At 43.3% G+C, this 253,126-nt stretch overlaps 1 protein-coding gene across 5 annotated transcripts; it reads left to right on the top strand.

The window, feature by feature from the left end:
- The first annotated feature begins 90,652 nt into the window (after positions 1-90,652).
- Positions 90,653-244,416, top strand: FGD5 (FYVE, RhoGEF and PH domain containing 5). 5 transcript variants are annotated; one of them, XM_073351272.1, is made up of 21 exons: positions 90,653-91,029; positions 105,816-108,822; positions 158,973-159,102; positions 171,325-171,383; positions 171,498-171,528; positions 190,279-190,430; positions 192,742-192,898; positions 198,319-198,403; positions 202,195-202,245; positions 204,334-204,392; positions 212,656-212,727; positions 214,316-214,384; positions 221,579-221,662; positions 222,792-222,871; positions 231,305-231,404; positions 232,821-232,958; positions 234,879-234,981; positions 236,241-236,371; positions 238,530-238,658; positions 241,060-241,258; positions 242,171-244,416. In XM_073351272.1, the coding sequence occupies exons 1-21, from the start codon at positions 91,017-91,019 to the stop codon at positions 242,287-242,289; spliced, it is 4,968 nt and encodes a 1,655-aa protein (XP_073207373.1). In that variant the 5' UTR covers positions 90,653-91,016; the 3' UTR covers positions 242,290-244,416. The 5 variants fall into 5 exon arrangements, with proteins under 5 accessions (XP_073207373.1, XP_073207372.1, XP_073207375.1 ...); XM_073351271.1 differs by having other exon boundaries at positions 198,316-198,403; XM_073351274.1 differs by having other exon boundaries at positions 198,316-198,403; positions 241,060-241,208; positions 242,171-242,293.
- The last annotated feature ends 8,710 nt before the right edge of the window (positions 244,417-253,126 follow it).

Below are 253,126 nucleotides of genomic sequence, written 5' to 3'. Positions count from 1 at the left end.
AAAATGCAGAAAGAACATACATTTGGAGTCCCATGTCTGTAACACTTTAAAGTAATGGTGACGCTAATGAATGCTAAATTACAGTGGAAATCCGATACAAGGATTCCTGGCACCTAGATTATAATGACAGGACTTCATAAGGCATAATGAATATACCATAGGAGTGAATAATGATTAGCTCATTATATTAAAATGTTACCTATTTTTCTCTATTAAGGAGACATTCATTCATTTGCTCTCCCAACAAAGCAAACACTTCAGGAGTCCCTGTTATTCTTTCTACAACGTTGTTTGGTTTGTCAGTGATAACCGTCTTCTTGGTTATTGTGATATATTGGAAGGGATAGTAAGAGTCTTGTTGTTGTAGTGTTAGAACAAAGGACTATATTAATCTCATAATGAACAAACAATTAATTGCTGAGGCTTTTTGGTAGCTTTGTATGGATTTCACTTTTGTGTTCTATTTTTCAACCTATCTTCATTTTTTTTCTATTTAATTGAATGTATTTAATTAGTGCTGATGAAAGGCACCAGACTGACAGGAAAATGAAGTCTTCTACTCGTCCACAGAACAAGGGAAGCAAGCACAAGGGCAGGAAAACCTCCCCTACTCCGACCCTCTCACATGTCTCAACTCTGTCCTAGAGGAATCACCTCTAGGGATTAGAGGGTAGTTTGGTTTTTCCAGGCCCACTCACTCTTCTGCTAAGACAAAGAAACCAGATATAGTTCTCGTGGGTTTTGTAAAATGGGTACCTGTCCACACTAGGAGCTAGGCTTAGAGCCCATGTGACATAGCTCATGCCTTGGCCATCATATAGTCATGACTCTCAGTGATTGGTCTCCTGGCTTAGATTTAAAGCAGAGGACTAATAGAGAAAGGATCATCTAATCTCATCTATATATGAATTGTTATAAGTGTGTTCATGTATTTATACGCCCAACAATGTCTTCTCTTAGAGGGTTGCTGGCAACCCAAAAAACCTAAATAGTTTCATAGAGAGAATAGGTGGCTCTCATGTGATTTGAGAGTCAGGCAGTAGACTAACATGACAGATGTCCTCAGGACCATATTATTATATATTTAATGAGGCTTCACATTCATCAGCCTAAACACACTATGATTAAAAAAATAATTAAATAAACTCCCCCCTCAACTATAGCAGCAGAACATTCACGAGGTGGAGATGTCTGTTTGAAAAAAACGCGTTCAGCGAATGGAGTGCTCTGGCCCTCTGTGGGCACTGCTGTAATAGGGAGATGAACTGAGATGCTTGTCCTATTCCTGAGCCAGTCCTCAACTGGTTTTGATTCTGGTCAACTCAAATTTGGACCGACAACAGGTTTAGTAGCTACAAGTTGCATGAGATTCATAAACTCTTCTGTGGTCCTGCCACAAGAGGGAGACAAAGAGCCACCCTCTTAATGTGAGTTACATAGTCACTAAAAAGATGGGCCTGAACCAAATTTCTGCATCCAAACACCCCAGAATTTTGGGGAATCCCAGGTGCTCAAGCCCATCTGTAGCTGTCACAGAAAGCGGAAGTCTCTATCGGCTATAACAGCACGCCTGTTGGTTCCCAGTCCAGCACAGAGGAAACTCACACGGATATTATCCCTATGCTTACAACTTCTTCATTAATGAATGTGTTTGGAGCCAGTGCAGAGGATGTATGAAAATGGCAAAATGGCATCCTATGATAGACAGCCCCTGGCACTGGCTGAAGCCCATGCCCGAAGCAGCAGCTGTGAAAATCTGTGCTTCCCTTTTAAATAGCAAGATGGAAGATCAGGAACCTCCTTGGGAGGGGTTGAGTGCAGGAGTCTCACAGTGTGAGGCCAGATAGAGGGGTAAGCAGACAGACACCTCCTCAGGTAATTCTTGCTGCTCCTCTGAAAATCCATTAATCTAATGGTGTTGAACGTGTTGCTTGGTGGGACTGGTGTTCCTGATTCAGGCAGGAGCACAGCAGTCTCCAGCCATGGAGACTTCTGCAGGGAAGGTTTCACTGCCTGTCTGCGTAATTGGGTGATTAATGAGATATGCCCCTGACAGACAGTTGCAGGTACCTGGCAAGAATACTAATTTCCATATGCACAAAGCTTGCCAATTCACCAGGCAAAAAAAAGTTCCTACTTTCTTCTCAGAGCCTGTATCAGGATCAATGATAACCTCAAGCAAAAATACTGGAATCCTCCATCCTCTCTCACCCCTTCAGCTACTTGTAACAATATATGGGGTGTCAGCATGTCTGAGATTAGTGAATGGCCTGAAGCAAAAGCCCAAACTTTGCTCAAGGTCTGTATATGATGGCTCAGACCTATTTCTGTCAGATATTCTAGTGAGGGACATTGTTGCTCTGAAGAAAAGCTACCATCAGTGATTCTTTACTTCGATATCTATCATATTTACAAAGCATCTATAACCTTGGTATTCAAGTGCTGGAAATATAAATATATACTAAAGATGGCATTCTGCAGAGGAAATCCTACATCCTTTAGACCATGCGTTTGTAGTCTGTATTTTGTAATGTCAAGAATTAAAGTGTGTTATGGTCAGAATAATGATAGTGTAAAAATGGCACCATCTTACTCAATTTACATACATCCTTCCCTGAGTGTCTTAAAGTCACATCTGATTACTGGGAGAAAAGCAGTTTATACTGTTGTCCAGGAGCCAATACAGCTTCTGGAGAGCAAGTTAGATTCCATTCCGCATTGTCAAGGATGCCTGTTAAATTCCAGACTGAGGAACATTAATTACTAATAGTATGGGAAACAGAAAGAACCCAGCTTGGTTTTCTGTTCCCTGGTGGAGATTGCTGTAGTAGCAATTAGAAAAATCATGTTTTGACTTGCAAAATGAGCAAATTTGATTTGGAGTCACTGAAAGAGACTACAGAATTCTGTTGTGCTGGTAGGCACTGAAAGTTAACATGAGAGACCTCACTACAACCCTGCAATACTGAATGACCAAATCCTCTTTCCCTCACACTTGCTATCTCTAAATCCCAACTAGAAATGGTAAAAACAATTCTAATGTTGCTGAATTTTTTAAATTGAAATCTCAAATTTCAACAGAAAAAAAAAGTGGATGAGGGATTCCTGAAAAAGTTTTTAATCAACTAACTAATCCCAATTATGCAGTCACTCTTCTGAATTCAAAGTGCACAGGTAGTTGGAGCAAAGTGACTCTCTCAATGTCTCGTCTCAAGAGATTTCCAGCCCAGTTTTGCAAATGCAGGAGATTCAGATAGTTGGGATAAACACCCAAACTTATAGGTGGTTACCTGACCTGAACCTTTAAGCTGTTTGAAGGTCTCCAGTTTTCACGTGAGGTTCTCACAATTGCTTCAATGGGACTTTTAGATCTTCCTTTGGTTTTGCATTTTGATTTTGCATTTATTCTCATCTCCACATACACCAAGCTAGAGGCAAATTGGATGTTAAAAATGTCAGTAAAATAATTATAACTCTTGTAACCAACTGCAATATAAAGGTTTAGACAAAGCTCAGATGAGGAGGGAGTATGACATCTCTATGCTATGTTAATATAGTGAGGAGTCCTGCAAAATCACAGCATGGTCCAATTCTAGCCTTTCTACCTATAATCTGTGGTCCTCATTCATTGTGAAATTCCCACTGCTTTCTGCTGTTCTGACACTATAAAGCAACAGTAAAATCAGCTTAATTGGCAAGTTAAACTGAGTTTATGGCTGCTCTGCATCACTGGAGAGGCTCAAAACAACCAGAGCACTCTGATTAATCTGTCCCTATATCTTTAATATGACTCGTTTATAGGTCTCTGTTTATCAGCTTTTATATCTCTCTGCCACTGGCTTTCTTGGTCCAGTGCAACCACATTTGTTCAGTCCTCACATAGAGGAGTCTGAATGCAAGGGAATGTGTCAGGGTAGTGTTTTCCATGTGTGCTACTGTCCACTAGGTATTTGAAAGTCACTCAGTTAATTAAAATTCATGGCACTTTGAGGCTGATCCTGAAACAAGGTCAAAATGGTAAAAAGCTCTTCCCCATCGCCCTTGCTCCAAATATCCTAATCCGTCACTAGGCTAGAAACATGTCAACAAAGATGTAACTACTTTATGTAACCGCTCTCCCTTATTCCCTTAGCGACCCCTGTGTGTGTTATCATTTGTCATGTTATGACTATATCTTAAATTGCAAACTCTTTGGGGCAGCGACCATGTGTTTTATTCATGTGCACAGCACCATTCACACCTCTGGTGCTCAGTAGCTATGCTTGTATAAACAGATAATCCCATGCAGCAGCAGAAGAAATACCCTTATATTTCTTTTGTCCCTCAAAGGCAGTCCCATCCAGGAAGGCTGGGGCATGCTGGGAGGTTCAGAGAAGGGTAGAGCTTCCACTGCCACTGTCTGAGGTGTGGATAAAGCGTGGTTTTTCCTTCTCCAGGGCAGTCAATATGACTGATGCTGGCAGACCATGTGCCAGCTCGTGCAAGGCCATGAACACTGACAAATGCACAGCTGCAAATCATCTGTGGGTTAGTGTAGTTAAAATAGATATTAGCGTTATAAGAGTGCGTTTAGTGTATAGACTTTATGGAATGCTTGCAGAAGGCTGCAGGTATGAATCCTGCTTATAACATCTGTACTACATGGTATGAAGTTATGTTGAGTGTTTGCATTGTAAACCTCTGTAAGTGTGTAACTCACCAACCCGGGAAAAAAGCATTAATTAAGATAAAGTGCTCGGTCCTGCATACAAGATGGCCCAATGAAGGCAGATGAGGCATTGTGTAGCATCAAAGGACAAAGACCTTATTTGCATCCCTAACTCCTGTAAGGAAGGAAAAGCCCACACATGAACTCACCCATCAGCTTGGACTCTGGGGTGAGGGGGGAATAAAAGTCCCTGACATGGAGAAACTGGGCAGGTCTATGCTGTCTGGGCTCTGAGGAAAAAAGATTCCTAGCCATATAGAGCTGCTTATTACAGGAGCTGATATTACCTTTTTAAATCTAAGACTGTAACTCATTTGTGTGTATATATTTCCTATTTTAACCTTGTAACCAATTCAGATTTATTTTTCCTAGTTAGTAAATCTGTAGTTAGTTTGTTACAGAATTGGCTATAGGCAATTGTCCTTTGTTTGAGATCTGAGTCCAGTTGACCTGGGGTAAGTGACTGGTCCTTTGGGGCAAGGAGTAACCTGAATATTGTTGCGATTTTTGGTGTAAGGGACCATCTGTCACATAGTCCAGCTTGCCTGGGTGGCAGGATAGTCTGGGATGCCCAGGAGAACTGTCGGTGACTCCATGGTAAGACTGTTATTTAGGAATTCACACTTGTCACTGGGTTGGTGAAATCTAATTAAGAACACACCACCAGCTTGGGGTGTCTGCCCTGCTTTTTTGACAGTCTGCCCTGAGTTTGGCAATCATGGCTGTGAGCCACTCCAGACAGCATGACAGTGGCTATGTCTGTCTGTCTGTCTGGGAGAGAAAGAGGGATGGGTGTGTGAGTGCACGCCTGCACTCAATTGCTACAAATGAGCTCAAAACAAGATATCCCAACAAATTTCATGGCGGAGGAGGGCTAGAATCTGAATCCTGATCCACAGGCACATGTTGCAGCGAGACCATATCTCTAGACTGGCCTGACTCTCAGCCCCACTTTGGGGTGTTCCAAATCCAGGTCCAAATGCAATGGCTCAAACACACCTGTAGTCATTTCCTTCTTTGCCATATCCCCAGCTATGGAATGATAAAGAGGATCAAGTACAATGTCTTGCGGAGCAGCACCCAAAAGGAAACGTACTTGGAGAAGCTGCTGAATGGTAGATTTTTCTCTTCCAGTCAAACTTAGATCTGGACTGAGCAGTTGCAATTCCATTCAAATGAATGGAGTTGCCCCTGCTTACAGCAGTTTGGAATTGGGACTAAGTATTCATTATTATTATTTCGCAGCATGTGCCTATTAAAGGGCTGATTCCACTTCATTTATATCAGTGGCCCATAGGAGTGGGAGCGGGCACCAAAATGCACAAGTTTATCTTAGGGTGAGCAAGCAGGTGTAAGGACCCCGCTGTTTAGATAATAAGCCAGATAAATAACTCATCACATTCTTCTCCGCCTGAAGACATTGGGTCTGTGCAAGTAACCCACCACCCCATCAAAAAAATCCAAAGTCATTTTCTTTGTGTGTGTTTGACCGTTCACGTTCAGTAACGCTGTCATTTAAGAAATAGGGTCATTAATATCCTCTTCTTTTTTTTTATTGGGATTCACTTTAATTCTCCCTTATTTATTTCACACACAGTCAGACTCAAAGTGCTGCGAAGGGAACCAATATCTGGCTTTTACTGCAGGTCTTGGCAGCGGTTCCTGCTGCATCGGAAGTAAATATCTACACCCGCCCCTCCAGCCCCCTGCACCTAATAGAAGTTTTATGACTGTTGCATGAACGCTGGACCATCTGACGTGGTAATTCCAATAAGCTTCTCTCTCAAGCCTTGGGGACAGTGGAGAAAAGCTAATATATCTTGATTTTTATTACAGGCTTCACTTCTTTCACACTCTGATGAGAGAAAGACAACATTTAAAGCAATGTGGAATTTTACTGCTCTGGGGAGGAGTTCAATATAAAGTGAAAATTACAGTGTATGGAAACCAGGAGATTGGAGTAACAGACATAGTATTTTATTAATACCCTAGAGTCGTAATGACTGCAGGGCAGTCTCTCCAACAGACACCACTTATTGTTTAAGGGCTAGTTAATAACTGCATTTGCTTGGTTAAGGTAAGTGTGTGTTAACAATTAGACAGGGATTCTGATGGCTTTTCTGTTGCTTTTGGTTTTTACACACAGGAGATGACAATTTGTGAGGATGAGGATAAAACCGGGGGGGGGGGGGGGGGGAAGAATGGCAGTTTTCACATTGTTTGATTATATAACTCCCTGATGTCTACTTTCCTGACATGTGATTGGGACTGTGCGCAGTTTCCCCTTTCCACTGAACAAATATGCTAGAAATATACACAGCTATACTTTACTACTACTCCGTCCATAAAGATTAAGATCACACCATTTAAAGTTGAATGACAGTTCCTGGCATTTACCCTAGTACCAAGTGGAAGTCTACTGTATGGAGCTTCCTTAGACTCTAACTTTGAGGGAATCCATTGAGAACAGTTTCAGATGACCCACACGCCTGCTGCTTTCAGAATTTAGAGAGAGCAGGGACTTGTTTACTAAAGAATGAAGGATATAAAAAATAACCAAGGTTTCTGATTTGCAGGCTGGATTCTACATGTTCGAACACTGAATAAACCCAAAGAACTTTAAGCTGCTGGAACAATGAATGTATATATATATATATATACATATATATATATATAGACACACACACACACAAAAGTTTGGCTCTAGATCAGAGGTGGGCAAACTGCAGGCCACATCCGGCCCTTGGGACCCTCCTGCCCATCCCTTGAGCTCCCGGCTGGGGAGACTAGCCCTCGGCCCCTCCCCTGTTGTCCCTCTTCCCCCACAGCCTCAGCTCGCCGTGCTGCCAGCGCTCTGGGCGGCGGGGCTGCGAGCTCCTGCTGGGCAGCGTGGCTGCGAGAGCCGCTGGCCTGCCCCAGTGCTCTAGTCTGCGTGGCTCCGGCCAGGTGGTGCGGCTGCCAGTCCTGGTGCTCTGAGCGGCATGGTAAGGGGGCAGGGAGTGGGGGGGTTGGATAAGTTGCAGGGAGTCCCAGGGGGCTGTCAGGGGACAAGGAGCAGGTGGCAGTCAGATGGGGCGAAAGTTCTAGGGGGTGGTCAGGGGATGGGGAACAGGGGGGTTGGATAGGTGTGGGAATCCCGGGGGGCCTGTCTGGGGGTGGGGGTGTGGATAGGGGTTGGGACAGTCAGGGGACAGGGAGAAGGGGGGTTGGATAGGGGGTGGAGTCCCAGGGGGGCAGTTAGGGGCAGGGGGTCCAGGGAGGGAACGGTTGGGGACAAGGAGCAGGGGGGGTTGGATGGGTCAAGGGTTCTGAGGGGGGCAGGAAGTGGGAGGGGGCGGATAGGGGGCAGGGGCCAGGCTGTTTGGGGAAGCACAGCCTTCCCTACCCTGCCCTCCATACAGTTTCAGAAACCTGATGTGGCTCATAGGCCAAAAAGTTTGCCCACCCTTGATCTAGATACTGACCCAGATTTGAACATCCACAAAAAGATGAGATTTTCATTTTGGTTGTTTTTCTGTTTTAGTTTTTTGTTCAGGAGACTGGGAGACAAATTCCCATCTGATTCTAAAATTTCCCTTAATTTATGGGTGTTTGGATCAGAGGGTTGGTTTGAAAGTGTCCCTTACCCACCCCAAAAGTTTCTCTCCCACCCCAGCTGTATTACATAATTAACCAAAGCACTAATTGTTTTCAAGCCACCCTGATTTAAAAGCAGCCTGAAAGTTGTTAATATCTAGGGCCAAATTCCCCTCTTGATTACATGAGGGGAGAATTTATCATCTGAGATTAGTTCTTACAAAAGTTACTGGGAGAACAGAAAGCATGTCAAGGGATCATGATGATGGCAGGCTGTGCCAGCTCAGGGTTTTTGCTTATAGTTACATAGTCTTAAATACAGTTGCTAGTGAGTAGCACAGCAATGAATCCTGCTGTGGCGTGTGCTCTTAATTTGTAGGGATTAATTTAGTGCTTATGAGGTTTTGGGGATTTACAGTATTAAAACCAGGGCTTTGTGTGCTGCTCAGCAAATGCAAACTGCTGATTTCTCCTTCTGCTTGTCCTCCCTTCCTTCTTTTCAGCCCACCAGGCCAGTGCTAAGAGTGCAAAAGAAGTTAACCCCTTACATCTTCCACCTATGTAAAAAATAAACTGCCTCTGTCCTTTCAGTTGGAGAAGTTATTCGATACTCCGTCTTTTAAAAATATAAAGGCTGCACCACGGTGTGCAGAAGGGCTGCTATGTTCCATCCTAGAGGTGGCTACAATTTCACTGGTGGGTGGATGATCCCTATATTGTATGTGGAAAGTTCCATTTTCAAATATATTCTTTTGGACATCCACTTCCCACATTTTGATGCTCACTTCAGGGGTTAGGTAAGGAAATTCGTATTTTACCTGCCTGAGTGTTGATTTGCAATCCAGCTGCATGATTTGTATTTCCAATTGACACCCAAAGTCTGAAAACTGGGCCCACAGTTAATTCTGGGTTCCTGCAGGGTCAACCACAGTCTAAATATAACAATGTAATTATTATTCTCAATTTATTACTATTAGAGATGGTTTCAAGCAACCATATTTCTGCTGGATCTGGAGGGTTTGGATCTGGATTTTTAATATCCCCAAAGTTCAAGGGTGTCTGGAACGGAGATTGTATTTCAGATCAGTCTTCATTTATTATATTAATGCTACTAATTTTGTTGGCTAGTTCTGGTATGTCCATAGTAATAAACTGCATTAGGTTTCCTGGTCTGCTCTATTGATTGTGTGTAAGCAATGCATGAAACTCACAAAACCTGGCTTATGTGAACACTACAGTATTTAAATTTTGTTATGGTCCCTTGTCCAGCATGAAACCAAGTTCATTAATCTTACAGTTCATTCAAAAGTTTCTTGTTACTGTTCTTGGGCACAAATCAGTGGAACCCACATTACAATGCATTGTCTCACTGCTCCCTATACCAACAGGAACAGGAAAGTTTGAAACAGTCTCCATTGTATTTCATTTTTATAGCCCAATGGAGATTAATGTCTAGGTCCCAGATACAATTAACCTTTGTTTGGGATTGCTACAACCCATACGCTCTTCCCATACCCAACCAACTCTATTTAACTGAATATACCAATAGGTGATGGAGATGTACATTGCCCAGTGAAATGGGCTGTACTGCTGAGCATAAGCTTGGATGGGTCACAGAGGTGAATGCGTAGAGGGGACTGGATCGCTTAGGGGGTTGATAATGGCATATAGAGCCTTTCACCTTTAGGTTGAAATCCAGCCAGGTCAGCAGTGAGCAAATGTCATTACCATCTGAGGGCTGTTTGGCAATACACATACAGTAAATGAGTGATTTCAGTCCACATCCTATAAACAAGTATACGCTTTACAGTACTATCTCTCTAGCTCCCTTTCAACTGGACAACTGAGAAATCAGGGACTGAATGGAGATGAACCCTCCCCAAGCTTGGAAGGAGTCATTTCAGGACAGGGGAGAAGCACATGGGCAGGCTGGTGGTGAAGACACTTGAATGCTGTACTTTCCCCAGGAGTATTCAATGTCCCATGCTGTCAGCCTCAGGACCTTTCACCACCACGGAAGGTATGACTGCACTGCCGTCGGAAATGCGATAGCAGCTTAGGTAGGCATACCAGAACAGGCACAAAGACACAGCAGCACAGATCCCTGGGCGGGCTAGGAATTTGAGAGCTTGCTAAGGGTTATACAGCCTGCCCGGAAGCCCACACTGACATGTTTTCACTGCTATTGGAACTCATCCTAGCTAGATTTAAGCTAGCACAGGTTGCCTACATGTGCTGCAATCACATAGAATCATAGAATCGTAGAATATCAGGGTTGGAAGGGACCTCAGGAGGTCATCTAGTCCAACCCCCTGCTCAAGGCAGGACCAATCCCCAATTAAATCATCCCAGCCAGGGCTTTGTCAAGCCTGACCTTAAAAACTTCTAGGGAAGGAGATTCTACCACCCCCCTAGGTAACGCATTCCAGTGTTTCACCACCCTCCTAGTGAAAAAGTTTTTCCTAATATCCAACCTAAACCTCCCCCACTGCAACTTGAGACCATTACTCCTTGTACTGTCATCTGCTACCACTGAGAATAGTCTAGAACCATCCTCTCTGGAACCACCTCTCAGGTAGTTGAAAGCAGCTATCAAATCCCCCCTCATTCTTCTCTTCTGCAGACTAAACAATCCCAGTTCCCTCAGCCTCTCCTCATAAGTCATGTGTTCCAGACCCCTAATCATTTTTGTTGCCCTTCGCTGGACTCGTTCCAATTTATCCACATCCTTCTTGTAGTGTGGGGCCCAAAACTGGACACAGTACTCCAGATGAGGCCTCACCAATGTCGAATAGAGGGGGACGATCACGTCCCTCGATCTGCTCGCTATGCCCCTACTTATACATCCCAAAATGCTGTTGGCCTTCTTGGCAACAAGGGCACACTGCTGACTCATATCCAGCTTCTTGTCCACTGTCACCCCTAGGTCCTTTTCCGCAGAACTGCTGCCTAGCCATTCGGTCCCTAGTCTGTAGCTGTGCATTGGGTTCTTCCGTCCTAAGTGCAGGACCCTGCACTTATCCTTCTTGAACCTCATCAGATTTCTTTTGGCCCAATCCTCCAATTTGTCTAGGTCCCTCTGTATCCTATCCCTGTCCTCCAGCGTATCTACCACTCCTCCCAGTTTAGTATCATCCGCAAATTTGCTAAGAGTGCAATCCACACCATCCTCCAGATAATTTATGAAGATATTGAACAAAACCGGCCCCAGGACCGACCCCTGGGGCACTCCACTTGACACCGGCTGCCAACTAGACATGGAGCCATTGATCACTACCCTTTGAGCCCAACAATCTAGCCAACTTTCTACCCACCGTATAGTGCATTCATCCAGCCCATACTTCTTTAACTTGCTGACAAGAATACTGTGGGAGACGGTGTCAAAAGCTTTGCTAAAGTCAAGAAACAATACATCCACTGCTTTCCCTTCATCCACAGAACCAGTAATCTCATCATAGAAGGAGATTAGATTAGTCAGGCATGACCTTCCCTTGGTGAATCCATGCTGACTGTTCCTGATCACTTTCCTCTCATGTAAGTGCTTCAGGATTGATTCTTTGAGGACCTGCTCCATGATTTTTCTGGGGACTGAGGTGAGGCTGACTGGCCTGTAGTTCCCAGGATCCTTCTTCTTCCCTTCCTAAATCTACAACTGCCATACAGATGTGCCTTACATTTGCTAGAAAAATGAAAACAGCTGTTCAGTTGATTTGCTGGGTATGTATGCAACAGAAAAGGGGGAAATCAATGGTGCTTTTATTTTTGCAAAACCCAAGGCAGTGCAGATCTCAGTCCAATTTGATCTGATCTCCCAGATTTGAAGGATTAATTGTTCTGGATTTCCCTGTTTCCAGTGTAGAGCAAAGATTAGAAAAGCCAGGGAAGGGTTTTTCTAACATGAAATGAAGCGCTGGAAGCAGTCATGCAAATCTCATAATATAAATTGTAGCCAACCGTATTATTATAGCACGATTACAAAAAACAAACAAATATTCCACCTCAAACCATAACAAAAACAACATTAATTCTGAAGTCAGGTTATTTCATTTGGAGGTTTGCGCTAATGCATGAAACAATTAATTGCTCTGTCTGTCTAATGATAATCACATCAAGGCTCTTTTATTTTTCATCACCCATAAACATTGTAACAACGGGCACAAGATCCTTCCAGGCCTCAGCCACACTTCACGCCCAGTGACATCTTATAGCACATTTCAAAAATTCATACAGTACATACGACAAGAGGGGAAATTAATCAGTGACACGTCTTTGGTTTATGAGTCACAGTGGTTCTTCTGATCGTATGGGAAATGCGAAGCAAAGGTGGAATTGCTCATATCTAACAAAAGCAATGGTTAATATTCATAACCATCTGGGCAAAATACACACTATCTGATTGCTTTGCAGGAAATAAACTCCACTCTCAAATCTTTTGATCTGCATTTGGAGTATTTTTTCTCTCCTTCCCCAGCAAAGTTATGATGCTCGCTAACAGAAACAAAGCCCCCAAGGTCATCTCCATATGTGAGAATAAATGTTGAGATCATCTACTGGCTCCTCTTCCTCTAGCTGAGACTGGGTGCCGCCCCCACAGCCCACTGCTGGTTTTGATTGTGTTTACAGGTAGTAGCGCTATGTCACTCAATGGCTACTATATAGTTTAAGGTCACCATAGAGAAGCCAGATGAAAAGTCCATCCTCTACTGGGCTTATAAATATTATTACTGGCCAATTTCAGAGTGCCCTGCATCCAAGGATCTCAAAGTGCTTTCCAAACAAGACTAAATTAAGTCTTACAACTCCCCCCACCTCTATCGAGAGAGAGAGATTTTTATTCCCATTTCACAGATAGGAAAGCTGAGGCACAGAGGTCCTGCCAACAGTCACACAGGAAGTCTATGGAAGAGCCAGGGGCCTGATCATATAACCTTTATCCACTTGAGTAGTCCTATTGATTGCTCAGTGGAACTAAACACCCTAGCAAGGAAGATAAGTGTGAGTAAGGGTTGCAGAACTGGGCCTCACATGTTCTGAAACCCACTCCTGCACTTTAACCTGACCACCCTCCCATCCACCATTGATTAGCCGTCTGTATCTGGATTTTCTTCCCATAAGGTAGTATTTGCCTTCTTGAGATGAGTTACCACACATCTCATTATTGCCATGAGCAGGGTGAAGCTCGGCAAGGACTGAGACCATTAAAAAGAGAGTATAACGCAATGGTGGGAAACCGTTCTGGTTCACAGATAGTGTTGCACATTGGTTATTGGGAGCTTTGAATAAATACACTAATTTGCAGCATATAGGGAAAGAAGTTGCAGGTCCACCAAGTACAAGCAGTAGAGCTGGATGTCACCATCAAATGGACTAAACTCTTGCAAACAGTCCATCCCCACCCACTTGCAATGGATCTTGTGTGAAACCTGGGATAGATTCTTCAAGGAGAAGGCTCTATTTTTTAAACATGATAAGTGCAAAATGATATAACCTATTCCTGTCTTCTGACATAGAAGATGTCCAAGAAACTGAAAATTACATAGTAGTACTGAAACTACTTAGGGACTTTGTGTATCAATCTCAAGTCATCTCCTGGACATACAATGGTCAAGGTAATAACCATAGCAGTTTTGCATTTGATAACTAGGTAATGTCACAGAGGTTCAGCATCTGACTCCAGACCATCTTTCAGCAATCACCCACCTCAGTTTGCCCTATCTATTAATTACAATGCATGATGGAATGTCATGTCACTGGAAAATAATAAGTAATTCATTTAGAAAATAATATCCACATTCTCTCTGTTCCTCCATTTCTGCCAATTCCAGTGTGTGTCTCCAGTGGGTGGGGCACTGGACTGGAGCTCAAAAGCACTAGGAACTATTCCCAGCTCTGCCATTGGCCTGCTGGATGACCTGTAGAAAGTCACATCACCTGTGTGCCTCAGTTTCTCCCTCTTTTGAAAAGTGCTTGGAGATCAATGGATGAAAAGCATCATGCAAGAACTAGGTATTATTTATTATGTTTTCCCAGCTCTTGCCATCCTCACCAAGGGTTAAAGTGCTCAGCCCTGGCTCTGCTTCATATGGAGCATTTAAAACAACCAAGGTGTCAGCATGTTTCTCTATCTGTTGATAATCACCTCATCTCCCAGTAGATCAGGCGGTAGGAAATGAAACAGCCCCAACAGCAGCAGTATATATATAATGATGATGAAGGCCACATGAAATTGGCTGTGAGGTGTCTGTGAATTTTAATGACTCCTGGTCCTTCACCCTTTCATTCCGCAAAGGCTATTGCTTTTCCTAGATCTTATTTTTTGGGGCCGTACTGGCAGATCATTGTAAAGTGCATCTTGGTGGAGGACGCTTTTGCAGCTAAGCCAGTTTAGTTGGTTAACAATAGCTGTCAAATCTAATGTCCTAGAGGGATTAGGCTACAGTTTCGAGAAGAGTAAAATACTTATGTCTCCAGCCTCCTCTGCTAGGCAAGATCAAAGAGACATGGGGATTTCTTGGTTGGGGCAGGGAGAGGTCTTCAGTGAGGACTGGGATAGTGAAGTAGCAAACTGCATAATTCTCTCTTCCTGCTGAGTTTTTTGTGCCATTTTTTTTTCTTGCTCAAAAATCTCCTTTGTACATTCTTAACACGATGCATCTTTCCTCAGTGAACATAGCTGCTGCATTATCCCCCTCATAAATATCAGATCAGAAATGAAAGGCTCAAGATGTCTTGCAGAAGCTGCAGCACATTGCAGGGGCAAAATCTAGGCTGACCCTTTCCTGCTGGAAGATAAAACAGAGCAACAAATCAGTGAAAAATTTAAGCTGCTATAATAATTCTAGGAGCTGTGGCAGGAGTTCCCTTTAACTTGATGTCATGTGTGTGTATTTCTGAGCCAGAAGTCCAAACTTTCATATGTGACTCAATTCTCTCCTTTCATTTTGTTTTTTAAGAACCTGACCAATGTTGGGACACAAAGGTGGAGGGTGTGGTGAAAAATTCTGTAGGGAGTAGATCTGGTACATATCTCCAGGGACTGAGGAGGGTCAAGTATGACGCATTGCCTGAGTAGCACTCGGTGGGACCAATCATGTGTCCTTGAAGTCACACCTGTCAGGTCACCTAGTTTAAAGGGCCGAGTTTACCTGCAGCCCACAGAAATCCAATATACACTGACATTTTTCTTGTCATTTTTTTAATAAATAAGAAGCTTTGGCAATTTCTGTAGAACTTTTCAAGTTATCAGTATGCTTCCTGGCCCTTAGTTAATAGAGCCTCACAACATCCTGCAAGATAGAACTCCTGGTTTCTATCCCTGCCTTTGAAACTCACTTGCTCTATAATACTGGGCAAGTCACATGGACCAAAATTCTCAAAAGCAGGGGGTGCTTTGGGGCATTGTGGTAGGGCAGGGGTAAAACCCCTTGAATGCCCTGCCAAAATGCTGGCTAAGCCCTGCTTTCTGGTAGGGAAGCCAGGTGCAGGGGCCCAGGCAGCCAGCAGAGAGCCTAGCTGCAGGCCCTAACAAGGGCCAGCTCACAGCAATGACTTGAGCTGAGTCCCGGCAGCTGGGCTGAGGAAGGGAAGGGCTATAAAATCCCTAGAGAAAGCTCAGTCAGGAGGCTAGCCTGGGAGGGGATACGAGGCTTACAGCTCTGTCTCCTCACCAAAGGCAAGGAGCCTCACGGGCCAGGAGACCCTAGGAAGGGTCTAATGGGGAAAGCTTTTGGGGGAATAAAAAGGTCTACATGGTTGCACTGTAAATAAAGACACAAGGGTGAAGCACCAAAGAAGGTGTTGGGACTCTTTATTTGGCCAGCCGGCACAGGCATGAGGAAGTGGAAGCCTGTGCGGACCCTGTGACAGGCATCCATTCCGAGACACCTTGGAGTCTAACTTGGGCACTCAAAAATGGAGATACCCCAGATCAGTAGACATTTGTGAAACTTTGGGGTTTAGCATCTCTATGCCTCAGTTTGCCCAGCTGCAAAACAGGTATAATGTCTATCTCACAAGGGTGTGGTGAGGTTTAATTAGTATTTTTAAAATGCTTTGACATCTTCAGACCTAGGTGCTGCATACATGAAAAGTGTTATTAATGTGTGATCTGAGCTCAGAGAGCCATATAAACCATTTGAGAGATGAAAATAGCATCCACATTAGGGCATATTCTTTGAAGGGATAAACACAACCAGGATGAGGACAGGACTGGAATCACAGCTTTTGACAGGCATATTGAATTCCTTGGCATAACAGCATGCTTATGAATATGAAATTCCACATCGGGGCGGGACCTTCACATTACTGGGTAAGGAGTCACAAGAAGTGGGCCTTATTATGCAAACATTTCCACCTTAGTTGCACAGTTAGTGCAGTGTAATTAGAGCTTTCTTATGTGTCGACAATTGTTCCAAATTCATTAACATCCTGGATCATCCTCCAAAGGTTAGAAGACTATTGATTTGAGATCTATTTTCTGAAAGATGGATGCCTCCAGCCCAGGCGAAGGCTACAGAGAGTAAGCAAGATGCACCTTTGACATGCCCTACGAAAATCAACTTTGCAACAAACAAGCTGTCCTCCAACAAAGTATCATTCTACACTTGTATTTGTTATAACCACGTTATTATGCCAGTCTTCAAACAGCAGCATCCTGAATCTGGCTTTGGCTCTGTCCTTCCCCTCTCTTTGAGGCTGTCTCTAGTTCCCTGCTGCTGACCCCCCTTCCCCTGACATCAGGACATCCACAGGGACACTGTGGGACTGTACCTGACTCTTGTGCATGCCACTTTCCCCTATTGCTGTCCCTGCCTCTCCTGAAGCCTGGGAAACCATCCTTGGCACATTCCTACGCAGTTAGCATTGTGTGCTACTGTGCATGCCATAGTGTCGTGTCTAATGGTAGCTGAATAGCGCAAAAGTAAATGTGATACAAATCTGTGCATCCTTTAGGGAACCCAGGGAGGGAATGTAGATTCCACTGTGGAATGCATCCCAAAAGTACAAGGGATGGCCATGGGATTAGAACTCAGAAGGCCATGGCGTATCCGGCAGATAGACTGCATGAGAGAGGGTAAGGAAGAAGATAAGAAACTAGCAAGCTGCTGGAAGAGAAACATGTTTGTGAGTTTCCTTGAATGAAGAATCCAGTTTCGTTCTGTTGACTGCTCATTCACTTCAGTCAAAACATGAAGCAGGGTGAGATGCTCAGCTGATGCCAATAGTTCCTCTCCATTGGAGCCATGCCAGTTTACACCAGGTGGGGGTGTAGCCTTTAGTCTCCTCCCCCGCACTTTGCTAGGCAGTGGCCCCATCCTGGTGCCCTGGTTTCCCGGAAGAGGATAACTTCTTCACAAAGATGCTGCAGAAATGAGTAAATAGAATTGATTCAATTTCTACAAAAGCTGCCTTGGGAATCATTGGCGTGGCTGATGATCAACTCCACAAGAACTCTGACCTATATTAAGTCTAATGCAGGAAGTAGAAATCTATAGTCCACAATGCTGGATTTGCTATTCATTCTTATTGACAACCCTGTCCTGGAGCAAACAAAGCTTTCATCCTACTTAGGGTTCTACTCAGGGGAGAATGATGCAAAAGGTCCCATCTGTTTTACCCTATTATTCTTGCATGCGCACTGCCCTCTCCCCAGAATCCTCATGGTTGGGAACCTGCTACATACACCATATATCACCTGTGTGGCAGGAAATTTACAATGTAAATTAACTCATCAGTCAGTTTGGTTTCCTGGACAAAGAGGTGTAAGACACATAGCAACATCCAGGTCAGACAAGCTCAGCACAGCTGCCACCACGTCAGCTAGGCAGAGGCTCACTTGTGGCTTGGCCATCTGGTAGAGTTGCTCTCAATAGTTTGTGAAGGTCCTGGTTCAAGTCTCAGCAGCAGTAACATGTCGGATGGACACATGGTAAAGTGTGATCACCAAATATAGGGCTGTTAATTGTCTATGTCTCTTCTAGTGTCTCACCCACTGGTGACCAAAAAAACCGAATATCTCTATATATGGTGTGAGTAGCGAGGAGACTCTGCCTGTGGGTGGTGAGAGGCCATGCTCCCTATTTAGCAATGAGAAGAGTACATATCTGTAACACCCATTGAGAGCTGTGATATTTCCTTTCCCCCCTGGTTTGGTCCTTCCCCATTAGAAAAGCACTGAGTGGTTTTTCCTGTCCTGTTTCTCACTGAGCATAAGCCAACATGGCTTTATTTCCATACAGTCTCACCTTCTAGGATGTCTTCTACATAGCTCTGAGAATCAGGCTCATTAATAGGTTCATGTTCCCTGCACAGAGTAAACTCTGTGAATGGCTCCAGCTTTGAGGCAAGATTCTCCATCACCGCAGAGAGAAGCAAGTGGGCTAGTCACCATGCAAAATGGCTGAATTGGCATAACAGAAGGAGAAAATCGGGACAAGTCCCTGAAGCATGGAAAGCTGAGCTACTGTACCACTGTATTATTTCCTCCCTCTCCTCCACTCCAACAGTGTGCTGTTCACTGATTATCCATTCAGCGGCTGCCTTCCAACCCAGAGCTGGCTGCATTTCAGTGGTGTATATGTGATATACAGCTGGTGAAGTGCCATGGGAAATGTAGGGATAGAAAGTGCTCTATAAATGTAGGATGTATTATTAATTAATTATTTGTTATTACTACCATCGCCTCTGTGCATCTGAAAGCCAAGGGTAGAAGAGAGTAGCATAGCAAGACAAAGGAATAAGTGCCTTTGGTGATTGTGATTGTTAGCAAGAAAGATGGATGCAAACCCACATCCTGGATCTGAAACTCCCCACCCAAAACTTTGAAGTTGAGAGCTGAGGCCCATCTCAAGTTAAAGGTTAACCAATAGCATCAGCAATGGAGGGGGAATTAAATGAATACAAGCTTCGGATTGCACTCCAGGGCCCTCATGAATGTCTCTTTTGATATGGGAACTGAATCTGTGCATACACCCAATCAGCCCCAGTGTGGATGGGTTTTTTGGCATCTCCGAACCACAACAGCAGAAGGGAGAGGAAAGAAAAGAAAACCACCAGCGAGGGAGAATCCCGGTTTATTTCTGCACCACTACCACTATGTGCCAGTGGTTCATGCTCATTCAAATTTTGTAGGAGGCTGTGTGTGTTCTGGTTGAAGACAGCATCTGGTCAATGTGTATGTTAGCGGCGGTGCGGGAGGGCTGGCGATCACCCAATAGATCCAGAGAAGTAAGCAGTTATGCAGCAAATGACCTTTCCAGGGACAGCTCAGAAGGAAGTTAACTATTCAGCTACTGAATTTTTTATGCCTCGGCCAGAGTCTGCACAGGGCAAAATTATTACAAAGAAACCCAATAAGAGCACTCGATGCAAAGCTCAAGGGTGCCTCTGGCTCTCTCCCTCAATGCCCCGCCTTCCCTGTCCCAGCCTTGCAATCTCTGAAGTAGCCCCACTAGGCCACAAGATGCCTGCACATGGGGCTACTGTTTCTAGGATGACACAAGCCTCGCAAGAGCACGAGTGAATATTTAAAGATAAATTTAAAGGCTGTTTGCCGAAAGCTACTGTTCACACAGTTCTCCCCTCCATGCAAACAGCTCATTCAGACAAACTAATTACAGAGAACACTTCAATCTCTCTGGTCATGCAATTACAGACATGAAGGTCGCTATCTTAAAACAAAAAAACTTCAAATCCAGACTCCAGCGAGAAACTGCTGAATTGGAATTCATTTGCAAATTGGATACTATTAATTTAGGCTTAAATAGATACTGGGAGTGGCTAAGTCATTATGCAAGGTAGCCTATTTCCCCTTGTTTTTTCCTAACCCCCCCCCCCCCCCGACGTTCTGGTTAAACTTGGAGTTATGCTGGAAATGGCCATGATTATCATACACATTGTAAGGAGAGTGGTCAGTTTGGATGAGCTATTACCAGCAGCAGAGTGAGTTGGGAGGGGGGTGAGAAAACCTGGATTTGTGCTGGAAATGGCCCATCTTGATTATCATGCACATTGTAGGGAGAGTGGTCAGTTTGGATGAACTATTACCAGCAGGAGAGTGAGTTTGTGTGTGTATGGGGTGGGGGGTGAGAAAACCTGGATTTGTGATGGAAATGGCCCACCTTGATTATCATACACATTGTAAAGAGAGTGGTCACTTTGGATGAGCTATTACCAGCAGGAGAGTGAGTTTGGGGGGGGGGGGGGGCGGAGGGTGAGAAAACCTGGATTTGTGCTGGAAATGGCCCAGCTTGATTATCATACACATTGTAAGGAGAGTGATCACTTTAGATAAGCTATTACCAGCAGGAGAGTGGGGTGGGAGGAGGTATTGTTTCATGGTCTCTGTGTATATAATGTCTTCTGCAGTTTCCACGGTATGCATCCGATGAAGTGAGCTGTAGCTCACGAAAGCTTATGCTCTAATAAATTGGTTAGTCTCTAAGGTGCCACAAGTCCTCCTCTTCTTTTTGTAATTACAGCCATGTTAGCTTTTTATCACTCAGATGTGGTACTTAAAAATGCAGACAAACCTAACTTAAAGCATGTCATAAATCCACCCAGACAGAGAGTCAAGGCTGTGAAAAAATGGCTTTGCTGATGCATGAAATATCAACTGTAAATGAGCTAGTTTGTAGCTGATGTTAGTGTCGGCTTTTACGTGGACGAGGACATGGAGGAAAGCCAATAATACACACCTCACTGTGAGCTAGGTGGGAGCCAGAAGATTTGATGTCTTTTGGAAGAAGAACCGGGATTTAATTTAAAGACTGCTAGGCAGTTTTTGTGAAGAAGCAATTACACAAGCCTCAGTAATTCATGGCAATGCAGATATTTATTTCCATTCTTGTTGTTCTGGGAGGAAGGGAAGAGTTGTTTGTTTTTCTTACAATCCTATGATTTAAAAAAAAATATATTTTTTTGCAAATGGCTCTGAAATATTGCATCTTGGCAGGGGGTTAGACTAGAGGACTCTTGCGGTCCATTCTAACCCTATGATTCTATAATATTGCTTTAACAAATAGAACTGCAGTTGCACCAGCTCAAGCTGTGAACTCATCCAGACTCAAACTCACACTCACACAGGGCGTCTTGTGGTCCATACAGAAACTGCTCTGCCAGGTGAGCAAGAAGGAACCCTCTCTCTGGCTGAGCAGATAGTAGCCATGCAGTGCTGGCAGTTGCTCTTGGTACAATGTCATTTTACATGTGATCAAAGTTTATTGACATTTGGTGAATAACTATAAACAGGAACAAATCCTTATTCAATGAACAGTTGTGAGTTAAGTTATAGTTATACTAAGGAATTCAATATGCCGGTGATAAACTGTGATTCCAGTATTGAGACACGTATTGCAGATGCAAACACTCCTGCACTCAAGAATGTTCAAAATGTAAAGCGGGATCAGTATCTATATTTTGCAAATGACCCTTTATCTTTATAATTGACCAAAAACCCATCATCTGAACAGCCCACTAGAGCTGGGATTAAAATGAGAAAGTCCTGGACCCTGATCCTGTGTGCTGCCCACACTTAACTTGATATACAAATACTAAAGAGAGTTTTCCTTATAGCAGAAGTTATGTCCTGCAGTAATAAAGTGTCACATTTCTTCAGGGGAAAGATGATGCCACAACTCAAAAGAGCTTGTGTCTGGCCTTGTTAGTATAGGTCAGAATTCTTTTTTCACCAGTTGAGGTGCAATAATTGTAGGAATCCAGACCCTGGAAGTACTGTCACTTTCAAATCATTGATCAAAAAATAATCTGATTTAATGGACTCTGCGGGAACTTTTATCTAGATTTTGCTTTACTTAAATATTTTGATCCTTTAATCATGTTGAATCTTGTGGCCGTTACGTCCTCATTCTATGTAGTCTGCTGACTGTCGACTAGTAAAAGGCTAATAAAGAGGAGCTTTGTCCCCAGCAGCACTGTGCAGACATGCTCCTCATTACATTGCTTTTTCACCACCGTCTAGTTGCTGGAAGGACAAAAGCTGTGCTGAAATGCCTTCACGCACTGGGAAGTCCTGGTACCAGTGTCACTTTGCAGAACCTTTAAGAGGCACCTACTTATTTCTTAATGAACTCAGGAAATTTCCAAAAGATGACCAGATCTGCCTGGTACAACTGCCTGGTAGCTGATGGTTCATGCTGCTTAACTGGCATCCAGAGAGTCAAACATAGCGATAGAGAAACTCCCATTTATAGACAAAACTGTACAGTTTCAAGTACTATCTCTCCAGCTATATATCAGTCTATAATATTTGTAACCCACTGTTCACTGTAGTATCAGTTACTAGACTGCCATAGGTTCGTATTTTGATCCGTTTGGATAGAGTGAAATAATACAAATTAACAACATAATAGCTCAATAATTAACATTCTTGCTCCTGAGGAATTGCCTGATACATTTTACTTAATAGCTAAGGCATGTGAAAAGGCAAAGGTTAGTTTTTGCTGCTTTAATACATCAAAAATGGCGCTTACTGAATCTTTTTGTTTAAAAACGTTTGTATCTGAAGAGACACATTGGCCTAGAGCCTACTCTCAGTTACTCTGGTGTAATCTGGAGTCAAACCACTGAGCTCAATGAATCCAGCTCACTCAGTGTGGGCCTCACGGTACCCTACCACAAGAAAGAAGCAGTTTACTTTGTGGAGTTTCCTTCAAATTCTTCCTTGGAGGGATGTGGACAGCTGTGGCTATAGAGGGAGACCCACCAGACTCTAGGGCTGTTCTTGGGCCTCCACCTTGGCTGGTTCCCCCCTGCATCTCTCCCCTGGCCCTGAGAACATGGCCCTAATGGAAGCTTGCTTCCAACGCTCCTTCTGCCAGTCACTGCCTTTGGAATTCCACTTCAACGCAGGGCGTGGGGAGGAGGGGCTCCCAGTTCAGAGAAGACTCCACAAGAAAGTTAATGAAACCTTTGGCAAGATTTTTTTACTTCAGTGTTCTCTGCCAAGTTGGTGGGGGAACAATTCAGATCCCACACACAGCCAGCCCACCCCCAATCCCAGTCTCTCCCAACATGTGGAGTCCCAGGCTTGTGGAGGGTCACAAGCAGCATCTATGACTGATGGGGACAATGCCATGGGGACAGATGAACTCCTCCTGCATCTGGAAGGGATGAGATCAGCATGTGGAGGTTCCTCTCTGCGTCCAGAGCTTGAAGATACAGTCCTCTCCCCATACCCAATCATTAGGGCCCTACCAAATTCATGACCATGAAAAACATGTCTCCCCCCGTGAAATCTGTATAGTATAGGGTAAAAAGCACACAAAAGACCAGATTTCATGGGGAAGACCAGCCTTTCTCAAATTGGGGTCCTGACCCAAAAGAGAGTTGCTGGGGGTCACAAGGTTATTTTAGGGGGGTCGCAGTATTGCCACCCTTACTCCCCAGCTGCCCCGCTCAAAGGCAGCAGTGCAGAAGGAAGGCTAACAGTATCACAACCCCCACTACAATAACCTTGAGACCCCCCCCCCACAACTCCTTTTTGAGTCAGGACCTCTACAGTTACAACACCATGAAATTTCAGATTTAAATAGAAATCATGAAATTTACTATTTTTAAAATCCTATGGTCACGAAATTGACCAAAATGGACCGTGAATTTGGTAGGGCCCTACCAATCATTATTTGGTCCTGATCCAATGCCCATTGACCTCTATAAGTGTCTTTCCATTGACTTCATCAGGCACTCGATCCGGATCTAAACCTGTAAACCCTTCCAGGCAGGGACCGATCATTTTCAATATGTCCGCAAATTGCCTTCCATACCTATGGTGCAATCATCATCATCATCATCATGCACTATGATTGCTATGATTCCTTGACCAATGCAAACTGAAAGGGCTGAGCTAGCAAACCCAGAAATCTATGCTTTGATACTGGAGACAGTTGCTGACTCTGCATTATGAATAGGTAGGAATGAGACTGTAAAAGACCTTTATGTAAACAGACGGGGCAAATGAGGAGTATGAAATGTAATTGTCATTTCTAAGTGTGTGATTTGCATAGTGATTAAACAATAGACATTCTGGGAGGGCTTACTAAATAAATGTCAATTACCAGGATATACCATCCTTGGCTAATTTGCAAAGCAAAAGGAATTCATTTGTCCTGCTATGCAAAATGATAGCAGGATTTATGTTACTGTCTGGTGCACTAGCAGCCTTCCCAGAAACACTAAGCGACCTTTACAGTCTGAGTTACATTGGAATTTATTGACGATACACGGCATAGCAGACACTCCTCTACAAAGTGCCTTTATTAAATGTGCCTTATGGTAGAAGCTGGCATTGGAGGAGGAATAGTTTGGTTGTCACAAGCTAAGAAAAATTGTCTGTTCAGGAAGGGGCCCTGAGGAAGGAGATTAGCTTAAGAAAAATAATTGGGGATAATGGAGGAAATATTGGGAATAGAGAAAAGTAATGATACAAGAAGGATCATCCAGCATTGAAATGCAGGGACCCCTGAGGTGGAACACAGAAGATGTTTAACACTGCACATAGGACAGGAAGTGAAGAAGAATACTGTATCCAATGGAAATGGCAAGGGGGAAGGGAATTAGGCATAATTAGGTGAAAATTTGGACAAGAGACTGTCATTAACATGCCAATCTTTGCAGAACCCGCAGTGAGATCTTTAATGGCCCCAGGCTGTCAGCGGCTTGGCTATAAATTGTATCTAATACTTGGCCCCTCCAGCAGCAGTGTGCTCTGGGGCATTACTCAAGTATTGACTTAGAAATAGCCCACCTATGGAACTGCCAAGACTGTACAAAAAATTCAAGCCATAGGATTTTGGAGGCTCTTAATTTAACCTCAACCATTATTTTCCTTACGCAGGATTTCTTTGCATTTGCAAAAAGGTTTTGGTCCTGCGTTTAAAAAAATTATGTATCATAATGGCCACTTTTCTGGGAATGCCACCAGTTAGGCTTGTAAGAAAGCGATTTTAATTTTCCAGACTCAAGGCATTCACAACTGCATCCAGATTTTTGGATGCTTATTTGAACTGAACCTTGGGAGGTTCACATATCACTAATCTGAGCAAGCCCATAGTAAGTAGGTTGCATCACCAAAGTAACACCTCTTTGGTCCTAAGTATCACATGGAACATTTAAGAGACTCATCAGGTTTGGATCTGACTTCTTTTAGAGAAGAGCCTGTCACCACATACTCAGATACCCCCAAATCTGAACAATTGAACTTTGTGAACTTTTGGGAATCAAATCTGCTTCCAGATCTAATTTTCCAGCTGGTTCCCATCTTCATAATGAGTCAAGATAAAACCCTTGATGCAAACCCCCCACAAACTCAGATTTGGATCTGGAATTTTTAGCTTTGCCTGCATCTATGAACACAGCTCTGCCTCTTTAATTCATATTCATTTTGATCTCTCGGAGCAAAGCACAACATTATGTGGAGGCCTCTTCAATCTTGTAGATTTCTGGGAATTTCATTCAAACTTTTCAGATTTATTTACAATGCCCCTTTATTATTTATAATGCTTGGCTATATTATTATTGTCTTTCAAGGCCTTCAGCCATTATTCAAAGGCATAAACACATTCATATGTCAATGCTAACCCATTACATGATGAAAACTGAGTTCAGCTCACAGGGAACAAACTAACTGCTACTGGCCCTGACTATTAAAAGTCTCTCCTTCATTAGAGAATGTTCAAGGAAAGTTTATATTTTATGCTCTAGGCTACATGACTTTTCCCCTGCAAGAAAGGACAAATGAAAATTGCTGTTTGTTATGTAAAGCAAGGAAAGATCCACATCTATGTTCAGGATCAGCACATTGGGCTGACTGAAGAAGAGCCCTCACATAATTCACCCCACGATTAAAATGAAAACCAGTGCATGCATGGGTGACCATCTGGGGGACTGTGGCTAGTTCCAGGTAGGTGGCCAGCCTGATACTGAGCTATAGTAACAATATGGGACCAGACCATAGGGCCACAAACTTTTAAGGTCTGTGAAATCCAGATCAAGCTCCACATTTTGTTGCTTGAACCCAACTCAGAACTAACGGTTCTCAGTAATCTGGAACACAGTGGAACACACAAGAAGCCAAATTCTGCCCTAGCTAATATGTGCATTACCCCATTGCCACTAATGGTGTTACATTGTTGTAACAGGGTAAAATGGATCCCTGATTTTTCTAAGACCTGGAACACTGTCTAATTCTTGCCACTAATGATGAGTGTTAAAGCCAAACAAAGTATCTTTTCACCAAGCCTCCCAAACTCACAGGGCATTTCAAGGTCATTCACTGACTAATTCTGGGTGGTGTAAAACTCATGGTCTGACTTCTCTCCTTCTGCTTTCCTTCCCAGCCAGCAACCTTTGGTCATTGCTGGTAGCTCCTGGATTTGAACTGGAATCCTATGCCCGACGGGCTCTGAGTTGTATGATCACTCCGTTTTCTCTGTGCTATACTTCCTGCTCTAATCCTTCCAACCCAGACTGCATACTACTTTTCTATTTCTTCCCATCCCTTTGCTAATCTTTTGCACAGAAACATTGTGGGTCCACACGTTTATCCTCATTACATTAGGAGTTTGGTACAGGCAGGCAGCTGGCCAATTAAACTGAGCAGTGGCTTAAATGCTGGCTGTAAAAACTGCCACAGTCATTATTTAGTTTATCAGTTTTATTGGGTCACATGTGTTTAGTTGAGGGTCAAAAATCATAAACCCCCTCTACTTAATATGCCAACTAATCATCGCAAGTGTTACAGTATGAGAAGAAAATTAAAACAAGCTGATGATAATTTTTATGGCCTCCTCTGTCACATCTGTGGCTAAAATAAATCACCCAAATAAAGGCTTTAATTCCATGGTAGTGCACGCAGCAGTTTATCGAGTTTATGGCTGACGGTTAAGCTTTGCAAAAGCACTGCAGTATTTCAGGGCTACAAGGAAGGAAGTGCTGAGTGCAGACTGTTTGCAAGGAGTGATAATAGGATAATAAATTACTGCAAGGTAAAGAAACTCTCAGCTCCATAGACTTATCGCTCTTATTTATGAAGCAACAATATCTTCATACGTGGTGTAATAAGTTGTCAACAATGCCCGGCTGGTGTTGAGAGATGCATAGATGCAGGACACTGCTTGGTGCTTAGGGGATGGGGTTTGGGCTTGTTCCAATCAGCGTGACTGCGGTGTTCCCTGTCTCTATTTCTTTGAGTCCTCATTTGATGGTACGGGCTGAGTAGGTAACCCATACTGAAATTCAAGGATGCAGTTCCAGAGCTTTTGAGACTGCCAGAGGGGCACTGGGGAGGTTCCACTGGAGGAGAAGACAGTCTATCGCTTGGGTCACCAACAAAGGGGGAGTGACTAGTGATTCCACATTTGTCCAGGTGAAGTCTAAATGGTGTTCTTCACAGTCTGAAGGGTTCGAACTTAAGAGGAGTGCCCAGAGCCCTGGATCTGAACCCATTAGACTTGGAGAAAGGTAATTCACACCTGGCTTCTATCTGTCTAATCAGCTGACTCTCTGCATAACATACCTTCTTTATACAGCCTATACTGGTAATGTTCCCAAACCAGAATCCCAAATCCAAATACTGTTGAGCTAGAGACAAGGGCAGATCTGGGTCTGAATTTCATAGCAGGGGCTCAGCTTCGCTTAACATACGAGTGATCACAGTGCAGTCTGAAGAATTTTGCCCTATCTCCTCAAGGGCCAAATCCGGTTCCTACTGAAGTCAATGGAGACACTCCCATTGAGCTAGTGGGAGTTGGATCCTACATTATTGGGGTGCATATCAGCATGGGGCTGCACACCCCAGTATGGTATCAGGGACTTGGCCTTTAAGGGCCGAGTTTCCGAGACAGAGCCTGCGTGGAAGGCTATGAAGCGCTAGTTGCTGGTATGCCCAGGCATTTGGACCCAGGCAGGCACAGAATACAGCACAGCTCTTGCAAGCACCTTAAGTGCTGAGTGATCACTGAACCCCGCATCCAAGATGTCTTGTTTTGTTCGATTGTACCACCGCTCAACATCATGTGAAAAATGTAAGATAAAATTCACTTCTATTAAAAACTCACTGTTCAATAGAGGTTAAAATGGTTGTAACTTTGGTGTTTGCAGAGTTGTTGTAACTGTTGTCCGCAGGATATTATAGACACAGGGTGGGTGAGGTCATATCTTTTATTGGATCAACTTCTGCTGGGGAAAGAGTCACCAGCAGAAGTTGGTCCAATAAAAGATATGACCTCACCCACCTTGTCTCTCTATTACACTGCGAACATCAAATCTACAACCATTATAACCTTCAGGAGCTGAAGAAGAGCTTTGTGTAGAAGAAGAGCTCAAAAACTTTTCTCTTCCATCAACAGAATTTGCTCCCCTCACCCTTGTTGTCTCTGTCGATTTTATGACTTTATGCTTTTATATCCAGACACAATTTTGCAAAACAGGTGGCTCATGGGGAGGTGCCACAGTGGCCTTTGATGGAACAAAATCTGGCCAGCTGTGACTTAACTTTTAATTGCCTTGTTTCTACTAGCATATGTGATTATCCTCTATATGATCAGAGTAGGAACTGGGGTAGATCAGGTAGCAGACAAATTCTTGCGTATGCCACCTAGCCACATTCCTTCGCATGTGTATCAAAATTGTCACCACTTGAAATTCCTCAAAGCTCACAAGTCTGTGGGAGTCTCTTTTTCTCGCTTCTTCCAGGTAGATCATAAGTGAACCCAGTGGAGCAGGACGAATGCACCTTCCTGGGCACTATCTGTGTTTGGGGCATGGGTTATGTGTTTCAATTAATTTCAGTTCAACACGCTTGCTTTTATTCCCCCTGGTGCCAGCAGATGATGTGCAAAGGGCTGTGGTAGGCTGGAATCACTAATTAAACTTCCTCTCTCATTTAGAAGACAGAAACTCCCTGTGAGGCAATTGTGCTTAACAGGCAGGGGGAAAAATACATTACGGCAGATCAATAAGTAAAATGTTCTCCTTCTTTTCTGCCAGCTTTGCTGCTTTTCCAATCCCTATTTAAACAAGTCACTTTCTATTACCCAGGGATAAAGAATGTGAGAGAAGTAGGGACTTTGCTTACATCCTGTACAGAGGTGCAGGATAAACTTGTGAATAGACATTGGACTGGTGTCTGGGAGCCCTTCCTGTGGGACCATAGACACGTCACTTAGAAGCGCTGCACCTTAGTTTCCCATCGATAAAATCTCCCAACCTCTCGGGGGGCGGAGCTCAGATAAAATGGTGAAGGAGGCAAGGTGCACACCCGTCCATCTCATCTATACACTCCCCCGTTTGGACTATGAGGCCACTACAAGTTTACCAAAAAGTTGAGCTCAGTGAACATGGGGGCAGGGCGGGGGGGGGTGTCAATTCTGACATGTTTTCAGCCCCCCCCCAGTCTCTAAGTGCCAGTAATTTATCTGCGACTCATTCACTGGGTGGGAGCCACTGGCTCTGGCATGCACTGGCTTCAGATTGCAGGCATTATTCACATTTATTATTCAAGAAGGCATATGTAAATTTCAGAAGGGGAATGTATGGGGAGACAAATGTTTGTGAACAGTGCCTGCCTCCAACACCAGCACGGGTCTGGCTGGAAGACGACGGGTTTGCACAGGGTGCAAGTGCCGCAGACTCTCTGCACTTTTATCTCATTAATACTGTCTTGCACTTTACAATCTACAAGCCCCATTCCCCCCTCCAGGGATTATTCCCACCTGGGCAGGGCAAATTTCTCAGGGTTTGCTTTTAATTCTTCCATGAATGGGGAAAGGAGATGTAGTTTTCTCTTCCCTTCACTTCATCCCAGGGCAGTGACAGGGAGTCAACCTCCCTCACTGCCCTGCAGACCTCAGGGGATCTGGTATGGGCAAGAGGCATCTGCAAGGAGGCAGCTTACCTCCACATTGCTGCCTGGCTCCTTCAGATCCCTGAGGCCCCAGCACAGCCCCTGCCCTCAGGGACAGAGGGTGCACCATGGCACAGAGGGAAGAGCAATGTAAGTTAGTGCAGAGTTAGGACTTGATTGTGCTCTCATTCTATGTTCATGTAAGTCAGAGGAAGTCCAAGGCAGCCTGGCCAAGTGACACCAGTGTAAAGCTTTTGTGGGCTGAGAATCAGACCTGAGTCTGCCATAACTTATTCTGCTTTTCCCTGCATGTTTACAGATGGGGAGAATCCATCAGACACCACACCCCCTCATACCCTCTCTTGACAGAGCAAGAAGCAATGGTCTCAAGTAGCAGTGGGGGAGGTCTAGATTGGATATTAGGAAACACTATTTCACTAGGAGAGTGGTGATGCACTGCAATAGATTACCTAGGGAGGTGGTGGAATCTCCATTCTTAGAGGTTTTTAAGGCCCTGGCAGGGATGATTTAGTTGGTGTTAGTCCTGCTTTGAGCAGGGGATTGGACTAGATGACCTCCTGAAGTCTCTTCCAACCCTAATATTCTCTGATTCTATATATGAGACCTCCTAAAATTGCCTCTCTGTTGTCTCTCTATGTGGTCTTGAACAAGAGGCAACATGAACTAAGGACTGAATAAAATATTTGCAATGAAATTTGAAAACCTTGACATTTGGGATTTTTGTGTTTTGTTTCCATTTTGCGAAACTGACAACCTCAGGGAAAAGTGTGAAATGCTGAGATTTTTCAGTCCAAAACAGGCCCATTTCCAAGTGAAAATGAGCCAGTTCTCATACCAAAATGGTCCTGGTTTTGAGAGAAATCTTCAAAATTCAATGCTGATGAAAATCCATCCTAATGCTGAAACACGGGAAAGTTTCAAGAGTGGCAAAACTGAGGAGGCACCAAATGAAACGATGAATATTGTGAAAGAACAAACGGCTATTTTCAGACCTGAAAAAGACTGAAAGGGATGCTGGAATGGCAACCTTACCTAATATGTAACATGCTGCTGATCAAGCATTTTTCTCTACTGACTTCTTTTTTTCATATCTCTGTACTTGCCTCTGTACCTGCTAAGGCCCAAATATGGGGTGCAAGGCAGGACAAACACCCCAAACAGAGGAAACAAAAAAATATCTCACGCGGGAAATTTACAATGCTGTGCGATTCCTACCATTGGTGTGGACAGCTCCTTCTAGAACCTCAGCTCCATGATTCTTTCTGTCCGATATAAACAATTTCCAGCATTAAAACTGAGGAGAAACCACATCTGTGCAGAAGCTAGGAACAGTTGGGACTGAAAAGGGGACATTTGAGAGGTAAGCCTGCACTTGTCCTTTTCTTTAATTACTAGCCTTGCACTTTGCAATGTCACCTTAACTCAGACCCGTTAATAATACTAGTCTTGTGTACTAAAGGAGAAAAAAATGCTCAGCTATCGAGTGCTGAGAACAGCACCCCCCCGTGGCCATGCTTTGCTATACATAGTGCTGAAGGCTAATGAAAGATGTGGTAGCATATTGAATTGGCTGTGTGAGTGGCAAGAACACGCTGCGTTTAGTCTGCATCTTTAATGCATTGACTAGAAAGATATTTTGAGTACACAGAGCCAGCACACTCCATTATCCGTTTTATTTTTTGATCAATATGATCACTCTATTAGTCTATTGGAAAAGACGGCTCATTGACGTAGATTTCAGAACCCATCACGTGAGTCGGGCTCTATCTACAAGGTGATCAGCCTTGACTGTGCAGGTCTGTGGTACAGAAAGCAGTGGTGGAAAGTTGCCGAATGACCTACACTGTGACACTGCAAAACCACAGCTCAGTGGAAGACTGAGCATCCGAGCAAAGCAAAGGGGGTGGGGCGTAGTATCTTCCAAGTCTTCAGAATTCTGGATCTATAAGCTGTGCAGCCACCACCAAAAATTGTCCATAAATATTCACACTCTGTCCATGTTTGTGCCCCTTTCATGTGTGCTTCCCATGAGCATTCAAGTGACCAGCTCACAAAAAGCTAGCACTTCGGAGTACTTGTGAAAAGAACGGTTTGGAAAACATTGATATTTTGAAATTTTCCCACACATACAAAATTAATTTGGGATCAGTCAAAATGTTTTTCTTCTTTTTAAAATATTTTACATAAAATACATTTAAAAATGAAGGTTGTTTCAAAAGGAAAAAAATCTAAATTTTCATGGTTCAGACAATGTCAAAATGTTACATTTAGACATTTTCAAAACTTTTTCCCCAGTGCTTTTCTCAGCAAAGTGTTGTTGAACTCTATACAATTTCACAAAAAGAATTCATTTTTGTTGAATGGTATTTTCCAATAGAAAACTCTTTCAACAATTTTTTTCCTGCCAGCTCTCCTTTTGAATGGGATTCTGGTTAACAAGGCATGAGGAGAAACCCCACAATAGAGTCCTGGTACAGAAGCCATTAGATGACAAGGATCGTAGCACTAAGTTCACACAATAACACACAGCTGGCTTTGTGTGGGCAACTGTGATGAGACAGTTACATATCTGGAATATGCTTTCTGGGCTGTGATGCTGCTTGACAAGACAGAGGGGTGTGTGGGTTTTTGGAACACTGTTCCAGAGCCTTGGCACACAGGCAATTAAATGAGGATCTTAACCTTTGCAGCTAGGACAGCACGTGTGTGTGCAATTATTTTCTGTGCATCTAACTAATACATTTTACACCAGCGGAATTTTTCTAGGGATGATGTCTCTTCAGTCCAAAGCAGTGTGGCACAGACAGGAAAAGTTTTTAAAATGTCTAATTATCCATAACCCTGTTTATCTTCCCCCTTTTCCTGAGAGATTCAAGGGCCCAATGGCTGATTAAAACAGTTATGCTCATCCAGTCAGGGATATAAAACAGCTAACCATAAAACCTAGGGAGCATGAGGAAGAGGCAGAAATGGAATCCCGTTCTCCTGGCCCCAATCTTTGACTTAACTAGGAGACCATCCATCTTCCCCTCCCATGGTGTACCTCATTATTTAGCTCATAAATTCATTATTTACACTGTAATCTCTTTGGGTCAGGGCACTCGTCTAGAAAGCCCCATGCTCAGCAACGCCACTAAATAAATAAAAGAGTAATCACGCTAACCAATGCTATCACCATGGAGGACACTTCCTAGTGCTCTCTGCTGACCTAAGGCACACGCTTCTATTCCTTTATTAGGCCTCCTGGGAGAGCGAGAGGGTTTAGAAGCGTCGTTAATATTCATCTTCCTCTGATATGATTTGGTTTCAGAGCCTCCATGGGAACCAGACAGATTAGAATAATAAAATAATAGCAAATTGCCCGCGGCAGAATTTGTATATAAAGTCTCTCTAATACATTCAGTCTCTGGACAGCAACAAGAACATGATAACTGAATTATACTTTTAACGAGATTTCAACGATTGATGAAACAAATACTGCCTTAAAAAGAAAAAAGGATTCCCTCCTCCTAGCCATGTCTGAACTGTCAAGCGGGGACATCTTCATGAATTAGTCATTGTATTTATGTATTGCCTCTCTCACGCTCTCATAATTCCCATTTGCTGTGAAACAGCCCAACCCAGCTTATTTTGTCCAGGCATTATTAAAATTACTATTACCATTGCAAATGCTTCCAGGGGAGATAGTATTAATAACAGTCTGTTCCATCAGATCCTGTCAGTTCCCAGGGTGATTAATATTCCTGTCTGCAAGAAGCATTATATCGTTTAGAGAGAGCATATTGCTTGGCTGGTAGGCCATTCTTCATCGGCTGTGATAAGTGCATTGTGAGCTGCCATTATTGCATTACTGTTTACACAGCTTGAGATGCCTCATAAAGCAGTTAGGAATGAGACCAAATGCAGATAGATTCAGATCTGCAAAATGAGAAAACCCATCACAGTTATTGTCGCTTGGACTGTTTGGCTCCCCTTCCCCCTGTAATTGTCATGTGTGTTTTATCTTTCCTCTTATGTTTGGTGAGTAGGACACATGAATTCCCAAGAACATGAACAGTGAAGGAATTCTTACAGAACACAAGTGGCTAAAGGCAGCCTGCAAACTATGTAGTTCCACAAGACAGACTGCAGCTACCCTACACTGATGCCAGCCTGTAACTCACAGCGACTACAGGTCCTAGTATACAAGGTTCCATTGTGATTCAAGTTATCTCCATTCAAGCATTTGGCATATGTTGGCTCAGGTTAGCTGAAATCCTGCTTTTATTTATGTGAGAGGCATCCAAACTTTGAGTCAGCTGGGATTCCTGAAGACTGTCTCTTATTTGTATAATAAAGTAGGTTTCAATAGTCCTCATCTTCAATCAACAGGTATGGCCCACAGATACTATAGGGCCCACCATATAACACTCCACCCAGAGATATAGAAAAGACCAAGGATAATGCACTCTGTTCTCTTTTGTATAAATTACGTATAGCCCTCAGGTTCCATAGCAAGTTGCCAGAGCAGTCCTCGTCTGGGTAAAGTCTGAAGGCTCCTGCCATAAATGAACTAGGTTCTGACTGCCTTAGGCACTTGGTTTTCCTGTCTGGCCTAACGCAAATCCCCAGGAATGTTCATCTTCACAATGTTAAAGCCATCTGATACCTTCAGTGCTTAGGCTGCAGATTATGTAGATGGACTCACCCCTTGAGTGGTTGCCTCGAGAGATCTTTACAGAGTCAGTCAAACCCCGTTAACATCACAAGGCTGGACAGGAAGGGCTACATGGAGTCTGGGAAGCTGGCCAGATTGTCTTTGTCTTGAAAACAGCATGGAGAAATGGGGATGGATCCAATATTTAAGTTAGGTGAGAGCATCTTCAGTGACTGAAGTCTCCACAGCACCTTTTGTTCAGAAGAGAAAGGGATGGATGCAGCAGCCACCGATGCATACAGCAGAGGACTAATTAATTGCCGTTTTCAGCTATACCTTTCTACCCATATAGACAAACAGGAATGCAAACGAGCTAACTTCCCACCTAGCCCTAGAACAAAGTAGGAGAAAGGAATAGGCCACCACCATTTCAGTGACCTCCAGGGTAAGTAGGAGGGTCCAGGAATTGGAGAGAGAGAGTTTATGACAGGGGTAGGGAGATCTGAGTGAGCGTTGTCAGCCTCTCTCTGTGTAATCCATGCCAGAATGTGGCACTCTGTCCCTCTCTAATGGTGGCTGGGCCACATTGAGCTCAATGAGCCCGCTAGTGCCTGGACCGACAGACACTGCTCTTTTAGCTCAAGCAGTAGAAGCCTGTGTGCTAAAATCCCAAGATCCCAAGTTCAATCTCTCTTGCCAACGACCCACTCTGAACTGAGCCATGGATTCAGCGTTCCACCTGTTAGGGAACCTCGGGACTATCAGGTTTGAGGTTCAAAGTTAGTATTTCCCATGGCACTGCTAGGAGTGGGTTGGGGCAGAGGGATAGCCAATCTGTCTTCCCTTACGTCTTTCCTTTTGTCTCGTAGGGACAGCCAAGGTGCCTTTATGAAATGTTTTCACAGCTCTCTGCTGCTGTAACCGTAACCGTACATTCCAAGTTGCAGCCTGGAGCACATTTTTATAACTAAATTATAAACTCTTGCAAAACAGAGTTTACAATGGAAATGCTGACAGACCTTTAAACCCAAGCAGATGCTACTCAGTGCTGCTCGAACACCCCATAAAGATTAAAACCTGTATCTCCAGCTCTGATGGGCCATTCACTGGGACAGGCCATCCACCAACTGGCACACAGAGAGGGTTCCAAAGAAAGTACCGTAGACAATACAGAGCTCTAGCGACAACTAGGGGGTAAATTGTAGCTACAATGTCACAGCCCCTGTGCCAGGAAGGGAGCACTCTATCGGTACATGACCCCAGCGTAAGCGCCCAGAGTCACTGGGCCTGACTTGGGGGCATCTGAGGGGAAGCATGGGCCAAAGCAGCCCTGCTACCTGCTTTGAGAAGGTGTAGCATATAGTTCCCTAGCCTGCACACCTTAGCTCCACTGCCTGGTGCAAAGGAACAGCCATAGCCATAGCCCAGCCTCCTCTGCAAGGGGTTCAAAGGCTGGGATTGTGACTAGTGCCCAGGAGCACAAAGCTGGGAAAACCCACACTCCCTCTCTCACCCATGCAGGTTTAAGCACAATCTAGCCCTTAATGTTTGGGCAGGTATATCCATTAGGAAAGAGATTTTGTTAAGACGTAAGTTGCTTGTACATTTCCCTGATAAATCATTTTATTTGCATTCCTCTGTGTGCTGTCTCCATCAGGTCACAACCTGAACATCTGACTCAGGGACCACAAATCCTTACTTCCGAACTATTCACCTCGCCAGAGCACACCCACAGGAACCAAACATGTTGAATCTCTGGCACACAAACACACACACACACAATGAATCACTCTGTTCAATTTCTGTGCCTCCCGGCCAATGCACAATGAAACCAGACTCTAAAATGATCCTTACAATTTCTCTAACTAGAGAAAACATTGCTGGTATCCCCAGCATTATTATAATAGATACCAATCCCATCTGACTCGCAATCCTGACGTATAGTATCAGAGGGGTAGCCATGTTAGTCTGGATCTGTAAACGCGGCAAAGAGTCCTGTGGCACCTTATAGACTAACAGACGTATTGGAGCATAAGCTTTCGTGGGTGAATATCTACTTCGTCGGATGCATGTCGTGGAAATTTCCAGAGGCAGGGATAAATATGCAATCAAGAATCAGGCTAGGGATAACGAGGTTGGTTCAATCAGGGAGGGTGAGGCCCTCTTCTAGCAGTTGAGCTGTGAACACTAAGGGAGGAGAAACTGCTTTTGCCGTTGGCGAGCCAGTCACAGTCTTTGTTTAATCCTGAGCTGGTGGTGTCCAATTTGCAAATGAACAGAAGCTCGGCAGTTTCTCGTTGAAGTCTGGTCCTGAAGTTTTTTTGCTGCAGGACGGCCGCCTTTACCTCTGCTAGCGTGTGTCCAGGGAGGCTCTACTACAGGTTGTTGTATTGTGTTGCCAAGACAAAACCCTGTAGGAGAACACCTCAGACTTCAGAGAGAAACTGCCGAGCTTCAGTTCATTTGCAAATTGGACGCCACCCGCTCAGGATTAAACAATAGCAGACTGTGAACAGCTCGCCAACTACAAAAGCAGTTTCTCCTCCCTTGGTGTTCACCCCTCAAATGCTAGAAGAGGGCCTCATCCTCCCTGACTGAACCAACCTCGTTATCCCTTGCTTGCATATTTATACCTGCCTCTGGAAATTTCCACGACATGCATCCACAGAAGTGGGTTTTCACCCACGAAAGCTTATGCTCCGATACGTCTGTTAGTCTATAAGGTGCCACAATCCTGATGTAGGAATGTGTTATGGGTGTGTTTCTAGTGTAGCTGCACAGGGCGTTCCTTCTGATATCCAGTAAATATCAACATCTAGAATACATTTTAGGACACACAAATTTCTACTATCAGTGGGTTTCAAGTGAAACAGCTTAATTTGGCTGTGGACTTCCAGAAATAGAATTGCCACTGCTCAGAAAGAGTGGATGGGAGCTGGAAATGTACATCGTTGCTGCTGAGACACACATGCATTCATCTTCCCTCGCTGACGCTTATAGCTTACTAATATACGCATAGCCTTGGCAGTCATGATAATTATGTTCAAGCTGGTAATTTGTGAGCATAACATACCATTGCGCCCACTGGTTTATATAGTGCATGGCCCTGACATTCAGAAAAATGGGAGCACAGTTGCATGCTCAAAAGTGCACTCAAATTATGTGCAAGCAGCTGAGCTGTGGGCCACTGGCACATGCAATGACCTTGCTTGCATGCTTTGGCTTTTCTGAACATTCAATTCTGAAAATCTGGGACTGGTTTTTTTTAATGGTTGAGAGCTATATGTGGCATAGTGAGTTAACAAAATATTTTGCCCTTCTATGGCATTGCCATCCAAGAGTTCCAATGCACTTTGCAAACCTTCTTAAGCCTTCCAGGCCCTTTGTGAGACTGTCGGTGTTAGTCCCATTTTACAGATGAGGAAACTGAGACACAGAGCTGGTTCCATAGTCAGACAGGAAATCAGTGGCAAAGCTAGAATAGAACCTACCTCTTCCACCCTGTGTTTTAACCAGTAATCCCTGCACAAGCCCTGCACATCTAGAGAGCTGTGCTCCAAGTGTAGATCTCAAATGACAATAATTGGTCTACATTTGTACACATCACAAAACCACCATATTTTTCGAGACAGTCTGAAGTCTCTATTCACCCCAGATTAGAGCAGTCGGGGTGCTGTAGGTCAGAATGGAGAAACACTGACAAAGCTGGGTGTGGGGTCGGTTTGGGCGGGAAGGCTGCGCTGCAGGTCAGAGTTGAGGTGCATTGGCAGAATGAAGTGCAGGATGTTTTCACAGCTCAGCTCCACTCCATGCTATTAATTCCTCATTTTTGGAAATATGAAAATGACAGATTCAGGGACAAATCCCGAAGTCCTTGTTCAGGCAAAACTCATACAAGACCAAACTCTGATTGCAACCCCATTAAGTCTCTGGGAATTACAAATCTCAGGTGTTGACCCATTGACTTTAAGGGGAGTTTTGCCTGGGTGAGGCCCTCAGTTTGTGGCCTTTAGAAAGTGTTTTCAGGAGCAAGTGCTGGGGTCGGGGGTATATTTCCACGACATGCCCGCCCATGTCTGCAGGTATGTTGTGCTGAGAGGGTTGGGAACAGACGCAGGGAAGATTAAAGGCAATAAGGTCAAAAAGAGGGGGTGTTGGAATATTTAGTACAAATAACGAGGATTTCCTTGCTGGTAATGGACAGTGTAGGAGTGACCGGCTGCCTGTAAATTAAACAACGGCTGCTGAAGTGTGCTCATGTGGGTTCAGATGGGAGATATGATAGGTATGGCAGCTTGCCAATGCCAGGGATTTACAGCAGAGTGCTGTTGAAGAAACTATGCTTTATTGTGAGATTGTTACATTGCCCCATCACTTGATGGCTGTATGGTATTTCAACCTGGCAATAGACCCCAGTGTTTGGAGCCTTATTTGATTGAACAACTTACTCTGTGCCTTTGTAATCACCTTAGTGCCTGGTCTAGCCTAAAACAATGGTACTCTGGAGTGTAGTTGACTTCCACAGCTGCCTGTTAAATCACCTGTACAGGGAACTCTCTTAGCAAAGGTATCTGGACATTTGGACCTTGGTAATGGAGTTGCTGCTCTGTAATTATTGTGATAGGCTACTCCATGTGGTGAGACCACAGCACAGGGCATCTGGAAGGTAGATTCACTAGCGTGCTGTGTTCATGCTTAGCGTGCTGCATACCATAGATGGCATCCCCCCAAAGTACATTAAATCTGTTTATTAAGCAAGCAATCCACATGGTAACTGAATTTCAATTTGTTGGCCTTGCTAATGCAGGACTGCTTACTGATAGGGCCAAAATGCAACTGGTTTATGTACTTGATCTAATCAGGCTCTCCCTTTCTGTTCCTTCTTGTCATTTTAAGCTTTCAGGTGCCCTGTAGAAAATTGGTCTAGTGCCGGGAAAGCACCTTGTACTCTCTCTACCACCTTTTTCTGGCCAACTTTGCCTTTCTGTAACAGACTAGGACCTCTGGTCGTGAAAGTGGAATAATAGTGTATCTTCATCAGTCACAAATAACTGTCCTCAGCAGTCCCTGGTCACTGCCCTGAGCACTTCTTATGATGGATGGTCCTGAACCAAACCCCTAAATCTTAGTGACCACAGACTTCAGGGAGGTTCAGCTTTGGCTCTGAACTTTGTAGCTGGTTTCTACATTGGGCTAAAACAAGGCCTTCTCAGCCCTCCACTAGTTATTAGCCTGATGCGCACAGGCCAATGATCTGCGGTTTTATAGCTATACTAGTAATCCGCTATCAGTACTGTCTGTAAAGAAAAACTCATGAAGTGTCTGCTTATCAGGCAATCTATATCTCTGACAGCTTAGGCCAGGGTGGTATATGACTTGTCAAGAAGGAGGCAATGACAGGCACACAGAAATCTATCTCTCCAAAGATAACCACTGGCAAAGCTAGTGACTATAGAGGCACATAGGAGCAAAAGTCACACTTTGTGGCTGTGCGGAAGCAACAGCATCTGAGTACCTGGCGGTGTGTCAAGGTGACATTTAAGTTGCCATTCACAAATAAACCCACTGGTTGTCACCTGGGGAACCCTTTCGCCTTTAGACAAAGAACAGAGGCTCCCCTTTCATTCCTTGAAAAAGGGCAGAAAGCATTTTGCTGCTTGCATGGTTAAAAGGAATCTGATGTCATATTTGGGGGACGGGAAGCAATGGCTGTATTTTTAATTCGCAGGTCCTTGGATGTCACTAATATCCACAATGGGAAACTAGAAGACAGAGCATGTGCCTTTGAGGGCCTTTAAATCATCACATTTAATTTTGCCATGGTATTTGCAGCATTCCTGGTGCTTAGAACGGGGATGCCAGAAGAAATGTCAAGACTGCCACTAGTAATTGCCAAGCTCTTAGTAGTGCTCGACGTAGCTATGCTGCGTTGATGACAGAAATAAGAAAAGGCTAAGATACGACTATGTTACCAGTGGAGCTCCCTATTTAAGCAACAGGGATACATTCAGCCCTGGTGTAAGCAGATGGAACTAATACGAATTCCTTCACTTTGGTGCCCAGTGGAAATGCAGATGGCTTGTTCTACTCCACTGCCTTCACAATGCAATAATTGATCCTTTGTGGTTGCTAATATGCTTTAATAATAACCTTTCTTATCCCTCTTTTTCTGAAGGAAACTTCCCTGAGGATCACTAGTGCAGTTTATTTGAGCATAGAGAACTAATGGGGTAAAAGCTAGGCTAGTGATGTGGAGTCTTAATGGTTTCCAAAGGTGTCCTATTAAGTGTCCATAGAATGACTTTGTTTTGCAAGCGCACTTCTTCAGCTGAGCGCTGCTAACAGCACAAGAAATGCATCTACCAAATGTGACACTGTAATAAAATTCCGAAACTATTGCTAAGGCCGCGTGATAGTTTGCATACACTTTTCACTTTGACTTTTTGGAGTCTTCACTAGAGCTGGGCAAATAACTGATTTTTTAGTTCGCTGGCAGTTATGAAAAAAAATCAGTTTGGCTTGAATGAAACATTTGGTTTTGAGTAGAGCTAGCTTCACAGGCTACAACAAGAGGAGACGCCCATGCAAACACACCTTTAAATCCTGTGGTTAGGGCACACATTTGCAATACGGGAGACCCGAGTTCAAATTCCCTTTCTGGAGCAGGGACTTGAACCAAGGACCCTGCCCTACCCACCAGGTTATAGAGTGCTCTGGGGTGAGGTGCTCTCATTCTATCCACTTTGCTGACCTGTTACTGGATCTAAAGGATCATTTTACCTAATCTGAACTAGAGATTCTGAGTTGCATAGAAAGTTTAGGGTGGAGAGAACCACCTATCTTCCAAAATGCATCCTCATGCTCTTAGCAGGTAATCCTACCTATATCAATACAGTATACCCTGAAATACTCGGGGTGAGTCTGGCAAATCACCATTTTCTTAAGCACCTTTGCATTAACTGCTTCTGCTACTCCTTGGACAGATTGTTCCAAACTCCAGTAACCAGCTGAGAGTAAAAGCTCTTCCTGACATCTAGCCTAAGCCTTCTCCTCCTCAAGTTTCCAGTCATGACCATGTGTGATGCTCTCTCTCTCTCTGAAAGCTGGCAAAGTCTTTTCCTTAATCCTTATATAACCTCTGACGGTATTTACTGATGTAAGACTTTGTTATATCTCTCCTCTCTGTCTCCAAAAGCTGTTATGTTGGAGTCAATACCTACACAGAGGTGGATACAATGGAAAGTTTCTGGGGCAACTGAAATGAACTAAGTGTTTCCTAAGCAAATCTCTTCAGTAGTTGAGCAGCTATGTAGTTTCGATTAACTATTCACTCACCTGGTTCAAAAACCAGATACTTTTAACAGCTATCGGTGAACATGTGAGAAACAAACCAACCCCACTCATATGAGTTCTGCAGTCAGGCTGCAGTTTCACATATAATATCTTGTTTCTCAACCTGTAGGTCACAACCCAAAATAGGGTCGGCAGAAAGTGTCAAAGGGTTGGGAGTGGGAAGGAGAGGAGCCAGGTCCTACCCTCTGGGGGAATGGGATGCCCTGGGAGGCAGTATAATGACCACCCTGCACACACCCCGCAGTGGCGACTCCAGCTGAACAGGGCTGGCTGGGCTTGGCTCCCCACTTCAAGCACTGAGACCTTGTGCGCCTGATCACAGTGGGCTCCTCTGTCATGATGATGGGGGCAGGCCAGGCCAAATTTGTGAGAGAGATCTTGCAACCTGGCAGATGATATTGTGACCTGGCTAGCCCTGGGTGGTGCTGCAACCCAGTGTGACAGATCATAGTGCCCGCAGCAGGTAGCCAGGCCCATGGGACCAGTGCTACAGGAGCCACCCCTGTGGAGTGAGTGTGGGACTGGTTCTGTAATAGCCCCTACCCAGGGCCTCCCACATGACCCTTTAACACATTCTGACAGGCCACAAGGCCTGGAGCTTGGCTCAGCCAGCCCTGCAGGAGCTACCACTATGGTAGACATGGTGTACTTATTTATTACTTATGTTAATGGGTATATTATATTGTGATGCTCTGTACCTTGGGGGAACACCTAGCACCTCCATGTTCATCCTTGTAAGATGATTGTGTGGTATCCAATGCAAAATTTGTCATGTTGGGTGTCTTCGGAAGGTTCATGAAGCACTGAGCATTGTTATTATAGTGATATTATAGTAATTGTTGTTACTGTAATGTTATTGGTTATAATTTCATGTGTATAGTTATGAGGCTGAAAATGTATCTTCATGGCTTAAAATAAGCCCAGACAAAAACTCTCCAAGAGCAGAGAGGCAGTTCACACCTCATCAGGGCATGTATGGGACAAACCCAGCCCAGCCTCTCAGGAACAAAGGACGCTGGCCTAGGTAGCAACAAAAGGATCTGTTAGACTCTCGAATGAGTCACCCCCTTTTCCTTTGGTCAGTTTGGGACTGCGATGAGGTAATGCTCACCTGACTCTGAAAGAGGGGGGACAAAGCCAAGAGGAAAGAAAGAACATGATAAAAGGGAGAGATGCTCTTCCTCTCTCTTCCACCTAAATGTACAGACACCACCACCACACCAAGCGACTGAAGCGCTGATCAAAGGGGAGAGCCTGGTTGAAGGGCAACCTGCCAGCCAGTGGTGAGAAGCATCTAAGTTTGTAAGGGCACTGAAAGTGTCAAGATCAGTTTAGAATGTGTTTTGCTTTTATTTCATTTGCCCAAATCTGACTTGTTATGCTTTGACTTATAATTACTTAAAATTTATCTTTGTGGTTAATAAATCTGTTTGTTTATTCTACCTGAAGCAGTGCGTTTGGTTTGAAGCGTGTCAGAGTCTCCCCTTGGGATAACAAGCCTGGTACGTATCAATTTCTTTGCTAAATTGACGAACTCATATAAGCTTGCAGCGTCCAGCAAGCATATCTGGACACTGCAAGACGGAGGTTCCTAGGGTTTTGTCTGGGACCAGAGATATTGGCTAGTGTCATTCAGTTGCAAGTAGCTGGGAGCAGCTTACATGCCAGAGGCTTTGTGTGAATAGCCCAGAAGTGGGGGTTCTCACAGCAGAGCAGGGTAAGCCTGGCTCCCAGAGTCAAGGATTGGAGTGATCTAGCAGATCACCGGTCCGGATAACACCAGCAGGGAACGTCACATATATATCGTAGGTAAGAAATAGAAAGCTAGATTTTTTTTTTGCCTGGGTCACCACAGGCCATCCAGGTTTACAGATGGGTCCCAAAAAGGTTGAGTACCACTGCTCTGGCTATTTTCCCCCACCACTACAGCATATAATATATAACATATATAATAATAATAGCAATAATAACATATATAACATATATAATAATAATAGCAATAATAATAACATTCTACACATTTACTTAATACCTTGCATTTGAAGGTTCCCCAAAGTGCTTTACAAACTAATTTTGCACACTGCCCAGGAATCTCTTCATTTACCACTGAAATACAGCAGCTTTTTAACAAAGTGCTGTCACGTGATGGTTCAGGGACTTCAGGACAGCAAGTGCATAAGGTTGTTGTAGCCAATTAAAGGTGCAGGGGCACTGTTTGCTATGTGGAAAGTAATTACCTGAATGATGTTTGGGCAGGGCATGGGGGTTAACATATGAGAGTTGACTGAACTCTTGTTTTGAGTAGGCAATACCCGGAGGGATGAGCTGGAGTGCCAATGAGAAGCGCAGCCAGGAAAGTAACTCAAATACTTTCCTGAGGGACTGTTTTTTTTCTTTAAATGAACACCCTATCCTAAATTCTGAATTACTGAAGGACAATCTCTGTATAACTTTTTTCATGAGTAATGTACCCGAATACATGGATGCTAAATATCTAAACTGTATTCTTAAATTCATTCACCTAAGTTTGGGTTATCGCTGATTATATGTATCTTAATGACTTTAAAAACAAACTTTGTATTTGTGGATAATCTAAGCACTATACTCAGATGTACAGACACTCTTTTAACAACCTATATATTATATATGTACTTTTAATATTAGCATTAATAAATTTTTTAATCTATTATGAATCTAGGCTCCTGTTTTGGTTAGTCAATCATTCATGGATTGAGCTGGGTTTTTTTTAATGTTTTCATTACTCTTAAATACAGTTGCAATTAATAAGTTTCAGTTTATGTGTTATTTGTGAGCTGATTGCTTACACTGTTCAGTACTGATGTGATCTAATTGGCAGGGGTGGAGTGATAGTGGTATCTAAGTCACATGGTTTTTTTCAGCTCTCTGATTGGATGGTTGAAATTTTTTTTAAAAGGAGAACAATGAACTTTATTACAAAACTTTAAACAATTTGTCCTAAAATCCATGAAGCTTCAAGATCCACAAACATTTTCCCAGCTATCCACCAGTCATGAATGACCAAGAACATCCTCACAATGTTCACAACATCCTCACAAACCACAGTGACCCAAACTTGGCACCTTGATTCACAAAGTTTTCATGTAGCAGTTGTTTAATTACTAAAACAGTTATAGTGAGTACCCGTCCTCTTATAAAAAAAAGTAATGGGACCTTTCATGACCACAAGTCATGAGGTGTGGACAGGACATTGACTTTATATTTCAATGGTGAAGAGGTTAGAATTTGTTAAGCCAGATACCTATTGGGTAAAAAGTAAAAATTGAACAAATGCCCTTTATATAAATATTTAGAAGTCAAGGTGGTGCTCTATAATCTGAAAAAGAATAGAAAGACTTTGCAAGATACACGGCTTCACACTTTGACTTTCAAGGAGTACCTTAGTAAGGCCTCCCTGAAAATAAAGACAAGAAACAACCTTATCAGCAAATTAGCTGGTTCCCTGGGGAACCAATGCACAGACACTAAGGGTATGACTAAACTACAATAAGACACCCACAGCTGGCCCATGTCCCCTTACTCAGGCTACAGGGCTACAAAATTACTATGTACACATCTTGGCTCCAGCTGGAGCCCAGGCTTTGGGAACCTGTACTGCTCACTCCAAGCCTTCCCTGCTATTTCCCTGAACCTATTCCTGCCAAACCCTTTTATCTCGAGCCCTATCTGAGGGCCAACATCCTCAGATTCTCTCTGCAATCCCAGCCATGTAACTTCAGCCAGCCATAAACTCTGTCTGATTGTTGGGCTTCTTTGGCTGGAGAGGCACACCCTTCTTCACTCTGATCCCAGCCAGGGATTGAACTGCTAAGGCCAGGCAGCTCCATTTATCTGGGCCAGAAAGGCCCTGATTGGCTGTTGCTAGCCCCTCTAGCCCTTGGATGACTAGGTCTCTGTGGTTTCCAAAATGGTTGCTCTGGAGCAACCTCTCTAGGGAAGCTTGGGAGGACTCACATTCACTGCTTATTTCCTTCCACCTTGTTGCTTCTGGGATGGGGGTGGGGTGTAGTAGGACCATGGAGCCTCCTGTAGGGAGCCACAGAGGCTACGTACACCCCTTCACACCTTCCCTCAGCTACCGAGTGGTTAAGACAGTTAGGCCATATCTACACTATTCCAGCTGTGCCATTGTAGGACTGTAATACAGACGCTTCCTACATCAGTGGAAGGAGTTTTCCATTCAGTGTAGTTAATCCACCTTTCCAAGTACCAATAGCTAGGTCAACAGAAGAATTCTTCCATCAGCCTAGGTGCATCTACAGTGGGGGTTAGGTCGACCTAACTACATCACAGAGGGAGCAAAAATTTTTACAGCCTTGAGTTAGGTCAGTCTAATTTATAGGTGTAGATGAACAATAACATGCTTGACTTGATCATCTATGTAGATGCAATCACTATATATATATATACACACACAAACACCTCTGTCAAATTTCTTTCTACTAAAAAGGAGGTCCAACAATCATCTTTACCATCTTCACATAGACACCTTCTCCCTCAGTAACACCCCTCAATATAAGGTCTCAGTGGAAGAGGGCAGCAATCTATTTTGTGTACAGCAAGGCAGGAGGTATCATTGAGCCAAGGTGATAGCTGCTTACTATTGTTTATATGGCAATGATGAGCATGTCATATTAACAGCATAGAAGAATACAAGCTCCCTATCCCAAGGAGCTTGCAGTCTAAATTAAATATCTAACCTAAAAGGTAATAATATACAAGGTAGGCAGACAAGGAGCAAAGAGTAAAAAGGAGAATGGAATACTGCCTACAGAAGAGATCAAGGACATTAGATCATCAGAGTTGTTTTGTTTAATATATTGCATGTTCATTAATATATGAACCTGGTCCAAGGGCAGAGCAGGAGTGGATAGTGCAGGAATGGAGATTAACAGTGGAATGTTGCCCAAAAGATATACCTTTGGAGGAGGGACGGCAGACAATTTAGTGTATAATCCTTGGTAGGCTGTGATCTAACCCAGTGGTTCCCAAACTTGTTCCGCTGCTTGTGCAGGGAAAGCCCATGGCGGGCCGGGCCAGTTTGTTTACCTTCTGCATCCACAAGTTTGGCCGATCACAGCTCCCAGTGGCTGCGGTTCGCTGCTCCAGGCCAATGGGAGCTGCTGGAAGCGGCGCGGGCCAAGGGACGTACTGGCCACCACTTCCAGCAGCTCCCATTGGCCTGGAGCAGCGAACCGCGGCCACTGGGAGCCGCGATCAGCCAAACCTGCGAATGAGGCAGGTAAACAAACCGGCCCGCCGAGGGCTTTCACTGCACAACATTTGTTTCCCTGAGGAACAAGTCTGGGAACAACTGATCTAACCCAATGTGGATATATCATCAGTTCTAAAACTTGGGAAATCCACTAGACACCAAGTGATCCCCATTCCCAGAAGTATCTTTAAATGTCCACAGTGAAATTCAACTCAAACTCATAGATAGATTCATACATATTTAGGTCAGAAGGGACCATTATGATCATCTAGTCTGACCTCCTGCACAATGCAGGCCATAGATTTTCACCCACCACTCCTGCAAAAAACCTCACACCTATATCTGTGCTATTGAAGTCCTCAAATCGTAGTTTAAAGACTTCAAGGAGCAGAGAATCCTCCAGCAAGTGACCCGTGCCCCATGCTACAGAGGAAGGCGATGGTGTCTTCTTGGTCACTTAAAACAGTATTGGTTTTCTTCTTCTTCAGACAGAGGTATTATCATAGAGTGTAAGGCCTGAATTTTCACCTCTCTTAGAATAGTCTATTACAATCTGATAGAGTGATAGAGTGTCCTTCAGGCCGTAAAGATTGTGTGTATGTGTGTGTGTGTACACCATATAAAATCAGCTTTTTCAGAGACACACAAGAATATCATCTATTTTCTTAAACTTCTGGGTGTAAGCATTTTTGCTTTAGAACCTCTGGGCTGTATGGCCAGCTGCTGAGGTTTTGGTTGGTTGGTTTTTATGTAGGGATGTATGACTGAAAACCTGCTCCCAATGCCCCAGTCTCTGACCTTTTGCTGAAATGGATCATTTCATATATTTTACAATCTATCTGTTTATCCAAGTAAAGCATTCACTTTGCACTCATTACCATAGTGTCTAAGTCCCTTCCAGAAATCATTAAACACATTGTATAAAGTCCTTCATATAATCTAATATAGTTTCCTCCTTAATTTCCCGGAAGTAAGCACCTGGAAACTAATGCAAAGGATTCTGAGAGACAGCATGCATTTGAATTTGAGGCTGTGAAATGAAAAAAGAAGAGGAAACTTATTTAGATCAAGGGCTGTGATGTCAATTTTATCCTCTTCCTTACTCTGTTTGAATAAAATGCAATGTATTTTATATCTGTTTTTAAAAGCCATTGGCTCTCTCTGTAAACCTCCTTTTGCCCTGTAATTGTAATGATGTGCTTTTGCAGTTGGCTTGCTAAGGTCAGTAAATGTAACCAGTAAAATAGCTGCTTTGCCCAAGACTTGATTTAATTAGCTCCAAGGAGCCAGTTTGTGAGGCTGAAAATGTAGCAAAATTCCATTCAGGTGCTAGTTTGAATAAATTACTCCAATCATTGAAGTTGGCATGCCAAGGAATGCCAAGGGATGCCAAGGAATTCCCAGCTGCACAATGACACATACACACTCTTCTGGCACCTGAAAGCAAGAGCTTGCTCCTGGGTAGCTGCTTGTTGCATTGGCAGGGCAACAACATCCATCCATCTCAATTTCACAAGACACTGCTGATTACAAACACAGATTTTCTCATTCCAGACAGTCGCCAGCTAATTTTAGTGTCCCCAAAATTGTGGCCATCATGAAGGCAACGTTGGGAGACCCCTGTTGCCTCACCACAAAAATTTACTCCTTGCTTCCTCGGAGTTCTCTTACTCCAAGGGGGCTGTAATAGCTCGTATCGCTTCCAGCTGTAGTTATTAGCTCCTTCTAACATTCTATTGGGCATGAGTAATCCACAATTAAATTTGAGGCGCAAAATCTACTGATCATTCACCTCCAGGAGGTTGCACGATATTTGACTGGCAACAGCTCAGTGTGGAAAGCAATTTCAGTTTAATGGGAACTAATTATATAGGAGAAAAATCAATTTCCACAAAGCCCGTGTGTGTGTGTGTGTATTTCAAATCCTTGCAGCACCTCCCATCTTCTAGTCTTCTAGCAGTAGGAAACACTTCTGTAATGAGCTGCTCCTTTTCCGGCTGCACACTCTGATAACACGCAGGGGGAAGTGGCAAGGCTAAGATACCATTATCTAAAGGGAGCGCAGTCAAGTGGCAAGGTAGAGGAAGTGATGGAGGCAGTAGGATAACTGGACTATGGAGAAAGGCCTTGAGCGGAAACAGAGATGCCTTGAAGGACCAAAGGGGACTTACAGGAGTGGCATTGAGTAGAGAGAGAAGCCAAACTGCATTAGAGAGGGGAAAAAGGCTCACAACCAGAGCGTGGGAGGAAAAGGGAGATGTTACCACCTGCAGAGATGGAGAGAAAGGTCCAACTGGAACGTATCAGACCCAGCAAGACACATTTTTGCTAAGATAGGATCTATGGGCCCGATCTGCAGGTGGAGTAAATCAACATCTTTCCATTGATGTTAATGCCACAACCAGTTGAGGATCTGATCCTATATATTTGCTTTCAGATATTTTTGCTTTTCATTCCATATAATGGTGATTATTCTCCTGTTTAGTAAGAAATAAACACTTGGTGATGCACTGAGGAATTTCCAGTTGCAGTCAGAGTTTTGGGGATTACTTTAAAGTAATCCAGACTGAAGAAATAAAGTCTCCTCCCTCCCCTCTACACACACACACACACACAGCTCTAGGTGAATTCAGTCCATACTTTATGACACTGGACATCCAACATTTGAAACTCACCAGATGCCCAACGGCTGCACTTGACTTGAGTTGTGTCTGAGTGTTCCTGTAGATTGGAGATGAAACTGAGGTGCAAAATCTGGATCTGGATTTTGAATACCCCCTAGTTCAGGAGTGTTTGGATCCAGGGTTCTGGTTCAACCCATTATAGAAAGAAGAGCGTCCTGCACAATTCGAATCCAGATCTCAGATCAGATTCCAAAACTCCCTTCTTTCAAGTGAGTTCAGGTCCAGGGTCTAGGTTTGGGGCCATCTCTGTGGAAGATTAGATAGAGATTATAAATACAATCCTCCTATTTACTTTCATATTGTTTAAGAATTTCTACTGGGAGGAGGGGTAGAGGAGAAAAGGAAACTTTTCAAAAGCTTTTTCAGAATGTTTCCCCCCTTTTCTGACCAGATCTGATTTGCCCATACTTATATTTTCTTTAATAGATAGCTAGGAATTGCTACTTTTGCAGCAAGAAACTCCTGCATTTGATCTGCTGTGTTGCCACCATGAACATACAGGAAGAGGACAGCTCTTCAGAACACTGTGCCCATCCTTTTGGGCTCAGATTATTCACACACAGAGTGTGTGGCATTCAGTGGCAAATGATTTCCCATTTCTCTTCCCTAGTTTCTGGAAAGCGTCTCTTCTTCATCAAAAATTAGATCTCTGTTGCCAGACAGCAGCTCTCTTCCCATGGCACAGTATGCCTTCAGTTCCAGCAAATCCCCGCTCACTAGGCTGATGATGGTTTCCTGGAGTCTCCCCTGGCAATGGTATCAGGCCATTGTGCTGTTGTATTGCTAATTGATACATAATACATGTACCTTGTCTCACATGGGGGCACTTTCAAGCGATGTTTTTTTTCACCGTGTTGTTTCCGTTTATTGTAGCTCTGGAGAAGAGCTAAGCCATAAAAACTGGAAACAGGCCCCGGCTACAAAGCTCAAACCCAAAGAGTGAAAATGTTTGGATTCCGGTGTCAGTCTGTGCCCATTTCTAATAAAAACATGTCTTTCGGATAGTAGCAGTGTGCACACTTCAAAAGCTGTTCATACAAATGAAATCCTAAGTGATAGTCCACCTAATTAGCATATATGCAAAGTGACCTGCAAGTTCAGAGAATGAGTCACAGCCATATCTCTGGCCTTAAACCCATACACACCCACAAGCCCCATGGAAAAACCTGCCCACTAATAATAAACACTTTGGATTTCTACAACTTCTTTATATCTGAGAAGCTCTAAGCATTTTATTAACGTTTATTAAGCAAGCCTCAACACCTCTCTTATATACGTATTATCTCTGTTGTAAAGCTGACTCCACAGCCCAGAGAGATTAAGTTACTTGCTTGAAGTCACACAAGTCAGTGGCAGAACTGGGAATGGCCCGATAAATGCTGGCTCTCAGTCCCAAGCTGCAGCCACTAGGCCACATTTCCTCCTAGAAGGTTAGTAATTAACCATTTTCTGAAGTCCTCTGAACTGCAGTGGCTGCTGCTGGTATTAACCTGCTAGCCAGGTCTTGACTCTGCAGCAGTAGCAGCACCTACGCCTAGTCAGCGAGAGAGAAAGGACTCCACTTCCAGATACACCAGGCCACCCTGACAGCATCAGAGCAATTCAAGCAAGAGAAGTTAAGCACCCAATGTCCAATGGAACAGACGGCACAGGAGGAAGGGATAGAGAAAGGCAGGAGTGAGAATGCCACCCACCTGCCTCAACATGTGGAAAACTTGAGGGAACCAGTGGTGACTGCAATAGCCCCGTAGGAAGTGGGAGGTGAGCATTCAGTTAGTTGAAGCCCCAATTTTCCACCAAAAAAGAGTTTCAATGGAAAATTTTCAACTGGCCCTAGAAGACATAGATGGAATAGTGGTCTGGCCACTGCTATAATCCTCTGTTTCTCTGTGGAACATCAAACCCACAAAGTTCACCACTGGTGGTAAAATTCACTCTCTCTCACACCCACCCTCAAGACAATTCATTGAAAAGCCAGCAGCAAAAAGTGGCTGAATAACTAGTCTCTAGATCTGAGAACCAGGCACATGCTCTCCCTGTGTGTTGAAGGAGAAAGATACATAGCCACAAGCCTCCTGCGGAAGAGAGGAAATTGCAGAAAAGGTTAACAGACAAGAAGAATGATACCCATACCCATCCTGTATGATACTGTGCATCCTACTGACTTTTAGTGGGGAGTGAAAGTATTCTGGACCTTGCAGACCTAGAAGACCGAAAGACCCCAGCAACTAATGGGTCTTTATAAACCGACGATGTCTCTTATCTCATAGTCTGGCCTTGTGACATGATTATAAAAAGCAAAATCTGGCTTACACCCTCATTTTCCACTGCCCTAAATGCTTCCATTGTTTGAGAAGGACCAGCTTGCAGAAACCTTTAAAGAGGAACATTTTGAAGGGTGAATTCCCTCTCCTCACTAAACTGTGTGAAGCAGGAGCCTTCCTACAATGGATCACCCTTGCTACAAGTCCTACAAGTGCCACAACAGCGAGCTCTCGAGTTAGTCAAGAAACATGAAATGCTTTTAACAGAGCAGTCAGGAAGCTGGTGAGCAACCCAAACACTGTTGCTGGGGAAAATACATTCCAGACCTTCACACATCTGGATTTTGCAGCTGACAAGGTCACCTTGTGTGCAGGGATTCTGGCAAGATGCTTCGGAAGTGCACTGCTATCTTTAAAAGGTCAAGCTGCATGCAGCATGATCAAATCAAAATAGAAAATGCAAATGGAGAGAACTGTAGCAAACGGGAACATTTAATTGTTTCTGCTTCTGCACGGCTCCTATATTTAGACCTTCTTGCCAAAGTGTTGAGTGGAAAAGACAGTTTTTGAATCTTAGTTGTGAACATTAATCTCACTTAAGAGCTTTTTTATTTTATTTTTTTAAAATTGTGTTCCACAGAAACATGACTCACGTCTCACACAATACATGCAAACGAGCGTGTGCACACACACACACATACACACACACACACACAGAGCAATTTTTATTCTAGGCTGAAATTCATTTTCTTTTTCATTTTAAAGCTATTTTTGTAGCTTTTTTTGCCCCTACAAACATTGTTCTGCAAAATCGAAGATTATTACTGCATACATTTCCCAATAATAATCATAGTAGCATTTGGGTGCTCTACAGCTCAATGACACTTGCAAGTCCCGTGAACTCCAATGCACTTGCAAGTCCCATTAACTCAGTATCCCTTAGGATCAGGCCCTTAACTAGCAAACCGAACTCAATGAGAGCTTGCACATGTTGGCAGACGGTATCACCTTGGTGTTAGCAGAACAATTGACTCTAATACAATAACCAATGTATTAGACAATCAATTGACCAATTCAGTTTAATTCAATGAACTGAGGTTGACTATGTGACACTCAAAATTATTCAATTATAGAAGCACTGAGCTGAAAGGGGATGCAAGATCAGACATGGGGACAAATTAATTCCTGGTGTAACTTCACTGAAGCCATTGGAGTTACACCAAGGATGAATGTGTCTTATTATAACAGATGAGCCAACTATTGCTTTGGCTAAGGGTCACCTGGTGAGTCAGTCAGACCCTCGGGGTAGCAAAAGAAATTTATCTTTACATTCTTTCTATTGTATTTCAGTAATGAGAAGGGAGGTTTATGGGGGACTTCTGCAAAGAGCAGGGTTGATATTATTACCCAATGTAGCAATGTCAATTACTCTTGAATCCACAGACCTTAGGGCAGGTGCCCTGGCCCATCTTTTGTCACAGGAATACTAGTAGCGTTACATAGTACTGGGAATGGCTCAGCAAATCTCTCCATCTTAATGCAGAAGGTGATCAGAGTCAGAGCCTTTTGTATAAATTTCCCCACTCCCTATCTGTTTTTCTGCGCTGCCCCTTATTCACAGAATCCATTCCACCTTATGGTCCACCAACACACCACTTCTCCTTCTGCGTTGCCCACAAGAATGAGTCAATAACAACAATGACATAAATAAAACATCCAAGTCAAGGCTGCCTCTGGGCTTCCCCTCGCCTCCTGTCTGCTCTGCGTCTGTCTTGGGTAGACTGTAAACTCTGTGGGGCAGAAGCTGTCTGTTTTTCATGTGCTCTACAGTGCTGAGCACATTGAGGGTGCGTGCTTAACAAATACTAGTAGAAACTCCAGCTAAGAGCTCCTTAATGCACAGACTATGTCCACTAGTGTGCATGTAAAATGTCCAGGTGGATCTTGATCCTGATTAGGGTTTTTGGGTGCTAAAGCTCACTGAGTAATTTCACAGAAGGCACCTTTATACTACTGATTAGTGTTACTATGGATTACACTGTCCTTGGTTTCTTGTACACATAACAATACTGCTTTTTATACTATGTTTGTAACAGAGTAGATTATTTGTTCGATTAATCTAGATTATGCATAGGCAATTAGGGATTTAGATATGATAAGGATGAGGCAGACAGACATTTTCCTTGACAGACGATAATCCTTGAAAATGAAATATCCATTCTGTGTTTAAGTGATTAAAGAAAATTAAGAAAAGGGCTAATTATTATCAATAGATTAAGTACATTCCCGCTGATCCTATCTGCCCATCAAGCCATCATTGACTGGCTGGTTTCTTATAGGCCTGTGGCAGACGTGGGTCTTGAAGAGGGCTATAAAGGAGAAGAAAGTAATGACCCTGGGGATCGGTTCAGGACTAAGTACAGAGCCCTGGCCATGAGGGCCCTGCATGATGACTTTGGGCATTTAGGGATGGAGAGGACCCTGGAACTTATTCGTAGTAGGTTCTATTGGCCCCGAATGGCTGAAGATGTTCGCAGGAAATGTGAGACTTGCGCTCGATGTGTTCAAAGGAAAACTCTGCCCACGAGGGCTGCATATCTCAAGAACATCACCAGCAACAAACCTTTGGAGTTGGTATGCATTGATTTCTTGTCTGTAGAGGTAGACAAGAGGAATGTTGGAAACATTCTAGTAGTGACTGACCATTTTACACGGTATGCACAAGCATATCTCACACGTGATCAGAGGGCCACCACCGTTGCTCGAGTATTGTGGGACAAATATTTCTCAGTCTATGGATTCCCGGCTCGGATACACTCTGATCAGGGGCGGGATTTTGAGAGTCACCTTCTGAAGGAGGTGCTGAAGATAGCAGGAATTAAAAAGTCTAGGACAACGCCTTATCACCCCCAAGGTGATCCTCAGCCAGAGAGGTTCAATCGAACCCTATTAGATATGTTGGGAACTTTGCGACCAGAGCAGAAGGCAACCTGGAGCCAGCATGTCGCATTTCTGGTGCATGCCTACAATGCCACAAAGAACGATGCTACGAGAGTCACCCCATATCTCTTGATGTTTGGGCGAGAACCAAGATTACCCATAGACTTGTGCTTTGGTGTATCAGAGGATGGAGATAGCTATGAAACTCATCAGCAATATGTATCCCGACTAAGAGAAAAGCTGCGGGATGCTTATCGCTTAGCTACCGCTGCGGCTCGGAAGAACGCAGACCGCAACAAACATCGATATGATGCTAGAGTGCGTTCGCAGGAGCTCCAGCCGGGGGACAGAGTCCTGCTGCGAAATTTGGGTATTGCTGGCAAACACAAGATAGCTGACAGATGGAAGGCAATACCTTACCTGGTGATGGAAAAGCTGGGAGATCTGCCGGTCTACAAGATCAAACCTGAAGACGGTCCAGGGCAAATAAAGACGGTGCATAGAAACCTTTTGCTCCCTGTGGGGGAATTGGTAAGCACCCCTTGTGAGATGGGCCACGGCAGAGCCGCCGGGCAGAATAGAGGTGCTAGACCAAAGCTGCCATCCAACACAGACAGTGGGCCCCCTGCAGCTAACTTACCCCTATTCTGCACATCTGAGAGTGAGTCTGAGGAGAAAGACACAACCCTGGTGTATCCTGGGATGGAGACAAGATTTCAGTCTCGATCAGCTGAACCAAACGAGAGTTTTCCCTCTTCCGCCCTAAACCCAATGGCGGAACTATTTAGGCCCCTTTCTGATACCCCGGTGCTGCTGATGAGACCCCCCTGTGATGACACACACAGGTTATTGGACAATGGGGACAGACAGGTAGAGGATGTCCTGGGCACCTTGGACCCTCCAGCGTTAGAACTAGGAGTGCAGGGGCCTATGCCAGTAGCCGAGGGACCCTCCAGGGAAGCCTCTCCATCCGTCACTCAAGAGGATGTTCCCCCTACCTCGGCAACAGAGATTCTCAATAGACGAGACAGGGTGATAAGACCAGTGAAACAGTTAACTTATGATGCACCTGGGGTGACTAGTGAGGAGCCAATACATTTAGCACACAGGCTTGTGGAAGCTAAAGTGGGCTTCCTGAGGCCCTTTGGAGGAAACCAATGAGTTGGTATAAAGGGAGTGTGATTTGTCGGGACGACAAAGTCTCGGCTGGGGGGAGGATGTAAGCAGTGTCAGGATGAGCTCCACCCTGACATCTGGTGGTGAGGTATGGCAAGTTGTGGAAAAGAACTTCAGGGGCCGATCTCATTTGCATAGGCACACCCACCACGCCTAGAATGAGACCATAGCTGCCCAAATGGTCACTTTGGCTGCTGTGGGATCCCCAGTGTCTCTGTTATTGGGGCAGGAAGAATAAATTGTTATTACCCTGATTATGGGAACTGTGCTTGGAACTGTACGTGGCCTTTTGTTATGATGGAGGGATTCACCATCAACTAAGTAGCACTCGCTAGGCAAGTGTCATGGGTTCCAAAACTGTGTGAATGGAGAGAGGCTGGGGACAAGTATTAATACTTGGTGGCATGGGCCCCTTGGTGAGGGCCTTACATGCTGATTGCACTTCCTCCTCTCTCCACTGTGGAATATCAGAGCTAATTTTGATTTCATTAGAAGTCTAGTTATAGGCTGCTGAGCTCACTTTGGGCTGACAGTGCACCAGCACTGGGACTCCCCTACTATAAGCTGAATTCACCTAAGAGCTGAAATCACTGAGTGTTGTGTTAAGTAGTGGGGGAGCCTGAAGATATATTGTGGAGCAGTTTGCGGGACGGCTGGTGAAGCAGTTTGACGCGGAGCAGTGTGTGGATGGCAGGAGCTGCTTGTGGGCCGTGGAGCTGAGCGAAGGAGTTCGTGGGGCGGCTGGCGGAGCGGAGCGCAGCTGAGCGAAGGAGTTCGTGGGGCGGCTGGTGGAGTGGAGTGCAGCTGAGCGAAGGAGTTCGTGGGGCGGCTGGCGGAATGGAGCGCTGCTATGGAGCTATGGGGCGGTCAGCTTCAGATCACGTAAGGTGCCTCTTACCCCCGTCCCATTTCCACCCAGGTTGGGAGGTAAAGCTCCGCCGATAAACTTTTGAACTCTGGGGCTGCCCTGACCAGGGACAGAGACTTTTGGGGCATTGGACTTTTGGGACTTTGGGTGATTTGGGGTTGCTGGACTCAAGAACCAAAGGGAAAAGGGCGTGCCCCAATTTGCCTGGGGTGGGTTTTTTGCTCATGGGTTGTGTTATGAATCCTGTTGGTGGTGCTTCCCCAACATAATGCCACATTGTTTCTCTCTGTTATTAAAAGACTTTTGCTACACTCAGACTATGTGCTTGCGAGAGGGGAAGTATTGCCTCTTGGAGGCGCCCAGCGGGGGTGGTATATATTGGTCCCAGGTCACTGGGTGGGGGCTCGAGCCGGTTTGCATTGTGTTATTGGAATGGATCCCCTAGATATTGAACCCGGCCCTTGTTGCTGCCAACTCTGACGGGCAGAAGGGTTACATAAGAAAAGGGCTAATTATTATCAATAGATTAAGTACATTCCCGCTGATCCTATCTGCCCATCAAGCCATCATTGACTGGCTGGTTTCTTATAGGCCTGTGGCAGACGTGGGTCTTGAAGAGGGCTATAAAGGAGAAGAAAGTAATGACCCTGGGGATCGGTTCAGGACTGGCATTCCATGTTAGGAGCAGGAGGAGATCATGTGGAGCTGTTTGGAAGGGAAACTGCAGGGCAGATGGGACTTGCAGGTGGAGTTGAAGATGCAGGGGGGCTGTGTGATAACAGACAAGCAGAGCTGTGAAGGATCATGAAGGTGAGGACCAGAAGGTTGAATTGGGTGTGATGAAAAGGGAAATATGGAGGAAGTCAAAGGGGCAAGGAGTAGTTTGGCCAGAATGGCAAGCAAGGAAGATGATTATCAACTGTGTTTTGTATGGAGCAGAGTGGGGTGATGTGGGTGTCAGTGAATCTGGAGAGGAAAAGGTTACAGAAATCAAGAAAGAAGATGTTGAGGGTCTGGAGAAGAATTTTGGAAAGAACATACAGATCTTAGAAAAGTCATGGAGGAAGAAGTTATCCTGTATAGTCAAATTATCAGTTCCCCTGTGACATTTACAGATTTCCCAGGATCTTGTTTACCCTTTTAATTTCTATTTGGTGGCGTTATTGTCAAAGCGCTTTCGAAAGCCATGTAAATTTAGTAGCAGGAAAAAAGTTTGTTGAGTGTAGAATCCACCCCTGTTGCTCCAAAACAATCAGAGACAGGAAAAAGTAATCAAAGGGGAGTTTAATGAGTTATAGAGCCATTGTTTACTGGGGAGGGCTGAAAGACTGAAGCCCAAGCCTGCAGGACCTCCATGACCCTGCACTGCCTCTTGGTGGCAAAATATTTGCTTGAAATTCCATCAAAACAAACACAATGTGTATGTCTGAAGGCCAAGAGAGGAAAAAAATTGAGAAAAATAGTGGAAATTCCCTAAGTCTCTGAATGTACTGGAGGCTGTTCCTGAAAAACAAGGAGGTAAACAGCAGCTGTATTTACATGTTGAGCTTAGAGTGGGCAGTTTCTTTTTCAACAAATGTGAAGGTGCAGGCTTTATCTGACTAGCACCTCCAAAAATATTTGTAAACCTTTGTTCCTCTCACCTATTAGCAAACCTAACCCACTTGGGGTGTCAACAGGGGGGCAGAGAGAGAGAGTGTGTGTGTGTGTGTTCTGAATCAGGAAGTAAAGAAAAACACTGGTAGTAATCCAGAGTTTGTCATATGTGCAACAGTTCCAGCTGGGAGCTTGCCCACAACCTTTCTTTGATCTGGAAAGCCCAGGTTCCCTCTACTATAGCTCAAGAAGGACATTTGGGGGTTCAGCAGCTTTGTTAGTTTGTGAAACAAATCACCCCAAGACAAGACTCATAGTCAAAGTGGAAGCGTCAATCAGTCTAGAGCAAGTTCTTGTGGAGAGGTTCTGAGAATAGGAAATTCATTTTCTTAGGAAATAAATGTATGAAAGGCTTTTTTTGGTTCTTTTGTTCAGTACCACAGCAATTCCCTCTGAGGCATATCAACAGTTACTGCTAAATGGTAATATTTACCCAAAGGAGAAACAGGAAAATTTCCATGATGGAATAGAGCAAAGGTTCATTTGATCAAGAATCATGCGTCTTTCAGTGGAGAGTGCCAAATGCTTTTGGGTAAGATATATCAACACCAACAGCACCCCATGATGCATTTCATTTTGGATGTAAGGATTTCTTCCTGAACCCCGAAGTCATGATAAATCTATGTCCAGAAGAATAAAGATTCAGTAATCTTTGCCAGAAATACTGCAGATGCTACGTCTAGTCCTTAAACTTACAAATATATTTGACACAATAATTTCCTGAAAGAAAAGGAGTACTTGTGGCACCTTAGAGACTAACCAATTTATTAGAGCATAAGCTTTCGTGAGCTACAGCTCACTTCATCAGATGCATATCGTGGAAACTGCAGCAGACTTTATATATACACAGAGAATATGAAACAATACCTCCTCCCACCCCACTGTCCTGCTGGTAATAGCTTATCTAAAGTGATCATCAGGTGGGCCATTTCCAGCACAAATCCAGGTTTTCTCACCCTCCACCCCCCCACACAAATTCACTCTCCTGCTGGTGATAGCCCATCCAAAGTGACAACTCTTTACACAATGTGCATGACAATCAAGTTGGGCTATTTCCTGCACAAATCCAGGTTTTCTCACATCCCCCCCACCCCCATACACACACAAACTCACTCTCCTGCTGGTAATAGCTCATCCAAACTGACCACTCTTCAAGTTTAAATCCAAGTTAAACCAGAACATCTGGGGGGGGGGGTAGGAAAAAACAAGAGGAAACAGGCTACCTTGCATAATGACTTAGCCACTCCCAGTCTCTATTTAAGCCTAAATTAATAGTATCCAATTTGCAAATGAATTCCAATTCAGCAGTTTCTCGCTGGAGTCTGGATTTGAAGTTTTTTTGTTTTAAGATAGCGACCTTCATGTCTGTGATTGCGTGACCAGAGAGATCCAAAATACCTCTGAACAGCATACTAATCCACAGAGGTCTCCCTACCAACACTACAGAAAGAGGGATTCTAGGTGGACTCCTCCTGAAGGTCGAAACAGCAGACTGGACTTCTACATAGAGTGCTTCCGCCGACGTGCACGGGCTGAAATTGTGGAAAAGCAGCATCACTTGCCCCATAACCTTAGCCATGCGGAACGCAATGCCATCCACAGCCTCAGAAACAACTCTGACATCATAATCAAAAAGGCTGACAAAGGAGGTGCTGTTGTCATCATGAATAGGTCGGAATATGAACAAGAGGCTGCTCGGCAGCTCTCCAACACGAGTTTCTACAAGCCATTACCCTCTGATCCCACTGAGAGTTACCAAAAGCAACTACAGCATTTGCTCAAGAAACTTCCTGAAAAAGCACAAGATCAAATCCGCACAGACACACCCCTGGAACCCCGACCTGGGATATTCTATCTACTACCCAAGATCCATAAACCTGGAAATCCTGGGCGCCCCATCATCTCAGGCATTGGCACCCTGACAGCAGGATTGTCTGGCTATGTAGACTCCCTCCTCAGGCCCTACGCTACCAGCACTCCCAGCTACCTTCGAGACACCACTGACTTCCTGAGGAAACTTCAATCCATCGGTGATCTTCCTGATAACACCATCCTGGCCACTATGGATGTAGAAGCCCTCTACGCCAACATTCCACATAAAGATGGACTACAAGCCGTCAAGAACACTATCCCCGATAATGTCACGGCTAACCTGGTGGCTGAACTTTGTGACTTTGTCCTTAGCCATAACTACTTCACATTTGGGGACAATGTATACCTTCAGATCAGCGGCACTGCTATGGGTACCCGCATGGCCCCACAGTATGCCAACATTTTTATGGCTGATTTAGAACAACGCTTCCTCAGCTCTCGTCCCCTAAAGCCCCTACTCTACTTGCGCTATATTGATGACATCTTCATCATCTGGACCCATGGAAAAGAAGCCCTTGAGGAATTCCACCATGATTTCAACAATTTCCATCCCACCACCAACCTCAGCCTGGTCCAGTCCACACAAGAGATCCACTTCCTGGACACTACAGTGCTAATAAACAATGGTCACATAAACACCACCCTATACCGGAAACCTACTGACCTCTATTCCTATCTACATGCCTCCAGCTTTCACCCTGACCACACCACACGATCCATCGTCTACAGCCAAGCTCTGCGATACAACCGCATTTGCTCCAACCCCTCAGACAGAGACAAACACCTACAAGATCTCTGTCAAGCTTTCTTACAACTACAATACCCACCTGCAGAAGTAAAGAAACAGATTGATAGAGCCAGAAGAGTTCCCAGAAGTTACCTACTACAGGACAGGCCTAACAAAGAAAATAACAGAACGCCACTAGCCATCACCTTCAGCCCCCAACTAAAACCCCTCCAACGCATTATTAAGGATCTACAACCTATCCTAAAGGATGACCCAACACTCTCACAAATCTTGGGAGACAGGCCAGTCCTTGCCTACAGACAGCCCCGCAACCTGAAGCAAATACTCACCAACAATCACATACCACACAACAGAACCACTAACCCAGGAACTTATCCTTGCAACAAAGCCCGTTGCCAATTGTGCCCACATATCTATTCAGGGGACACCATCACAGGGCCTAATAACATCAGCCACACTATCAGAGGCTCGTTCACCTGCACATCCACCAATGTGATATATGCCATCATGTGCCAGCAATGCCCCTCTGCCATGTACATTGGTCAAACTGGACAGTCTCTACGTAAAAGAATAAATGGACACAAATCAGATGTCAAGAATTATAACATTCATAAGCCAGTCGGAGAACACTTCAATCTCTCTGGTCACGCAATCACAGACATGAAGGTCGCTATCTTAAAACAAAAAAACTTCAAATCCAGACTCCAGCGAGAAACTGCTGAATTGGAATTCATTTGCAAATTGGATACTATTAATTTAGGCTTAAATAGAGACTGGGAGTGGCTAAGTCATTATGCAAGGTAGCCTGTTTCCTCTTGTTTTTTCCTACCCCCCCCCCCCCCCCGCCCCGATGTTCTGGTTTAACTTGGATTTAAACTTGAAGAGTGGTCAGTTTGGATGAGCTATTACCAGCAGGAGAGTGAGTTTGTGTGTGTATGGGGGTGGGGGGATGTGAGAAAACCTGGATTTGTGCAGGAAATAGCCCAACTTGATTGTCATGCACATTGTGTAAAGAGTTGTCACTTTGGATGGGCTATCACCAGCAGGAGAGTGAATTTGTGTGGCGGGGTGGAGGGTGAGAAAACCTGGATTTGTGCTGGAAATGGCCCACCTGATGATCACTTTAGATAAGCTATTACCAGCAGGACAGTGGGGTGGGAGGAGGTATTGTTTCATATTCTCTGTGTATATATAAAGTCTGCTGCAGTTTCCACGATATGCATCTGATGAAGTGAGCTGTAGCTCACGAAAGCTTATGCTCTAATAAATTGGTTAGTCTCTAAGGTGCCACAAGTACTCCTTTTCTTTTTGCAAATACAGACTAACATGGCTGTTACTCTGAATAATTTCCTGCAGCAGCGAGTTCCACATATTAATAATACATTCCCTATTAATTCCATTTTCTCCTATGGGAAATCCAGTTCAAGGTACATGATCTGAGGAGTAATAACATTGGTTGTTTTGTTGTCACTAATACAAACTTAATTACATGCTAGAGTTAGTTAGAAATAAACTTGAGACAGGAGATGTCAATATTTTATTGAGAACTCTCTGTAAGCTCTCTCTCAAAGCCACTCCACCCTGCACTTGAAGGCAAAGACTAAATATTATATTTGTGCTGTGTGTGTTAAAGAGCCTGATCCTGGATCTTCAAAAGGAACTATCACAGAAGTAAGTAGGAGCGCTTCACATTGAAGGCTGGACAGATTGAGCTTCTAGCCTTTATTGCAGCCTGCAGGACCTACCATACAAATGCAGACCATTGTTCTATCCTGTCCCATATCCTGCCTACAGAGTGGCCAGTGCCTGATGAAAGCTAAATCTTCTACCCACAGTTGCACAATTGTGCAAAGCTTTATCAAAGGGAAAGGGGAGAATCAATTCTTTGCACATTTGATCATTTATGCCCTGAAGCATGTGGGGTTATCCTTTGTGTTCCAAGCTGTATCTAGCTTCCTTAGTTCTATGTAGCTAGATGTCTCTATCATGCCTCCTTATATCTGGTCCTTCTGAAAATCCTGTTTGACAAATGGTGCAACTAGCGACTCAACAGGATAGCTGATTTTAATATTCTACTGAACTGCTCCAACTGCATGAGAGCCTCCCTCTACAGTTAGCACAGCTGCATTTTTAATACAATATATTGATTTTATACAAATTTGAGCTGGGATTCTGCTGACGGGGCATTCTCAGCGACCGGAATTCTCGTTTGCAACAAATGATTATAGAAATCCTTTTTGATCAAAATTCAGACAGGGAGAGGAAAAAAGAACAATGGATTTACTGGGACACAACAAATAAATAGGCCTGCTGCCTCTGCTGCCACCCCAGCATGATCGTGGTTTTCTTCGTGTGTTCTCTAAGAAGGCATGTTATAAGGACCCATTGCATTTGCCCAACATCACAACCAACAGGCAGGTTTACGAGGGTAGCTCTCTGCAGAATTAGACCAGTGTATGTTGCAGAGCTAATGCAATGATCAGTTAATGGCGTAGCATTAGTCAGCACTAATGAGAATCGATGAAAACAAAGGTGCCAGAGTGGGAGAAAAGTCAATGGGGACAAAGATAACAAAGAATGTTAAAATGTTTGCAGAAGAAGTGCCCTGTTTAAACCACAGTAGACCTGCTATTAAAGAAGCTAGCTCAGAGAACTATTAAAGACCCAGTGAGTTGAGCGGGCTAGTGATTACACTGGCAGCATGAGAGCAGATGGATTATGGCATAAAATCACAGAATCACAGGGTTCGAAGATACCACAAGGGTCACCTAATCTAACCCGCTGCCAGGATAGGCAGGATTTGTTGTGCCTAAACCATCCAAGCCAGATGGCTATCCAGCCTCCTTTTGAAAACCTCCAGTGAAGGAGCTTCCACAACCTCCCTAGGCCGTCTGTTCCATTGTCCTACTGTTCTTACCATTAGGAATTTTTTTCTGAGATTTAATCTAAATCTGCTATTCTACAGTTTGAACCCACTGCTTCTTGTCCTGCCCTCTGTGGCCAGAGAAGACAACTTTTCTCCATCTTTTTTATGCAGCCTTTCAAGTATTTGAAGACCGCCATCAAGTCCCCTCTTAATCTCCTCTTTTCAAACTAAACATACCCAGTTCCTTCAGAAATGGCTTGCATTCCATCCCTGTGATCAGCTTCGACTTGCTTATTCTTACCATAAGCATAGCAGTGGAAAAAATAATATTTTGCTTGCCCATCAAATTAATTTTCTCACCCCAAATCCTATTCATGTTCAATATAGCATGGCTGGACATCCATGGAGCTTTGCTAATTTATCTTAACTGAGCATATCATCCCACATCTATATTGATTATTCCAATTATTCCATTTGCAATGGTGCTGCCTGTGCATGGATTTAGGATATTAACACCTGGACTGAGACCACCAAACAGTTAGCAAAGATTATACTTTTGCTCACTGCTGACCACGTAGTGGTCTAGAAGTGAAGAGCTTCCTATCCCCTGATCCATCCAGTTTCCTTGCAAATGTAAATTCTTTCAGTAACCATCTAGGAAGAAAGCCTTCCTTTGGCATATATAACTCCAGCTGGCTTTATTTTACTAACAACCTCTAAACACTGTAGTTATTGCAATAAATAAAGAGTCAGCTGAAAGAGATATATCTTCATACTGTCCATTAATGGCAATAGGGATGAAAGCCAGCAGCTCAAGTGGTGAAGGGAGGAGATGCATGCTAGTTTTTATAGACTTTGTGAATTATGGGAACTGGGAATTGCATTTGCCACAACATTTGCAATGTTAACTCTAACTTAGCTCTAAATGTTATTATCCCCATTGATCTTCTACATCAGACAGAACTCCAAGCTGGCCCATATCTTTTTATTTAGCCATACAATTGCTATAATGTATTACTAATAAACTTGCTTTCCTGGATCACTACAATGGTGCAGGTACCTATACATTATCTTGGTTTGCCTGTACGAAACCTATATTTTGCTATATAATATAAGAGGATTATTTGCTGGAGTACCTCATCATAAATGGGCATGGTATTTCCAGGCAAATATATGGTCATGTCACACTCACATGTGTAATTCCATCAGCAAGGGAATTTGCATGAGAACAAGAGTGTAGAATCAAGGTCCAAGTTTAACAGAGTATTTAGTGACGGAACACACCTGCAAGATCAGGAACATAGATTTTCAAAAGCCTCCATTTCTGGGAGTCCATTTTGAGACATTTGGGTCTGCTGAACTTTCACAGCCTCACTGTCTTCAACTAGAATATCACATGCTCAGCACCACCAAAAATCGAGCACAAAGGGTTTCAGGTTGGACTCCACAAAATTAAAGCACCCATCGTCAGTGATTGTATTTGAAACTTCACATCGACTATCTATAATACATACACATATGAATCTGAGTCACTATTACTTTACACCAGTGCAAAGTGCATGTAAAACACTACCGAGAAAGCTATACACTAGTGTAAATAACTACAAAAGGTACAGGACAATGGAAACTCAGCCCCATATAGCTGTATACATACATAAAGTAATCCACACATCTGCTACCTACAAATATGTACCTATATACTGTAATGTTTTTGATTAATACTTAAGCTATTAAAAGTTTACCTAAATATATACAGCATGTCCAGTGTAAACAAGCTAACGTTACTATGAGAATCTTAACTCTTGTATTGCAGATGTTTTGGGTCTGTCTAATTCTGCTCTCAGTTCTGCCAGTTAAAATCCAGGATAATTCCAATGAAGCCTGTGGATTTATTCCAGATATACACTGGTGTGAATGAAAGCAGAAGCTGGGAATTTCTGTTTAAATATGTAAAGTTAAGTCTCATGAACACGGGGCTTTTTTCACATTTACAAGTCATCACAAGCACTCATATGGTTGTCAGTATGGAAAGCGCCAGCATATTGCAAAATATTTACAAATGAGATGTGGGTCATAAAGGTAATCTCTAGGGCGGAAGAAGGGGTTGGGGGGCTTTTTGTTTGTTTTTTGTTGTGGGTTTTTTTTTTTAAGCTCTCAGAAAAAGTAGCTGTAATTTCCTTTCTTGGTGAAGGAAAACATGTTTTGCCTTGTCTTATGTCTGTAAGAAGAATTGGATTAGGGGAATAAAAACCTAAAGGTAAAAGGCGTGATTACCCCCTGCACTTTTCCTAGTTGCTCTTTTAGAATTCTGGTGTAAAAATGAGGAAGTAAAAGGCTCAGACTGACTGCAAAACTGTTTTCCTGTTTTCCTTTGAGACTCCATCTGTAGAAATATTTATAAGTTGTTGGGAAAACACCAAAAAAACTAAAAAGTCAAAAACAAAAGTGCCCCCTTTCTCTGAAAAACAGAGGATGTTTGAAATATTTGCGATGAAAACATGTTTTTCAGTTGCTGTTTTTTCTGTTTCTTGTCCATTAGAGGTTGCTGAAGTCGCTTGGCCTGCCTCTCGACTGGTTTTCCCAGGCTGAAATATTATTAACCCCACAATAGATTGGGTTGTTCTCACCAGACATGTCTTCACCCTCTAGGTATGTCTACAGCACAGTGCAGCTCCGGTCGACATACACACTCTAGCTTCCACTGAGCTGGCATTGCTAAAGACAGCAGGGTCGATGTGGTGGTGTGGGCATCAGTGGAAGCTGTACCAGTGTGCTGGGACTCCTAGGTACATACTCATGTTGCTAGCCCTGGCTGAAGTGAAACCTGTGCAGCTGCCTATCCATGGCTATTTGTAGCCATACCATTGCAAATAAAGATAGCACAGGCATGATAGAAATAGTGCCTAGGAGCAGCTCCAGCCATGGACCAGGTAAGTACTGTGCAAACACAGAACAGTTATGCCAGGGATGTTAAGAATCCCTTTGATGCCCCTGTATGGTCCACCCAGATCTTGGGTCTAGGTGTGCAACAGAAAGTGTGCATGCCCCATAAAGCCAGTGGACAAGCACTGAAAGGGGCTAGGTGAAGCCTTAGCTACACTCAAAACCTCCCTCTGCATGAGCTGGTCAGCTCAGCTGAGAAGGCAGATGGAGTGCTATACTTCCCTGTTGCCCCAAGCCAGCAGCAAATTATTAGACGTACACTCCCAGAGCAAGGGGAAAGCAAGACATGAATGGTTCCTCAGAGGTGTCTTTCTGGGCCACACTGCCTCCCAAGGAGGGGTGCAGTTTACCCATCACCCTTTGACCAGGGTTGTGCCAGGCGTGATCTAGCCCATGGTAAAAAGCCATCCAAGAGCTTTTATTAATGTATGCATTAATTTATTACATGCCTATCCCACAGTATGTGAGTGAAAACATGGCAGCTGATAGAACAAAACACTACACAAAATGGACACTAAATGAAGCCATTCCCCACTCCCCACCAACCGATATTAACACACACACAAGTGACTGAAAAGCCATATTGAATGGATGTATCTTGCACCATTCTCTAAAAGTTGCTGAACTTAAGACTTCATAGTCTGCCAGAGGGAATGAACTCCAGAGCTAAGAGTCATGTTTCCGTTATGAGAGCATCATGCTGTCCAGCCCCAAAAGTCCTGTCCCTGAAACAAATCACAACTTCTATGCTGGGGCAAAGAGAGATGAGCTGGGAGAGAATTATAATGGATTGCTTTTAAGGAAGTGGAAAAGAAGGCTAAGGGCCAGATTCATTTAGGATACTTCAGATCTATATGGATGTGATTAAGTTCGGAGTCTGGTTCTAAATAATAAACAGTAGGTAACATGACTACTTTGTAGGGGGCTGGACTTATGGAAAACCCGGGTCAAAATCAGAGGTGATGTGTATGTGGGGATAAATGAGGCCTAAGGATATTTATCATTTATATGCTGGGGTGGGGGTTGTAATCAGAAAAAAATAATTAGCAAAAGGGTGTGAGATGGCATAAGGTGCAATAAACCCCCCACATACACACTGGAATGTATACCTATTTCCAGCTCCTCACCATGTAAATTACATCTACTCAGACTTCCTTCTAACTACTTGACACTCACATGCCAATCCTCCCTCCATGTGGGGACAGCTAGGCACTCTGGACGGTGCTAGCCAGTTTGTGAGTGGAGCCAACAAGAACTATGGAGGTCTCAGTATCTTTCAGGTTTTACTTTTATATAAATAAAACTAATTATGATGTCTGGCTTGGAACATTCTGTTGCAGCATGAGCAAAGCAACCTGACAGTTCATGAGAGTCAGAGAGCAAAACTGGTTGGGAACTGACTGTACGAAACCAACTACTTTATTTTCAGCAGCGAAGCAAAGAGCAAAACCAATGAACACTCAGCACTAATGCAGAAAATATATTTTAAAACATTTGCCCATTTTTAATAATCTCAAGGGTTATGACATGAAGGAGAAATGTGTCTGGATTTAACCTGAGCTGCCAAATTCAGTATAAAGACATATGTAGACACTCCCAGTGACTTTATTAATTAATATCAATGGCAGTCTGATTTGCATATCCAAGGAAAGAATCTGAACCAATGTGTTTTAACAAAGGACCGAGCATTTATAGGGCTTATACAATATGCAATATCTGAACTTGACTGGGGCCTCTGAAGGGACCCAGATTATGAATATTAAATAATAATAATGATGATACAATAATTAATGAGCAAAACAGATTTGACTAAAATAAGAATCATCCCAAATCAAATTTTCTTTTGAGGTTTAAAATGGCTGCATTTCAATGGTAGTTAAAGCCATTCATTCATATTATTACAGCAAACTGATGTCCACTTAGTTAGTCACAGCATTGTATACCATGTGCTGTATACCATGGGAATTCAGAGCTGCTGGATTAATTAAAAAAAAAGTGAATATCAGCTCTTCCTGCTTCAAGAGCACAGATCCTTAGTGACTGCCCTAACGGGGCTATGACACAGTAGATTAATTAAGACTCTCCTGAAAAGGGTGGTGGTGTGCATACACACTAGACCGTTCATTACACTATCCTGTCTACACAGATTCTAAAGTGCTTTCGGAATCCTTTAGACTAAGAAGTATGGTACAGATGCAAAGTATAATTATCACCAGTACTACATATGGATGAAATGCAATTTGATCCTGTGCCAAAGTAGCAATTTACAGGTGATTTCTTCAGAAACTCAACACCTGACCATCCTTTTTCAGGAGGCTGTTGTTTCTGATTTTGAAACCATGGGTGTTCTGGGTATTTCCACGTTAGTTTAAGAGGGTTGGGATTATCTCAAATTCCATCTCCTTTGTTTTCCTTCATAAATTGATGATCAGGGAGACTATTCCCTGCTTCGCTGCACGCTGTTGATCAGCAGCTTGGCTAATGGCAGCTCTCAGCATCTGGTATGGTTTTTGTCTTGGAAAAGAGCAACACAAAGTAGGAGCCACTTTCCTACCGCACCCCGCTGCCCAAGTAAGAGTCTTAAAAAATGTGCTCTCCTTATGTTGGGAAAGTTGTTTCTGACCCCAAAGAAAACAAAAATTTTGAATGTTCCCTAAAGAGAGCTCAGTGTTACCCTCCAAATTGGACTTAAACTCTCCTTCCTGGTGCCCTGAAAAAGGAATTTGGAACAATGTTCTTTTCTTCTTTTCCCACTCTATTTCCTAAGTGTCCATTATGCTGAAATTGCAGCTGTTCTCGAGACTTTGTAGAGCGCTTCACTATGGAACAGAGAAGGCCTCTTAGAAATGTGGAGAGCTTTCAGGGCTTAAATCTCCGAGGACTGCCATGCCCAGAATCCTAATGACTTCAATAAAAAGATGTGTAGAGCACTAGAAGAGATAAAAAGAAACCAGTGTATCTGCTGGCTGGAATTATCTGGAGGTAATAGGCCAAATCCACTCCTTGTTTAGGCTGGCTCCTTCCTGCTATCTCCCTTTTGCTGAGCCACCAGTAAAAGTTGGCAGAGATGTCCAGGGAGGGGTCATGGCTAACAACGCCGGGACATACACTGATTCAGTGCATCCACTCAGCGCTCTCCTGCAGAGGAAACTGAAGCTATCCTGTGCTGGCATAACCCCAAGGGATGGCAGTGAAAACACTGCCTGCCTCAGGCTGAGCAAATCCCCCCTGGAAGTGAAAATCCTGGTTTTTCTGAGGTGCGGACATTAAACAAAGCCCCCTGACTTCCAGGGGAGTTGGCAGGTACTTGGCAGTTCTGAAAATCAGCCCGTAAAGGGTGAAGCTCAGAACACTCAAACACACTGCTGTCACCAGGTAGCTCATACTGAGGGAGGATGCAGAGAGAGGAGACACCAGCCCCATTATTAGACTCAATTAATTATATTAATGGGTATCTGAAAAGAGGAAATAAAGAGAACCCCAAAGTGGCGCAGGCACATCAATATCACATTGATTTGTCATATCCCTGCTTGTAAATTGAAACACTTAAGCAAATTAAATGGCCTCTAACAATGTTCCTTGATTTAATGGCATCCCCTTTTTTCCAGTTACATTTGGTGTGGAACCTCTGGCTCAAGATTAGAAAGCAATAAATAATTAAACCGCAGGATGAATGATGATAGTTTCTCTCCGGGTTTCTTCCACTCCCTCGTATTCAGATCCCTTAGGCTTGTTTCCTCTCAATTCGTCCACTAACTCACCTCTTCTTCTCTGGGGTGGAAGGAGAAACCTGGGATTGAGAGTGTAAAGGTGGGGAGCACGGTGGGTAGGTGGTTTCTCAGGCTGATCCTGAACTAATCATAGGCGTTAGGGATGGGGAAAGGAACATGTGAGTTCATCTAGTTGACCTCCCCGCCAGCTGGCATTGGTACCGCTGGCCTTTGCCGGTTAGGTCACTTGTACAGTAGAGTATTTATACCACCAATCTACTTGACCATATTCTTTCACCTTGGCCTGAACCTGAGCAGCCTCAAGCAAATCCCCCATTAGGGGCACCACACACATAAAATCACACAGTACATCGCATCACCCTGAGCAGACAGACCACCCAGCAACTAATGAGATGACCTGGACTAAGCCATCTGAGCCCCAGGAAGATAAATAACAACGCACACCACTGCAGATGGCCTTTCAAGACAATCAGAACATATTGGGTCATTTTAATAACAGTTCAGCTTTGAAAGGCTGCAGCATTTTGGAAAAACTTCTTGTGAAATGCTCCGTGAGGCAATATCATTCCGTATGGAACAAGCCCACCTCACTCTGCTCGTGCTCCAGAGGAGGAGCTTATCAGAGGCGCAGAGAGCGCGGTTGGTTCCGTGCAATAGGTTTCATTTCCTCTGTGTTGTTTACCCTGCAAACCCAGATCAATGCTCAGATGCTTTAATTAATGATCAATGCCCTAGAGCAATCTGAAAAAACTATCACAGAGTGCAGTGAGGAGTGAGTCAACATTCTTGGAATGCCTCACGCCCTTCCTCAGAAGCGCACCCACTTGAAGTGCATTGGGCTGCGTTGCAACACAGCAATATATTAACCCACATGCAACCAAGAAAGCACAGGGTTGGGTCTAAACACACTGGAATCAAAAACAAATGGTCTTGCTGATAAGGACAGGAGAATCATATAAGATGAAATAAACACAGATATGAATCATCAGCCAGAGCTCACAATAAAGCCAAAATTAATATTTTGGGGTTCAGAATTGTGGAGCCAACTTTTCTTTTTTGTTTCATACTTCTGGGTCCTGGCAGGACTGGAAGCAGATTGGAAATACCAAATGAAAGGCAGTTCTTGCAGTATTTCCAGCTTACTCTGAAATATGGGGTATAGATCTGTAACTGTTATGGCTCTTTTCTGAGTACTGCTTTTTAAATTTCTAAGGAATAAGCCTGCCTGCATGCTATGAGGCCCTCTATTTTAGACAAGTTTCATTTTCAAGATGGCTACTCTTATGGAATAAGTCACACATACTCTGATAGAACAAATGTAATGTCTCTAGTTTTTCTTCTCTCATTGCTTTCCTTAATTTAAATTCAAAGTCATTCATACTAAAAGGGCATATTTGCTTCTGTGTATATGGAAGATGCATCCGATGAAGTGAGCCGTAGCTCACGAAAGCTCATGCTCAAATAAATTGGTTAGTCTCTAAGGTGCCACAAATACTCCTTTTCTTTTTGTTTTACTTGTTTGTTCCCTACTCATACTTTGTCTACCCATGTTTCAGATTTATCTGATCTGTGTGTCTTTAAAGGAAATGTGTTATACAGCTAGGTGGGTAAAATTTTCTATTCAAATGTGACCGTTTATATTAATCTGAAATTACCAAATTTAATCCATATCCAAATTTTGACCAACCTCTAATAGATATGGTAGATGTAGATATAGCCTCAGACCCTGATCCTTTAAAGACACATATACTTATCTTTATGCGTGTGTACAAATTTTTGCAGGATTAGGGGCCTACAATTTTCAAAAGTTGCTAGTGATTTTTTTGAATGCCCAATTTAAGAGTTCTTAAAAGGGTCTGATTTTCTTAGGGCAGGTGCTCGAAGTCTGAAGCATCAGATATATTTAATTATATTGACAACATATAAATGTATAGTATATGGCCGAGTCACTTTTGAAAATGTAGACTGCGCAATAAATATGCAAAAATCTTCACAGATTGTGACCATATTGCTATTCAATATTATATCTTGCCCATAAGGTTTGATGTACAGCATTATAAAATTATTTCCAGAGATATTTGGGTCAGCACTTAGACACTAAGGTGAAAGGTGTCTTTAAAATGCTTCATATAGTTAACTAGGATAGTCATTCTCTAATCAGCCTCCAGCAAATTGAATGATGCAGCAAATTATATAGAAAAGGACGTTGCGCAGTGATGATGAGATAGGGACTACACAGTAAAGGCTCGTTCCACCCTTCAGGGCAGGATTGTGGTTTAAATTATTACCTCCTACGGTATCCGTAATGGCACCCCAGTGGTTAATAGGAGTCCTCTTTGTCCAGCAGTTGCTAGGGGAACAGTTCCTGGACTTCAGGAAGCAGGGAGAGCAGTTTCCTGTTTTGAAGAAGGTTTAAGGACTGTTTTCCTCCAATCAGACAGCAGCTGCCTGAGCAGGAAATGGAGAACACAGCTGCCAACACCAGTTTGGGTTTTTTAACTGTTATACTAGGCAAAGTTTACAACACCTACACCCAGCCCCATAAGATAAGCGGGGTACTGAGTTAAGGGGAGGACTTGCTGTGGAAGGAGGCCTGGTCTGAGAATGACACTGGATGAAGACCAAAACAAATCCAAATGCTCCAAGGAAGTGGGCGTTTAGTTTCCTCCGTCTACGTACCTCACACACGGTACATCACACCCATTGTATAGCCACGATAAAAGTGCTACAGGAGCTAGCAGGAGTTCAGATAACTGCATCTGACTCAAAACAAGTGTGATTGCCATCAGTGTAGTCACTTTCTCTCTTGTAAACGATTCCTCGCCAAGAAGGACTTGTGTATGGTGAGGACTTGTGTATGTGTCTGTGTATGTGCCAAATGCAGGAAACAAAACAATTACTCTAGATGCATTCCTTTCTCTTTAAGATCAAGTTAAGTGCACATTTGTTTGCCCCCAAAATTAAAGTTCAGCTCCTGGCCCCACTGAAGTTAAAGATCCTGTTGATTTCAGTTGTAACAAGATTCAGCTCTTACGACTCAGGGCCTGTTTTTCACTTATATCCGTTTTATACGTATGTAATGCTGTTCCCTTCACTGGTGGCATTCCTGATTTTCACCAGGTCACATTTAGTAGTGTCTGAGGCTCAGTTCTGCATTCCTTCAGCGCGCAAAACTCCACGGGAGTCTATAAAAAATTAGTCCTTCTCATTGTTGTTTATATAGCATACACAGGGCGCCAGCTAGGGAGTGCAAGGTTTGTGTAGCGTTGTGGGTTTGCAGGAAGTGCAAGACCAAGGCCTGAGTAAGTGCAAGTAAGCAGAGTTATAAAGGACGCAATGCTCCAGTTACTTTACGAACACTGAGTAAATACACACACACAGTTCTGAAGTGTGGAATCCTTAAGTCCCATTTAGTAGAGACAATCTGTGGGATACATCCTGAAGCCCTTGCTCAAGCTAAACTCTCAATGATTTCAATGGGAGTTTTGCCTGGATACGAATGTAGTAAAACCTGAACAAAGACTTGAGAATTTGGCCTTGTGGAAGCTATGAAGGCAAGAACACCTCCATGACTTCTAGTCAGAGCTCAGCAATGACTTGGTCATGAGTCCCCTGCATGGGGCTGTGCATAGATGTGTTGCCCCAGGGGCAGAGTGAGAAGCAGATTATGTTCAGTCACCACTTGCCTGGGATGATCCCTATACCTGGAGCATGGTAGGTCTCCCAAGGAAGATGTGCCAACTGGGGTGGGGGGAGAGCAGAGCCCAGGTTCCACCCATTCCTGGGGTGGTCCCACAGAGATGACCCTTCCTCCTTGCACAGCTACACATAGTAGGGGTAACTGGTTCAAATGACTAAAGGGCACCTTACACATCAGTACTCTGCTGTGTAGGCACATAAAACAGACCACAGTCTGGCCCTTAATAAAATCCCTTATGTTAAAAAAACCTGCCACAATCTAGAGTAATAATACAATAATCTGAAGTAATCTTATTTGAAGTTTCCATGTTTTGCACCATTAGTGCAAAATATTGCTGTAATTTTTTTTTAAATAAGGTGCCAAAGATCCTGAGAGTGGAGTATAGAGCTGAGAACTTTAATGTTAAAATGGAATGAAACCATATAATGGTTTCAATTATTGTATTTATTTTTTGCAAGTTGTTCCTCGTATAACTTCCCAGGAGTGATGTACCTGCGTGTTTGAATCCTGATATTCAAATTGTACTGTTAAATGTCTTAACCCTAATTTGGGATATTGCAGATTATATACTATATGCATATTAAGACTTTTTAAACCAAACTTGCTACTTTTGGATAATGTAAGCATTATGCCCAGATATGCTCACCCATTGCTGGGTTTTGGAGTAAAGACCCCAATCTTACCCAATTACCATGTTTGCAATTCATCAGTTACTTTAGTAAGTGCAGGTACAGTCAAGGACATGTCTGGTGACTCAGCTGTCAGCCCTTTTGTGCATGGTGAGTACTCTTTGCCAATGTGGAAGTCTGCTAAGAAATTCAAAAGGGAGAAAACCAGTTTTCTGAGAACTAATGCTTACATCCTTCTAGGCTTCCCTGCAGTGCTAATTGTCTTTATATTTCAAACTTCCTTAGAAATCTAGTGACCTCCTAGGGTATGTCTATAAAGCCATTAAACAACTGTGGTTGGCCCACATTCACTGATTTGGTCTTACAGGGTTAAGGTGAAGAGGCTGTTTAACTGGAGCATAGACATTCGGGCTCAAGCTGGAACCCAAGCTCAGGGATCCACATGGGGAGAGGGGGTGCGGAGGGAAGATACCAAAGCTCAGGCTCCAGTCCAAACCCAGACATTTACACCACAATTTTACAGCCCTGCAGCCCAAAGTCTTCTGACATGGGCTGGCCTCGGTTGTTTAATTGCTGTGCAGGTATACCCACACTGTTTACAACAAACTCCCTTTGCACCTAATAGCATGGTTTCATTGTTATTCATGAGTAACTGGTCATCATAATTCTGTTTACAAAATAATTTAAAAAGCCTACAACAAATCAAAATAACTAACTGCCAAGATGCATGTGGAATCACCAAAGAAAATTCATCATCTTGTCATTGTAACCCTCTTCTTCCTCTCTCCCTACCCAGTTCCTTTGTGTACGGCTTCACTTGTCTTTTCTTGTCTTTGTTTAGAATGTGACTGAGAATGTGACTTATTTGTCTGTTGAGCTCCTAGCTCTCATCTTGGGTAGAAGGAGAAGAGTCTAAAACAGAACAAAGGCACTGAGTAAGCTGTCTATAATGAAAAGCATGTTGACTCACAGGGGGAAAAAAGATGAATTTTGCATTCAAGAATTGAAGTATTGAAAAGAATTTCACTGAGCTGAGGAACTAACTCCGTTACCTTCAGCAAAAACAAGCACAGAATATCTGATAAAACACAGCGGTAACTCAGGACTGTCTTTCTAAATAGTCTTTGGCATGACTGCAGAAAGTCAATGATCTCAGCTCAACACCCAAGTGACTTAGAATGATTCTTTGGCAGGTATTTGCATTAATTTATTTCTTTCAGTAAAATAAGGGATCAATCACCTGATTTCAGTCAGTCCAAGTGTAACTAAGTGCCCTGCGAGCCTCAACTCTACCTACACATAAACAAAGTTCTGCTAATGAACCACAGTCCTGAACTGCAACATCCCACCTGGTATTTCAATCCTAGGTCACGTGTGCATTCCTCCCAACACTCCTCAAATCTTAATACAGAGCATCCCTTGCTATTGGTCTCCTGGATCCCTATGAAACTCTGCCAATGCCGCTCAGTCCTGATTTACAACACTCCCTTCTATTCTGGTTTTGAGCCTCTTATGAAAAGAAAGACTTTTGTGGAGTAGGGAAGAGGGCTGGAGAGGTTTACATCCTCCCCCCGCCCCCCCCCCCCCCCACACACACACCCAATTCATCTGATAACAAAAAAGGAACAGTAGCAACTGCCGTGAAATAAGAAAAAATACAAAGGTAATGTCAGTATCAAGCCATGTTAATCATTCCACACAAAACTGTTTTCCATTTGTCCACTGCTTTATGTTGGGAGAAAATTTAGGGAAAAGGAACCAAAGCCAAGAACAAGAAGAAACAAGGGATAGGAAATGAGGGAAAGATGACACATCAAACATTGTAGGGCAGACAAAATACCAGGAACACACAGAAGTTGTCATCATGCAGCAATGACATCAACTTACAACTGTCTCCAGCATTGTCATAAAAACAAAGATATGTCCTGAAACACAAAGTCACCAGCTGTTGTGGCCTCAGGGGAATTACTATATGCAGCTGGCCAAAGTCACCCAAACTTTTAACGTATGTTTTATCTCCAGTCATTCAGAATGAAAGTGATCATTATTCTTATAGTAGTGCCTAGGGACTCCAGCTGAGATCAGGGCCCCATACAGACATAAAATATGAAACAGACCTTTTCTCAAAGAATTTACCATTAAGTAGACAAAACAGACAAAGGGTTGGGTGCAGGGGAAGGATTCTCACAGCAACCTCCCCTTGATCAAAAGGTTTTTCCTTTTGCAGATTCTGTAGCAGGATGTCTGCACAGGGAGGCCATGCCGTATATTCCCAGATAGCCTTCTTCAGCCTCCATGGATATAGATTTACTCAATCAGATGATGAACTACACTAATATCATGAGCTGACATATCCAATATTTAGTCTTCTGGGTGATCTGTATGGTGGATGGGAAAATGAGGAAGTGTGTCAAGATTTACATTCAGTAGGTGCCTATAGGACCCTGTGATTCATGTATTATAAGCCATTTAGGAATGTGCAAGATGGAGAACACACCTGAATGTTTTCTAACAGCCTCTTTTTAAGAGATGACATACTGACTTGTACAGTGAATAGCAACAGGCTTTTGGATTATCACTCTTTTGAGGAAAGAGTTCTTTAAACTGTTTCTGAACCCTGCATTTTTCTTCTGTTTCAAAAACTCAACTGTGAGTGAATTAACACGCTAGAGTCAGATTCATCACAAAGGTTGATATAGGTTTAAACTCTCATTTATTACAGTTTGAATACTACAGCAGCACCTCTAGGAGGTGCCATTAACATCCATGTCTCCCACTGGCACTTTATATGATATATTCTACCAATAAAATCAAATCTGAGTAACGTGGTTCCATAAAAAGTGTGATCACATTCACCCAGTGATGTATGAATGCCATTCAGAGCTGGCCAGAAAACAACAATTCCATTTTGCAGCAATTTTCAAAGTTTTAATTTTGCATTGGAATGAAAACAAAACCTCTCAAAAGATTTTCCAAATTGGAATTGCATTAAAATGTATGGTTTTGGATTGCAGAGATCAGGGTTTTGATTTGGGTCTCTCTCTTTTTCTCTGGAAATGACCAAAGAGTCCGTCATGGACTTCAGAAACCATCCCACTGAAATGGATATGTATCTGCAAAATGTTTTGGCTTTGACAAAAAAAGTTTCATCAAAAAATGTTCCAACCAGCTCTAGTGACATTTATTCAGCTTATTTTGAATTTATGAAATGCATCCATCAGTTATCCCTGAACAATTAAAATATCAAAGTGCAATATTTAATAAATTGGTCGATACCAGCCTAATGGATTCACCTCACAAATTAACCCATTTATATAACCCAATTGCCCCTTTAAGGAAAAACCTGAAAGATTAAATGCACCTTACAATGTACCCTAAAGATCAACAGACTCGGGCTTGTCAGGACACTGATGGAAGTAAATGTCAAAGTCAAGAGCTCCTCCCACTGATTACACCCAATGCGTAGATTTTCCAGTTGATGGATTGTTAATAAGCATGCCCCCAAATGATCTGAAATAGTATGATGCATGGCTGCACTTACAGAGAAAGTTTCATAGGCAGCCAGGACCTGATCCATGCAGAGATTTATAGAACAATGTTAGTTTCTTAAATTGCACCCAGAAGGAAGGAGGACGTTCAGTGTTGTCTTTGGAGAATTCATTGTATTATCAGTCCAGTGCCACTGAGTTTATTTTGGCCTTTTCTATGGCTGTTTACACCCTAACAGTGGAAAGGATGCTATTGGATGTAGCCCCATCTCAAAAAAGATATATTGGAATTGGAAAAGGTTCAGAAAAGGGCAACAAAAATGATTAGGGTATGGAACGGATTCTGTATGAGGAGAGATTAATAAGACAGGGACTTTTCAGCCTGGAAAAGAGACGGCTCAGGGGAGATATGATTGAGGTCTATAAAATCATGACTGGTGTAGAGAAAGTAGATAAGGAAGTGTTACTTACTACTTCTCATAACACAAAAACTAGGGGTCACCAAATGAAATTAATAGGCAGCAGGTTTAAAACAAATAAAAGGAAGTATTTCTTCACACAATGCATAGTCAACCTGTGGAACTCCTTGCCAGAGGATGTTGTGAAGGCCGAGACCATAACAGGGTTAAAAAAAGAACTAGATAAATTCATGGAGGATAGATCCATCAATGGCTATTAGCCAGGATGGGCCGGAATGGTGTCCCTAGCCTCTGTTTGCCAGAAGCTGGGAATGAGCGACAGGGGATGGATCACTTGATGATTACCTGTTCTGTTCATTCCCTCTGGGGCACCTGGCACTGGACACTGTCAGAAGACAGCATACTGGGCTAGATGGACCTTTGGTCTGACCCAGTAGGGCCATTCTTATGTTCTTTAATGAAGTGCAAGCATCAGGGTGAAAGACAATGAAAAATGCCATGTGAGTCTGCTTATAATGAAATAGACCTCGTCCTAAGTGACCCCATCTGTAATAGCACAGAGGAGCTTTAAAAATAGCAATTAGGAAGCATAGTTAGGGTAGTATGATGGATGAAGGTCCTGGAACTTCATTAAAATGGCAAGAACAGTGGTAGTCTATGATAATGTGACAATGGTAGAAAATAACAGAACTCCACATTGCTATAGAGCCCTGATCCAGCAGAGTACTTGAGCATGTGAGTAACCTTGCTGAAGTAAATAAGACTGCTCATATGTTTAAAGTTAAGTATTTGTTCAACTGCTTGGCTGGTTTGAGGCCTGTGAGCCTAAAACATTGATTTAATAAATTTAAAGCTAGTCAGACTTACCAAAAGGACCCTTAGATTACAGAGTGCTTTAATAGAATTTTAGATTATTAAACCGAAAATTATTATAAAAATCTCATTTAGTTTCCACTGTTACTTCATTTGTTTACCTTTTGCATTGCTTTCCCTTGGGCAATGAAAATGGATTAGTCAATTTCACCTTTGTTTCTAGTCTGTTTCTAGTCAATTTCACCTCAGGTACCCACTAACACCAGGCTAGAATGGCTGGATTACAAATCCTGCAGGGGAATGTTTACTACTACTTTTCACACACCCACACACACCCACACACCATCTCTTTTCATTGTAATTTAAGGGGGGAAAGTAAAAAAAAGGTTTTTGGTGGTTTTAAAAGCTTTTTATGACCCATTGTTGTTCCTTGAACATGTTCTTATTACAGTCCTTTTATTTTTAACAGGAAAAGCTAATCCAGTTAATTCTCTTCTACTCTTCTGCATTTGCTTGTTGATATGGGGCCAAAAAAATAAATAAACACACAGACAAATGTAAGCAGTTTTATGGTTCTTATTTGCATTTAGCTATAAAGCTCTTAAATCTTTTCATTGTCTTTGGTATAGGTAATTATACCCTAGATTATCTTTTAAACTGACAATAAAAAGACTGTGGGCCTTTTGCTTGCTGCAACAGTTTCAGATCTTTTAAGGTGGCAACCGCTACATAGAGTATTTTTTCCCCTCCTAAATTGTAGCCCGATTTCCCATTGAATTGAGTTCTTTGATTCAAGCCTTAGATTGAACTGATCAAAAATAAATTCTTTGGTAAATTAGTAAATACTGCATTACCTATTAGTAGCAATTTTAACTCAATATGAACCAACAGGGATCCAAGTTCAAAAACAACTGGATTGATTGCTACCCAAGAGCCCAGTCTATGGGGTTCTGAGTGCCTTCTGTGAGATGCCCAGGGTCCTGGAGCTCTCACAGTAGTGCATGAAAGTTGAGGACATTCAGCACCTTGTTCAAAGCACTCAGCATCTCCAAGGATCAGCTTTCAAAGGCGCTGTTAAATAAGGCCTATGTTCAGCAAAGCTCTAAGGCATGCGTCAGTTTAAGCATGGGAAGAATCATATTGTATTAAAGTTAAGCATATGCTTAAATGCTTTGCTGGATTGGGGTCAAAGTGCTGAGCACCTTCTGGAACTGAGTCCCAAAGTATTTCATGCAATTTAAGCACATGCTTGACTGCAGAGAGATTTAACAACTTGCTTAAGTGTTCCTCTGAATCAGTCCTAGACCACTGAGCCTTATTCTCCGTTGTCTTGCACCTTTCGTAGTCATTTACATCGGTGCAAATTGGGTGTAAACCACTACCATTCTGATGTGGTAGCATTTTACACCCACTTTTCACTGGTGTAAAATAACAACCTAGGTGTCAGGGCATCAAAGAACCAGACCTATTGCTTTTATAATAGGAAAGACTGTTTTCTGTCTAAAGCGAAAAAGCGGAAGAGAGGAGTTCCTTGTTCAGCATTAGAAGAAAGCAGGTCTTTCTGTTTTGCTTTATAATTGTCACACAGCATCTTCCCTCCTAATGTAATGTAAGTTAATGTAAGTTAAATTAAAATATATGAGAGAAACTGACATATTAGTGAGATGGAACCTGACTTTGTATTATAAGTCTCTTATTCTGCACTCTACTCTTGCAAAAACAGGCAAACACACCTATTGTTTGAAGCGAGCTGGACTGTATGTTCATCTTTTCTTATAAAAAGAAAAACATATATTTTTGTAACTTTTAAAATTGTTTCTTCTCTCACTGTTATTTAGAATTAGCCCCCAAGAAGCTTGAAATTAATGTGTTGATTCTTATTGGATTCCAGTGGGTGCTGTGCGGCATAGCAGAACAGATGTCTTGAGCTCCAGAGACATCTGGTAATATCCATTTCCATTCAGAGTCCAGGGCCCTGACCAATCCCCCCCCCCCCGCAATAAAGGAATACGTACCCCAAAATCTCTCAAATGTCAGCAGGCAAAGGTTTGTCCAGTGGGAGCTCTACGAGTAGCTAAAAAACAAGGAGAACAGAGACCATTCACCCCCTGAGCAAGATGGCTGCTCCTGAGGGCACTGTGTCTATGATGGCCATGCTGGAGAAAGTTGCTGCAGACACAGTAGATATCAAGGCCACAATACAACTGGCTGTTACCTTGATTTACTCTTTTCTGCAAGCACTGACAGATGGGTGAATGAATCAGAAGAAAGAATATAATGGGGGGAAGATCAGGTACAAGGGCTCTCTGCCCAGGTGCAGAGAAGCCTCACAAACTTAGCTTCTCTTAAATCAAAAGTAGCAGACCTTGAGGGAAGGTCTCGACACAATAATCTGAGAATTATAGGAGTATGTGAAGGAACAAAGGAAGATAACCCTCTATAATTAGTTCACCAGCTCCTTTCAGAAGTGCTTAGTCTGCCAAATTATTTTAAATTTGATTTAGAGAGAGCTCCTAGATCCCTGGCTCCTAACCCAGCCTCAAATGCCAAACCTTGTGCACTGATTGTCAATTTTTTTAAGATTTACTGTAAAAGGAAAAAATAATGCAATAATGTTTTGGGGGATGCCACAAAATAAGATAATGATTTTTCAAGACTTTGCAAAGTATGTGATTAAACTGAGATCAGCCTTTAAATGATCAAGGAAACTTGCCAAGCTGCAAGGGCTCAAATATTTTATAAAGTTTCCAGGTGAGGGAGTGCATCTGGTCCAAAAGCCACAAGATGCAGAATGTTTTTTAAATAGCCTATTTTTTAAATAGCTTCAGTACCTGTTCTGTTTTATACCAAGTTTATTTCCCAGTTGTTATGTCTGCCCCATCTGCACTGATGAAGTTAGCCAGTTACTGTTACTAACTTACTTACAGATTTAGGTTATCTCTGGTGCTCCAAGCTTATACTTTATTAACTTTGGGGACATGCAGATCAATTCTCATCAAATGGCAACTTACTGAAATTTTATCAGTGACATATGATGAACCTGAATATTAGCCTTAGAGACAGAAAAGCCGCTTGATAGCGTGGGCTGGATATGTAGGGTATATGGGTATATGTTTCATACCCTACAAGAATTTGGATTTTGACTTGTATTTAGCTCCTAATCCAATGGTTATAGTCTCACTTATCCTTTTGCATTACAATCAACAATGTGACCTGGGATACCTCCAGCCTCTTCTGGGCACCAGGCAAGGATGCCTGTTGTCTCCATCACTTTTTGATTTGGCTCTAGAGCCCCGGCAATAGCTATCCAGACATCTGAGGCATTCAACTTGGTTCCATGGAGCACGAACTGATGTTGTGTGCAGACACCCTTTTGTGCATATGTCATAAATATAAAGGGAAGGGTAAACCCCTTTGAAATCCCTCCTGGCCAGGGGAAAGCTCCTCTCACCTGTAAAGGGTTAAGAAGCTAAAGGTAACCTCGCTGGCACCTGACCAAAATGACCAATGAGGAGACAAGATACTTTCAAAAGCTGGGAGGAGGGAGAGAAACAAAGGGTCTGTGTCTGTCTGTAGTCGTCTTGGCCGGGGATAGACCAGGAATGGAGTCTTAGAACTTTTAGTAAGTAATCTAGCTAGGTATGTGTTAGATTATGATTTCTTTAAATGGCTGAGAAAAGAATTGTGCTGAATAGAATAACTATTTCTGTCTGTGTATCTTTTTTGTAACTTAAGGTTTTGCCTAGAGGGGTTCTCTATGTTTTTGAATCTAATTACCCTGTAAGATATCTACCATCCTGATTTTACAGGGGGGATTTCTTTATTTCTATTTACTTCTATTTTTTATTAAAAGTCTTCTTGTAAAACACTGAATGCTTTTTCATTGTTCTCAGATCCAAGGGTTTGGGTCTGTGGTCACCTATGCAAATTGGTGAGGCTTTTTATCCAACATTTCCCAGGAAAGGGGGGGTGCAAGTGTTGGGAGGATTGTTCATTGTTCTTAAGATCCAAGGGTCTGGATCTGTAGTCACCTAAGCAAATTGGTGAGGCTTTTTACCAAACCTTGTCCAGGAAGTGGGGTGCAAGGTTTTGGGAAGTATTTTGGGGGGAAGGACGCGTCCAAACAGCTCTTCCCCAGTAACCAGTATTAGTTTGGTGGTGGTAGCGGCCAGTCCAAGGATAACGGGTGTAATATTTGTACCTTGGGGAAGTTTTGACCTAAGCTGGTAAAGACAAGCTTAGGAGGTTTTTCATGCAGGTCCCCACATCTGTACCCTAGAGTTCAGAGTGGGGGAGGAACCTTGACAGCATACGCAAACCAGAAGCCACTATTCCAACCCTCCTATTGCTCATTCAAAAATTCAGAACAATATCTGGTTACAAAATACATTAGAAAAAATTGACAGGTTTCAGAGTAGCAGCCGTGTTAGTCTGTATTCGCAAAAAGAAAAGGAGTACTTGTGGCACCTTAGAGACTAACCAATTTATTTGAGCATGAGCTTTCGTTGGAAATCTCCCATTGTCATGTAGTGGGGCTTCTTCTTAATTTGATTTCCATAGGCAAACTGATGCAAATAAGTCCCTAGGTATATAAGTATCAAGAAACATTAATAAACTAGTGAAGATAAACTCAGATCCTATATTCTCTCAAATAACTAGCGATACAAATAGGTGGCAGTATATGTGTGTGTGTATATCTCTCTCTCTCTCTCTCCCTCTGTCTTAATTTAGAAAATGTAACATTATAAGAGCCTTTCTGTGCGGCCCTGGTCAATGTCCACGCCTAGCACTTAAAAAACACACCAGCTCCCTGTAGTCAAGGGACTTACAAAATTACTATTATGGTTTTATCATGTCACAAATGTCAAATTGGTTCCAGCATGCTAACGCTCTTATTCCCACATGGGTGGGAATTGAACGGGTATTAATGCGTCCAATCCCCCTGTGGGTCTGCTTGGTTCCTATTTTTCTCCATCAGACAAAAAGAAGGTGCCTACAGTGGTGGCTGCGCAAAGGGTCTGGGTACCAGTTTCATTCTCACCACCATGAAAAAGCACCTAACTGGAGTAACGCAGCCTTGTAAATTTGGAAACAGCCTGATTTGGAAGAACTGACTGAGCAACAGCCTCATATGGCTTTCCCAGTTAGTCAGGGATAAGGGCTTTGTTTCTTTTCTCACGCTGACGCAGTGATTCTCAACCCATTTACCACTGTGGGCCGCATATGTGTTATGTGGGCCGCATGCACACAATATATACACTACCTGTATGGCCCTGAGGATGTCATATGGGCTGCAACGGTGTGCTGATTGGGCCCCTGAACGTGGCCCGCGGGCCGTGGGTTGAGAACCGCTGCACTAAAGCAATGACATGACCTTCCACCCTCAGTGGAGAGGCAGTACTTACAACTAAAACACTTGCTAACGTTATCAATTTGGTCCAGATGCCCTAGGATTGCCAGAGGGAAATTTGGAAATGCTTCATAAACTCCCCGGGCCCGTGTCCACTATGTATACTTCTCTAAGGAAGAGGACCTCCATTTGTCTGGAGTTCTTTGTGAAAATGTGGGAAGGGGAGTTATCCCAGCCCTTAAAAGAACTCCAGTGGCAGAGCATATTGTGGAATGTTAAAAACACGTCTGCCGATCTCAAGTTATACCTCATCCAGCAAAAGATTCTACTGAAAATGCAGTGGACGCTACAGAGGTTGTGCGAGACAGAGGCCCCGTCCTCTGGTGTTTGTTGGCGCTGCAGTAAAGAAAAAGGAACCCTGATGTATGTGCTGTGGGGCTGTCCAACAGTCAGACAGCTGTGGAAAGAGGTGGACACAGGGCTGAAAGTTGTGCGTGGCTTCAGCCATGGCAATACATGGAGAGGGGGGAATGTGGGGTCAGGTGCCGCTCCAGGTTGCTGCTCGGCCTGCCAGTGCAGTCTGGGGAGAGAGGCTCTGTCCTTCTTCTGCTGGACCTGCTCCCCAACACCCTCAGCCCATCCCTGTCAGCCGGGCATGGGCAGGGAGCCGAAGGAGTGGAATTAGTCACTTCTCCCTCCGGCTGCTCTGGGTTGATGCTGGGGAGGTGGCAGTGGCAGGGGCCACTGCCTGGGCCCAGCTGCTGGGGATGGGGATCGTGCGAGCAGGAGGCCACTCTCCCCTCTGGCACATTTCTAGCTCACTCATTCCTTGTCCCCAGCAGCCGAGACCTGGCATGGAGCAGGCCACTGCTACCACCTCCCCAGCCAGGCTGTCTCAGGCAGATGCTATGCTGCACAGAGCAATGACCTGGAGCAGCGGCCTTCAGCTGTGTGAGAAGTGGCTTCATTCCACTCCCCACCCAGGCCCGGCTGCCAGGGAGAGTGGCTGAGCATGCCGGGGCTGAGGCACAGAGGGAGAAGGACAGAGCCCTCCCTGCGCCCCAGCAGGTAACATTGGTTGGGGAGAGTGTAGCAGCCCCAGCCTGGGCACAGGGCAGGGGATCGCTGGGCAGAGGAGACATGTGGAGCAGTCATGTGTCCTCCCCTTTAGATTGTGCCCCACAAATATAGGGAGGCACAAGTCATCTATGGTCAGCAATCAAACCTCAGCTGAAAATTATACCCTGGTTTATGTACCTACTACACCGGGTTTACCCCACCACAAAGACTTTGGTGCTTGAGGGCCCCAATGATGCCCCAATGATTTTACAAAAATAGACGAGTACGCTTATGCCCAGAATAGAGCAGCAGTATTCCGACCTGTCTGCATTCTCAGCAAAAGAAAGAACAGCTTATCAATGTAGAGAGCAATTATGTAATTCAGAGAAATTTGGACCCTGTTCCTTGATACATTTGAATAAAGAATGCAGGGATAGCTCAAATAAAGCCAAACTTCCCATTCCATCTGATCTCTCCGCTTTTCCCTCTTCCCACCTTTCTAGTCCCGAACTTCCTATTGGTGCCTATTTGTGTATGTCTTTTATTGCTGTTGTTGTTACCCTCACCCCAACATATTGTGGCTGTGCAAAATTGCCTGATTTTGTACTATCCGGTCTTACAGCTTTGACAAGTTGTAAAGTTGTGTAATTGCATAACTTTCTTGGATATCCTGAGAAGTGTGTGGTATCTCGTAACATAGACAAGCTGTAAGTCATTTATCTTTTTGTATGTCATTATTTGTTTATGAAAAGTAATAAATTAATCACCTCCTCCCCCACCCGCCCTCCAAAAGAAATCTGTAGTCACTTTTAACCTGGACAGGATCCTTTCAGATTCTAAAAAACAGGGCTTTGTGGCTGGAGGACATGTTTGGTGGCCCTCTTGAACCAACTGCAGAGTTAAAACAGATTGAAGAGACTCATATGTATGTGAGAAATATCCAATCTGGCTCCACAAACAGAGGAGAGGGGAAAAGCTCAATCACGCTGTCCATGAAAAGACTGTTGAGATTTGGGACACAGATCTGTGAATTTTCCTGGCTTCTTTTTACCCTGTAGAAAACTGCAAATCATTATGTGTGAAGAGAACTTTGGACAAGCTGTGTTGGAGAAGCTTCTATGAGACCTGGTGATCTCACATTTGTGACCCTAATCATTCTATTAACTTTGCAATACTGTTCAAATAAAATATCTGTCAAATATTTTTTCCATTAATCTTTCTAGCTCTAGTTAGGAAACCCTTTGCTGCTCAGAATTAGTTATGCACAGTATAACCACACCCAAGCTTGCTTCAGTGGACATCTCCTATAAAAACAGGATAAGAAAAACTCCATTAGTGTGTTACAATATGTAGAAACTGCCTGTTTCCCTTTGAACAAGTTCCCTTTGCTTGAATACTGGAAAAATAATAATGAGCACAGCTCCTAAATTTACTAAAAATATGCCAAACAAATGAAATCTGATAAGCAAGCTAATGACATGAATTCATCTTGATTTGGACTAAATCTGCTGCAAAACATTTGGTTGACATTGCTCAATATTAAGAAACTTTTTTTTAAAGAGCTGATCAGGAACCAGTTATTTTTCCCATGAAACATTTTGAGAAGAACACTTTCTTATTTGTTTTCAGCAAAAATTTTCAGTCACTGAAAACCTAAAGAAATTTGGTGCTCGTTTTCCATTTTTTCCAACAAAAAACCACTTTTTCACAAAAGTTGAGCTTTTTAATTATATTTGTTATTGAATCAAAAAGTCATTTTCCTTCAAAAATGTGTTTTAGTTGACATTTCTCAAATCATTTCTGCTTTGAATACCTAATAACTGCAGTCTCTGGCTGTCCATCACGTCCCTGACCTTAATTTCCATGCCCAGTTTCTTGTTATGTAGGTTCATATTTAGAATTTTTCTGACATTTTTAGTTTCTTGCAAAAATGCCAAACCTTCTGTTCTGTAACCCACCTGAGTGCTACTTGAAAAGCAAGTATTAAATTTGCTCTTTTTCAGATTCCATATTATGCCCTAGATGATCAGGCACTTTGGATTCACACAAACTGGTGGTTCCGGAAACATTTCTTAGATTGATTTGATTTGACTAAGTGGATTAGGGCCTGATCTGGTCAGATGCCATAGTGATGAATGCAATGCAGGAACAGATTAGCCACAGTGGCTGAGAAGCAGCCAACACAAATCTAGTCCTCTTTTGCTCCTCAGATTAGTGAATTTGCTTCCGTTACCTGTACCTCTTTAGAATGAAATCTATTTAATATCAGTCACAAGGAAACAACAGTGAAGAAGGCTTTTGAACGTCTTTGGTCGCTCTCTTTTCAGCTGTGTCTTATAAATTGGCAGATAATGACGATGTTTGTTATTAGATGCTTTATAATAAAATCAACATGAAACAATGCTCCATGAAATAAAGCTTACCTTTATTAATGCTACTTGTCTTTTAACATAAACCACCAAACACAAATAATCCTTTCGGTGCATAAAATATTTATGTCACTTGTAAGCTATCCTGGGGCCAGGTATTCGGGAGCTTCTCACTTTCTAATCTTACATCTGAATATTCTGCTGCTCAGTAAAATCAAGTTAGACCCAGCCGTCTTGGGGACCAAACAGATTGCTCTGTGATGCACGAGTGCAGAGACCCGTAGGTGTGAACGGGGCTGTAGACTATAGCAAACATCTGCACACCAAACCCCTTGGCTCATGGAGTTGCAGCCTATAATGATCCTACCTTTACAAGGGGAACAAGAGCCCAGCGTTTCCTCTCTTATTCCGCCCCCTCCTCCTCCCCCCCCATAAATTCATAATAGTGAGTTTGCCAAATTAGGGGATGGAGTGGAGGGGGGGAGATCTCTCACCTTTGGAGAATGGACATTTTCTAGCCTCCCGGATTTATTTTTGAAATTCCTGAGCACAGTGGGGAACCACACCAAGGTCTTGAAGCTTTGGACTGAAGCTAAGAGCACACAAGAACAGCGGGCCTGAGCTGACAGCACTGACTCGCACGAGTAATCCTTACTCTCCCGAGTAAAGACGGCAGGATCAGGGCTCTATTTCGCACAGGCTACTGCAAGCCGCACAACCATTGAGCGGGGGGGGGGGGGAGACGGGTTCCTTTTCTGGGTCAGCCCCGGCGTGTTTCGAGCCAGAAGGTAGACACACCTTTGGTGGGAAGGGAGGAAGGAAGAAGAAGGAGAATTTCTGTCTCCCCAGTTATTTCTGCGCAGAAAAGGCTGATCACAGAGACCAAGGCAGGGCTAGCTAAAAAGAGGGGGAGAACAGAAGGAGACAAGGCAAACCTTTCCTTTAACTTGCTTTCTCCCTCCTCCCCCCCGTGTCGGGGCAGGGGCTGCTTTTGTGCAAGGAGAGGCACTCCTCTCTAGTCTTCACGCCCTTTCACTTGCCCGTTGTCCACACACTCTACCTGTGACTACCGATCGTTTCATACAGACACTCCAGTGCCTTTGGTCCCCTCTGCAGGGACGTGCCGGGCGGGAAGCGGGCGGAGAGAGCTAACCCCGGCCACGCCGGGCAGAAAGGCTCTGCTCTCGGCTCCGGGGGACTGGTGCGAGCTGCCCTGCCTGCCCGCGGGGGGAAGGCACATCCCGGGCTCGTCTGTGAAACAATCAGTGCTTTGCAACGCTCGTTCAATCCTCTGCGGCTGCAGGATCTGGGGACGAAACGGTCCCGAGTGTCTCCTGAGAGCCGGTTTCCCTGGACTTTCAGCTCCACGCACAAACTTCCACATTCATCATTTCTTTTTCCAAACGCTACCAGGGGAGGAGAAGCCTCTCTCCCCATTCCCCTCCCCCCACTGCTTGTGCAAGCCCCATTCACACTCCTTGAGCTTATGCAAGATCCTGAAGTGTGTGTGTGTGTGTGTGTGTGTGTGGGACATAAAGGGGGTGAGGGAGAGAACAGCTGCTGTCCCTTTAAATCTGTTTGTTTGGCATCCGTGCCCCCCTCCCTTGTTTCACTGCAGCTTTCAATCCCTGAGCGAGCCAAAGGGCTTCCTCTGCAGGAAAGGAAGGGAAATGCCAGTGAGGAGGAGGCGGTGGCGAGCCCTGGCCAGTGCGCTGCGATCAGGGAGGGCCCCTACAAGCTCCCTGCAACCAGTCTGCCTTGCCAGGCTAAGCATGGGGCAGGACGAGGGCTGCCAGCGGCAGTGATCGCCCCTCCTGAGCCGACACCCTCCCCACGCAACCCCCCCCCCCCTCCCCAGCCAAAGAGGCTCCGGCCACTGCTGACTACTTATCCCCTCCCTTCTCAGCCCCGTGGGCTGGCCACACCGACCCCCCGCTCCAACTTCGTCCCTGGCTGCCGGGGGTTAAGGAGGTGCGACCGACCCAGGCGCGCAGGACCATGATCTGAGGGCGTGAGACCTGAAAGTTGGGGGAGATGAGCAACGCAGGTGAGTGCCGGCTCCTGGGGGCCTGATTTGGGAAGCGGGTGGGGAAAGTCTGGGGCGGCGAAGGGCTCGCTCCCGGGGAGAGCGGCGGAAACTGACCCACGGGTGCACTGGTGCTGTAGCCTGGCGGAGGCTCCTGGAGACATCAGCGATCTCCTCTCTCTCGCCAACACAAGTTGCTCGGATAAGAGATTATTACCTGGCCCGCCTTGTCTCTCTGAAGTTGAGTGCCCCTCTTGTGTAACCGGGCTGTGCGCAGCCTGGTCCTGAGCAACTAAAGGGGAGAGCGGCGCCTTCCCCCTCTCACCTCTCTCTCTTTCCTTTTCTTTTGCCCTTCACCCCCATTTCTTTCTTGGGTTCGTTTATTCTCTGCCAAATCCGAAGCCAGGGAAAGGGGCTGGTGGCGGGGAGAGGCACGCCTTGGCTTCCACTCCGGAATAATGGCACGGTCCTGATCTGGTCAAGATGCGGTTTATAAAGGGTGCCTAGGTCCAGTGAAACCTGCAACACAGTGCTTGGGGCTTCAGGGGCCAGAGGTGGCGAACCAGTTTGTACAGTGGGGGTGCTGAGAACCATTGAATCCAACTGTAAACCCTGGATACCAGGGAAAGCACTTCAAGCCAGCGGGGGCGGCACCCCCCCCCCCCAGACTTCTAGCACCTATGTCAGGGGCTAGAAAAGTGAGTGGTTTGGAGGTAGGTTTTATTAATCACTAGAAGGGAACTGCCGGACACAGGGAGAGAGAGAGAGAGCTAAAGGCGCTGTATGTTGGGGGGGTGGATGGGTGATGTGAGAAACTCTTCGGCCGGCTGGCAAGTTGACACATGGATGCTGGAGCCCTAAGGGGTGTTTTAGCTCCTGGCTGATTTGGTGGCAACTTGGAGATGCCCAACTTTTCACCCCCTCCCTGCCCCGTTTGCTCCTCGGCGCGAAGCCGGGCTGGGAGAGGCGAGGAGCGGGGCTTTACTGCGGAGTTTGTTACCCCGATCCTGTCTGTCTGCGGTTTATTTTGCGGTTGACTTTGTGAACAGATTTGCGGTTTGGGGTAACGGGGGGGGGGGGCGGTGCCTTTCTCTTCTCCCTCGGCGGCGAAGTGCTGGCTGCCGGGGCGTGGGGAGGCTGGGCATATGTGAAACAAACGAGACAGTTTTAACCTGCAAAATCACAGCGTCATTTGCCACACGCATCGATTTCCCACCTAGAACGCACCCGGTGCGAGCAAAGGACGCTCCCGAACTCTGCGCCTCAGAGCGGGCAGATTTTTAGACCCACTAGAGAGTCATTTATTGTCCCACGCGAGTTTTCACCGCCTGTCTCTGGCCTTTTCTCCCCTCCATTCTCCTGCCCTGAGTTCCCAAATGCCAGGTCCTAAAGAGACCCTTGCCGGTAGAGGGCACAAGCATTATTACACGGGTTGAACCCGGCGGAATCTCTTTGCCCAGCGTTGGGGGACAGATTTCAAAATTGCTCCTCTCCCCTTGAGAACGAAGAGGTCGGATTTTGAGAAGTTCTCGGGACCTAGCAGCTCCCATTCAGAATAACAGGAGCTACCGGGTGCTGCTTAGAGGTGGCGAAAAGGGGAGTGTTTACTGTGAACATTTTGGAAAGACAACTTTTTTTAAAAGGGCAGAAATTTCCCCCCTTTTTTGGCCACACTTTTTTTGTTATTGAGTTTTCCCCTCTATTGGTCTTCCTTTTCCCCCCTACTGGGGGGGGGAGGATACTAACCTCCAAATGTTTAAAAATAAAAAATGTTTTGTTTTTCATTGAACGATAGGAATGTTTTGGCCAAAATGAAAATGTCCCAGGGACCCTTTTGTTTCTTGGGGGGGGGGGGCCGCGGAGGAGGGGGAGTTGATGAAAAATTGCAATCAGCTCTAATGGTGAGCTCTCTGGAAAATACAATGCCACAGCCGGTGGCTTGGTGGAGTAGAAATAGGTCCCCTGCCCCAACCCCCCAACTCTTCCATTTAGTTTCATTCCCCCAGACGATGAAGACTATTCAGTGCCCTGCTTGAGATGACGCATCATGGAGCCCAGAGGTTTTCCTGCCATAGTCACACTCACTTTCAGACCCACGTGTGTTGGGAACTGTGAATCAGTGTTTACCAAACTAAAGGCCCTCTCGACAGGTGGGTGGGGTGGGGTTGTATCCTCTTTGCCCACTCAAAAAGTAACATTTTAATTCTTTTTTCCTAACCCTCCCTGGCCAGCTTGGACTCCTTTCTGCTTTGTGCCAAAGAAACTTATTCCAAGTGTAGCCATCTGGTAGAGAGTGGCTTTTTGGCGTTGGTTTAAAAACTTCATCTTGACATAATTTAATACACAGGGACTCCAGCCTGATCCCAGTCTCAGAACAATGTGTACTGTCAGCACTATCAGGCTTGTTTCTTTATAAGACCATAAGTTTTATTTGCAATAATTGTTATTTGATCCACAGCAACATAAAGAATGTATCCATCAGTGTGAAGCACAACTCTCCATTGAATTCAGAGGAGAGTTTTGCTTATTAATTGATGCAATATATTGTCCATGTGCTCCATTATTTATATGACAGTAGCAATTCGTGGACCCAACCAAGATCAGAGTGCCATGGTGAAATGATAGGAGGGTATAAGCTCTCTATTTTTGCAGACAGGGCTTCCTGTTGGGAAGTAGCTGTAAAATTGTAGCATTCGTTGAGGCACCAGAGCCATTCACAGTTATTGGGATATTAAACTAATGGCATATATTAAGTTTTGATCATTTGGATGTTGTATGTATATTTTTTTCTAGATATCCAGTCTAAGCCCACAATCCTGCAAATATCCTCAGGTGCATAACTTTTCAACCCATTGAAGCAATGAGACCACTCACATGAGTAAAGTTCCATACATGTTTAAGGATCAGAGCTTTTGGTATTAGAATTAATCATTTCCCTTTAAAAGCAGGCTTTCCACTCAGTTTGGTACACATGGAATTTAGGTTGTATCTTTCCCCAGTAATGCTTCTCTGTAGGATGGTATATGATTGTATTATAGTTATGAATGGTGGCCATGAAGTTCTATAGTAAGAGAAAGTTGGAACCTACTGATGTGATATCCCAAAGTCATAAACCATTGATCCTATCTCAGAATGACAGAGTCCAATAATTGTATTAGAATGCATTTTATCTTTGCAGAGTGGTATCTGCTCTGAAACCCTGGGTGCTAACATTCCAATTAAAATCATTTAAAAAGACAAAATGCATAAGAGAATTATGGCCTTTTTTTGAAAATTCAGATCTGCCACTTAAATGGGTATTCAGGAGACCTTATTTCAAAACCAGTCAGGTAGGGCCTGATCTAAGCCCATGGAAGTCTGCTGAATTCCAACAGACCCTTAAAGCACAGACGCCAATAAGTGTGAGTAAAAATTCTGAATGACTTAGGATTCTCAGTCCCACTGAAAATTTTACCTCTAGGCTCCTAAATCATTTAGGTTCTTTTGAAAACCCCATCCTATGTCACTTTCACTTATTTCAAATGGTTTGAACCACACAGTGCGGGAACCATATATCATAAATATAAAACAACAAAAGATCTGCAGTCAGCGGTGTGAAATTAATGACATCTTGGAGTTATTTACTGTACATCCTGGAGTCCTGGTGATGACAACTCCAGTGGTTTATAACACAAGTGGAGTCCCCTCAATGGAATTACACTTTCCTTGTAAATCACTCTAGCTCATCTAATTTCATCTCGGTAACATATCAGAGCAGGTTCCATAGCATATGCTACGTATTTATCTAAAGTCTGAATGATGGTAAAATGGCTTATCTACGAAGGACTATTAAACACTGGTTTATTGGCTGGTTAGGGTAGCCTGCAGAAGGATAATTGCCATTTTGGACCTAGCGCTTCAGAGTGGAGATGAAATAAATGAGGTTTAGGACTCTGCTCTCCGATTACTTTATACACCACATAGCACACAGCATTACTGGGGGGTTGACAATAGACTGACCAGCTGAGAAGCTAACTCTGATTTTAGAACGTTAATAGTTTGCTGTCCCCCCCACCCCCTGCATATTCAGGATGACCTTTGTGTGTGTTATTTCAATAGCAGGTTCAGTCTGGGCTCCACCATTCTCACCTCCAAACAAAGTCTTCTTAAGCTGTGTGCATGCCATGCTCATAATTCAGATACCCGCCAGTTAGCTAACCGAACAGAGATACAGGAACAGAACATTTCTATGGAAGCATTATTCTGAGTGAGAGCATCACTTTACCATACGCACATGGGGCCAAATTCATTCCTGGTTTTGCTCCATTAAAAGCAAATGGAGGTAAGCCAGGGATGTTGTTAGCCCCTTAATACAATCCATTATTGGTAGAAACCTTTTCTTCAGTTGTGATCACAGCTGTATAACTGAGGAGCTTGATCAATCCACCAGTAAACACAGGTATGAGGAGCAAATTACAGCTGTGCAGTTGAGCATTTTGGCTGGTTTTGGTAACTCCAGAGGGAAGGAGCAGACCAGAGAAAGAACGTGCACAGTGATTAGGACACCCCTATTAGTTCTATGGCCAGCTGGAGAGTAGGAAAAGACACATCCATTCTGCCTTTCATGCTAATGGTTAGTACTGTGAGGTTTCCAAGCTAGGCTTTGGGACCTATCTGTAGTCCGACGTTTTATTCAGGTCCAGAATGTTATGATGTGACAGATTCAAAGCATGGCCCAGTTTTCATTGCTCCACCATAGCGTAGAGAAAATAAAGGAATGAGTCCATGTCATTACTTCTTTCACCCTGCATTTGGGGAGTGATTGACTATGCTCAGATTTCCACTGTGTGAAGCTAGCAAAGAATGCTTTGACTATGTCAGCCTTCTCTTGCATCCTTCTACTGGCTCCGCCTTCTCCAACACATCAAACAGAAGTTATTTGTTTTCATTTTCAAGGCCCTCCATTGCCTATCCCACCCTACCCATCATCTCTCATTCACTATTAAGATGTTAGGTCCCTCCTCTGTTAGGCCGCTGGTATCAGGCTCCGTTGCCCACTTGTTAAATTTTCAAACAAACACCTTTGTGCTTTTTCCCATGCTTGGCCCTCACACTTGGGCCCTGCAAACATCCTCAAAGCTACCTCACTATCCTTCAAATCCCTGCTTCAGACTCTCCTCTTCCACGATGCCTACACAAACCGTGACAACAGTTAGACCACTAGTGAACTCATACCATCGCCTATCAAACTGAATATTGTATCATTGTTTCCTTGTACTCCCCCATCTGTCTGAGTCTCTTGTCTTAGATTTAGATTGTAAGCTCTCTGGGGCACAGACTGCCTTTTTGTTCTGTGTTTGTACGCACCTAGGACAAATGGGGATCCTGGTCCATGCTTGGGGCGTCCTACGTACTATGGTCATACAAATAAATAAATAATAATAGTGCTGAAAGATAAGAGAATATTTCAGCAACATGAACATGCAGAGAGTCTGAATTGCCTAGAAGGCTGGTCCTCACACTGTTTCTTCATTTCCTTCCCTGAATCCTCTGTATTCCTTACAGCAGTTACAGTGTTTGGCTACAAGAGATGAAAATGAGTTTGCTTTCGATGATTCTGGCCCCTCCATTCAGTTTATATTTGTGCTACTTATTCCCTGTCCCTCTGGGAAGGGATTTGTTCATGTGGAAGCTGCCCAGGTCACAAGACTGATTTAATTCTTTGAAAAGATTACAGGTTTGGTTTGTAAAGGTAACTGAGTAGATATAACATACTTAGACTTCTGTAAGGCATTTGACTCAGTACCACCTGACATTCTGATTTAAAAATTAGCACTCTACAATATCGCTAAAGCACGCATTGAATGGATTAGGAACTGGCTCACTGATGGATCTCAAAGTAGTCGTCCATGGGAAATCATCACTGAATGGGGATGCGTCTAGTAGGGTTCTGCGAGGATCAGTATTGTGCCTGACGCTATTTGACATTTTCATCCGGCAGAAAATATAAAATCATTGCTGGTCAAATTTATGGATGACACAAAGATTGGCGGAGTGGTAAATAATGATGCGATCAGGGCAGTCATACAGAGAGCTCTGAACCACTTGGTAAGCCAGGCCCATTCAAACAAAATGAGTTTTAATACAGCCAAGTGCAAAGCTATACATCTAGTAGCGATGAATGCTTGCTGTACCGACATAATTGGGGACTGTGTCTTGGAAAGCAATGACTCTGAAAAGGATTTAAGTTTAATAGTGGACAAGCAGCTCAACATGAGCTCCCAAGTTCACTGCTGTGGGGAAGAGGGCTAATGAAATCCTTGGTTGTATAAACAGGGGAGTAATGAATAGGAGCATGGGGGTGATTTTGCCTCTGTATATGGCAGGGATTGGCAACCTTTCAGAAGTGGTGTGCCGAGTCTTCATTTATTCACTCTAATTTAAGGTTTCGCGGGCCAGTAATACATGTTAACGTTTTTAGAAGGTCTCTTTCTATATATATATATATATAACTAAACAATTGTTGTATGTAAAGTAAATAAGGTTTTTAAAGCTTCATTTAAAATTAAATTAAAATGCAGAGCCCCCTGGACCGGTGGCCAGGACCTGGGCAGTGTGAGTACCACTGAAAATCCGCTTGCATGCCGTCTTTGGCACGCGTGCCATAGGTTGCCTACCCCGGTATATGGCATTGGTGAGACTGATCCTGGAATACAGTTCTGGTGTCCTCATTTTTAAAAAGCTGTTGAAAAATTAGAGAGTGCAGAAAAGATCCACAAAAATGATTCAAGAACTGGAGAAAATGCCTTATAATTGACAGCTACCTGATTACAGTGTATAAGCATCTTCCTGGGGAGAAACTACCTGGTACTAAAGAGCTATTTAATCTAGTGGGAAAAGGCGTAACAAGAACCAATAGCTGGAAGCTGAAGCCAGACAAATTAAAGTTGGACATCGGGCACCCATTTTTAATAGTGAGAGTGATTAACCACTGGAACAGAACACAAAGGGACATGGTGGATTCTCCATCTCTTGAGATGTTCAGATCTAGACTGGATGCCTCTCTGGAAAGTATGCTTTCGTCAAACACACGTTATTGGGCTCAATAGAGGAATAAGTGGATAAAATTTCGTGGCCTGTGATAAACAGGAGGTCAGACTAGATGTTCCAATGCTCCCTTCTGGCCTTAAACTTTGTGAATCAATGAACTATGCAGTTTGGACTGTCTTCCTCTGTGCTAACTATCTCTCCAGTTGTGGGTGGTCTGAATATTTGCTCACGGTTGAGTTTATGCCACTAAACAGGCTACAGAGAGGTGCTGGAATTTCTGTGGTACACAAAAAGCCTTTTGGAACTCTAAACGACTCCTGAACGGAATCCTAGCTACCAACAACCTGGACTGTTGCTAACAACATCTTGAAGACTCATAGAATCATAGAATATCAGGGTTGGAAGGGACTCCAGAAGGTCATCTAGTCCAACCCCCTGCTCGAAGCAGGACCAATTCCCAGTTAAATCATCCCAGCCAGGGCTTTATCAAGCCTGACCTTAAAAACCTCTAAGGAAGGAGATTCTACCACCTCCCTAGGTAACGCATTCCAGTGTTTCACCACCCTCCTAGTGAAAAAGTTTTTCCTAATATCCAACCTAAACCTCCCCCACTGCAACTTGAGACCATTACTCCTCGTTCTGTCATCTGCTACCACTGAGAACAGTCTAGAGCCATCCTCTTTGGAACCCCCTTTCAGGTAGTTGAAAGCAGCTATCAAATCCCCCCTCATTCTTCTCTTCCACAGGCTAAACAATCCCAGCTCCCTCAGCCTCTCCTCATAAGTCATGTGTTCTAGACCCCTAATCATTTTTGTTGCCCTTCGCTGGACTCTCTCCAATTTATCCACATCCTTCTTGTAGTGTGGGGCCCAAAACTGGACACAGTACTCCAGATGAGGCCTCACCAATGTCGAATAGAGGGGAACGATCACGTCCCTCGATCTGCTCACTATGCCCCTACTTATACATCCCAAAATGCCATTGGCCTTCTTGGCAACAAGGGCACACTGTTGACTCATATCCAGCTTCTCGTCCACTGTCACCCTTAGGTCCTTTTCCGCAGAACTGCTGCCTAGCCATTCGGTCCCTAGTCTGTAGCGGTGCATTGGATTCTTCCATCCTAAGTGCAGGACCCTGCACTTATCCTTATTGAACCTCATCAGATTTCTTTTGGCCCAATCCTCCAATTTGTCTAGGTCCTTCTGTATCCTATCCCTCCCCTCCAGCATATCTACCACTCCTCCCAGTTTAGTATCATCCGCAAATTTGCTGAGAGTGCAATCCACACCATCCTCCAGATCGTTTATGAAGATATTGAACAAAACCGGCCCCAGGACCGGCCTCATGGATGCTTCACCCTTGTAGCCAAAGCAGCACTACAGACCACAGCTCAGAACATTGGCTAGAACATATTTACAAACATGCCTGCTTTGCTTGAAATATCAGCATTCAACTAGATGTTCAAACCAAGTCCACCAAGTCCCTGATGGCTTTACTTAAACCTTCAATAAATACGAAACCATATTAATTTTGACGAATGACCAGGTTTGGAGAATATTAGTAAACGGACATTTTGCAATGTTTCAGGTGATAACAGCTGCATATTGAAGAGCACTTTCCCTCTCTTTTCTTGCCTTCAAGCTCCAGCACAAAAGATATCTAAAGGGGCTCATGAGCAAATCTATGTATCATTAAAAGGACCTTTAGGATGATGGCAGTGTGGTTTGGATGCCATTACAGGACGGGTAATGAGCTGCCGTTCACTCCCTGATGACTCAGCTGGTGGTCAGGGATTGCCATTTAATGTGCATTGTGAAAGGGATGCAGCCCTGCTGGAATTCATGCTCACCAAGAGGAAGGTAGTCAAGGAGAGGAGGAAGCAGTGGCTAACTAGGAAGCTTCAAACAATAAGGGGAGGAGAAGACTAAAAGAGCATCTGGTCCCAAACAGCTTCCCTTAGGCACAGGGTGTTTCTCTCTCCTGAACACAAAGATTCACAACTTGAAATAAACATGCCATATTTATTATTTATAAACAAGCACATTTCTTATGGGGTGGTGTTATTTTTGCCCTTTAATAAGTTATGTTAGAATCTTCTTAAGTCCAACGGAAGCAGAAGCAAACATACCCAAAGTGAAATTGCCCTGATCATCAAAGGCTCATAGGGATCCATTGTGCTGGGACAGATTTGCTTTTATTTCATGATTTAAAAAAGAAAAGAAAAGAAAAATAAACATTTGTATATAAAAAAGAAGTAAACAAACAATTTCACAAGCTCTGTGAAGGGCAAGAGCAACATGGTGAGCAGTTATAACAGAAAGAGGAAGCATCCTGAAGTGAACAAAGGCTGGCACAGTGGGAAAATTAGGCCACTGATCGCTAATTCATACCAGCAAGCTACTGTGAACAAGGCTACATACAGACTGTACCAGTCATACCACTGAAGGGCTGTTCTGGTAATCACTAAATCCACACAATTTTTTAAACAATTGAAGTTTGTGTATATGAAAATTATTTGAGAATAACTAAATACTCCTTAAATACTTTACATAAAATGATGCACATAGAGTTGGAGAAAATTTGGGACCTATGTATGTACTTCTAGAAATGCATTTTTTAAAAATGCAGGAGATGGATAGATAGAAAAATCCTGGTTCCCTGGCCAGATTCAAATACATTCTGTCCCACTTCATTTTCAGCTGGATACAGTATTCGTTACTTCCTGTGCAGAAACGATGCATGGAATGGTTGCTTTGTTATTTCATTCCAAAAAATTTGTAAAGTGCTTTGGAATGAACAGCTGTATATAAAATTTAAGACATTATTAGCCCTACAACCTGATTAGTAGCAGCAGAAGATGGTGTGGAGAGGAAGAAAACAACTGTATTGGAAACTGTGAGATTATATAGCTTTCTCTTCTTACTGCACACCTGCTTTAAGCCTCTCTTATTTCCCTCCATTCCCCCATACATTGGTATTTCTCTTCAAATCCACTGAGGAAAGATATCTCCTTCAATGTGTGTGCTTTGTACTTGGCCTGGAATGTCTAGCTCCTTCAGAACAACTGGGCACACAGTTGACTGCTACCTTTTGAGCTGCAGACATCTCAAATGAAAACTAAGGAGGTAGAGGACCAGAAGAAAGGTCTCAGGAACAGTTGAGAGGCAGAGAAGTTGTCTCTCTCTTGTTTTTTGAGCTGTCATCTCTCACTCTGCACCCAAGTCCCCAGCCCAGCTAATGATGGAGGAGCAATCAAGATGAACAGTGATTTCCTCTGTCTGCTGATGGACCTTCAACATGCTGGTATTTTCCAGAGACCATTTGATTTGTGGAAAGAAAAAGTTCTCTGGAAGTATTAATGGAATCACTCATGTCGCAGATTCCTAAAGTGAACAAAGTGATCACCATTTAGCTGAAATAATCCAGTCAGTGGATATTTATTTTTACAGACTCATTTAAAGATACCACTTGCCAGTTGCAGAACATGTTGATTTAATTCATTTCTGGAGCTTGAAGAGGTAAGCACCAGCAGGATGCTATACTCTGACTACTAAGCAGAGGAGCATCTCTGATGCAGATACTGAAGACAAAGATGGAAATAACAGAAGCCCAGCTCCCTTTGTCCTCAGAACTGTCTGATTTGGTCTTAAGGAATCTTCATAGAGATTGGACACTGGAAGCTACAAATACTACAGTAAATTATCTGATAAGGATGTGCTCATATTGTCATTTTACCTTTGCTACATGTGATATTTCTAGAGCTAACATATATATTATCAGAGCATTGTTATACATTTAGCTGCACTTTGTGGCATGTTAAAAGTACATGAAATGCCCAACGTTGATAGTTAAGTGAGATTAGACTTTCTTTCTTTCCTTCTTAGCATCCAGTAACTGTACTCTTCCTCCCTTATCGTGCGTGGTTTTAGTGGTGAGTGCCTTTGCAACTTGCTCAACTGAAGCAAGTTGAATGTGTTGAATGACCTCCAGTAGTTGCCCATGCAGAATGCAGGGGTTCCTCATCTTCCTTTTACTCAACCATCAGAGACCTTGCCCCTTACATTTGCATTTTCCCCAATTAAAAGCCAATGTAAAGAGCTGCCAGAAGAAGCTATTTGCATTGTACAAGTTTGATTAGTCCTACAAGATTCAGGATCTATGCTACATATTCCTGAGTGCCATCTAGTGGCACCTTATCTATTAACTATTTACCTATATACAGTTATAGAGCACTCCTGTAACATCCACCCAGTTCATCTTAAAGTAGCCAGAACTATTGGCAGTCTAGACCCTGCTGCTGTACACATGACTTCTAGATAGGATTTCTCCTCTATCTTCCTGATCAGGAGATGTGTGTCTGATGACCTTCAGCAGCAGCAGTTTTGTTTGAACAGGGTTTCCTCCTTGGGAAATAGGAAACTAGATAGGACACATCATTAGATAATGTACTGTAATAATTTTTCATTGGCTTCTGTGAGATTGGGATGGATGACCTAATGAACAAATTTATTCTAATTTTAATTTCTATGAGGCATATTCTGAAATCCTTTGCTCAGTTTTAACTCAGTTCTTAAATCCCACTGGCTTCAAGATGTGGCTTTATGATTCTGTGAAGATTGTTTTCTGAGTAAAACAAAGAATGCAAATCTACAGCATCAACCCGCATATTAGAAGCAATTGCATCAAGGGTAGGAATTTCAGAAAAACCCTCCAGTCATGTCTCTGAAAATCCAATAAGCCAAATATACCTTTTAGCCAATAACAATATTTACTTATGCATGTGTCTCAGCATTTTCATTTATTTATTTTAAAAAACAGAAACTTGGTTGCAGACATTGGGGAGCAGTGCCATATAAAATCTTACTTGTGAGCAAAACATTATTTTGTTGAATGGAGTTATCAGTGTATTCTGAGTTAGTAAATCATACAACTTTTGATTGAAAATGAGGTACCAGGGAGGCTATGGTATAAGGAGCCTTTCCGTTCCAGGCTGTTGGGTCAAATCCAGGCCAGGATGGTTGTGAGATAAAGTTGTCACCATCTGTTGGCTATTCAGTGGCCCAGGTTGGGGTCTCAAGTCCAGTAGCAGAGGGCAGGTATGTCTACATCACGGGGATGATGACCGTCACCACACCTGGCACATATTGACCACCTTATTTGCTGTCACAGGGGAGCAGTGTGAATGGGAACAGATGCTCTCCTACCCTCTCCCTCACTGAGGTGGCTCCTCCATTACAGAAATGAGGCATCTTGCCAGGACTATATAGCAACTTTCACTAATGCTCTCCATGCTAAACCTGTTCCAGGGATGAACAGGGCATCTGTAAAAAGAAAAAGAGTACTTGTGGCACCTTAGAGACTAACAAATTAATTAGAGCATAAGCTTTCGTGAGCTACAGCTCACTCCATCTGTAAGTCTCTGGCTTGTGTTCCTGACATGTCCACATACTGGCATTAATGATATATCTGCTGTTCATTAACAGACTTGAACCACCATCCTTGAGTCACTTTATTCTGGTGCTTATCTAGATGACCAGCATAGTTAAATGCAGACCTAGAGAGTGCAAGAAACTGAAATTTCACCTCAGAAGACTGCAGTATGAGTGATACTGTAGAAAACTTCCAGAAAAATCACATAGCTTGCCACAAATTGTATCAAAGAGACCTAATGCTTTGTAGCCTACATAGGCCATTAACACTAATATAGAAAAAGTCTTGGTGAATCCAAAATATTGCAGGATAATATTTGACAATTTTAATATTGCAGCCCTGCAGTTTTGCTTCTGAATATCTTTGGGTTTGGTGGGAATCCCAATAGAAAGATAATTTTAATCAGGATGGTTTTCTTGGCTCTGATTAAGGTGTTTCAAAATAATGCTTTTAACATTCTAAAAATCATCACCAAAAGATTGCATTTGGTAAAACTTCTTTTGTCACAAAATGTTGCAAGTGTCCATGAAATGCTTGAGGTGCAGGGTGTTACGAAACTGCAGTACATTGCTAACTTGCTGGGCAGTTCCACAAGGGACGGCAGCTTTAAGCTCTGGTGCTAGGAAAAGGAATCAGTGCAGCTGCTAGTTACACTGGCCATGAACCCTGGCATGGTCAATGGCACCCATCTGGGGGCTCTGATACACAAATTCAGGCCCCACCCAAAAAGAGACTGGAGGTTGCAGACACCCTGAACTGCTCCAACCCCTCTCTGAATAAAGAAAAGGATTACTTGTGGCACCTTAGAGACTAACCAACTTTCTGTCACCAGGGATACATGTGTATATGCTGGGATGAATACAGCCTAACAATGGGCTTTTAAAGTACCAATAGGACCTTAGTACTGGACAAATTTTCCCTCCAGATAAGGAACTAGTAAATTAAATTGTTTGAGAAAGGTGATTGGACAGCTCATATGAATGGTGATGAGATATTGAGCCTTTCATCTCAACCTCACTGCTTCATGCCTTGCCCAGGTCATCTGATGGCTATTCTGTGGCCTGCATGACCTGAACTGAGGGTCTGTCTAGTTTGTAGTGGATGAGTCTCTACATCACAAAACTCACCACAAATTGGCATTAAATGGCTCTCTTGTTGGCAGTGTACCACCTGAGGGCTGAATGTACAGGGATAATTAAATACCACCTCACCCTATAGGTGGGTGGCCAGGAAAGCCCAGGTTGACATAATGGAGTCAATGTTGGTGGTGTGGAAAAAGCTTGCAGTCTCCTATGCTCTTCTTCAGCTAAAACATGGCTTTCAGTTTCCAGGGCCATCCATGTTCAACTTTTAGGAGTACCAAAATGTACTCTAAATAAAAGAGAATTGCTTGCCAAGTGGGATTGTCGTTTACGTTGTTGTTGTGTCTTCTGAACAGTGAAGCAACTGAAGAAGTTATACATTTTGAAAACTGAACTTAAGTTGACACCAATTACCTCTCCTCATTTTAGGGTACAAGGATTTCATTCAGTGTGTTGTAGCTCAGCTACATAATTAATGTAAAGACTTAACCAAGCCTTCAGAAATTCTTTTCGCCCTGGGTGAATAAATTAGTTGACCAGCAAGTAACATATCATTGAGTTTTTCATTATCAGTCACCATAGTAAAAGTGGGAGAATAGATTTTGTGCTTTGGGCTGGTAAACATTCATGTCAGTTTTACAAGTCTGAATTAACCATTTAAATTGCTGGCAGAACAAACTGAGTGTTGGATTTGTTTTGCAGTCTACAATACAGATTAAAACATTGCTACAAATTGCTTGCACTGCATTTTTATGGATTAAAACTAGAACTGGTCAAAATTTTTCTGTTGAAAGACTGTTTTATGATGGAACTGGGTGTTCCAATAAAGATTTCTAAGTGTCTTCTTTCCACTGAAACTTTTGATTTTTAATTGAAAATCTGAACATAAAAAACTGAAAACATTTGGTCAAAACCCCAAAATTTCATTTTGGGAATATTGAAACATTGTTTCAACATTTCTGATTGAAATGAAAAATTTTGACATTCCTGTATTGATAGGTTTCTGTTTGGCTCAGTCTGATATTAAGCTGTGTCCGCCTAAGTGGCCACAGTGCTTCATGGGAGTTGTAGTTCAGTGCTTCCTGCCACCATTCTCCTCTATGGCCCAGCTGCACTACAATTCTAGTCAAAATTACTATAAACAAATTGCAGTGGATTCTCTGGTGGCTTCACTGCCACTATATTTCTATTAAACCAGTGAATAGATATTTGTTGAAACCAGGATGGCAAACTGCTAATATGGCTTTTTTGTTGTTTCTTTTCCAGACTTCACAAAACCACCACTAGCACCAAAACCAAAGATTATCAGTCATCTTTCTTCCGTGGCTGTCTCCAAATTTCCTTCTTCATTGTCAAGGCCTGATATTCTTCATAATCCAAACTCTATGTCTAGGGGTCCAAAACCACCCATTGCTCCCAAGCCAAAACTCTCAGCTGACACCGAGGGCAGATCCAGTGTTTATACCAACAATAACTTAAATAAATTCACAAATGGAAAACTGATATGTCCTGATGGAGAGCTGTATGAAGTAAATCAATGCAACATTGAGTGCTTAGAATCTGAGGCTGGTGATGAATACATCGTAGTTCCTGAAGCTCAGCTGACTGATAAAGACTGTGATGACTTTGAACATGCACATGACCAGTGTTTAGAGTCATCACCAGAGAATGAGGTCTTAGAAACTCCAGAAGCAGCAGGGGAGGTAGAGGATCACAGCATAGCTGATGAAGAGGAGATCTGTAATCCAGAAATAACTGAAGCCAAGGACAATGACTGTTCAGATGCTGTGGAACATGTGGAACTGGAGTCAGATGGATCAACAGAAATGAGAGACTGTGACAGGTCTGAAGCACTTAGTCAAGTGTCTTCAGGAGCCCCTGAAGTAGAAGATGTTGCTTCTAAGAATATGGATGAAGAAATGGACTGTGTAGATGATCCGAAAAACTATTTCAAAGGTGAGGCTGAGGAAACGTTTAATAACCTCGATCTGGTAAAGGACAATAATGAGTATAACCTGGAAAACTGTAAGATTTTGAATGGAGATGAGGACTTGACGGGCAATATCTGTGAAGACATTATTCTAACACATTTACCTGTAGATGATGAGCCAACACCAGAAGAGAATGATGAACTGCCCCAAACTTTAGAAGATGAGCTATCAAATGATGACACGGAAGTGAGTCCAGCAAATAATGGTGACCTGGATGATAATGCAGAGTTTGTATTGAGTACAGAAACGGAATTAGTAAATTATGATTGTGCAAATGCCGATGATGTTGATGAAGAAGAAACAGACATTGGGTTAGGACTGAAAGAAAATGAACCTGATGCAGAAGAGGATTTGGGAGGTTCCATCAATGAAGCTGCAGCTGAAGAAGAGGAAGTAGGTCCAGATAGCGACAAAGAAACAAATGTGGAAAGGGAAGACTATATAGATGATGGGTACCAAACCATTGAGATGAAGAGTGAGGAGGAAACATCAGAGACAACATGTGAGCCTAGAGAAGACTCTGAAAAAGAGGAAGAAGTGGTGAAGGCAGAAAATATAGATGATAGTTGTCAAATTGTTCCTTTTGAGAGTGAATGCAATGAAGAGGTCATTGACTCACCCCAAGAAAACTTAGATGAGAATTTGCAACTGGAAAGGACTTTGAGTAATGATAGCCAGCTCTCTAGCCCTCAAACTGTTAGTGAGCCAGAGCTGGAAGTGGAATCTAAACCAAATGTGTTTGTTGAAGATTGTGGTGACAATGAATGTGTCTTGGGAGAATCTGAATCAGATGAACAAGTGTTTGAAGGCAACAAGGTCCGTCATAGTAGCTTTGAAGAAAGCTCCCCAAATCCATCCGAACAAGCATCAATTGAGGATAAATACCATACAGCGGAAGAATTAGCTAGATGTGATCACAGTAAATTTAAAGCAGACTGTGCTAGTGAACATGAGTCTAGTGAGTATTTAGAAGTCCCTGAAGCAGTTGTTGTACATGAGGAAGGAGAAACAACCAGTGATTCTCTAGATGATCCTTATGTGATGCCCTCAGAGAATGCAATCCCTCATGTTAGAGAAGTGGTGCAGACTGAATTAGAAGATATTCCATGTGATTACAGCATAAGAGAAGAACTAATTGTAGACACTGAAAACAACCTGCTATCCATTGATCGAAAAAGTATGGTCACTAGAACAAGGTCACTCTCTGGGAAAGTGCCTGGCTATGTGCCAGAAACTGTTCCAGAAGAAACTGGACCAGAAACGGATGTACAGTCCTCAAATGATGATTCTATGACTGAATATTTAACCAATAACTTAGTGCCATTGGAAGGAAAACCAATGGAAATCAATAGGGCCTTACCAGCCACATCAAGACGCTTTATTTTATACCCACGGTCTTACTCGGTAGAAGGGAGAGATATGCCAGTCTCTGTTTACAGAGAAACCGATGGCTCTACATTGGATGACAATAGAATAAAGAGGACAGAAGACAACCTCTCTTTGCCCTGTGTAATTGGTTCTTCAGGTAGCTTTTCGCAGAGGAATCACCTTTCATCAAGTGGTGTGTCCACCCCATCCTCAGTTGTTGATATACCACCTCCTTTTGAACTAGCCTGTATCACCAAAAAGCCAATCACTAAAAGTTCCCCCTCACTTTTAATAGAGAATGAATCTCCTGATAAGTACACTAAGAAAAAGAAATCATCTTTTAAGAGGTTCCTCACCCTAAAATTCAAGAAGAAGACAGAAAATAAGGTCCATGTGGATGTTAATGTTTCCTCTTCAAGGTCCTCTTCAGAGTCTAGCTATCACGGGCCTTCTAGGATTATGGAACTGGACAGAAGGAGCTTGAGTAGTTCACCTCAGCTAAAGTCCCATCCTGGGAAGCTGCGAGCTTCTGAGTCTCCCTCTACTGTTCTTTTCTACAAGGATGGTAAAAGAAAAGGGACACCCAAAACCTTTAGCAGGAGTGTGTCAAGAGTGGAGTCCTTTGAGGATCGATCCAGACCTCCTTTCATGCCACTTCCCTTAACTAAACCTAGGTCTATTTCGTTCCCTAATGCTGATACTTCTGACTATGAGAACATTCCAGCTGTGAGCTCTGATTATGAAAATATACAAATTCCGCCTCGAAGACCAACTAGAGCAGGAACTTTTACAGAATTTTTTGAAGATCCCAGTAGGGCATTGTCTGCTGCTAATGAGAATGACGGCTATGTGGATATGAGCAGCTTCACAACCTTTGAGAACAAGCAGCAAACCACAGACCAGGAAACAGAAAGGTACTGTAGTAAATTATTATGTAAGACCTGCTAGCCTTGACCAATCAAGACTTCCTCTGTTAGGTGTCATAGGCAGATCCTCCGTTTTGCTTGGCTTATTCTCCTTGTTCAGGCAATGCTTTCAAGAAAGAGTTTGGAAGAATACAAGATAAACCATTATCAGTGAAAAGAGACTAAATTAAGATGTATTGAAACTCTTTTTGTAAACACATACTAACAAACCCAGTGGAATTGGATGATCATATCTGGGTAGAGGACATAAGTCAAACAAAGTGCATTTAAAAATAATCATTTTACTCTGGTGGACCTATTTTTTTTATGAGCAATATTTCTGAATTCTTGTTTGAATGGAATTTATTACAGATACAAACTATCTTACTGGGTCCTGGAATCTCGGCTTTCATTTCATCATTCTTGCCAATTTCCATATGCAACATTGTGTACTTAATTTATCCTTCAAAGTACAGCAATTAAATATGGACCCAAAAATGCCAAGCAAACCAGGACCTAATCTGAACAGTCTATTAATTTATTAAATTGCTTAAAAATCTTTCATTATGGAGTTTTGGCAGCTTCTGACTTCTGAATGAATTACATAAATGTTTTTTCTGAAACTGCATGTGTTGCATTTTGTGATTTTTCAGCTTCGCTTTAACTATTTGTTCTGGTGCAACTCTATTTGGGACCGTTTGTCTTCTCCTTGATATGCCACTATAACCTCCCTATTTCATTTTATAATCATATCATAGCTTGAAGCCAATGGGGTGAGATTAGTGTAAAGGAGAAGGGAATTTAGCCCACTGCTTCCAGTTAGAACAGGTAACAGGGAAACAAAGGAAAGGCACCTGAATGAAAAATCTGGGGTAAGTTACATGAATTAAAGTCTTCCAGCCACATTTTAAATGCATCTTTTGTTCTTTCCCACCTGAGCTGTTTCACACTCATGTTTCACTTTTTCATGAAATGTGTGTTTTCAAATATCCTCCTCCTATGCATTTTGCATAGGGCAGGAAATCAAAATATTAATTGCTTGGGGAAGCTCACATTAGTCAGATCTCACTAATGGTCCACTGTCATTTTCCTTTCAGCAGCTCTGTTTCCATTGAGAAAACTCACATTTGCTTTGAAACTGGGCCATTTGTTTGTATCAGAGACATACCACCCATTTTGGGTTGTTCTTTAAGGTAAAAATATTGAACTATGTAAATTGTTATGACTTAGACATATGGGGAAAAGCCAATCAGAACTGGTTCAAGGAAGTCTCGAGGTCAAGGTTTGAACATGGTATTTCAGGTTGTTTGTTGTGTATGCTGTTTCTGCTGCTAAGGGAAAAATGAAAATTGGGCATTCCTAAATAACCCCTTTCTTGGCAGAAGGCTGTTTGGGGAGCAGAGATGTGCATGTTACTAACAAGTTTTTATTGAGCTTCATTCATGTATTCAATGCTGTACAAAACAGAAAAAGACCATGCACAAAATGGATTATCAAAATGGATAAACAATATAGTTCTGTTCTAATCCAGCGCATTATGTAACTGAATAGTCTAATCTCAAAATAGGGTAATTGTACATAGTGTGTGTGTGTGTGTGTACTAACTATATATATATATATATATATACATATACACACACACACACACACATATATATAGTTAGTATATTTATTGTTAAAATGGTGCTTCTTAAAACGGACTTCAAGGGCCCTAACTTTAGAGTATGGAATCATAGGAGAAGTAACCCTGCCACAGAAAGCCTCATGATGATATTAACTTAAAATTCCTGGCCTACTTTTATTATGATGCTTTTTTTACTCATCTGAGACCCTGACTGCTTTGAAACAGCACATATGTAACACATATGGCACCTCACTATATTCACCTAGTGTTGGTAGCTAGCATCTGTCTGTATATTGGTGAAAGGCTACATAGTTGATGAATGAACCAGTGCAAATCTTCATTAAAGTTTCAATGAACAGAATTTGAAAAGGATATAGAATTATAATGATCCAGAAACCACCACGTTCTGAATGCTTGTGATTGGGTGGGGGGCATTGAAACTGACAGATGAGAAGATTCACTTTTTAATTTTCATACGTAAAAGAAAAGCCATATGGAGTAGATTTAAACCAATAATTTTTAATTAAATGCAATCAAATTTCTAGAAAGAGCTCAATAATGCAAGTCTGCTAGAAATACATCTTATCTTACAATTACCATTGCTAGGCTAGTGTTTGCAATATTGTCCCCTGATGGGCAGTTACTGTAGATCCCCCAAATTTAGCTATGTGGTATGCATAATTAAAATCCGATTCAGAAATGCAACAATAAAGATGGTCATTAGCAGGCTGCGCTGTGGGGAAAAGAGTTAGCCGTATGTGGAACCAGTCTTTAGGCCCCTCAAAACTCCTTAACCATGAACCCTTCCTGATTTGGGCAGCCAAGAAATGTAAATTTCAGCTTTCACTTAATTGTTTAGAAAGGAAGAGTCTATCCCTTTTCTTTTGCAGAGATGGCCCTGAAAATGTAAATGGATGTAAAACGACTGCTAGCATTGAAAGGAACAAACAGCTGGGCTCCACATCTGCAGTAGGAAGCTGCTCTGGCCTAAGCATCCCCTTGCCACCTACACACACATTTTGGGCTAGATCACTGATGCTAATAGAGCTATGCCTATTTACAACTAGCGGAAGATAGGGCCTGTTAAGGAAAACGAATTAATTACATTTGGGGTGTATCCCAAAGAACCATTTCATTTGCCCTCCCCAGAACCCTTAGTCCGCCTACACCATGTGGCGTGATAATGGTCAAAAAGAAGCTGTTATTTTGGGGAAGGGAAACAGGCGCAGCAAACACTTGTTTCATAGGCTGTCTCTGGTCACAAAACTTCAGGAGAAATAGAAGGGCGCCTTTTCCACAGTTTTTAGAGTGATGGCAGGAAAATGATGCAGTTAAGCATCTGCCAGAACTGCATTTCTATCATAACCTTCCTGTTACCTTGGTTTATCATTTGGCTCCAAGAAATTTGCTAGGCCCAAATAGTCCTTTCTGTTTCTCTGCTCAAAAAGTTAGAGGGAAGCAAAAGGAAGATAGCAGCAGCCCCACACAGTGTGCTCTCACCTGGGAGTTCAGACTTCCTGGGAGGGGATGAGCTGGGAAGACACTCCTGTCCCTCCTGGGCATTGTCCACCCAAAAGTCCACAGGGTTCCCATCCACAATGGTGATCCATTCTGCACACAGTGAGCCATAGTCAGAGGACTCAGGGTAGCCAGCAGCAGGGACTATATGGGATGGGAGTCCTGATGTTGTGGTGCTAAGTGGTCCGAGGAGTGATGTGGAGACCCTGTGCCTCTGTGCAGATGGTCCAAGGCCCATGGCATTTCCCAGTAGGTCTCACAATATATGAGGGTTTAGAAGGTCAAGCACCAATCCTCTGATGGGACAGTTTGGAATAAAGTCCAGGTTTCCTTTCCACAGATGTCTTTATGGAAGTGGACAATCTGGGCATCCATTTGCTCAGCTAGTGGCACGTGAGCTGTAGCTCACGAAAGCTTCTGCTCAAATAACTTTGTTAGTCTCTAAGGTGCCACAAGTCTTCCTGTTCCTATTCTTCTCTCAGTGAACATATGCATCCCTCTCACATACATGGTGTCGGGAGCCCACAGAGTTTGAGCCTGGGAGCAAATCTATCTACAGATCTTTAGGAGAAAGATGGGGCCACAGGATGGTTTACATGAATAAGGCAAGTGGGATTTGGCCTTTGATTTGCCTGATCCAGACTGGGCATTCGCTCAGTGATCAGCGAGCAACATGGCTGAGCTAAAATCTGAAACATTTAAACTGGATACGATATTTAACGTTGCCAAGCACCCACAACCCATGTGCAGTCACCGCCTGGGAAAGAAATTTCACATGGATTTTCCCCACAAATACTGACTGCACATACATGCTGTATTTGTGCCACAATAAGTACAGATACAAGGGCTCTGTCAGCTCAAGTAGATCCAAAAATCTAAAATGTATAAAGTGCCAGATTCCAGAGTTCCACGCTAGATAGTGCTGTTAAGGTCTACCCAGCACTTAAATTACATTAAAAAAACCCAGATCTAAGTTACATTGGAACAATTGGTTTTAACAGCTAAAAAGAACATGTCGTTTTTAATTTCCTCAACACTTGTTCACTTCCATGGGAGATTCCCCCGACACACACACGCTTTTTTTTTTTTTAAATTATAAAGTGGATTTAGTGGCGGTGACAGGTACAGGACTGATAGCCCTGCAGAGTTAAGTCCTCTAGCAAGAGACATAGGACACAATGGGCAGTGGAAAGGCACATATGCCCCACTCCACGAGGATAGGAATAGGGATCAACAATGGGGTGAGAGAGTACTTTAATCTCCAGAATATGTTTATTCCTCTGTCTTCATGATGAATCTACCAACAGAGGGTCTAACCAACTAGTGCCACTAGTGATGGTGGCTTTGTGGTACAGACACTTGCCGCTAGGAAGTGGACTGAAACCATCATCTCCATTTCACATAGGTCACCAAAGAGCTATCAAATGGTACAAACAAATGGTTAGTCACTGCTGTCTGGGGGAAGATTCAAACCCACGAGCTAGGGGTGATAGACTCCAGATCTCATTGGTGAGGCCCCAAACCATCCTATCACCTTTTTCCCCTTTCCCTTTTGAAAGGAACACTAAAAAGGCTTAAAGAAAAGTCACACAAAAATATACTTAGAAGGTGAAATTCACTCCATTGAAGAGGGCCTGGTTAACAGCCTGTGTACCTTAAAATGCATTTAAAATAGGGGAGATTAATCAAAGCCACAGTGGTGAATTTCACCCAAGCATTCAGCATTCAAAACCTAGTTCTGACCAGTAATCGGGAAGCTGTATCCTCAGCTCTCTGTGTTGTTCCTTGAAATTGCCAGCACATATGTTATATAAGATAAAAATCACTCTCACTTCGGAGACTGAGTACGATGTCCAAGTGCAGTATGCTAAGGCTAAAGTGCAGGTAGAGAGATAATACATGCCATGGATGTTCCAGTGTGAGCGATCTACATTTTGAAACAGCCAAACCAAGGAAAGGATGATCAGTGTTTGTGTATTCAAGTGGAGCAAGAAACATACTGGAATTTTATAGATCATTTGCCTAATAATAAATCCAGTGAATCACTATTGTTGATATAGCAGAGAGGTGCACCATATGTTAATGTAGGTAACACACCAGCTAGCTTGTAAACAGAATGTTTTTAGAAAACGTTTCAAAGGGACACTGTTGAGGCTGCCAGGCCAAAAATGTGCCATGCCTGCAACTAGAGAGATGAGGGATAGATGTGGCGGACTCTGGGAGGCAGCCATGAAAGTAACTGGAATGGGCATCTCAATGCTTTTATTCACACTTTTACTATCAGCTCTTTATCTGATATATAGCCAGGCCTCCAATTCAGCTCTACTCTCTGCAATTATCATTAATCACATTTATTATGGCAGTGCCTCAGGGCCAGCCAAAAATGAGGCTCCATTGAGCAAGGCACTGTACATAAGAACATATGAATGGCCATACTGGGTTAGACCAAAGGTCCATCTAGCCCAGTATTCTGTCTGCCGACAGTGATCAATACCAGGAGTCCCAGAGGGAATGAACAGAACAGGTAATCACCAAGTGATCCACCCCCTGTCGCCCATTCCCAGCTTCTGGCAAACAGAGGCTAGGGATACCATCCCTGTCCATCCTGGCTAATGGCCATTGATGGACCTATCCTCCATGAATTTCTCTAGTTCTTTTTTTAATCCTGTTATAGTCTTGGCCTTCATAACATCCTTTGGCAAGGTTGACTGTGTGTTGTGTGGAAAAAATACTTCCTTTTGTTTGTTTGAAATCTGCAGTCTATTAGTTTCATTTGATGCCCCCTAGTTCTTGTGTTATGTACAACCATAGTCGACAGTCCCTGCCCCCAAAGAGCTTATAACATAAATAGACAAGACAGACACAGGCTGGGGGGAAAGGTAGAACTCACAAGCACAGTGAACAATGTGGTAGCAGCAAATGTCATGTTAACTCCACAGGGTTGTGGGTTTGGATGGGTTACTTATGAAGATTTCAGCTAAAAGGGAAGGGAAGGGAAAGGAGGGGAGGGGAGGAGGGCAGAAGAGAATAAGAGGGGCTGATGTGGAGTGAACTGTCAACTTGGACTAGTCATATACTAAAAGTTAGACAAGTACATTGCCTAACTGGAGCGTCAGTAAAATCCAAGTACGGATGAGAATTTTGCCTGGTGATCAGAGCAGGAGGGTCCCGCAAGAGGAAACCTTCAGTGTATACCAGTACACATGCCCCTTTGAATATGCAGCACCGAGCTTTGGTTTGTTACTATAGGGCTGTTGAAATCCAGCAAAGAGTAGGCCACTTGCGTAAAGCAAGTAAAGTGGAGCTAGACGCAGGGTCACTGGATTTTTTTTTTTAATTAATCTAATAAAGCAGATTTACAGCTGTAATTTTGTCACTTTCTTCTCTTTCTTTTTTCATTAGCAACACATTTGAAACAAATTCATTTAACTTTTAAGATAGATCAAAACCCCTTAACACAGATTTAATCCCCAAGCATGACAGTCTAAAGCTTTTGGATACATGCACCACATCTATAGTATGCATGCTCTTTCCTCATTACTGGCATCTGAAATGTTGTCTATTTGGCAGCCTACTGCTTGTACATTCAGGCTGTTGGGCAAGTAAATGTAGCTCCAACAGTGGCCCATAAACAGCTTTCTTCCCTAGAAAAAGGGACAAGAGCTGTTTACAGGCGTGAGGTCTGTTTTACTGCTTTTGTGAACAGACACAGTTCAGCTGAACTTCTTCCAAAAGAATATAACAGAACTGGAAAAGGTTTCCATGGAGTGTAGTTTGGAAATGTTGGAAAGCTCCTCTTTATGATTTGTAGGTTAAAGATCCCTCCTATTTAAATACTATGGGGAAAAATTCTGATCTTAGTATAAATCCACTCAGACAACATTGATTTCAGTGGAGTTTACATCAGCATCACAGAGATCAGAATCTCTCCGTGTTTCTTCAGAAAGAGGCGCTCTCTTCTGATTATAGACAAAAGCACATTTTTGCTTTAAAAATATAACTGCGTTTTAGTCTTTAAACATTTTTGTCTTTCAATAACATTTTAAGAAGATAGAACTTCCCTCCAGTCCACTCCTGGGCTTTCTGGCCAACCCGCTTATGCTTGGGCCACCTCCTCCTCTGCTGCATTTGTTTTAACTGATTGGATTTGTAGTAGCAGGTGGATGGGTTTGTAAAAGCTGGCCTAAACTATTGGGTGGGGAAGCAGAGTGGTTACACACTGCAAAGCAGCAGATATTCCATCTGGCTGCACTATGTAGCCCTAGAGGTCACTAACTTCAGAGGCGATGGTTCTAAGCAAGTTGTTATTAAAGGTGAATGTGGAGAGGAAGGCAAAAGGTCTCTACTACAGAGGCAATTGTTAATAACTGAGATTGTATCATGGGGAAAATGGAATGGCTTGCAACCACAGATTTGTTGTTTTAAAAGATTAATCATGCGGATCCTTCCTTGCGCATACAGGGTAAAGATGTTAATCAAATAGGTTTAGGGGGGATTTTTCACCCATGGTTCAGTTACAGGAGCGGAGGCTATCTGTTAGCATTAAGTGAGCATATCTTGGGTTCTCCTAACGGTTGCCCTGTGCATGAATATCCCATATCCATACGGTCTTTCTTTTCTTATTACAAGGTGCAAACATAGAGTCGCTGCCCTAAAGAATTGACAGCATAAACAGACAAGATAGACAGGGGACAGGAGGAGAAAGAGAGGAGCAGTGATCTGCCCAAGGCCACATACAGCCAGTCCATGGCCCAGCTGGGACTTGAACCCCAGCCTCTGTATTTTAAAATGGAATTAGTGCTGGTGACAGGTGCAGGATTGGTAGCCCTGGAGAATGAAGCCCTGAGCCATAGAACAAGGGAACATAACCTATCTACTAGACCACCGTGCCTCCTCTTAGGTATGCTTTTGCCAGATACTGCTATTGTCTTGGATGTAGTGCACAAATTAATTTTAAGGTCAAAATCCTGGATCCCAGCACCAAGCCTCGTGTCTGGGCTGTTTCATGGGGGTGGAAGGGAAAAAAGCCTTTCCCCTCTATGACAGCACCATTGATGTCCAGCCACCACTACTGCCAGATGATCCCTCACCAAGGGGAGACTAGCTAGTGGATCTATATAGCTGTGCACTGGGACCAGTCACCCTTACCCCCACTGCACCCCGGTGCGGTGCAGTGCAAGAATTCTCCAGGGAACAGTGCTCTGTGGTGCACAAAGGGTGTGGACTACCCAAGGCCAGCCTGGCTCCTGTCGCCAGCTTTCTGCAACAGTTTCCCTGAGCAAGGGCTCTCTGGGACTATGGAGGAGGGGCAGGATTTGGCCCAACAGAAATGATCACTAGTTGGTAATGTATTGCTGACCACAGAGGGTCAAGTCAGGGTAGGCTCCTCAGTAAATTAGAGGAAGGACTAAGCAGGTAATGCAATAGTCTAGCATGTGAAGGCGGCTTGTATGTGATTAGCAGAAGGAGAAAGTCCCATCAGCCACAGGTGACTCGAGGGATCAGTCCTGACTCAACAAAGAAGGGTGCAGCTGTGCAACATGCTGCCGTTTCCCGCCTCATACTTAGATTGGTAGCTCTTTAGGCTATTTGTTCTGTAGTCATACAGCACCTAGCACAGTGTGGTCCTGGGTCCATGACTGGGGTCCTAGGTGCTAGAGCAATACAAATAAATACTACTCCTATCACTACACAGGGGAACGGAGCTGGAGCGTCACTTGGGGCTTCTATTCCCTGGACTAGTGGAGATCGAGTATGGCTGGAACATGATCTCTGTCACTGAAGGTGCAAACTGCCCGAGCCTGGACTGGGCAGATAATGGAAGAGCAGAAGCTCTGATCTTAAAGGAAACCACCTGCCTTTTTTATTGCTATGGTTCACAACTCTGGTGAGAGCAAAGAGGGCAGGAATGGCAAATGAGAGGGGTAATATCAGAGCTACATACGGAGAAGTCCCAGCACAAAGAGCTGGGCCTGCTACACACTCAGGAGCCCAGGGCTAACCTTCCAGCAAAGAGAGAGAAATAGAGCTTGGGATTTGTTTTTGGATGAGTCACTTCCCCAGGAAGAGTCAGCTCTGATAGAGCAGCTGGTTTCCAGGGTGGTCTCAGGTTTTCCAGCTGGTCAGGCTGAAGCACAAGGGAGCCAAGTGACTTGCTAAAGTTACATAAGGAAATAGGGAGCCCAGCTAGAGCTTAAAGAAGATTTGGTTGGTTTCTGCCTTCCTTATTTTCCTATGTGTATTCTTTTCTGATTTTAGGGCAGGGGCTGGACACATGATGCACCCTCAGCTCATGCTCACCCCATCTCCTCCCTTCACCACCATTTAAAATGTGAACAGAGAAATTAAGCAGACATTTTGGGAGAAAAGAGTCCCATATAGTCCTCCCTCCTTTCTTAGGAGCAGTGTTACCAGTAGGACAGTCTACCTATAAATAAGCATAAACTAAGCCTATTTCTCTGCCTCTAGTCACCTGCTCTACCATGAAGCTAGCTACTGTGTGTCCTTGAAGTGAGAGAGAGAGCTTCCCAAGATGGAGGATGTTTTTTTACAGGGTAAGCCCCGCCCATGGGTAGGGACTATGTTAATTAGGGAGTGGATTGGGTTGCCTCGGAGAGGAATGGAGCTGGGATGCCCTAAGGAAGTTCCAGCCCTTAAATCAAAGTAGCTCATGTCAGGTTCTGCAGAAGGTTAAGCAAGGGAGAAACAAGGCATTTTAGGTTTCTCTATGCTGTTTTTAAAAATATATATTGAGCTTTTCCTGCATTCTTTCTTTCTGTGATTTTTATAGCATGCTGCACCTATAGCACCGTGCTGTGGATAGTCCAATGGGCCATTTTACATTTGTCCAGCAGAGAAACCACCACCTCCAACACTTACTGTTTTCCAGCTCCCAGGAAGATATTCTTAGTAGGCATTTTTGGGGTGACTGTCCAGCTCCTCAGTGGGTCAGCCACGCTGTCCTGGTGCTGATCTTGGGATGATGATTGTGCTCAAATCTCCCTCATTCTGTGCTGCATTAAGACTTCTCCAGGGCCAGTGCTCACATTCCCTTCTGGGATGTCTTGGAGCAGGATGCTCCATACTGACAAGAGCACAAGGGCTGGTCATGTACAATGCAGATCATGCAAGGATCAATTTGGTGAAAGGAAGGATAGTTAGAAGGGCCGGGTGCTACTCTAGGAGTTAGGAGACTTTGGTTTAATCCCTGCCATACTACTGGCTCCCTCTGTGACCTTAGGCAAGTTTCTTAGTCTCTCTGTGCTGCACTTCCTAGCTGTAAAATGCAGATAATGTTTCCATAGCTCTCAGGGGTATTGACAGTCTAAATAAATTATACAAAAAGAAAAGGAGGACTTGTGGCACCTTAGAGACTAACCAATTTATTAGAGCATAAGCTTTCGTGAGCTACAGCTCACGAAAGCTTATGCTCTAATAAATTGGTTAGTCTCTAAGGTGCCACAAGTCCTCCTTTTCTTTTTGCGAATACAGACTAACACGGCTGCTACTCTGAAACCTAAATAAATTATAGTTCAGAAGGTGCCCAGATGCTAGGGTAATAGAAGACCAGTATCCTAGACAGACTTATGTCAGGTGTGATGGGGATAGTCTTATAGTTGGGACTCAAAGGATCTGTGTTCAGTTCCTCCCTCTACATCGAACTTCCTATGTGACCTTAGACAAGTCAGGAGATCTCTCTGTGCCTCAGTTTCCCTTCTGTAAAACCTCCATTGAGATGGTGGGAATGGACAAGTTCATTAGCGTTTGTGAGGTGCTCAGATACTAAGCTGATAGGAGTGCTATAAATACCTGATAGATGCAAGGGTGATTCCTAATGAAGACACTCTTGTGCCATTCATATGTGACCCTTGCTATTTTGCTAGTTTGGAACCCCAAAACATACAAAATATGGACAGGAAAACCAGCCTGGACCTTGCAAACCCGTTAGGACCTTAGGATGCAAAGATCACCAAAGTTGGGCCTATTGGGGGTCTGGAAATGGAAAAAAGCTCTGTAAACAGAGATTGTAGCTTTGTACTTCAAGGAAGGGAAGCAGGGTTTGGGGTTAGGTCCAGAGAGGGGTGGAGAAAGACAGATTTCCATTTGGAGTCAGTGGAGAGAGAGGACGCAAAGCAGTGCAAGAAGGAGACCTCAGAAGATTTAGATCAGCTGCTGAACTTCTTGGGGTTCATCTGAACCAAACTTTGAGGTTCACCCATTGCAAATTAGAACTCAGGTTCCCAGAGCTTTACGCTGACCATCAGACCACACACAGCCTCCTATTTAAACCCCTGACAATAGATATGGTCAGATCAGAGATGAGTCACATCTTTCCTTCTGTTTACTTTAAAGTTGTTTGAAATGCCATTGGGAGTTAGAAGGTGATGGCATTAACACAGGATTTCCAGCTGCTCAGCATGGAGAGCAGTCTGCATGGAAAAAGCATCCTTCCATACTCAGAGATGGGCAGAAATTGTGCCTCTGCCTTGTATTGTTAGGCCTCGGAGGGGTGGGGAATTGTTCTTCAGAGAAAACAAGGACAAAGGCAAGTCTGAAAGCTGGTTGATGCTGTGGATTCATAAGCAGTTTCATAAAAGTTCCCATCAACCCAATTTATGCTAGAAATGTTACTGTTGTCAGGGCTTCTGGAGGGCTATGGGCAGTTTTAACAAGATGACTGCTGCTCACTTCCTGCTCTAAAATGCCTGGCACTTCTTTTGACTCCCTCTGTAAAGTTCTCAATGCACCTGAGACAGCAGTTAGAAGTCAACAGGAGACGCGAATATGACCCTGAGTACAAAGCAATGAAGAAAGTGTGGAGGTCAGGGTTTCCTTTCCATTCTGTCTTCTATAATAAAATTCAGCTTCATTTTGCATGTCTGCGTTATAAACTTTAGCCCCAAATCCTACCCAGTTAAAAAAAATGCCCGTAGAGATTTATGTAACAGCAGGAAAGATGAAATTAGGTAGAATAGCCATTTTGTTCACATAAGGCTGTGATTCTGCCCAGCGCAAATGTGGAACATTGTGCCTATAATACCCAGCTCTCATACAGGACCTTTCATCAGCAGATCTTAAAGCACTTTACAAGAGAGATCAACTTCATAATCCCTGCTTTACAAAAGGAGAAACTGAGGCACAGCAACATACTCCATTTACTCTGCAGGCTAGTACCAGATTTAGGACTAGAACCCAGGTCTCCCCCACCCAAGGTTGGTGGCTAAGCCAATGGGCCACACAACCTCTTGCAGAAATGTGATAAAAAGTGAAGCCCATGACAGAGAGACCAGGGCACCTTTAGGCTGCAGCACTGAGAATGCAGCTGCATGGACACCACATTGCCCCTACCTAGCAGCTAGAAGTCCAAGAGGGGTGCAAATAACTAAGTGTCTGGCACTGTCAGCATGAGTGGGGGATCCTAAACCCCAGTCTCCTCAGATGCCTCTGTGCTCCACTCACACTCTGCCTTCTTTTTTAAAAATTCCCTACTTTTGAGAGTAAGGCAGGGGCTTGAGGCTTACCAGATCTTCAAGGTGCGGAGCACCATTAATTTCAGTGCAATTTCTTGGTGCCGCTAATGCTTAACCTTACTTTCATCCACCTCAGCCTTGAGCACCCTGCTGCTCAAGGGTTTTGTTACAGACGTATGGCAATTAAAGGCTATGGGAGTTTGTGTCTGGTAGGTGTCTTGACCCAGCTGAAGTCTTTTAATCTCCAGTCTGGATTTATAAGGAAAATAGTTAATTTCCACTGTGCACAGCAGCAAGTGACAGCATTTAAATCATTGCAGAAGGCAAATACAGAGTAAGAAGGTAGAAGGTAGTAAGAAGGTAGAAGGTGGTAAGAAGATTGCTCAGGGAAGCCGCAATCTTGGATGGTTGGAGGGAGTATACACGAGTTAGCTGTGTGCAAAATCATGGGTGAAACATACACACACCCCACTTTTATATTATTGTTCTTGGGAGCCTGTACACTTGAGTCATATTCAAGCAATTTGTGTGCAATAATGATGATCATTTTAATGGGGAAAAAGGGAAACCGAGAAGGTAATGAGGAAGAAATATAAAGCTGAGAACATTTGCTTTCTCTAGTCTGTAAGGCTTCTTATATGCTTTAAAATTGACAGGATGTGTAAGTGTGTGGGTGTCATTAAAAAGATACAGCCTCCCACATGTGTGCTCTGATGGCTGCTATTGCCAGGAAATACTTATTTTCCTATCAGACTAATTAGGAGACAGGCAAACCACATAACTCATTTAGTGGATTAAAAATAATAAAATAATGCATTCATTCATTTCCCTCCCACACCCCAAAAAATGGGTCAAGAAGAGTACTAGAGCCAAGCACTATGTGGAGAAGTGCTGTGCAAGCTTCCCATATGCAGCCAACGCATCTCACTCCTGCCTGGCAGCATCCTCTGCTATTCCAATCTGGGGCTCCTCATATGTAGCTACGCGGATGTATCTCAATTCTCCTTTGCAGCACTGCCTACTGTTCCAGTCCTGGCCTCCTACTACAGCTATGCTAATCTATCTTAGTCCTGACCCATAGCCTCCCCGCTGCAGATATGCCAAACTTGGGCTTCTCACACACATCTCTGTCAAGGCATCATAATGCTGCTATGTGGCATTCCCTACTATTCCAGCCCTGGACTCCCCACACACAGTTTAACCAATGCCCCTGAATAGTATCCCCTACTATTCCAGCCTTGTACGCTGATTTCCAATGTGAAAAAGGGCCCATTAGGAAATACAGTAGAAACCAAGCCATCTAGGACAGGACTTATATTGAGATGGTAAAGAGCTGGGAAAATGCTAAATGTTGGCTCTCACATCTAGCCTGACTCTATTCAAAGCTTTCTGAGGTTTGGGTAAAAAATTAAAATACCTTTTAGGGCTGAGATTTTCAAAGCTGTCTTGAGTTTTGAATATCCAGGGGTGTTGGACACCCAGACCCCATTCATTTTCACCAAAGTATCCGCATGCAGAATGCCTCATACACAGTAATGAATCTATTCTCACACATGCCCCTGTGAGGTAGGGAACTGAAGCACAAAGGGATGTGTCGTGCCCAAGGTCATCCAGGAAGTAGGTGACAGAGGCCTGATCCTGCATCATTAAGGTTAATGGGAATTTCACCATTGATTTCAATAGGCATAGGATTTCCCAGGCAGTGAACAGGGGTGGCAGAAGTAATTGGTCCGAGTGGTGAGGTTTCGAGGCCGTGAACTTCTGCAGCATACTTTTCATGGTCTGATTAAATCTCTCTACCAGCCCATCGGATTGGGGATGGCACCGTTGTTCTGAAGGCTTTTATTTTCAACAGTTCCTTCCTAAATTGGGACATAAGCTTGCTGCCCTGATCTGTGATTATTTCCCAAGGGCCATCGCCTTCATGGGGTGGAGCAGAAACTCCTTGGGGTTCGTAGGCTCATCTCATTGGGTCATTTCTTTGTTCTTCCACAAAATCCATGTTGTCGGACAACATGTCGATCACTGCTGGCTCACTTTATTGTCTCCATTGGGGCAAGTCTCTCCCGCCCCCATCGAGCCGTCGTCCGCGGGAGGCGATATTCCTTCTCCTGGGTCTTCCTCCTTGCCTTTGCCTGGTAAGGCTTGCATCTCGGTTGTCTCCCCATCTCCAGCATCACTGTCTGTCCCTTTCAGAGGCTCCCCATTCTCAGACCTCATCAGGTCTCTAAAAGATCTCCAATCTCTCCCAGTTATCACTGGATACACAAGGTTTAAGGCTATGCCCACCCAGATATCCTCATTGTGGTCTTGCACCCTCAATTGCAACTTCTTTGTGGGGTAAGGGCACATATCCCCATCGATGCACGGCAGATAGATGGTGCCCATGGCAACTGTTACTAGGAACAGCTCCAGGTCATCCTCCAGCCCCATTTTTGTTAGCTTTAGTGGAGGACTCGGGGATGGGTCTGGGATAGCGTTGCCCACTGCTGACCTCCCTGGTGCACTCTGGGGATGAAACAGTGTGGCCATCTGCTGCACCAGTTGTTGCTGCTGATCTGTTTGCTGGGCTGCTAATTCCCTGATAAGCTGCTGCTGCTGCAAGGCTTGGGGGTGTTGCTGGGCAGCCAGCTGCTGGAGCAATGGGGTCTGCTGCCGCTGTTGGTGGTGCTGCAGATCCACAGCCCATCTTTAGCTCACTCTCCTTTTTCCAGGTTGCCTGCATTCACCAACGCTTCATAACAGGCTTCACTCTGGGGCCAGCAGGCCTAGTGGTCAAACCACAGGCAAACAGTCTCTCTTGAGTCTGGGACAGTTGTTCCGGGCAGTGCAGGGGCCCAGCATCCAAGGCACAGTTCATTGCCGCTCCAGCGGAGTCCTCCGGAATCTCTCAGGCAGCCAGGGGGAAGAGTAGAGGGATCCAGGCTCTCCCTCTCCACTGGGTCCCGGCCCAGGGAGAGAGATGAGGAGTGGCTCAGTCCCTTCTGACTGCTATTCCAGATCAGCCTCTCCTGGCCACTTCCTACCTTCCCTGTTTTCCCTTCAGTCTGGGGCATGGCCCAGCCTTCGCCTTGCAGTCACAGTAATTCAGAGCCTCAGCTGGGGAGCACGGGGGCTTTCCAGTTCACTCTCAGACTCCATTTGTGCACCCTGGTCAGGGAGAAGGGGGAAAAGAAGCAGGGTCAGGCCCCCGCCCTCCTGGCTGAGTCTTACTCACAGCCCTAGTCCTTCCCCTGTAGATCACTCTACTTCAGCAGCGTCTGCTTTCTTACAGCCAGTCCCTCCATTACTCTCCCGCTGGCTAACTGCTGGAGCTCCCTTTTAAGCAGGTCCTCTGAAGGGAGCATGTGTTTCAGCTGCTGAGGGACAATGCCTCCTTGGCCCAGTACTGTTCCACCACTCCATTAACCTTAGTGCGGGGTCTGTAATCCCTATTGCACCGCCACAGAAGGGCAGTCAAACCTGTGTGATCATTAATCTGAATTGCAGCCAGGAAACCCTGACTGATGCATGCATGCTGAGTCATTACTGAGGTTCACCGTAGGTATGTCTACATTGCACAGTTAGCTTGGGTCCTTACCCAGGTTTTAGTCTTAACCCCCCTGTTGTACACACACAAAGCTTCTGGCCCAGTTTTGGAGGTGCTTTAAGCCTTACAGGGCTGGGGAGGTTGGAGCCCTAGCTCTGCTTTATCTCACACTGGAACCCACCCACTTTGCACAATCCAGACTAAACCACTTGAGTGCTGACAGCCCTCCAATGCCTTCCCATAATTTCCCCTGAATGACAGACAGGTTGTTCTCCAACTGTCTGTGAAAGACTCCTAGAGCATCTCAGCAAAAAGAATCATGGGATTATGCTCCCCCACACACAAGTGAGTGCATAAACAGTAAGGACACAGTTATGTGGGTATGGCTTTGTCCTGGGAACACTCACACCTGGGCTAAGCTGTCCCAGGTGTTCAGACTCAAGTGCCAATCATCTGGGCGAACTAGGTAGCTAAATTCCCTCTAAGTTGCACAGCCATGCAGCAGACTATCAAGGGACGCACCTGCATGCAGAGAGGTGTGCCTCTCCCCAGCCCTGGGTTGCTGCAGTGAGAGAGGGCTGTGGGGGAGTCCTCCCCAACGCTTGCACCCCAAATCCCTCATCCCCAGCCCCACCCCAGAGCCTGCACCCCCAGCCAGAGCCCTCACCCCTCCACAACCCACCCCTCTGCCCCAGCCCTGAGCCCCCTCCTGCACCCCAAATCCCTCGTTCCCAACCCCACCCCAGAGCTCACACTCCATCCAGAGCCTTCATACCCCCCCATACCTCAACCTTCTGCCCCAGCCCTGACCCCCCTCCCACACTTCAAACCCCTCAGCCCTACCCCCCGCCACACATCACCTCCATATTGGTGCATATAACAAAATTCATTCCACACATGGATGTAAAAAATTAAAGGGAACATTGCTATGTGGTGTAGATATAGCCATAGACTTTGCCAATACAAACTATGTATGGTACTGTAGGTGAAATTTATACCTACCCAATGTGACAGGGTGTCTTTGATTAATGTCATCACAAAGAACCTCTTTCAGGGTGTTACTTTTCAAAACATGATGCCCTTTAAGATGTTATAAATGTCATTCTTTGCATAGGCCAGGAGACCGCAAGTGGGAAATGCAAAACCCAGAGCAAGGTGAATTTGAAGCAACTAAGCAACTACTTGGATGCAATAGCAGGTGAGCTTTGCAGATGAAATGCAAAACTGGCATATTGCATTGCAAGGTTTTAAAGGTGTAAAATCCAGCACATTGCAGAGAGCCAGCACAAGTCCCACACACCACTTAAGTCTTCATTTGAGCCCTTAAGTGCTCATTAGCCCTTCAGAGAGCACCTTGAGCTTATCTATAAATGTACAAATTAATAGAAGGCACATTGGATTTATGTAAGCTGATTTCTTAGTGAGTGAAGCTTTGTTGTTTGGTACTTCTACTCGTGGGTAACCCTGGTTCCTCATCCCTCACAGTACATCCTCCCAGCAATCTGATGAGTTGTAAACACATTTTAATTTGATATCATTTTTCTTATCAATTGGACTTGTTTCAGAGAGTGACTTTGTAATCAGAATAAGAGTGCTGAAGGGTGTCTACCACATACTTGGGGCCCTTCATTTGGGGGTTTTAGTTTAATTTTCCCCTGGAATTTATCAGGGTTTATTACTCCAACAACAAAAACAGGTGAAAATTGGTGGAAAAAACTATTAATATTTTTTCTGGGTAAATACTGGAGTTTATTTTTGTGGGTGGCAGAACAAGGGGAAAAAGTATTCAGTAGATTAATGCTTTGATGAATGGAATTCAGTGTGGTTTGCTGCAGAATTAGAACAGAACTCAAAACAAAATGTCACCTCGGAGTTTAAGAAAACAATAAATCTCTAATCCCCAAATAAAACTTTTCATTCGAATAAACAGTTTCCTGTTGTTGACTTAGAATTATTAGCCTATAAATATTTACATTTAATAATCAGGCCATACCATCTGCAGCGCACACTCTCAACTTCATCCTTTCCTCCTGTTTTTTTTTTAAATTTTTGAATACTTCCTTGTGTTCTGAAATATATTCAGATACAGATTTTCGTTTTCTTCCTGTAACGGGGTTCACTCACCACTGTGGTGCCTCCTGCTGGCTGTCTTGGGAATTAGCTCTGCCTGTAAATGTGCCCTCTTTGGGTGGTGCCTCGCCACCATCGCTCCTGCTCTAGGACCCATGCCCCTCCAAGGATCGTGGCATCCTCTTCAGTGACACAGCCCTCCAGCCATGACACACACTGTGCTCCTCCCTTCCGGGAGACCTGCAGTCCACTGTTCAGCCACTTCCATTAATGGCTACCATAGCAAACTGTCTGGTCACTTTCTTGCGGCCCCTGCCTTTTTGCCCTCGCCTCAGGGCCCCACCCTGCAAACCCTAGCAACCAGCCAGGAGCAGTCTCTCACTCCCCTGGTCCCTGCTAGCAGCACTGCTCTGTCCAGGGTGCTGGCAGTTCTCTAAGGCCTCCAGAGACACAGTCCTTCCCCCCTGGGCTCCCACCACAGAACTGCCCTCCTCTGCCCTGCAGCTCTCTTTTTATATGGGTCTGCTTGGTCCTGATTGGCTGCTCCCCTTAGCCCTTCTCTGATTGGCTGCCTCCTGCACAGCCTCCCTAGGGCTCTATTAATCCCTTAGAGCTCAATGTGGGACAGGTGCCCCATCACATTTCCCATTTTAGTGTATCAGATCTTTAAACTGTTATCTGCTAACAGCTTGAAATGTGTACATGGTCAGATTCATCAGTACGTTCAGATGCACACGCATTTCAGAGCCTGTTTATTGTGTGTATCTTCTAGACTAATACATAGCCTTACTTCAACAGGCAGCTTTGCATCTAAGCACAGACTAATGTATTATCGTAATACATATATCTCATGCAATGTATTATATTTTCCTAATAAAACAAATTATTTTTTTATATATTTGAACAATACAAAAGTAGGGTGAAAATCAGAAAAAAATTAATAATTCCTTTTGTAAAACCTGAGACTTTTTGTATAAAAATTGCTTTAAACTGAAAACATGCTGTATCACTCGAAGCATGGATGTAAGAATGCATATGCCATTTATTCCACAAGGTACAATTCTAAATTTCCTGGAAGTAATGTTTCTGATTACCATGACCGGCAGGGTTGAGTTTACGATTATTCCTTTATTTGGCACATGCCCAGATTTCCTTGAGCTAATCTGTTCACAATCATATGGGCCAAAAGTCAATTTCAATGGAGTTAAACCAGGGTTGAACTGGGCCCCTTGTGCATAGCAGCAGATTTACCTTGGGTGGTGATTATAGGACATAGGATGAAGTCCGTGAGATGTAATGGTACTCAACACCTTGTGGAAGGAGCTCAGCTCCAAATAGAGGCAGGGAGATGAGGTGTGAGAGACTGGCCAGTGCATGTACAGATTTCAAATTACCAGGTCCATCCTTGATGCAGAATATGCCAGGAATGTGTTATCTCCCACATACACCCTGGTTGATCTTATATTTATATTTGAGATTTATAGAGTGAGAGATTGGTATCACAATTCTGAGGCCGTTCCAGAATCCTCTTTCCTTCACTGCTAAATAATACAGTGTATATATACCATACCATTAAAAATGCAATTGCTTTTTTGTTGTTGTTACAAATCTAATCCAATAGTTTATGGTTTGTTGTTCAGGCCGACAAAGTTATTTATAGCTGATAGTACACTTTTAATTATCCTGCAAGAACTCTGCTTTCATGGGACCCATGGGGGTTTAATGTAAAGCGGCCTTAATATAGGCTTTTCAGTGGCACACAACAATTAGTTTTATCTTAATGGACCAATTAGAGTTAATGGATGGGAGAATGTATTTAAGAGGCACTGTCTCTTTTGCCAGGACCCCCCCTTTAAAGAGCTAATAAAGGACCCTTTCACTTGAGTAATTGGTTGGCTTAATTAGATGATATCTCTTCAAAGGCCTGAAGGTAGCAGATTGAGGCCTATCAGCAGTGAACACCTTTTTGTGCTCTGTCCACATATGCTAAACCTACTTCACCTTTGGTTTATCGGTAGCAACACAGGGGTTCTTCTGACTTATCCTCTGCCTCAAAGGGAGCATAATTAGGCTACCAGTACCTGCCAGACTGTTAATTTTTAGATCCTTATTTCTCTGGCAGTCTTCATCCATCTGCTCAACCATTCCTTCTTAGCCCTCTGATAGTAAAGGCCTCTTCATTTATTCTTCATCTTGCTGAAGGATTTGGACCCATCTATTGGACACAGTTAGCCAGTTTGGGCCAGCAAATCACGTCTTAGCCCGCTACATCTCCTTGCCAACTTCACCTTGACTGACTGACCTTCTGACCTCCCCACCCAGACTATCACTCCAGTTTCTGGAATGGAACTTGAATTCCAAGAAATTAAAGCAAAGCTGTGGGTCAGAAGAGCACAGAAATTTCTTCCTCCTCAGCTAATTTGACTTCGGAAGCAATGGCTTGTAAATTATATGACACCTCCTTAGGCCTGATCTTGTAGTCCTTACACGGGTAAAACTGCCATTGAAACCAACAGGAATTATGCCTGAGTACGTACTGTAGGATTGGCCACTATAATTTTTTTCCTATAAACTTGAACCCCAAATGCTTCACAGACTTAAATAATACAAGATAGTATATGGCAGTGATGTAAAGAAATTACAGGGTGAATAAACTCAGGCCAATGATTGAAAATGAGATAGATGCATAATGAAACAAGGGAAGAAAAAGACATTTTAAGCTGACAGCTAAAAAGGGGGATGGAGGACTGATGAGGTGAAGTGTTAGCAATGCTAGCCTGGGATTTCTGTGAATATTATGCAAGGTTGGGAGACTTAGGAAACACATTCATTGTGCCTTCAGAACTCACTGTGCAACCACTTCACTGTCCATATTTCTTGCTTTGAGACATGACAGCAGATAATTGGAGGCCCAATTTCTTACACCACACACGTTAGCAAATCTGCCTTTCAGAGACTGAGGGTAAAAGGGAAAGATGAGGGGATGGGAGGAAGTGTTCAGAGTCACACAGCTTCTTGTAGAGTCCCAGATGTTAAGCATTCAGCTTTGCTTCTCTGCTTTGGAGAATTTTGCAGCTCCTCTACTATTACAGAGACGGTTACTGCAATACAGGGAAATTAATGTTACTACATGTTGCCCCCTAGTCTTTGGGAGATATAAGCCAGTTAGTAAGGCCCCAATTACCTGTATTCATGTACTTGCAGAAGAGACCACTGAGCAGCTTCAACATTCCAGAAGCTCAGTTTATTTTCACGGTACAATTGCTGAGTATCCAATCTTAAATCTGCCATGTGCTTTCATATCCAAAGGGAACCCCGGCCAAAAGGACATCCTTGAAGATAACAGCTTTCTGACTAGGGCCAGCAGTTTACTCCATTCCTATGTCCTCCCCTCCCTCTGAGCTTGGTAGGAAAGGCTGCCACACCTTCCCCTTCTTCTGATATGGACACCCTCACATCACTTACAGGTAAAGTGGCCTGATCACACTGAAGCATAGGAGCCATGTCATGTTTTCAGTTTTTGGAGGAGCTAGTTGCAGACAGGTGCAAGGGAAATGGATGGCAATCTCATCAAAATCTCTACATTTTCTTGAGCTTATTTCCCCACCATGATGGCATTCAGAAACCACTATTATATATGGATGTCAGAATAAGACAGTTAATGAACAATTAAAACATTCTCCTGCCTCATGCCCAAATATCAGGGCAACAGCACGCTGGGCTGAGAACGACATTGGGACTCACATTTGCTTGTGCTGCCCTGCAATCTAAACCTTCAAAGGTATTCTCTTGGTAACAAAAGGACATTGCCATTCATAGCATTGGGTTTTCAAAAGCACTCAGCACTGGTCTAACTTTGTTCGCATTGAATTCAATGGTAAAATTCCCAATTGATTTCAATGAGAGCAGAGTTAGGCCTTGCTGAATGCTTACAAAAGTACCACTCACAACACTTAGTAGACTTTCAGTCAAGAACAAGCAAGATTGTGTAAACTGTACAGATCTTTTTCCATTGACAATGCAAACAGCTGGAAGGTTCATGCTGTGGGCTATGATAGATGCACTGCTTAATCTCTCACTCCAGTCACAAACAGGTTTGTTTGTTTGTTTTACTAGGCGAAATACTTTTGTGATCTTTACAGGTTTCCATGTGAGCCCACCACAATACATTTCCCTCTCCCTGTTCCGCCTGTTCCCAAGCTGGCTGCACACAGTTAATAAAGTAGCTGATCCTGTTAAGTCTGTACTGCTCCAGGGAATGACAGTTCCTCTTCCATCTTAGAGTCCTCCAGAGCAGAATGGAGCTGATTAGGTTGAACTTGTGGTGAGTGTTTTCCATGGAAAGTATGGAATAGAAAACTGGCAATAAAACCAAAATAAAATGTAAAGCGTCTTGTTCCAAGTTTTAGTTACTAAGTTATGGTGCCAAAAGTAAACAAAGGAAGATTAATCGTTTGGCTAAAAAAGGAAAGAAAGGGAGGAAAAAAATAATCAGGGCCATGCTCTCGGTCCCAGCTCTACAGTATGTGCCATGTTATCAGTGAGTTACTTTGTGTGATATGTTCTGTCTTCTTCCTAGTGAATCCAGAGCACAGAGTCAGAAAAACAGGGAGAAGCCTTTGTTATAGTCAGAAAAAGGACCACAAAAATGAATCCAGATGAAAAAAGAATGAGCTAGATGCTCATTCCAAGTAAAGTAAATTGGTGCTGCACTAAATAGCGCTATGCCATTTTATACCACCTGGAGAGCTGACCTGATATTTCTAATTGTCAGCCATGCTAATTCAGTGTAGAACCTGCAAACTAAAGCTGGTCTGAACAGTCGTGACTAAAGGACATGTTGATGATGGTAAATGTTGCTCAGAGTCATATTGGTTTCGACTCTCAGATGCTATAGCATGGGGGTTGGTGTGCTAGCCTGGTTCTAATACCTACTCTCCTATGGCAGTGTGACCTGGGATGAAAAACTTCGCTCTAAATCAGACAGCGCACGGCCTGGGTCTCAGACCCATTTCCGTGGAAACATTAAGGTTTTGGAGAAAACCAAATTTTGAAACCTTGAAAGTGCCTGCGAAATGGAATTGCCATCCTCTGGCCAGCTCTACTGAACGCCACGCTGGATTCTTTCTGCCCCTTATATGATCACTAGTAACAAAGATCCTGCAATCCGAGTTTACCATTCTGCTGGTTATGCAAGAAGCAGAATAGAGTGCAGCTTCCTCTCCCGTCGCAGCATTGATTCTGCAGTGCTTACGGAAGTTAAATCTTATGCTGTCAACAAAGCAGGTATGCGACTGCATACACACGGGGTTGCAGATCTGTTGAGTGAGAAAGTACATTTCTTAGACACTAACTTGAATGACTGAGGCCCTGGAGTTTTTGATTGTTGGCATGCAGGAGCTAAGGCAGAGCTTGAAATGATTCTGTTAAAACAATTACCATTCTCTTTTTTTTCTCTTAACCTCTTCGTGTGAATTTAAGGTGATATGGGGACTTCTTTTTACCCAGAGAAAAGCATGGGCACCAGGAATACAAATATCCCCAATTCAGCCCCAACAATAAGCCTCAATTTAGACATATGAGGACCACAGCTAGGTGTTAGAGGGTAGTTCCATCTCCATGGCCTCTTGGCCTCTTTATTGAGGCCTGGTCTACACCTAAAATTTAGGTTGCCCTAGCTGTATCACTCGGGGTGTGGAAAATTAACAGCATGTGAGACATAGTAAAACTGACCAAAACCCTGGTGTAGACACCACTGGTTGGCAGAAGAATTATTCCAATGACCTAGCTACTGCTTCTTGAAGGAGTGGATTTACCTCAGAGAAGAAATAAAAACTTTCCATCGCTGCAGCAAAAGTCTACACTGCAGTAGTATAGCTGTAGTGCTTGTCGTATAGACATACCCTGAGATTGCCAACAAGGGGACCAATTAGAGCCAGCTGTGCTGATGGGTTTTGTGGTATAAACACTGAATCACTAGGAACTATGCTGAGGAGCCACCAATTCCTTTAACATCGGTCAACAAGCACCCATCAAATGATAAGAAAAGGAGGACTTGTGGCACCTTAGAGACTAACCAATTTATTTGAGCATAAACTTTCATGAGCTACAGCTCACTTCGTCGGATGCTGTAGCTCACGAAAGCTTATGCTCAAATAAATTGGTTAGTCTCTAAGGTGCCACAAGTCCTCCTTTTCTTTTTGCGGATACTGACTAACACGGCTGCTACCCTGAAACCCATCAAATGATAGTAACTTGCAGTCAGTTTTCCTTTCTTGTAGGGTTTCCTCCCCTTTCTTCCAACATTTTACAGGATCCACGGCATAACTGTCAGGTGACATTTTGTCAGTGACAACAATATCACATCAGGCCACAAGCTGCCGCAGTACCTCTCAAGGCATGACACTTAATTATGGGATACCTCATTGCCCCATTGTAACATGTTACAGAGAGACCCATCTCATAGGGGAGCTACTCAGAGAAGTAAAAGAATATCCAGGCTCTGCATGAGATGAAATGTCTCTGATGAAAAGTCAAGAGAATGGGATGATAACCCTCCTCCCAGTATGCTACAGGACTAAAGAAAAACAACAGGATGTTTGAGGGAGAGTCTGGAATGCATCTTCCACAGATGATGGTGGTATCACCTGAGCCATGGCAAAGATGTGTGAGTGGATTCTTTTGGAGGAGGGACTGAAGGAGAGTAGAAAAGAAAGGTTTTGGGATATGGGAGGAAGCATGTTAGGTAAGGAGTGATTTCCTGGGAATTCGTTGAGTGGTGTCCGATAAAAGATGCCTATATTTGCAGTGTGTTTCATTTCAACAGATGATTAAACAGATTGTTTCTGATCTCCCACAATTTTGTTTCCCAGCTTCACCTCATGTGATTTGGTATGGAACTGGGACAAGCTCTTTCTCTTGCTATCTGGAGCTACCCCTTTGTCTGTTTGTAGCCTTTCTGCCAATGGCTTCAGCATTATTGTTTGTGCCTGACTTCATATACACAAAGATATTCTTGAATTGGGCAGCATTTTTCCTTTTTCAGGCATGTACTTTATGTGTAGGACTAATTGGTATCTGTGAAGAGCAGAGATGGCTGGGCCACTGATTATACTGGTATGCTTCCATCCCTGGAGAAAGAGAAAACAAATAATTCACTATATTGCTCCCACAGGGTTTAGGGATAACTGTTATCAATCAGTGTAGAGCGTTGCTGTAGAGAACCACAGAACAGAATTATAGCAGAGTATACTGGGACGCTTTCCGAACCTGTGATGAGATTAGACAACTTCAGTCCGTTTATCCAGGCTCTCACAGATCGCATCTTCCAGGGCAAAATTCACCTTTCGGATTCACCCTATGGATCTGAGCTGAGGATTCCACACTGGTCAGTTTGCAGAGCTTTCAGTAAGATCAGTGGACGTACCACTCACACAATGATGGCAAAAAACATTGCAGAGGCAGGCACGGTCACTCAAAGATGAGAATTTTGCCCCCTGGCAGGTAAAACAATAAATACTGAGTAAAACCAAAATTAATCTGCATCCAGAGCATTTTGTCAAATAAGCAGAATCAAGTTTAAGAAATAGAAGAACGCCTGGCTCTTGCTAGCTTTTGTCTTTTGTTTTCCTGCCTAAAGTGGTTATAACTGGGCCATGGCTTCTGGCCATGTAACGACACAGGCTCCATGAACTGACACTTCTGAGGCTGCTTGTATTGCTGGATCAGTTGTTTGTGGGTTGGAAGGAGTGATATGTGGTGTGGTAGAGCACTGCTGATCTCTTTCTTGGAGTTACCAATCTGTATTTAAAATTCTCCTTAGATTTGTTTCTCTGTCCCAATAGCACTTATTGCAGCAGGTTCTGTGTTATACCTCTGCTTATTTCCCCTCTGATCTTGTTCCTTTATAATGCAAGTATTTTTTGTCTTTGAAACCTGTTGCTGTAAGTCCTTGGAAGGCTGCCACAAATCATCTATCTGTCTATCTATCTAGGCATTTATACTAGCTCATCACTGTATCATATACATCTGATGGGGGCTTTGGTCTCCATCTTAAGAAATGACCAGGCAGATTCCTGGTATTTCATCCTAACATAAATATGTCCATTAAGTTCTGTCTGTGTCTGTGTCTCCCATTCTTCCCTCCTCCAACACTTTGTGTCAACATTCCAGTTCTGGATCTGGGCAATAAAGATACGGGATTCAATGATTGTATGTATGAGCAGCATCACGTGTATTAGAACTGCCCATCATCTGGATGTCATGAAAAGTTCTCAGTTCCATATCCCTACAACAGCAGATGATATCAAACAATCACCTAAAATTAAGCAGTTAGCATTTTCCTGAAGTGCCCACTCTTCTTTAAGTGTTTTTCAGTGTCCTTATTTGTTGCATGGGAACCACAGAATCCTGGCCTTAGGACTTAGTAGCTAAGTGGAGGGGACACTGAATTCAAATATTCCATCTTCAAATGTCACATGTAGATCTGGGCCTGAACCAAAACCCTGGATTTGAACCCCATGATACAGGACTTGAAATCAGCATCTGAATGTTGCAGCTTATGTCTGTCTCTGATATCTACAGAGTTTTAAAACCAGCATTTGGGGTCTGCTAATAATTTGGGACCTTAAACCCTTTGTTTAGTTAGATTCTCCAAAGCCCATGGAAGTCCATGTGAGTTTTACTGTTGGTTTCAATGGAAGCAGAAGGGGTCCTCTTTACACTCACACAAAGCCTGGGTGGTAGCTGCCTATTACTAGATTTCCTTCCTGCAGCATTCTTGTTGCTTTCACCTTTAGGGCCAATTTGACTCTTCAGCAGAGTCACATTCTTCTTGAACACCTCACTTCTCCCACACAGTTCTGGAGGTGATTGTTTAAGATTCTCCAAAACATACCAGAAGTCATTGGTTTCTGCCTGGTTACTAGAAGGGGTTAACCCTTTGATGACTGGAATTGGATCTTCCAGGTATAATGCAACAATATGAAATGCATTGTGGGAGATTCCCCACCAGCTAACTCCAAAGCTTAATAATTTTGAGTGGCACTCTCAACCTTCTCTCCCTTAGGGATAGCCCTTGGACCTTAGACATTGGTGTTGTTACTGCCCTGAAGAAAATACCCTTAACCGGCCTAACAGAGAGGTTGTCTCCACTCTATAAGTGGTAAAAAAAGACTACGGATTTCTCCATATCTGTAGTATTGCTTTTGAAATTCCAGATTCTGTTGTCCATTGTCTTTCCCTACCTGCACATATCCAGCTTTTGACCTATTTTATGCATGGATGAAAGTGAACTGAAATCAATAATGCTGTAAATGTTTAGAGGTCGTTCTCTGATTTGGGCTCAGTTACATACAAGTTGTTTGTAATGCCAGTTCGAAGCAGGTTGATTCTTTTAAGGAATCTTCATATTCACTTGTGCTTGTTGACTCAGCCCTTGATACACCCAGCAACCTTTCCTGATTTGAAAAAGATCATTCCCATGTTACAAAAACTCTTGAAAAAAGATGAAGTATGGAAATTCATCATCTGCTATGGAAAGATAACTGGCTCTATTATTGTAAACACTTTAGGAGCACTAAATTTTATCCTCTCTCCTGGCATTATTCCCAACAGTTGTAGAAATTCAAGAACTCATCTGACTGTAAAATTGTGCCCTCCATCTTCAGCCAACTCTGTTGCCACCTCAGGCCTGTTGAGTTAGATGCCAAACACTTAGGGCTGTCCATTAATAAGGAGATTATTAAAAATGTTGGCTACTGCAAGAGGTGTTTGAATCTGGTACAGCGTGTTGTTTGCATCCCATTGAGTCTCTTTCTAAGGTGGCATCTTTCTTTTTATGATTTCACTCTTCTTAACTCTAAGGGAATTGTGCCAAATTGTGTTTTCTGTGAGGACTATAATGTGTTGCCTTACTCCATTCCCCTGTTTAATGATCTGATTTACCTAATCTGTTAAACTGAGTTCCTCATATCAAACTCCAGAGTAGATGAATCAATGGTCTGATCCAGAAGGGCATATCAAAGCCTAGAGTGTTAGAATTGCATATGCAAATATACATGTGTAATTGCCATATTGTTTACACCAAAAGCCACCCAGAGAACAGAGCTTTGGAAAGTAACACTTGATCCACACAAGGCAAAATTCTCCTTTCCGACCCACAGGGCACTGGTACATTGTACATTCTTTAAGAGTCAATTGCATGCACGGAGCAAGACAGCAGAATATCCGACTGAAGATCTATTGTGTGGATTTACTCTACAAGCACTGAGCAGTTCAAACAAACTCCACTGCATGCCATTATTATGTCTCCACTCTGTCTAGCCTCATAGCCTTGTGCAACTTCCTCAGGATGACATGATTTTAATGTTCTCTAAGATGCCTTACTGCATTTTTCTTTTTTAAATTGCAATTCTATGGGCAACAGCAGTAGATAAATCTTCCGTCGTTTGGCGCTCTTGTCCTCCATGAGTATATGTACAGAAAGCACCATGCCAACTGTCTGATCGAAAGGAACTCAGCGCCCATAACTCAAGACAACCCCCGGCAAGAAATGACGAGATGAGCAAACACACATGCTAAATACTTCCAGATACATTTCTGCATCCCTGACTGACTACAGGAATGTTATCGTTAATCCACAAAGCATTTAAATAAACATGGCTCTGCCATATCAGGATAGGGCTCTGAGGGATGAATCCTTCTCACCTTGGAATAAATGGCAGTTTTGTTACTGGCTTCACTGGAGCAGGACTGTGCCCCAAGTTAAACAGCCAGTACAGTTCTCTGTTAGATACTGTCGTATCCGAGCACTTCAGAACACCCCCGTGAAGCAGGGCATTGCTTTTATCCCCATGGGGAACTGAGGAAAAGAGCGGCTAAGTATCTTGCCCACAGTCACACAGGATGTTGGTGGTGGAACAGGGACTTGAACCAAGTCCTTGGCTAGTACCCTAGCCATTGGGCCATCCTTCCTCTCAAACATAAATATCCACCGAACGACAGGCTGATGGCCGGATCTCCCAGAGGTGTAAATAACCCTTTTCTTTTTTCTTGTAATATTATGCACTACTTTCTTTGCTGGTTAGCACTGTCAGGGTTTATGGGAGAAATGATTGTCAAAAGGATATGACCGGAGACAGAGGGGACCATATTCTGTTCTCAATTCACTAGTGTAAAGACCATAGAGTTACTCCAGATTTACATCAGTGTATCAGAGACCAGAATATGACCCAGAGTGGTCATCTGAAACAGAAGAATGGGAAGAAAATGCCATATGATTTCATTGTCAGTGGCAGTTTGTACTTGAGTTGAAGATGCAGGATCAATTCATGCATGTCCTTCTGAATAGTGGGCATTTTCCCTATTTTCCTCTAGCTCTCTCTAGATGAGGTACGAGGAATATTCAGACATGATACAGATAAATGGCCCATACTATCTGAAGAAGGCAGAGAGGTTTCACATTAACAAAATGGAGATTTCACGAAAGCTTATGCTCAAATAAATTGGTTAGTCTCTAAGGTGCCACAAGTCCTCCTTTTCTTTTTGCGAATACAGACTAACACGGCTGTTACTCTGAAACCTGAGATTCCTATTGTTACTAGCTTGTAAGATCTTCATTTTACTTACGCTAGCTAAGACTTCCAAGTGATACTGGGGTGCTTGTGCCTCAGCATTGTCTATGGGTAAATACTGGAACTGTTCAAGTGTGAGACCCATCCACAAAGAAAGGGAGGAGAAAAAAGGGAGAATTGACAAAGTATAAATAGTTGTGTTGATCCCTTAGAAGAGGCTTTGCCAACTGTGTCCCTTGCTATTGTCTTTTGATAGAAAAAGCTCTTTACATGGAAAGCTAACGATTTAATGAAAGTAAAAGCGCTGCAGTTGCCAACACTCAATGTAAATAATGCATACTGAGGAGTCTATAAAGGGCACAGCAGATTTTAATAACCTATTATGTATTATCAGCCTCCCATTGTACCTTCTGGCACAGCAGGGCTTTGGGTGTGGTGCATCCTAACGTCAGCCATTGCTAGTTCATTGCCAGGTCATCTCTAGGGAGGAAGTGTTCCCTGTTTACAGGAAATGCAGGACAAGGGCCTGTGAGCCAGGCTGAGCTGCAGGCAGAGGTCTGAGGCGGCTGAAAGCCTTGTCCAAGTGCGTGGTGGAACTGTGGGTGTGTGCAGCTTGTCGGAGTCCCAAGGACGCTGTGGTTGTTTTCCAAAATTTCCTAAATTTTACTGGTGCTTTTGTTTTTCTCAGAAGCTTTAGGTTTCCCCTCCTTAACTGGGGGGGGGGGAGGGAGGAGAGGAGGATGGTCTCTTTTTAAATCAAAATCCAGATCCTGATCATGTGCCAAGCCCAATAAATAGGTTCAGTACAGGGGTTCCTGCTGAGAACAGGCTTCTCCTCACAGACCTCTGCAGCCATTGGAGCCTCAAGGCTCCAGTAACTTTAGCAGTTGGTATGCACCTCCTTTCTGAACATGTGGGGCTCTGGCTGGTGAATTCACACAGTCAGAGATCCAACAAATATGCCCTTATCTCTCCTCTACCCCCATACTCCCTGCAGGCTGGAGTAGAAGCAACACACACATATGGAATGGAGACCTCCCCTGAGTGCTCCTTGCATCCTGCCCTACCTCATAGAGTGGAAAACTGCCCAGTTGGCAGCACGTACACCTGGGATGGGCATGGGGGCAGGGGAGGAGAAGGGGAAAGATTTTACCCCAAGGCAGGTCACATGGGAGCATAGGTTTTGCCATATCTGATCAGACAATTCATCTACCAAATCTTGTAATGCTCCACATCAAGACTAAAAAAAACCAAACAAACAAAAGTGAAATGTACCTAATCAGCTGCACCATTTTGTGATCTGGGAGAAACAATGCCTTCCTGACCCCTGCAGGCACAGAGTTAATGCCCTGAAGCATGAACTTTGATTATCGTCTCGTTACCTTGGCTCCCACAGCTGCAGGTATTATTAGCAATCATAAAATTATTTTGGCATCTTTCAAAACCCAGCTGCAAATTTGTCCTGATGATCTGCCTTGGCAGTGGGTTGGTTGGTGGAATACATGCTACATTAATAAGTATTTCCTTTGATTGGCCTTTAATGTCCTCAGATAATGAATCACTGGGTTTTTTTCCCAAAAAAATATTCCAAACCAATTTACAAATTGGGTCAAAAAGAGAAAAGATATATGCAGTTTTTCTAAAACAAGGAAATTCCACGGCTGTTCATTTCTGTCCATTACCATTGGTATATTAAGTTGGTATCTATTTAAGATATTACAAAAGGAGAAGTCACTGTCTGAAAAAAGATGGAGTCTGAGATATTAACTGCTGGGCCTTTAAAAATAAGGTAGTGGACTTGCCTTTACAACAAGAGATGAAGTTAGTCCTTGTTCTCTTTGAATTTGTTGATAAAGGGCTAACTGGAAATTTCCCACCAGCTTCAGTGCGATCTGGCTCACAGCATTTTATGTGTGTTGGCCCATACAGGTATAGGTGAGGGAGCTGGAGTTTATTCTGATGCATTGTCAGATTCATGCTGACTGGATAATCTTGTGATGGAGGATGTAGAAAGGGCACAGCTGGGTTCTCCAACCCCAAGGAAAGTTTGCAGCAATGGCAGCTAGAACAACTGCCTTTTGACAAGTGAATCAAACACATTTGATTTTAAACCAATGCATCAAAGCCATCCTTGGTACAAATCTATCCACTTCAGTGGAGCTGCACCCACTTCCACTGAATTTGGCCCACTGATGAAGAGAATAAATAGTTGCATCTGACAAGGCAATTTCTACAGACACTGCTGACTATGGGTCCAATCCCAATTCTAATGTGGTCTCTACTGATCTCAGTGGGAGGGCTTCATAATTTCACTTTAACAGAGACTTGGACTTCCATCATTTGTTCAGAGCCCTGGCTTCCCTAATGGGCAGACAAAACATATATTAGACGAAGGAACATTATATTCCCTGATGACAGCACGGAACATACAGTGGTAGCCATTAAAAATCAACATTTATCAACAGATACCTCACACAGAGCACAATTACTTCCTATTTTAAAGTACAGTGGAAATGTGGGTATCATATATACATATTGATAACTGTTGGCCAATACTGACTTTTTAAAGGTAATTGTACTGTAGAAATGGGTCCATGGATGTGCTTGCTTGCTTGCTTTCCTTCCTTCTTACATAACCAGATTCTGCCCTGATTTACACGCATCCAAGCCCCTTTGAAGCCAATGGTAATGCAAAGGAAATAAATCACTGGATTATTTGGCCCTTTAAGTGTTTTGATGATGGTGGGAATAATTAAATTGCATCATCCACTCTGCAGTTTTCTGTGAATACAAAAAAGGGGGGGGGAAATGGGGTTGGGGGAGAGAGAATCTCTTGACAATGTTGGTTGTGGTGTTTGGGGGGAGGGGTTGTTGTTTTTTGTTTTTTAAGAATTCCTGTTAATAAACAATTGAAGACATTTCTCTTTTTTTCTGTCCTGGAAACGCCAACTGACTTTGGGTTTTTTTTGTTTTTTTTTTGTAATTAAATGAATACTGCCACAATATTAAAACCCAAGCATACGTTTTAGATCATGTTTCTGGGAAAAGTTACAGGCGGTATCCTTTGGCTGACCTCTGAACGTTGTTAGCTAGTGGTGTCCTTTTCACTGTATATAGGTCATAATGACAAGTTATGGGTTTGGTCCAAGTGTGAACGAAACAGAGATTCCTTAAGTACTACACCTTTTTATACCCATAAGGCCTTCTAATCCATCTTCCAGAATAACTGATTCAGTTACAGGAAGCTAACTTAACTTAGCTGAAGTTGGTGTGTAATGTTCCAACATGTTCTTTGATTAGGAATAGGGTATCAACAATCCATATCTGTTTCTCCAGACACTGCATTCTATAATACTTGTAAGACAACTTCCAAGGGTCCAAATTTTAGAAACAGAAAACCTGGGCCCATCTGTCTCTGAGAGGTAGGCAAGAATGAGGGAGGGGTTTGGCAGCTGGAATGTGAGCAGTTAGGCTGTCTTTTTGGACTTCATCCTCTGGCCATGCCATGCCCCTCTGGTCCTGCAGACTGGAGGCATGGGACCAGAATGTGTAGACTCTATGGATCTAGTACAGCCACAGAATTGTCCCTTTGTTTTGTTCCCCTCCACAGGGTTCATGCAGGAAGGGTCACCAATGCCAGAATGACAAAATATATGAATTCTGCAGAAACGATTACTAGTTCCACCTTATGCAGCTTCCTGGAGGTGTCAAATCACCTCTATTCACCTCCAGAAGATACTGAATCAGTCCTCACCCCCTGTCTGGCCGGTCAATTTCCTTCACATTTAGACTATCAGTGCACAGTCCGCTGCAAGAGAGAAATGTCTTGTAAACGTCTTCTGGTGTTCTGAGGTCATGCGCCTATGCACAGCCTGTAGATATCCTTTCTTATGAAGCTGCGGTGTTGGAGTCTGCAGGTACATTGACTGCGCTGAGCATCCTTTAACAGCCAACATTTAGATAACATAGGCTAATAGGTCTTTTCCATCTTGGTAGCTAGCTGCCTTCCAGGCTTCTAAGGAGCTATCTGATGGAGAGGTGCATGCTTCAAATGTGTCATAAAGCATAACTAAGAGCCCAAGGGGGACATTAATACAGACACCTTATCAGACAGGCATGTTACCACAGGAGCATCTGAGGAGCAAGAACCATGAAGCAGAAGGCAAACAATATGAACTCTCTTTCCTAGCTGATCAGACATGTCATTGCTGTAAAAACTCATTTAAAGCAAATCACAGTGTGCCAATCCTGAGAGGTGCAGAGCACCCTCAAATCCCCCTGACACCAATGGGAGTTGCACCCCTCAGGTTTTGGCCCTCTGTTTCCTTTTCCATTTATCTTTGAGACAGCTGGTGACTCCAGAGCAAGACAGTTGGGAACCTGCTTTCCATCCCCAATATCATGCATGTACGTGGCTAGACAGATGTGCAGTTAGCCGTGCGTGTGCAGTTACGGATTTGCATGCACACTTCCAATGTGTGAACACAAATGTGTGGCCTCCTTGGGCACTGAAATGTGGGCCCCTCATTACTGAAGTCCTCTTTGATTCCCTTCTACCCTTCCAACACCTCCAGTCAAATTCATATTTTTCGCTAGTGTTGGGTGAATTAAAAAAATAAAGTTTAAAAAAATTATTTGCTCATTGATGGGGCGAAAGTCTGCAAGCAAGTTATTTGATGAACCATATTTGGCCATCCATAGAAATGCTTCAACAACAAAAACATTTATTTGGGAATCGTTTATTTGGGGATAGTTTATTTTGTTTCTTTATGAATAGCATTTGGCCAGCTCTTCCCTCTGCAGTGTATACCAGCACTCAGTGCATTTCCTGTCCACTGATTGCATGGGTTCAGATACCTTTCCCAACCTGCTGTACCGACATAGAGCACACACTATGCAGAGTCCACACTTGGCCCCTTCTGGGGTTTCACTTTAGTAACAAAATAATAATATAATGATCAGCTCAGACCTTCTCCTGCTCCTATAGTTTCCCTCTTGCTTTGGATTACTGAGGCCATGTGTTAGATCCTTTCTCCCCTGAGAGCTACGCTCCTCTCCCTTATATCTAATGAGCAGGTTACTTTAACTCTTGTTCAGCAGCATCAATACCTGCTAATGGAGTAAGGTGTTTCAGGCAAACACTGCCGGCCTGTTATGCTGCAGTACAAGTTATGCTGTTATGTACCTGTTATGCCGGCCTGTTATGCTGTTATGTACCTGTTATGCTGTACAAGTTCTCCTATCCTGTAGGTATCAACTCTTCAACTACTTATGATGTAAGTGCTGCTGAACAAAACGACTTTTGTTGCAAAGCCTCCTTTTGTACTGATTCAGTCAGTTAAGGTTAGCCTGTCCCAGTAGGCCCATTGCTTCGTCTGTTGTACTGGCTAACTCTTGGAATGATTACAGGCCATTGCTGGAGGAGCAGCAGATAATGTGTCTGCAATCTGCTCTCATTCAGCCATATCATTGCTACAAGCAAGAGAATTAGTTGGGGATTACAGTGTCTGTTGAGATATTGTCAGCCATGGAACTTTTTGTCCACCCTCTTTTATTAGCATCTTTTGCTGCATTCAAGTTGATTGCTTATATTAAGTTTTACTTTGCAGAAATTTTAATGATCTAAAGAAGAGTATCATTTAGCTGACTTAAGAAATGCACATCTCCTTTTACAGAGGCTTTGAACATTTATGACTCTATAATGGTTAATTTTATAGAAAATCTTAGCCTCATTGCAGGATAGTTTAAGATAATAAATTGAGGGGCACACTTTACATACTGGAAGCATGTGCTATTTAAGTTGCCCGAAGTACTAGAGTACATTTGAACGCAATGTGAGAAAGGTAACACAACTAGAGTAAGTGATGAACATTAGGTTTCAGAGTAACAGCCATGTTAGTCTGTATTCGCAAAAAGAAAAGGAGTACTTGTGGCACCTTAGAGACTTGAAGTGAGCTGTAGCTCACGAAAGCTCATGCTCAAATAAATTGGTTAGTCTCTAAGGTGCCACAAATACTCCTTTTCTTTTTGATGAACATTAGTATCTTAAAAGATAGCAGTCTCATCATGCAAATTCCTGATGACTTTAGAGGTACTGGGTTTTGAGCTGAAATAACAGGGAAAGTGAAGATAAATTTCCTATTGTAGCGTATTTTTCCCTCCAACCCCACTAAAGGGACATTTACTTTGAAGGAGGCTGGCAAACAAACACAAACCCCATTGCTGTTCTTTTTGTCTGCACTGCAGTACAATCAAAGCTGGTTGCTTTCTAGAAAGAGATCCAAGTTCACCCAGCCATGTATGCCCGAACTGGGGTAATCTGATGCTGATCATCTGCAAGGGTCAGGAAGGATTTTTCCCCTACCACATATAACATTGGTAAAATGCATTATGCAGGATTTTTGCCTCCCTCTGAAATACTGGCCTTTTTTAGAGATAAGATTCTGGACGTGATAGACTTTAGGGCTGATCTGGTGTGGCAAGCCCTATATCCCTATGCTGGGGAGTGTTAGGGAAGAAATCATGAAGACCTTTTCTTCACAAGGTACAAGGGAACACCAGATGGCAGTTGAGATGAGAAATGCCCGAGCAAAGATAGTTCAAGCTACAGCATTTTAGTTGGGGCAGCTGCTACTAGGTCTGAATAGGCTGCTTGGCAAAAGATTGTAACTAATAACAAGTTGCTAATCAGCTGTTAGTCAGCGGTACTGTCCGTCTTGATCAAGATTAAAGACAAAAGAAATAGGAAGCTGCTGGGGATAATGTGTAACTATCGTTGTGCCCCACTTTATTGGAAGCTTCTTAATTCAAAGCACTGAGACTGGATAGTGAGGTGCATAACTATGAGCTTTATTGATCATGTCTGGACCACTTGGGTATTCACACTGCACTTGACTCACCAAACTCCCAAAGTCCTGTCTAAGCATGTCCTGGGCTCATTGTGAAACCTGGCATGGATTCCCTGGCAGTGTGGAGAGAAGGGGGTGGGGGTCTCATCTTCACCTGTTCCAAAGATCCAGTCAGGGTCTATTATCTACTTTATCTTTTCAGAATAATTTCTAAACAGATTTGCTATTGAAATATCAAGAGTAGCACCAGTTCCCTTATCAGAAGAGATTCAAACCACCTTGGAATAGAAAGCAAAGGCCAGGTTGCTTTTAAAATCTTCTAGTGCCTATTGAATGCTCAGCCTTACCCTGTCTTCCTAATGACACTGACCTTTGCAGAAGACATTTGGCCATGAAGATATTAAAAGGGAGCTATCTCATGGGACCCACTCAAGGGGTTCAGTGAGAGCATCTCAGAGTAAACTCAGCATTGATGCTTTTCCAGCAGAGTTGCAGCCTTAACTGGTCACTGTTCCAAGGGTGGAAGCCAGGGGAAAGGCATAAGCATGCATGAGCCTAAATACCTTTGGAGATCTGGGCCAGAGCGCTTTATTAAAAACAAATTGGATGCACAATTCCACATGAAAAATGCACGTGTGATTTCATGCCCAGGCCATGTGTGCAATTGCCAAGACTGTGTGTGAAAAGTAGCTGCATGTTAATCATGGCTGTTTGGGTACTCAGTTACCCCATTTGCACACATAATATAGGGCTAGTTGCATGCACAAATAGAGCATGTAATTGCTCCAACATTTTATATACACTGTTGCATGCCTCATTGCTTTAATAAAATATTCAGGCCCATTGAATAAAATTGGAGTGGATGATCTGAGGCCCTTGGAACATTTGAAGTGTGAGGTTTTATGGGCTACGCTCCCTGGCAGAGGAAAAGTCTGCTCACTAGATGGGTTCTCCTGAAGTCCCACAGTTCAAATGGAGCACATGGTACCAGAGAAACTCCTGCTGAAGTAAAAGGAATGATCAGCTCTCAGATTCAGCATCTCAAGGAATTCTTTCTTATGCTGCTTTTCAAAAATCTAACATAGCATGGAGGAATCCCATTTCTCTCGGCCAGATGCACAGAGGAAATTGTATGCAGGTATATGGCATACAGAACATGAGCTACTAGAGTGAATGCATTCCAACCCAGGTCCATTTCTTAACAGTCTGAAGCAGGCCTATTGCAGATCTCGGCTTCCCAGATTTGTGGATATCAGAGAGTGAAGCTCTGTATTGTGGTGCAGAGAAACCAGCATGAGAACCAAAACAAAAAGACCACAGTGCACAGCAACCCGCAGTGTGTTCTCAGAGATGATGAGAACATGTGCTCTTTCCATGCATGGAAAGGGCCAACATGTGAGTGGACTGGAAAGAAAATAATCACTGGAGAGTAAATGTTAATCAGCTTTGATTCTGGACTGCAACCTTTCCAATGTTGCCAAAGGCAGTAACAAAACGTGTAATTAAGAAAAGTAGAGAGCCATTTGGATCCCCAAAAAAGGAGTTTTCTTCATGCCTCGGGTCAGCTGAATAGCTGGATGGATTTAACGTGAGCAGCTGCAACAGCCAGCTAGTTCTCTGTGAGTCCCAGGGCTTCCAGAGGCAAAGAGAAAAGTTTAAGGATGAGTTTTTCAGTGTCATCTGAGGGAGTTGACATTCAATGGGAGTTGGGTGCCCCATGCACCTTTGAAAATCCCACCCACAAACTGGACGTTACCCATGAAATTGAAATGAATGCACTTCTGTGCTGAAGAAGCAGCATTGCAATCTATTGCTCATGGCTCTTTTTCCTATTTACCTGTAATGAAAATAACACTTTCTTGTAATTGAACAAACCATGAGACTTCCAAAGCATAGTATGGGGGGCTGATGTGAAAGTAAAAGGGCAGCCCCAAGTCAGTCAATGATGAAGTCATTAGTAGGACAGAATAGTGTAGATCACAAACCCTGGCTTCTCCTCAACATGGTTATTTTCCTATTTGGCAACCAAGATGGTCTGTGCTCCTCATTACATAATAATTCCTTACACTTGTACAGCACGTCATCCTAGATCTCAAAGTTCCTTCTAAAGGTGGGCAAGCGTTATTATCCCCATTTTTCTGAATGCCTAACAGAGGTTAATTGACTTGCCCAAGATCACACAGTGAGTCAGTGTCAGGGATGAGATTAGAATTTAGCTGTCAAATTCCCTGCTGGCATAACTGCACTGATCTCAGTGCAATCAGCACAATTTATAGCATCCCACAGGCTGCTGTAAGCAGCCCCAGGCAACTGGACCCAGTGCAGAGACACACAAGAATGAGGGAGTGGAAAGATGACTTAAAGACACATTTGCACAACACATCCATTGCCAAGTGTTCCTCAGCTGTAGCTCAGGATCCACGCTCCAGGAGGGAGACATTTTTAGTATAGCATAAGAACGTGGGAACATAACTAGGGATAATGGTATGTAGTTAAGCAAAGGAAAATGGATGCTGAATGTCAGGATGGACTTTCTGACACTGAGGTTTATTAGACTATGTCTCCCTAAATTGATGGAAGATGCCCCAGGACCTCAGTCAGACTGGTCAGGAGAAGGTGCTGGAGAATATATTGTAAGGAACAATCCTGCATTGGTTCTGGAGCCGGACAAGAGGACCTACTAATTTCATAACAGTGCAATCCACTATCATCCCTTTAAAAATAAACCAGTGCTGCTGGAGTGAAGTGCTCCAGTAAATGAGGTCCCGTGCCACAGGAAGGCAATATTGCAAGGTTTGCTAGTGTACTAGCCTTTAATAGCCTCATTCATAATGATTACCACAGTAATATACTCAGGCATTCTTACCAAATTATAATGTGCTCTTACATGAGCATAATGTAGTCATTTATCTTTGGGAGAGAGCGGGAAACTTAATTCTGCGTCTGCTGGGACAAACAATTACAAATTGCAGAAAGGCAGTTTCAGAGAGGCGGGAGAGAGAAACAGGCTAAGCTGTTCATAAGCCTCCCCATGTATTCCTCTATCTGCTTTGCTGGTGCTTTGGCTTGTGCTGAGCTAGCAGCCTCTTTACCACTTCATAGCTCATCTCTTTTGTGAGTTTTTAATAAAGAAAGATACAGGCCCACTTAAATATCATCAGCAAGTTAACAAGACAATCTACCATAGGTTGCACGCTGGCTTCACAGCTGTCATCGTGCTATTAGGTACCCTTCTTTGGTAGCAGGTAAAACTGTCCCCCTACATAGCCAAGTATTCTGTTTAAATCATTCACCTATGAGAGAAGGGGACCATGACCCTGGAATTTCGCTGTTGGGATGTAGGAGAGCTGGTCTAAACAAATGCCAATTGTTTTTCACTGGAAATATCAAAATATTTTCATTTTTGGTTTGTTTTTTGGTGAAAAACCATAACCAAGCATTTTTAGGTTTTCAAAAACTTGTTAGCTAAAAAAGTTTTACTGAAAATTTAAAATTTTTACTTTTTTTTTATTTTGGGGCTTTCATTAAAACCCCAGAATGTGTCAGCCATAAGGAACATTTTCCATAAACATTTTTATTTTGATGAAAAAGCCATTTCTCATCAGAAAAGTTTCAAACAATCAGCTCTCCACTGAAGAAAGAGGACAAGGAGGCACCTCCATCTCTTTACAAGTGAAGCTAGGTGAAATAATAGAATCAAACATGCTCCAAATCTGTTGGTGAGCTTTGGGAACTAATGAAATAGATGGGGTAAATTTTTCTTCTCTGATCTGAACTGCTGATCTCTATACCTTTGATGGATCTTCTGACTTCTCTATGGACTAGAAAAGATAATTTTGCCCCACCCATTTTCAGAGGTAGACTTTTACCTCCCCCTAAGTAGCCCCAGGAAGCAGTCTGTCTCACATATACCCACTGAGTCACCATTCCTCACCCCTTCCTTTGCTCCAGGTAGTGCTAATTTTCCTCTGGGCTATATCAGCAGTGAATGACAACATTCAAACAAGAACGGAGGTGAGGCTAAAGTTCTACCCTTTCCCAACACCCTCCTGATCCACCTGCTCCAGGATGAGAATAAGTGGGCGTGCCGCAACTGGTTACTCCAACATGCATGCAGCATGATGCTGATAGCCTGCACGGGGGCATAAAGGGGTTTTACTCTCCGTTACTCCCTGCATGGACATGTGGGGCAAGTCTCAGTCTCTATCCCTTAAAACACCAAACAGAGCATTTCAGAACAATTCACCAGTCCGCAATGCATCTCTAATGAGCATGGAAACCTCATTGCAGGCAAGTCTTCATTCCGTCTAATGGGAGTTTTTGCCGAAATAAAGTTTCCAGGATCAGGCCCCCATATCTAGGGAGCGGGACACAGAATGAAAAGGAAATTCGGTCAACTTTAGCAGTTGAGATTGGCATTTCTGTTACTGAAACTGCATTTCAGCTGTGCCTTCCCTCCGAGACTTCACAAATTGCTCTCCTTTCCCCATGGCTGTCCTGTTCTCCTCCGTTGAATTCTGCTGACTTCTGCTCTGTGTTCCAGCGTTTCCTCTGGATGCTCATTCTCCCCGCGCTGCAGTGTTGATTCCTCATGCTTAGCCCAGAGTTTGGGGGATGGGGGAGAAGCCAACAAAACGATAAGTGAAATGGTCTTGAGTTTGCAGCACTGCTTGCCTCCCAGGATGGCTATAAAAGCAATTGTTCTGGAGTTACTCTCTGAATGAAGCACTTGCACAAACAGAGTAGCCATCAGAGTCCTTGAGCAAGATTGCAATTGACATAGTTCTGTCTCCTTTAGCATAAAGAGAGCTTTGCAGAGTTAACCAGGCTTTGCACATTGAGTCTGAGAATCAAAAGATCCCACTGACACGCAAACATCTTCTGTCCTAGTTAGGTAAAGCTAAAGTAATGAGCTATTTACAAGTGATAATAAATGGTCTGTTTGGGATGAAAAAATGAGATGGAATCAGAGCTCAAGGCTGAGCATGTTCCTTTGTAATTTGGACAGAGATTGAGACATGATCTGCTTAGCTCCTGCTTGGCAGGGAACACCCTATATCAGCATCCTGTGGTTCTCTGCACATAGGACAAGAGCAGTGGTATGAGTTGTAGAGAACCACGTCCATCCTTCTTTGGTTGGAGCAAGTATCATTTTTATGTAGGATCTGTGGAGCAGGAAAGCGTAGATGGCAAGGGTGTGCAGTCAATGAGACCAGGTTTGGGTTTTGCATATTTGGGTTCCAAGTTATCTGAACCACCTACATTCACGGGGAAGGAGGGGAGTTGTCAGGTGAAGGGTCCAGTTATGCCCAATCTCTATAATGGTTTGCGTTTTTCAAAAGCAAAATGAAAATGAGGTGTGATTCCAACCTGGGCTTCTTTTTATCCGGATCATTGAAGTTCAAGGGGCTGGAGCAAAAAGTTCTAGTTTTACGCCCTCTAGTCAATGGGAGAAGAAAATGGAGGGAATCCAGAACGGTTCACGTCCCCCTGCACTATACAGTGGCCAGGAGAAAGTTTGAGTTCTGAGACTCTTGTAGTGAATATTAGGAAACAAGGGCAATAATACATATTTAATAAAAAGTAACAAGTACAGCTCCCGGCAGGTATAACTCCAGGGCTTGGATTGCAAACTCGAAACCATGAGCAGTAAATAGGATTAAAACATGATTAGCTTTTCCCTCAACACATTCAGTGGATGAATTACCTAACAGGCTAAGCAAAATATCATCCATTGTCATTTTAAAGGTCTAAATCCACAGATGCTTTGTCTGAACGAAGGAACAGTTAGTTTCTTTAGCTTCTTCCCCACACGAGCACATAATTCTATCAGTGGTCAGAGAGCAGTTAAGGGGACCTGGGCATGAAGCAGAATGAAAACATTTGCTACTAGAACCGTGTGAAAAGTTTATGGAAAAACTAGACCTAGGCCTGTGTCTCCGAGTTTGAATTCAGATTTGAATCCAAACGTGTCTAAAGATCAAGAGGGTTCAGATTTGTGGGATGGGGGTGCAGTTTGGATTGGTTCATTGTATAAACAGAGGGCCAGCTGCTAAATTAATATCTAATCTGATTTTCCCCCAAGTTTGTGGTGTTCTGAGATGCGGGGTTGATTGAATACCTTAAACTAGAGGAAATACAGAGGGCAGTTGTTGCCAGTCCAAAGCTCACTCTAAATTTACCCAGATCTAGAAACCTTTCGGCAAACTTGGAGCTGAGTTTCAAGCAAAGTTGGAGTCACATTTCAGGTGAATCCTAAGGATTTGAGGTTTCGGGGGTAAATGGCAAGAAAGCTGATTGTTTTGCCTCGTATGAACTTAACATCAGGCAAACCTCTTTAGTCTGAGTTTATCCTTGGGACTTGCATGCAAATCCATATGAAGCAAAACTGGGGAGACAATGTACACAAAATCTCTGTGAACCAAACCCGTCTGAGTTTCACACACTCTGGTCACCTCTGTCCCCAAACATATAGGACATCTGTGATTTTCCTAGGACCTATATCTTGCCATCCTAGCACTCCCACAGCAGATAATCTGGAATATTAACGTTGAACATTGCAAAGCAGCTCCTAAATGCGATGGTATTGTACCTTCACACTGATTCCATCAGTACATGATACCTTTGTACATCATCATTAAGCTACCGGGGGTAGGGGAGGGTGCACCCTGGTGTATTTCATCTTGTTGATATAAATTTCATAAGAACTGCCACACTGGATCAGACCAATGGGCCATCTAGTCCACTATCCTGTTTCCACTGGCGGCCAATACTGGCTGCTCTAGAGTTAGTAATATGCAAGAAACCCTGCAGTTATGAGTTAGCAGTAGGCAGTTGTTGGGATATCATGGCACAACAGCATCCTGAGCAATTTTCCCCCTGAGCAAATATGAATATAAGACAATCCTTGGTGTGTGTGAGATGTATTTTGATTTCTAGACTCAATGATCCAAGATATTACTATCATAGCAAGTCCATTGCTCTTTATTTTACCATCAAGAATCTGGCGTGTCATGTGAAGCAAGATGGCTTTGCAACTTTGTTTATTTCTTTTATTGTGCCCCCCCCCAGCAGTATCCAAGATCTATTAGGCAAACAGATAAACTTGTCAGAATGACAAAATATAAAATATAATATAAAATATAAAAATAAAGGGAGAATTCCCAATATCTCAAACCCATATACTTTCTGATCTCTGACATGGGACTAAGGGGGATTTTAGAAGCACTTATTTCTCTATTACTGCCCTATCGCCCCCTCGTTCATATCCCTGAGCAGGAAAGAACACTTAGCCCAGCTCCTCTGCCTTCTTCCACTGCCCTTTCTGAGATTCTTTCTGCTTAAAATTCTTACACTGTAGAGAATAATAGCTTCTGAGAAGGAGAACATATTGCCCACCATAAATAATCAGGATCGAATATGAATGATTGCAGAAGGGATACATTTGTAATTGTGCAGGTTGTGTGCCCTGAATATCTATGGCACAAAAACCCATCTCTCATTCATATTTCTTTGCAGCCCCATTCAGAAGATAATGCCACTAAATCACTTGTCATTTTAAAAATGCATGATAGAATTAATGAGAGATTATTAAATTATTAATTATTATTTTTATTATTATTATTATTATTATTATTATAATCCTTTGGGAAGAAACTTTAGGTTACCAGGTCTTTCCTCATCCCCATGATATTGGATAACATGTCATGGTGGATCCTAAGTGAAATAATCTTTAATCTTTTAAACAGGCAAATTTCAAACCAACACTGGCAGAAGGAGATGGAATTCAAGAGCCTTTTTGTTCTGTGTGTTTAACTCATGGATGTTTATAACGAGAGATGAGTGAACCAGTTCAGATAAAATATGACCTTTCAGCCAAACTCAAATTGCACGTTTTTTGGGGGAAGGGAGGTAGAGGAAGAGAGAGGAGTTGTCTTAACTTTTCTTTTGATCACTATTCACCTTTGCCTGGTCTCAGAAATTTCTGCCCCCTTCCTCTCCCCCTCCCCCGCCCCGCCCCCGGGATCAGAAGCTGAAGTACTAAAGTATCAATCATCATCATGCATTGTCAGGACACCCATCCCCATAGTACATTGATACAACTTGCACAGCTTAGATTCTCAACAAAAATATTTTCCAAGTATACGGAACTTGTACCCCATGGCTTTATCTTGCCCTCAGTCCTGTAATTGTAAAGAGAGGAGGAAAACTTTGTGGGTATTTCAATACTTTCTGTGTCACCAGCTTCAGGGGATTGAGACTGCACTCTAGCATAATTATCATCCAAGTTTATCGATGGTGCATTACATAGAAGCAAATCTAGACAGGTCAGGAAGTGAAGGATTCAGAATCTACAAAGATCCTGAAGGGAACCCTGCCTTACAGCATATTACATTCCAGTACACAGTATTTCCCTTGATTCATGGAATCAGGGGTCCTGCAAGGCTGGAGGATCTAGCCAGAACAATTCTGCATTTTCCAGGCATCTTCACTATACATCATTATAGGACAAAGTTCATTATCTTTGCCCTTTCCACAGCTAATGAGGCAAAATAACTTTTAAGAGGCTGTAGTGGCCAAACTTCCTTCTCGTCTCCCTTACAATAGTTTTCCATTGATCGCAGCGGGGTTACACCCTCTGTATGCTGGTGTGAGTGAGATCAGACTTAGGCAGGTTTTGGCTCGAGCCACTTCTGTAGGTGATTGTCGCATATTTTTATTTCTTATACTTAGTCTTCTGTCACTTTGTTCACCTGAGGACTGACCAGGATCAGAATGTGTCGTTCTATCAGAGGGCAGAGTCACCAACGGGGCTAGAGAAGTGGGGGAATCCTTGTCTAGCCACATGAGTGGGAGGAGGAATTGAAAAATAAAAGCCTCACTCTTTTCACTAGTGACTCATGTGCCAACAATTAACAGAGGTTTTCAGCTACCCTGTGCTGTGGTATCGCACAAAAAGCCCACGCAGTCATTAGAGCACTTATTACTTAGCACATGTCATTCATCAACCAACATGCACTCTGCTCTTGGTAGTGTGTCCTGAGAATAAACAGATGTCGTTACACAACAAAGAGATGGACACTCTATTCCCAAACTGTATGTTATTTCAGGCTCTTTGGCCAGTGTGGCCCATTTTTAATTCCCAATAGCCATAGTCAGTTCCTTGCTTAGAGTGCCCAGCTCAGTAGGGTATATCTGCCCTCTGCAAAGAAGGCTTCCGCACATGGTGGCTCCATGGTCCCCTTTCCCTGTCCTTTCCCTATTGCAGATAGGTTCACCAGGCGTCTGGTTTTCGATCGGAACGCCCGGTCGAAAAGGGACCCTGGCAGCTCTGGTCAGCACTGCTGACTGGGCTCTTAAAAGTCCAGTTGGCAGCGCTGCGGGTCTAAGGCAAGCTAGTCCCTACCTGTCCTGGCACTGCACTGTGCCCCCAAAACAGCCAGCAGCTCTGGCTGCTCGGTTGGGGGGGCCACAGGGATCCACTTGCTGTCCCTGCCCCGAGCACCGGCTCTGCACTCCCATTGGCTGGGAACCATGGCCTGTGGGAGCTGGGGGGACGGTGCCTGTGGGCAAGAGCAAAGTGTGGAGCCTCCCGGCCCCCCCCCCCACACACACACACCTAGGAGCCATACCTGCTAGAGGTAGGGTGACCAGATGTCCCGATTTTATAGGGACAGTCCCGATACTTGGGACTTTTTTTTATATGGGCTCCTATTACCCCCCACCCCCTGTCCCAATTTTTCACACTGGCTATCTGGTCACCCTAGCTGGCTGCTTCCAGGCACAGTGTGGAGCCAGGACAGGCAGGGAGCCTGCCTTAGCCCTGCTGCGCCGCTGCCCAGGAGCCACCCGAGGTAAGCCCATGCCTCAACCCCTTGCCCCAGCCCTGACCCCCCCAATCCTGGAACCCCCTCCTGCACCCCAAAGCCCTCATCCCAGGGCCCACCCCAGAGCCTGCACCCCCAGCTGGAGCCATCACTCCCCCCTGCACCACAACCCCATGCCCCAGTCCAGACCCCACTCCCACACCCTGAACTCCTCATCCCCGGCCCCACCCCAGAGCCCACACCCCCAGCCCAGAGTCCGTACAGAGTCTCACATCCCACCCCCCTGCCTCACCAGCAGCCCCCTCTCACATTCAGAAGCCCTCAGCCCCACCCCCCCAGCCTGGAGCCCCCTCCTACACCCCAAACCTCTCATCCTCAGCCCCACCCCAGAGCCTGCACCCTCAGCAGAGCCCTTACCCCCCCCGCACCCCAACTCCCTCCCCCAGCCTGGAGCCCCTTCCCACACCCTCAACTCCTCATTTTGGCCCCACCCCAAAGCCTGTGCCCCCAGTTAGAGCCCTCACCCTGTCCCACACCACAACCCCCTGCCCCAGCCCAGTGAAAGTGAGCGAGGGTGGGGGACAGCGAACAACCGAGGGAAGGGAAATGTAGTGAGCGGGGGCAGGGCCTCGGGGAAGGGACGGGGCTAGGGTGTTTGGTTTTGTGAGATTAGAAAGTTGGAAACTCTAATTGCAGGCCTTCAGGCTCCTCGTGTTGGTCAGCTGCCATGCCTGCATTCTCCACCAAATTGTGATAGGGTCTACTCATCACTGGGCCTCCCCCTTGTGGCTGCATCTGGGGATTAGCTCTGCCTGGACTGAGGCCCCGTTCTGTCACTCGCTGGTGCTGCAGCCCCTCTTGCTGTGTAGGAGTCGCAGTGCTTCCTCTCCGAGGCCTGGCTCTGTGGCCAGGACACTATACAGTTTTCCCCTCCTGGAGTAAAAATGTCTCATCAGATCCTCTGTCTGGTACCGTTCCACACAGTCTTCACAATCAAGACTGTGCCACTTCCGCAATAGCTGGTAGGGAAACCTGGGCCTGTCCACTACTCTGTGTTCCAACCCAGGGACCTTACAATCAGCAGCCAAGGTCTGCACCATCTCAACCCTTGCTGCCATTTCCATGGGCTTCTTTCTACTCTGCCCTCTGCTGGCTTTCTTCTCCAACACCCTTCTGGGTAACTTCTTCCCTCAGGGTGTGGATCCCCAGGCGTCTGCTGTGCCCCTGGGTTTCCTCCTTCACTCCTCCCTAGACCGAGAGAGTGACTGCAGACCTCCACTCTGTCACCCCCTTCTGCTCTGACTTCCTGGCTTTATTCAAGCCTCCACCTACTCCTGCACAGATGGGCTACATCTTCAATTAGTGCTTGTCATCAAGCCTTAGTCTCCCCCAAGGTGCAGCCTAGCCAGCTAATTAGTCCTTCTGAGCCACTTTAACCCCTCCATTGTAGTGTGGGGTGAGCATCCCATCACAGAGGACTTATGGCTTTTAGGAACAGCTGGGCTTTCATAAGGATTTTGAAGGAAATGAGAGAGGGCATGAGGTTTATATTGGGTTGGGAGGCTGAAGCATAGGTAGGTGAGGGAGCAAGAAGGGGACAGAAAAGTCAAAGAGAACAATGAGGAGAGAAGCTCGGGGGAGTGTAGGGAGTAGGACAGGGTGTAGGATGAAGTGAGGCAGAGCTGGTGGAGCAGAGTTAGTACATGAGAAGGAGATACTTTTATTTAGGGCCTGATCCAAAGCCCGCTGAAGTCAATGGAAAGCCCACCACTGATTTTGATGAGTTTTGGATCTTAGTATTAGGATGGGAGAAGAGTTTAAGACAATCAGAGATTCAAGAAAAGAGTTACGCCTTGAAGCCTGACTCAGCCTGAGGACAGACCATAGGTAGCAGAACCAGAGGAGGATGGGAGATCAGTAGAAATATAGCCCCCTAACACTAATACAATTTGTCTAGACACACCTTAAAATGATATGCATTGGGAGCATCTGCCCCTAGCGTTCTGCTGCCAATGCCACCCACATACATCACTTATAAAACAGCAGCCTGTGACTCCACAGTGTCAGACTCCCTGATGGATGAGAGGGTTAGTGAAGATAAGCTGGCCTTAGAGTTGTATATATTTCAGGCACTAGGAGTGAGGAAAGTAAAGTAATAAAGCAATTACCATCAATAAAAGCTTGGAAGTGAGGGGTGGAGCTGATCCACAGAGGCTCCTTTGTTGTTGCATCTAGGCAGGGTTTAGGAAGTGCAGTGATGCCACCCACACTGAAAAACCACAGACACTAATAATAAACAAGTGAAGACAATGCTTAGGAACAGAACAGGCTCAACCTCTCTACCTACAACCATCCTCTTGCCGCAGAGTATGCAGAGCAGCTCCCCGAAGCTTCTCTCCCCTCTGAACCATTGGAGCGATCTCCACTGCACTCCGGCAATGAGGATCTCGGAGGAGCTGTGACAGAGCTAACTGTTTATAAATAAATGTAAAAATCAAATAATTTCTCCTCAGCGGGGAGCTGCATTCCTGAAAGAAAAATCAGGCCTGGTCCACAGTCATTCTCTTCAGCAGGTTTTGGATTGGGCCCTCAGAGCATAGGGACTAAGGGCTAGATTCATACTCTACCTTTGGCAAAAAAACCTTTTTCTGTGTCAGTGGGTGTCCAGTCACTGCAGTGCTGATTCATACTGAGGACGGGCAGGTGATGTTTCCACCAGCAGCCATTCCTTGGGGGATTATACCTTGGTAGGACAGCTTTAGTTTCCTCTGGGAAATGAAGCCCCCACCATAGATACTCCCCAAGAGATCAGTGATTTCTCTGGCCATGGCTTCTCCCTAGCCTGTGCTCTCCACATTTCGGGTTGTGGAGGTCTCCTCTGCCCCATTCACCTTTACCCCAGTGCCAGTGAAATTGCAGCCTATATGTACTGTTGTAAACTCCCTTCCTAGTGGACTTTCTAGGTGAAATCCAGGGCAAATCCAGCCCTTAGTCACACTAACTCACCCATGGCCACCTTCATAGTACTCTGTGACTGGCATTCAGGCTCATGATTCATCCACATTGGCAAAATGATTTGAGATCCTCAGGTGGAAGGTGCGATCAAATACAGAGATGAGCCAAAGCTGCGGAATCTGGATCTGCGTTCAGATTCCACTGAAACAATTCACAAATATTTAGATCTGAGGATTTGGTTTGAGCCCATGCCTAGCACTTTATCTATGGTTATTGGTGTTACTATTGTGCTGTTTTATTGATCTGAAGTATCCCTAGAGAACCAAGCATCTCAGTATCTAAGCTCTATTATTAATTAGCATTGTTAGTCATTATTTTATTATATTCATTTTGGGGTGGTTGTATCTATCAAAGGGCAAACCAGTTCGAATTGTGGCCCTAAAATATGAACCTGGTCAAACTACTGCCCCAAGCTTGGCCTGAACCAAAACACCATACTTTTTGGGAGGTTTAAAGAGTTTTGTTAACTTTCCTTCTATGATGTTTCACATTCATGGTAGCCTCTGAACTTACTGTCAAAAAGCAGGAAGTTCCAGGAATCCTGCTCCCCAAGTCTAACAGACCTACATGGTTTACCTGCCACTAGCTGTGTCTGGGCTGCCTATGGAACACTTATGTCTGAGTAACAGTGACGAGGAGTGCAAGGTGAGAATGCAACGGGCTGATCTGTTCCTTTTGCTTACAGTGCCTATACCGAGCCTTACAAGGTGTGCCCTGTCTCTGTGGTACCCGTGGAGGACGTCACATCGGATGAGGAACAGAAGAGTTCAGAAGACGAGGAGAGTAGCCAGGGGGATCCCAGCCTCGTTCATAAAGTAAGAGATCTGGAACAATCTGGGGAATATAGGAAACACTCAAGGGGGAAGGGAAGAAAAACAAGGATGAAAACATCCTTGACTTTTGGATATGTCTACACAGCCCATGGCAGCGAGCCTCCCAGCCCAGGTCAACAGACACAGGGTTGCGGGGCTCACAGTAGCACTCTGGAAATAGCTGTGTAGACAATGCTTTGAAATTGCTGCTCAGGCTGGAGATCAGGCTCGGATACCCACCCCCTCTCCAGGCGTCGGAGCCCGAGCTCTAGCCCACCCTGCAATGTCTCCACAAGTATTTTTAGCATGGTAGTGCAAGCCGCATGAGTCTGTCCACCTGGGCTGGGAGGCGCATTGCCGTGGGCTGTGTAGGTGTACCCTCAAGTAGCCATCTCTCCCCGCTCTGTGCTTACAGCTAGCCCAGGAGTATCAGAGCTATGAGCATTGCATTTCTTCAGTACTATGGTAAGGAGTTACTTCTGTTGAATATGGCAGAGCCCACAGACCTAAGAAGGGAAGCTGAGGCAACCAGCCAGCAGGCCAGGTAGGTCCTGATCCAATGCCCACTAATGACAATGGAAGACTTTCTAGTGGATACAGCACCAGATCCACAGACCTGGAGTCTCTTGGAGGTTGAGGGATGACATGCGTGATCAATGCAATGAGATCTGATCTGAAAAGTTGTGAGCCTCTTTCTTAGTCCTGCACTCTGGGGATTGGAGGTGGGGAGAAATTGCTGACAGATGGCCAGTGGAGAGCCCATGCCATAGAACTTAATCTGCAGAAGGAAGAGAGGGGTCACAGCACTGAGCCCTCCACTTACGATGGAGAATTCCACCTCCAGAATTGCAGGATTATGGAATTCCACCTGTGGCCCTGCATACCCAGCTTTCCAGACTCTTCACAAAAACCTTGGGCCATTATTGGCTCATTGTGATTGATGGTGAATAGAATAAATTCCAACCCTCTGTTGTCCTTCCCTCAGAAAGTGCTGATATAGTTAAAGAATACTGACAGTGGATTGTATTTCCTACCCCCACCATTCCCACCTCCTTTTGTTGTCTTCTCACACAAATCTTCTGGGTGCCAAGGGAGCATTAGCTGCCCTGTAAAAACACAGCCGTGCAATGATGAAGTGCAGAAAAATTGTCCAACTACCCAATGAAGTGATGTCTTCTCCCGCTTGTAGCAAAATCCTCAGACAACACAGAGCAGTTGTAAAACATGAAAGAGTTCAGAAGTACTGTCGCTTGGGGAGAGTTGGCAGAGGTACACATGTCTGGATGCCAAAAATAGTACCATGAATTTGGAAATGAGCTAATCTTGCTAAAACAACTGTTTTGGGGCTGGCCTAGCAGAGCTGAATTTGGATTAAAAAAAAAATCCAACAACTGGAGTTTGTTGTTTTGGTTTATGGTTTCTCACTCCCGAGGGAAAATTAGCCTGAATAAAGGCATGAAATCACCTAGCTGATAAGATCTTCTTGCTGTATCCAGAACATGTGATTCTGACTGGTGTCTAGCTGGGATATACTTATTTCACTCTGCTGAAATGTGGATTGTCAATCCCCAAGTATTATGATTTGCTTTGCTTCTTTGCTTTTTGCCTGTTCATTGGAGATTTCCAAGGCTTCCAGTTTGCGGATTGGGGTGTGGGAGGTGTTGTTTTCTGTTGTTTCTTTTTTTAAGGCTCATTTTCTGAAGAGAAAAAAAAAGTCAGATTTGTACACAGGTTTCCTGGAATTGTTTGAACAGCTGGCCCCCTTTGAATCCCTGCTCTCCTGGGGATGAGCTCTGTGTGAGTATGAAGGAACCTTTAGGACTTGCCGGCACCTCCATTCTGCAAACAATTTAAATGAAGGACAAAATGATACGTTTGGGGTGTTTTGGTGTATCAGTTTTATAAAAAAACCTAGGGCTTTGATTTCCACTGGGTTGCATAATTTTTACACCAATCTAACTCCATTGGACTGCACTGGAATTGGACTGGCATAAAAATGATGTAAAGAAGTAGAAAAGCAAGCCTGTCTTCTCCAAGTTTTGTTTTGGTCAGGGTTCTAGAAGTGTACCCTCAATCCAGAAACCCTGGGTAACAGCACTTGGTACTTTTGATTATTTTAGTTAAAGCTGATTTTGAGAATGTGCTCTTTTTGGTTAATTGTGCACTTGAATCCCTTTCTTTAAATCTCTGGCAGATGGTACCAGGTTAGAAAAATAGGATGAAAATGCTGTAGTTTTTTTAACCTCTGTGATTCTATTTGGTTAAAACCATCAAAAGGGGGGCACTTCTCTTACATAACTGACGGAGATTCTCTCTTTTATCCCCTGCACTTAGCTAATTTACAGGAGCTCTGGAGTCATCCCCCATGTACGTGCCTGCTACATATGCTTATTTACTTACATCCATCCAACTGGTAGGAAGGTGACACTTGACTTTTCAGTCACTGACTCTGAAGTCACCCTGACATCCATAAACAATGGAAGTCATCCATAAACAATGGATTTTGGAGTCTTCTTTGCCTGCATAGAGGAAAGCATCAGATTAGGGATGGCAAATGGCAAATGTGGGTTCCAGGGAGGTGTAGGCATGTACAGGTTCAAGTGAAATAAGGGATCTTTTCATCTCCAAAGCCTTCACTTAGTACTAGAAAAACATCCAAACCAAATCCATCCCACCCTTTGAACTTGATCCAGACCTAAACTTGGTGCTGGTCCTTTGTTCTACACTGAGATGAACTAACCGCATAGCTGTGAACTTTAGGGGTGCTCAGATCTGGATCTGAACTTGCAGTTCAGACCCCACTAGCCCGCAAATTCAGACTGCCCTCTCACTTTGCCTATGCTAATACCTTTTGGAGCTTTCTCTGAAATTCCTACTTCCAGCCAGGACCAGAAATAGAAACAAGAAGATGCCCTCAGAAGGGCTGCTCTTGTGAGACAACCAGCCCAGTGTTGTTCTCTAGAGATTCAGAGAAGGTTTAGAGACACACAAGCCTTTGGGCTTCTCCCAAGCTAGCTGTGCTTCGAATGCTTCAGAGCATCCCAAAAAGCTTGGGAAGGATCCTGCACTTAGAAGGCCTGAACCACACCCCCGATTTAAATTTAACTACTCTACCAGAGATAAGGCCTCAGACTTTAGTGTCAGGACTCTGGGAGTCCAAGCAGGAGTATTCAGTCAGATCACCCCTCCTGGCTGCCTCTTAAGACAACTGCCCTCCCTGACTTGACCCCATTCCCAGCTACATCTTTATCTCCTCAGCAATCTTCACCCTGAAACTGAAGTGACTCCAAGGACAATTCCTTTGCTAGGCCTGACACTTTGCCCATGAAGACAAGAGACTCTGTGTGGTAGGGAGTCACTTCCACATTGGGTCACGAAAAGAGCAAGTCAGAAGATGCTGTAGATCAGGGGCCACATTTTAAGCTCTAATAGCTGGTGGCGAATTGGAAGGGGTTGTGGGGCCAGTGTTGGGGTTCACCTGGGTAACTTCAAATCCTATGGAGTTTGCTGGATAGTTTCAGTTCCCTGGCCCCTGAAACACCTCCATCCTTCTTCTGCATTGTAGTGCCATCATGTTGAGAGCTCTGTCAGGAACAAACAAAAGCCCAGTAAAGGAGAAGCACTTTTTGGAGGGTTCAATGGGGATGCACGCATAAATGTGTGCACCTTCAACGCACCCACAACAATGCATGCACTCTCACTGCATCCACAAAACTCCAATATCAAGCAATATAAGACTGTGAAGCAAAGGTTGCGGGGTGTGAGCTTGTCGGAAGTGGAGATGCAGCCCCTGAACTGGGAGTTAACTTCTCCAGCCTCCTTTGTTGGGAAGCCAGGCCAAGGGAAATATGACAGCTGCAAGGCATGAGGGTGCCTCGGGCTGCATTTTGTGATGTCTGGCTGCCTGACCTAGCCTGGGTGTCACACACAAGGGTGTTGGTCACAAGAATAGGCAATGGGCTTAAAAATAGCCCCAGTAGTCAATGGAAGGCATTTAGACTCAGACTGACAAGTTGCACCATTGCTGATAAGGAGCCAACCTTCTATACAATGGTGGCTTTGGAAGGGTACAGTAGTAACAGGGTAAATATCAGCTCACTAGGGAATATTGCATCAGCATCAGCTATTTCAGTGTTCCTGTTATACTCAAGGGTGGTATACAGTGAATCGTACATTAAAACACCACTCAGGGAAGAAGGGTCTGTTAATAAACATGGCTGGGTGTTTGACATGAAGAGTTGAAGGGATTCCCAGGAAAGATTCAATTAGACTAGTTTGATCCTGCAATAATGTGATTGTTTATAAAGCATCAGGTGCTTTTAGTGTAATACAAATAAAGCCATATTTTAAATGCAGAGTTTATTTCCTCACACTGAGGGAAATCAAGAGGCACTCCACTGAAGCCTACAGCTGTGTACAAATGGTGTAAATGAGAGTAGAATCAGGCTGTGTCTTATGGCCGTAGACATCCCAGATCATTTTAGCTGCTCACCTTGGACAGGGTGCTGTTATATGTGGATCCAATACTGGTCATGCTGGAGAAGTGGTCACCCAATACAGGTAACTTACCTTTGTGTAATGCTAGTGGATACCTTGGTGTAGTGGAGACTTAATAAAGGAGTTTAGTAAATTATTTGATCCTGAGGGCAGCGTTGAAGATAAACTACCATGACCCTCTCTGAGGTGCCAGGAATGTAAGGCAGCAGTGGGACAGGGAAGGCAGTGAACCATCACAGCACACAGAGGAGACCTGTGTTGTGTGCAATGAAGGAAATATCAGGCTAGAATACAAAGGTTTTGCAAAGACCAAGGCAGCAACCATCTCACTATTACTGCATGTCAAATTGCCTTTGCTGTTCCTTATCTTTCCACTGGGTGGGGTCGGTTTCCAGGCTCCATTAATCACTCTGTTTTGCAAACCTTTAACTTTCATACACTGAAACACACCCACGCCCTCAAAACCAAAACATAAGCTGTACTTGGGAGCAATGGATTTGTGCCCCTTAAGGAAGTGACACATTTAGACAGCTCTTAATGGGCCACATTGGGCCTTGTATAATTGAACAGATTCCCCAGGACAGGTTGCAATCTAGCCCCGAGAGCAAGCCATTGGAAGTTGACTCTCCTGGGTTCCATCTCCAACTGTGTCACTAATTCATTATGAAACCTCGAACAAGGCCCCCTGCTATTTCAGTGCCTTAGTTTATCTATCTATAAAATTAATAATAAGAATAAACCTATATTATAGAGGTGTTAGGAGGGTTATTTAATATTTATAAATCCCTTTAAAGTCCTCTGATCATTCTGACAGCAGCATTGTGCTAGGTGTGGTACAGACACACAGTCCCTGCCACAAAGAGTTTATAATCTAAAGCAGTTAGACAGACAAATCGTAGGAGGGGAAGCAGAGGGACAAAGCGACTTGGCTAGAGATATGCAGCCGGCCGGTGGCACAGTTAAGAATGAAACCTAGCTTTCCTGACTCCTAGTTTTATGCACTAAACCACGCTGCCTCTGATGAAACACAAAGCATTATTATTACTCCTCTGTTTCTTGGAGCACTGAGAACTTCAAGCTACTTGAATCTCCCTATCCTTGTGTCATGTATGAAATGTGTGATCAGCTGTCCAGCTCTATGCTATGCAGTAGCACTTGGGCAAGTGACATGTTAAGCATGCAGATGAGTGGTAGGCAATGGGTATTGACTGGTCCAGTTGCTGTCTTAGGCTTGGTATTGCTCAGCACAGGTGCAGAGTACATAAATACAAAGTCAAATGTGATGCTCTGGAGGGACAACCCCGTCCTGCCTCAGTGAGTTTACTGCTTTGTCTCTGCCATGCCACTGCTGTCTAACTGGAGCAGTGAAGCCTGTCAGGATGCTTAAGTGCTGTATCAGCATGCTAAGAATGGTACCTTCCCTGCCCCCTTCCCCGGCTTTCTCCTCAGACATGCTCATACTCATACTCATACTCATACTCACCCCAGCCCCACCCTCATCCTTTTTTTTACCCTGAACCCTGGATATTAAGGAAGTAGATGCAGAAGGGACATGAGACCTAAGACCGCTCAGTGCAGAGCACTTAGCCTAGCACTTAACCTCAGCTGGGCTCACACGTGACCTCTGCTCGCCCCTGTATATGAGTGCCACAGTCTTGCGCTCCCTGCTTGTGCACTCCATGGAGATCTAGACCTTAGTCTGCAAAAGTGGAAGAACTGATTGGCCACCACTGATCTGATCTCTAGACCTTTTCCACAACACTGGTAACCTTTGGTTTGGCCCATTCCTAGTTTGTCTGTCTTGTAAGCAGGCAGCTGAGACTCTCCTAACAATAACTGTCTCCTCTGAAACAGGACTTTAATCATCAAGTTTAGTTTACGACTACCTGGAAAGAGGTTATCCTGCAGGAAAATAGGAAGCATGGTCGCTGGAAAGCAAAGACCCTACCACCCCACCCCCACCAAGAGTAACACGATGGGATGGGAGGATGTGAGCAATAAACCATACACTCCATGTGCCATAAGCATGTTAAGACCCCGTGAAAGTCTTAACTATATTGTGAAGCTATATTGTGAAGCATTCATGGGCTCCTGATGTGTATGGGCTTTTGATAGCCTGCAATGCTGAGCATCAGCAACTGGCCTTTGTTTCCTCATTATTCATCATTTTATTCAGCTCCCTCGAAGACAATGAAATAATATCAATAATACATGTCTATTCCATCAAAGGCAGAAAATTGCTGTTTTTAGCCAGGCTGTCTGTGACTTTTCCTGTCTTTATCTATGTGATGCCACCTGAGCACACATTGTCTCAATCAAGCTAATTGCACTCTGAGAGCAGCGAAAGAGAAAATAACAATGTAGAGAATGTCAAGAGAGGACACAGTTAGGGTTGCCAAGTTTGGTATTCCTGGAGGTTTCATCACATGGCATAATCTTTAATTAAAGATTAATCTTTAATTCCTGGGGGACTCCCAGACGATCCTGGAGGGTTGGCAACCCCCATTGGAGTCTCCAGTCTCAGCAGGCAAGGTCTACCTCTCCAGCACTCTTGCCACCCTCCTTTTACTGGTCTACTGAAGGCCATTAGAGCTTTGATGTGAAGTTCTACACAAATTGTGAATCAAGCTGTTTGCTAGAGTTTGCTTAGAGACAGAAACTGACCTTGGGCAAGTCACATAGCATCTCTGTGCCTTAGTTTTCCCATCTGTAAAATGCTTAGCCACATCATGTGGGGATTGTGAGGCACAGTTCATTAATCTTTGTAAAAGCAGTTTGAGATCCTTGATTAAAGCAGCTACGTATGGTATGTGTTGTTATTTTTATTTGAGGTAATAAATATAGTAATTGTGTTAGAGTATGTTCAAAAGCATTAACACTTGACAGTCCATGCCTGAAGAAAGAAGTTGATTTTAGTTTTCTTAATATTGTAATGAATCATGTTGTGTGTGTTTATGGCCATGTGTGTGCACACACCACTGCGCTCCTCAGGATGGAATCAGAATTGCTGAACTGTGTGTCATAAAACCTACACTGCTAACAGCTGATAGGAGAGTTCCCATTGATTCAAGGCCTATGCTTTTGGAGCAGGATGTAATCTGAATTCTGTATATTTTGTTGCTGTGAAGATTTGGGTGGCCATGGTATATAGCATAGTGACAAATGTGTTGTTCTAGGTGGCCATGGTTTTGTTATAGTACAATATCTATTTTTCTTTTCTTTCTCTTTCATTTAATCCTTTTTATTATTTCATTTTATCTTTTTCCCATTTCATATTGTGAGACCTTGATTCTCAGTCAGGAGGACATTCCTCTGGAGCTGCTTTGTGAACCAAATCAGGGCACTAGGGTGCCATGAATTGAAAATGGGTCATGTGGAGAATATCCAGGTCATCATCATTCCCCTGTGACCAGACCATGCTGTTGTAATCCTTGAGAGCTTGGAGACTGAGATGAGAAATGCAAGGAGGTCGAGGAGTTCTTAGAACAAGGCACTGAAGCACTAACAGAGCAGGGAGATGGGATAGACATACACCAAAACTAGCTGCTTTGTGGGTCAAGTAGTCTTTTTCCTGTCCAGCAAGACCTTCAATCTTTAAGAAATAATCCACTGATGAGGCTTTATACTTTTCTAAATGAAGGACAATGACTAGGCTGAGCAAACTCAACATTCCCAAGTCTGGTACAGTGAGCTCTCAGTTACATAAAGCTCTGTGTCTTACTGAAGTCAGTGGGAGCTCTGTATGCCAAAGGCTTGCAAAATCAGGGCCATTCGAGTTTTAGGTTCCCATCCTGCTTCCATTGACTGTTCTGGAAGAAGACTGGGCCCTAAGTTTCAGGTTGATATCCCACCATGCAGAGTGTGTAACCAATTAATCTGCGGATTCTTTATCCTAATACGAGTCTCTGTGTGTTAATTAGATGTTTCTGGTAATTTGAGACACATCATCTGCCCCTGCTGTCTATTATGCCATTCATGAACAGGAATAGGTTATGTCAAGTGACTTGCAATCAGCTGTTAGTATTCATATATGATAGTTAGAGCACAGTGTTTGATATACAAACTAAAGACTGCCATTGAACGAGGAATATTGTGGCTGACTATTTGGGTGCAATTTTGGAAGAGTCACAAAAGCATATTCTTTGGGTAGGCGTTAGATATGAGTGTTGTTTAGGAAAACGTGCAAGACAGCTTGATGATTACATTTCCTGCTTTGCACTATCTCTCAAGAGATGATTCAAATCCAGAGAGTCTGATTTTATTCCCCTAGGCCCATGGGAGTTGGAAGCAGCATGGAAATCATGTGCTTAACTAACAGGGCACTCCATGGCCCTCCCCAGACCAGTAAGAGTTCATAGTATTTAGAGATGGAAAAGGCCTTTAGAGTACTTTGTCTAGTCAGTGCTCCCCAGCATATTCTCCAGTGCTCTGTTCAATCCAGTTTTAAATGAACTAGCAATGAGGCTTCCACCACATCCCTCAAGAGACCATTCCCCAAAGTAAGAGATCTCACTGTCAGGAAGTTATACCTGATATAGAAGCAGCTTCATTAGCAGATGAAAACTCCATTGACTGTTGAGGGCAGGCAATCTGAGGGGCCATTTTGCTTGTCTATAGCATATATTTTAGATTGTGGGACAGATAAGGCTAATAAAGACAACAAGACTCAGTTAGGCACAGAGCCAGAATCCTCTGTCTAGATCCATCGCTTCCATCTGCTGAGTACAGACAAACAGCAGGGATTGGAGTACACAGCTACTGAAGCAGCAGCCTGGGGAGGAAGCGTACAAAAGTGCTTACTGCTGGGCTGAAGAGCACACAGTAAAGATCACTACAAATGTGGTAGCTCAGTCATGTTTTAATAATCACTTGGGCTTTGTTTTAGAAGGTTGATAGTTGAAGGACCCGCACCCCCTGCCTCCCGCTATTCCCAGAAGTCCGTCTCCTGACGCTGTCGTCAATCTCAGAGTTCATTTCCTGGTTAAGCAAACAGTAATTAAATAACACAAGACGGGCAACGCCTAGAGACACTGTCTCAAAACTCACCCTAGACTGGTCATGTGACACCAGGGGTCCCAGTGTTTTGTCTCTCAACTAAGACATATTAATCACAAGTAGAATTACAGACCGTGACAATCTGTATACATGAAAGGCGAGTGGGCCCACACCAATGGTGAAATATACTTCGCTTCTTGGCCAAGCCTGTCAAAAGAGGACGTGCAAACTGGCCAGTATTAGGTTTGGTAATCCAGAAATAAAATTGCCATTCAATTGATTTATGTCTGCAAGTCAAAAGGGTGGGGAAGAAAAAGAGCTCAGAATATCCTGATGCTGACCAGCGACACGTGATAGCTCCTGTGTGCCGACAGTAGTGTATGCCATGTATCATCACTGGTGACAAAAAGAGAGAAACAGGGTAACCCTTTAGAAATTATTGTAAAGTGTAAACACAAATAGATAGTGTAGTACAAGGAGTATACTGCAAATAGTGGAATGAAATTAACAAAGGGAAAAGATGACTTTCAGGGAAAAATGCCTATACTACCATCTGTCCCACGGCAGTAGAACAGTGTCCCAAAAAAAAGTGGGAGAAGCACCCCTCTTTGGACCATTTAAACAAGAATCAATAAAGCCCTAGGTAACAGACCGTAGGGAACAATCTTGTATTGGCAGAGAGATGGATTAGATGACTGAATCTAATGAATGATTAGATGATCACTGGGTATGTCTACACTACGAAATTAGGTCGATCTTTAGAGACTCAAGGGACCAGACCTTTCCTTCACTCATTTGTACAGTAAAAAGAGATTTACTTGCAGCGTGTTTTGAATAACCCTGCGTCGCTCTGTTATAGACAGTTTTAGGACTCATTTGTTGCTGCTGAACGTTTTTATATTAAAGGGGCACTGACAAAATAAAATGCACTACTTTTTTTAAAGAAAATCCTTACTTGTGTAGGGAACAGCACCTTAAAACTGAAAGAATTTTTAAAATGTAAGTTTGCTTTTCATTACTTATTCCGATTATTTTCTTTCTGTGATTTATTAATGATGGGCATGGAAACGAGATTGGTTGATTTCATTTCAGTCAGTTTTGCATCTGGGTTTTCATGGTCCAGCTATCATGCTTCTGGATTTCAGTTTCCAGCACTTTTAGGGAATGCTTAAATCTTCCCTAAGCTGTTTTCAACCTTTCTTATTACCAGCCTGAGTGGAAGCAGGAAGGAGCAGAAACTTTGGGTAAAAAAAACCTGATGTCACAAGATTACTAGTCCAGAGTCGAAAAAGGCTTGGGGAATTTGGAGAATTACTGTTCAGATTTCTATTACTACAGTGTTTAAACACTGGAGATGAACTGCCAAGCTTGAATGTGCTCTAAACTTTAGCAAGGTTGATGGAGTTTGAATCTGGGAGTTTGGTCCGGGGCCCTACAAATGCTTTTCATTGAGGGGCTGAATTAAATGATTGCACCATGATCCCTAACAACCCAAGCACCTAAATTACAATAACCAGCTTAGTGCACGACAGCTCAGCATCTCCCGGCTGCTTGATTGTACACCTTCTAAAGGAGGCTCTTTAAGCAATGAATTAATGACACACCTGGTCCCTTTAAACAATATACTTGATGCTGCCTCCTGCCTTTTAAGAATAAATGGCATGTTGTATGGCCTCTTGTAAGGCTGCTTCCTTGCTTTAGTATCGCTGCTGTGTAAGTCAAACTTACTTTAGTATAAGATTTCTTTCTCAATAAAGGTTTCAACACTTTGTCCATTTCTTACCTTGGTAAAGAGGCTCACTCTGTAATATGGTAACAACCTGTTAAATAGAGGGATCTGCTGATTATATCACTATATAATTATTCTCTAAACAAAAGCTCATTCTTGTAATGATTAGCATTTTGTCTCTGATATTTATATGGCAATGGTTTATAAACCTGTTAAAAATGTCCTAAATAAATAGACTAAATAAGTAAATCAATTTAAAACAAATGATTCATGAAACCAGAGCAAAGCATCATAATTAGCCTCTTGAGCCTTGAAGAACCACTGCCATTGCATTCTATGGCAGATTTCTGCATCCTCTGAGATCTCTGCCGATTTAAATGCATTCCACTGTGATCTCAAAATGATGTTATTTGCTTTAATACTGCACTGTTTGCTTTCAGGATATATCTATCACAGTTTAATTTCATCAAATGTGCTTAGCATGCAATAAAGCCCTTTGAACTTGTTTTCTTCTGTAGCTTGCACTGGAGTAGGAACAGTTTGGAATATAACTATTTAAAAAACAAAACACTTTTCCTTGCACATGAGCGGCCTGAACAAAGTTGATGAGCTTCGCCTCCTGCAGTCATGAAATTACCCTTCTAGAGTTAGAATCTGTCTGCCTTTCTTTCTGATGAATTTTTGCCCTATTGAAATCAATGGGAATTTTCTCTCTGACATCATTATGGTCAGGAGTCAGTCCATAGCCACCAAAACAACGGCCTGAATCTTGAGAGCATGACCCCATTTCAGGCTGTATGTTATTTATTTATTTCTATTGCAGCAGCAGAGCTGCAGTTGTGGATCAGGACCCCGTTCTGCTAGGCAGTGTACGAACTCAGAATAGAAAGACAGTCCCTGCCTCAAATTCAAGGATCATGCAGATTGCGGGCATTCTCTGGCTCTTCCTGTTTTCTGTTTGGGGAGGGGAGATTTCTTAACACCTGTGGTTTCCTTTTCAACAGAAAGAAGGCCAGTCCAGAGCTTACCTCATAGCCCAGGAGCTGGTGTCTTCGGAGAAAGTGTGAGTTCATTGTTAAAATCTGGCTGCTATCTTTTAAATGAAGCTGCACATTCCACCCTGATTCATTCAGTGCTAGCTTGATGGCAATTAATATAATTCTGTCTCTTTCTGCAGATATGTGGAGATGCTCCGGCTGTTACGTGCAGTAAGTAAATCATTTTAATTGTTGAAACCTAATTGCCCTCTTACTTAGCTGTAATTTAGGAGACAGAAAAAGCATTGAAGAGGCTGAGGTGAATTCTGTTAGGAGTGGCTTACAGTGGGGAGGTGCTTGCTGAGGCATTGCAAAGAAATCTGTCTTCTGATAAACTACTCTTTCTGTGTGTGCCAAAAATCTGGAGTTTCTCATCCATAAGAAAGAACTACGGGCAACAAACCTCACCAGGCTTTTATTTGTGGAGAGTATTTTTCTTTAGAAAATAACATTTCATAGGTAGAAGAGAGAAGAAGAGTGAGTCAGAGAAGGAGATCGTGATTGAGATAGAGAGATGAGAATTCTATCTTAGGGAAAAGCAGTGTAGGTGAAGAAGACTTGCAGAGGGTCCATGTGAACTTGTTTGAGTGGATTCATTTTGCTCCCATTAAGTTGTGCTTTCTGTTTGGGGTACAGCCAATCATGCCATGGGCATGGCTAGGCCCACACCAAGCCAGAGACAGCTAGTGGAGAGCAGGCTGGGTGGGCAGTGCAGGGGTGAAAGTAACTTAAGGGACTTACCGGTACACAGGGCCGGGGTCCTGATCAAGGGAGGTGGGGGACCTCGGGGGGAAGGGGCGGGGCCTTTAAATCCTGGAGCCCTTTAAATCACCACCGGAGCCCAAGGGCTCCCGCCCGCCGCTGCTACCCCGGGGCTCTGGCAGTGGGGCTCTAGCGGGGATTTAAAGGGCCAGGGGCTTCAGACGCTGCCAGGGCCCAGGGCCGTTTTAAATTGTCAGCCTGGGGAAGCTGCCTCCTGTCGGTACGACCAGCTGTGTACCGGCTCTTTCTGGTACACCGTATCAGACTGGCTTATTTTCACCTCTGAGGCAGTGCTTGAGGTTTGCTCACAGAATCATAGAAATTAGGTACAGAAAAGACCTAATAAATCATTCCGTTCATCTCCTGGACAATGCAGGCCTGTTTCCTAGGTCTTCTAATGCTTTGTCCATACTGGTTCTAAGTGTCCCAATCCACATTTCTTCCCTAGAGACTGTGCCACAGCTTACTAGATCTCATTCCAAAAGTCTTGCATGGCTGTGATAGCGAAAGAACAGAGCTTACCCACCCCTGCTGAGGAATAAACTCTGTGACAATGCAAAAGATAGTACTGGGGTGTCCTTGGAAGATTCCCCAATCCTTAACAGTGGGGAGCGTCTTTCACAAAGAACAAAATAAGGAAAATAGGAAATCAACAGGGCATTTCTGCCTCCTCCTTGTGCCTCTCTCAGGCCAATTGCCAAAGCTGAAAAGCCTGCCCAAGCTTGGGCAGCGGGACAGCGGTCTCCAGTATGATGAACACCTTGCAGACAATTGCTTTTTAGCGAACAAACTGGAGATTGCTGAACCTGCCAACTGGTAGCCAGTCATTAAAAGAGACTTCACCAGTTAGTGGAGTCTCTCATGCATTGGACCAGTTGGTAAAAACAGCACCTGCTGCCAGTTTTGTCTACACGGGCGCTCCCACCAGTACTAACCCAGTTCAGCCAAACTGGTGGTAGCACGTTTTTTTATCGAATTCCCTGCCTAGACATGGCTAGTGGGTGTGTAGCCTCCGTGCTACTGCAGCTGGGACTTCCATGAGGAGCTTCATGATCTGGAGGGAACAATTCTGTGAGGTAACCCAAAGGGAAGCTTCCCATTGGCTAAACTGACTGGAATCATGCTAAAGTTCACCTCAACTGGAAGCTAGATAGCACCTAATCTTACAGGGTGTTTGATTCTGGGATTATGTGCAGGTTATAAGAGCATTTACTGCCTGGGAAAACCATTTGGAAAGAACAGGAAATGTCTTTTTTGCTCTCATTTCCAAGCTGACAGCTGTATCCAGGGGATGGGGCCTTTGTTTTATGCCTGTGCTTAGAAGGTTTTAGCTTAGAAACATTCATGTGAGAGAGTATGCGCCACTCCATTCCAGCTGGAAAAAATCCTAAACTGCTGGTAATCCATAATAGAAAGAACTCCCAAAAAATTACAGCTCGTAGACTAGTTACGGGAAAACTCTGCTTTGACACTAATTTTATCTACTTAGCGCCACAAAGTTGGCTTGAAGGTACAAGTGAATGAAAACAAAGAGGGCTTTCCTGGTCTGACCCCAAAATGTAAACCACACACTGCTATCCCTTGGGGGAAGTTGTATAGTTTCCACACAGCCAATGTGTATTGCAGAAACTGCGTAGCATTAGCTGTAGGTTTGTTAGCCAATATTGAAATGCTGTTTTAAGACAGGAGGGAAATCAGCCCAGTTTTCATGATGATTAAGACATATGGCTTAGATCAGCCGGTTAGCCTCATTAGAGCGGGGAAAGAATACCTGTGATAGCTATGTTACTATGTTGGGTGATTCTCTGTGTTCTTGTTAGTCATCAATTTCATGCAGAACAGTTGGTGTTTTGCTTTCAGTGTAAGTGTTTGGGTCCATAACTGAATATTCCACTAAATAATCTTCAGCTAGGGATTTCATTATCTTCCTTGCCATTCATTCATTCCCTCCTGGAGAAAGCAGCATAGTTGTTTCCCTTTGCACTTTATTACATTAATTTTTAAAAATTTAGGGAAACAAAGGAAGAATTTTAAATTTAAAAGGAGAGTTGGGACCATGCCAATCCATTGCATTTGAACACCCCAAACTCTGAAGGACTTCAGATCCATACTTCACAGCTCTTTCTCCCTGCACCCTTTCCATTTCCTTGATGAGCCAAACCTCAGGATCCAAACCACCCCAAACTTTGGTCTTGAACCTTGCAGCTGGGGTTCATCTGTGGGGTACTGAGAAGCTTCTGCTTCAAGTGGGTTTATTTTGTTAGCCATATTTCATTTTAATATTATTACACACAAAAAAAACAATGTTACTAATGTTAAAAGAACATTAAGGTTGCAAAGCCAGACACTCAAAAATTAGAAAATACCACAATTAATATTGGCTGTTCACTCCTCTTCTAACCAGTCACAATTTCTACCTTCCAGGTTCTTCATCCCAGTCAGACGCCATTTTTAAGATAAGGTTCCAGCTGCACAACTTTAGTTAGATCATGTTTCCATTCTGGAAATATACCCCTCCATCTTCCCAAAAATATACAGTGGCTGAAAGAACACAAAGACTCTGGAGGACTGTTGTCCATAAAAATGATCAGCAAGTTTGTTTTTTCAGATTAATCTTGATTGTTTCCATTCATTAACTATCCCACTTCTTGTGAAGAGATAAGGCATAAATGGTTCCTTGGAAATAACATAATGAGAAGGATGAATTCATCAGAAAACTTTCACCTCTTGGTCACTGGTTCAAATCCACCTCAGGTTAGCAGAGATGGAGATCCTTGTGAAATGAATTTGGTGGTCTCATTCCTATCCTTAGTGCACAGGTGCCTACCTCACAAGCAAACTTCATCACACGTGGCAGCAACTGGTACCCTTGCTGGCTACCGCATCACAGTGGCACTCAATATGCTGTGACTGCTGCTTGTTATACTAAATGTGATCATGTCATTATTACCGAGTCTTCTCTCACTGCCATTCATTTGTTGTATCCACCTATTGCCCCTCATCATATGCTGAAATTGTAAGCTCTTTGGAGAAGGGATTGTCTTTTTTATTGCATGTGTGTGCTGTCCTCAGTCCAATGGGTCCTTGACCCCAGATTGGAGCTTTGAGATGCTATTTTACTACAAATAAATAATAATAATTAATAAAGAGGTCGCTTTGTGCATTTGCATAGTATTGGGGGTGAGTAATACAAAATATTACTCCTCTTTGCACCCCAGGTTGATGTAAGTACCACATTGTATCACTGAAACTGGCACAAATACCCCATTGTGCACCCCAAACTCCCACAAATGTCCCAAGAAAAGCAGTCGCTCCTTATCCACAACAAAAGTGGCATTGAGAGTGCCCCCGGGAAAACTGAGCTTGGACAAACTATTATTTCTGGTTTATTATCATCTCTCTCAACAAAACCTTTTGAAAGTGCTATTTTTAATGTCTCATCTTCTTTTACAAATCCACATCTCAATAATGAAGACTGAGAACTAAACCACACCCTGACTGGTTTTGGGGGTGGGGGGGAAGTCTTTTCTTAAGACAGCCGCAGGAGCTGCATTTTCCATCAATCTGTTTGGCCTTTCTGCAGAGACTTTAATAGTTTGATTGATTGCCAAAATGATGACATTTCCATACACCCACTCTGCTATTGAGCTGAAAGAGTGGAAACATTGTGTTAACTCAGAAACTCTGTATCAGTTGGAGTGGTAGTTGTGATAATAATCTGGAGGGTTAGAAGTTATTTGCCCTACTCTAAGGGTATGTTATTTGCCGTTCTCTGGGGTATGTTCTTTACAGGACTCAGACCAGGTGAACAAATCAGGCAGTCTGGACCTTGCAAAGATTCCCCAAACTCTTGGTAATGGGGCAGTCTTTCCCAGCATCTGTTCTGGCTTCCTCATGCCTTCCAGGGTTGCTTCTCCCTCACTTTTCATTTTTTTAAATTTAGGCCATAATTAGCCTCAATCCATCCTTCACTCCAATGTGTGTGCATAATTCCCATTGAAATTATCATCACTTATCTCTTCAAGTCAAGGAGTGAATGAAATTATCCCAAGAGATTTGTCTGCACTGAAAAACTGACACCCTAAATTCCCCAAAGTTTAAGGAGATCTGATCTTCTATTCTGGTTCAGGTTCTTTTCATAAAGATGGGCCAGAACTTCTATGCTCATATTAGGATCCAAATATGAGTTTCATCAACATTCAAGGTGGTTTGGGTCTTCTGTTGCAGTTTGGACTCACCTCTAATTTTAACATGTGACCAAGGTTTGCTAAAGGCATCCCTCCATCTTACACAAAGAATTTCTCCCTGGGTAGCAAGGAGTTGCACAGCATGGAGCAGATTGCACAAAGGGCAGTGTACTAATAGACGCAAAATATACCAGGCTCTGCACAAGCTGGGAACCCAGACTTGGGCTGGACTCCATAGCTTCTCCAAGGCTATTAACAGAGAAGTAACATTGAGGAAACAACTGAGCGCAAAAATATATCAATATGCTCTCGCTGTTTACTTGAAAATGTAGCATACCTGAGTTTTCAAGATCTAAATATGGCTTACCTTAAAAGTTCGTCTTGCTGATTGAGTTTAATTTCCAGAACTCCTCTGAGGTAGCACTATCTCACCAACATTCTTTCATGCACAAGAAAATAAGCGGCACCTGATTTAATTCCTTGATACAAACAGAGCTATGACTGTACATTATCAAATATAGCATGCAGTGCACTATATCTATTCAGGTTTCAGAGTAGCAGCCGTGTTAGTCTGTATCCGCAAAAAGAAAAGGAGGACTTGTGGCACCCTAGAGACTAACAAATTTATTTGAGCATAAGCTTTCGTGAGCTATAGCTCACTTCATCAATTCAGTACTATTTAGATGGACATCATGTAAAGACCTAAACAGGCATGCTAGATAACATAGCATGCAATCTTCCCTCTACTCTCAGCACACTATTACGTTGGGACCAACTCTTACAGAAAGTAACCTTTTTGGCCCTAAAGCCTTGATAGACCAAAGATATCTTAATCACTACTTAAATGGAAAAGGCTGGAAGAGATCATCTGGTGAGTGATTGGCTGAGGCATATTTTTGTTTCTGCTGTGGATTCCTTGGGTACTGTTCAAAGTTTGGTTGGACCAATCAAGTGATTATTTTCCCAATGAAATGCTTTAGTGAATGGAGAAGCCTGGCCAAAGGAAGAGCTTGTTTGGCTGATACACTGTCTGAAACGCTTGACAAAAGCCTAAAAACAAATTGTGTCAGAGAACAATAGCCCATCTTCAATTTCGTTAGGCTGAATTTATTTTCTTTCTTTATTTATTCATTGTTCTCTTCATCTGCAGTGGGAAAATAGCTCTGCATGCACTAGAGGGATTTTACAGTGTGAACCCTGAGCCAAAATGGCTGTCAGACCATTTTGTACATCTCTTAAAAGGAAAAAAAATCACGCTTGGCGTCGGGTCAAGTTCCTTGTAACAAGCCCTATTGATACAGTATTCAAAATGTGCACACTACAGTTTGCCAGTTCTTAAACTCATTTGCAGTGTTTTGGATTTGTTTGTGTGTGTGTGTTCGTGCTGAGGTCAGGGTCCCTGACCTAGATTGTACCCAGCAATAGCAGGATAAGAGACTAATTGTGTCTGCCGCGATAGTTAGAATTTCCTGCCGTTCATCTGGCATTGTTTCTGCTGGGCTCAGTAATGAGAAATTTGGGAAGATCACTGTTCAGTGTAGTGCGTGGGCCACTCACTCTGCCACCGTAGAGGTGCCACTTTTTAATTAGAGGTGCCATTTCCTCTTTCAAGACCAGGAGAGAGTTTGAAGGTGATAATGAGGATGCCCCAAAGAGCAACACGCAAGGCAAACATGGCTCACAAAATATTAAAAGGCATAGCTCCTTCAGCTTTAATATGGAGGTGCAGAAATCAAAGACTACAGGTCCCCCTAGAATATAATGCTGGGACAGTCGGAGAAGACTGGAGCATTGCATCCTGGGGCATGTAGTCTCTATGGGCCACTCCACCATATCAGAGGAGAGGGTGGCTCTAGAAGTCTGCTCCATTTTATGCAAATTGTTATGTTCAATGAAGACTTTGTACTCCCCTACAATTCTACTCCCCCACCATCTCTCATACTTCCCCAATGGGCTGACACTACTGGCCTCCCGGTACTGGTATATATCATGTAGATTATCAGTTTGGTTTTTTTAGACAATGAAAACTCTACATAGACACACAAGGCAATTTCCATTAATATGTAGGTCTTTATCAACTGAAAAGTGTAGAAGTCTGAGAACTGGACAGGTGTTTTGCTGTGATAAGGATAAACACTCTGTGTACAGACATAATTTCTCCAGCTGAAATATTAATGTCTCCACCTGGGAACAGAGTCCTGAAAAACAGCTGAGGTTTTTCATTAATATATCCGGTCAGTTCATTCCCATCCCACAGTTTCTCTGTTATTGTTATTTTTTTTAAGTTTCCTTCTTTATTTGAAAGCTCACAAATCTCATCCTAAACCAAAATAGTCCTTGAGACTTGTTGAAATGCTCTAGGTGAAATTCTACTGGGCTTGCTTCCGTTAGAATGTTTTCTGGCCATTATGGCTTATAGGGTCAGATCTTCAGCTATTGTATATCAGCATAGCTTCATTTTAATAGATATAAATAAAACTGTGTCCATTTACACCAGCTAAAGATCTGGTGTCATCTGATTCATGCAGTTCCCTTGAAGTAAATGGGCTACACTGATTTACCCCAGCTGAGGGAGGATTTTAAGCCAAGATGTGTCATTACTTAAAGTACTGTTCTACTCCAAAAAGTGATTGCAAAAATGGCATTGTGGCCATGTTTATTTTCTCTCAATACCTCCACATCAGATATGCTCTATTGATAAGTAAGAAGATGTGTTTTTCCTCATTGCCAGCACCACAAACACATTCTGCGATCTGAAAGTCAAGTTGTTGTTTTTTCCTGGTTTGTCCATCACCACCAGTGATAAGATTCCACAGGCCACATTCTACCCTCAGTTACACTCATCATGGCAAGGATCATGACTTCCATTATGACTGAATAGTACCTTGTACACTGTGGGCTCTTCCAGAAGAAATAATAATAATAATATGATGATGATGATGCTTTAACTGATTGCTTATAGGTTATAACCTATTTAGGAAGGATAAAGTGGGCAAAAGGGGAGGGGGAGTGGCACTCTATGTCAAAAATGGCATTACCTGTTTCCGAGTCACTGATAACTCGGAAGAAAATTATTTTGAGTGCTTATGGATCAATGTCCTAACAGATAAAGCACAAAATGGGGTAATAGCTGGTGTCTGCTACAGACCACAAAATCACAGTAGGGAACAGGATCTTTACACACCTATCTGAAATGTGTAGGGGAAAAAAGCTGCGTAATCAAGAGGGACTTATAAACCAAATCAACCGGGAGGAAAAATTAATCATAAAAATGTGAATGATAATCGGGAATTATTTAAGAACACCAAACACTTGCTAGATGCCGAAAAAGCCACAATCCCACAATTGAGGAAGAAGGATGTATTGGTTAAAAAAAGACTTGCTTTAGAGGGGAAGTGAAGGCAGCTATAAAAAATTATAGAGAAGGGTATAATACAATCCAATGGCTGGAAGTAGAAGCTAGAAAAATTCAGACTGGAAATAAGGCATACATTTTTAAGTTAGAATAGTTAACCACTGGAACCATTTACCAAGGGTCATGGTGGATTCTCCATCACTGGCAATTTTAAAAACTATATCATATGTTTTTCTAAAAGATCTGCTCTAGGAATGATTCTAGGGAAGTTCTAAGGCCTGTGTTATATGGGCAATCAGTCTAGATGATCACAATGGTTCTTCTGGCCATGGAATCTATGAATCTATTAATCAGTCTCTGCCTAACTTTGGGAGTGAAGATGTAAAATCACTTTTGTTTTTTGCTTCATCTTCAGGCTCTTTCTTTTTCTCTCTCTCCACTTTCGTCCACCCAACTTTCTTTCTAATCTAACCCAATTTATTCTGTCTATGCATGAGACAAGCAGACAGGTATCAGGAATCCTATGCAAAATTGCTCTATACTGTATTATTTTTAAGTAGAAATGAGAAATTAGGGCAGAACACATTCCCACTAATGCCAAAGTAGCTGTTCAAGTTTACTTGAGAATCTACTAGTATCTCCACATAGTTTTGCCTGCTGGGCACTTGCCTTGCCTGAAGTTGTTGCTTAGTGCAATGGAGAAAACAACTTAGCCTGATCTGATTGAGGTCATGCAAGGTTAAACATTCTAAGGCCTATGGGGCTGGAAGGAACAAACCTGAGGAGAAAAAAAGCATCACAAAAATGTATGAGCTGCATGAAACTTGCAAATTGACCTTTGACACTTACATGGAATCGCTGCACCTGACTGTTTACAGCCGGACAAGGAAGCAGACTTACTGTATTATTGGAGGGAATCTCCTCCCAACCAATGCGTGGATTTGATGTGCACACATGCTAAGTGAACAAACGATGGGGCATTGTAGAAAAGCAAATGGGGGCAGGGTGGGACAGCAAAGAAAAAGTTTCTTCCAATCTTTAATGCTTTCACTATATTGGACATAAAAAAGCCATGTGGCCAGGATAAAGAAATGGCATCTAGAAGATATCAGAATCACAGCTTCTACTACTAACACTAATAATTATTAATAATAATACATTGCATATCTAGACGACCTTTTCATATGCAGAGCTCAGATAACTTTGTATATAAAGAGAGTCAACTTTTGATACTCTTCCTCTCCCTGAGTTGTACCTTTTCTCACAAATCATCCCACTGAAGTCAGTGGGACTACTCAAGGTATAAAGTGCTACTCAGTGTGAGTAAGGATGTAAGAAGCAGGCTCCAACTCCTTAAGCTTCACAACAGATTTGTTGGAGAGGTAAAGAACACAGAGAACACCTCTCCTGCCACGGAAATGCAGCTTTCTTTAGGGTGGAACACATAGTATTTGTTCACAGGGCACAGCAACACTACACAATGGTCTGACAAGTTGTGAAGGAGAACAGACTATCCCTTGGAAAATGCAAGGGGAATTTAGTGAGGCAGAATAGAACTACCTGAATAGGAACATAGCCAGCACATGACGGTTGACTAGTCTGATGGAAAGAGTCATGGAATCTGTAATGGCCACAGGTGGTCAGCCTCATCTGCCACATGCCACCCCTTGCAGAGTGTCCCTTAACATTGTGCTGGATATTGGTTCAGTGTAAAGAGGGGACTTAAACCTGAACACCAGATCTGAACACCCCAGATCATTAGGGTGTTTGAAATCCAAACACACTTCTGGCTCTGGATCAGAATTTTAACTCTGGAGCCAGTATTCACTTCAATGCTTACTCAGAGAGAAGAGTGCCATATACTGACATCCCAGCACCACTTACTATGAACATTCGTCTCACTGTCTATGTCTACATAGCAATTAAACACCTGTGGCTGGCCTGTGTCAGCTGACTTGGGCTCGCTGGGATTGGGCTGTGGGGCTGTAAAATTGCTGTGTAGATGTTTTGGTTCAGGCTGCAATCTGAGCTCTGGGACCCAGCAAGTGGGCAGGGTCCCAAAGCCCATGTTCCAGCCTGAGCCCAACAGTCTACACAGCAATATTACAGCCCCGCAGCCCAAGCCCTGTGAGCCTATGTCAGCTGACACAGGCCAGCCGCAGGTGTTTAATTGCTGTGTAGACATAGCTTTAGTCTCTCTGAGCTCCATGACTTTCACAAGATCCAAGTTATATGCAGTTTCCAGTGGCAGTCGAGGCTCAGAGATTCTCTTGGCTGCTGTCCTTAGGCAAATATCTCATGACAAGTAGCCGTGTGCACAGATGAAAAAGCAAAACATTCTCTTTGCTTTAATGATAGTTGTGAACATCTGTGTGCCTCCTTTTCCTCAATTTCCAAATCTATACAACTTAGTTTTCTAGGGCTTCCAGCTGTGTAGTATCTGAGCAATGCTGGAGGTAAGAACACCATATCCAAAGGGAGATGGGAGATTTAGTTCATGAATGTTTGTCAAGTACTTCGAGAGCCTCACGTAGAAGGTGCGATATGTGCATTATGTTTTTATATATACACTTGTTTGTGTACACCAAAAATTAATACAAGACTTATGTTTCAATAATTTAGTCTTTTAAACCCTTGCGCCTACCCTGTTATAAGTGAATGTGGGTCACCTATCCAGTTTGTCAACTTACATGCATACGCAAACACTAGAGCAGATTTTACAATGTAGTGTAGTACTGTGCGCCCACGTATCAGAGTGCAAGACTGAGTCCTTTTGGGGATCGATTGCTATGAGCAGAGGCTGAAATGGAATGGTTTTGGTTCATGCCTCTGTTTTAAGGAAATTTTGATCCAGCAGGAAATTATATGGACTCAGTGTTTGGTACCTTCTATGTTTGGCTGGGTTGTTCAGATAATGAATTTGGAGACCTTCAGGTGCCATAATGGATTGGAGTTGGACTGCACAAGAATTTTACCTTTGATTAATGGCTTCCCAGGCACTCAGCACTTTCAGCAATGGCATAATAACAATAAACATCCATTTCCAAAAAATTACTATTATATTTCAGGATTTGATACTAATTATTGTGAGGCTGGCTATCCAGGCAATTGGAATTCAATAATTTCTCAGAGAGTTAATTATAATCACAAGGCTGGGCAATTAATGATTAATTAAATTTGCTGACATTGAGTGGAAAAGAGGTGCTAGTCTTTTCATTCCTTTATGGTATAAAATGGGCAGTTATTTGTTCTGTGGATGTTCATTTGGAATGGGTGGCAACTCCTTAACATTCTAATCAGTTACTTAAGCAGATTTGGGGTGAACTTGCTACAGCTGCTAAACTTCTCTTTTCTAAACCCTGAGTTAATTGCAATGACTGAGGAACTTCAAAATGATTAGTAGATTCATTTCAATTAGGACAGGCACCCAGAAGGGGGATTGGTTGCTACAAAGAATGGGAAAAAAGAATATGAAAGTCTTCCACCTCTGTATGAACAGTTTAAATTCAGCTGGGGTCTTTATTGTCTGAAATTGTAACCAGCTGAGCATGTTTAAACGAGGAAAACTTGGACCTGTAATGGGATAGCCATGATGGAGGCATTGGTGGTGGAGTGATGTAGACATGGCACAGACTTGACAACTAGAACTGGACAATTTTTGAAATTTTGAAGGAAAAATGCGATTAAATTCTTTATGAAAATTTTCATGAGACTTGCATCCTGTTTGGGGCCAGCCATAGAGTTGATCAAAACATTTCAAAATTCAGAAATATAGGTGGAAATGTTCATGATTTTTGGTCCTCTTTTTTTACCAACTGTAGTAACACAGTGATAAAAACACTTGCCCCCGTCTACGCTACAGCTTCTACCATTCGTCCGCCAGTGGAGAATTACAGATCCAAATGTTCCCAGTGTAGATACAGCTTCTGAGCACCTTTTGGTGGTTTAAATTAAATAAGTCCCATTCTGGTTCCCAGTGAACTAGCATGTTCACCACACCTGGCACTAATTGGCTGTTGCAAAAGAGAATCCAAAGAATGAATGGACCATCTTCACTCTTACCCATAGTCAGTTCTTCCAGGTAAGGTGGAGGATTACATTAGGACATAGGACTGGAAAAGACCTCCTGGATCACTGAGTTCAGTCCCCTGCTATCACAGACAATCCCATCATATAGTTCTGTTCATAAGCTTATCAAGTTGCATCCTTAAATTAGTTAGGTTGTTTGCCCTCACTGCTCCTATTGGGAGGCTGTTCCAGAACCTCACTCCTCTGAGGGTTAGAAACCTTCAACTAATCTCCAGCCTAAATTTATTCATGGCCACTTTATACCCATTTTTTCTTGGACCAGTGTTGTCCTTTAGCTCAGAATAGCTCTTTTCCCCAGCTCTGTCTCTGTCTGTGCTGTGCTTGTTCTGCAGATAGAGACAGCAGTTCAGACCCCAGTACTGTTAACCTAGCACCTTTCACCAGCACTAAAATCACATCTACATAGCCCTCAGCTGGGGTAAATCCAGATAGCACACTGAAGTCAATGGAGCTACCATGATTTACATGAGCTGAAGGGCTGGCCTTCACAATTATTGGAGATGCGGCCCAAGGTAAAATTTGGATCCACGTTGGAACAGCCTCAGAGTTCGTGGGTATTTGTACCTGTCGGTTACCAGATTTCATGGAGGTTTGTACTTCCAAGCCTATTTCTAACACTTAGGTGAACTATCCAGACCTCTTGGATGGGCAAAGTTAAGCTGTCTCAGGACAGATTCTTGGCAGCATCTCAGCAATTCTCATTACCGGCAAGCTGTGAAATTAAAAATGGAAAGGGAATGAAAAAAAAAATAATTTTTCAATCCCTAAAAGTTTGACATGTTGGAAGGCTCCTAGATCATGTCTACTAGATCTAGTGGGAGAAGATTCTTAGCTTCTCCAAACTGATCTACTCATCCTTGTTCATGGCTGGATGTAAGAAGCAGTGCATCATTGAACGAGATATATGGCCGTAGCGGTTTCTTTTTATTGAGCCTTTGCTTCCTTTCTCAGCACATTCAACCACACTACACACAGTGCGGCAGGAGGCCAGGAAATTGTCTCTGAGTGGAAAAAACTTGCTACCATTTCTATTAACTCACCCAGCAGAATCAGCTTCCCATGGAGTGTTAAAACAACTGCATTTTTTCCCGTCGGATGAATAAGCTGATGTGGGCAGACAGTGTATGTGGTTAATAGATCATTTTTAAAAAAAAAAGGGAAGGTTGTTTTTAATAATAACTTGCGGTTTTCACAGTAGTGTGTGAAGAAATACAGTCACAGCATGGAGTCACCCAGACCATTAGGATACTGAATCTGTCTGTCTCAAGCCAGAGAGTTCAGGCTAAAGCAGAATTCAGCTTGTTTGAACCTGTTGGAATAGTGACCCCTGATACTCTTTGGTCTTTTGGCTAAAGCCCTGGACTAGGAGAATGCAGACTTGGGTTCTATTTTGAGCTCTACTATGACTTGTTGTGTAATCCCGGGCAAGTCACTTACACTTCTCAGGGCTTTAATTCTATCAATGGGGTTGTGCTCACTTGATCCTTGGTCTCCTCATGTGCAGCGTCAACAGAATCCTCACTGGAATACTTCATGCTTTAAAAGGTTCTTCCTGCGTATTCTATACGTCACTGTCAGGATAGAGTGGAGCAGAGTCTTCATATCGGGTGCAAACATTCACCCTGAGCTAGATTTAGCAGCTAAATCCCAGTATATTTTTAATAGCAAATTTGAAAACAAATAGAACTGTGGCTGTTTTTTCAGGAACTCTAAAAGAGTTGCAATCAAATAATTACATAAGACACCAGACCCTTTTTAATGGGATGCACTAGGGCAGTGGTTCCTAAACTTGTTCCGCCGCTTGTGCAGGGAAAAGACCTACCACGTCCGCAGGTTCGGCCGATTGCAGCTCCCACTGGTCGCAGTTCGCTGCTCCAGGTCAATGGGAGCTGCTGGAAGTGGCGTGGGCCGAGGGACATACTGGCCGCCGCTTCCAGCAGCCCCTGGAGCAGCGAACCGCAGCCAGTGGGAGCCACAATTGGCTGAACCTGCAGACGCGGCAGGTAAACAAACCGGCCCGGCCCGCCAGCGGCTTTCCCTGCACAAGCGGCGGAACAAGTTTGGGAACCACTGCACTAGGGGATATAGATTAACCTTTATCTGTAAACTGTTAAAACATAAGTGATATTATATGCTACATCTGCACAAGGGCTTTGATGGCCTTACGAGATGCATGCACTAAACTTCCTCTTTGGGGGCTTGAGTTCAAAACCTAAACTTAGATTAGCATTGAAATTAAGTTCCCATCCCCTGTGCACCTTTGTCTCCACTGCCATATCAGTACACTATAACTTAACACACTTCTCAGACCCTACAGAAAATCTGATCAGGACCATTCAGACAGGGTGGCTCAGGTTGAGAAGATTCGGGTGCTTTAGCGCAGCCTTATAAAGAAGCCCACACTAATGGGGTCCCTGCTCTTTTTGATGCATTCATGTTAGTGCTAATTGTGCATTGATGGAGCCTAAGTATTTGTACCTAATATTTTCAGTCCTCCACTGTCATTAGTTTCCAGTGCACAAAATGTGCCTCCACCCTAAACCTGAAATATTGACTTCTATGGGTGAGAAGTTAATTCATTCTCTATGGCCCATTTAATCCATGGCTTCTCTGCTGAGACTTCCAACCAGATTAGCCCATGAGCGCCACTTGGGGTGACAGCTTTTGCTATGTGGACACAACTCAGCTTTTAAAAGTCACCACTGAAGTAGTCTTAGTCCAGTTCCCTGGGGACAGATATCCACATCACAAAAACCAGATTGGCTCTGATTGGCAATTCCCCATTGGCTCTGATTGGCAACACTGCACTCAGCAGAGAAACTAAGTGGACCATGGAGGCTAAACTCCCCTCTTGTTTCTAGAGGTGGTTGCTATGGTCAGATAAGAGGCACGTTCATGAGGCAGTGTGTGAGGAAGCTACCTCTGCTGATACCTATTCTGTAGACACTGAGTTTCAGTGACCAGGGCAACCAATCTGGTGTCTCATGATTCTAAGCCTCCCTGGGATCTCTCACACAGCAGTAGACCCGCCTGCCAACCCCACCTGGTAGGTGACAGCACATCATCAAGGCCTACATAGACACATACACACAGAGAGTAAAATATTTCTACAGATTAAAACAATGCTGGAATGGGAGCAGGAGAGAAGGGGGAGATCATGAGAATCGTAATAAAAGAAACAGGCTATCCTGTGGTCAACTGCATCTTTTTCCAGGATCTGCTTATGTGACTGACCAGGCTATGTCCTTCCTGGTGCTGTCTTCAGACTCCTGCAAGGGTCTGGCTAGCTTTACCTTTAGCAAGAGCTAATGGAGCGCCCCCTTGCTTTATAGTCTCGCACTCAAAAAGCAAAGGAAGGTCAGATAAGGACAGATAATTTTTTTATGAAACAGGAAGTTTTATAATCTCCACACCTGCCACTGCTGCTCTGTGCGTAATCATTGGGAGCTTTCAAACTCTACAATTAATAGGCCTCACTTTCAAGCTGGCTTTGCAATTAATTGTGCTCCCTTTCTCTCTTTCTTTCCCTTTCTCTCTCTTCCCACCTCTCCTTCTGCAATAAAACTCCAGACACTTCCTAGTTTATTAGGATGCAAAGGAAGGATTGGGAAAAGTTCTGAATAACTTTTTAAGTGATTCCGTATGACTCTCCAGCACCTGCCCTCATCACAAGTTGGAATGTGCTTCCAGTTTCCCAAATGCTCATTTATTTTCATAAACCTTGTGGAATCCAGTTATTTCACCTATAAAGATCCCACTGGCGAAAAACAGGAAATTTGACCACAAGAGCCCTACCTGGTCCAGACTAAGGAACACCCAGCTGCCTGGCTCAGACTCATCTCCTAACATCCGTTTCAGGGGAATAAAAAGGAGAATTTATATCCATTAACAGTTCTGCATGATGCTCTCCAGGCATATTTCTGAATTGCCTAATATCCTCTCTGTTCATTCCAATAATGCTTTGTTGTTGCAGTGATACTGAAGAATTAGGTGCTGGAGTGTTATGTGTCACAGCAATACCCCTAGTTTTGTTCTTTAGAATTTTCTTGAGCTAGGATTGCCGCTCTCTAATAATCTGCACTGCTGTATAGGAGACCTGACGTCTAGCCCCTGAGCTGGCAAGACACAACAGTAGCACTAGTTTAGGATAAAGATTCACCCCACTCAACAACAAACTATTCACCTTTTGAGTACAGAATGTGATTTTGCTGCTGTGCATTCTTAGAAGGACACACTGTTCCAATGGAATATCAGCATTTTAGTTCAGAAAGCTCATAACTGGATAGATTATCAGTTCTGAAGCCATTAAGATGGCTTCTGAAGGGAGTTCCATCCAGTCGACCTTGAGCAAAAGAGATAATACACTACATTTTTTCCTGATGTTCCTTGTTTCCACTGAGTCTAGTGGATGAATTTAATCCAATACCACCACCTTTAATTTATATAGTACTTTGCATAACAATGTACTTCCAAAACTATATGCATACACAATGGAATTACTTTCCTACCATGGAAAGGCAGTCACCTCTGATGTTGCGCACCACCCAGCAAAACAACCCAACCCCTCAGGAGAGGTAGTATAGATTATGATGTTTTTGAGACTTCAGGCTGAAAAAAAATGTGGGCTGCAAAGTGGTATTAAAGTAAAGAAAAATTGGGGGAAGCATTAGGGATCTTTAATGGTCCCATGAGAAAATTAGTCACTTCATTAAAACCTTGCCCCAAATGTATCCCTTGTGTAATTACATCATTCTGTAGTTACAGTAGAATGATTGTGGACTGCTCTATTTTCTCTGACTTCCCATACCTTGTTTCGCAGGGTTTCATAAAATAATGATGTTTAGGTGCTTTACCTGCAGTTTCAGCAGTGTTGGTGATTTACCTCCTATTTTTAGTCTGACGTAAATTCTCTAGAAATGGACCCTCCGACTATGCCCGCTGCATTGCCCTGATATATGTGCAGTTAGATTCTTTGGGAATGCAAAAGAGATGAATAGATATCAACAAATTTCTGAATTACAGAAGAAAACAAAGAACAATGGGAATTTGATTTACAATACCAACAAAGAGATAAGAATTACTGTGTAAAAGACCTTTTCGAAGTTCTCCCTGGAAAACTCCCTAGTAAGAGGTTTTATTTTATTTTCTCATCCCACTTAAAATCCTGCTACGCATATATTACATGTCCTGATGAGCTGCATGTTAACTGTATTCTTGTGAATGTAACATATGGGATGCCCCCACCTTTCTTGAAAAATAAGAGCCTCCAGTACAATATATTTCTTTCATCTAATTCATTCTTTTATCTCTTTTCATGTCATGATCGTATTTCAGGCATATATGTATTTTCTATCATGATGTTTGTATTAACTAAAATATGATCAAGCACCCTGATGTCAGTGTTAATTGGGAAGAGTGGATGCCATAATGATATTGTACTAATAGGTACCGTCGTGACGCTGTAGGATTATATTTTCTTCATTTTCTGAACAGACTCTGACCTGGATATATTTTAAAGTCAATTTCTGTATGAAGGTAGCTCTAACTGATTCTGTGCCATATTTTGCAAGAATATAAATTTGTTAGCACCACTGTTTTGACCATCTTTTAATCGGCACACCTACTGTAAATTCCCCCTGCTGTTTCAGTTGGATGTGTGATTCTTCACTTCCAGTGCTAAACTGTTGGATGATTTTGCAGGATGCTGTTAAACAGCTGTCACATACCACACTAGAATGGCTGCTTTTGAGTTCTGGAGAAATTATTCCTATGTGCATATAGTATTTAAATCACATTGAGATTAAAGGTATTTTCCAAATATATTATCATTATTTATTATTATATTATATTATTATTATTATTATTATTGAAAAGTGGGTCTCAATTACACTGGATTTCAAATTGGAAATGATTGGTTCGGTTGTTTAATTTATGTCTCCTCCATCCTTCCCTCGGTAAATTAGGAATTTGATTCAGTGTTGCCAATTCTTGCAATTTTTATGACAAGCCTTGCAATATTTGATGTTTTCCATAAAGCCCCAGCTGCTGGACTGATGGAGTTATGCAAGACTCACATCTTTCTTTTTTTTCTTTTTCTTTTTTAAAAAGGAAGTTTCTAGCTGACAAATGCTTGAAAATGTGACCCCACTGCAACCTAAAGGCTCAAAACCCAGAAAGCAAAAAGTACCCAAATTTATTTTTTAAAATAATCTGATGGGATTGGAGGGGGGGCGCTATCTTTTTTTTAATTTTACATGTTTTGGGTTCTCAGTATGTGGACTTTAACCTGGAATTTACAGTAACTGTGAAACTAATGGGTGGAAGAAAATGCATCCTATGTTCTCCTTCCTCTTTTGCCCACGATATGCTAGTACAGTATTTATAGTGTATCTTGTAATTCCCATAAAGTTTCCTGACTGTTTGTAAATGAATTTTGGAATTTAAAGGAAAAATAGTAATGGTTTAAATGCGATAAGGAACCTTTGATCTGTTGCCTTAGCCGCTGTGTAACAGGTGATGTATTCACAGGATTTCCATGAAGAGGTCTTGAAAGTGCTGGGGGATGAGGATGAAAATGAGAGGGAGGAGGTGAAGCTCAAGCAGGGCTTGAGTGAGATCCCTGAAATCTACAAACTACACCAGGAGATACTGGGAGAGCTGGAGGAAAGAGTCCTCAATTGGTAAGTGACAACTTAATGGCTTCATCTCATCCTCAATATATTCAAAATATTTTGATTTTCCTTTATTCCAGGAACCATGGGCAACAGGGTTAAGATTCAAACAGAAGAAAGAAAAGATGCTAAACATCTTTAATAGGGTTTACATATAGGTTGACCAGGATGGGTAAGGAATGGTGTCCCTAACCTCTGTTTGTCAGAGGGTGGAGATGGATGGCAGGAGAGAGATCACTTGATCATTACCTGTTAGGTTCACTCCCTCTGGGGCACCTGGCATTGGCCACTGTCCTCAGACAGGATACTGGGCTGGATGGACCTTTGGTCTGACCCAGTATGGCCATTCTTGTGTTCTTATGTTGAGGGAGGTAAACTTACAGGGACACTGTAAGGTTGGGAGACTGAATTTTCTTGTCTATGCCATGTTTCTGTATTGTTATTTTACCTACCAAAAAATACAAACATCTCAGTGCTCCTGCGCTACCCTACAATGATAAACCATTGTATACAGCCCCATACTCCTAAGCAGCCCCATAAATCAGTGTGTGTGCAGCCCATCTCACGTGAACTGTCATTTGCTATCTGTTTGTACAGTGCCTAGCCCACTGGGGCCCCAATCTGGTTGAGTCCCCTAGGTGATTGTCAAAAAACAGTCTAATGTGTATGGACTGTGATAGACTCAAATACCAGGAAGGGGGAACAGGCAGAAAAAAACCCTCAGAGGCATTAAAAAATATAGGAAAATATCTTTTCTTAAATTTTAGATCTCATAGAAATTGAAATAAATTAGAGCAATTCTCATGGCAACTTCCTAATATTATAGCTCCCGGATAAAAGAAACCCACTCAGAGTTTGAACAAGCCTTTGCTGGGGTGAGCTTTCAGGCTAAACACAATCTTTCAGGGTTGCTGAGGGTCTCTGCCTAAACCAAACTGTCCTAGCTGGACTAAATCTTACCAGGATAAAGCACGTCTCTGTCTTGCCTAGACAAAGTCTTTCAGTGCTAGAGCAAATCTTTTAAGCTGGATAGGTCCCTGTCTGAGCCATGCTTCCAAACTAAAATGTATCAACTAGCTGGGACAAGCCTCTGACTAAGTAAGACTAACTTCACTCCCAAACTGGCTAAATCAATGAAATCCACGGAAGTCCTCTGTCTAATCCAAACTCCCTGGCTAATCTGACTCTTTCAGAAGCTGGGGCAAGCTTTATAACTCCTTAACTCCACCCCCACTGAACTCCAGCCAATCAGCAGTCACCTTCAATGACAGACCACTCTATCCCAGGGCGTCCACAAAATAGATTATAAATAAATAATAGTAACAAGCAGTGCAGGCAGCACTCCTGAACAGCTCTACAGCAAGAAATCAGAGTGCACAACAGAGGAAAAGTTAATGGGATATCATATGTGGGTTTCCATCTTCCAAGGGAATTGTTGTAAACAACAGTGAGGTTGAAAACAATTCTGTAAATGGTTATGCTAAATATGCTATTAAGAAAGGTGGGTTCCCGATCCTTTTTGCTGCTGTAGATGTTCCAGGGGCCTAAAATAAATGTGCAGTGAAAAATCTGAAAATGTGCACTGGCTTTAGACTTTAAATACTAAGCAGGCCCCTGAATCCCCAGTACCCCTCCCCACATCTGGCACTGCATTCTCTGTTACTCCCAGGGCTGCTGGCCAGTCCCTCTGCTGTATTCTCGATCATTCTGAAATTCACGAGGCCACTGTTTAAAACCAGCCCCACAATCTCCATTAACCTGACATCTCCTTGGCCTCTGTTCATTAGCAGCCCTGTACCCTCTGTTACGGCCCTTTTTGGCTGGCTCTGTCTCCTGTAGATAATTCACCTTCGGTAAATAATTAAATTGTGTGCCCAGATGAGGAATTGTAACATGGGTAAGGAGAGGGAGCTGTGAGTGAAGGGGATCCAACGATGGAGCTATTCTCACACTAACGCCAGCACTCAGAGCAAAGGTTCTCGTTCACTCTGGTGGAACTGGAAAGCTTGCTTGGAGAAATGTGAGCTACGTGAGCCCATAAAGAGGACATTCTGCCCAGCATGTACATATATAGCTGCGGTAGGTAGAGTTACAGAAAGGGGACTGGCCCCAGACAAGGCCCATTCTTCCACAGCCCATTCTGTTGCCCAGCACTTCGGTGCAGTGTTGTCCATTTCCTGACAGTTAAACCCAGGCCTTAACTTAGATCTCCTAATGGCATTAGCAGGTATGGGGCTGATTAATAGAATTTGTGTAACCAGAATGAAGTGGGGCATTTTTTGTTACTTATTGGCTTGTTCTTCTCTTTCTGTGGCTTTAGGGAGGAACACCAAAAAGTGGCCGATGTTTTTCTCTCAAGAGAATCAAGGTTCAAACACCACACAGCATACATTATGCAGTTTGATAGGAATTTGGCTTTGCTCGATGAAACCTGCCTTAAATCTTCCCAGCTGGCTACTGTCATCCAGGCATTTGAGGTGAGGCCCCTCTCACTTCTCTATTTGCATTAATTTATGGTTGCTCGGCATTGCTTTCTCAAAGATATTCCCGCCTGCAACTTCACTAGCCTTCAGACAGGGTGTGGAGGAAGAATCTTAATGATCACTTGCAGAACACCCTCTGGAGAGACACATGGAGTGAAATGTCTGTTTCTGTTGTAATATCACAACTTTCATGTCTGTAATCGCGTGACCAGAGAGATTGAAGTGTTCTCCGACTGGTTTATGAATGTTATAATTCTTGACATCTGATTTGTGTCCATTTATTCTTTTACGTAGAGACTGTCCAGTTTGACCAATGTACATGGCAGAGGGGCATTGCTGGCACATGATGGCATATATCACATTGGTAGATGTGCAGGTGAACAAGCCTCTGATAGTTTCTAATGTGATGGATATGCCCTCTCTCCCCTGCCACAGCAGCGCCCAAACTGGGGCTGGGAAGGAGTGGGGGGGTCTCTCCCTCTCTCCCTGGCCGCGGCAGCCCCCGAGCTGGGGCTGGGAAGGCAGGGGGTCTCTCCCCCACCACAGCAGCCACAGAGCTGAGGCTGGGAAGAAGGGCCGTCTCTCCACAGCAGCCACAGCCCAGGAGCTGGGGAAAGTCGCCTCTTTCTCTGGCTGCTGCAGTCCTGCACATCCCAAATTCCCCCCACCCCCTCTTCTAATCCCACTGCCCCCTCCCACCTACCCCCCCATTCCTCCCAAGGCCACCAGCTCACCTTACCCGTGCGTTGTCTCCACGGCCCAGGCACCTAATTAGTGGAGCCACGCCTGCACGGCTCCACTAATTAGGTGGGTGGCCCTTCATTCTCTTGTGTGCTGCCGCCCAGGCGTGCACCTTAGAGGGAACTATCCGCGGACCACCTGAATGGAGCTTGTGGACCACTGGTGGTCCACAGATCACAGTTTGAGAATCTCTGGTCTAGGGCATCAATCAGTTAAATTGTTTTCTTCTCAAACTGCCTTTGGTGTTTTCCAAATGATTCTGACTGTCCCCTTTGCCGTCCGCCCAATGCCCCTGAGGCAGAGCAATCTCAGAGGTGCACCTTGGCTCCTGGTACACAGCAAGGGATAAGGGCTCCAGTGTTAATGCTTTTCATCAGTGTGTTGCTTTGAAGTTCAGCTACAATCAGAGTTAATAGGATTTTGATTTGAGTCATAAATCCAAGCTCAGGAGCGAACTGTGCTTTTGCTATCCTGGGGTTTCTGTTCACTCACAACTGTGTAAAGAAAGGAGTAAATAATCGTAAAATTAATGATGCATTTAAAAAAGAAAGGAAGAAAGGTTAGGGTTCCCCCCCCCGATTTTTAAGCTGGCACAGCTGTTTGCAGTTTTCACTACTTTAGGTGCTAAGGGCCAATTTTTCAAAAAACAGGATTGGGATAGCAATTGCAAAATAGGTGCAGAAATATTTGCACCTCTGTGGTGGGTTTTAAGAGTGAAATTACAGGGGAGAGAGGTGGTGATCTTATTTCTGAAGTTCTAGCCAGAACCAAAGCAGCCTGAGTTACCCAAGCCATTAAACAGCCCTTCAATGCCAGATGATCCTTATGAACCTTTAGAGTTGGCCTAGATCAGGGGTGGGCAAACTTTTTGGCCTAAGGGCCAAATCGGGGAATAGAAATTGTATGGCAGGCCATGAAAGCTCACAAAATTGGGGTTGGGGTACGGGCTCTGGGGTGGGACTGGGGGTGAGAGGTTTGGGGTGTAGGAGGGTGCTCTGGGCTGGGACCGAGGGGTTCAGAGGGCGGGAGGGGGATCAGGGCTGGGGCAAGGGGTTGGGGCATGGGAAGAGGCTCAGGGGATGCAGGCATGGAAGCAGTGGCATGTCCCATCTCTGGCTCCTATGCCGAGGGCAGCCCGGTGGCTCTGCACACTGCCCCATCCACAGGCACCGCCCCTGCAGCTCCCATTGGAGCATGTAGGAACCAGAGTGGGGCCATGCCACAGCTTCTGGGAGCTGCACGGTGTGGCCTCAACCCAGTGCCCTGGCCGGAGCAGGGACTGACCCAGCGCCCTGGCGGAGTGCTGGAGCGGGGCCAAGCCGCATGGTCCAGTGCCCCAGCTGAAGCGACCCCCAACCCAGCGCCCTGGCTGGAGCACTGGGGTGGGGCTGAGCCATGTGGTGTGGCCCCGACCCAGCGCCCCAGCTGGAGTGGGGCCGAGCTGCTGGTGCGGCCCCCAACCCAGCGCCCCAGCTGGAGCGGGGCTGAGCCGCATGGTGTGGCTCACAGGCCGGCTTAAAACATCTCATGGGCTGGATCCGGACATGGATAGTAGTTTGCCCACCCCTGGCCTAGATACATCGGTGCACTTGACCAGGTTTCCTTGGTTGAAAGATTGCTGGACCATTAATGTTGATTTTCAATAAGTCTTGGAGCACTGGGGAAGTTCCAGAAGATTGGGAAAAAACTAATGTTCTGCCAATTTTTAAAAAGGGTAAATGGAATGACCTGGGTAATTATAAGCCTGCCAGTCCGACATAAATCCCAGGCAAGATGATGGAGCAGCTGATATATAATTCGATTAATAAAGAATTAAAGGAGGGTAATGTAATTAATGCAAATTAACATGGGTTTATGGAAAATAGATCCTGTCAAAGTAACTTGTTATCTTTTTTTGATGAGATTACAAGTTTGGTTGATAAAGGTAATAGTGTTAACATAATATACTTAGACTTCTGTAAAGCATTTGATTTGGTACCGCACAACATTTTGATTAAAAAAACTAGAACAATATAAAATGAACATGGCACACATTAAGTGGATTAAAAGCTGGCTAACTGATTGGTCTCAAAATGTCATTGTAAAAGGGGAATCATCACTGAGCAGGTGTGTTTCCAGTGGGGTCCCTCAGAGATCGGTTCTTGGTTCTATGCTTTTTAACATTTTTATCAATGACCTGGAAGAAAACATAAAATCCTCACTGATAAAGTTAGCAGATGACACAAAAATTAGGGGAGTGGTAAATAATGAAGAGGACAGGTCACTGATTCAGAGGATAAACTGGGCACAAGCAAACAATGTGTGTTTTAATACAGCTAAATGTAAACATATGCAACTAAAAACAAAGAATGCAGGCCATTATTTACAGAATGAGGGACTCTAGCCTGGGAAACAGTGATTCTGAGAAAGATCTGGGGGGCATGGTGAGTAATTGGCTTAATATGAGCTCCCAGTGGCCAAAAGAGCTAATGCAATCCTAGGAAGCATAAACAGAGGAATCTCAAGTTGGAGCGCAGAGGTTATTTTACCTCTATTTGGCACTGGTTCAACCACTGCTGGAATACTTGTCCAGTTCTGGTGCCCACAATTCAAGAAGCATACTGATAAATTGGAGAGGGTTCAGAGAAGAGGCACAAGAATGACTAAAGGATTAGAAAATGTGTCTTACAGTGATAGACTCAAAAGAGCTTAATTTATTTGCGACATGCTTTAAAGGTTATTTAGAATGACATGCTCCCCTTTTGCTGATAGATGGAATGATTCTTAATTGCAGACAACACGCATATCTTAAAGGTTGATTGCCTGCTGGGTGGCCAGTGCTATGTGCTGATCCTTTCCCGTGTCTCCCCACAGTTAAGAGAAAGGTTGATCCCTCATTTGTACACGTCCATTTATCTAGAACTTGCTGTAGCATGGGACAGTGGGCAGAGCTAGTAGACTGAACACAACATTAGGTGCCAAGAACACAAGAGTTCTGATCCTGTCTTTCCCACTGGGTCAGCGTGTAACCTTGGGCAAGTCATGTATTAACCTGATTGCAGTTCAGTTTCTGAAGATGCTAATAATTACCCTCTTCAGAGAGGTGTGGTGAGGGTCTGATAAGCTACTGTTTACACAGCATTTTGAATCTATAAGACTGTCAGAAAGTGTTCCCCATCTGTGGCACCCTCTGGCATCAGCACAACCAGTATGCCAGCCTCAGTTTCCCCTTGAAAGGTTCCAGAAATAGTCCAAGCTGTCTTTCTGAGAATAAATAGCCCTTACTGGGTTAATTTATTACAAAAGAAAACCCCATGCATATAAGCTATAAAAAAAACCAGGTCCACCAACATACAGCCCTGGCATTTCTCACCATGCTCAGGCTCTCTGCAGCTCCAGCATCTCTCCCCACAAAGTGAGAGCCCTCACCCCAGCCCTCTCTGATCCTCCAGATTCAGCTCTCTGGCTCACATAGCTAGCAGGCATCTCCCTCTGCTGCTCTCTGCCTTCAGTCCCCGCTCCCAACCTTCTCTGGCCAGAGCTCTCTGGCTCAGGAAAGCCAGCAGGCAACTCTCTCTGCTAGCTACCTGGCAATTCCTCCCTCTTTCCAGTGAGGACCTGAGGAGCTTTCTGATTGCTGCAGGTTTCCCCAAGCAACTCTCTACAGCTTCTTCTGTCTATTCTCTGCTCAAGGAGTTCTCATTTGCCCCTTCCTATCTTTCTTCAAGGACCTCCTCCCTCTAGAGCCCAGCTGCCCTCTTTTAAGCCTACCTGGGGAGTCAGGTGCACTGGCCTCTTCCTCTTAAAGGGCCAGTGTCACCCTGTGACAAAGACATTAAAGTGTCATATCTCTCTCTCCATCTATACTACCGTATTTCCAGAGCGCTCATCGCCAGCAGCTAAATATAGCAATAACATAAAGCATCATTGCTCTCTGAAACCAGACCTTCTTCTGTCTGCCTTCTTTGATTAGGTCATATTCCTATCGCTATTAACATTGTCCCCCTTCCTCTCTTTCCAAGTCACTGCTAGAGCTGTGCAAACATTGAACAACGAAAGCTGAAGCCATATGAAACTCAGCTAGTTTGGGGAGTTGGACATGGAAATCAAACCAACTGAGGAGTTGTTGATTTTTGTTTTGTTTTGTTTTTTGTTGGAGGACTTTGGCAAGGTGTTTGGAGGATCACCTTTCCTAATTCAGTCTCATTGGGGTATTTTGCTGTATTTGGCCCACACAAGCCTGTTACTTAAAGTGAAACCCAATGGATATAAAATTTGAAAAATAGCAAAAAGGCTTATGCGAACCCAGCAAGCTTCATGCTGATTTGATTGCTTTGGCTCCTTGGATATCATTCTAAAATCTCTTTCTGACCTTAGCTTCTGATTGGTTCTCTGCTTCTCTTTTTCTTATTTCCTCCATCTTGGCCTGAACTATTTTGTGATATTGAATATGAATGGTGCTATCAAATGATAAATTTTCCTGTATTGGTTCTTTATAGAGATGAAGATGAGGATCTAAGCTCTGATATATATGCAGCTAGGCAAATAAATGGGAAACAGCTCAGTAGCACTTGTGTATGTAGTCACCACGGCAGATTCCCCAGGGGGTGCAATAGGCATGTGAGGTCATAATCCAGGACTCAGACTACAGAGCACTGACTGTTCTGTTTTTCCCCTTCTCTTGAGGACAGCAGAATCCTGGCAGCAGCCCCCTGAATGTGAAACACCAGTTTTTGAAAGTGGTGCAGCGCATATTCCAGTACCGCGTGCTACTCACAGGTCAGCAATATTAAAGCACTTCTAAACTTGCTATAGCAGAGACACGTCTTTCCTGTCCATATGTCGATGGCAGGCCAGGATTGGGGAGGACAGAATGCAGTCAGAACAATGGGCTGGAATCTCCAGGGAGGAACAATGTGTTTAATATATAATAGAGAAATTACCATGTATTAATAGAGATAGGCCTGAGCTACAAATGTTTATCTAGGTCTGGAGAATGATTGAATTGCACACTGGACAGGCCACTGGGGGTTAATAGCAGCTATGGGCATTGTGAAGGGAGAAAGACCCCTATTTAGTGACATCATGCTGAAGTGTAACTGTAGGATTGGAGTGTGCAAAGTCAGACTCTTGTAAGCCTCATTTTCCTGGATTTACCCATATTGGTATCCATGGATAGGGAAGGAAGCATGCCCAGACACTTATTGTCAGCACATATGTTTGATTTTACTTATGATGCCATTCATAGCTTAGCCCATACCTGGGTCACTTAAAGCTAGAGATGATCCCAAACCAAAATCCTGGAGCCAACACCTCTGAACTCTGGAAAAACTCCACTCTAAACTTTGCCACACCACAAAATCTCTCTTTATGCTCCCCCCTATCCCTGACATATGTCACACTCTGTAGAATGCTCTTTTTCTCCTCAAGAATGTCCCCTGAGGTTCTGGCTCCTTGTGGCTGCTCCTTCTCATCCTGCCCACTGCTAATCCACTCCAGCCAAAGCTGCAGTTTGTGGGAGGAGCAGCCTTTCATACATGGATACGTCATGAACACTCAGTGCGCTGGATTAGGATATTGAGGCTTCCTATAAAGGAACAGCAGTGAATTAGTTGGGGAGGGAAGTGGTGAAATGTAACAGCACAGCAGAAGTGGTGGAAGGTCAGTGCATCAGATGGAATCACAGGAAACCAGAGATCATTAGATGTAAAGATAAAGAACCATATTGGGTGTATGTATGTGTCTGGGTGGGGAAAGATGGGAGATGACCTAAGTGTGGGACAGGGAGAAGGAAACAGTAAATCCGTCCCATACTCAACAGCTGATAAAAGGAAGAGCATATTAGAGGGACTCCTATAAATGCACCAGAACAAAGGGATTGTCTGAAATTATATTCACAGCACAGATTAGCAGCAGTTTCATCTTGCTCCAAACACATTGATCAAAGATGCAACTCATTTTTCACAGCTGTTTCTGCTTTTTTAGTAACAGTGACTCAAGTGAGCACTACATACCAGTAGGAGGATATTTTGGACTGACTTGCTTCCCTCTCTGGGTATATCTACACTAGGCAAGGGAGCCTTTCAAGAAACAGCAGTTGCGTGTGACATTTAGCTGTCTTGCTTTGTCCTTATAGAGGTTTAGTGCATCCATACAGCAACACTATTCTGATAGAATGGATTTAGTGTGTCCACACACACAGTGCCCCTTACCATCACAGTATATTCTGGGACTTCAGGTGCACTTAACCCTATGGGAGCCAGCACTATTGCTGAGAGTTTTAGGGCAGTTATCAAACACAAGGAACTGCATTGTCAGACAAACTTAGAAGAAGCAGTGCAGCCGCAATGCTTGTGGCTTCCCATTCACACTTGGGAGAAACTATTGTAGATAGTATTGTAGATATCTACTGTAGATAGCACTGGTTCACGCAAACATGAGATAGTCTTTGTTCCGGGCATTGCAGCCAACTGGTATAACCAATGCTTGTAAATCACCGAGGATGGCTGTTGCATGCAGATACAAGGTATTGTGTAGGCATTGCAAGACATTCTAAACACTGGAAAAAGGCTAATGTAGTGCCCATCTTTAAAAAAGGGAAGAAGGAGGATCCTGGGAACTACAGGCCAGTCAGCCTCACCTCAGTCCCTGGAAAAATCATGGAGCAGGTCCTCAAGGAATCAAGCACTTAGAGGAGAGGAAAGTGATCAGGAACAGTCAGCATGGATTCACCAAGGGCAATTCATGCCTCACTAATCTAATTGCCTTCTATGATGAGATAACTAGTTCTGTGGATGAAGGGAAAGCAGTGGACGTGTTGTTCCTTGACTTTAGCAAAGCTTTTGACACTGTCTCCCACAGTATTCTTGCCAGCAAGTTAAAGAAGTATGGGCTGGATGAATGGACTATAAGATGGATAGAAAGCTGGCTAGATTTTTGGGCTCAACGGGTAGTGATTAATGGCTCCATGTCTAGTTGGCAGCCGGTATCAAGTGGAGTGCCCCAAGGGTCGGTTGCAGTGGGGGAGATTTAGGTGGGATATTAGGAAAAACTTTTTCACTAGGAGGGCGGTGAAGCACTGGAATGTGTTACCTAGGGAGGTGGTGGAATCTCCTTCCTTAGAAGTATTTAAGGTCAGGCTTGACAAAGCCCTGGCTGGGATGATTTAATTGGGGATCGGCCCTGCTTTGAGCAGGGGGTTGGACTAGATGACCTCCTGAGGTCCCTTCCAACCCTGATATTCTATGATTCTATGAATGGGTGGCTGCAACAGTTCATCTAATTTAGAGAAGTCATGGATGCTAGCAGATGCCCTCGGATGATAGGACAAGCAGGGTTTGTTAAGATACAGTCATTCAATTTCTCTGCACAGTGTGAAAAATAAAATACACCGGCTCTTATGTTCACAACTAGCTGTTTCTACCCAGATAAGGAAAGGTATTTAATCTCAACACTGGTTACCAATTACTGTGCTACCGCCAAAAGGAGTTGCCCACATTAGTTAAATGTCTCTAGCCAAGTGCAGAGCATGCAGCTGGGAAAGGGAAACCTAAATACGGCATGCCAACACAGCACATTACCTCCCTGCCAGATTAGGCATTGAAAGGCACAATAGCAGACGCCTCTTAACCTTCCAGAATCCAGATGAGAGACCAGTACAGTTAAGAGGTGTGGGAGAGTCTGGAAGAAGTTGAACTCACATGAGCGGGGGAGACTGAGGACGGGGGTGGGGGGGGCAAAAGGGGGGATGTAGATCTGATTCTCAAATGTGAAATTTGGGGGCTTGCATGAATCAAAGAGCTAATTTAAAAGAGTAGATGTTTTCAGGATTGGGATTTTATAAATAAAAGCACCCAGATACTACAGTGATGAGGGTCACATAAGGAACTAGAGAGAGAGAGAGAGAGAGAGAAATACCCTGACTCACACCAGTAGCCCTACCAAAGCCAATGGAACTACCTGAGTGAGTAAAGGTTTGCAAGATTGGCGTTTAAGTAAGATTTCTATTATATATAGTTTACAGAATCTATTTTCAAATTTTAATTTAGCTCCAGTGATCATTACTGAAATTCTCTATGTCCAGAACACTGGAACGTTGAGAAATATTGAATTGTACTACTATGTCCACATAGTCCATTTTCCTATGAATATAGGAAATCAGTAATTATATCTAGTACCATGCTTTCAAATGGGAAAATAGAAAACATTCATCAGAAGATCATTTGTTATCAAACTGTGTCACACTCAGCAGCTTCTCTTGGCTGAGAAACAGGGAAGCATTTTTGTTAGTTCCAGTTATGAGGTTTTACACCTGCCATGTTTTGCTTTGAATCTCAGATTTGAATGAGTCCAAAAATATCAAAAACAAAACTTGGTAAAAAAAAAAAGCCAGGTTTAAATTTGGAAGGAAATTAAATCTGTCCAGACCTCCCTTTGTTTTCTATATAAGTGATTTCATAAAAGAGTAAAGGGTTATGGGATATTATGTTTGTGTGTTTCAGCTAGTCAAACCAAACTCTTTAATTATCTGGGAATTTACTGGGTGTTCTATATCTGATTGTTTCCTACAGATTACTTGAATAACCTTTGTCCTGACTCTGCAGAGTATGAAGACACACAAGGTAATTTCAAATGGCTAGAAGAGAAACTTTTATTTAGTATGATAAATAACTAGCAATGAGATCTGTCCCAGGAATATGTGAATGAAGCCCAGACTGCAATGGCATAGGTCTGATCTGAGGTCTCACTGCTAATTTAGGGGAGATTGCCTCTCTAGTATAAACTCTTTGAGCAGAGACCATACCTTTTTGTGTTTGTACAGGGCCATGTATTCATGACCGTCAACTCCCAATGGTATCAGAGCAGGCTGTGTCTGACCAGTCATACATTCAGAATGACCAAACTATATTATGAAAAAATCTGCGAAGAAAATCTGAAACTTCTGGATAAAAAATGAAGAGGTCTGATTTTTCTAATAGGAAAAAATATTGGCCAGAGTGATGCCGTGTTCATTAGTACATTGTGATCTCACGTTGCATGGGCACAAGTGTAAATCAGGAGTAACTCCACTGGAGTGAATGGAGTTTATAGCAGTGTATAAATGGTGTAAGTAAGATCAGACTCAGGCACAATGAGTTTGAAAGGCACAATATAAAGCTGCATTCTGTCCTGTTTCCGTATTTCATGTGGAATGGCCTGAGGCAGGGTCTTCTCACAGAAATGGAAATTCAAATTCAAATTCAGCGGCCGGTCAGGTCGTTTCTGGTCATTGTCAGAGGCCTATGGTCACATTAACAAGGAAACTTGACCCACCTTCTAATACTGTGAGGAAGAAGGAGGAGGCAACCTTTCAAAGCAGGTTTGAGGTCATGTGCAGGGCAAGTGAGAGGGAGGTCAGATTGCTGTTGTCTGCCTCCTACCTTGCCTCCTCAGCTTGTGAATAAATAAAGGCAAGCATGAGCCACAGAACTGGAATCCAATCCCATATTTCAAAAACTCAAAGTTCTGAATTGTTTGGGCTCAGCACATTGGGCTAGCCAGAGAATTTTAATCCAGATCTGTATTTAGGGATTCTGGAAACCACCAGGAAATCCACCTGCCCAAAATTCAAGGTTGATGAAGGATTGGTTCATATCCAGCTCTAGAACAGAAAGCAGAGCAAAGTCTCTGACAGTCCCTTGCTACTTCACAAGCACAAGCAGTAAGGATCTGGAGATTAAGATTTGGGGCATTCCTATAGCTCCAGCATGTAGAGCCTACAGAAAGAGAACTGAGTGAACATAAGCATAGCTCAGACTTTTTGGTTCATTCCCAGAGCTCAGCCACCAGCTAAATCCTAGTCCAGTCTTGGCATACCCATGCTGGGTATGATATTTCTGAAGTGAAGTGGGATGGCCTGATGTGTTTATTTGCATGCTATTACCCAGAATGAACTTGCAGCTCACCATTGTTTTGCACTGGTGCTGATGCTGCGGAGGTCTGGAATCAGCAAGAAGGCTTGGTCTATACTTGTTCCTTGAGCTCTGACCAGCACACGTACACTTGCGAGACAACGTATCAAAATCAGCTTGTTCAAAATACAGAACAAATGAGGTGCTCAGCACCTATCAGGATATGGTCTTCTAGTTGCCTTGGAATAATCTTCATGGGCTACTCCCATTGAAATCAATGGGAGTAGTATGAGGTCACAGGGGGATCAAGGCTAATGTTATATTAATCAAGCAAATACTGTTCTCAGCCCATCCAGTGTGAACCTGGAGTAACTAAATTGAAATGAATTGGGTTACTCCTGATTGACCTTATATATAACTGAGAGCAGAACTTGGCCCACCATTTAAAGCACTAGCCATAAGCTAAAGGTAAACTGTCATGCTTACAAAAAACTGCTACTGGAAGATATGTCACAAGATGATTTGGTGAAATTCAAAAGCACTTAAAGATGGTCCCATGAGCTTTCTTGTCTGGGGCAAGCTTGGCTCATGGTATTATAGCAAGAGGGAGACAAAGGGAAGGAAAGAGGGGACCCGATGTGGAAAGCAAGTAGGACTGTTTGGGATCCTAGTTATTAAGGGCAGCTTGCCCCTGAAGGTGCCAATGCAGCTTAGCCAATGCATTTCTTTAAAAGATGTATTTATAACAAGGTGGGATATAGGTTGCTTTTTCTAACCTCTCATGTGCTTTGTGCCTTTCTGTATTGCTTCACCCCTCAGCTGCCTTACTCATTGTCTCTGAAATTACGGACCGAGCCAACGACAGCATGCAGCAAGGGGTGAGTTGTGATTTGATGATTGGTACTGTCTTCTCTGTGAGTTTGCTGAGGAGTGTGTCACCCCACTGTACTATCCCAGAAAACCAGATCCTTTAGCCGAGGGTAAGTACTCCACGGTGTGCTCCAGATCTAGGCTCCATGGGTTAAATTCTGCTCTTGTTTATACTGGAGTAAATCTAGAGCAACTCCACTGACTTCAGTATATTTTGCAAGATGTAAGTCAGTGCACAATTCAGCCCAAAGTCTTTGTTTTCTCTTTGGCTGTGGGTGTGTTAATATTGCACACTGAGGAATGAGTGAGTGGGACACTGTAAATTTCATGGACTCTGCTTCCAATCTGGGATGTATACAGGTATGTAACCTTAGTTGAAGACATCATAGGTCCGATCTTGCTCCCACTGATGTTAACAACCCTGATTCTGAACTCACTAAGGGTATGTCTACACAGCAGAAGCTGTGCATGGGCTAACCTACCAGCGCTAGCTTGAACCAGGCAGCGTGGGTAACAACAGCCGTGACGATACCACAGTGTGGGCTTCAGTGCAGGTCGTAGAAGCCTGGCATGGACCCTGGGTATATATTCGGCTTGCTAGCCAGATCTGAAACCCATGTTATGCTGTCTTTACTGCTATTGTTGCTTGCGCTAGCTGGATTCATGCTAGTTTGAGCAGGTTACCCTGTATACAGCTTTTACTGTGTAGACATACCCTTATGTGGGTTATAGGTTTTTACTAACGTATAATTCCATAGACTTCAGAGGAGCTACTCCTGATTTACTCTCATGTAGATCACAATCCAGTACAGTTGGACAAGATTTTCAAATATAGGATCCTATTAGATTAGGTGTCTAAATACAGATTTAGATATCTTAAATAAATTATCTGATCTTCAAAAGTGCAGAGCACTCAGCAGCTCCCATTGAGGTCAGTGTGTGTTACTAGCACCCTGTGGCTGGAGATTAGAGCCCCAGGACGTTAGCAAATATAGTCTGCAGATAATCTGCAAAAAATATATAGTCTGCAAAAAATAGTCTGCAGATAACTGTTCTTCTAGCCATTTGCTCACAGAGCAAAATCCTGTTTCCATGTAAGTCAATAGGAGTTTTGCTATTTACATTAGTAAGAAGCAATATCAAGTTCAGAATACAGGAGGTACTGGGCTTGATCCTGATCTTACATATATTGGTTTTATATCAATGGAACAAGTTCCACTTGAGTTATTGGTAACTAGTACTTTCCCATTGGTTCCAGTGGAGTTCTTCCTGATTTACATTGGAAAGGCAACATGATCAGGGCCACTGTGGTTCTCTATACTGCATTATACCAGCCATTTTTATCTTATATAATTTGATCGGGGGCTCAATGCTGTCCTTGGATGCATGTTCTCAATTTCATTGACTTTAGCTAAAGCACAAGAGACAAAATTGAACCCAAAGAGACAATTAAGAGCACCACAGGTCTGTACAGTGCCTTGAAACACTGCCTTAGAAATACCTTCACAAACCAAAATAAAATATTAATAATACTATTTGTGAAGCACATGCTCCTCCTCTTACCAAGGCACTCTGGCCTCTACAGTAAACATTCTATTATTATTATTATTTTATTATAAATAACATGTAGATTTTAAGGTCAGTGACCTTCTGTATACCTTGTGGCTGAAATGAAGCATTTCTTTTAGGAGGCCTCTAATCTGAATTTAAAGACTTCAAGGGACAGGGAATAGATCATATCAAGGGTCTTCCCAAATTCACGGCCATGAAAAACTCATCACAGACCGTGATATTTGGTCTCCTCCTGTGATATCTGGTCTTCTGTGTGCTTTTACCCTATACTATACATATTTCACGGGGGAGACCAGCGTTTCTCAAATTGGGGGTCCTGACCCAAAAGGGAGTTACAGGGGGGTTGCGGCATTGCCACCCTTATTTCTGTGTTGCCTTCAGAGCTGGGCGGCCAGAGAGTGGCAGCTGTTGGCCAAGTGCCCAGCTCTGAAGGCAGCGCCCCACCAGCAGCAGCACGGAAGTAAAGGTAGCAATACCAGACCATGCCACCCTTACTTCTGCGCTGCTGCCTTCAAAGCCGGGTGGCTGGAGAGCGGCAGCTGCTGACTGAGGGTCCAGCTCTGCAGGCAACAGCATAGAAGTAAGAGTGGCAATACCACACCATGCCATCCTTACTTCTGTGCTGCTGCAGGCAGTGGCTCTGCCTTCAGAGCCGGGCTCCCGGCCAGCAGCCACCATCTCTAACTGCCCAGCTCTGAAGGCAGCGCCACCACCAGCAGCAGCTCAGAAGTAAAGGTAGCAGTACTGCAACCCCCCCTACAATAACCTTGTGACTCCCCCCATAACTCCTTTATGGGTCAGGATCCCTACAATTACAACACTGTGAAATTCCAGATTTCAATAGCTGAAATCATGAAATTTATGATTTTTAAAATTCTGTGGCCATGAAATTCACCAAAATGGACCGTGAATTTGGTAGGGCCCTAATCATATCCCTGGGGAAGCTGTTCCAATGCATATTTACCCTCCCTGTAAAAATTCACATTTTATGTCCCGTTTGAACTTCGCTGACTTTAAATTTCCAGCCTTGGGATCTTGTTATGCCTTTGTCTGCTAGACAAAGAACCCATTAGTACCAGATACCTTTTCCCTGTGTAGGTAATTATATACTGCCATCTAATCACCTCTTGCCCGTCTCTTCAGTAAGCTAAATAATAATAATTATGATGATGACAATCATTCATACTTCATAAAATGAACAATGCAAAAGATGAGCAAAATAGACAAACATCCTGGCATCAATATGGAAAGGAAGAGGAGAATGATGTGAATTAAAGTATCAAACAAGTGCTTTTGAGAAAGGTTTTATTTTCAGACATGATTTTAAAAGCCCGTGATTTTAAAGGTGACAAAATGGATGGATTTAGGCAGAAGCTATGGGGCACGAAATCCACCCCTTTGGGGCTGCCACAGCAACATACTTGTCACCTGCTGTCCTAGGGATTCTCTACGTGCCCTGCCAGCATGAGGAATGAGAGCCTTTGGTAAGAAGTGGAACCCCAAGTGTTCAGCATGTAAATCCACATTGTCTTTCATCTTTTAAAAATGAAACCTTCATGTTTTGTTCAGACGAAAACTGCAAGCAGCTGTTTGCAGCAGATGAGTCCTTGGAGCCAAGAATGTCAACTTTTGCTCACAACTGGCAAGCTCTGATGCTCAGGTTTAAAAGTCATGTCTCTGATATGCGCACCAAGGCCATAAACACGCCAGCATTTTCACGAGCTGTTTAACAGCACAGATTTCAGTGACACTCTCCTCACGGATCGAGACCAATCCTCCGCCGCAACTTTTAATGTTTGTACAGCAGAGAGATAGGCAGCAGGTAAAACTGTTCCTATCTTTCTGAAGGGGAGAAAACTGCTTTAGCAGAACTACTGTGAGCAGTGCTAGGGGAAGAGACTGAAACTCTAATCCAGCTCCCCTTGAAGGCAATATTAAAACCTCCGTAGAGTTCCAGAGGATCAGGACTGATCCCAACATTTTTTGCCATATGACCTGAGCAGGTTTCTCTGTTCATGCAGAGATGGACTCCAGCCACGAGAATTGGATCGGTAGTTTTAGGACCTAGGGTTTTGGTTTGCCCTGATAACGTGCACCACAGATAGAGGCCATTTGCAAAATTCTGATCTCGTTCTGAACATCCCAAAGTTCAGGGATGTTTGGATATGTGATTTTTGGTGTAAATCCATTTCCACTTCTTTGTTTTAAAGTTTATTCCTTTTTCTTTGCCATCTATCTGGGAACAAATCTCTGTTATCCCTTAGTACAACAGTGTCACACATCTGGCCCAATTAGTGTATGTATGTGACCTCCCATGACATATTCAAATTCTGCAGAAGCTAAACCTTCATCTTAAAAATAGCACCAGAAAGATGAACTCTTCCATACTTGGAAGCATAGATTCAGTTCCTATACAACTGGCTCCCTAATGCCTCCCCTCCCCCATTTCCTCCCCTGGAGGACACATCAGAGAATCTGGGCCATAGTTTGCACAGCATTTGGAGATTCTTTGGGCATTATAGAAGTGGTGGACTGTATAATTTTTGCTGATTAGGAGTTTATTTCAGAACCATTTCCTCTAAACTTCTATATTGACTTTTGCACTTTATTTTTATCATATTATTATCACAATAATAATATCATATTATTAAACCAGTGACATGGAAGAGATTAAACACAATTTCCTCCTTCCCCAACTTCTGTAAATGCACTTGGTTTTTTTGAGGGGCAAGTTTCTTGAGAGTCAAATTGTTGGTCTTGGAAGCTGTATTCCCGCTATCGTAACCCACTCATATACAAGCAAACACAAATCCGCAGCTCCTTCTTCTCTTATTCATAGATTATCAATGCAAAGCAATTAACAGCTGACTCTAACTACAGAACAGACTCAACAGAGTCATTCCGAATACAATATTAATAACTTGATGTGTACCTGGATGAATTCCTAGACTATAATTTAGACTTGGGATAGGAGGGAGAGTCCTGTTGGTACTAACACATTATACTACACTTCCAAATCTAACAGGAGCATTGAATTACAGACAGTGTTTTCTATGGCACACCAAGCATTAATTTATTAGCTTTTTCTTTAATGGTAACAATACTCTAGCACCTTTTCCCCTAGCAACTTTTATCCCAGGAGTTCAAAACACTTTACAAATATTAATTAGCCCCACAGCACTCATGTGAGGTAGGAAAATATTTGCATTTTACACATGCACGAATAGAAGCTCAAAGTAGACCACTGTCACACAATATTAGAGGCACCTATTGTTCTAAGTAAGAGGCATTCAGGACTTTGAGCTAAGAAAGGGATGTATTACCCGTTAAACCTCTACAGTCTATTACAGGTCCTGAGGCACTAAGAGTTATACATCATAGTTGCTGTTAACTACTGGTAAATTCCTAAGGAAATTTGTCCACATAGACAAAATGATGATAACTTCATTGCCTTTTGGAAGCTGTAGTTCATGGTTAAGCTAGCCAGATATGAATTTCCTACATCTGCAGTATTAATTGGGTGGTGCTGTTTTTTGACTCCTGGGTCCTAGCTTGTAAATGTGAATTGGAATAGGGAGAGTTATTAGCATTGTTTAATGTAGGTTGAATGGGATGGGTCAGAGTATTGGTAATAGACTATGAAGTCTTTCACTTCTGGGTCACTAGTTTGATTCTTGACAGAATAAGCACTAAAAGTAATTATCATTTATGGCTGTTTGGTTGAAATAAGATTTTGAATTTTAAAATATTAACAGCTTGATTTGTCTTGCTTGAAATTAGGAATGCTTGTTCATGAAAATAGAATGATATCCTGATACTTTGCAGGCTTGTGTGCAAATAAAATCCTTGGAATACTACTCACAGTCTTGAGTGTGTTGCTGATCTGGGCTGTTACACGGTCTTTTGGAAAAACAAAGCTTTTCAGTTTAGTTTTTAGTCTCAGTTTAGGACTGTAACTTTTAACAGGAAGGTAAACCCATTGCATTGGGCAGGACAAAAACAAGCCATCGTGAGCTGCAGCACATCATGTCCTGTCTCAGCATTGAGACATGAAGACATCACACTGGCCTGAAATATTTTCAGGACACTTTGAAGGTCCTGAAAGACGAGACTGCAGGATGCATAATGAATAGTGCCTTCTGAATCTGTATCGACAAGATCATAGACATACCTACTTTACCCAACTGCTCTCTTTGTCAATGATCCTAAAAGAATATAAAATGCACTGGAATCATCACTAGGGGGACATATAAGAGATCTCAGTTATACCCATGCAATCTCATTGACTCTGATATTTAGGGAATATCCTGATGTAGATCAATGAAGGGTGGGGGGAGCAGCCCATTGTCTACCAGAGCAGAAAACTGCAGTCAAGACAGAAAAGCTGTTAGACAATGGAGCATTTTCCCGTCTTTGCAGTGACGTGCATCAGGATGGTCCGAAGGCAGATGTCGGACTCTGTGGCTTGCACAGGTATATAGCTGAAAATTTAGCCCAAAAGCAGTTAGTTTGGGCAGCACAGTCCTAATGTTTAGCCCTGAATGTACCCCAGTGAGGTCCCATTGCTGTAGCGGGGCAGCTGCTTTTGGTCTCCTACTGCAATAGTGATGAGAAGAAATCCTAACTAAATCGCCTGAACTTGTCATCCAGATCCCTTGGTATCCAGGATTTCAACAGTACCATCTGCCAAGTAAAAAGGGGCTGGGGAGGGTGGAGTGTCACCCTTAACAGAGAGGAGACCTGAGATGCTGATAGAGGCTCTTTACCAAAGTTTTCAAAGCATGACAATAATTAAAACCTCTTCCCTTCCCCCAGCACAAATAAGTGCCTTCTGATTGATACCATTCCTTTAATGGGAGCATCGGTTTGCTTAGATTCATTTTACATGCCGAGTGCTAAGTGGATACAACTTGCCCCTGCTCGTTTATTGTGCCTGCGCTGCTCAGGCCAGGTAAGCAGGGAACAGTATCAGACTTTGGTAATGAGCTCCCTGATCTTTGCAAGGCTTTTGAAAGGAAGGACTGTGCTCTCTAGTTAACCTTTCAGACCCCTGGTACAAATCTATTAATCCTGAATGCAAAAACCCCAGATAATCCTAGCAATGGTTCTAAAGTATAAAGACGTGCTTTCAATTACCCTTGTCACCTCAGCAAGAGCAGCTATTTGGTAAAAGGAGACAGCAGTGAGTGGGCCCTTAGGGGGTGTATTTACGGGAGAGGGGAGCAGCATACTTTGCCTCCAGCTCCTGGCTTCCTGGGTTGTGGAGGAAGAATGTCACTACAGAGCATAATGTATCCATGTATTTATGGACTATAAGGTGGATAGAAAGCTGGCTGGATCGTCGGGCTCAGTGGGCGGTGATCAATGGCTTGATGTCTCGTCGACAGCTGGTATCAAGTGGAGTGCCCCAGGGGTCGATCCTGGGGACGGTTTTGTTCAACATCTTCAGTAATGATCTGGGTGATGGGATGGATTGCACCCTCAGCAAGTTCACGGCTGACACTAAGCTGTGGGGAGAGGTAGATATGCTGGAGGGTAGGGATAGGGTCCAGAGTGACCTAGATAAATTGGAGGATTGGGCCAAAAGAAATCGGATGAGGTTCAACAAGGACAAGTGCAGAGTCCTGCACTTAGGATGGAAGAATCCCATGCACCGCTGCAGGCTGCGGACTGACTGGCTAAGCGGCAGTTCTGCAGAAAAGGACCTGGGCATTACAGTGGACGAGAAGCTGGGTATGAGTCAGCAGTGTGCCCTTGCTGCCAAGAAGGCTAATGGCATTTTGGGCTCCATTAGTAGGAGCATTGCCAGCAGATCAAGGGAAATGATTATTCCCCTCTATTCGGCACTGGTGAGGCCACATCTGAAGTATTGCGTCCAATTTTGGGCCCCCCAGTACAGAAAGGAGGTGGACAAATTGGAGACAGTCCAGCGGAGGGCAACAAAAATTATTAGGGGGCTGGGGCACGTGACTTATGAGTAGAGGCTGAGGGAACTGGCTTATTTTGTCTGCAGAAGAGTGAGAGGGGATTTGATAGCAGCTTTCAGCTACCTAAAGGGGGGGTCCAAAGAGGATGGAGCTAGGCCAGTGGAACGACTGAGCTAGGCTGTTCTCAGTGGTGGCAGATAACAGAACAAGAAGCAATGGTCTCAAGTTGCAGTGTGGGAGGTCTAGGTTGGATATTTCGAAAAACTATTTCACTAGGAGGGTGGTGAAGCACTGGAATGGGTTACCTAAGGAAGTGGTGGAATCTTCATCCTTAGAGGTTTTTAAGGCCCGGGTTCACAAAGCCCTGGCTGGGATGATTTAGTTGGTGTTGATCCTGCTTTGAGCAGGGGGTTGGACTAGATGACCTCCTGAGGTCTCTTCCAGCCCTAATCTTCTATGATTCTATGATCAGTAATGGGCACTGTGTTGGGATAGGAAGTGGCAAGTGGGAGTGTCATGGGCAGACAGATGTATGGTAACCCAACCACAGGTGGGGAAGCATCTCAATAAAGCCCCACAAAACTGTTAGGCCCCAGTAGGTCAATCTGGTCCTAAAATCCCATTTGGCCCTACCCTGTCTGGGTGTCTCTGCTTTGACTCCAAACTGCTTAATGTCAATGTTATCTCTTGGTGGGGAGTGAAGGGAGGGTACGTCTGCTTATCTAAAGAACAATCACCATCCCACCTCCTAAACTCTCTTTTTCTCCCTCAGGAAAACTTGCAGAAGCTGGTACACATTGAGCACAGTGTCAGGGGGCAAAGCAACCTCCTCCAGCCAGGAAGGGTGAGTGCTGCAGTCAGACCTCCTGTGATAAGGACATTGTTTTCCACCAGCTTTATTTCTGTCTGTATGGATGGCAAGCTTTCAGACCTCATGTTTACAGGTGTTGTTTACTGGGCCGTTCCGATAAGAGTTGAAGCCCTGTTTTATGTAAAAGGCCTTCACTCTGCCAGCACTCAGACAGACATGCCAAGTGTCTCTTGTTAGGAGCGACAGGAGCAGCCCCTATTTTCTAAGCAAAGTAGCAATCAGTTTCCCAATGTAGCTGTCCCCAAAGCTCACCAATACAGTGTATTTTATTAGAGTCACTATCGTTTTCCCCATAATGTCCATGTTGAAAGTTCTCAAGTGCTAGCAAGTACAGACCGTTGGCCTCGGAGCTTTGCAGTTGTATTTGGCTGGGTGAAGAGCATGGAGTGAGGGAAAATGATGTGTTTTCATTATTGTTATTCTTCTAATTCCCCAGAGGTATTTTTCATGTAATATATAATTTATAAATGATACAGAAATAGAAGTATCACATACAGACACACACACACACACACTGTACCTAAGTATCTCTTCACTAGCTTTGCCTTGTCTTCCACATTGGATTCAAGCTGCTTGTCCTCACTTTCAAGCCCTCACAGTTCAGCTCCCCTCCCCGCATCCCTCTGCTTAATCTTCCTTTCTTGAGCCCTACAAAACATGAAACTTCCCTTCAGTATAACAACATCTTAAAACAAAAACTTTAGGTAACTCTCAAAACGTGCATACCACTAATCTAAGGAACTGAAGAATCTCACTATTGCAGCCCTCATCTACCTTTTCCTCTACCACGCTAGGTAATGTTTTAACTTGGGGCCTGATTTTACCATCCCTAACTCATGAGAATTGCTAGATTGGGCCCTTCAATTGTAAACTATTCTGGAAGGGAACACTAGGTCAGATCCTGATCTCATTTACAGCAGTGTAAATCTATACTAATTCCATTTACTTCAACGGAGTGACTCTGGATCTACTCTTGGGTTACTGAGATCAGAATCTAGTCCATTGTCTTGGCTGGTGTGAAAAGGAGCCTATGTATCTGTGGTACTGTATAAATAATAATAATTATATGGGGAGAGAGATTGTTTTTTATACACACACACATATGTGCATATATGCTGTGATTCTAATACTCTTACAGCCCATGTTCAGCTGGTGTTTGTTGGTTCATTCTCATTGTAGGGAATATTTAAAAGATGAATGTCCTTTTCTCGGAGTCCGTTAAATGTTGGCTCCACTACCCTTGACAGAGTCTTTTCTGTATAAACACAGCTGATAGTGGGGAAGCGAAGTAAGCAAGAAACTGCCCTGTCCCTGACAAATGTATAGTATTGGTATGAAAGTAAATGGTAAAAAGGAGCAACACTGACACTTGGCTGACCCAGGACAGATAGGACTGATCTGAATAATGAATAGACCTCATTGTCATGAGGAGGATCGGGCTAGCAGAGACAGGAGTGTTAGAATCTCCTCCCGTAAAGGCAAAAGCATTTAATGCCCTCCTTTCACTTTGAGGGGTGTTCGGTGTTCACAATAATGATACTGATAATGTTTCCTCCCTCAGGAGTTTCTGAAAGAGGGAACACTGATGAAAGTGTCCGGGAAAAACAGGCATCCCCGGCATTTGTTCTTGGTAAGGATATTTCATTGGTTTGTTGCCTTTCTCATATCGTATCATGGGTTTCCATGACTACTAAGGAGACTGGATATGACCCTGAACTACAGCTGAGCTTGTGCACATTGGGGCTGCCCGGTAATTTAAATAGTACTGGTGATATAACGTATTGGCATGTGTGAATGAGTGAGAGATGTTGACTTCTAGGATGTAATTTTCAGAAGGGCTCAGCACCTACAACTGGCAACAGAATTTCAGAACAGCTCAGCACAATGGAAATGGCTGTGTTGCAGGGCAGCATTTCCTCTCTGACTTTGGACTAACAATTAACTCAGTTTCTCCTCAGCTTGAATATCCCAACCTTCCAGCCTAGTTTGGTTGCTCCAGTGACTTGGCCTTCCAGCTGTTTCATTAAAGAAAAAAATTCACCCCTTTCAGGGTGTCCGAGTCGAAAACACACACACATGAGTCTTCCACCCCCAATCCCAAGCTGGGCACAGCCTTTCCTGCCTGAGGGTCCATCTGTCTTCGCTCTGGGGAACTTCAGACACTCTTCAACCTATGCTTTGGGCTTTGCTCTCACCCCTCAGGCCCTCCTGGGCTCCTCTGAGACTCTCCCTGCTCTCTACCAAGCAGTGACTCTCAGGCCTTCCTACTTAGAGTCTCCCTTCTCTCCACAAGTTTCTGTCTTATCTCCATACCAGAAGGCTGGACTTAGCAACATGATCTGTCTGCCCCATGACTGTTCATTTTCTCCACCGAGGAAGGTGAGCTAAGGATGTCATAGATGGAGCTGGACCAGTCTCCCCTTAAAGGGCCAATCACCCTGTGACAGGCTGGGTGCTGAAAACCAGACTCTAATTGGGGGAACTGAGAACTTGAAAATCTGCCCCTGAGCTCTTCTGAAAATTTGGTCCCTAGTGTCTGACCAACAGAGAGGATAAGGAAGCCACTACTAGCAAGAGCTAAAAAAAATTATTTTGGCTCAAGCCGTAGTTTTCGGAGCTCAAGGATATGAGTTCTAGTCCCAGTTCCCCATTTGTGCATGAGCATATGGTATCTAGTTATTATATCTGTTGTCTGTGGCGCATTCTTTCTTTCTGGAAACATAGCATCTCTTCACATTTGGCTCGAGGAACTGCTGCCCCAACATCTTTTCTAATGTGTTTCTTCTTCTTGTGTTTTTTTAACATTCATGATTTTCCTTTGTATTAGACAGTATTGGCTAATGGCTAGAGCAGAGATCTGGGGATCAAGACTTCTGGGTTCTATTCTCAGCTCTGCAGATATTTCACTCCATAACTATAGGCAAATAATTTTGCCTTTCTGCATCTGATTTCCCACCTCTATACCCTGGGGATAATGATACTTACTTGCTTTCTCAGGGCTTGTGATGCTTAATTTATTGATGACTGAAAAGTTCTTTGAGATCCTTAAAGGAAATGTGCCATGGAAATACTGAGTAGTGTTATTACAATACAGTGTTGCAAAATTTAATTTAAAGTCATAAGATAAATGCCTAGGATACTGTATTTTCTGCAGATTTTCTAAATATTGAACAGGGAAATTTAAACTGGGGCAAACATGAAAATGGGAGAATATTTATACCAAAGTCACATACTTTGCCATGGATTCTTCATATTTTCTTTTCAGATTATTATTTCATAGTTTTGTGAAAAAGCTTCCTTGCTTACTGCTCAGCTTCTCTGCCGGCTTCATCATGAGAGGCTTGATTGATTTTGTGTGGGACACTATGCTGCCCTTCTGCTTCTTAGATGGCCTCATTGATTTCTGCAAAACTCAAACTTTTATGTATTAGAAGTAATGGGTCTAGCCAAAATCTTCATGATGTGATATCACTCCGATGCTCTTTTGTTGAATCTGCCTGGACAACCTTAAACCATAGCACTACTGTGCAAACCATAACCAGTTTTAAGTCTGTGGCAAAATTGCCATTGATTTCAAATGGACCAAGATTTGACCTGAAGAGAGAGACCTATTCAGCTCTTTGGTAGTTAACTCTGAAACCTGCTGATGCCAGTGTGAATGTTGATATTGTTAACTGTTTTACTGCTGATTATTTTAGCAGAAATAACCAGCTGTTTTGGTTCTGTGGATGGATTTGGGAATTGTGGACAGAATTTGAGCAGAATGCCATGATGTTCATATGGTCATAATTTCACTATAGGGACATCATAATCTGTAGCCGTTACTATTACGGCAGAACCACAGGACCAAACAGGAGGAGCAGGAATCAGACAGAGAGAAAATCTAGTTTAAGTAATAAACAGGGATAGCAGAGTAATTTAAACTCAGGTGAAAGGTAAACTGAGCCAAGTTTCAAATAAGATATACTTGAAAGTTTATCCTCAGCTTGAAAGTCACAGAGGCAGAAAATACTACCAAAATGAACCAAGCACTGAAATAAGTGTAAAGTTGTTATTAGTGGGCTTTGAGGTGGCAACTTCCAGTTGAGGAACAATATCACGCTTCAGCTAAAGATTCTGCTGCTCGAAACTGGGTGTCAGCTACAGGGAGTGAAATAATCCCTTGGCAGATGGAGAGATTACATTAAGTGTAGCCCAGTGATTCTCAACCTGTGGCCCATGGGCCACTTGCAGCCCAATCAGCACATAGCTGAGGCTGACGTGACATCCTCAGGGCCATACAGGTAGTATATACACTGTGTGATTGCAGCCCATATAACACATAGAGAACTGCATATGCAGCCCACGATGATAAATAGGTTGAGAACCACTGCTGTAGCCCATGAAAAAGGGGGGAATGATTGCAAAATAAAATAACTCATGTTAAACTCTGAATGTGTTTTCATTATCTCCCTGTCCCCAGTAATACTGCAGAATCTGTCATGTTACAATCACTCAGTGGGTGTGTTTACTGGACTATTTGTCCTGTTAAACTATCAAGAAGACTGCTGCACAGCTCTGGCACTTATCTCATTCTTGATATATAGCACACCTCCTATATGAGCCCTGAACCCGTACTGTACATCTCTGCCAACGCAAGCAATCCTGGCCTGCAGCACCTCATTCAAACACCAGCGTGGGACATGTATCCATATTACATTTGGCTCTGCCAATGCACTTCATCCCCTGAGCTGCAGGGCCCTGCAATACCAGTCCTGAGGCCCTGGCTCAGGGGTCCATCTCAATTCTGACCTCCAGCAGCCCCTGCTATTCCAGCTTCGGAATCCTCTGGATTTGACTTCTAACGGTACTAGCAAAAATAACGTAATACTCTCCCAAAGGAGGGGAAAGTCTAGATTTTAAAATCATCATTCATTCAAAACCCTGAAAATTTTCTAAAGGCGATATCCTAATCCAATTGAAGTCACTGGCAAAACTCCAGGGGGACCAGGATTTGGCCTGACATGTTTTGTAAAATGTAATTTTCAGATCCTTTGTGGATTTTTTTATGGTCCCTAGTGTGTCAATTGCTATGCCAAAAAAGTGCATTAAAATGGGATACGTGTGATTGGGTTTTGCTTTGTTTTTGTTTGGATGAAATAAGTAAATATGCCTGAATAGACCTAAAAAAAAAAAAAAAAGATTGGATTTCAGATGTCAATTCTGTTCCCATTGACATCAAGTTAGGCCAAATCTGAGTGCTTTGCAGAACCTCACCCAGAAAGCACATGCTAGAGCAAAAGCCTAAGAAGGGATTTTATCCCCCAATTTACTGTAAGAATAAATCAAACTAAAGTTGTGGTTAGAACACGCTGTTAAAATGATGTGTGTATGTGTGCCATGCCTTATGTGTTTGCAACCACACTTTGTGCAAGTCTTTGTGCTGTGTGTATTTGTGTTCACATGTGGGGGGCATAGGACTGTAATGTGCATTTTTGTGTGTGTGTATAAGCATGTGTGTGGCATGTACATGCATGTATTTTATGCAGGTATGTAAATGTGCATAAGTTGATGAATGTCTGTTGTGCGTATTGCAAGGGTACTGAAGCTGGCTGTCTTGTGTAGGCTGATGGTATTGTTGAATCTGGTGTTTCCTGGCAGGATGTTTGGTGTGTTTTGCTGGGCGCCTGTTTCCTGAGTCCAGTCTCTGTTTACACGGATGTTGGAGCCTCTTTGCAGAGAGCACAGAATGGGCCGCTGAAGCTGGCAGGCCTCCTAATCGCCCCCCGACTACGGGACTCTTCAACTCAGACACTATCTCTTATCTCACACTTCCAAGAATTTCTCTACAAAAGCTGCTTGTGTTGGACGTGAGGCGGGGGAAGCTGCCATTGACTGGGAGTTTTGTTCAACACTCCAGACAACCAGGCTGGAGTTTAGCAGAATTCTGAGAAGTGCAATGCCATCCCAACTTCAGGCTCAGTCTTGCACCCTTGAAGTTCATAGGAGTTTTATCATTGACTTAATTGGGAGCAGTATAGGGCTCTTAGAGAACAAACTTAAGGACAAGCAAATGTGTGGCAGAAGTTTCTGGAGAATCAATGCACTGGATGTAGTTAGTACTAGGGGTGTGTGAACTTGTTTGACCTAATTTTGAATCCACTTGAACATCATAGGTTTGGAAATTCAATGTGAACTCTAATGTTATTGGGTTCACATCACACTTAGAAGGGACTGTTATGAAAGGAACCGAGGGAGAAGAGTTAGAGCAGGGAATATGTTCGCAGACAGCAGCCAGGATTTTCCAAGGGATTGGGGCCGTTTGATCTCCTCTACCGCAAGACAGCCAGGGAAAGCAGCAGGCAGGGCAGCGCCTCTGTACCCCTTTTACACGGCATCCCTCTCCTGGCAAACAATGAAATATTCGTCCTAATTTCATTGCAAGGAGTCATTGCTAGTGGGACCTTATGAGAGATTGGAGCCACATTTCTCCTCTGTATGCAGCGTGGCAAAACAAACTCCACCTCCAGTGGGCAATTACAAAACAAAGCCATCGTCAATTATTAATAAAATCTTGGGATACTAATCAGAGCTGCCATGGCAACAGTATGCACTTGGGTTTTTTAAAAATATTTTTTTATAAATAAAATAAACAGGGTTTGCTGCCAAAGAAGCACAGCAGTGCAGGCTACAAAGATCCTACGTTTTTTATGAGATTTTTGTGTTTGTGTGATTTAGTGCCCTTCATTCGCTGCCTTTTCTGTGGTTTGGAATGACCCCGAAGTATGTGGCACTGTTAACTGGCAAAGGAGAGGACTGCTTTCTTCTGTAATCCAGTAACCTTTGAAAATTCACGGGATGCTTTCACCCCCAACTCTCTGGCAGAATCTGCAGGTGGAGGTGAAAGTAAACAGAAGAGAATCAAGGTCATTTTCAGATGATAATAAAAAAAAACAAATCTTTCTTTTTTTAGCAATTGCTGCCATCCCAGCTGATACTAACTTCCATGAAAAAGCTCATCCCTCCAGTGAGATCATGCAAACAATAGTTTATTCCAACTGCTTTTCAATGAACAGTTTATGATAGGTTTACCTCCCTTAACCTCTCTGATCCCCAGTTTCCAATAGGCTGTGATGAATTCCATTCCGTCGCTAGCACAGCCCTGGTTAAACTGAGAATCATAATATGATCAGTACAGTGCAGGTGTCACTGCGCTGATTAGATTAATGTTAGCACAGATGGTAATTTATGAAGCAATAAGTAAATGGTATAAAAACTCCATGACAAGCCATTTGTCACCCAGCTCTATGGAAATTCTCTTGTTATGCCATTAGAGGAGTAAACACTTCACTTCAAAATAGAGAGACTACAGCTTGAGACTTTTCTTCCTCCTCAGAGTTATAGTTTCAATGTGATAATAATACTTTTCGTCTGAGGATCTCAAAGAGCTTTACAAATACTCATGAATTAAGCCTCATGACTGAGACGTAGGCACCCCCATTTTAAAGATGAGCAACTGAGGCACAGACTTGCCCAAAGTCAGACAGTGGCAGCGCCAAGAACAGAACCCACAGGTGAACTCCTAACCCTATTGAAGTCAATGGGCACTTTGCTATTGACTTCAGTGTGGCCAGGATTTCACCTACGAGTCCTAATTCCAAGTCTCCCTTCTCTAGCCACTAGAAACTGTTCCATCTCTGCAGGAAAGCTGAACCACGACCTTCTAAGAAAATATTTAGAGGGTCCCAAAGGTTCCATTTTTTCAGGCAAGGGCATTGGTGGGAGCAGAGGAGGACAGAAAAACATTTAGGGCCCAGCAAAGGAAATGACCAGGCAACAGCTCAACTTCTCGTGACGTTCAGTGCCGATGACATTCTCGTGATCGGGAAGGGGGTCAGCAGGGTTCAAATCTAGATCCATTGAGCCCAGCAGAGTTACACCAAGGATGAATTTGTCCCTTTGTGTGTGAAGCTATTTTATAAACAAACAAGTCCAGGCAGGAAGAAGGGACTTTAAGTAGCAGATGGATTTTTCTCATAAATGAAACAGAGCTCTCTCAGCCCTTTGGTGTCTATCAGATGAAGCACAAGCACTCAGTGATATGGTGGTCTGTTGAGGATAACCCAACAAGCATTAAGTCAGACCACACTAGGGCCTTGGAAAACATCACAAAAGGGCTCCTGGCACCTTCCCTGAGATCATTGCAACTTATACCCACATTTCACTCTGTTTTCACTGACGGTCCACAGCGAATGGAAGACCATCTGATTCTGTGGGGTCTGTACATGCCAAGGCCCAGCCCTAATCACATTTCATTGGCATTTTCATTGGGGAGATAATGCAAGGTAGTTTACGGCTCAGTGTGAAGGATAACATTTTCAATACTAGGAGATGGCATCTCCACTGCCTTTCCTGAGCCTCTTGCACCCAGTCTCTCAAGATTTCTCTGATGGTGGATGCCAGAGTTTCTCTAAGTTCTGAGTACTAATGTGTATGTGCAATGGCAAGAGCTCCAGAGCCGCAGGTTTGAAGGGGGTTAGCCGGGATGTGGATGTGCCGAGATGGTGCAATCAAATCATCTGTAGCCTTTCCCTTAACACAAATAGCCATTCCACCTGCACTGAGCACTTAGTAATTAACAACAGTCGAAATGTGCCTGAACCAAAATCCAAACACTCTTGAGCTTTGAGAAGTTTGGATCTGGGTCTGAACTTTGTGGCTTTAGTAACAATTCATGCAATACGTTAAGTCACTGCTGGCTCTGGGCATCCCTCCCACCCAAGAATAATAGTTAGGCTTGCAAGACATATTGCAAATTATTGATTTTGCCTTTCTCTTCATATAGATGAATGATATTCTGCTGTACACGTATCCCCAGAAGGATGGCAAATACCGACTGAAGAACACCTTGGCTGTGTCCGGCATGAGGGTAATGCTTAGTTCAGACCACAGCCTGGCATTAAAGTTTATTTGGGGCTTATTGGCTGCCTTGTTAATGCTTTGCCAGTTTATGTCTCCTTTCCAGTTGACTGAAAGGAACAAGCGCATTTTATCTAACGAGTCCCTTGCCTGTTCCAGGAATTAAAGAGGAAAATATAAAGTACACAAATAAAAGAATATCTAAAAGGTTGCAGATTAGCATGACTGCCTCATTTGGGCTGGTGATGAATAAAGCAAACCAAACTCAGAGTTACTATCTAATCATAGTTACTATCCAATCATATCACAGAAGCTAAAGAGGGAAAAGACATCCCATCTAGTCCTTTCCCCTCTCCCTGTTCCCAACCAATGCATGATTGTTCCCTACAATATACTAACCAGGGTTTTAGCACCTCCTAAAAATTCACACTCATGTCATTCCCTTCTCTGGGAGCTTTCATGTCCATCTCCTTCAGCCTATGGGGCAGACCACCCTGTTACACCAAGGCTGAAATGATTAGTTGGAGATACCCTACGTTTTCTGGATTCCACCTGGCATGTTGAAGGCTGAGTTTGGAATCATGCTGGAGAGCTGGCGGTTGGGTGTGGGTTCTGTATTTGAGATGGAATGAGATCAGGATGTTCATCTAGGGAAACAGTTGCGAGAAGGTGCCACAGCTGAGAGGAAAGAAGGCCCAGACTGGGGACCTGTCAGCGGTAACAGGGCATCAGACCTGAACACCCCTTAAGTTTGGATTGTTTTAAATCTAAATCCTAATACACATTTTGTCCCCTATCTTTATAATGGGCCAAACACAAACTCTGGCTATACCTGTCTCTATATCCAAGACATCACCATAGTATCTATATGTGGAACACCCCTCAAATTGGCAATAATATGGACCCACCTCGATCAGCCCAACTGACCCTGCACCCCGTTGTCACATTGTGCTGAGCTGCCCACTACCTTGTCCCCACTAGCCTCTTAGCAACTGAGAACACTGTGAGTACTAGACTTTGATGGTTAACACTCAAACTGTTGGAGCTTCACAGATCCCTGTGCATCAAGAGTTTTACCATGTGCTGACCATAGATGGTTTAAATCACTCGTCCTTCATTTACATGTCATTTGTTTCTAGGTCAACCGCCCAGTGACAGAAAAAGCCCAAAACATCCTGAAGATTGAATATGCTGAACACTGCCTGAACCTGTCAGCAAGGTATTGTCTTATACCAGCCATGGCAGAGGGTGTTTATTTTAGCTATATCTCTAGACCAATCCAACTACTGTCCAAGACTTAATTGGTGCCCCACTGTTTTTAAACTCCATTTCAGTCCATGCAATTGTGACAGATAATGGCCAAGTGCTTGATTATAAAGAGGGCATTCATTTCAATGTAAGACTCATAAGACACAACTAATTCAACACTTATAATGAGTAAAAAGCTGGGACTTAGCACTTGATAAGATTTGAGCAGAGTAGAAAATCCATTTCTAATCAGTCTGAGCCTTCTTCCTTGATCTTTTACAACTTTTTCCCTGTCACACTGAGAATCCAGTTTTGTCTACCTCCCCTTTATAATTTGACTTGTCAGCTCACATCACTGGGGTTACCCAAGGGCTAATGAAAAATAGTAATTAGCTAATTCCACGCCATAGATTTAAAGGCATTTAAAAGTACTTAAATGACAGTTAAAACAGAAATTAAACTTTACCGACGATGTAATGAGGTCTTTTTGTTAAAAGGAATTTTCCTAATGAGTTTGGACAAAGTTGGTACTGATCACAATCAGGGAGGGTGTTGTGTCTTGTGATCACATGCTGACAGCAGCAAGAATTTGTACATCAATTTCTGAGCTGGAGGATAGAGTATACCGTGTTCTTCTTGGTTTTAATTCCAAAGATGTCTTGCAAATTTGGTGCAGAGGAACAACAACAAAAAAGGGGAAGTATATGATTTTCAGATACATTGTTTAAAATTAAAATAATTTAGTCTCAGTGACAGTTGATCATATTGATGGGGTTATCAACGTTTTAAGAACTGAAGTTCCCATCTCAAGTCTCCACCTACAGTATGGCTGGAAGCACAGCAGGCTTCCCCGAATGGCATGCAGACTGGAACCAACCTAATAGACTGGGAGGGTGTTTTCTTTTCAACACACTTTGAAATCTAAATCCTTCTCTTACAAGGAACATATGTCATCTGCGCCCACCGCTCAGAACCCTGCCAAAGCCCTTGAATTTGGTACCTTTTCACACTAAGTAATAACATTTTTGATACTTTTATTATCAGTATTGGATGCCCATCCAGTGCCCCAGAGGGTCCAAACTATGCATCTGCGCTACCCACTGTCAGTTAAAAAAATAGGTGGTATATGGATTTGTGTTGGCTGGGACAGTAAATAACTAGACACCAACCGCCTTAGTGTAGAGAAGTTCTAGTGCAGATGAAGCCCACGTGTCAAGGCAGAGAGTTACTTTGCAGCATACTGGGAGCTGTGCCTGGAATTAACATCCAGTCGAACAGGACCCTGGTGGCTCTGGTCAGCAATGCTGATCAGGCCCTTAAAAGTCCAGTTGGTGGCACAGCAGGGCTAAGGCAGGCTCCCTGCCTGCTGTGGCTCTGCGCCGTTCTCAGAAGCAGCAGCATGTCTCCCCTCCAGCTGCCTGGCCGTGCCTCCACATAGGAGCTGGAGGGGGGACATGCCACTGCTTCCGGGAGCTGCCTCAAATAAGCGCTGCCCAGAGCCTGCAGTCCTGACCCCCTCCCACACCGCAACCCCCTGCCCCAGCCCTGATTCCCTCCCATCCTCTGAACCTCTCAGTCCCAGCCAAGAGCACCCTCCTACACTCCAACCCCTCATCCCCAGCCCCACCCCAGAGCCAGCACCCCCAGATGGAGCCCTCACACACCCCTGCATCCCAACCCACTGCCTGAGCCCAGAGCCCCCTCCCACCCTCTGAACCCCTCAGCCCCAGCCCGGAGCCCCCTCCTGCACCCCAAACCCCTCATCCCTGGCCCCACCCCAGAGCCTGCACCCCCAGCCGGAGCCCTCACCCCTTCCCACATCCCAACCCCCTGAGCCAGCCCGGTGAAAATGAGTGAGTGAGTGAGTGAGGGTGGGGAGAGAGAGCGACAGAGGGAGGGGGGATGGAGTGAGTGCGGGCGGGGCCTCGGAGAATGGGTGGGCCTCAGAGAATGGATGGGGCAAGGGTGTTCAGTTTTGTGCAAATAGAAATTTGGAAACCCTAGCCTGGATTCTCCATTGGTCTTTTTGTGCGGACATGCAGCTGATGCTCTGTTAAAGGCTGAGCAGTGACTCCTGTGGGAGTCATTGTGAAATTAGGGCTTGAAGCAGAGAGGTTGCCCTTTGGGTACTAGAGGTAGATAGTGCTCTTTCACAGGGGCCAGCCACAAGTACAAGGAGCCTCCCGCTCCTTGTGCTGTTCATTCAAGGGCCAACCATAAGTGAAGTCCCTGATAACACACCCTAGGGCACAAGTCACCTCTAGGGGCCAGAGAGGAGGCCTGACTATTGCTCCACTTCCTCTCTGCTCTGGCTGGCAGAACTGACCAGTCACAGATGGGAGAACATGCTACACTCTCCTAAAAGATGGCACCATGGATGCACTCCACGGGGCACTAGGGAATGCCAGGAGGCTTTGGTCCTCACTGAGGTATCATGTCTTCCATTGCTTCTGGGTTGATACAAGCCCCCAACAAGGTCCAGTTACCAGCTGCCAGCCCTTAAGGCCTTTGCACTTGGATGAGGCAAGAAATACACATAGAGGAGCAGAGGACATGGCATAAGCAGCAAAGACCAAGACCACAGAAAAGGCACTAAAATGATAATAAGCAGAACCTGTGGTTCTGGTTCATACAGCAATGCTGTATGAAAATATGGCAGTGTCAAGCACTTGCATCTACCACTGAAAATGTCCCACTCAGAGAGCATAATTATTTGGCTTGCAGGGAGCAGGTGATGGTACTGAGCACGCAGCCCTTACAAAGAAGAGTTGGATGCTGCTATACCTTTACACACATTTCAGAATTCTCTTCTTCAGAGACAATCGTAAGCAGATGGTACCCATATGAAACCTAATTAAGGTTAAAAGGAAAGGAGTACTTGTGGCACCTTAGAGACTAAGGTGCCACAAGTACTCCTTTTCTTTTTGCGGATACAGACTAACACGGCTGCTACTCTGAAAACTAATTAAGGTTATGTCTACACTGCCATTGAGGGGAAGGAATTGCAGCACATGTAGACATATCCATGCTAGTTTTAATCTAGCTAGCTCACGTTCTGATAGCAATGAAGCAGCTGTACAAGCCCACCCAGGACCTTGGGTACTCATTCATGCAGCTAGCCTGTGTGGCCACGGCTTCCTGGATATTGGTACTCATGCATGTTGCAATCACACTTCAATTGCAGTGTTGACATACCCTCAGAAAGCCAAGTGAGAATGCAGTCAATCAGTACGACGATACAGAAAGGCTGCAGTGGCATTATGATCAGTAACAGAATCCTATTCCAGACCAAGTCAAGTTTTTATTAATAGTGACTTAGCCATAAGCCAATCTAGAGAAAACAAAAGTATATTACAATAAAACTGAAAATTAAATCCATAATTATAAAATACAAAAATACATGTAAATAAAGATTTAAAAATACATAAACCATATATAATCACTGTGCCATTTTCCTTATTTTAGCGGCTGACTATGCAAATAGGGCAACCTCTTGGATCACAGGTACTATGTCTGTTCCTAATAATACTCTATTTTCTGAGACATCATAGAAAAAGGCATCTGGGATAAAAACACAGAAAGTCCTTTTGACCTCAAGTGGCAACACAAATTACAGTGTAATAAATCCTGGGGTAGGTCATCCACCTGCCCTGAGCCACATGGACAAAGGCAGTGGCTTTCTCGATGCCAGCATATCAACCTTCTAGGAAAACTGTCTGCATGGATTGAAAATGGAGAGCTACAAAGGCCCTCCTTAACATGTTATTACAACAAACTATCTAAATATCTGGCATACCCTTTTTAACAAGGGGAATGAAGGTGATGTGTTTAACATAGAAACAACTGTCATATCCATTTGCTTGCTAATATCCTCTATTCTTGATTTAATTACACATTAATTTCACATTTTTAAATTTATATCAAATCGTTTCCAAATCTGAGAAACTTAACAAATGCAAACAATATTGAATAGACTCTAACCAAGGAAATTACATGAGAAAGCCCTACTGAGCTGTTTCTCTAAGCATAACCTTGACAAACACTGTGGATGCATGCTGAATGCAAAGCCAAAAGTTAATATTACTGTACTGCACTTTGGACAGACTAGAATTCATGCCTGTCCTGCTCTAAGAAGAGCAACTGGAGTATTATTTGAAAGACCAAGAATCTTTATGAAAAATTAGTTTTGAATCACTTCCAATCCTATGGGATCATTCCATCCCCATATTTTCATACCAAACAAATTTGAATGCATACCTTGTCCATTCCAGGCCAGTTTCTGTGGTGCACAGATATCCCCTGCAGTCAGTGACAGTGTAGTGACATTTGACCTTCTGTTTTCTGTTAGACTAAGCTTACTGTAAAAGTAAATGATGTGTCACCTTGGCTAGACCCCAAAAATCTTTTCCGATGCCTAGTGTGGCAATACAGAAGTTTGTGGGTTGTGCACTCTGAGCTGTTCACAGCCTCCAAAACTTCAGCAAAAATCCCTTTGATCCTTCATACAACCAGTGAGCTAGTTAACTGGGATCAGGTCAGTGCCAATTGACATAATTCATTTTACAAGCCAGCAGCTATGTGTTATCCTCACACTTAGACACTATAACAGTCTGTGATTATTGCCTAGAGATGTTTAATGGAGTGAAGAGTAGGTGAAAAGGGCCTGTTGGAGATTAGGCTTTTATTGATAGATCATCCCTGATCAGCTGTCCTTGCCAAAATGACTTTAATTCACACCATGCTTTTATATTTTTTTTTTCAAAGCCAGGTCTTGAACCTCAAGTGGTTAGAATTTTGTGTCAAATGAGAGGTTGATAGAGCTGGGGGGAAATTTTCATCCACAACAATTTTTGATGAAAAATGCAGATTAAGCAACATCAAAACATTTTTCAATTTTGTGTCAGTTTCACCAAATTGTTTGTTTAAAAAAATTGAAATATTTTGTGCAAATCCTTTAATTTTATTTTTTAAATGCAAACACTTAACAAATTGGTCAAATTGAAACAAAATGTTTTAATGTTGAAATAAAGCATTTTGTTTGACCCAACACAAATGTTTTAGGGACTTCTCAAAATTGCCAAGGAACTGACAAATCCATTATTTACCCAGCTCAAGAGGTTAACCTATGTTGGTGCCACTTCCACTAACCCTTTGGAGACATAACTACAGACCTGTGAGTCTTCATGTGGCTCGTACAGTCATTTCAAATGTGTTTGATTATGTCCCCCTTCTTTGTGTCTGTAGTCTTTTAGCCGCCCCCCCCCCCCCCCCGCCACACAAGTACATATAGCATTGTCCAGCTCTGAAGGCGGAGCGGAGAGCAACAGCTGCTCCAAGTGGTCTGTGTCAATATCACTTTTCACAGCAGACTCAACGCCCCATTGCCACCTTTACTTCTGTGCTGCTGCTGCCACCCCGGGCTGACAGCTGAAACCCTGCCACTTCCAGGTGAGAGCCTGGGAGAGAGGGGAGGAAGGAGGGCCTGAGCCCAGGCTGCCTCCTGGTGGAGGATTGGGAGGGTGGAAGACAGCCCAAACTCAGGTGGCAGGGCTCCAGCTATCCCCTTTATCCTCTCCCCCCACCTCCTGGGTGTGCATGGCCTTTCTCCCCAAGTCCCAGCCACTGGGCGTGGACACTCAGAGCTCTTTTAAAAAAAGGCACACAGCTCACGCCTCCCTTGACACATTCCCGTGCCTCCATAGTTTGAGAACTGCTGGGCTCGTAGGTTGGGAATTATAGGCATCTTAGGCTTAATATGCTTTCCATTCAAACCAGTCATATTTCCCATAAAATCTGTACTGGAGGTGGAATTTGGGGGCGGGGGGGAAAGGAGCAGAGTTGGCTTTGACTAGTGGAAGGGATTGAATAGTCCTGTAAATCTTGGCAATGAGGTGATGTACAGTATTGCAATTCTTTGTCATGCAGCAACTAATACAAAACCAGAGTGTATTATACACCTGTCCTGGACCCTCTTTGTTCCGATAGGGTCATTAAGTTTTACAGAGGCTGGTGTTTTTCACAGATGAGTGCTTGCTCACAGGGTGCAGGGATTCTAAGCCAGGGGTCATTGACCAAGTCATGTACTTCCCTGTTTGTTTGGTTTTTTAAGATTATAAAAGACAAATTGTTCTCATATGTCTTGTTTGTTGGCCTTCTTGTGCAATCAGAGGAAATCACAGCTCAGCAGCAGCTGGCATTGATGCCACTACTAATTTTACAGGGAGCCCTAGAGGGAAGAGTGCTTAGCTTTAATGTGAATGCCTGGTACACCTTGTGGAGGACAGAATGCTCTGATCCACGTTCACACTTGGAATTTACATCTGATGTAACTGGAACGTGGCACCATTTACAATGGAGAATGAAATACAGCATTCCTTTGCCTGACCCTGAACCTGCATGGAACTGTTGGCCTCCCTGTTGGCTTTGGAAATTAATTAGATGTTTATAGAATTTAGAAAGAGTGGTCCAAACTGGGAAGCCATAGTACAGACAGGATTCAGGGAGAGGTTCACACACAAAGCTGCCACGTAGCCTGGCACAGTGTTATTCTTCCCTGCACACACTGGTGTATACCAGTGCACCCCAGTCAAGCAGCTACTCCTATCTCAGCCTGAGACGGTGAGTAATTTTGATCCCTGCAGAAAAACTAACTGACACAGGGAAGGTGGCTAAATGGGGATTTTGTGTATGCAAGACAACACACATTGCGCACAAAGTTTCATTTCTGGAATCAGCAGAATCTCAGTCCAGGACCTGGGAGATTGGCAGGAGAGCTGGAGTGGCGGATAAATGCACTACTGGCTAGTTTTGATGGTGAAAGGGTGACATCTAGTGGCCACTTTAAAGAATCACAGGATTGTATTTTCTGTAGTTTCTCCAATCCTATTGGGATCCGGGAAGTGGGCGGGCAAAGCCCATCCACTGCTAAAGGATATTCCCCCCCCTCCCCCCAGCCTAAGAGGGGGTCCACAGGACCTGGACACCAAATAAATACGGGGGACAATTAATGAAATAACAGGGACAGGAGTGTGGTCAAAGGGTCAAACAAAGGGAACTGGACAGGGACACCAAGCAGAGAACCCCCGACAGCGCCCACTGCTCCTCAAAGGCGTCAAGGGAGTCAGTGGACGTCGCCCAGAGGAACTCTGCTCGAATACGTGAACAGACCGAGGATCGGAAATATGCCCCACAGTCACAGGAGACTCCATCGGCCAACTTCCTCACGCTGTTTTTATAGATGGCCATTTTAGCTAGGGCCAGGAGGAGGTTGACCAGGAGATCCCGTGACTTTGTGGGGCTGTGGATAGGGAATGCATAAATAAGAAGGTGAGGGGAAAAGTGCAACCAAAAACGTAACAAAATATTGGTGAGGAGCCGGAATAGGGACTGCAGCCTGGTACACTCCAGATATATGTATGCCAGGGTTTCACTCACACCGCAAAAGGGGCAGGTGTCTGGGATAGAGGTGAACCGTGCCAAGAACACACCCGTGCTCACGGCTCCGTGAAGGAGCCGCCAACTGATATCCCCGGTGGGCCTCGGGACCAAGGTGGAATATAGGCTGGCCCACCATAGCTTCTCCAATCCAGGGGAATGCAAAATTTCCCTAACAAAATGTCACATCGGCATCTTGCCAGTATGTTGAGGGCAGTATCTAATTTGCCTGAAATGGAATAAACTGAAACCAGTCGTGCGTGCGTGTGTGTGTCTGTCCGTCCCAGCATGCAATTCTCCCTCTTTACCTGAGCAGCTAACACAGAGGTGACAAGTATCAACATGCAATACTTTACCATGATCTGAGCAACCCAGGCAGAGGCTACATGCCCTGGAATGCAGTTCTCTTGCTTTCTGAGTGGCAAGCACAGAGATGAAAGAAGCAGCATTGCATGCTGCCACATGTGGTTTACGTTGGAATCTCCACATTACAGTAAGAGTGGCCTTGAGCCACATTGGAAAATCCATGGGCCAGAAATGGCCAGACTGCATTTTGGCCGTCCCAGTCATGTTCATAAAGTCTCAAGCATCCTAGGTATCAATCCAATCAGAAATATCAGAAGTCCAACATTTAATTTTGTTTTTAGCCAAAGAATTAATGTGGGCGAGAGGGAGAGATAACTCAGTGGTTTGAGCATTGGCCTGCTAAACCCAGGGTTGTGAGTTCAGTCCTTGAGGGGGCCATTTAGGGATCTGGGGCAAAAATTGGGGATTGGTCCTGCTTTGAGCAGGGGGTTGAACTAGATAACCCCCTGAGGTCCCTGCCAACCCTGTGATTCTATGATTAATAATTCAACATGAGAGAAGCAAAATGTCAGTAGATTGGAGCCTTCTCCCTTGATCCAGAAGCTTCTTGATTCAGTCACTGCAGGTCATGGCATTGATTGTGTTGCTGTATTTCATTCCACAGTTCATGCTCTGAAAGGGACGAGTGGTATAGCTGCATCAGCAGAACCATTCCAGATGACTACAAAGCTCACAATGCATCTACCTTTCACAACAGTATTGAGGTAAGAATGAGTCCTGGCATTGCCTAAGAGGATGCAAAGCCATCTGAATAGTTAAAAAAAGGAAAAGGAAAAAGTCCCTAATGGCAGAGTATTCTAATTATTTTTATATAAATCACCATGCTAGGGCTAAATGACAAAGGTCATCACAGCACTTGTGTTTAATATTCAGCCTGCTGTGGCCGCTACTGGAATTTTAAACGTTGCAATTCCACTTCATACTGTGGGTTTCATTTAAGTCAATTGGAGTTTTGATGTAGTAACACTAATCAGATTTAGCCCTGTATGGCTACCATCCTAGATGCTATCAAAAATAAGTATATTCCTTGCAGACGACTGTAAAAAAGCAAAACTAGCCATCAGTAATCCTTTTGTCACAATTTTATCACAAAGGATCATTAACTCACGACCACTAAAGCCCTCAGCAAAAGGGCCTGATTGAAACCTAACAGTCAGTTTATACTGGTGCAACTCCATTGACTTCAATAGTTATTCCTGTCTACACCAGCATGAGAGGAGAATCAGATCCAAAAGAGTTTTGCTAAGGCTGAATTCTCTTTTCCTTCTTCCTGCATGAGTCTAATTCTCTCCATAGCAAACCTACCTGGGTGGGGTAACAGATGTGTGCAAATATGGGTAAACAGCAAAGGAGTTTATGAGTGCCGAACAGTGATAGAAAATGTGGGCCAGATTTGGATCCCATTCATTCAGAGTAACTCCACTGTCTTCCGTGGAGATCTGGGTCCAAATCATGGTCTGAGTTACAAGTGAAAGGAGTTTGGTGACTTCTAAACAGCCCCTTCCACTGGTCATAAAACCATCCCAAAAGATAGTGGCCTGCACAATAGTCAACGTAGCCTTCTTCATTCTGAGGTTGATACATTGAGTGCCAGGCAGCTTATGGAGGGGATGCGAGATTTTTTGATTGAGACCTAAAAACCATCTTCTCTTTCTGGATATTAAAGTGTTCATGAATACCGTAATAAGAATATGAATATGCCCAGGTGGTGTCAGCCAAAATTGCACATAGATGCTATATTCTCACCTAGTGTAAACCAGTACAGCTCCATTGACTTCAGTGGATCTGAACCAATTTACACCAGCTGCAGATGGGGGCTCTGCTATTATATCACATGCGGTGTACTAGTTGGTATCACCTTCCACCCCAGAATTGACTGCATCTCAGTGCTGCTATGTGTAAAGTGTTTGTGGAACACTTTGGGATCCTTCAGAATAAAAGAGGGGCCCAGAACTTGAAGAACAGGGATTGTGTGCCAAGAATGAGGTGGACTGGCAGAAATGGGGGTGGGGAAAAGCGAGCGCAGTTCAGCAGATGTTGCTGCAGGTAAGGTGGGAGTTGCATTAGCAGAACTGGGTATGCTTTGGAAGTCTGGGTATTTCTTCGCTTTCTGTTTTAAGCTAAGGGAAAGGCTGGGAATATCCTTGGGTGAGAGGCCTCCAACTTTGGTACCTGTGTCCCACGTCATGATGTGCATGAACTGCGGCTGTGATTTTACCCTCACTCTGAGACGCCATCATTGCCATGCATGTGGGAAGGTAAGTGTCACGTAAATTCAGCTTCATTCAGACTCATCAACAGTAGGGAAAGCCTCTGGGACAAGTTCTCCTCTTCATTACACTAGCTGCAACTGCACTGACTTCAGCACAATTGCACCTGCGTACAGAGAGGAGAATCTGACTCCTCAGAAAGACTGCCAGTAGAGCTTTGCAAATGAGAATTAAGCATTCAGTGGTTAGTGACTTTGGTTGGAACAATATTAAGATTCTGCTGAGTGGCAAACTAATTCCTAAAGACTGGGTACTCAACCTAATGAAAGGGTCATGAGACATACATTGCCGAGCAGAGCTTTCAAATGGGACATGCCAGTAGCACTGGGGCAATGCAGCAATCAGACTACCAGTTTTCCAGTTGCTGGTTTACATTTTAGATATGGAAAGCTGCAAAGCTTTTGGGAATGTAGATGCACAAAGCTCCTATTCTCTATGGCCATTGTTCTTAAATCACTTCACAAGCGAGTGATGCATAGGAACTGCCAGACTGGATCAGACCAGTGGTCCATCTAATCCAGTATCCTGTCTCTGACAGTGGCCAGCACCAGCTACTTCAGAGGAAAGTACAAGAAACTCTGCAGTGGCTCTTATTTGATAATCTGCCCCCAGAGATCATTTCCTCCTAAGCCCAATTAGTTAATGGTTGGTTGATGCCCTGAAACATGCAGGTTTATATCCCTTTCAGTGTTCTTGGTTCTTGTGTTAATTCTTTCTATTATAAGTCTGGATAGCCACATAAAGCCTCCAATCCTATTCTGAATCCAGTTTAGCTCTTAGCCTCAGTGATGGTTTCTGGCATTGAGCTTCACAGGCTACTTATACCTTGTGTGAAAAAGCATTTCTTTTTATCAGTTTTAAATTTGCCACCTTTCAATTTCAGTTAATGTTCCACTATGTCAGTTTTAATCTGGATTTTAATTTTAAAATCCTGCCCCACTAAAAGTCTAATCCTAGTTCAATGATTCTTCAATTTCACAAACAAAATACTTCTCTGCCTCTGCCAGCAGAGTGGTAGTATGACATGCCAATCCACTTCTGAAAATGATACTATTAACAGCATGATCAATTCCAGTTTAGTGGTACCATTGCCAGCATGAATTTTTATATCAGGGAATGTATAATCCCCATGGAGAGGACCATAAAACTATTGTATAATTATGCTTACTAATTTTTATATTATTGTAGCAGCTAGGACACCCAGTCATGGACTAGGCCCTCATTGTGCTAAGCGCCATGTAAACGTAGAACAAAAAGACAGGTTTCAGAGTAGCAGCCGTGTTAGTCTGTATCCGTAAAAAGAAAAAGAGGACTTGTGGCACCTTAGAGACTAACAAATTTATTAGAGCATAAGCTTTCATGAGCTACAGCTCACTTCATCGGATGCATGAAATGGATGTAGCTCACGATAGCTTATGCTCTAATAAAGTTATTAATCTCTAAGGTGCCACAAGTACTCCTTTTCTTAGAACAAAAAGACAGTCTCTGTGCCAAAGAACTTACACTCTAAGTATAAGACAAGACACAACAGATGAATACTGACAAACCGGCAGGGGATTATATATTGGTCAGCATGACAGACAGTGGTCTTGCCACATCAGCAGCCTAACCGTTGTCAAGACTTTTGTAGACATCATGCTAAAGAAGAATTTTAAAGGTGAGAACTGAAGAACAATGAAGTGGCAATTAAATGTACCAGGCTAAATTTTGCTCTGAGTTTACAATGATGGAAATCTAGAGTAATTACAATTAAGTTAAGGGAGTAATCCTTATTTATACTGGTCTAGTCAAGAGCCAAATTTAGCCCATTCTGCCTCTACCCTGCCAACCAGCCCAGAGGATCTGTTTGGTAATGTATACTGGTATGGAGAAATGTACATAGATACATATCTATTTTTTCTGTGGCAGATCATATGTCGAAATTGTTCAAGAAATAAGCATCCCCTGACGTACCTCAAAGACCGACTAGCAAAAGTCTGTGATGGCTGCTACTCAGAACTGAGAAAGAGAGGTGAGTCCTCTTCATTCCTTGAGGAGTGGAATAAAAATGCTACCTGCACATGAAGAGAGAAGGTTCTGCTTCATTAGAAGGAATTTCTCCTTCAGATATAGGTATGAGCTATATTAAGAGTGATACAAATGCAAGGTCTGGGGAAATAGCAGACTGCATGGTGGGTGAGAAGCTTTTAGCGAGCTGGAACCTCAAATTCTTCCTGTGACTTCTTGATGAACTAGAATAATAAGCAATAATACGTGGTACTATCTTCCTGTTTACAACTAACAGCGCTTCCCTGTAATTTCCAATGAAGTGCTAATGAAAGCAAAGCACTTACTTAAAATTAAAGAAGCTATTGACACCTATCTGCCTCAGTGCAAGGAGTTAGCATTTCCCATGGTGAGGGGCTAAGGTCAAATGTATGGACAACTTATAGGCAAGAGCTTTTTCGTTAAGGGCTTAGGCTTAGGGCACTAGGGACAGGTGCAATTTAGTATTTTCTGCTTGGTTAAAGAGATCCACACATCAGCTTTAACAGCATAGCGGACATGCACTGTTATTGCTTAGTGAAGGAAGACATGCACTGACCCTGTCATAGTGGTCTGAGCCAAGGGACAACTCAAGGCTGTACTGACCCAGGGCTGTGCTCCATTCAGGTTTTCCAGGTGACATGTATTGACACAGGTGAGACTCAGAAGAACTGTAACTCAGGTGATGGTACTGACTGGTACAATAGTGTCTTTGTTGATAGGGCTATAGGGTTTGTTGATAGGGTATGTCCTGGAGGTGGAATAAATTGTCTCCTGTGCTCAAAACACAGTGGACAGAAGTTCAGGCTTGAAAGAACATCGCCAAAATGAAGCTATTTATTTGCCATGGAGGTGCCCCAGGAAGCAATCAGAATAAGTAGAGTGAGCAGATGGCAGAGACACATAGTCAATGCTCTTGAACAGTCATTAAGTATGAGAACACAACATAACAATTATTTTCCTTGTCATCTTCCATACAAGCCGTGTGTGTTTGTAGGGGATGCGTCCACCATGGCATGCCATAAAGTTCATTGAACAGTAATTCTGCTAACCAGCCTTACAAGGGGAGTTTGATAGAAAATAGCTAAAGGAAGATGAAGCAACTATAGGTTAGGGCCAGCATTGCATTTTCTTATCCCTATTTGCATTCGCCTGGAGTTTAAAATCTCCTGTTGTAGACTTAACTTAAGGATTTGCACCAGTTAATCCATTCTTTCCTACTTCCTATTTTTCCTAATATTGTAGAGCGGCCAGTAAGTGTGAGCTTCCCTCCAACTTCATCCAGGTTTTCAGGCAGTGCCTTCTCCTCCGTCTTCCACAATATTCACTACTCATCCTTCAAGAAACAAAAGAAGATCCCTTCTGCTCTTATGGAGGTAGGACCAACGCTGCCTGAGAAAAGGCAAGGAAACTAGCCTGAGGGGACTGTGCGTTAGCACTACAGTAGCTTTCAATCTCATTGTTTATAATTTGTTCTATTTGCTGCGGGATCAGCCCACTCTAGGTCCTCTGTATCATGAGATTACATTTTACTCAGTGTAATAGGGCAAAATACAAAACACTCCAAGATCGGATGCTGTCACTATAGTTTCCGCTTCCTGTTAAGACCAAGTCAGCTGAGCCTTTAACCTTCATTTTCCCTATATTTAAATTAAATCTTAACATCTACATCAACCCCAGAAGCTTTTTAAAGGTCTAATAACAAGTTCAGAGGAAGCATCAGAATGATGGGTTACAGAAGTCACTAGTTTGAATACAGGAGTTTGGTAATGACCAGAAACCACTGCCATCCAGCTGTTCTGTGGCCTTACTCCAATCTTTATTTCCAGCGTGGCCCCGTGCATTTCAATCGCACTACCTTCGAATCCAGGCAGTGAGAGTTGTGGACGAGGAAAGTAAAAGCTAGCCCTTTCAAAGCAATTGATGAATGCAGCTGTTTAATTGTGTTGCCTGTAGCTCATCCTGGCCTATCTGAAATAAATGGATGAAATCCTGACCCCACTGAAGTCAATGACAAAACTCCCACTGACTTCAGTGGGGCCATGATTTCACCCAAATATATTGTTTTCCCTTCTAGAACTAAGCATCAGATTCAAAATCTGACTACATTAATAACCTCTGACTATCCATGCTGTCTACTCAACTAAACATGTAGGGCCCTATCCGGGGAATTTAACTTTAGTTAACTGATTGCAGTGAGATCATGATCTGGACCTTGTGATGTGCATGTAATTACCTTCCATGAAAGGAAGGTACTCTCCTAGGACTCTCTTAACTTTGTTTGTGATGAATTGAAACAAGGATCAATGTACAAACACAAAAACAACAAGGAGTCTAGTGGCACCTTGAAGAATAACAGATTTATTTGGGCATAAGCTTTTGTGGGTAAAACACCACTTCTTCTGCATCTGAAGAAGTGGTGTTTTTCCACATGAAAGCTTATGCCCAAATAAATGTTAGTCTTTAAAGGTGCCACCAGACTCCTTGTTGTTTTTGTGGATACAGACTAACACAGCTACCCCCTGATACTGTACAAACACAGTATGTAAAACATTCCTGGAAGATACTGCAGAAACCAACATGACTATCAGGGTTAACCAAGTTAGAGAAGTAACATTTCAGCTCCATTTATTTATGAAAAATAGAAATTGCCTCTTTAACCACAAGGTGGCAGCACACATTTATTAAAAGGAAGCTTTCTATCACAATCTTGATCCCAAAGCCATTCCCAGATGACTTACATGGGGTCTGGTGGACTTTCTCATGCTCCAGAACAATAGTATAAATACAGTTAATTCCCCTATTGTGTCTTTGTTATCAAAGGCTGATTTTCAAGTCCCTTCCCTCAGTTCACTCTTTGCTTTTATTCAGGTATCAGAATTATTATAATTAATCATGCATACTATGTTGCAGTTATATACCACCTTTCACCCAAGGATCTCAAAAATCTTTACGAGCACTAATGAATTAAGTTTCAACACTCCTTCCCTCCCTCCAGGGCGGCAATTATTTAATAATACTGAAGAAAGGAGTACTCACAGATGAAACTGAGCCATAGAGAGGTGGCTTACCCAAGTTCACACCACAAATCCATTGCCAAGCCAACAGAATCCATCTCTCTTCTGCTTTAGACATAACACTATCCTTCCCCTCTTGAAACATGCACCTTTGAATATATAAAAACAAGACAAGGAAAAGGAGACCCATTCAGTTCCTCAACTGCACTAGTAACAATCAAATGGCTTCAATGACTTGGCTTCCAGAATGATTTAATGGTCTTCTTTGGTGTCCGTGAGAACAGTATTTGGCCTAAGATAAATACTGCAATGCTCTTATGCAGAATAGCATTCTTGTGTTACATTACTCTCAGATTTATGCCATCTCAGTATTTTTGATTCACTCCTTGATTATATTCTTAAGTAAACAGGAATATGTGTAGTTTTTTTTTAAATGGGCCTTGTTTATGGCATGCTTTCTGCTTTGGAGGGGAAAAAGGATTTGATGTCATGAATCCCTTGATTATCCCCTATGCAGGTGGCAGCTTCAGGAGAGGGATCTTCTATCAGTGGCTATCTCAGCAGGTGTAAGAGAGGCAAAAGGCACTGGAAGAAGCTCTGGTTTGTTATCAAAGGCAAAGTCCTCTACACTTACACAGCAAGTGAGGTACTGCCTGTCCTGATATGACAGAATTTCCCAGTCCTGTTGTCAAATTCATTTTCCCACTCCTTACCTGTGACAAATGCAATTTGAGAAGTGTACCTGCTAGTTCGAGGGTTCTCAAATTGGGGGTCAAGACCCCCCAGGGGGGTCGCAAGGTTATTACATCGGGGATCACGTGCCGTCAGCCTCCACTCCAAACCCCTCTTTGCCTCCAGCATTTATAATGGTGTTAAATATATTCAAATGTTTTTAATTTATAAGAGGGGGGTCACACTCAGAGGCTTGCTCTGTGAAAGGGGTCACCAGTACAAAAGTTTGAGAACCACTGTACTAGTTCTTGTGTAATAGTTCTTTATGAAAATACTTTGTATTGATGCAGTGGCATTATATCACCTCAATATGTTATGGTGTCCCAGGCCTGGAATCCCATCCCATCCTCACCCCTGGTTGGCCTGCTTTCCAAATTCCTTTTCCTCAGTACATTTGTTACATTTCATGCTGATTGAAAATTTCAGTTAAAAGAGGCCTGGTTTAATCTGTCAGGAAGCTATTGCAGATCAATATATAAAGACTTAAAATCCTCTTTGACTTTTCTCTGGTGCAGTACCTATATGTTGTGAGACAGTAGCTGAGAACTGACTGTTACATAAATAAGAGTTCTTTCTAAAGAAACGAAGTCCCAAGCTTTGTCCAATCAAAGTTCAAAATGGCAGCTTTCCAGGAACTAAAGGACTGCCCCAATTTCACCGGAGTAGACTGGATATGCCCATGGGATAGATTGCAGCTATGAACTTCAATATGGAGGAGCAGCTGGTGAAGAATAGAGGGGGAAGCATGCCATTCTCCATATTTATCTGAGCAGCCTCCGCAGGCCCCTCCTTCATGTGAAAAGGAAGGGTGGCCACCAGCTGCACCTCTATTGTAGAAAAAGAAGATGCAAGGGTGATCTGACTAATGGGCTTCATAACTGAAAGCCCTGAAACAGGGCCACTTTTGCTGAACAAAAGACACAGGGCTCAGAGCACAAGCGACTGTAGTACTACCACTTGGCATGTTAAATATTCAAAGTGCTTTGCAAACATTAACTTTTACACTTTTCGTACCATTAGAGGTAGGGAAGTATCATCATCCCCTATAAATAGATGACGCTGAGACATGAAGAGGTTGCATTACTTGACCAAGGTCACAAACCAAGTCAGGGCAGATCAAGGATAAGAACTATAGTAACGTTGACACCCATTCTTCTGTTTTATCTGTTGGCCTAGAGTTCCTCTAGGGTTAAAATAAAACATCTCGAGTCTGATTTTCAGAGGTGCAGGCAACCGATAGCTCCCACTGACAACAGTTAGAGCTGTCAGAGCTTAGCTCATCAGAAAAATCAGGCCCTGAGAACGAAGTCCTGCCCCTCATGGAGTGGACGCCTCCACTGTCCTTAAAAGGTTGCACATGGTGTTAGCGATAACCCCTCCTGAGATGTGAAAGAGCTGTGGGTGCCTAACTGCATTGTATGCTTCACCTTGGCTATATCTTAAACAGAAAAACTAAAATCTAAAAAGACAAAGAACAAAACCCCAACATTACCTTAATAGAGGTATAGGGACCAAAATTGCAGCCATCAGTAACAGTTAAACTGCAATTCAATTAAGGCTTATTGTTTTTCTTTATTCCACTTGTATAGTAAACTCTCTGGCAAGTGAAATTCATGGAGGTTTCTTGGGAGTAAATTAACAATGAATTGCATTACCAGCTCATAAATTGTAAAGTGGTGTCATTAGAAGCAAGCATGTGGTGTGAGACAGTGAAAATGAGTCTGTTAAAAAACCGTGGGGGCTGTGGAGGGAGCGGGAGCCAGAGCTGGATGCCACCAAACACAGGTGACACTCAGTAAATAATGGTTTAGGGGACTGGTAATAACATATAGGATCTTTCATCCCTCTACCCTTGATACAAACCTAGCCAAAAGATAATAGTAACCAGATATTGTTCCCATCAGATCTTCAGTGGCCCATAGATTGGTGAACTAAGTCTGAGCCACATAAACCACTGGTACTAAATTGGAACCTCTTGTTAGTAGTCTAAACAGGGCTGAATGAATATGGAGAATTCCATCCCAGCGGCAGTTCTCCGAGTTCAGGGTTTTGGAAGAGCAATGTGTGAAGGATACTTCCACTGCTGCTGCCAAGGCTGCACCTAGTAACTGGACAACATAATTCTCTAGGATTTTCAATCCAGCACCAGATTATTCATTTTTAATATTATTGTTGCAGAAGCTCCTGGAAGCCCTATCAAGAAGCAGGAATCAGATACTGTAGATACTGGAAAGACATCCGTTGCCCCAAGTAGACTGCAGCCTATTTTGAAGTGTTCCTTCTAAAGTGTGTTTCCCCCTCCACATTGATTTTAGGATAAAGTCGCCACAGAGAGTCTGCCTTTGCTGGGTTTCACAGTTGCCCCAGAAAAGGAGGAAGGAAGTACAGATGCAGTTTTCCATCTTTACCACAAGCAAACATTGTTTTATAGCTTCCGTGCGGAGGATAACAATTCAGCACAGAGGTACTGCGCATGGAATTGCAATTACATACTAACCCATGAAGGAACAAAGTGTGAGCAGCGCTCTTCACTCTAACATGCCTCTTCCCATTTCCTTTCCTTTTGAACGCAACTCAGCTACAGATCAAACTGAAAAATGCTAATTAGAGCCAATTATAATACAACTGCCTGGATGGCATTAAAGCATCAGGTAGAAATTACTCCATCTTGGCAAGATGGAGATTTTGCTTCTTTGTATAGGTGCAACTGCAGAAGCTCAGATTCATAGATCAACATGTAGCAATCTGTCAGATGTCATTATAAGGATAGCCATATAAATCCACTGTATTTGACTCATAATTTGATCTTTAATGAACATTTTCTGTATTTCACATGCTTTGTTACTAGTGCTGCATGACAAAATCATGGAACTAATGATAAAATGATGCCTTAAAATATACAAAAAGAAAAGGAGTACTTGTGGCACCTTCGAGACTAACCAATTTATTAGAGCATAAGCTTTCGTGAGCTACAGCTGATGAAGTGAGCTGTAGCTCACGAAAGCTTATGCTCTAATAAATTGGTTAGTCTCGAAGGTGCCACAAGTACTCCTTTTCTTTTTGCGAATACAGACTAACACGGCTGTTACTCTGAAACTTAAAATATACAGGCGGCAGAGTGGGTGGTTATGGAGGTTTGTTTCCCCTCCCTCCTCCCCCCAGTTTCCAGGGTCTCATCTCTCTCAACACCCACCCTCAGACAGCCCACGTAATTTTCACAAGATTACACAGTAGGTCAGTGGCAAAGCTGAGAGTGAAATCTAGGAGTCCTGGCTCTCAGGACCCTGTTCTAATCACCCATCTAAATTTCTTCTTTAGACAGAGCTATTATATGCAATACAGTCTTCTCTGAGCCCTTTGTTTTAACATATGTGTTGGCTTGATCCACAAAATAAAATCTGGCTCCTCTATTTTTTTCTTTTTCAGGTGGATTGAAGCCATGGAAAAAGCAACCATATTATAGCAGTAATCAATCAAGAGGACTTGGAATAAACTCTCAGATTTCTCTACATTCCCAACAGCCCGTTTCTATTTCAAGAAGCTGAGTAGTGTATTTCAAACCACCTGGCTATACGCACTGGATATGAACTGTTTCCAGGTTGCTATCTTTCTTTTGCTTCCTTCGTTTTAAATCTACATTTTTTGCAAGTTGAAAACTTTAAAATAGAGAATATTCATGGTCCTCTTTATGTCTGTGCAAGTTCAACCTGCGCTATAACTCACTCCCATAATCCCACAGTAAATTAAGTTTTAACATCAAGACAAGAAATAGATACAAATTATTTCTGAACTCACATGGAAGTACTGGCTAACAGTAAGTAACAGGCTCAGTTTTACTTACCCTAGAGAACTATCAACTTTCATTTTGTTGGTTTTGGTGTCTATCATGAAATAAGAAACAATGCAGTAAACCACAGATTCTCATTTAAAGCACTTTATTGTTTTATTGTATTACAGCTTCATTTTTTTCCAGTGTTTCCAAGGAATTTTGTGGACTGATTTACCACCAGTCCATTAACAAGTACCAGCATGAAGTCGTGCACTGCATACATTAAATTGCTTTCACAGACAATGAATGAATAAATGCAATGCACTACGTATGGTCTGCCAGTACTCCAATAGCTAGGAACCAGGGTGATTACTTACCAATTTATAATTTTACATAAATCACTGTATAATTTATTTAATAAGTTTCATTCTTACCACTACAGTACTTTAAAATGCACTATGATCTCTCTCCAAACCCACATGCTGAATACAGTTTTCCCCTGTAGATTGTATCTGACTGAAATCCAAAGGATATTTTAATTTATTGTAAGCCTTAAGACAGTTTTCATTTGACACCAATCGACTTATTAGTGTTAGATTATTTAAATATCTGATAGAATCTTTTTATTTTAAAAAGCCATGTTGTTACTGCTTTGATGACTTATGATAAATGTCATCAAAAATTTAATTCCTGTTACCAGCATATAGTAATAGATATGCTGGCTGGCTGAAGAACACTTGTCCGAACATGGTCTGTCAAAGTGATTTGGAATTCCTGTGGCTAAATGCTGCTGTGCATCAGCATAGCTCCACTGAAGTCAATGGAGCTATGTTGATTTACACCAGCTGAAGATTTAGCCCTATACGTTGGGTTTTGTTTTGGGGTTTTTTTATATAAAGAGAAAAAAGCAATGTTATAAATATTGTAATAAAATGATTTAATGTCATACATTTCTGATACTACTAGACTGAGGAATAGAATGGCAATTATGGTTAAAGTAGATCTTTGTATAAAATACAACAGTCAAAGATTTACTTACATTAAAATACGTTTTCAGGGGAATTTTTTTTATTACTATTCATTTTTAATATTTTTCTTCTATAATTTGCATCAAAACCTGAATTTCTGGTTCAAATGGTGACTGGTTAGAATTGTCCATATTTTTTAAAAGTTTACAAAATGTATTCAGGTGAAACTAAATAGACAGTTCTGTTCATCATTTGAAAAAAATAATTACAAGTTTAAAAAAATCAAATATGGACCTAATCTAACAGTGAAATGCAGTTGTATAGTTTTGTTGATACATTTCAGTCTCTGATACTCTGTTGCATAAAGCACAATCATATGCAAAGAGGAATTAATTATAAAAAGAATAAAGCTTTTGTATTATCTTAAAAGTGGGTAAACTCCAATGTTAACTCTGTACATTTTGTGTTACAACTATGGCCTTGCTTCCATTGGACTGTAAATGTTTTCTTTTGGTTTGTTTGTTGTTTTTTAATTCCCCCTGCCCTTTAAAAAAAATCATTTGTTGGATTTGCACTGACAAAAACAAAGAATGTTAACGACAAAGTATAACAGATTTAAATCACTAACCAAGATTTCAAACAAAACTGTGCTACAAATAACAGTATTATGAACATTTAGGTGCTGACATTTAGGTCCAGATCCTCAAAAGGTATTTAGGCACCTAACTCTCCCACTGAAATCAATGGGAGTTAGGCCCTTAACTACCTTAAACGATCTGGGCCTTGGTGACTTGTATGAAGTTTTCAGTAACTGACAGGAAATGAATACATGAAAATATTTTGTTGTAAAAAATAAATACAGTGCTATTAAACTTCTTGTTTTAAGTAATGTGGAAAAATTAAAAAACATAATTCCACTTTCACGGGTTTTTCCTTTACATTTTTATTAATACATTCTCTCCCCCCACCCCCCGCATTTCATACGCTATGGTATTAACTAGCACTTACTTTGAGGCTGTCGTGTCCAAATCTCTAAAAATGGGAATCTTCAATATCACAAATTTTGAAAAGCAGAGAATGAAGGATGGGTCTAACAGTTAGGATGTTAGTTAGGACTAGGGTTACCAGATGTTCCGATTTTATTCGGGACAGTCCCGATAATTGGGGATTTTTCTTATATAGAGGCCTATCACCCCTCACCCTGTCCCAATTTTTCACACTTGCTATCTGGTCACCCTAGTTAGGGCATGGGAGAGAACTGGGTTCAAGTTCCTGCTTTGCAATAGACGTCCTATGTTACCTTAGGCAAGTCACATTAGTCTCTGACTCCATTTTCCATCTGTAAAATGAGGATTACAGCACTTCCCTACCTCACAGGTAGGGCGCTACCAAATCCATGGCTGTGAAAAATGCATCCTGGACTGTGAAATCAAATCTCCCCCATGAGATCTAGCTATTGTAGGGAAGTAGGAGGGGCAGAGCTGGGGGTGCCCCAGCCAGGGGCTCCTACCATGCACTGGGCTCCAATTACTAGTCCTAGTGGGTCTGGGGAGGGACGGGACTTCCTCTTTCCCTGCACGGCCACTCTAGGTGGGGGAAGTCAGACCCACCTCTGGGTACCTTCCCTGGCTGCTGCCGTCAAAGCCCAGCTCTGAAAGCAGTGCAGAAGTGAGGGTGACAATCCCACAATCCTCCTACGGTGGCGTTCCAACCCCCTTTTGGGTTGGGACCCCCACAGTTACAACACTGAAATTTCAGATATAAACATATGAAACTATTTTTAAAATCCCATTACCATGAAATTGAGCAAAATGGACCATGAATTTGGTAGGACCTTACTCAGGGGTGTTGTGAGGATAAACACATTAAAGATTGTGAAGTGTTCTCATACTATCATAACAGGGAGCCTATACGTACCTACGATAGGATAGCTCAGCTCCAGAACAGTAGTGCTGCTGGGGAACTGAGAAAAGAGAGGCTACCAACAGAGCCTAATTTTTCAAAAGTGATAATGATTTTGCGTGCCTGGAGACACCTTAATATGGCCTAATTTTCAGAAGGCCAGTACTCCACACTTTCTAAAAAGTAATCATCTTCAGAGCAAAGAGCGTTATTTCTAAGGTAGCCTGCATTACAATTTGCAGCCTGTCTGATTGCACTGAAAGTTATCAGGGAATACATCCATCAGTTTTAAAGCATTTTACTACAACTGACAAAATTATATGTATAGACACAGTAATCAGAAGGCACATAGTATTTGTTTCTCTGATATGAGATCTTTCCTTTCCTGTAGATTACATAGTAAATTGCTCTTAAAAATCTTATTTCATAAATGCTAAGTGATTTGGCTCAAACTCTGCACCTCAAGCCTGGGTAATCCCTTCATTAGGGAGGGAAGAAATGGAATGAAAATATTCATTTTTGTACTCCTTTGCCCAACACAAACATAACAGAAGTGACAGTTCAGCCTACCAAGGATGGAGCATGGCCACATATTCACAGGCCTACACTGGAATATAATGCTTGAATAAGGGCAATGGGAAGCAAAACAAAAAAAAAGAGCAACAGCTCAAGTCTTAAAATCTAGGGCTTTTATACATTTTTGACAGCTAACTTCAGAGCAGTTTCAGAAAGAAACTGGCACATACCTTCAAGTACATTTCAAAATCATTCAAGCTACAAGGCTGAATTTTTGCTCACAGAGCCAGATCCCTGAATGATCCTGTGAAGGCACTTCCTTTAAAACTCCCAATATCACCTGCATTCCAAAAAGACATGGTTGTATCAAACTGAGAAAATGTAGCACCAGTGTTAGGATGGAGAGTGGTACATCAAGTCTGAAGTTGGTAGGAGAGGCCTTCAAGTAGAAGGAGAACTTGACATAATGCTGTAATCCCGTTTCAGTCTATATTGCACAGGACTCTGTTCCTTCTAGAGGTGTCTGCACGCTGCCCACCTATCACCAGCACTTTGGGCATGGATGTAAAAAAAAAAAAGACCATTTTTCTCTTTCTGTACTAAAAGGAAGGGAAAGATTTCATTCAATTTCAGTCCAACTCTTTAGCCTACTGAACCAAGTCAAACGCACACTTATACAACAGGCAGAAACTACCTTAGTTTGAGTTAAACCAGTAATCCAGACCTGGATTAATGTTGGTAAATCCCTTTTTTACAAAAGATGAATCATCTCAGAACAAAGGCATTTAAAACCTTGGTTTGGCCTGTGCTGCCTCTATGGGACATACATCTCAGTTATGTCCCTCCTGATTTACTTGTGGATAATAACTGTCACCACTTCTCTTATAATCTCTATCACGTTATTCTCTTTTGTACTTTTTCAAGTGTTGCTATTATAGTCCTTGTAATAAGGCACCCAAAACTGTGCCCAATACATCAGACACTTTGTCAGTAGCATAGTGATCTGATGTTATTCCAGTGATTAGTCCAACATTGTTTGCTTTGCTAACTGCTGACATTTTAACTGCTATAACAACCAGTCTTTTTACCTACATCTTGCACTATATGCCTATTTAAAACATTTAGAAACAAATTTTTTTAAGTCCTCGACAGTTTTTTCCATGCCAAATTATATAAGCCACTTGTGTGTCTAGGTCAGCACTTTTTCTTGTTGCTTTGGAACCATTCTTCCTCCTATTGGCATACTAACACTGTTGATATGTAAATATGTACACCTTCTCATAAATCCTCTCTTAGATCATTATTGGCTACCACTCCCCAGGACTCATGCTATGCCATAAATATTAACATTGGGCCAGATTCTGGTAACTTTGCTCAAGGTGAACAGCACTACTCCACAAGCAGTCCCATTTACATCTCTATTTAAAAAGAGCCCAAATGAAGAACAAATTACAGAGCCATGTGAATTGTATCACAGGAATACCACTAGTATAACTGATTAAGAACCAAGTGGCCTTAAGCTACCTTTGTGGACTGCTCCAGGCATCAGTGCAGCCCTGGGATAAATTACAACAGCTTCAGAGGCTGTTTAATGTATGGCAGACTCCCCACAGCTTTGCAGTCCAATCATTGATATCCCTGATCTGGTACTGGCTTGCCTGTATGATGGGATGTATGGGGAGGGGCCCAGTAGAGCCATGTACACTAAACATATGCTGCTTCTGCCCCAGGGATCCCCCTAGGGGCCACTACAGACCCCACACACAATTGGGGCAGCACACAAAGAGCTAGAATCTTGTCAGGTGAATTTCAGTGCTTGTGAAAATGAACTGTCAGAGCACCAGGGTTAACTCTACGTGTGCAACTCGGGGTGCTTATCTGCAACAACAAGTTATTGGAATAAGTCCTCTTTTTAGCCCACTTCCAAACTGCATGTGGAAAAGGGTAAAGAATGAGGTAACGTGAACAAATGTCATCTGGACTTTACACTGAGACTACTAAAATCTTCTTTCACTTGTGACTACCTTGACAGAACCAAGGCTCTGTACTCAGCCCAGGATCTAAAGCCAGCAGATCCTGAACTTCCAAACTCTTTATGTAACTATATTCACATATAAAATCCATGGAACTACTCACATTAGTGAAGCCATTCTCATGTGTAAGTGCTGCAATATCAATCCCTTAATTTCAGCAACCTATAGGAAACTGGGAATTTTTAAAAATACATATGAAACTGTAGGATGGGGGTTGTTCGGTGTGGTTGGGTGCCAGGGAGGGGAGGGGGAGTAAGGTATTCTGTAATAGTTGACAGTTTATTTTAGTACAGTAGTCAAGTATGTGTTGGGTATGATTTCTGGAAGAATAATTTTATTGCACACATCAAGCTTCTTTTCTCCATGCATGCAGTTTACCTGAGCAGATTTTTATGAGCTGCACCTCCTTCCTAAACAGGAACTGTCTGACAAGGTGTCTATTAATTCTCTGCTGTAACCCTTATGAAATCTGTATCTTCCACTGAAAAACTAAGCCAGTGTTAGTACTACCCTTTATGAAACTGATGACAAAATATTCCATTTATTATGTTAGGCATCAAAATTCAGACCAATTAGTATGACTTTTCAGTGGACCATAGTTAGAAGGGATGTAGGAATGTATACGGCATATAGCCAATATTAGCATAAAAGATCATAAGAAAGCAAGAGATTAGAACTATACACAGAATGGTTCCTAAACCACTGGTGAAGAGGATACAATATTTAGTGGTGCGAAGACAAGCCCCACTGATTGGGCACCATGTGAACCTTCTATGTACTATACTTAATACACAGTAGAGCTGGTCAGAACTTTAACAAAAATATTTTTCATCAAAATAGGCTGTTTTCTCAAAGTCAAAACATTTCATGGAGACACTGATTTTGACTGAGTTTTCAATGAGGTTTCTTAGGTCCAGGATGGACTCTCTGGTCACTGCTAGAGAGACCTGAATTTAAACAACCACCATCACAACCACCAAAAACAAACCCCAACCCTGACTTTTGACACAATTCTGTTTCACAAAAACATTCAAGACATTTCGTTTCCATCCCACGGCAGAATGAAAACAAGTTTCAAGGCCTTAAAAGCTGTCATGAAAAGGAAGTGTTGTTTTCCAACCAACTCTATTTCTATCACCACTTAGCTATGTGTTTTGCAAATGAGACTTTTAAAATCAGAGTTTGTAGCCCCTTTCAGATGCGTTGGTAAGTGAGTGTTGGATCTATGCCCTGTGAAGAAGATTTCTTTAGGCCCTTTATTCATGAGATACGTTTGTCCAGCGTTTTCCTTTTACCTTTATGTCCTTTCCTGCCTCTTGTTAACAAGCACAGACCACGAAAATGAAAATCAAGTTTAAAAGGAATCGTATGGACAGCTTAAATAAACTGATAACACTTTACATAACCTTTTATCTTACCAGCTGAAAAGGGGCCAGATCAATCAGAAAATGCACTATTGTTGTAGTCAAATTGCTAGCAGACAGTGCCCTCATAATGAAAGAGCCATAGGAACTGGAAATAATTTGAACCCACACTGACACTCCCAACAGAATAAAAGTACTGCAACGTCTCAAATGAGTGTGTCATGCTGAGAGGTCATCTATGCAGGTGAGTGTTGGGGCACACTGAATGGACAGTGATTAAAAGGTGCACTGCTGGTGCTTTTGATTTACCATTTCTGTAGACAAAGGAATTTCATTTTTAGGGACAATAATGGATCATTAACAAGCACTAAGTGTTTTAAAAAAAGTCTTTCACAATACAAGGAATTACAACAAAAGGGAACAATTATTTCCACACTATTGCTTGTGGTATTTCACTTCAAAATGCAGCTCACTGCAACATACTGACAAAGAGCAAAGATTTGTTCAGAAAACAGATCTTATTTCTTAGAAATGAAAACCTCACTCCCATGGGTAGCAAAAAAGATAGTAACAAGATCTATTGCCTCATCCAAAGCCTACCGAAGCCAATGGAAAGACTCTTATGGTATATCTACACTGGAAGAAAAAAACCTGCACAGCGTGACTGTCTTGCCCAGGTCAGCTAATTCAGGCTCAGTGCTAAAAACTGCTGCGTAGACATTTCTGCTGAGGCTGCAGCCCAGGCTGTAGGACCCTCTCTCCTCTCAGGTGCCAGAGCTCTGGCTGCAGCCCAAACCTCTACATAGCAATTTTACAGTCTTTAACCCAAGCCCAACTTAGCTGACTCAGGCCAGCCCCAGGTATACCCTTACTGGCTTCAATGGGAGTTGAGTCAGGGCCCTAACATCATATTCTCTTCCCAATTAGTTTATTTTTCCTTTGTTAAGAAAGCAGTTCTGAAACTGTTTAGGGTTTGCTTAGTAAGACTATTTAATATTTGGTTTAAAAAGACAGAATTCAAATTAATATTGGATCAATTCTGTAGCAGATCTACAAGCTCCAGAAATATTGTCAGCTGTTATTCCTTGTAATGAGAAGTCTTTAGTCTACCATCAAAATTGCCTTTTCCTTTCCCAGATATTCTTAGAAAACAAATCAGTTTCATAAAAAAAGAACTGTCCAATTGTACTATGAGTGCCATAATCCAATATTGATACAACTTCTCCTTCCTTTTCAAAACCATGATTTTAAATGGTCTGCTTTTCTTAAACTAGAGTGATAAAGATCCAGAAATTATGGAATTAAGACAGGAATTGCTGGGTAAAATTCTACCATCTGTTTTATGCAGGAAGTCAGACTAGACGATTACAAAGGTCGCTTCTGTCCTTAATCTATAAATCTAGAAACCCCATGTACTGTTCTGTTTATTTTTTTTATAGTGCCCAAAAGTATAGTAGATACATCACAGAAGACATACAAAGACGTGGTCTCTCCCCCAGAGGACCTATAATCTAAATACAAGATATGACATAATGACAAATAGTAGGGAAGGGATAGAATGAGGGGAAAAAGGCGTATAACAATCATCTCACAAACACTTTATTTTTGCATATGCACACCTTGATAGTTCTTCAAAGTCTATATGCATACAGAGAGATGTAAAGATTAACTAAAATAGCATTATTGGCTCACTTGTGTTTCTGATGACCCGCCGTTCCACACTGAAAACTGCCCCTTTAGCAGTATGAACTGAACACACCTAGGTATATCATGTCAATTGGTCACATACTTTTTACTGTCAAAAAACATTGTGATCACAGACCTACAGAAGATACACAGAGAAGCAACAAAGTTTGTTTTAAGGTGCTAGCAGACAATCAAGATCATAAATTAATTTGATCAAGTTGTCCCCGCACCTAAAATACAAATTAACTAGAGCGATCCATGCAAATTATAGACAATCTAAAAAAACCCCCACAAGAATATCTTTTTTCAAGCCTACTCAAATAGTATTATTGGTGTAATGAAGAGGGAAAAGCAACAAAGAAACCATTACTGAATAATTAAGATATAAGATGTCTGTATATATAATAGAAAAAGAATGCCTACTCATGAATCTATGCAAACTGAGAATGCTAGAGTTCAGTGCGAACATAAGCATTCCCCAATCGTTTGCAGTATGTCAAGACAGGCTGATGCATTCAAGTCTTACCCTCCCCATGAAATTTGTGAGCTCAACGTGCAGGGTGAAAAAAGTTTCCATTTAACACTAAGACAAACACTTAAATTCCAGCACTGCATTTAAACACTCTTCTACACTGAGCATCTCTACAACTGGTGAGATAACTCGTTTTGGAGCTGTTATCACAGCAACAGGTGAAATACAGATTATAGGTGGAGCTGGCAGCAATGTCTATAGAAAGGATTGCCTAAACACTTTTCATTATAACAGCCTGTTTTCAGTTACTTAGAGCTTTGCCCAACTTAAATGATTTAGGCTGAAATTTTCCATACTGAACATCTGCCTCATTCTAAAATTTTTTTTTTTTTTGGTATTTTAGACAGTTTCATGAAAAATTCTTTAGCCCTTTTTGAGAAAGAGGCTAAAGAAAACTCTTATTTTACCATGTTAAATAATCATTACAACCACTTCATTGATGGGACATTTTGGCATCAGGCATGAGAAATGAAAGGAGGGAGAGATGAAAGGAGTGTCCTCAATGTTCCTCCTGCAGGTGCCAAGGCAGCATGGTGGAAAAGAAAGCATCCTAACTCAAATGAAGAATGGGAAACACTATGGGCAGACAGTAGGGACACGCTAAAGGGCGTGTAGGCTAGAAGAATGAGGCAAATAGAGGGGAAAACAAGGAAGAAGGGGAAACAGGGACAGAAGGGCTTATAGCCACTGGAGCACATACCCCTACAGGCCTCAAATAGAATCCAGGATTGTTAAGTCTCAAAATTCCTCTGCTTTCAACAAACATCTTTGAAACCCACTAGCAAAATGTATGTGCCATCCACCTCTAGTGGCTTGCCCACATAAAAGATAATAGCCTACCACCACCATCACCAGTTACTCTGCAGGGACTGTCAGAAGACAGGATACTGGGCTAGATGGACCTTTGGTCTGACCCAGCATGGCCACTCTTATGTTAATCAAAAGTATTAGCCTCTCACTTCATTGAGGTAAAAAACTGCATGTGCCTTGTTTCCACTAGGATTTTAAATTGATATCTCACTGTAAAATACACCTTTTTTGGCTATGAAGGCATAGCCTTTGAAGGTTTCATGAGCAAACTCTACGTTGAGTAAAAGCATAGGGGATCTCCCTCTTCAACTGTTTTCACTAGTAAAAAAAGTGAATTTTCCATTGTAAAAGGAACACCTTTTTACTGGTGAAGACACAGCATGAGAGTATGTCTACACAGTTAACTCATACTCATTTAGACATATGCTAACTAGTTAATGTTGCCAGAAGGAGTATCAATAGCAGTGAAGCCATGACAGCACAGGCTTCAGTGCAGACTAGCTGTCTCAGTAACTAGAGCCAGGCATCCCTGGTAGGCTTACACTGTCTGCACTGAAGACTGTGTTGCTGCAGCTTCACTGCCATCGGGATGCCTGTTAGGGCTGGTCTACGCATAAAACACTGCAGTGCGTCAGTGAAGACACTACCTACATAGACGGGAGGGGTTCTCCCGTTGGCATAGGTAATCCACCTCCTCCCAGAGGCAGTAGCTAGGCCGATGAAAGAATTTTCCATCAACCTAGCACTGTCTACACTGGTGGTTCGGTCAGTTTACCTGTGTCAGTCCCAGGTGTGGATTTTT

Source organism: Lepidochelys kempii, chromosome 7 (genome assembly GCF_965140265.1).
Source record: "Lepidochelys kempii isolate rLepKem1 chromosome 7, rLepKem1.hap2, whole genome shotgun sequence".
NCBI lineage: Eukaryota > Metazoa > Chordata > Testudines > Cheloniidae > Lepidochelys > Lepidochelys kempii.
The sequence above is the reverse complement of the archived record's forward strand: the minus strand, read 5'-3'. Positions and strand labels throughout refer to the sequence as shown.

What these genes read in the sequence shown, in the direction of transcription:
- FGD5 (XM_073351271.1), top strand. An exon ending in GTACCGCGTGCTACTCACAG is followed by an intron (nt 198,404 to 202,194) that starts GTCAGCAATATT and finishes TGTTTCCTACAG; the next exon opens with ATTACTTGAATAACCTTTGT. An exon ending in ATTGCCATGCATGTGGGAAG is followed by an intron (nt 232,959 to 234,878) that starts GTAAGTGTCACG and finishes TTTCTGTGGCAG; the next exon opens with ATCATATGTCGAAATTGTTC.